Raw genomic sequence first — 264399 nt, 5'->3', positions numbered from 1 at the left:
AAGTTCTGACAGTGGAATAAACACTTCGATTTATTAGATTAAAAGGATGTAAAGATATAAACGGTGTATAATAAAACTGGATTTGATTAGGATACTACTATCTTTACATACCACGGAATTAAATGCAAGCCTTTAATTCCCTGACGTGTTGGTTACCGATAGGTCAAGGGTCAAGTTTGACTGAATAAAAAATAGATGGGATATTCTTACTGCTGTTGCATGTTACCCTCTCTCCTCCTCTAAGTGTCTAATCTCTGTGGATTAACTGACTTTAACTGACCTCCAGCCCTGAGGTTGAAGATGATGTTCACTGGAGAGAGAATCGGCACAGAGTCAGGAGCTGGATGATGAAAGAGATGCAGTAAAGAGGATTTTTAAGAAGAAGCGAAAAAGTTGCATAGAAGGACTACATGCTTGGTGGTAGTAGTGTGAGGTTTTGAGGAATTAAAGAAATCTGCAAGGGACCCAAAAGAAGAGAGAGAGAGAGAAAGAGAACATTCTGGAGAACATCGAGCACAGTCTGAGTTTCGAGTCTCAGAAGAAGACCAGGCTCGTGATCAGTTTGACTTTAGAATCGATGGTAAGACATTTTCATTACCCAATGTGGAACTGCTGATGTAAATGTGTCGGTGTGAAAGTGTCGGAGATAAAAATGATTAAAGGTTGTGGAGGGTAAAGCTGGAGGTAGAGGCACAGGGAGAAGCAGTGGCCACTGTTGACTAAGCTAAGCTATGTTAAGCCTCTTTAAGCCACTTCACTCACCACAGATCAAGTGTTCCATTTTAAACCTGTTGATCTGTCATGGACTTCTGACTATTAGACACGTTATCTCCTTTTTTTTTTTTTTTTTTTGCCAGGATAGCCTTAGTTGGCTGCCAAATCACTGAAAATCAGTACAGTCCTTCAATTTGAAATATAAATGAGTCCTTTAACTTGGCAAACAATCAGTCCCAGCTCAGTAATCTGCTTTAACCCTTTAACAACGGCGGTCTCTCCGGCGCTGCATTTTACACTTCAGTTCAAATTACTGTGACTCCTGAACCGTTTGTTCTATCCACAAAATTTAAACGGCATCGGAAAGCTGAGATCCTGAGCTTTCCGACACTATATAATGCTTTACAGCAGCAATGTGGGACTCAATTACAGCAGAAAGGAATTCTTTCAGAGACAGGCTAAAAATCGCCTGGAAATAACAAAAAATATGAAGCCATAATACAGATACTCAATGTTCAAGACCAAAAAGCATGTTGGAGCAGACGTAAAATAGTTGAAAGTTTGTTTCTACAATCTCAAAAAGTTTTATTATGGACATTTACAGTGGCTTCTGATGATAAATATGCTAAAAACTTCAAGTCAGATTTGTTACCTTTTTACTAAAACACACTGTTTTAAGCATTTATTATTTATAATAATACTAATTAATGGCCAAATATTCCTGAAAGCAAAGGTGCAAAAGAATTGGCAAAATAGACATTTTCTGACACTTTTATTGCAAAGAAAACATAAAGACACCTAGGCAGGCTGTTATAATGGCACTCTTATTTTTGTGCAGATCAGACCTAAATTTTGAGGTATGCACCAAGGTTATAATAGTTTTGGATTTTTCATTATACTTTAGTTTTATTTAGTTTTGACTTTTTTTTCTCTAATTCAGTTAGTTTTAATTAGTTTTTAGAGCAGGTTTGCTAGTTTTTATTAGTTTTCGTTATTTTCTAAATGCTTAGTTTTAGCTTCTTTATATCATTTATCTTCTTCACCGTCGAATTCAAATAAATCCCAAACAGGACTCTGCTGCTTTCTCCCAGTTTTAGTCTCCATGTTTCCAGGTAGAGTGGGGACCAGAAGACGACTGTAAACCACAAGTGACCACAAGTGACGGACCGTTAAATATCATATGGTGCCAGTAGTTAAAATTGCTAGAGGGAAATATATCACTTTCATATCAATCCGATATTGACAAAGACGAAAACAAAGGGAATTTTATCCATGACTTTTATATGTTTTAGTTAGTTTTGTAAACACACAATACAGTTTCAGTTAGTTATCGTTTTTTTCTTTTAATTGTAGTTTTTATTTATTTCAGTTAACGAAAAATGTTTTTACAATTCTAGTTTTCGTCATTTCGTTAGTTTTCATTAACGATAATAACCTTTGTATGCACGGATCGCAAGAACCGGGGGGGTGATATTGGTGGTGGATGGGGATGAATAAAATGGGGAAATACTTCATAAGAGCGAGTTCTCCATAAGTAGCACGATGTACGTCTCTCTCTCTCTCTCTTTCTCAAATTTCCCTCTGTACGCACAAGCCATAGTGTCGTACACCTGCAGGCATCAATGGTACAGATCACTGTGTTTAGTCCAGGCTGCTGTTGACCTCTGACCTCTGACCATCTCTATCCAGAGCATGTCCCAAGACCAGTGTGACTCGGTGTTGGTGAGTGTGGAGTCGCTCCTGAACGACGCCAAGAGGATGCAGATGCAGTGCCGTGAGCGCAGTGATCAGCTCTCCATGGCCGCCACGCAGCTGAGGGTGGAGTCGGCTGCGCTGAGGGAGCAGTGCGAGGCCGCCCAGCTCGACATGGCGAGGATCCGCAGGCAGCTAGACGAGCTGATGGATACGAAAGCTGCCTTCGAGGCCAAAGAGAGGCAGGCGCGTAAACTCAGCAAACACCTGTGAGGAAATGAAGGTGAAAGAACGGAGCATCATGGGAAGTCGGCTCCTACAGAAACTTGATGGGTTGTGAAAAAGTAATGAGAAGTGTTTCATAGAAGAGGAAAAACAAGAATGTTAAAAAATAACACAAAAAGCACTTTATCACTATCAGCGCTGTCTTGCTCCTCTTGCCTTTTACTTTCATGTGAATTTCAAAAATGCAAACACACACTTGAATGTGTCTCGAATGTCAAATAAAAAGCCTACTTTCCAAACGCATGCTTGTCTCATTTTGTGTTTATCCTGTCATATGTTTCAGATAATATACGAAAAGAAACCCGTATCTACTAAGAGGAGTTGAAACAGTTTTCTAAACAAATTGCCTAGGACATTTTAATATTTTTAGATTTCCATTACTTTAAAGGTTTTTCATTTAACTTCAAAGTACTTGAATGCAACAACCTTGTTACTGTGGAAACAGGGACAAGTGTAGGTGCTCTTGCTTACAAAATATCCACTTTTTGGGCCTGTACCATGACTGATTTGTAACCCTACATCCCTGAACCATCACCCTAAGTGTATCTTATTGGTCACTTTAGACCAGTGGTGGACCATTAGGACCAGCAATGCCTTCTCTGCTGGCGTAAACATAATGAGCAACCTACATTTGCAACCTAAATTCTAATATTTATTCCCAATAGACTATTCTCTTAATTCCTTGGCGTTTCTCTTTACTACAATGCTTCCAGTACGTGTATGTGGACATAAGATATTTTGTCCAATTAGATTTCAGTCTCTATGTGTTGCCAGGGTTAATCTGATCTGCCCTGGGCCTTCAAAATGAATAGTGAAGGCCCATGCAGACTCTTCAATATATATCAGAGTAGCAACACTTCCATAGACTCCCACTGTAAAAAATGACGGACGAAATATGCACCTACTTCCGGGTTATGGAGGGGCCGGTATTTCCCACATTGAGTGTAACGGCGTCGAAACACATTCATTTCTATTGCAGCTGATCTAGCGATTCCAGCACTAAGTTAATAAGATATTGTCATCTCTCAAATTATTGAGTGTATTTTCTGTATTAGCGGACATTTATGTTGTAAATTCTGTTTTCTTTGGTATGTGTTAGGGTTTGAATAAATGCATTTCTTAAACAACTGTTATGTTGGATTTTCAGCTTTAGCCCTATAGTTTGCTAGCTTGATTGGCTAGCTGTTGAGATTTAACCACTATAACCACAAATTATGGAGTTTTTATGATAAGGTAATGTTAGTATAAATGTTATCAGTGGGGGTTTTTTTTTTAGTTGTTTTGCTGAACCTGGTGGTGTTTGGTTAAATCTGTCAGCTGAGATCAGGTGAGAGTTACTGTAGAGCAGGGGTGTCAAACTCATTTTACGTCACGGGCCAGATTTAGCTAAATTTGATCTGAAGTGGGCCGAACCAGTAAAATAATAACATAATAATATATAAATAATGTCAACTCCAAACTTTCCTCTATGTTTTAGAGCGGAAAAAGTAAATTTACATTATGAAAAGGTTTACATCTACAAACTATCCTTTCAAAAGATGGGAATAACATGAACAAACTGAAAAAAATAAGTGTAATTTTAACAATATTCTGCCTCAGTTTATCATTTACACATGTACATTATAACGTACAAATCACAGTGGATCTACAAACACAAAACATTTAGTAACAGGCAGAATATTGTTAAAATTATACATACTTCTCTTAAGACATTTCAGGTTATTCAGATTTTTTTATGAAATTATACTTTGTTTTAGTGTAAGAACATGAAAATATTAACATTTACAAAGAGAAAAATTTGGAGTTGTCATTATTTATAGATTATTATGATCGTATTTTACTGAATCCTGCCCACTTGAGATTGAATTGATCTGAATGTGGAACTTGAACTAAAAGGATTGTCAATATCTTCAGTGTAATTTTTGCATTTCACAAATTCATCCCTAGGGCCAGACTGGACCCTTTGGCGGGCCGGATTTGGCCCCCGGGCCACATGTTTGACACACATGCTGTAGAGCTAAGATCTGCCAATAAAAGTTCACTAAAGTTATTATTCACGAGTTAAAGGAAGCAAAACTTCTGTCACTTGGCCTTTGTAAGATCCAACTCATCCTATAAGAATTCTGTTGAGTTTTGAGTTTGCTAATGCTGAGTTTTTAATGAGTTTAGCGTCTGTGCTAATGCTAACATGCTTAGTTAGCCGCTATGTTATCTGCAGGTTAATGTCATATCATGTGTTATCAGGAGAGCAGAGCTTGGCAGACAGTGTTCACAGCTAACCACTGTTTTCTGCTCTTACCTCAGTCCTATAATAGTAAAACTGAAAATGGTACACTGTCTACCTCCGTACAAGTACAGTACAATTGCAGAATGAGTGAACTTGTAAAGTTAGCACCACTCATGTAAGTAGCCTATCCAAGCTAACACCAACCTTTCCCCCCAAAATTTGTTTTCAAAGTAATAAATGCAGTCAGTGGTCAACCCCACTACACACACAACAATACATACACTAGTGACACAACGGTTGTGTGTGGTTTGTTTTGACATTTACCATGTTCACTGCTGTTTGTCCCATACAATAATATATGAGCAGTTAGTTTACTAGGAACAATTCAGGCTTACATGAACCACGTGACCACAGGAGCGGTGACATCAAAGCGTGTCGTAACTCCCCTTTTACTGCTCTGGGCCTATGTAACTAAACGGGCTGTTTCTTTAACCAATCAGATTTCAGTTTCACCTCACGAGGTCAGCTAGCTCGCCCTCAGTGTCGTCATCATTTATCCTTCCTCTGATTGGATGGTAAGAGCAAAACTTATTAGCTAAATTGCTAAATTGGCAATATTCTTTTTGAATCATACCAATAAAGCTCATTTAATCGAATTAAATTGAACTATTAATATATTTGGGGTAGAATATTTTACGCCCATAATGGCTGACGGAGGAGAGGAAAATGTTTTGGTCTTACACATACCTAAAAATCCATTTTTAAGGCGGACTTTTCCATAAAAGCTGGACATGGTGAGAGGTCGGCCAACCCCGATGCTACCGATGTTAGCTACCCCGATGCTAGCTGTCTGGTCAAATGGACATTCTCTGCCTAAAGAGAATATAAACTTATGTCAGGAATACGACTGGACTGAGGAGACTGTCAGCCTTGGCCTCCATGGACATCAAAAAGGACTTAATGATGGAACTGGAACGCACAGATCACCTCTATGACACAGTCAATGAAGTTTTCCTACTCAAAGAAAGGAGGTTGGATTTTGTATATCATCTCTGGTGAGTGAACTGTGATGTTTTTTATTTAAAGTTTGTATGTTTTTATTATTTTATTAGATAAATATTAACTCTGAAGTGCTCCAGATGATGTACATTTAGTTGTGGTGGGGTTTGGAGTTGTCTTAAGTGGATTTCTTGCTTTAGTAATAATGGTTTTCACCCTCAATATGGGAAATGCCCATGCCTTGTTATTTTGTGTTTTTCTGTATAGTATGTATTTCTATAGTATTGGTTTCTATAATTGTGACGTCATAATGGTGGTATTAAGACATGGATTAACCCATAAAGACCCAAACAGCCACCAGTAACCAAAACCATCTATTGATATAAAATGTTTAATATAAATTAAATGCAAATTTTTCATGAGACAAAATAATGGCAGGAAACGCACGTTGAAAGACCCCCATGGGGCAGGCAACTTTCTCTATAAAAGGCTCTCAAATATGGAACACACTGCAGACAGAACTAAAATTAACCTATAAAGACCCAAACACACACCATCAACCAAAGGCATCTACTGATCTAAAATGTTAAATACCTGTTGATCCACTAATCCTATCAATACATGTAAATAAATGGTGATTTCTATAGTATTGGTTTCTATAATTGTGACGTCATAGTGGTGGTATTAAGTCATGGATTAACTCATAAAGACCCAAACAGCCACCGGTGACCAAAACCATCTACTGATATAAAATGTTTAATATAATCTGATCCACTAATTCTACCTATACATGTAAATAATTGGTGTAAAATGCAGTTTGTCATCTTTTCATGGTCATCAAATGTGATCCATTTGGACATTCAGAGGCTCCACAGTTACCATGGAAACACCATCGTCTTCTACAACACTGATTCACCAGTAAAACCCATGGAGTTGGATCAATGACAGTGGATGGACATACTGGGTTTATGTGTTAATGTGTTAATGAGAGATTTACAGAAAAAGTCACTTTTTATTCAGTTTTCTCTGTTTTTGATGCAGTAACCCTAAAATTTGCTATTAGTTTTTATGAACACTGACATGATTAGTAAATTAAATATAGGAAAATACCTGATTGTCACTGAAAAAACACAAACTACAGAAGATAATATTACAAGAAATGAGGATAAGTCACTTATATAGAGGAAAAATTAATTTGGGAATTGATACAAAAGTAACACTTAGTCCTTATGGGTTTAGTCGATTAAGTCCCCACTGAAGGCCCAGATACCCTGCTTATTTTTTGCACCACTTACCTGTCTATTCCAGCTGCCACATTAACACATTAATTAACATTAAGACAGCAAAGCCATACCCACCTCAGCATTAATAGTCAAGCACAGGATGTGCACACAGGAGAGAAACACTTACACTGAAACCATTAAGGCTTCAACATTAGATTTTTTTTTTTTTTTTTAAACATGACATTATTGACATTTTCTTCTAACCAAGAGAACACAAGAGGCACATAGAGAATATACATGTATATGAAAGAACAAAATACACACATAAAAAACAACACGCCCAGATAGCCTAAATAAGAAAATAAATAAATTTGTGTCATCCATCCAACTATCAACAGATACATTGTTATTCTTAAGAAAATTGTAGAAAATTGTCCATATTTCCACTGGGTTTTACTTTTAAACAGACCAGTGGATCAATAACTTTCTGTAAGAGTGCATCAACGGGCCTGTTTCCTGCAAAGTATGTCTCGAAGGCTTTACTACAAACTGTACTTGAAGTGCCTCCACAAAGAGGAAAGAGAAGCTTCAACCATACAGACTACAGGAGAAATCATACTAGTGCGAGTTGGCAACTGCTTCAGGTGATATGAACTTGTTGCAACACCAGCAAACACATTCAGTGCAGCAATATGGGAAAAACCTCCACAGACTGTCTTATGAGAAAGACAACAAAAATCCAGCTGTAAATAGTAGAGATGCAGTACAAAACAACAAAAATATAGTCACGATAAAGTGAAAAAAATACACCTACAAGGTTAAGTTGTGATTTATTTTCCAACATAGTCTACCTTGTTGTCCTCAGGGTTGCAGTGCGCAAATCTTCATGGTGTAGAAGCTTTCATCCTGATGGTAAAAAAAAAAGGAACCGGTGGTAGATATGAGCTAAAAATCAGCCATATTTTTTATAGTGAAAAACAGATGATAGTCAGATGGTGCTAACTTTGGAGAATATGGAGGGGGGTCAACTAGTTCTAAGCCACAATGTTGTTAGCATAGACTTGCGCACTGAGGTATTGTCCTTTGTTAGTTTTCCTCAGTGTTTGGTCTTGATAGTGTTTAGCAGTCATCTCAGTAAGTACACTAGTACCCCTTGAAAGGTAGTCTGTGAACACAGTAACACCCTTTGTATGCGAAATCACTGATAAGAAAATGACCTTGACCTTCTTTGGAGACGTTAAGGTGAGGGTTTTTTCCAGCATGAACTGCTTTTTTTGGTCTTTTGCTCCAAGTGGTGGACCAAACAGTCATCTGTAGATAGAAAACATTTGATGAAATTTGCAGACTAGAATTAAAACGTTCAAATTCTCGCATGACATGACCAGCCTAATGGACAACTGGTTAATAAAAACTCCTGAAATCCTTTAAAAAGCTCTGTGAATCACCAGATGTGGGTTTGTTTGGTGTTATGCTGCCTTCACATGCTATCGGGAAGACGATCCTTTCCACAAGTTAGTAAATTCGAAACTACCAGCGCATTGTGTTCAAGTGCTTTTGTTGTCATAGCGACATGAAAAGTGCCTGACACACAATTTATCGTGACCTGCTATTTGGGTAAAATGGTTTTGGATGCGTTATTTCATCTGCTAAGGTATTCTATTTTTTCATTCATTAATGTTCTGAGCTTTAGCCTTGAGAGGGTTGCAGGGACACTATAGAGACGAACACCCAATCACTCACACCTGTGGGCAGTTTAGCTTAACCAATGAACCTATTAATCCACTTACTCCACTTTCTTTTTTGTCAAATTATGTATATTATAAATATCCAAAATCATCAGCTAACAGTAGGAGAATGTTCAACAAAAGCAGTTATTTTCATCTCGGCAACTTGTGTATCTAAATTTTCTCCCAGTTCCACAGTGGAAAATACAACATGAAGGGGAGTTCATGTGCAATTTTCAAGTTAGGAAGTAGTATTTACTATAATTCCCTTAGCATGTGAAGCAAGGTTATAATAGTTTTGGATTTGTCATTATAGTTAAGTTGTATTTAGTTTTGGCTTTTTTTCCCCTCTAATTTAGTTAGTTTTAATTAGGTTTTAGAGCAGGTCTACTAGTTTTTGTTTTTTTCTAAATGCTTGCCGTTGTATTCTGATAAATCCCATACAGGTCTCTGCTGCGTTCTCCCAACTTTAGTCTCCATGTTGCCAGGTAGAGTGGGGACGAGAAGCCGACTCTAAACAAGTGACGAACTGTGAAGTGCCGTCAGCTAAAATTGCTCAGGCAAAATAAATTGATTTCATATCAATCTGACATTGACAAAGACAAAAACAAAGGGAATTTTATCCATAATTTTTATACATTTTGGTTGGTTTTGTAAGCACGCAATACAGTTTCAGTTAGTTATCATTTTTTCTTTTAATCATAGTTTATATTTCAGTTAATGAAAATGTTTTTTCAATTCTAGTTTTCGTGATTTCGTTAACAATAACAACCTTGATGTGAAGGCAGCATTGGTGCAAAATCCACCAGTGAGGCAACACCTTGTAGATGAACTGTAATACTACCATCAGAGATACAAAACATCTAACCAGTCAAACTATGCATTTGTGATACTCTTTTAGGCTTTTTCACCAAAATATTTATAATCTGACATTCTACCCTCTCACTTGCAGCCATAATATTTAAGCACTGCTAAATAACCCTCTTTAAGTTTGTTATTTATAGAAAGTACAAATGGGAAAGGTAGTGTAAAATGAAACAAGCAGAGAAACAGGCAGAAACCTTACTTATTGTGTCATAAAAGATTCAAGTTTAATCATCATTATAAATCATTCTATAAATACATGGTCATCATATCATTAACATCTTAGTTTAAATAGCAACAGGTAACAAACAAGCAATGGGGGGTGGGGGAATGGGGGGGGTCGGTAGCTGGGTTTCAGGTCCTAAACCGTTAGTGGAAGGAGCTGGGAATGTGTGTGTTATATTTGGTTTGTTTGTTTACAGTCTTCAGTCAAGTCCTCTTATTATCACCGCTCTGAAAGTAAAAAATAATAGGTTAGTGTACATGCTTCTATAATGTGATGTGTCCAATTGTCAATACATGATGGACTTACTTTCAGCTTTCTTCTTTATTGGTGACAGAGCTGCTTTTGCCTGGAGAGAAAGAAGTTAACTGTAATTTATGTTCATCTTTATAGGGAAACAGGAAGTGTGTCGAAAATTGGAATATTATTGACCAGAACTAGCTGCTCCAGAACTTAAACAGTGAGTCAAAACACTTATTGAGTTGATTAAAAAAAAAAAAAAAAAAAAACAATAGCGGGAGTATATTAGTTTCTGACAAGATTAGAAATGTGATGTTACCTTCTTGATGGCAGTCCAGTCTTCAAGGATGTCAATGTCGCTCAACATGTAGACGATAAAAGGCCCTGTGAGAAAAACCAGGTTGGTGTTTTAACATCAAAGAGCGGCTTACAGTTACAACCACGTGAGAAAAATGTGGGAGTTGAATAGACTGTAAATGTGAGGAGAGTTGAAAAGACTGTGGGATGTTTGAGTGACCGCAGGAGAGATTCTTCACCTGAAACCAGAGCTACTTTCTTTTTCCTCTCCCGACCCAGCACGTTCTTTCTTTTACACTTCTTACTCCTCATCTCATCACTCCATTCTGGTAGAAAGAGAACAATACTTTCATTTTAATAACATCCACTGTGTGCAATGTTTTTGTTTGTTGTCATTAGTCGCTTTTCCATTGGACATATGAGCAAAACTTTACTGATATTTACTAAATGCTGAAAAAACAGAAGTGTGTAATGTCGGTTTTTCCATTAAATCACAAATGCGATGATTTGTTTATTTATTATTGCGAGATGACACAAGAAGTCATTCCATAAACATGACGACGAACGTAAATATCGTGTTGATTCTCAAATTCATTATTATTACCTCCGCCAGGGGGTATTGTGATCACTTTGCTTTGTGTGCGTGCGTGTTTGTTTGTTTGTTAGCAAGATAACTCAAGTTATGGACGGCTTTTCATGAAATTTTCAGGAAATGTTGATACTGGCACAAGGAAGAAATGATTACATTTTGGTGGTGATCGGGGTGGGGGGGTGTCCCTTGGCGGAGGTCTGGCTCTCCGAGTGCTTTTCTTGTTATTATATATTTCCCCTCTACCCTGTACTAAATTAAAAATTATTCAGTGTCCTGGTGTGTCCACACATACCACGCCATGTTTCTTTTAAAACTCTTCTTCTTTGCTTGTTGTAACATCCGTCATTTTTTATTTTTTTAATTCACGTAACTCTGGTTGCGGAAAAAGGTCTTTCCATTGTAGTTTTGCGTGATACACCAATTGCGCTACGCCTGAAAAACCACCTCTTGTCAGCACAAAAACTTAATATTATTATTATTAGGCCTGCTACTATTACTAAAACCCTGTTATTTGTTGTTTTTACTAGTACTTTCATATTGCAATTGTCTGTTTGTCACTACTGTTTTTTTTTTTTTTTTTAATAGTTATATTTTCTTTAATATTTCTTGTAGTGTACATCCGGTGTTCTACTGCTATTGGAACCTCAATTTCAGATCAGTAACAGATCAGTAAAGCTCTATCTATTCTAGTCTAATGTCCATGGTGATACTGTGCAGAAACACCTTACCTGAGGTCAGGTCTATATTCTGTCTGTCCTCCTCCAGGCGTCTTATCTTTTCCAACAGCTCCGTCTTCATGGCATCAAACAGTAACAGTCGCTCACTCTGTTTGCATACAAACACAGTTGTAGTTGTGTTATACCTACTCACTGAATGAATGAGTTTTCCTGTTTAGTATACTGTGGGATTGTATTTCTGTTACCTCTAGGTGCTGCCTTGCTCCTTGCAGTTCACACTCATGTTTGTGTTTGATGACCTGTAGACAAAGTTCTCTATACACTCCTGCAGACAGAGAGGTGAAAAGGTGTGGGTTTTTACATTTCTGTCCCGAATTACTAAAGCAGCAGCACAAACAGACACAGAGGCTTGTACAGCGGAGTGCAGTTTCACTGAATCCACAGTTGATGATTTATTCTGATTCATCTGTTCTTTTCCCAATTATTTCCCCAATGTAGGACAGGATTTTGTCCAATACAGCATTACTGATAAAGTTTTATGATTTCAAGACATGAAATTCTGACTCTGCTTTTATATTGTAGATAATTTCAACAGATTTAAGAAATACATAGTAAAAATGTTTTTAGTGAATTTTTTTTCAGCAGATTGTCAATGTATGCAATAAAGACCAGTTCCTCAACCCAAATGCCTAAATATTTGTAAGAGGAGACTATTTCTATATGCAGGTTCCTCCAGGTTTCTACAAGTTACATATAAGACTTAGGACCTTTTTAAGACTACTTAGAACAGAATTTAATGCCCATTTCACAGCCATACTGGCAAAAATTTGTGACTCATAGAATTTAGGAAAATATATTTATTTACTCCAACACTGTGAGTCATTTCTCACCAGGGGCTGCTAAGTTAGCTATAACTGGTTCCTAATTTCAATATGAATTGTCGGGATGGGACAGATGGAACTGAGTAGACCAACGTTACTTTCTTTGCAGCGTTCCCAGACACACACAATACAGCCAACAAATTTATGGCAATGTAAATTAAGACCTACCATATCAAATGTAATACCTTTTAAGACTTTTTTTAAAGGTATTAAATGCAGATTTGTAAATTCAAGACTTTTAAAGACCCCGTGGGAACCCTGTATATGTGTACCATCTGAATTCTTATTTGGGGCTACACTCAAAATGCCATGGTCCAACACATTTACTCACCAGCCACTTGTGTTCGTATCTGCATACTGTTTTGTAGTGCAGCCAGTGGTTCTCTGTATTCTCCTGCCTTCCCTGTCAACACCTCGTCCAGCTTCACTTTCACCTGGTTCTGTCGCTCCCGAAACAACCTGCAGCCACATGATAAGAATCACTATTCCATCATCTCGGCCTTAATGTGAGTGAGACCTTTTTATCCTGCTCGGTTCAACTTACTTCTCCTTCAGCTCTTGAAATTGTTTCTCCAGATCCAACATCTCATCTAGACATTCTCCTCTCCTCCGCTCACAGTCCTCGTCGTCCATTTCTTCATAGTTCAGACAAGAACAGTAAAGAACCGTGACACACAGCTCCCCTTGTACCCCCGCCAGTAATTCAAGAATATGTGGATTTTACCTGAACTCTCCTCTTCCTCCTCCTCTTCTTCCTCTTCACTCTCCTCTAGGTCACTCTCTCTTTCCTCCATGCTCTCCTCTATGGTCTCATCTCCTCCGCCTCCTTCATTTTCTCTTGGTTCTTCAACTTCTCCATTGGCTTCAGGGAGTTGTGATTCTCCTTCTGCCTCCATCTCCTCCTCAGGCTCCCTCACAGGGGGCTGAGCAGGCATAGCTGGCTGCAAAAGTAAGCACAGTTTGTTAACATGCATTCAAGACACTGAGTTTAATGTTAGAACATGCCAGACATTAGCATTCACTGTTGTAACCTGGACACTGTTAATTTACATGAATACCACAGCACAAATATTTCATCTGCCTTCATTGCGTTCCTGGATATGGCAAATTGTAGCTGATTTAATGAACCTAGGATTTACCACCCAGTTTCTTAATTTGCACCACTACTCACTCAAAAAACTATTTACTTAGCCTACACATTTATGACTTTGGAAATAATGTATTGACCACTACAACAAAGCCTTGAGCATTTGTGATACATGTGACGTAAACCTTTTGATGTTTACTTAAATGTCCAGCAAAAATATGGAAAAAGACAAATTAAATGTTGTTACATCGACAACAGGGTTTTTGGTTCTAATGTGTTTTTTCTCCCACAGCATTTCTACCAAATGCAAAAGCAAGAAAAATGCAGAGTTCCGTATTGTGTTGTACAATCATGTGCATCAGTTCAGCCCCTTCATATTAACTGCAAATACTTTCATTACAATTTAACCACTATGATTTTTTTTTAATAGCAACCAAAAATGTGAGGATTTACTTCAAGATATTATACATGGTTCATTCACAAACAAATGTATTTCACTTTATACTTTGTAATACCTGAAGGTAATGTGAAAATCTATGACGTGCGTTTCTTAATTAAGTATAGTACACTAGTCAACATTTGCTAGGGATCAGGACTATAACTTTGCTATATTCGGGGGTGTAATTCTGGAAACTTGACAGTTTATTTTCCCAGTGGAGTACAGCCTGCGGATGCAGATGGTGGCCATACACATTATTGACATCACACCGTATGTGTTTCAGAACATTGAGTGGTTTCAGTGAAAAAAAAATTGGAAGAGTAATTGTTGTGAACTCTAATTTCTAGGGTTGTATCACCCTTTTGCCTGAAAGTGCAATAAAAATGTATGTTTTTTTACCTTTTGGTCCATTTTTCTTTACATGACTACCCAAAGTACACACATAATATATGAAGTCACCCAAAATATTATACACCATCAATTATTGTGCAAATATAAAACTGATCCCTAGCAAATGTTGACTAGTATATTTGACAACTATGTGACATGACCCTTCAAGGCAGTCACAACTCTTAAGGCTCTGGGATAAAACCCTGCATCATTCAAATTAACAACATCTGATATTGAAAAAATATCCCCAAACAATTGGTGCACAAAATCATGATGCATTTCCAAAACTATATCTTGCATCTGTCATTTTAATTATAGATATCCACTATTTCAGCCTCCAAAAATGCACAGAGAGCAGATTTGAAGGAAACACTGATGACTGTGTGGCGTTAATCTGATGATTTAATCATGCTGACTCTGCTCACTATCGCCATGAGTGATCCCCATCAGTGGCAATACTGCTGGAACTACAGTCTCTGCTCTGACTCCTAAGAAAACAGAACAATAAATCACATTGGTATGTCGAGGAAACGGAGGCAGATCGGCAATTTTAGGGTCATTTTTGTAGCTAAATGCAGATGCTGAATACCAGCCTTTGGGCGCTGCATAGACCGCGGGACACCGAGCCACCATATGGCTACTGTAAATCTGTCAAGTCAACCGGAAGTTCACCGGAAGTCATATATTAAATTAACATAAACGAAATAAATATATTTATATAGTTGTGTTTGATTTGTATGGAGTAAAACTATAAGGAAATAAAAATATATATTAGGATTAAACGCTGTTAAAATCTGTTTATTTATATCAATAACCGAGATACAAATATTACTTAAGCTTTTATTTGCTAAAGAACCGGATGTCCCGGTTCCATGTACTCAACTTGACCACTTCCGTGATGTCACACGAAAACGTTAAACACAGCGAAATTCATAGTAAAATATGCCACGAATTGAGTCCACAACTAGTCATTCTGCTCTTTATTTTAATCACAGTCGTTAAGAAAGTCAGTGTGAGTCGATGTCCCAATCCGGGGCTTATTTATTAGCAAATAAAACCATGTGAAGTCAAGTGCAACACTAGCTAACAAATGAAACGGCACACACACAGAGGCACTGCACTGCCCTCGGTTCAACTTAGAGCACCGGGACGAATGTTTTATGACGGAATTCAGTGCTAAATTGTTTATAATATAGATGTTTAGATGCCAAACACGTTCACTGAGCCACACAGCAGCCTTCATGCTGAACTCATCTACCCACTGCTCACGGATTAAGAAATATCGTCCATGCAAAAACAGATAAAACCCTCCACCCGCCGCCGACATACCGTCCACAGCTCGCTCACCTTATCCCTCTGTTTCGCTGTGTTACTTTGAATAAAATCCACTATATTTCCATCTTCAAAAGTACTTCCTCTTCACTTCAGTCTTCAGTTCGACACTTTGCCGGACTCTAAGATGGACAAATTCAGCCAATTACAACCGAGCTCTGCTGAACCAGTAACCAATGAAATCGATGTAGAAGATCCAGTTACAAATGACCAGGCAGGTATGATTGACCAATCACAGAGCAGTATGTCGTCAGAAATAACCAATAGGATGGACTTGTTTCAAAAACGTGTCTTACCCTTTCAATTACAGTTGAATACATGTTATTTCACAACACATATTTCACATTAAATGCGACAGTGAATGTGAAGACACTAATGTTGGTATTAATATTACAGATACAGTGTCTGAGGAAACATTTTTTTCTTTCCCATATTTTTCTTTACAAACATCAATGAAGCTGAACCAAATGTTATATTTTCTACTCTTTCTTCATAAGGAGTCTAAGGTTTTGGCATCTGTCTCCATCACAGATTTTGTTTTTTAGTAATGAATATTTTTTTGTATTTTCTGTTGTTAATTCATGAACTGTGGGTTGGTGGAGCAGCAGCACCCTCTGCTGGTCACACTGAAAAGTGTAAAAGCTGACAGCACCTGGTACACCTGGTATTCCAAAGCAAATGTTGGTGTAAATTTCAACCTCTTTATAGATTCCGTAACGCTGCATGTGAGGGAAAGAGGTTACAAAGAATCTCAAAGACTTTCAGCTCTGACACCCAATGCACTGACTGCATCAAACGCAAAGATTTTCAAATGTACACAGATAGAAGTCATGATATGAGGAAAACAAAATAATGGTTTTCCAACACATCTGAGGGTTATCTGGTGAAGATTTGCTTTCACCGTGGCCGTAAACCACAAACTGCCATATTCACTGCCTGTTAACTCCAGGCTGATGTGTTCATCTTGAGCATTTTAAAGATTATTTCCATCACTTTGTGCGTCCTTTGCCACTCTAATACTGAGTGATTTAGATGTCATATATTCAAAAACGTGGTGGAAAGCCTGCGCAACGGTGTTGTGGAATCTATAAATAGGGTGAAAAAGAGAGGGGCAGTCGCTTACGGCCATACAACCCTGGAAGCGCCCGATCTCGTCTGATCTCGGAAGGAAAACAGCGTCGGGCCTGGTCAGTACTTGGATGGGAGACTGCCTGGGAATACCAGGTGCTGTAAGCTTTTACATTTTTCTGTGTGACCAGCATAGGGTGCTGCTGCCTCACCCATCGACGGGAGAAAATGATACATTTATTCCATTTCCTTTTTCCACACTGAATGAATCAAAAGAAAGGAGAGGCTTAGAAAGTGTGAACTAAAAAATGTTCCCATGAAAAAGTTTTCTTTACAAACGTCAAGAAAGATGAACAAAGCTTTATACTTTTCCACTACGCTTTCTTCATAAAGAATGCGAGGTTTTGGCGTCGGTCTCCATCATAGTTTTTGTTTTTTCAGCTATGACTTCATTGGTATTTTCTGTAGTTACTCAAGTGTTGGCTGGTGAAGCGACAGCACCCTCTGCCGGTCACACTGAAAAATGTAAAAGCTTACAGCACCTGGTATTCCCAGGCGGTCTTCCATCCAGGTACTGACTAGGCCCTGCCCCTTCTATGCTTCCGAGATCAAACGAGAGCGGGCGTGTTCAGGGTGGTATGGCCGTAAGCCACTGTTTATGTAATTTTCAACGTCTTTATAGATTCCGTAACGCTGCATGTGAGCGAAAGAGGTTCTCAAGGAATCTCAAAGACTTTCAGCTCTGACACCCGATGCACTGACTGCATCAAACGCAGAGGTTTTCAACATTACACAGATAGAAGTCAAGACACGAGAACAACAAAATAATGGTTTTCCAACACATCTGAGGGTTGTCTGTTGAAGGTTTGCTTGCGCCGTGGCCATAAACCACTAACTGCCATATTCACCGTCCTTCAGAGACTCAATATACGCACAAAGAGTCTCTAACAAACCACTATTTCTTTCCTGGTTCCACTGTTTTGTGAAGTAAGTCCAGGCTGATGTGTTCATCTTGAGCATTTTAAAGATTATTTCCATCACTTTGTGCGTCCTTTGCCACTCTAATACTGAGTGATTTAGATGTCATATATTCAAAAACGTGGTGGAAAGCCTGCACAACGGTGTTGTGAAATCTATAAATAGGGTGAATATGAGAGGGGCAGTGGCTTACGGCCATACCACCCTGAAAGCGCCCGATCTCATCTGATCTCGGAAGCGAAACAGCGTGGGGCCTGGTCAGTACTTGGATGGGAGACTGCCTGGGAATACCAGGTGCTGTAAGCTTTTACATTTTTCTGTGTGACCAGCATAGGGTGCTGCTGCCTCACCCATCGACGGGAGAAAATGATACATTTATTCCATTTCCTTTGTCCACACTGAATGAATCAAAAGAAAGGAGAGGCTTAGAAAGTGTGAACTAAAAAATGTTCCCATGAAAAAGTTTTCTTTACAAAGGTCAAGAAAGATGAACAAAGCTTTATACTTTTCCACTCTACGCTTTCTTCATAAAGAATGCGAGGTTTTGGCGTCGGCCTCCATCATAGTTTTTGTTTTTTCAGCAATGACTTCATTGGTATTTTCTGTAGTTACTCAAGTGTTGGCTGGTGAAGCAGCAGCACCCTCTGCCGGTCACACTGAAAAATGTAAAAGCTTACAGCACCTGGTATTCCCAGGCGGTCTTCCATCCAGGTACTGACCAGGCCCTACCCCTTCTATGCTTCCGAGATCAAACGAGAGCGGGCGTGTTCAGGGTGGTATGGCCGTAAGCCACTGTTTACGTAATTTTCAACGTCTTTATAGATTCCGTAACGCTGCATGTGAGCGAAAGAGGTTCTCAAGGAATCTCAAAGACTTTCAGCTCTGACACCCGATGCACTGACTGCATCAAACGCAGAGGTTTTCAACATTACACAGATAGAAGTCAAGACACGAGAACAACAAAATAATGGTTTTCCAACACATCTGAGGGTTGTCTGTTGAAGGTTTGCTTTCGCCGTGGCCATAAACCACTAACTGCCATATTCACCCTCCTTCAGAGACTCAATATACGCACAAAGAGTCTCTAACAAACCACTGTTTCTTTCCTGGTTCCACTGTTTTGTGAAGTAAGTCCAGGCTGATGTGTTCATCTTCAGCATTTTAAAGATTATTTCCATCACTTTGTGCGTCCTTTGCCACTCTAATACTGAGTGATTTAGATGTCATATGTTCAAAAACGTGGTGGAAAGCCCGCGCAACGGTGTTGTGAAATCTATAAATAGAGTGAATATGAGAGGGGCAGTCGCTTACGGCCATACCACCCTGAAAGCGCCCGATCTCGTCTGATCTCGGAAGCGAAACAGCGTCGGGCCTGGTCAGTACTTGGATGGGAGACTGCCTGGGAATACCAGGTGCTGTAAGCTTTTACATTTTTCTGTGTGACCAGCATAGGGTGCTGCTTCCTCACCCATCGACGGGAGAAAATGATACATTTATTCCATTTCCTTTGTCCACACTGAATGAATCAAAAGAAAGGAGAGGCTTAGAAAGTGTGAACTAAAAAATGTTCCCATGAAAAAGTTTTCTTTACAAAGGTCAAGAAAGATGAACAAAGCTTTATACTTTTCCACTACGCTTTCTTCATAAAGAATGCGAGGTTTTGGCGTCGGTCTCCATCATAGTTTTTGTTTTTTCAGCTATGACTTCATTGGTATTTTCTGTAGTTACTCAAGTGTTGGCTGGTGAAGCGACAGCACCCTCTGCCGGTCACACTGAAAAATGTAAAAGCTTACAGCACCTGGTATTCCCAGGCGGTCTTCCATCCAGGTACTGACTAGGCCCTGCCCCTTCTATGCTTCCGAGATCAAACGAGAGCGGGCGTGTTCAGGGTGGGATGGCCGTAAGCCACTGTTTATGTAATTTTCAACGTCTTTATAGATTCCGTAACGCTGCATGTGAGCGAAAGAGGTTCTCAAGGAATCTCAAAGACTTTCAGCTCTGACACCCGATGCACTGACTGCATCAAACGCAGAGGTTTTCAACATTACACAGATAGAAGTCAAGACACGAGAACAACAAAATAATGGTTTTCCAACACATCTGAGGGTTGTCTGTTGAAGGTTTGCTTGCGCCGTGGCCATAAACCACTAACTGCCATATTCACCGTCCTTCAGAGACTCAATATACGCACAAAGAGTCTCTAACAAACCACTATTTCTTTCCTGGTTCCACTGTTTTGTGAAGTAAGTCCAGGCTGATGTGTTCATCTTGAGCATTTTAAAGATTATTTCCATCACTTTGTGCGTCCTTTGCCACTCTAATACTGAGTGATTTAGATGTCATATATTCAAAAACGTGGTGGAAAGCCTGCACAACGGTGTTGTGAAATCTATAAATAGGGTGAATATGAGAGGGGCAGTGGCTTACGGCCATACCACCCTGAAAGCGCCCGATCTCATCTGATCTCGGAAGCGAAACAGCGTGGGGCCTGGTCAGTACTTGGATGGGAGACTGCCTGGGAATACCAGGTGCTGTAAGCTTTTACATTTTTCTGTGTGACCAGCATAGGGTGCTGCTGCCTCACCCATCGACGGGAGAAAATGATACATTTATTCCATTTCCTTTGTCCACACTGAATGAATCAAAAGAAAGGAGAGGCTTAGAAAGTGTGAACTAAAAAATGTTCCCATGAAAAAGTTTTCTTTACAAAGGTCAAGAAAGATGAACAAAGCTTTATACTTTTCCACTCTACGCTTTCTTCATAAAGAATGCGAGGTTTTGGCGTCGGTCTCCATCATAGTTTTTGTTTTTTCAGCAATGACTTCATTGGTATTTTCTGTAGTTACTCAAGTGTTGGCTGGTGAAGCAGCAGCACCCTCTGCCGGTCACACTGAAAAATGTAAAAGCTTACAGCACCTGGTATTCCCAGGCGGTCTTCCATCCAGGTACTGACCAGGCCCTACCCCTTCTATGCTTCCGAGATCAAACGAGAGCGGGCGTGTTCAGGGTGGTATGGCCGTAAGCCACTGTTTACGTAATTTTCAACGTCTTTATAGATTCCGTAACGCTGCATGTGAGCGAAAGAGGTTCTCAAGGAATCTCAAAGACTTTCAGCTCTGACACCCGATGCACTGACTGCATCAAACGCAGAGGTTTTCAACATTACACAGATAGAAGTCAAGACACGAGAACAACAAAATAATGGTTTTCCAACACATCTGAGGGTTGTCTGTTGAAGGTTTGCTTTCGCCGTGGCCATAAACCACTAACTGCCATATTCACCCTCCTTCAGAGACTCAATATACGCACAAAGAGTCTCTAACAAACCACTGTTTCTTTCCTGGTTCCACTGTTTTGTGAAGTAAGTCCAGGCTGATGTGTTCATCTTCAGCATTTTAAAGATTATTTCCATCACTTTGTGCGTCCTTTGCCACTCTAATACTGAGTGATTTAGATGTCATATGTTCAAAAACGTGGTGGAAAGCCCGCGCAACGGTGCTGTGAAATCTATAAATAGAGTGAATATGAGAGGGGCAGTCGCTTACGGCCATACCACCCTGAAAGCGCCCGATCTCGTCTGATCTCGGAAGCGAAACAGCGTCGGGCCTGGTCAGTACTTGGATGGGAGACTGCCTGGGAATACCAGGTGCTGTAAGCTTTTACATTTTTCTGTGTGACCAGCATAGGGTGCTGCTGCCTCACCCATCGACGGGAGAAAATGATACATTTATTCCATTTCCTTTGTCCACACTGAATGAATCAAAAGAAAGGAGAGGCTTAGAAAGTGTGAACTAAAAAATGTTCCCATGAAAAAGTTTTCTTTACAAAGGTCAAGAAAGATGAACAAAGCTTTATACTTTTCCACTCTACGCTTTCTTCATAAAGAATGCGAGGTTTTGGCGTCGGTCTCCATCATAGTTTTTGTTTTTTCAGCAATGACTTCATTGGTATTTTCTGTAGTTACTCAAGTGTTGGCTGGTGAAGCAGCAGCACCCTCTGCCGGTCACACTGAAAAATGTAAAAGCTTACAGCACCTGGTATTCCCAGGCGGTCTTCCATCCAGGTACTGACCAGGCCCTGCCCCTTCTATGCTTCCGAAATCAAACAAGAGCGGGCGTGTTCAGGGTGGTATGGCCGTAAGCCACTGTTTACGTAATTTTCAACGTCTTTATAGATTCCGTAACGCTGCATGTGAGCGAAAGAGGTTCTCAAGGAATCTCAAAGACTTTCAGCTCTGACACCCGATGCACTGACTGCATCAAACGCAGAGGTTTTCAACATTACACAGATAGAAGTCAAGACACGAGAACAACAAAATAATGGTTTTCCAACACATCTGAGGGTTGTCTGTTGAAGGTTTGCTTTCGCCGTGGCCATAAACCACTAACTGCCATATTCACCGTCCTTCAGAGACTCAATATACGCACAAAGAGTCTCTAACAAACCACTGTTTCTTTTCTGGTTCCACTGTTTTGTGAAGTAAGTCCAGGCTGATGTGTTCATCTTGAGCATTTTAAAGATTATTTCCATCACTTTGTGCGTCCTTTGCCACTCTAATACTGAGTGATTTAGATGTCATATATTCAAAAACGTGGTGGAAAGCTTGCGCAACGGTGTTGTGAAATCTATAAATAGGGTGAATATGAGAGGGGCAGTGGCTTACGGCCATACCACCCTGAAAGCGCCCGATCTCGTCTGATCTCGGAAGCAAAACAGCGTCGGGCCTGGTCAGTACTTGGATGGGAGACTGCCTGGGAATACCAGGTGCTGTAAGCTTTTACATTTTTCTGTGTGACCAGCATAGGGTGCTGCTGCCTCACCCATCGACGGGAGAAAATGATACATTTATTCCATTTCCTTTGTCCACACTGAATGAATCAAAAGAAAGGAGAGGCTTAGAAAGTGTGAACTAAAAAATGTTCCCATGAAAAAGTTTTCTTTACAAAGGTCAAGAAAGATGAACAAAGCTTTATACTTTTCCACTCTACGCTTTCTTCATAAAGAATGCGAGGTTTTGGCGTCGGTGTCCATCATAGTTTTTGTTTTTTCAGCAATGACTTCATTGGTATTTTCTGTAGTTACTCAAGTGTTGGCTGGTGAAGCAGCAGCACCCTCTGCCGGTCACACTGAAAAATGTAAAAGCTTACAGCACCTGGTATTCCCAGGCGGTCTTCCATCCAGGTACTGACCAGGCCCTGCCCCTTCTATGCTTCCGAGATCAAACGAGAGCGGGCGTGTTCAGGGTGGTATGGCCGTAAGCCACTGTTTACGTAATTTTCAACGTCTTTATAGATTCCGTAACGCTGCACGTGAGCGAAAGAGGTTCTCAAGGAATCTCAAAGACTTTCAGCTCTGACACCCGATGCACTGACTGCATCAAACGCAGAGGTTTTCAACATTACACAGATAGAAGTCAAGACACGAGAACAACAAAATAATGGTTTTCCAACACATCTGAGGGTTGTCTGTTGAAGGTTTGCTTTCGCCGTGGCCATAAACCACTAACTGCCATATTCACCGTCCTTCAGAGACTCAATATACGCACAAAGAGTCTCTAACAAACCACTGTTTCTTTTCTGGTTCCACTGTTTTGTGAAGTAAGTCCAGGCTGATGTGTTCATCTTGAGCATTTTAAAGATTATTTCCATCACTTTGTGCGTCCTTTGCCACTCTAATACTGAGTGATTTAGATGTCATATATTCAAAAACGTGGTGGAAAGCTTGCGCAACGGTGTTGTGAAATCTATAAATAGGGTGAATATGAGAGGGGCAGTGGCTTACGGCCATACCACCCTGAAAGCGCCCGATCTCGTCTGATCTCGGAAGTGAAACAGCGTGGGGCCTGGTCAGTACTTGGATGGCAGACTGCCTGGGAATGCCAGGTGCTGTAAGCTTTTACATTTTTCTGTGTGACCAGCATAGGGTGCTGCTGCCTCACCCATCGACGGGAGAAAATGATACATTTATTCCATTTCCTTTGTCCACACTGAATGAATCAAAAGAAAGGAGAGGCTTAGAAAGTGTGAACTAAAAAATGTTCCCATGAAAAAGTTTTCTTTACAAAGGTCAAGAAAGATGAACAAAGCTTTATACTTTTCCACTCTACGCTTTCTTCATAAAGAATGCGAGGTTTTGGCATCGGTCTCCATCATAGTTTTTGTTTTTTCAGCAATGACTTCATTGGTATTTTCTGTAGTTACTCAAGTGTTGGCTGGTGAAGCGGCAGCACCCTCTGCCGGTCACACTGAAAAATGTAAAAGCTTACAGCACCTGGTATTCCCAGGCGGTCTTCCATCCAGGTACTGACCAGGCCCTGCCCCTTCTATGCTTCCGAGATCAAACGAGAGCGGGCGTGTTCAGGGTGGTATGGCCGTAAGCCACTGTTTACGTAATTTTCAACGTCTTTATAGATTCCGTAACGCTGCACTGTGAGCGAAAGAGGTTCTCAAGGAATCTCAAAGACTTTCAGCTCTGACACCCGATGCACTGACTGCATCAAACGCAGAGGTTTTCAACATTACACAGATAGAAGTCAAGACACGAGAACAACAAAATAATGGTTTTCCAACACATCTGAGGGTTGTCTGTTGAAGGTTTGCTTTCGCCGTGGCCATAAACCACTAACTGCCATATTCACCCTCCTTCAGAGACTCAATATACGCACAAAGAGTCTCTAACAAACCACTGTTTCTTTTCCTGGTTCCACTGTTTTGTGAAGTAAGTCCAGGCTGATGTGTTCATCTAGAGCATTTTAAAGATTATTTCCATCACTTTGTGCGTCCTTTGCCACTCTAATACTGAGTGATTTAGATGTCATATATTCAAAAACGTGGTGGAAAGCTTGCGCAACGGTGTTGTGAAATCTATAAATAGGGTGAATATGAGAGGGGCAGTGGCTTACGGCCATACCACCCTGAAAGCGCCCTGATCTCGTCTGATCTCGGAAGCGAAACAGCGTGGGGCCTGGTCAGTACTTGGATGGGAGACTGCCTGGGAATACCAGGTGCTGTAAGCTTTTACATTTTTCTGTGTGACCAGCATAGGGTGCTGCTGCCTCACCCATCGACGGGAGAAAATGATACATTTATTCCATTTCCTTTGTCCACACTGAATGAATCAAAAGAAAGGAGAGGCTTAGAAAGTGTGAACTAAAAAATGTTCCCATGAAAAAGTTTTCTTTACAAAGGTCAAGAAAGATGAACAAAGCTTTATACTTTTCCACTCTACGCTTTCTTCATAAAGAATGCGAGGTTTTGGCGTCGGTGTCCATCATAGTTTTTGTTTTTTCAGCAATGACTTCATTGGTATTTTCTGTAGTTACTCAAGTGTTGGCTGGTGAAGCAGCAGCACCCTCTGCCGGTCACACTGAAAAATGTAAAAGCTTACAGCACCTGGTATTCCCAGGCGGTCTTCCATCCAGGTACTGACCAGGCTCTGCCCCTTCTATGCTTCCGAGATCAAACGAGAGCGGGCGTGTTCAGGGTGGTATGGCCGTAAGCCACTGTTTACGTAATTTTCAACGTCTTTATAGATTCCGTAACGCTGCATGTGAGCGAAAGAGGTTCTCAAGGAATCTCAAAGACTTTCAGCTCTGACACCCGATGCACTGACTGCATCAAACGCAGAGGTTTTCAACATTACACAGATAGAAGTCAAGACACGAGAACAACAAAATAATGGTTTTCCAACACATCTGAGGGTTGTCTGTTGAAGGTTTGCTTTCGCCGTGGCCATAAACCACTAACTGCCATATTCACCGTCCTTCAGAGACTCAATATACGCACAAAGAGTCTCTAACAAACCACTGTTTCTTTTCTGGTTCCACTGTTTTGTGAAGTAAGTCCAGGCTGATGTGTTCATCTTGAGCATTTTAAAGATTATTTCCATCACTTTGTGCGTCCTTTGCCACTCTAATACTGAGTGATTTAGATGTCATATATTCAAAAACGTGGTGGAAAGCCTGCGCAACGGTGTTATGAAATCTATAAATAGGGTGAATATGAGAGGGGCAGTCACTTACGGCCATACCACCCTGAAAGCGCCCGATCTCGTCTGATCTCGGAAGCGAAACAGCGTGGGGCCTGGTCAGTACTTGGATGGGAGACTGCCTGGGAATACCAGGTGCTGTAAGCTTTTACATTTTTCTGTGTGACCAGCATAGGGTGCTGCTGCCTCACCCATCGACGGGAGAAAATGATACATTTATTCCATTTCCTTTGTCCACACTGAATGAATCAAAAGAAAGGAGAGGCTTAGAAAGTGTGAACTAAAAAATGTTCCCATGAAAAAGTTTTCTTTACAAAGGTCAAGAAAGATGAACAAAGCTTTATACTTTTCCACTACGCTTTCTTCATAAAGAATGCGAGGTTTTGGTGTCGGTCTCCATCATAGTTTTTGTTTTTTCAGCAATGACTTCATTGGTATTTTCTGTAGTTACTCAAGTGTTGGCTGGTGAAGCGGCAGCACCCTCTGCCGGTCACACTGAAAAATGTGAAAGCTTACAGCACCTGGTATTCCCAGGCGGTCTTCCATCCAGGTACTGACCAGGCCCTGCCCCTTCTATGCTTCCGAGATCAAACGAGAGCGGGCGTGTTCAGGGTGTAATGGCCGTAAGCCACTTTTTACGTAATTTTCAACGTCTTTATAGATTCCGTAACGCTGCATGTGAGCGAAAGAGGTTCTCAAGGAATCTCAAAGACTTTCAGCTCTGACACCCGATGCACTGACTGCATCAAACGCAGAGGTTTTCAACATTACACAGATAGAAGTCAAGACACGAGAACAACAAAATAATGGTTTTCCAACACATCTGAGGGTTGTCTGTTGAAGGTTTGCTTTCGCCGTGGCCATAAACCACTAACTGCCATATTCACCCTCCTTCAGAGACTCAATATACGCACAAAGAGTCTCTAACAAACCACTGTTTCTTTCCTGGTTCCACTGTTTTGTGAAGTAAGTCCAGGCTGATGTGTTCATCTAGAGCATTTTAAAGATTATTTCCATCACTTTGTGCGTCCTTTGCCACTCTAATACTGAGTGATTTAGATGTCATATATTCAAAAACGTGGTGGAAAGCCTGCACAACGGTGTTGTGAAATCTATAAATAGGGTGAATATGAGAGGGGCAGTTGCTTACGGCCATACCACCCTGAAAGCGCCCGATCTCGTCTGATCTCGGAAGCGAAACAGCGTTGGGCCTGGTCAGTACTTGGATGGGAGACTGCCTGGGAATACCAGGTGCTGTAAGCTTTTACATTTTTCTGTGTGACCAGCATAGGGTTCTGCTGCCTCACCCATCGACGGGAGAAAATGATACATTTATTCCATTTCCTTTGTCCACACTGAATGAATCAAAAGAAAGGAGAGGCTTAGAAAGTGTGAACTAAAAAATGTTCCCATGAAAAAGTTTTCTTTACAAAGGTCAAGAAAGATGAACAAAGCTTTATACTTTTCCACTCTACGCTTTCTTCATAAAGAATGCGAGGTTTTGGCGTCGGTCTCCATCATAGTTTTTGTTTTTTCAGCAATGACTTCATTGGTATTTTCTGTAGTTACTCAAGTGTTGGCTGGTGAAGCGGCAGCACCCTCTGCCGGTCACACTGAAAAATGTAAAAGCTTACAGCACCTGGTATTCCCAGGCGGTCTTCCATCCAGGTACTGACCAGGCCCTGCCCCTTCTATGCTTCCGAGATCAAACGAGAGCGGGCGTGTTCAGGGTGGTATGGCCGTAAGCCACTGTTTACGTAATTTTCAACGTCTTTATAGATTCCGTAACGCTGCACGTGAGCGAAAGAGGTTCTCAAGGAATCTCAAAGACTTTCAGCTCTGACACCCGATGCACTGACTGCATCAAACGCAGAGGTTTTCAACATTACACAGATAGAAGTCAAGACACGAGAACAACAAAATAATGGTTTTCCAACACATCTGAGGGTTGTCTGTTGAAGGTTTGCTTTCGCCGTGGCCATAAACCACTAACTGCCATATTCACCCTCCTTCAGAGACTCAATATACGCACAAAGAGTCTCTAACAAACCACTGTTTCTTTCCTGGTTCCACTGTTTTGTGAAGTAAGTCCAGGCTGATGTGTTCATCTTGAGCATTTTAAAGATTATTTCCATCACTTTGTGCGTCCTTTGCCACTCTAATACTGAGTGATTTAGATGTTATATATTCAAAAACGTGGTGGAAAGCTTGCGCAACGGTTTTGTGAAATCTATAAATAGGGTGAATATGAGAGGGGCAGTGGTTTACGGCCATACCACCCTGAAAGCGCCCGATCTCGTCTGATCTCGGAAGCGAAACAGCGTGGGGCCTGGTCAGTACTTGGATGGGAGACTGCCTGAGAATACCAGGTGCTGTAAGCTTTTACATTTTTCTGTGTGACCAGCATAGGGTGCTGCTGCCTCACCCATCGACGGGAGAAAATGATACATTTATTCCATTTCCTTTGTCCACACTGAATGAATCAAAAGAAAGGAGAGGCTTAGAAAGTGTGAACTAAAAAATGTTCCCATGAAAAAGTTTTCTTTACAAAGGTCAAGAAAGATGAACAAAGCTTTATACTTTTCCACTCTACGCTTTCTTCATAAAGAATGCGAGGTTTTGGCGTCGGTCTCCATCATAGTTTTTGTTTTTTCAGCAATGACTTCATTGATATTTTCTGTAGTTACTCAAGTGTTGGCTGGTGAAGCAGCAGCACCCTCTGCCGGTCACACTGAAAAATGTAAAAGCTTACAGCACCTGGTATTCCCAGGCGGTCTTCCATCCAGGTACTGACCAGGCCCTACCCCTTCTATGCTTCCGAGATCAAACGAGAGCGGGCGTGTTCAGGGTGGTATGGCCGTAAGCCACTGTTTACGTAATTTTCAACGTCTTTATAGATTCCGTAACGCTGCATGTGAGCGAAAGAGGTTCTCAAGGAATCTCAAAGACTTTCAGCTCTGACACCCGATGCACTGACTGCATCAAACGCAGAGGTTTTCAACATTACACAGATAGAAGTCAAGACACGAGAACAACAAAATAATGGTTTTCCAACACATCTGAGGGTTGTCTGTTGAAGGTTTGCTTTCGCCGTGGCCATAAACCACTAACTGCCATATTCACCCTCCTTCAGAGACTCAATATACGCACAAAGAGTCTCTAACAAACCACTGTTTCTTTCCTGGTTCCACTGTTTTGTGAAGTAAGTCCAGGCTGATGTGTTCATCTTGAGCATTTTAAAGATTATTTCCATCACTTTGTGCGTCCTTTGCCACTCTAATACTGAGTGATTTAGATGTCATATGTTCAAAAACGTGGTGGAAAGCCCGCGCAACGGTGTTGTGAAATCTATAAATAGAGTGAATATGAGAGGGGCAGTGGCTTACGGCCATACCACCCTGAAAGCGCCCGATCTCGTCTGATCTCGGAAGCGAAACAGCGTCGGGCCTGGTCAGTACTTGGATGGGAGACTGCCTGGGAATACCAGGTGCTGTAAGCTTTTACATTTTTCTGTGTGACCAGCATAGGGTGCTGCTGCCTCACCCATCGACGGGAGAAAATGATACATTTATTCCATTTCCTTTTTCCACACTGAATGAATCAAAAGAAAGGAGAGGCTTAGAAAGTGTGAACTAAAAAATGTTCCCATGAAAAAGTTTTCTTTACAAAGGTCAAGAAAGATGAACAAAGCTTTATACTTTTCCACTCTACGCTTTCTTCATAAAGAATGCGAGGTTTTGGCGTCGGTCTCCATCATAGTTTTTGTTTTTTCAGCAATTACTTCATTGGTATTTTCTGTAGTTACTCAAGTGTTGGCTGGTGAAGCGGCAGCACCCTCTGCCGGTCACACTGAAAAATGTAAAAGCTTACAGCACCTGGTATTCCCAGGCGGTCTTCCATCCAGGTACTGACCAGGCCCTGCCCCTTCTATGCTTCCGAGATCAAACGAGAGCGGGCGTGTTCAGGGTGGTATGGCCGTAAGCCACTGTTTACGTAATTTTCAACGTCTTTATAGATTCCGTAACGCTGCATGTGAGCGAAAGAGGTTCTCAAGGAATCTCAAAGACTTTCAGCTCTGACACCCGATGCACTGACTGCATCAAACGCAGAGGTTTTCAACATTACACAGATAGAAGTCAAGACACGAGAACAACAAAATAATGGTTTTCCAACACATCTGAGGGTTGTCTGTTGAAGGTTTGCTTTCGCCGTGGCCATAAACCACTAACTGCCATATTCACCGTCCTTCAGAGACTCAATATACGCACAAAGAGTCTCTAACAAACCACTGTTTCTTTTCTGGTTCCACTGTTTTGTGAAGTAAGTCCAGGCTGATGTGTTCATCTTGAGCATTTTAAAGATTATTTCCATCACTTTGTGCGTCCTTTGCCACTCTAATACTGAGTGATTTAGATGTCATATATTCAAAAACGTGGTGGAAAGCTTGCGCAACGGTGTTGTGAAATCTATAAATAGGGTGAATATGAAAGGGGCAGTCGCTTACGGCCATACCACCCTGAAAGCGCCCGATCTCGTCTGATCTCGGAAGCGAAACAGCGTCGGGCCTGGTCAGTACTTGGATGGGAGACTGCCTGGGAATACCAGGTGCTGTAAGCTTTTACATTTTTCTGTGTGACCAGCATAGGGTGCTGCTGCCTCACCCATCAACGGGAGAAAATGATACATTTATTCCATTTCCTTTGTCCACACTGAATGAATCAAAAGAAAGGAGAGGCTTAGAAAGTGTGAACTAAAAAATGTTCCCATGAAAAAGTTTTCTTTACAAAGGTCAAGAAAGATGAACAAAGCTTTATACTTTTCCACTCTACGCTTTCTTCATAAAGAATGCGAGGTTTTGGCGTCGGTCTCCATCATAGTTTTTGTTTTTTCAGCAATGACTTCATTGGTATTTTCTGTAGTTACTCAAGTGTTGGCTGGTGAAGCAGCAGCACCCTCTGCCGGTCACACTGAAAAATGTAAAAGCTTACAGCACCTGGTATTCCCAGGCGGTCTTCCATCCAGGTACTGACCAGGCCCTGCCCCTTCTATGCTTCCGAGATCAAACGAGAGCGGGCGTGTTCAGGGTGGTATGGCCGTAAGCCACTGTTTACGTAATTTTCAACGTCTTTATAGATTCCGTAACGCTGCATGTGAGCGAAAGAGGTTCTCAAGGAATCTCAAAGACTTTCAGCTCTGACACCCGATGCACTGACTGCATCAAACGCAGAGGTTTTCAACATTACACAGATAGAAGTCAAGACACGAGAACAACAAAATAATGGTTTTCCAACACATCTGAGGGTTGTCTGTTGAAGGTTTGCTTTCGCCGTGGCCATAAACCACTAACTGCCATATTCACCCTCCTTCAGAGACTCAATATACGCACAAAGAGTCTCTAACAAACCACTTTTTCTTTCCTGGTTCCACTGTTTTGTGAAGTAAGTCCAGGCTGATGTGTTCATCTTGAGCATTTTAGAGATTATTTCCATCACTTTGTGCGTCCTTTGCCACTCTAATACTGAGTGATTTAGATGTCATATATTCAAAAACGTGGTGGAAAGCCTGCGCAACGGTGTTGTGAAATCTATAAATAGGGTGAATATGAGAGGGGCAGTTGCTTACGGCCATACCACCCTGAAAGCGCCTGATCTCGTCTGATCTCGGAAGCGAAACAGCGTCGGGCCTGGTCAGTACTTGGATGGGAGACTGCCTGGGAATACCAGGTGCTGTAAGCTTTTACATTTTTCTGTGTGACCAGCATAGGGTGCTGCTGCCTCACCCATCGACGGGAGAAAATGATACATTTATTCCATTTCCTTTGTCCACACTGAATGAATCAAAAGAAAGGAGAGGCTTAGAAAGTGTGAACTAAAAAATGTTCCCATGAAAAAGTTTTCTTTACAAAGGTCAAGAAAGATGAACAAAGCTTTATACTTTTCCACTCTACGCTTTCTTCATAAAGAATGCGAGGTTTTGGCTTCGGTCTCCATCATAGTTTTTGTTTTTTCAGCAATGACTTCATTGGTATTTTCTGTAGTTACTCAAGAATTGGCTGGTGAAGCGGCAGCACCCTCTGCCGGTCACACTGAAAAATGTAAAAGCTTACAGCACCTGGTATTCCCAGGCGGTCTTCCATCCAGGTACTGACCAGGCCCTGCCCCTTCTATGCTTCCGAGATCAAACGAGAGCGGGCGTGTTCAGGGTGGTATGGCCGTAAGCCACTGTTTACGTAATTTTCAACGTCTTTATAGATTCCGTAACGCTGCATGTGAGCGAAAGAGGTTCTCAAGGAATCTCAAAGACTTTCAGCTCTGACACCCGATGCACTGACTGCATCAAACGCAGAGGTTTTCAACATTACACAGATAGAAGTCAAGACACGAGAACAACAAAATAATGGTTTTCCAACACATCTGAGGGTTGTCTGTTGAAGGTTTGCTTTCGCCGTGGCCATAAACCACTAACTGCCATATTCACCCTCCTTCAGAGACTCAATATACGCACAAAGAGTCTCTAACAAACCACTGTTTCTTTCCTGGTTCCACTGTTTTGTGAAGTAAGTCCAGGCTGATGTGTTCATCTAGAGCATTTTAAAGATTATTTCCATCACTTTGTGCGTCCTTTGCCACTCTAATACTGAGTGATTTAGATGTCATATATTCAAAAACGTGGTGGAAAGCCTGCACAACGGTGTTGTGAAATCTATAAATAGGGTGAATATGAGAGGGGCAGTCGCTTACGGCCATACCACCCTGAAAGCGCCCGATCTCATCTGATCTCGGAAGCGAAACAGCGTGGGGCCTGGTCAGTACTTGGATGGGAGACTGCCTGGGAATACCAGGTGCTGTAAGCTTTTACATTTTTCTGTGTGACCAGCATAGGGTGCTGCTGCCTCACCCATCGACGGGAGAAAATGATACATTTATTCCATTTCCTTTGTCCACACTGAATGAATCAAAAGAAAGGAGAGGCTTAGAAAGTGTGAACTAAAAAATGTTCCCATGAAAAAGTTTTCTTTACAAAGGTCAAGAAAGATGAACAAAGCTTTATACTTTTCCACTCTACGCTTTCTTCATAAAGAATGCGAGGTTTTGGCGTCGGTCTCCATCATAGTTTTTGTTTTTTCAGCAATGACTTCATTGGTATTTTCTGTAGTTACTCAAGTGTTGGCTGGTGAAGCAGCAGCACCCTCTGCCGGTCACACTGAAAAATGTAAAAGCTTACAGCACCTGGTATTCCCAGGCGGTCTTCCATCCAGGTACTGACCAGGCCCTACCCCTTCTATGCTTCCGAGATCAAACGAGAGCGGGCGTGTTCAGGGTGGTATGGCCGTAAGCCACTGTTTACGTAATTTTCAACGTCTTTATAGATTCCGTAACGCTGCATGTGAGCGAAAGAGGTTCTCAAGGAATCTCAAAGACTTTCAGCTCTGACACCCGATGCACTGACTGCATCAAACGCAGAGGTTTTCAACATTACACAGATAGAAGTCAAGACACGAGAACAACAAAATAATGGTTTTCCAACACATCTGAGGGTTGTCTGTTGAAGGTTTGCTTTCGCCGTGGCCATAAACCACTAACTGCCATATTCACCCTCCTTCAGAGACTCAATATACGCACAAAGAGTCTCTAACAAACCACTGTTTCTTTCCTGGTTCCACTGTTTTGTGAAGTAAGTCCAGGCTGATGTGTTCATCTTGAGCATTTTAAAGATTATTTCCATCACTTTGTGCGTCCTTTGCCACTCTAATACTGAGTGATTTAGATGTCATATGTTCAAAAACGTGGTGGAAAGCCCGCGCAACGGTGTTGTGAAATCTATAAATAGAGTGAATATGAGAGGGGCAGTCGCTTACGGCCATACCACCCTGAAAGCGCCCGATCTCGTCTGATCTCGGAAGCGAAACAGCGTCGGGCCTGGTCAGTACTTGGATGGGAGACTGCCTGGGAATACCAGGTGCTGTAAGCTTTTACATTTTTCTGTGTGACCAGCATAGGGTGCTGCTTCCTCACCCATCGACGGGAGAAAATGATACATTTATTCCATTTCCTTTTTCCACACTGAATGAATCAAAAGAAAGGAGAGGCTTAGAAAGTGTGAACTAAAAAATGTTCCCATGAAAAAGTTTTCTTTACAAAGGTCAAGAAAGATGAACAAAGCTTTATACTTTTCCACTCTACGCTTTCTTCATAAAGAATGCGAGGTTTTGGCGTCGGTCTCCATCATAGTTTTTGTTTTTTCAGCAATGACTTCATTGGTATTTTCTGTAGTTACTCAAGTGTTGGCTGGTGAAGCAGCAGCACCCTCTGCCGGTCACACTGAAAAATGTAAAAGCTTACAGCACCTGGTATTCCCAGGCGGTCTTCCATCCAGGTACTGACCAGGCCCTGCCCCTTCTATGCTTCCGAAATCAAACAAGAGCGGGCGTGTTCAGGGTGGTATGGCCGTAAGCCACTGTTTACGTAATTTTCAACGTCTTTATAGATTCCGTAACGCTGCATGTGAGCGAAAGAGGTTCTCAAGGAATCTCAAAGACTTTCAGCTCTGACACCCGATGCACTGACTGCATCAAACGCAGAGGTTTTCAACATTACACAGATAGAAGTCAAGACACGAGAACAACAAAATAATGGTTTTCCAAAACATCTGAGGGTTGTCTGTTGAAGGTTTGCTTTCGCCGTGGCCATAAACCACTAACTGCCATATTCACCCTCCTTCAGAGACTCAATATACGCACAAAGAGTCTCTAACAAACCACTGTTTCTTTCCTGGTTCCACTGTTTTGTGAAGTAAGTCCAGGCTGATGTGTTCATCTTGAGCATTTTAAAGATTATTTCCATCACTTTGTGCGTCCTTTGCCACTCTAATACTGAGTGATTTAGATGTCATATATTCAAAAACGTGGTGGAAAGCCTGCACAACGGTGTTGTGAAATCTATAAATAGGGTGAATATGAGAGGGGCAGTGGCTTACGGCCATACCACCCTGAAAGCGCCCGATCTCGTCTGATCTCGGAAGCGAAACAGCGTCTGGCCTGGTCAGTACTTGGATGGGAGACTGCCTGGGAATACCAGGTGCTGTAAGCTTTTACATTTTTCTGTGTGACCAGCATAGGGTTCTGCTGCCTCACCCATCGACGGGAGAAAATGATACATTTATTCCATTTCCTTTGTCCACACTGAATGAATCAAAAGAAAGGAGAGGCTTAGAAAGTGTGAACTAAAAAATGTTCCCATGAAAAAGTTTTCTTGACAAAGGTCAAGAAAGATGAACAAAGCTTTATACTTTTCCACTCTACGCTTTCTTCATAAAGAATGCGAGGTTTTGGCGTCGGTCTCCATCATAGTTTTTGTTTTTTCAGCAATGACTTCATTGGTATTTTCTGTAGTTACTCAAGTGTTGGCTGGTGAAGCAGCAGCACCCTCTGCCGGTCACACTGAAAAATGTAAAAGCTTACAGCACCTGGTATTCCCAGGCGGTCTTCCATCCAGGTACTGACCAGGCCCTGCCCCTTCTATGCTTCCGAGATCAAACGAGAGCGGGCGTGTTCAGGGTGGTATGGCCGTAAGCCACTGTTTACGTAATTTTCAACGTCTTTATAGATTCCGTAACGCTGCACGTGAGCGAAAGAGGTTCTCAAGGAATCTCAAAGACTTTCAGCTCTGACACCCGATGCACTGACTGCATCAAACGCAGAGGTTTTCAACATTACACAGATAGAAGTCAAGACACGAGAACAACAAAATAATGGTTTTCCAACACATCTGAGGGTTGTCTGTTGAAGGTTTGCTTTCGCCGTGGCCATAAACCACTAACTGCCATATTCACCGTCCTTCAGAGACTCAATATACGCACAAAGAGTCTCTAACAAACCACTGTTTCTTTTCTGGTTCCACTGTTTTGTGAAGTAAGTCCAGGCTGATGTGTTCATCTTGAGCATTTTAAAGATTATTTCCATCACTTTGTGCGTCCTTTGCCACTCTAATACTGAGTGATTTAGATGTCATATATTCAAAAACGTGGTGGAAAGCCTGCTCAACGGTGTTGTGAAATCTATAAATAGGGTGAATATGAGAGGGGCAGTAACTTACGGTCATACCACCCTGAAAGCGCCCGATCTCGTCTGATCTCGGAAGCAAAACAGCGTCGGGCCTGGTCAGTACTTGGATGGGAGACTGCCTGGGAATACCAGGTGCTGTAAGCTTTTACATTTTTCTGTGTGACCAGCATAGGGTGCTGCTGCCTCACCCATCGACGGGAGAAAATGATACATTTATTCCATTTCCTTTGTCCACACTGAATGAATCAAAAGAAAGGAGAGGCTTAGAAAGTGTGAACTAAAAAATGTTCCCATGAAAAAGTTTTCTTTACAAAGGTCAAGAAAGATGAACAAAGCTTTATACTTTTCCACTCTACGCTTTCTTCATAAAGAATGCGAGGTTTTGGCGTCGGTGTCCATCATAGTTTTTGTTTTTTCAGCAATGACTTCATTGGTATTTTCTGTAGTTACTCAAGTGTTGGCTGGTGAAGCAGCAGCACCCTCTGCCGGTCACACTGAAAAATGTAAAAGCTTACAGCACCTGGTATTCCCAGGCGGTCTTCCATCCAGGTACTGACCAGGCCCTGCCCCTTCTATGCTTCCGAGATCAAACGAGAGCGGGCGTGTTCAGGGTGGTATGGCCGTAAGCCACTGTTTACGTAATTTTCAACGTCTTTATAGATTCCGTAACGCTGCACGTGAGCGAAAGAGGTTCTCAAGGAATCTCAAAGACTTTCAGCTCTGACACCCGATGCACTGACTGCATCAAACGCAGAGGTTTTCAACATTACACAGATAGAAGTCAAGACACGAGAACAACAAAATAATGGTTTTCCAACACATCTGAGGGTTGTCTGTTGAAGGTTTGCTTTCGCCGTGGCCATAAACCACTAACTGCCATATTCACCGTCCTTCAGAGACTCAATATACGCACAAAGAGTCTCTAACAAACCACTGTTTCTTTTCTGGTTCCACTGTTTTGTGAAGTAAGTCCAGGCTGATGTGTTCATCTTGAGCATTTTAAAGATTATTTCCATCACTTTGTGCGTCCTTTGCCACTCTAATACTGAGTGATTTAGATGTCATATATTCAGAAACGTGGTGGAAAGCTTGCGCAACGGTGTTGTGAAATCTATAAATAGGGTGAATATGAGAGGGGCAGTGGCTTACGGCCATACCACCCTGAAAGCGCCCGATCTCGTCTGATCTCGGAAGTGAAACAGCGTGGGGCCTGGTCAGTACTTGGATGGCAGACTGCCTGGGAATGCCAGGTGCTGTAAGCTTTTACATTTTTCTGTGTGACCAGCATAGGGTGCTGCTGCCTCACCCATCGACGGGAGAAAATGATACATTTATTCCATTTCCTTTGTCCACACTGAATGAATCAAAAGAAAGGAGAGGCTTAGAAAGTGTGAACTAAAAAATGTTCCCATGAAAAAGTTTTCTTTACAAAGGTCAAGAAAGATGAACAAAGCTTTATACTTTTCCACTCTACGCTTTCTTCATAAAGAATGCGAGGTTTTGGCATCGGTCTCCATCATAGTTTTTGTTTTTTCAGCAATGACTTCATTGGTATTTTCTGTAGTTACTCAAGTGTTGGCTGGTGAAGCGGCAGCACCCTCTGCCGGTCACACTGAAAAATGTAAAAGCTTACAGCACCTGGTATTCCCAGGCGGTCTTCCATCCAGGTACTGACCAGGCCCTGCCCCTTCTATGCTTCCGAGATCAAACGAGAGCGGGCGTGTTCAGGGTGGTATGGCCGTAAGCCACTGTTTACGTAATTTTCAACGTCTTTATAGATTCCGTAACGCTGCATGTGAGCGAAAGAGGTTCTCAAGGAATCTCAAAGACTTTCAGCTCTGACACCCGATGCACTGACTGCATCAAACGCAGAGGTTTTCAACATTACACAGATAGAAGTCAAGACACGAGAACAACAAAATAATGGTTTTCCAACACATCTGAGGGTTGTCTGTTGAAGGTTTGCTTTCGCCGTGGCCATAAACCACTAACTGCCATATTCACCCTCCTTCAGAGACTCAATATACGCACAAAGAGTCTCTAACAAACCACTGTTTCTTTCCTGGTTCCACTGTTTTGTGAAGTAAGTCCAGGCTGATGTGTTCATCTAGAGCATTTTAAAGATTATTTCCATCACTTTGTGCGTCCTTTGCCACTCTAATACTGAGTGATTTAGATGTCATATATTCAAAAACGTGGTGGAAAGCCTGCACAACGGTGTTGTGAAATCTATAAATAGGGTGAATATGAGAGGGGCAGTGGCTTACGGCCATACCACCCTGAAAGCGCCCGATCTCGTCTGATCTCGGAAGCGAAACAGCGTCTGGCCTGGTCAGTACTTGGATGGGAGACTGCCTGGGAATACCAGGTGCTGTAAGCTTTTACATTTTTCTGTGTGACCAGCATAGGGTTCTGCTGCCTCACCCATCGACGGGAGAAAATGATACATTTATTCCATTTCCTTTGTCCACACTGAATGAATCAAAAGAAAGGAGAGGCTTAGAAAGTGTGAACTAAAAAATGTTCCCATGAAAAAGTTTTCTTGACAAAGGTCAAGAAAGATGAACAAAGCTTTATACTTTTCCACTCTACGCTTTCTTCATAAAGAATGCGAGGTTTTGGCGTCGGTCTCCATCATAGTTTTTGTTTTTTCAGCAATGACTTCATTGGTATTTTCTGTAGTTACTCAAGTGTTGGCTGGTGAAGCGGCAGCACCCTCTGCCGGTCACACTGAAAAATGTAAAAGCTTACAGCACCTGGTATTCCCAGGCGGTCTTCCATCCAGGTACTGACCAGGCCCTGCCCCTTCTATGCTTCCGAGATCAAACGAGAGCGGGCGTGTTCAGGGTGGTATGGCCGTAAGCCACTGTTTACGTAATTTTCAACGTCTTTATAGATTCCGTAACGCTGCACGTGAGCGAAAGAGGTTCTCAAGGAATCTCAAAGACTTTCAGCTCTGACACCCGATGCACTGACTGCATCAAACGCAGAGGTTTTCAACATTACACAGATAGAAGTCAAGACACGAGAACAACAAAATAATGGTTTTCCAACACATCTGAGGGTTGTCTGTTGAAGGTTTGCTTTCGCCGTGGCCATAAACCACTAACTGCCATATTCACCCTCCTTCAGAGACTCAATATACGCACAAAGAGTCTCTAACAAACCACTGTTTCTTTCTGGTTCCACTGTTTTGTGAAGTAAGTCCAGGCTGATGTGTTCATCTTGAGCATTTTAAAGATTATTTCCATCACTTTGTGCGTCCTTTGCCACTCTAATACTGAGTGATTTAGATGTCATATATTCAAAAACGTGGTGGAAAGCTTGCGCAACGGTGTTGTGAAATCTATAAATAGGGTGAATATGAGAGGGGCAGTGGCTTACGGCCATACCACCCTGAAAGCGCCCGATCTCGTCTGATCTCGGAAGCGAAACAGCGTCGGGCCTGGTCAGTACTTGGATGGGAGACTGCCTGGGAATACCAGGTGCTGTAAGCTTTTACATTTTTCTGTGTGACCAGCATAGGGTGCTGCTGCCTCACCCATCGACGGGAGAAAATGATACATTTATTCCATTTCCTTTGTCCACACTGAATGAATCAAAAGAAAGGAGAGGCTTAGAAAGTGTGAACTAAAAAATGTTCCCATGAAAAAGTTTTCTTTACAAAGGTCAAGAAAGATGAACAAAGCTTTATACTTTTCCACTCTACGCTTTCTTCATAAAGAATGCGAGGTTTTGGCGTCGGTGTCCATCATAGTTTTTGTTTTTTCAGCAATGACTTCATTGGTATTTTCTGTAGTTACTCAAGTGTTGGCTGGTGAAGCAGCAGCACCCTCTGCCGGTCACACTGAAAAATGTAAAAGCTTACAGCACCTGGTATTCCCAGGCGGTCTTCCATCCAGGTACTGACCAGGCTCTGCCCCTTCTATGCTTCCGAGATCAAACGAGAGCGGGCGTGTTCAGGGTGGTATGGCCGTAAGCCACTGTTTACGTAATTTTCAACGTCTTTATAGATTCCGTAACGCTGCACGTGAGCGAAAGAGGTTCTCAAGGAATCTCAAAGACTTTCAGCTCTGACACCCGATGCACTGACTGCATCAAACGCAGAGGTTTTCAACATTACACAGATAGAAGTCAAGACACGAGAACAACAAAATAATGGTTTTCCAACACATCTGAGGGTTGTCTGTTGAAGGTTTGCTTTCGCCGTGGCCATAAACCACTAACTGCCATATTCACCGTCCTTCAGAGACTCAATATACGCACAAAGAGTCTCTAACAAACCACTGTTTCTTTTCTGGTTCCACTGTTTTGTGAAGTAAGTCCAGGCTGATGTGTTCATCTTGAGCATTTTAAAGATTATTTCCATCACTTTGTGCGTCCTTTGCCACTCTAATACTGAGTGATTTAGATGTCATATATTCAAAAACGTGGTGGAAAGCTTGCGCAACGGTGTTGTGAAATCTATAAATAGGGTGAATATGAGAGGGGCAGTGGCTTACGGCCATACCACCCTGAAAGCGCCCGATCTCGTCTGATCTCGGAAGTGAAACAGCGTGGGGCCTGGTCAGTACTTGGATGGCAGACTGCCTGGGAATGCCAGGTGCTGTAAGCTTTTACATTTTTCTGTGTGACCAGCATAGGGTGCTGCTGCCTCACCCATCGACGGGAGAAAATGATACATTTATTCCATTTCCTTTGTCCACACTGAATGAATCAAAAGAAAGGAGAGGCTTAGAAAGTGTGAACTAAAAAATGTTCCCATGAAAAAGTTTTCTTTACAAAGGTCAAGAAAGATGAACAAAGCTTTATACTTTTCCACTCTACGCTTTCTTCATAAAGAATGCGAGGTTTTGGCATCGGTCTCCATCATAGTTTTTGTTTTTTCAGCAATGACTTCATTGGTATTTTCTGTAGTTACTCAAGTGTTGGCTGGTGAAGCGGCAGCACCCTCTGCCGGTCACACTGAAAAATGTAAAAGCTTACAGCACCTGGTATTCCCAGGCGGTCTTCCATCCAGGTACTGACCAGGCCCTGCCCCTTCTATGCTTCCGAGATCAAACGAGAGCGGGCGTGTTCAGGGTGGTATGGCCGTAAGCCACTGTTTACGTAATTTTCAACGTCTTTATAGATTCCGTAACGCTGCATGTGAGCGAAAGAGGTTCTCAAGGAATCTCAAAGACTTTCAGCTCTGACACCCGATGCACTGACTGCATCAAACGCAGAGGTTTTCAACATTACACAGATAGAAGTCAAGACACGAGAACAACAAAATAATGGTTTTCCAACACATCTGAGGGTTGTCTGTTGAAGGTTTGCTTTCGCCGTGGCCTTAAACCACTAACTGCCATATTCACCCTCCTTCAGAGACTCAATATACGCACAAAGAGTTTCTAACAAACCACTGTTTTTTTCCTGGTTCCACTGTTTTGTGAAGTAAGTCCAGGCTGATGTGTTCATCTTGAGCATTTTAAAGATTATTTCCATCACTTTGTGCGTCCTTTGCCACTCTAATACTGAGTGATTTAGATGTCATATATTCAAAAACGTGGTGGAAAGCCTGCGCAACGGTGTTATGAAATCTATAAATAGGGTGAATATGAGAGGGGCAGTCGCTTACGGCCATACCACCCTGAAAGCGCCTGATCTCGTCTGATCTCGGAAGCGAAACAGCGTGGGGCCTGGTCAGTACTTGGATGGGAGACTGCCTGGGAATACCAGGTGCTGTAAGCTTTTACATTTTTCTGTGTGACCAGCATAGGGTGCTGCTGCCTCACCCATCGACGGGAGAAAATGATACATTTATTCCATTTCCTTTGTCCACACTGAATGAATCAAAAGAAAGGAGAGGCTTAGAAAGTGTGAACTAAAAAATGTTCCCATGAAAAAGTTTTCTTTACAAAGGTCAAGAAAGATGAACAAAGCTTTATACTTTTCCACTACGCTTTCTTCATAAAGAATGCGAGGTTTTGGTGTCGGTCTCCATCATAGTTTTTGTTTTTTCAGCAATGACTTCATTGGTATTTTCTGTAGTTACTCAAGTGTTGGCTGGTGAAGCGGCAGCACCCTCTGCCGGTCACACTGAAAAACGTGAAAGCTTACAGCACCTGGTATTCCCAGGCGGTCTTCCATCCAGGTACTGACCAGGCCCTGCCCCTTCTATGCTTCCGAGATCAAACGAGAGCGGGCGTGTTCAGGGTGTAATGGCCGTAAGCCACTTTTTACGTAATTTTCAACGTCTTTATAGATTCCGTAACGCTGCATGTGAGCGAAAGAGGTTCTCAAGGAATCTCAAAGACTTTCAGCTCTGACACCCGATGCACTGACTGCATCAAACGCAGAGGTTTTCAACATTACACAGATAGAAGTCAAGACACGAGAACAACAAAATAATGGTTTTCCAACACATCTGAGGGTTGTCTGTTGAAGGTTTGCTTTCGCCGTGGCCATAAACCACTAACTGCCATATTCACCCTCCTTCAGAGACTCAATATACGCACAAAGAGTCTCTAACAAACCACTGTTTCTTTCCTGGTTCCACTGTTTTGTGAAGTAAGTCCAGGCTGATGTGTTCATCTAGAGCATTTTAAAGATTATTTCCATCACTTTGTGCGTCCTTTGCCACTCTAATACTGAGTGATTTAGATGTCATATATTCAAAAACGTGGTGGAAAGCCTGCACAACGGTGTTGTGAAATCTATAAATAGGGTGAATATGAGAGGGGCAGTTGCTTACGGCCATACCACCCTGAAAGCGCCCGATCTCGTCTGATCTCGGAAGCGAAACAGCGTCTGGCCTGGTCAGTACTTGGATGGGAGACTGCCTGGGAATACCAGGTGCTGTAAGCTTTTACATTTTTCTGTGTGACCAGCATAGGGTTCTGCTGCCTCACCCATCGACGGGAGAAAATGATACATTTATTCCATTTCCTTTGTCCACACTGAATGAATCAAAAGAAAGGAGAGGCTTAGAAAGTGTGAACTAAAAAATGTTCCCATGAAAAAGTTTTCTTTACAAAGGTCAAGAAAGATGAACAAAGCTTTATACTTTTCCACTCTACGCTTTCTTCATAAAGAATGCGAGGTTTTGGCGTCGGTCTCCATCATAGTTTTTGTTTTTTCAGCAATGACTTCATTGGTATTTTCTGTAGTTACTCAAGTGTTGGCTGGTGAAGCGGCAGCACCCTCTGCCGGTCACACTGAAAAATGTAAAAGCTTACAGCACCTGGTATTCCCAGGCGGTCTTCCATCCAGGTACTGACCAGGCCCTGCCCCTTCTATGCTTCCGAGATCAAACGAGAGCGGGCGTGTTCAGGGTGGTATGGCCGTAAGCCACTGTTTACGTAATTTTCAACGTCTTTATAGATTCCGTAACGCTGCACGTGAGCGAAAGAGGTTCTCAAGGAATCTCAAAGACTTTCAGCTCTGACACCCGATGCACTGACTGCATCAAACGCAGAGGTTTTCAACATTACACAGATAGAAGTCAAGACACGAGAACAACAAAATAATGGTTTTCCAACACATCTGAGGGTTGTCTGTTGAAGGTTTGCTTTCGCCGTGGCCATAAACCACTAACTGCCATATTCACCCTCCTTCAGAGACTCAATATACGCACAAAGAGTCTCTAACAAACCACTGTTTCTTTCCTGGTTCCACTGTTTTGTGAAGTAAGTCCAGGCTGATGTGTTCATCTTGAGCATTTTAAAGATTATTTCCATCACTTTGTGCGTCCTTTGCCACTCTAATACTTAGTGATTTAGATGTTATATATTCAAAAACGTGGTGGAAAGCTTGCGCAACGGTTTTGTGAAATCTATAAATAGGGTGAATATGAGAGGGGCAGTGGCTTACGGCCATACCACCCTGAAAGCGCCCGATCTCGTCTGATCTCGGAAGCGAAACAGCGTGGGGCCTGGTCAGTACTTGGATGGGAGACTGCCTGAGAATACCAGGTGCTGTAAGCTTTTACATTTTTCTGTGTGACCAGCATAGGGTGCTGCTGCCTCACCCATCGACGGGAGAAAATGATACATTTATTCCATTTCCTTTGTCCACACTGAATGAATCAAAAGAAAGGAGAGGCTTAGAAAGTGTGAACTAAAAAATGTTCCCATGAAAAAGTTTTCTTTACAAAGGTCAAGAAAGATGAACAAAGCTTTATACTTTTCCACTCTACGCTTTCTTCATAAAGAATGCGAGGTTTTGGCGTCGGTCTCCATCATCGTTTTTGTTTTTTCAGCAATGACTTCATTGGTATTTTCTGTAGTTACTCAAGTGTTGGCTGGTGAAGCGGCAGCACCCTCTGCCGGTCACACTGAAAAATGTAAAAGCTTACAGCGCCTGGTATTCCCAGGCGGTCTTCCATCCAGGTACTGACCAGGCCCTGCCCCTTCTATGCTTCCGAGATCAAACGAGAGCGGGCGTGTTCAGGGTGGTATGGCCATAAGCCACTTTTTACGTAATTTTCAACGTCTTTATAGATTCCGTAATGCTGCATGTGAGCGAAAGAGGTTCTCAAGGAATCTCAAAGACTTTCAGCTCTGACACCCGATGCACTGACTGCATCAAACGCAGAGGTTTTCAACATTACACAGATAGAAGTCAAGGCACGAGAACAACAAAATAATGGTTTTCCAACACATCTGAGGGTTGTCTGTTGAAGGTTTGCTTTCGCCGTGGCCATAAACCACTAACTGCCATATTCACCCTCCTTCAGAGACTCAATATACGCACAAAGAGTCTCTAACAAACCACTGTTTCTTTCCTGGTTCCACTGTTTTGTGAAGTAAGTCCAGGCTGATGTGTTCATCTTGAGCATTTTAAAGATTATTTCCATCACTTTGTGCGTCCTTTGCCACTCTAATACTGAGTGATTTAGATGTTATATATTCAAAAACGTGGTGGAAAGCTTGCGCAACGGTTTTGTGAAATCTATAAATAGGGTGAATATGAGAGGGGCAGTGGCTTACGGCCATACCACCCTGAAAGCGCCCGATCTCGTCTGATCTCGGAAGCGAAACAGCGTGGGGCCTGGTCAGTACTTGGATGGGAGACTGCCTGAGAATACCAGGTGCTGTAAGCTTTTACATTTTTCTGTGTGACCAGCATAGGGTGCTGCTGCCTCACCCATCGACGGGAGAAAATGATACATTTATTCCATTTCCTTTGTCCACACTGAATGAATCAAAAGAAAGGAGAGGCTTAGAAAGTGTGAACTAAAAAATGTTCCCATGAAAAAGTTTTCTTTACAAAGGTCAAGAAAGATGAACAAAGCTTTATACTTTTCCACTCTACGCTTTCTTCATAAAGAATGCGAGGTTTTGGCGTCGGTCTCCATCATCGTTTTTGTTTTTTCAGCAATGACTTCATTGGTATTTTCTGTAGTTACTCAAGTGTTGGCTGGTGAAGCGGCAGCACCCTCTGCCGGTCACACTGAAAAATGTAAAAGCTTACAGCGCCTGGTATTCCCAGGCGGTCTTCCATCCAGGTACTGACCAGGCCCTGCCCCTTTCTATGCTTCCGAGATCAAACGAGAGCGGGCGTGTTCAGGGTGGTATGGCCATAAGCCACTTTTTACGTAATTTTCAACGTCTTTATAGATTCCGTAATGCTGCATGTGAGCGAAAGAGGTTCTCAAGGAATCTCAAAGACTTTCAGCTCTGACACCCGATGCACTGACTGCATCAAACGCAGAGGTTTTCAACATTACACAGATAGAAGTCAAGGCACGAGAACAACAAAATAATGGTTTTCCAACACATCTGAGGGTTGTCTGTTGAAGGTTTGCTTTCGCCGTGGCCATAAACCACTAACTGCCATATTCACCCTCCTTCAGAGACTCAATATACGCACAAAGAGTCTCTAACAAACCACTGTTTCTTTCCTGGTTCCACTGTTTTGTGAAGTAAGTCCAGGCTGATGTGTTCATCTTGAGCATTTTAAAGATTATTTCCATCACTTTGTGCGTCCTTTGCCACTCTAATACTGAGTGATTTAGATGTTATATATTCAAAAACGTGGTGGAAAGCTTGCGCAACGGTGTTGTGAAATCTATAAATAGGGTGAATATGAGAGGGGCAGTGGCTTACGGCCATACCACCCTGAAAGCGCCCGATCTTGTCTGATCTCGGAAGCGAAACAGTGTCGGGCCTGGTCAGTACTTGGATGGGAGACTGCCTGGGAATACCAGGTGCTGTAAGCTTTTACATTTTTCTGTGTGACCAGCATAGGGTGCTGCTGCCTCACCCATCGACGGGAGAAAATGATACATTTATTCCATTTCCTTTGTCCACACTGAATGAATCAAAAGAAAGGAGAGGCTTAGAAAGTGTGAACTAAAAAATGTTCCCATGAAAAAGTTTTCTTTACAAAGGTCAAGAAAGATGAACAAAGCTTTATACTTTTCCACTCTACGCTTTCTTCATAAAGAATGCGAGGTTTTGGCGTCGGTCTCCATCATAGTTTTTGTTTTTTCAGCAATGACTTCATTGGTATTTTCTGTAGTTACTCAAGTGTTGGCTGGTGAAGCGGCAGCACCCTCTGCCGGTCACACTGAAAAATGTAAAAGCTTACAGCGCCTGGTATTCCCAGGCCGTCTTCCATCCAGGTACTGACCAGGCCTTATAAAAGAATAAATAAATAATTAAAAGATATTTTTTCACTCAAACTATGAATATAATGGCAAGAGGGACCACCGGTAAACAATTGTCTTATCATCTTTCATCATCTATCCAACTATCATTGTAAAGTTAACGAAGAGTTGTTTTCTTCTGGACAATATGTCAGAATTACAGTGATTGGAGGGACAACGCACACCAACATGTTACTCATTCATGTCATACAGATTTCAGCCACATGGTGGTGTTACAGTGACATTGAAACTCCATAGTTTGGAGCAGTGGTTTTCAACTGTTCTCAGTGTGAGACTCCTCTAAAACAAACAAATAAATACATATGTTGGCCTACATAAAATTAGAAAGTGAGTCAAAATAAAATAAAATTTTTAGCATATTTCCAATCATAATAAAGTCAGTGATCGTCTCAACTGAGTGCTGTTGATCTTTATGAAAATACATATAGTTCACATTTTAATTTCGCACCTTTTTAGATACGTGAGTAAAACCTTCTAAACGGTGTATTTTCACTCAAACAAACATTTTTGGGAGGCTTTTATTTTTCTACAGGTCATATGCTTTGTCAGTTCCCACCCCCCCCCCTCCTTTTTTTTTTTTTTTTTTTTTTTAGTTTTACATAACTCCATACTCATCTCCACAGCATTTGCTCCTAAATTACATAAACATAGCTGGTCAACTTTTAATTGATTTCCTGCACATTAAAATAAAAACACACTTCTGGTTCACAATGCGCCACTTTAGATAGATGATTCTAGAACAGCTGGGCAATTTTTTTGGACAGAGGCAGCTTTTTTTTTAATTAATGGAAACACTTAAACTTCTTATAGATAAAATATGGTAGCTTGTTTTACCTCAGATTTGTCATGAATTACACATCTAACTTGTAATTTAAATAATAAGAACAAGTAATAATCAACGTGTCTATCATGATAGAACACAAAGTAAATGCAAATTTTAAAAAATCCCAAGAATAAATATTAATAACTCATGATGACAAACAGAAAATAAACAAAGGCTAATCAGTGACTTGAACGATGAATAATTCAATATTTGACAAACTAAAGTTGGAATTAACCTGATTAATAGCTGCACTGAAATAAGCCAATGTCTAACACTGATAAGGTGTGTGTAGTTTTATGAAAATTGCAACTTATCAAAGCTCTCTTTTTTTTTCTTTTGTTGCACTAACAAATGAAAACACTGGCAGTGTTTATAAAGTTTAGTGGTACAAAGAAATCACAATGAATGAGACACAACAAATGTCCATTTTACATGTTTTTATTAAAGTTGCATAAAAGTGTAACAAAATTGGGCAAAAACAAGACCTGTTGTTGATATTGCTACATTTGTTGGTTTGATCCAATCATTGTCCAAAAAACATCAACGCTTCTCTAATCCACATGGTTTAGCTCTTGTATTTAGCCTCAATGGTAATAATCAGTATATATATTTTTTGCAATTTTCCCCAACAGTAAAAAAACAGACTTCTCAATAACAGTCTAAGAAGGTATAATCCAAACCTGGATTTAGAAATGAAAAAAATCCACTCAAATTCCAGGTATGATCCAAACAACGCAAATGTCCCCAAAAGTCACAGACGGAGGCGATTTGGAAACACCACCAGGAAGGCGAAAGCAACCACACCGAAATGCATCTGAATGGATTTTTGTTTTACTATATATTAATCCAAGGCCTGGCCTCAAGAAGTGTCATGATCACAATAAAAACTGACCAGTATTCAAATGGTAAATGTAAAGAACATTGTTTATCTAAACAAAATCACTGTATCAAGGCCTAAGTATTAAACACTCACTTCTAAAAAAAACAACCAAAAAAATCTCATTTTGATTTTTCCAAAAAAGAAAAAAGGAGCGACAGAAGATCCGAGAGTCTCTGCTCGCTGCAGTTCTGCTCAGTAACGCACGGGTTTTTAAGCAGTATGCGTTACCATTTTACAAATGAATGTCTCCCGTTTATTTGGTTTGTGTAACATAAATAATACCTAAGGCAACATCCGTTTAAAAAAATAAAAAGAAAAGTGAAAAGAGGAGAGGGGAAGATGGGAGGGGGAGGGGAAGAGGGAGGAGGAGGGGGATGCAGGGGAGAAATGACAGAGCAGCAAGACAGATAAGGGCCTGCATGTGTGTGTTGTGTTCATGTGTGTGTTGTGGGTTCATGTGTGTGTCTTGTGTGTTCACCGTGTGTGTTGTGGGTTTGTGTGTATATATGTGTGTGTTGTGTGTTCATGTGTGTTTGTGTTGAGTGTTCATATGTGTGTTGTGGATTCATGTGCATGTGTTGTGTGTTCATGTGTGTGTTGTGTATTCATGTGTGTATGTTGTGTGTTCACCGTGTGTGTTGTGGGTTCGTGTGTTTATATATATGTGTGTTGTGTGTTCATGTGTGTGTATGTTGTGTGTTCATGTATATTTGTGTTTGTGTTGAGTGTTCATGTGTGTGTTGTGGATTCATGTGCATGTGTTGTGTGTTCATGTGTGTGTTGTGTGTTCATGTGTGTGTGTTGGGTGTTCACCGTGTGTGTTGTGGGTTCATGTGTTTATATATGTGTGTGTTGTGTGTTCATGTGTGTGTATGTTGTGTGTTCATGTATATTTGTGTTTGTGTTGAGTGGTCATGTGTGTTGTGGATTCATGTGCATGTGTTGTGTGTTCATGTGTGTGTTGTGGGTTCATATGTGTGTGTTGTGTGTTTATAGGTATGTGTTGCGTATTCATGTGTGTGTGTTGTGGGTTCATGTATGTGTGTTGTGGGTCTGCGTGTGTTGTGTGTTCACTTGTGTGTTGTGTGTTCGTATATGTGTGTGTCTGTGTGTGTGTGTGTGGACAGCTGAGGTCTGCCATCACAGCAGGTGTTAGCAATTGGTCACAGGAATCACATTCTGATTCTGCCTCTCCTATTGGCTGATGGGTTTCTGTCTCTGATCTGAATGGCTCAGGATCAGGACCAGACGGCGTTATTCGTGAAGGTGATTGGCAGCAGTGGTGGGGAAACACTCAGATTATGTGACGGCGAAGGACCTGTGTGTGTGTGTGTGTGTGTGTGTGTGTCTTCACTCCTGTGTTGTGGGTGTGTGATGGCGCCAGTGTGCACATCTGTGTGAGAGGCAGCTGTGTTTTGCTAATGTCTTTCCGTTTCCTCCGCCCCGAGGGTGGCCTGTGTGTGTGTGTCTGTGTGTGTCTCTGTGTGTGTGTGTGTGTGAGCGAGTTAGAGAAAGGAAAGAAAAAAAAAATGGTGAATGCATTTAGGCAGCTTCAATAGAAACAGCGACTGTCCTCCCCCCCTATTCAGCCGTCTCATTGGTGGGTGACAGGCGAGACACTTTCAGAGCTTCCACGTCCATGATGTGTCCACTCTGAACCAAACGTGAAATCTGTGGCAGATAATAATGTCGAGAGAAAAAAGGACACACAGTAGGGGAACGTAAAAGACAAAAAAAAGGGAAAAAATATCAAGGCAGCTTTGTTCTGGGTCCCCCTGTCGGACAGTCAGTTTGTATTTTGACAAAATGCACCCGAGAAGAAAAAAATAATCATAAAAACAGGAACCAGTCCTCTACTAGAATCAACCTTGTACAGAACAGCAGAATATACAGGCCAGAAAAATCACTCCTATTATGAATGTTGCTGTACAATATGTAGCAACACACACGTAGCATTTAGCAACACACAGACGTACACATGTATGTGCAGGCTGGACAGCAGTGGCTCCTAAAAAGCCCCTCATAACAACCACCGCACTACGCATTGGAGGAAAGAAAAACTTATTTTCATGTCTATTCAAGCACACTCGACCTAGAAGAACCTACACTACTCTAACCTCAAAGGAAGATCAGTGTATTTCGTCGAAAATTTGGTCGGACCCGTCGACCGCCGCAGCCAACCGCTGACTTTCTTTTTTTCTTGTTTTGTTTTTAGGTTCAACTGCTATTTCCAGGAGTTACATTTTCCTCCACCGAACCAAAGATATAACATACATTATTCTTGGTGGTTCAAATTTTCTTCCCAAAATGACACAGTGCAGATTCTTAACAGACAAGTCTTTTGGAAAAAAAAAAAAAAAAGAAGTCTTCAAATCCACCACTGTAGCAAATGCCTCTGAATAGAAGGGAAAATAGCAGACGGAGATTTACTGACCTCGAAAACGATATTGTTTTATAATAGAAAACCTAAAGTCGATCCCCACGCCCTCAAACTGAACTAGAAGATGTTAAAAAAGTGGACGCACTCCGAGTTCAATTGTGGGTTTTTTTCGGATAAATCTGAATTCCTTGAGCGAAGTTTAGGCCAAAGCTGAAAGCTGATTGGCTGCTTCGTCTGTACCATTCCCTCCTCCTCCAGAATCGTTCACCCTCCGCAATTTTCTTGGCCGACTTTGTCTTTGTAATTACGGGACTGATCTTAGCTCCTTTTCTCCTCCTCCTCATCATCATCTTCTTCATCTTCTGGTTGTTGCTGTTGTAGGCCGGGGACAGATGGAGGGTGGGAGGAAGAGGAGCCGAGCGAGGAAGAAGAAGAAGAAGAAGAAGAGCAAAGCCAAAGGAATGAAGGAGGAGTGCCTGGATTAAGACTGATAAATCACACGTCAGTTTCACTTGGTAATTTTACATCCTTTCCTCAAAGGTTCAGACAATCATGAGTGTTTTTTTAAAGTGTGGATGAAAAAGAAACTGCAATTTATGGGGCTTAATCCAGGCAACGTGAAGAGGGGGGGCAGAAAGAGGAGGGAACACAGTCCAGTTAAAGTGTCTCATGAATCCCTCGAAAAAATAGAGATGCAAGGAAGAGAAGTGAGGGGCGGTACGATGAAAGAACAGGTAGTAGCAGGAAGACAAAAGGTGAGGGCTGAGGTGTGGGCGAGATGCAAGGAATGAGAAGGAGGAAGAGGAAGGGCGGGGGGGTATGGGATGGAGGAGGGAGGGTGGGTAGGTGGGGGGTGCCATCATTTCTTCTGAGGTGTGGAGAGCTTCTGCATCCCTCGAATCTTGTCGAGCAGCTCTGAGATGAAGTCCTACGGGGAGGCAGGAGGGACAAAACACATGAGTAGGAGTTAGACATACAGCCCGTGGGCCAAAACCGGCCCATCAAATGCCGCTCGCAAAGGCTTGGCTCAACTCGGTATTCCTGGAGACCATTTCCATTACAGAACACTACTGACTTTATAGTAAAAGGATGTCATAGCGATGTGGCACGTTATTTCCATGTCGTCTGCTCAGAGAGTTGCTGAAAACTCGCTCGTTGCGTGTTGTCTCGTCTGAATTTTTACGTCGGCCATCAAAGACTGAATCTCCTCGACCGACCATGGTGTAGTTTTGGGCTGTTATCATGTGGATTAATGTACCACTATATTTACTGTCCACTTCCACATCTGATTTTGGAAAACGGCGGGTCACAGAGAAAACTGCCTGACCAGTCAGTGATCTGCAGTGTTACACGTCACGGTTTAGTATCACTTGGAACCTCGGTGGAGGTGATACCAAAAAACTAGTACCGGATACCAGATTCCAGGTCCTTTTTCATAATGGAAACGCAAAAAGGCCGAGCTGAACCGAGTCGAGTCGAGCTGATACCATGCAGTGGAAATGCGGCAAAAGGGTCTAATCCAGTCCATGGGATGAATTTATGGAATGCAAAAATTACACCGAAGATATTAACAATTAATGATGTTAAAATAATTTTAGTTGAGATTCCATGTGCAGACCAATATGATCTAAAGTGGGTCAAACCTGTACAATACAATCATAAAAACCTCTAAACAGTGACAACTCTAAATATTTCACAAAAAATGTGAATAAACTGAACAAAATAGAACAACCTGAAATATCTTCAGAGAATTAAGTGCAATTTGACCAATATTCTGCCTGTTACTAAATGTTTTGTGTATTTGTAGAGCCACTGTGATCTGTAAGTTGTAACGAACATGTGGAAATGAGAAGTTGAGGCAAAATATTGTTGAAATTGCGCTTATCTTTCTTAATACATTTCAGTTTTTTCATGGTTCGTTTTATTTACAGTTTTTTAGAGGATATGTGTGTAGATGTAGAAGCAATTTTACTTTGTTCACCCAAAAACACAGAAAAATTTGGAGTTGGCAATAGTCGCTTTTCCATTGGACATATGTGCAAAACTACCGATATTTACTACATATCATAAAACAGAAGTGCATAATGTTTTTTTTTTCCATTAAATCACAAATGCGATAATTTGTTTATTTATTGTTGTGAGATAACATGAGAAGTCATACCATAAACATGGCAACAAACGGAAATATCGTGTTGATTTACAGATATATTCACTATTATTACATATTACCCCTCTATCCCTTACTAAATGAAAACATTATTCAGTTTCCTGGTGTGTCCATACATACTGCGCCATGTTTCTTTTAAAACTCTTCTTCTTCGCTTGTTGTAATGTCCGTTAACATTCGTTTTTTTGTTGTTTTTTTTTTTAATTCACGTGACTCTAGTTGCAAAAAAGGTCTTTCCATCGCAGTTTTGTGTGATATACCGATTGCGCTACCCCTGAAAAACCACCTCTTACCAGTGCAAAAACTTTTAATCAAAAAACGAGTTTTTCCATTAGGTACATTTTTATCCACAAGTTATATTCGGTTATACAGTTGGAGGGTCAATAGAAAAGCAACTATTGTTTATAGATTTGGATGTTATTATTTGACTGGTCCGGCCCACTTCAGATCATACTGGGAGGATGTGGCCCCTGAACTAAAATGACTGTAGGAAATCAAAGGAGGTGCAAACAGAGGAGACAAAAAGGAGGAAAGACTTCTCACCTCAGTGGGTTTAAAACAGTCAACCAGCAAGTCCTGAAAAACAGACAGTACAAGGGTATAATTACAGCTTTAGTCAACTTTAAAACTTCTTTTTCTTAATATAAGTCATGAAACTGAAGACTTTTTTTATATCAAATCTGAAACTGAAGAAAAAATAAAAATACTGGATTGCTAAAGGTTAATTTCCCAAAATATTTTACAAAGCAACAAAACAAATCAACAAAACGAAGCACTTATCATCACCAGCAGCTAATATTAACTTTTTACAGTAACGTTGTAGTGAAAAAAAAAATAAAAAAGGCAAGATTCAACAGAGAAGTATGATTCTGAATCGCATTCTACAGCATAAATCAACTGTTTTAGATTTATTATAACATGCCTCTAGCTATTTTAACACATTCCTCGTTGTTCACCCATGCCACTAAAACTCGGGTGAATAGCCAGTTTTGCTTGTTTCTGCATGTCATTACAGGTTAGCAGACAGTGTGAGTGTTCCAAGTATCCTGTTCGCAAGCAAAATATCAGTTGAACTATTAAAAAAGTAAAATATAAGCTTTAAGATTGTAATGTCAGGGGAAAAAAACATCATAAAATCCCATTTCATTTATTGTTTCCTTGAATGTGATGACAAATGTAGGTGAATGATTTAGTCTTACCTTGACCCTGGCAGCTCGTTCAACATCACTGGGCATGTCCAGCAATTCATCCACGTCTATTTCAAGCTCTGGGATGGCCTCCTCCTGCAACAACATGGAAAAAAGAAAAGTCTGCTTAATGCACTGTTAGCTGGTTGTAGATCCCCTCCAATAACATTTCGAGATATAATTTTAAAAAAAAAATGCATCAGTGCTTAACAGTTAGTGCCTGATCATTAATTTAATTTAATTTAAAACTGTTAAAATTAAAAAGTAAAAGCTCCAATACATCCCAAGTATTTTTCATTTCTTACGCGTTCTTAAGTTTTCAGTTTCCATACCACAGCAAAAGTTACATTTACTACATTCAGCTTCAAAATATTTGTTTAGCCCCAAATCCTGGTCCTAAAGGGGTCATATTTTGCACTTTTATTAGTCTTTGGTATTTGGGGATGCTAATAGTTCCAAAAGTTTGAATTTGAACCCTCCAGGTGCTGCAAAGATATATTTATATTCATTTTGGCAAAAATCGAGTGGATTTCTACAGTCTGTTTTAATTTCTGCTTAATTTATTTTGTCCATAACTAGTTACGTCACAACATTTGCTCATATAAGGTCAAGACTTCCAACAAACATTTCTCCGAGTGCACCATAATTGTTTATCAGCAGCAGCGGTTGCAGTCCATACTTAAAATATCGAAAATATATCCAAACTTTGAGCCGATTTCTTAAAATGTTCAGTTGTTGATTGAATGGGACAGAGCAGCACAGCTAACAACCTGGAGGGGGTGGGGCAAGAAGTGGCTCATTTGCATTTAAAGGGCCAGCGCTCAAAACAACCTTTCTAGTGTCATTACTCAGAAATAGGGTTGAAGATGGACCTGTGGAGTTGAATTAATGAAGAATTCAGACCCAAGCATAGCATTTACAGTTTATGTAGACCACAGAGAAATGTTTTAAAATGTGTAATTCCATTTTAAAAAAGCAAAAATATCCTGTTTATTGGGATATATCCCTGAATCATTGAGAACGCATAAGTGTACTGTTCAGTTTTTGTTTATGTTGGGCTGAAAGGCTGTTATGACCAAATGGGTTGGAGAAGAACCTCCTTCAATACATCTGTGGAAGTCTTTGATATCAGACTATATTACTCTGGAAAGACTAAGATTTTATATTAACAATCAGAAGGATGACTTTACAGCAAAGTTTGGAAAAGTGTTGGAATATTTGGGAACTCAGACTGCAACTACCTGAAATAGACTTAATACAGACTTTTGAGATCATTGCTGTGGACATATTTTGGATCTGCTATACATTTCATACAACCTGTATGCACTGCGCAGGACTGTATAATTTTGAAAGTGTTCAATAAAAAGAATGTTCAAAAAAAAAAAAAAATCACTCCTTTAAATACGTGATATAAATGTTCAGTGAATCCCAATCACAATGAGCAAATATGAAAAACCACAAAGCCAGACTTAAATGCCACCGACAAGGATCCAAAGGTAACACGAGGGCACATGGAACGAATTCCGCGTCATCATCTCTATTCTTAGTGCTTGTTTTTATATTATGTAGTGGTCTGGAAATAACCAGCCCAGACATTTCTGTCTGTGCATGACGTGTGGGCTGACAGAGGGGGTACCGCTGCAGACCACTAGAGGGAGACAACATGCCAGAAAACAGGGAAGAGACAAAGAAAAGCAGGTAGGTATGTTTTTTTTAGGATTTGAGAACTATCTGTCATTTTTATGGACGAGGACAGACAGACAGCTTTGTTAGAGTTGACAATAAAACCTCAAAAAAATTTAAGATAGAAAAATTAGAGTGTTCTTCAACCTTTTGTTGTTGAGTGTTTTACACAGGTAGATCAATGAAAACCTATAAGCTGCCCACTGTCTCTGTTGCCTCCAGTGATAAATGCTGGTGTAGTCTAAGAGAAAACCATTACATTACAGCCAAAAAATATGAAAACACACACACACACACACACACACACACTGTAAGCTCTTTTTAATTCAAGCAAAGCAATTACTGTCTGATTCTGATAAGCTGATCCCCAAAGTGATGTTTAAGAGCACACTCGCCTCTGGGAAGCTTTGAGATACAGTATCGTTTATTAAATAAATAATAATGATAGGCAGTTCACTGTAAGTTCATCTTTTTGGCCCCGCCTCCTCTCCAGCTCACCCAATCACCTCTTTTTTTTTTTTTTTTTTCTGAAAGTGGTTTAATAGTCTCCCCCTTCACTCCCTGTTTCTCCATCTGTCCCACTCACACACTGGCTCAGTGTGTTCTATCAAAGCAGTTCACCACTGGTGACAAAAACAACACACACTCCTGCAAACACTCGTTTCCCCTCTTTTCTACTTCAATTGCTACCCTATATTCATGCCATTCTCCTCCAGGAATCTCGCTCCCGCGTTCGTCCTCCCCCTCGGTTAGAGTTGCCCACACCAGCTGTCTCTGCACCTGCCCAACTGCCCCCTACTCCATCATACACACACACACACACACACACACAAAGTTGCACATTTACACAAATGCTCAGACAGGCAGGCGCAGCATGCATGAGTGTGTCACATTATCCAAAAGGTGTCTGGGTTTTTTTTTTTTTTTTGCATTAACCACCACACCCTTTCTATTACATCCACATACGGATTAAAGAATTAAAAAAATTGGTTTTAATAAGTCTGAGCTGGATGAAAAGTGGGTGTACATTAGGGTGTGTGGGGTTTTCAGATTTAATGCTGAGCAGGACGGCCTGTATGTGTGAGATAGAGACCGGAGGTGACAGACAGACTTACTGTCAGCACAGTAACACACACACACTATACACCACAACACAGTCAGAGTATTGACACGTGCACACAATAGATGACAGTAAAGACATTTCGGCAAAGGGAGGAGCCACTACTGCTTTAACTTAACTCACCAACTCACACATATAAGCCGATTTTATGACAGAACGGCGGAATCAAAGCACAGGCAGACACATGCATTCAGTAGGTGCAGTACTTCACACACACACACGCACACACACACGCACACACACACATGCTTACACTGCAGACTTATCAAAGCTGTCTGTGACTCACACACACACTCAAACACACTCACAAAGCCTGAGCTGTACAACATGTGGGGTCCATGTGCTACAACACATGCACAGAAGAGTGGGAGAAAAGCAAGAATGAACAAAGAGACAAGTCTTTAGTGTGGCTTTTAGTCAGCCACGTGGGTCTGGTACAGATTTGTGCCCTAAAGTTTATCTGGCTGTTGAGATTGAAAGAACCATGAGAATGATTAGCAAGATACTGTTAAATCTCTGGCTTGGGGGTGGGGGGTGGGGTTTGGAGCAGGGAATGCCAAGAGGAAGGAAGGAAGGTAAGAGGTTAAGGATCATATCGAGAAGAGGGAGCAGCTGAGTGGAGCAGACGAGAGGGAGGGAGGGATGTTGAAAAAGGCCGGAAGACAGGCTTCAGAGAGGAGACACAAAGAAAGCAGGGAATCACGAGGGAGGATTTCCAAAACCATCCTCCAGACTGACTCGGTGAACTAGTACGGAGTCTGGAGGGGCTTTCTGCTGGCTGTGCAGATGGGATCTGGGCTAAGAGACGGCTACAACACACTGGCACACCCCGGGGGCATGTAAACAAAGGGCTACAGTGTGGAGCAGTTTAAAGTAGGCCTGGAATCACCACCTCGTGTTTGTAGACCTGAACCAAACAGTTAACAAGGACTTTACAACCATGTGTCCACACTCATACAGTATCATTCAATAAAAAACAAACAGCAGTTTTTTTGTCAGATTAAGTAAATAATCTCTAACGTCTTCATTCAAAGGGGATATATGTGATATTGATATTCCAAACTCTTAACAGCAGACGGAAGTCACATATCAGAACACACTTAGAACCAAAACCACTATGTATCCACAGACTGCACCATTCACTGAATTAAGTCTGAAGCCCATCTGTACTAAACTAAAACTCATAGCTTCTTATTTTGACCGAAGCTCAAAATAACACTGTCTTAGAAGCGTCACATGCCGCGTTTGCTGATAGTTTACATCAGTGTTTCTCAACCTTTTTTGAATGAACGCTCTTTTTGTCATCTTGAGCCTCCTGTCACAGTTTAGTCTGAACTGTAGATCAGCACACATCAGCTTACCAAAGATAGTGACATCCCATATTAACTTTATACCTTAATGAGCCTCATAATCAAACTCATCCATGTAGAAGAAACACTGATTTCAGCATTAAACTCCATTCTTTTCATTTAGAGCTGTGTCCAGTGCTTCTAGTTTATATTAGCCCTTTCATGCATGAATTATGAGAACCTCAGTCGAGATTTTTTTTCCTGAGTGTTTTTATTCCTCTTTAGGCATGAAAAAAAAACAATGCAATTGAAATTTTTGTTTTTTTATGAACCTATTTTTCATGGAGTTACAAAAATGTCCACTCAGCTGGACACCGTGCATTTAATTTTTGAGGCAAAAAAACAGGTGTATTTAAAACCTATCGCCAGAAAGTGAAAACTATGAAATAAAACCATTTTTCATGCAGCTAATCTTATGTTTTCTAACATTTTAACATACTCTAATACTAGTTATTACTCACTTCATAGAGATAATATGTAAAAAAAACCCTTTTTGATTATGAAAACTTCTAAATTACAGTCTAACAATTAACTATTGATTTACAGTAAAAACATATTTCAGCAGATCAGGTTTATAAAGAACAGCAAAGTTACAGTAATGGTATGAATTGCAGTGTATGTGATGGTGTTGTGTTGGATGATACGAAACTGAAACAACAAAACCCATAAATATTCAGGGTGGGGAAGCAAAATTTACAATATTTTGAGGCAGGGATTGAAAGACAGTGTATGACCACTTAGTTTATTGAAAGTCATGAGAATTTATTTGCCACAAGAAAATTTACATAATAGAAAATGTTTTTATTCTATGTGTCCTCCTTTTTTCTCAATAACTGCCTTCACACGCTTCCTGAAACTTGCGCAAGTGTTCCTCAAATATTCAGGTGACAACTTCTCCCATTCTTCTTTAATAGTATCTTCCAGACTTTCTGGTAATAGTTTTGCTCATAGTCATTCTCTTCTTTCCATTATAAACAGTCTTTATGGACACTCCAACTATTTTTGAAATCTCCTTTGGTGTGATGAGTGCATTCAGCAAATCACACACTCTTTGACGTTTGCTTTCCTGATTACTCATATGGGCAAAAGTTTCTGAAAAGGTATGGATAATAGTGTTAGGTATGATTATGACATCAATATATGTTTGGTTTCAAAACAATTGACGTAGTGCCTGCTGAAAAAAAACAACTAAATGTTCATTGTACATTTTGCTTCCCCACTCTGTACAAGAGAACAGCTGTAGAATAGCTGTCCACTGTAGTGACCAGTATGCATGAAAGGATTAGAGTCAGTTTCTTTGACTCTAAAAGTTATTTCCTGGTGGTTCTCTTCCCATTTGGTCACTTTCTGACCCTTGTGGCATTCGTTTTCCTCACCATGTGAGACCGACAGAGTGACTCACTACACAAAAACTCACCAACAAATCTGGTGGACCATCATTATGAATATATTCAGTTCATATCTCTACAATATATTAGAATCTTTGGTGGAACACTAATGATGATTTTAGAAATACTACATATTAGGGATGTAAACAATGAATCGACTATCAATTAATTGTCGCTCAATTAAATTACAAGAAATGTCAGTTAATTGCCCTTTTCCATGGTGGTATTTGTGGTGTCGACACTGCCTAAACTAGGCTTCCCCCGCGTGAACCTCCTCTCCATGGTGTCAGGTAGTGATGCAAAGTCAGAAATGCTCATTTCTTCTAAACTGCCCCTCAACAGATCCATTTATTTTATTTAATTTCTCTGCAGAATTTATTTTGTTATACTACTTAAATGTCATTGCCTGTACTATATCCCTAATGGTACAATAAATCAATCATTAAGGAATATTACATGCTTTTTTCATGAAGTAAATAAACAATATGTTTCTTTTATTCTTATAGACCAGGGGTGTCAAACTCATTTTAGTTCAGGGGCCACATTCAGCCTAATATGATATAAAGTGGGCCGGACCAGTAAAATAATATCAATAATAGGATGAGAACTTTTGAGTGAAAAAAGTAAATTCTGTAATGAAAATGTTTACATCTATGAATTGTACTTGAACATAACATGAGCAAATATGAACCTGAAAAATCTTTAGTAAAATAAGTGCAGTGTTAACAATGTTACGCCTTAGTTTATCATTTATACATGTTTATCACAACTTAGAGATCACAGTGGATCTACAAATAAACAAAACATTAAATAACAGGGAGAATATTATTAAAATTCCACATATTTCTTTTAAGACATTTGAGGCCATTCACATTATTTGTTAAAGGCTAGTCTGTAAATGTCAATATTTTTGTGTAATTTTACTTTTTTACACTAAAACAAAGAGACAAATTTACATTTTTCATTATTTATAGGTTATTATGATAGTATTTTACTGGTTCTGATCCACTTTAGACTGAAATGACCTGAAATGATTTTAACACACTTGATTGTTCATATCCTCAGTGTAATTTTTGTATTTCGCAAATTCATCTCATGGGCCGGATTGGACCGTTTGGTGGGCTGGATTTGGCCCCTGGGCCGCATGTTTGATGCCTGTGTTATAGACCCTATTGAAAGAAAAATTCAGGTTCACAGGAAAATCACTGCTAACACTGGTCTACAATTTTTTAGAAATGATTTGCTTCAGAGATTAAATGTGCTAAATGTTACGTATTTTAATAAGATTAATTGGAAAATAAATGACAAAAGTGCCGGTTTGCTGATGTTTTCAAGGTATATGATTAAGTGTTATTGCACATATATATTGGTTTATGTACATTTATATAATAGTTTTAGAAATCTTCCACTAAATAGAACCTGTAAAGTGAATGTATTCTAATGTGCAGACAGTGTTTTGAAGTAGATCTTGTAGCTCTGAGACAAATATTCCCTTTGAGTCAAACTCATTCTCTCGTTAATTCTTGAATTTCACATTTTGACCCAAGGCTGTATCTTGGAAAGTTCAGCCAACCAGCATTTTTGACTTGATTTTTCTTTATCAGTGACTCTCATGTGGTAAAATTTCATTACTTTTATTCTGGAAGCATTTTCCTTGTAGACCAGTGTAATCAGTTAGTCGTTAACCAATCGACAAGGTCAACCAACTAATGATTATTTATTTATTTATTTGACAGGGACAATGCAGTCAAACATAGTTGCAGCTAATGTGATGCATATAGAGTTTAGAGATAGTGCTAATTCTCAACTCCAGTCCCCGGTTGGGCTCTTCTACAACATTCCAGAACAGTATAAAATATACATCATTCTAAAAAATCATACCATACAATTCAATAATCCAGTGTTGCATTTGATGAATTAATCGCTAATTTGCATCCTTACTACATATAAATACTACTTTCAGCCTCAGTTTCAGATTACTACTTGTACCAGACGATCTCATGTCATTGAGAAGTTACTCCCCCACATCTGTGTTCTGTACGGCTTGTTCTCATGAGATAAGAGGAGTTTTACTCAGATTTCCTTGCATTATCCCCCTGGATGTGGTGCTCAGGCTCTACGTAACATGCCACTATACCCACATAAGTGAACCATGCGTATCCATTATCTCCTCATCCTTTGAGGTTTGACTCTTCTGAAGGACTGATTTGAGTTCAGTCTGCGTGCGATGAAAGCCTCCTGAATTCCACCCAAAATACTGTCAAAACCTTCATTCATTATACAAAAGCAGGCTCCACAGAGGCAGAATGAAGCCACGAAGAAAACACAACAAAAAAATTAAAATCGCAAAACCCCAGTCTCAATTTGCATGGGGTTAATATTCTCATAGAACCTCTGTTTTTGGTGGTAACTCATTTGCGGTACAATTTTGTGAGTGCACTTGGGGTTGAAATTCCCTCAAGGTGTTGATGAGAATGGGACAGACACATTTTACATTTCACAGTGAAATCCGCCCCAGCATCTGAGTGTTTGATATATGACATTAAACGATACAGAACAGCTTCACTGCTTTTTTTTTGTGCGTAGCTTCTCAGATATGAAAATCTACTCGAGGGATGAACTCTTCAAAAAGACGTCTGCATTTTCCGAACATCACGGTGATGAAGAGCGCTTAGATTGACACGCTACGCTCACTGTGTCGAATAAGGCAATCACGGAGTTGATCTGATTTATCAGCGGCTCATCTATTTGAAAAAAATCAGTTGGTTTCGCTCCTTATTGCAGACTTTACTGAACTTTTGCCCCTTCTGTCGGGCATTTCATGAACATATTCTGCAGATGAGTCGATGGCGCAGTCCTGCTTTGTTCCCGGTGGTTCAGCGGAGTGAGGGCTTTATCCGGCTCATGGTGTATGGTGTGATCCTGGCATGATTTGTCAGCCCAAAATCTCCTACTGGGCTGTAATCCGGTAACTGTGAAGGTCAGAACAGCATTCTGAAATGCAAGGTTTTGATTTTTAGCATCGGGATAAGATTCTTCGCTGCCACTCGGAAAGACAAATTGGAAATTGGCGTATAATATATCGCGGCCTTTCAATTTAATTATACTCTTCCTGACAGCCTTGCAAATACGATTCACACAGCGTCGCCCTGATGTGAAGATGGACGTGGAGAGCGAGCAACAGACAGGAGGCCGCCAGCAGAATGAAGCACAATGAAATGTGACAGTATGAGAGCGTATTTGTGTGTGTTTGTGTGTGTGTATTTTACAGTACTACTCCTCTGGCAAGGGGTTGTGTAGCGGTGCAGGCTTGGACAGATCAAATGCCAGATACGACTCCCTCACCGGAAAACCATAAGCTGCACACACATACATACACACAACTAGGTCACTGGGCTCGTACTACAACAAAAAGGCCCATCATGGCTACTGTAAACATCTACAGAAAAGGAACTGATGAGAAAGAAATGATGCAAGGAAGTTTAGTAAGACTAGATTTGTTAAAAAAAAAACTCAATCATGAGACTTTACTTTTTGTTTGATTCTGACTGGCCTCATTTTTTCTCCACAAACAGCTGAGACACACATAATGTTGTTATATAGGCTCCACTCACTGAAAGATATATCAGTGTGGGAAGCTCTCCGAGTTGTCTAAGTAGGTCACGGAGGCCACCTACAAAGATTACACAGCATGTTTTTGAGCGAGAACACACTACACAAGCACCTTCTCAATTCCCTCCGTAATAGATGATGGATCGCTTTACTTTTGTTTTCCTACTTGGGCTAAAAGTGAGGGGACACCAATACCAATACGGTGTTTTGGCTGGGAAGGATGCAGGACCAAAGAGTGTGAGAGACAGAGGGAAGTGATGGCTGGTCAGACAGGATGGAGGAAGGAGGAAGAGGAAGGAGGAGGAAAAGTCGGACATGTGGCATTAAACAATGCAGCCATTCGCTTCAATTTCCGTGTTTATGTGTTGACAATGGCGACTACTGTGTCCATTAAAATTAAATACTCATGCCGACTTTGAGATGTACAGTGGTGGAAAAAATTATTAGACCATTAAAAGTCATCAAAAACAATGGTTACGCAATCAAGTACACTGTAAAAAAATGACTAGAATTATCACCAAAAAGTTGTAAAACTGCAACATAAAAAAACTGTAAGTGGCAATACAATGCAAAGTTGTTTATTTGAAAAGATTTTTGTGTTAACGATTGAATCAAATATACCTGTAGTTTTTACAGGAAGAGTATGTGAACAAAACCAGATTTGTAGGTAGAAATGATGTATTTCTATTGTTTTTAGAAAATAAAACTGTAAATTGAAAAACAATGTGGTGCCATTTTAATTGCAAGACCATAATGTTGAAATAACGGCCTATTTGCTTTTTTATAGATATATAAAAGTTATAAAAAAGTGAACATTTAACAATGTAACATTTTAAATTTGTAAATTAATGGGTTGGTAGAGTTGGTAGAGTGGCTCGTCCAATAACCAAAGGGTTGGTGGTTTGAATCCTGGTTCTGACTGTCCATATGTTAAAGTTTACATGGAAGACACTGAACCCTAAATTGCTCCCAGTTGGACCTGGTGGTTTTGGAAAGTGCTTTGGACACCATGAAGGTGGAGAAAATGTGCCAAATAAGTGCAGTCCATTTACCATTTAAATCGAATGGTAAATCTGCATGTTTAAAATGTTAAATCTACATGTTACTCTGCAAATATGTTTACAGTTGGATGTGTTTTTTACAGTGTTGTTCTGGAAACCACAGCTGCCAGTTTTTTTCCGTAAAAACAACAGGATTTTTTTTTTTGTCAGTGTACTAACTCCTGTGTGTATCATGTGATTAAAACAGACAGAAAAGAAAACATGGAATGCCTAAAAGCACTGTTTTTGTCAGTACAATGCCATAGATATTGATGTAAGAACTGAAGTGATTTTGGTTATTATCAAGAAAACATGGAAAATGGATAGATATCAGCTCTGAAATTAAACTCTTATGAGCTATTTTTGTTGTTAACATTATATTTATCCAAACAAATGTACCTTTAGTTGTACCAAGCATTAAAATGAACAAGAAATTGAAGAAAACAAGGGTGGTCTAATAATTTTTTCTGAGACTGTATTTTTTCTGTTGATTCATCTGTTGATTATTTTCTCCTTTTATCAATTAGCTGTTTTATCTATAAAACATCAGAAAACATATTCACGGGTGTGTCTCAATGCTCAAGGTGGCGTCTCTTTTGGTTTTTTTGGTTCACAACCCGAAAGATTTTCAATCTGTCACAGAAGAGAACAGAAACCTGACAACATTAAATTTGAACAAAGCTGGTATTTCCCCATTAAAAATGATCAGAAAATCCCTTATTAAACACAAATATTGTCAAATTGTTTTAGTAGTTGACAACTGATTGACCAACTGTAAACTTTTCTGGTTAAATATAAATGCAATTTCCTTGTTTGCTGACAATGGAAGATGCTAAATAAATGCACTTCACTAAAATGTCAGTACAAGATCCCTCCTTAAGAGTTTTTGTTTGTTAATGTGTTTCCATTAATGTGTAATTGTACATTTTCAACAGTAATTTTAAGGCGCATGTCCACCTGATGGGTTTTACAGATGTCTTTTAAAGGGAAGTCTGTTTAAGAAGTGTTATCTCAACAGTTTAATTGATCATTTGATTCCCTTCTTAACACTTCTTTAACATTAGGTGTGTTTCTGCACTGTATTTATTGCACATGAAAGTGTTTATAGAAAGTGAAATTTAACTTTGCCACATTTCACTTAAGAGTTTCTTCATTTGCATAAGCAGGGTTTCTACAGGTTTCTACAAGGTCAATTTAAGACTTTTTAAGACCTTTTTAAGACTATTTATAACAGAATTGAATGCCCATTTCACAGCCATACTGGCAAAACTCCTAGAACTTAGGAAAATGTATTTATTTACTCTAACACCTTGATTTCCATCGTTCTGAGTCATTTCTCACTGGGGGCAAAGTTAGCGATAACTGGTTCCTAATTTCAGTATAAATTGTCGGGTGGAACTGAGTCAACTAATGTTACTTTCTTTGCAGCTTGGACATTTAACAAACACATTAAAAACACAATACAGCGAAGACGTTTATAGCAACATAACTTAAGACCTACCATATCAAATGTAATACTTTTTAAAGACTTTTTCAACGTATTAAATGCAGATTTGTAAATTCAAGACTTTTTAAGAACTCTGTTAAGGTATTTGAATTTTTTTTTTGCAGAAGAATAAATTTTGACACTTTTTTTGAAGAAATTCTAATGTAGAAAACATTTAACCTCAGCTGTTTGATGTGTATTCCCAGATTTTCCAAAGTATGATGACATGTTTTATACATCAGATAGTGTGGACTGATGGAAGAGATACCACAGCCATTTTAAATAACATGAAACAACATAATGCTCTGCTTCTCATACTTGTTTTTTAGAGACATTTGTGACCTGCTGGTGGCGCAACACGGCCTGGAATACTAAGTTTCTGAAAATGCACATAATACATTTTCATTTTTGTGACTTTTCTGCAGCTACTCAACATTAACATCTTTGGAAAAGGGATTGATAAGCGTGTGCTTTGTGTTTCAGACGTGACCATCGAGCAGTTCCTGGAGCACCTCCTCTTTTCGCATTCATATGAGATGGAAATGAAGCAGCACTGGTTCAAAATGTGGATCAAAGGTCCATGAGTTAAGTCTTATTCCATCTTTTTTTGTCCTTTTCATCTCGTTTTGTCTGTTCTTGTTATTTTCACATGTTTCACCTTTTTAGATCGCCATCATTTTTCTCTTCTTACTATTTTATGTCCAATACTTCATCTCTGCATTTCACTAATTCTGTTTTAATTTGGAAAATGAATTACCCATGTCATTGTATTGCTTGGAATTTTACTGCTATTTGACGACTCAGTAAAAACTATTCTGTGACCTAACGTTTAGGAAAAGCAGAGGTAATTGGTTAATTGCTACAACTCCTTTTCCACTGCATTTTTCCTTTTTTTTTTCATACATCTTTCCGTTTCATTGTGGAAAATGTGTGGAACATACACATGGACTAACATTATTTCTCCCTCACATTCGAGCCTGCGTTTCCTTTCGACTCCATCTGCACTGGGACTCTTTGTACCGAGGTCCTTTTGCTGAGTATTTATGTATATGCATTAGAGAGTGGATAAGAGTGTGTGTGCTCCATTAAAACTATTACCTTAGGCTGGCTGACTTGGCTCACTGACACAGGTACAGAAACTGCCAATGACAAGTTCAACCCACTCAGTCGCTCTGCAGGCGACATAGCTGAGATAGTTTCAGTGTGAACACGGCTTCTGTAAATCAACATACACACATACAGTTCACACTAACATTGGCACATTTTTAAGCGAACAATGATGGAGGCTCGAGGCTTAAACAGGATTCGGCAGCTATTTGCATGATTATATTTGAATAAGGATACAATCAGGGGATTTAATAGGTAACCTTCCTTCAGAAAACTCCTATCATATGCATGTGAAGGCCTGTTTATGGCAAAAGAACTGAGGAACAGAGAATAAGTGTAGTTTCATTTTCGAAGCTGCAGTTTCCCAGTTTGGAATCAATAAAGTCTGTCTGTCTGTCTATCTATAGGGGTGTAAGAAAATATTGGTTCTGCAATATATTGCGATATTTCATTTCACAATACTGTATCGATATTAAAAGCACTATATCGATATTTTTAGGTATTTATTCAAATGCAGATATTGTGGAGGTTAATTTTTCTTTTTTGTTTATATTTTATTTAACACCCTTTTTATTAAATAATGTTAATTCCTTGGTTGGGATTGCACAAAAATAATGTTATGATGTTGGTTACGAACTAATATGAACATTTGAACTGGACCTTAAACTGTAATGTCTGTAAAACACAGAGGAAAAAGGTGGGATATAGCATTAGATCCTGTTCTGATCATATAAAAATGTGTTTAGTATTTGTGCATATTTCTGGTGTAATTCAATTCTTCAAGGAAATAATCATAAAAAAAGAAGCAAACAAAAAATTGCCTTTTTAACAGTATCATGATATATTGTGATATATCGTATCGTAATCCTAGTATTGTGATTTGTATCGTATCGCCAGATTCTTGCCAGTACACAGCTCTATCTATCTATCTATCTATCTATCTATCTATCTATCTATCTATCTATCTATCTATCTATCTATCTATCTATCTATCTATCTATCTATCTATCTATCTATCTATCTATCTATCTATCTATCTATCTATCCCCACATGATTTGACAAAACACATCACTACTTTTTACCTCTGATCTGGTAGAAAGTGCATCAATTTCTGTAGGCAATTCTTGTCTATGTCTTACGTGACTATAAAAATAGAACTTTCTTTTATTGGCTAAATAAATATCTTGAGGTAGTAATTCATGGGAATCTTGTGACTAACAGTTTTTTGTGTTAATCCAAATTACCACTCGCACAAAAGTACGAGGCCAGCATAGAAACAGTGGAAAAGTACTGGGCTTATACCCATTTCCTGCCACGCTTCTCTTCAATCTTTTTATCTTCCCGTCTCCCTTGATGCTTTTCCTCTCCCATTGGCTGTTGTTATAAATCACCGGTTGATAGCCAATGGGCCACCTTGCCGCAGGCGTGCTACTACAACGAGATAATGAGGAAGACAATGTAAAAGAAGACAGAGTCACCACCGAGGGGTCAATAAGGGTGCAGGGATTAGAGATGCATTGTGTCAGTCATCGCCTGCTGCTTTCCATCTCCTTTCTGTCTCACGCACATGCACACGGCTGCTTATCAGGAATCTGCAGGTCGTACAAAAACAAGCACATTATTGTTGTCTGCTTCCCTTTAAGGCTGTCCTCTTCAACGCTTCTCCTTTTCCCTGTGTAATTAGTTTGGACCCCTAAAAATAAAGCCCTTAAAAAAGTCTTCTTTGTACCTCTTAGCAATAAAAAAAAGGGTTAAACACAGGAGAAACCAGCTATTTCCTGTCTAGGCACGTGACCTTGGCAGATAGTGGAGTTTAGGGTGGGGGGCGGGGTGGGGGGTGGGGGTAAATGATATCTGTGGGAAGTGGCTGGCTGAGTTTAAGAAAAACTATAAGCAAGCAGAACAGACATATCGATGTTATTTGTGTGTGGGATCACAATCAAGATAAGTGGTAACTGGCTGGTGTTATGAGTAGCCATAAACCACAGCGATCCATAATCAATACAATGCAATGTACTTAATCCACTGTGGGGTGTGCATTTAACATTCTGTATGTGTTTCCGTGCGCCTGTCATTTGCATGCGCACTTGCGGCTGATTTTCATCTCTATAGCGCAGCTAATCAGTTGGATGCACTTCCTCACAGGAAGAATATGATGTCCTGTTTTGAATCATATGAAAAACAGAAAGAGCTACAGGCAAAACAGCTCCACTGAAGTGGACTCTCAAAGCCTGGGTAGAGACTGGAGGATATCATTTGTTTGTTTAATTCTGCATTTATTTGTTACAGAGCACATGGGGCAGTTTGCGGTCAGTCTGATTAGTTTCTATAATACGCTATGTTTATATTGGGAGTCACAGATGATTTGTGAAAAAAAATCATAAATGGAATTTCCCATTATCATTTTTATTTGTCTGCAGAGGAAGTGGCAACCACTAACTCAGAAGTGATTGAAATATCTGTTTTAAGATTTGATTCTTTTTCGTCCCGTTTGACTACAAGAGGCTTTAAAGATTCAGGATATGTCATCAATCCTCCTACTGGTTTTCTAAAAATGATTCCCATCCACAGGCACTATCTCTACCCGTAAAGGAGATTTCATAAATATAAGTCCATGTATTACAGCTGAGAGTTGCCTCTTAGATAAAATAGTTAAAAACCAAAATAATAAATGAAATGGTTTTCATGTAGCAGGATAAAATGAGTAGCCCAAGGGTTAGGTTAATTTCTGTGAAGACGTCAGCTAACAGGTACATATTCAAACTCAAAGCCAACATAAATAGGACAACAGAGGCTCAAAAAACTGCAAGTATAAGGTTAATAATAGTAATTGATTTGTGTGGAAACATCACTATTAGCATTTAGAGATTTTTAGGACAGGTTGATTGATAGTGGGTTTTTAAAGGTAGTTTAGAGCAGCTAGATAAAGTAGTCAATTACTTAAATATCAACCCACCCCCCCTCCTCTCCTTCCTGTAAAAAAATAGAAATTGATAACAGTTCTATTTTTTTTTTTTAACATTTTGCTCTCATTGTTGAAGGCCTGATCACACATATTGCCTGTCTGTAAAATAGTACATCCTACATGCAGAATAAAAACATTTTTATTATTTCATCAACCAAAATGCATGTCATATGCAACAGTTGGGTCTAGTTTGTAGTTGTTGATAATTAGCCTGTTTCCTGGTAAACCTACACATGCAGTTACATCATTAATCAGTGTTTACACTTTTCTTTATTGTAGATGTATAATTGAATAAATGCACCAAACATTGCACTATTGTAATGAAAATGCAAAGGTATAGCACCAAGTAAACCAGAGTAGTCACCTTATGGTAAAAGGTTGAGAAGGTTCAATATTTTTTCCACAGCAGGGTCAAAATGGCTCTTTAGATTTAACAGACTACTGACCCCTGCATTAGACACTTGGTAACTAATATTTGGTATTGGTCGATGCTTGAACATAGTTCTACTGATACAGGGTTCCTACAGGTTCCTGCAAGTTAAATTTAAGACTTTTTAAGACAGCTTAGAACAGAATTTAATGCCTATTTCATGGTCATACTGGCAAAAATTTATGATACCTAGAGTTTGGGGAAATATATTTATTTACTCCAACACTTTGATTCCCGCCATTCTGAGTCATTTCTCACCGAGGGCTGCAAAGTTAGTGATAACTGGTTCCTAATTTCAATATAAATTGTCGGGTTAGAACAGGTGGAACTAAGTAGACTAACGTTACTTTCTTTGCAGCTTTGACATTTCCCAGACACATTTAAACACAATACAGCAAACAAGGTTATGGCAACATAACTTAAGACCTACCATAACAAATTTAATACCTTTTAAGGTATTAAATGCAAATTTGTAAATTCAAGACTTTTTAAGACCCCGTGGGAACCCTGTGATGACTGTAGTGAAATGTCCTATTGATACAGATCGATCCATCTTTAACATCTAGTTTATAGTTAATATGGGTTAGTGCTTGAGCTCATCAGATTGTGTTTTGAGAATAAACCAGACAGATGGTGTAAAAAACAGCAATGTCAAATGGAAGGTAATTCTTCAGAAGCACAAACTATAAGCAAACATTTTTCCATTTAGATGAACTATGGAAAATACCTGCTTATACTACCGTGGAAAAATGGACACGTGTACTTCCTAAATAGTGGCACAGCATTAAAAACCTAAAAACAACAACTCCTCATTTAGCACGAGCCACCATCTGCTTAGATTCAGACCTGTCAGCCCCCCTGCTATCTCTGCACAGATAAAATGCAAACAGCTCTGTCATGTACAGTAAAAAGAAGCAGAGCCTCCAGAGTCCGGTGGCAATGATGTGGGCATGCCTTTGTGTCCGAGTGCTGTGTGGGTTGCTCCAGACTTATTGCCACAGAAAGCCAAACCAAACAGGCTCCAAGTACACAGGCCGTGTCCTAGCGTGATGCCAGGAAACATTCGTCACTATAATTAGGTCTCAGGCGCAGTACTTTCGGTACATCTCGCACTGTAATTAGGAGAAAATAATGTATACACAGTAAAACACAATGTACCGCGACTATTGATAGATGATTCTCACACTCATTTTGCAAAAAGTGTGTTGGGTGAAATGACTGTCACCCAACCTTGAACCCGCTGCAGCTGCCTACAGTCATAGCCGCTCGTTGTACGGTTGAGTGGTTCACACATCAGCTTGTTCAGCCTGACTAGAGAGCTCAGTGTGTTCTGTGTGTTGACTGGTCATGTCTGTGCTGCAGCCTGTCTGGGAGGAAGATGCTCTGCCGCTGCCTTCAGGGTCACCACCAGCCCTGTGAAGCTTGGTAACCATGTGGCGCCGCAGCCAAGGCCAGAGGTATGACACTGAATCACACATAACTGCAACATGCGGGTTTGTCACTTCTAATTCAAATGATTGGCTTAAAGGTGCCCTGCCACATGTATTTCATTACTTTTGCGGTAATGTCTGAAGTCCTACCATTTTTTTTCTTAAGTTTCAAGCCATTCTAACACGGCATAGAAAGCCTACAGGAAGACTCTGCTCGATTCGCGCCAGTTCTCATGAATTTTCAACATGCTAATCTGCTTGACTCTGATTGGCTAACAGCTAGCCAGTGAGAGCCTGGCTTTTCAGTAGACTGCTGTGATGGTACTGCTCTAGGCTTCAACAACAACCCTATTGCGAAGCCTCTGCTGAACTCGTCAAAGTTGATGAAGTCATTCTCCTCAAAATGTGAGGACCAGAGTTAATTTTGAATTATAGCAGCGTTTTCCAATCCGTGTATCATTCGTTCATTCGTTTTTCAATTTAAAAACAAAAAACAAAAAAATGACTCGTTTTTTTGTTTTTCATTTTCAAAACCAGAATGAAAAACTGAAAACGGTTTGTTTTTCCATTTCCCAATTTTGTGCTCAAATGAAAAATGGAAAAAACGGATTACGACTGTTTCATCCGATTTAGCTTTTTTCAGTATAGTTAAGTTGTCTGACCCGGAAGTAGTCATTACTAGGGAAAAAATAAACAAACGGAATCATGGCTGGACTGGAGGAATATTTTGCTATAATTAAGCAGCTGTTTGATACGTACGGAAGTGTATTGCATTCACAGAAAAAAATTAATTCGGCTCTGTTTTTCTGAATTAATTAATTCAGAAAAACAGAGCCGAATTTAATTTTTTTCAGAAAACAGTATCTCGTTAATTTGGAAAATTCCTTTTGTTTATTTTTTCCCTAGTAATGACTACTTCCGGGTCAGACAACTGAACTATATTGAAAATAGCAAAATCGGATGAAACGTTCATTTTCCGTTATTTCCATTTTTCATTTGAGCACAAAATTGGGAAATGGAAAAACGAACCATTATCAGTTTTTCATTGTGGTTTTGAAAATGAAAAACAAAAAAACGAGTGGTCTTTTTGTTTTTTTGATTACTGGTTTTAAATTGAAAAACGAATGAACGAATGATACATGGATTGTTTCCAACCGTTTTTGGGTCGTGACCCCATTTTAACATCACAAATTTCTAGCGAACCCAGACATTCAAAATGGAAACATTTCTTTTTTTGCTAAAATTAATTTGTTTTTGATCCTGTAATAAATAGAGATAAATATGTTTGCTGATTACAAACCTGCAAAAACAACAGAGCTAAAGGTGGTTAAAAACTTCATGACACTGCATAGCCTGCAGAGTAACTCAGGGCAAGTGCACACAGCAGGCATTTCTATACATTTTAATCAATGATATTATGTGTAATGACTTCAAATTGTAGTAACTAGGTTTATTTTTGATGTCATACACCTGCTTTGAATGGAAAAAGGCAGATGAGCTGAAAAAATACAGAGTTGTACTAGAATCTGTAATGTAGTTTCCTGGAAATTTTAATTGTATTGGAGCTGATTTATTGGTATTGGGGATGTCCCAATCCAATCTAAAGATCAGTTTCGGCTGCCAATCTGGTATTTTTTTAGAAGATCGGATTGGATTTAGTCACGAGATTGGTCCGATCTGGCGTTCACCTGTACTTGGACCCAAAGCAGACGTCCACTGGACACGTCAAACTCAATTTTTATGACTCCACATATGCGTACTCAGTGTCACACAATGTAGGATGCTGTAAATATAGGAAATTGGTACGCTCCGTGATGAAACCTCAAACGTCTGCAGAGTCTGTGCCGGTCACGGTATGCCCGACTCCTTTAGGGAATTAGTAAACCGTATATAATTTTCACTTTCAGTTTGTACAGAATGCACCCCGTCTAATCCCTGGATGGACCTGTCCATAGATGCGCTGTAGGAGGGGTGGGAAACATACGGCCCCCAGGCCAAAACCGGCCTGCCAAAGGTTCGAATTTGTCCCACAGTATGAATTTGGAAAGTGCAAAAATTATTCTCAAGTTATTAAGAGTCATACTTGTTTTAGTTCAGGTTCCACATTCAGCCCAATTGTGATCTCAAGTAAAATAATAGCATAATAACCTGTTAATAATGACTCCCAATTTAAATCAAAATTTCGTAGTAAAAAGTATTGGTATCAGCAAAATTAATCATAAAAAAAATCCAGATCGGGACATCACTAGTACGATCTAAATTTATAATGATACTTAGCCCTGAACACTTTTTCCGCTTTTACAGGATGTTTTCATGAAAACTGTAAAACGCAACAAATCTGCTGCGTATTAAAAATAACCCCATCTGTCACTCTTAGAAAAGATGTCAGTGAATGTAACACGGTATAGAACCACAACTCGAACTGAAGACAGCTTTTTAAGTCTGTGTAAAGCAGTAATACATACATATCTGACTTTGTCACACTACAAAACCTAAAAAGCCAAACCTAAATGATTTTTAAAAAACTCATGAGCAGAATTATCTGACCTAAAACATGTGGGTGTGTCGGCTGCAGGTGATGAAATCCAGCTCAAACCACATGGGAAAGGTGCAGCCTCTATCAAGTGTGAAATTCCACAATGACCTGAAAAAGACATCTGCGACCGTGATAGAATCGGCTGCTTTCGTTTTGCTCTGCAACAGAACGGTGATGTTCTTTTCCCTCCCCGTTACACAACTGTACTATTAAGCAGCATAACCAAGCAGAGCTGTAATTACTCAGGACTCAGTGGGAGAACTACTTTTGATCATGTGTTGTAGATTCAGAATGCATCTCAGTGTCTGTCCACGCATCCCTATCAACTTTAAAACACAGTATCTTAGGAAAGGTTGGACAGAAACACTAACACAATCACTTAAAAACCAAATGGATGAACTGAAATGATTTTGGTGGATTTTTACAGATGCAATATCTCTTCTGGCTGTAACCTTACTTCAGTTTATCGTTATAAACTGAATACCTAAGCAACACCTTGACATATTTTTTGTCTAATCCGGTGTAAAACAAATCACTTTGACTGGAAATAATTTGGTGGGCAAAAGTAAAAGGTCAAAATAGCTGCAAGTTGAACAAAACAGTTTGGTAATAAGTGGTAATTCATGAGAGCAAAACAGATTATAATGCAAAGATAATAGGTGCACGTGATTGAACTCGCAGAGGAAGTACACTGAATATGCCTCCAGTATGGAATATAAATATCTGTGCAACATATTTTTTTGCATCTCAAATTATCAGTATCATAAACACTTTTCTTTCGTCTTTATTGTGTTTACAACCACCCAAAACACGTGAATGAATCAGTTTTTTTATGTTAAAAATGCCAGTTACCAACTTAAATGACAGATGTTAATAATCAAGTAATTTTTTTGCAGGAAATGAAAAAAAAAAACTCTGAAAATATGTTAAATCTGAATATTTTGTGCTCGTATTGTATAGTTGTTTCTGGTTATTTGACAGTAAAGTGAATATCTTTGAATTGTGACCAAGCAAGACAATAAAGGGCAGCATGTCGGGCTTTGGAAAACATACTTTCATTATATATATCGATATGTTATACACTTAACAATTATTACTAGATTAAGTGGAAATATAATCAACACTGAAAATAATCATTAGTTCCTGCTTTCTTTCAACCACAATTAATAAAATACAACAAACTTGTTTCATTCAGGACCAAAAACTAGTTTTTAAACTCAAAAGAAATGATATTTAAACATAAATATATTAAATTTATAAGTTTTGGTCGTATTCCCAAGCTCTCATCTCGTTTACGTCATTGAGTCATGGGTTCTGATTTGTCACAAAAAAAAAAATCCTCACAAATCTGATTAAAAAACAGATAAAGCCTCAAAGCCAGCACCATACAATTGGGTCTTCTCATGTGTTTCCAATGATATTAACACATATAAGGTGTTTGAGAGGTGCCATTTCTACACAACTCCATACGACTTCAGCTTTTACCTACACAAAGAGACCGTTCATCTTCTATTTGAGACCACTCCAATTATAAGGCCCACATGTAATTTAAGAGATCTGTGAACCAGGCAATAACTTAAGTGCCCACTCTGACGCTCCTCCTCCATTCAAATCTGTCATCTCTGCAGCCGTGAACAGAGGGCAGACTAGAGGACGAAGCTGGAGCGTTTAACACTTTTATATGCAGACTAATATCCATGTGTGTATCCTGAGACATTTGGAAAAAGTAGCCTAAAGTGAACAATTACAATTTTTTCCTCCTGCTCAATTACTAATTACCATAAGAGTAAAAAAGGAAACCACACACACACACACACGCCCACACACAATCATTACCAATACAATTGAGCTGAAAGAAGAGATTATGTGCAGATTAAAATAAGAATGCACACAAACAGGGATTAGAGCAGATTACCATTATGTCACTTTTGGCAAGTACTTCTAACACACCCAGGAGGCTTGAGCAGTAGTTTGTACATTTGCCATGACACTCAGTGAATGGTCTTTCCTGTTTATTCTAGCAGTTCCAGACAGTATTGGGTTAATAGGATTATTCTGTAAAATTATTATTTCATCAGTTTTAGGTTTGTTGGTGCAGATTTTACTTCTTTCTGACATGATTGGCGTTTAATCCATCTGATTTTCAACAGGGATTACAGTTCATTATAATTCACAGACCAATCAGCCGTACACCGTCTGACTTTCAAGGTGTTAGAAACCTCTCGCCACTACATATTTTGGTCCAGTTCCATGTTTAGTCAAACAGACTGGATGGAATTCTAGTAGATTATGGGAGAAACCAGACAGATTTAGTCTAAAACAGTACACATAAAAACATGCAGCAGCACCTGCTCCAGCGGCCATTTCTTTTTAACTCTTAATAACCACTGATTTACTTATAGTGCTGTTAACCCCTTAAACCACAGGTGTCAAACATGCGGCCCGGGGGCCAAATCCGGCCCACCAAAGGCTCCAGTTCGGCCCTTGGGATGAATTTGTGAAATGCAAAAATTACAAACCAATTCAATCTCAAGTGGGCAAGACCAGTCAAATACTACCATAATAACATATAAATAATGACAACTCCAAATGTTTCTCTTTGTAAATGTAAATATTTTCATGTATTTACACTAAAACAAAGTATAATTTTGCAAAAAATACGAACAACCTGAAATGTCTTAAGAGAAGTATGTACAATTTTAACAATATTCTGCCTGTTATTAAATGTTTTGTGTATTTGTAGATCCACTGTGATCTGTAAGTTCTAATGTACATGTGTAAATAATAAACTGAGGCATAATATTGTTAAAATTACACTTATTTTTTCAGTTTGTTCCTGTTATTCACATCTTTTGAAAAGACAGTTTGCAGATGTAAACTTTTTCATAATGTAAATTTACTTTTACTTTTACTTTAAAAGATAGAGAAAAGTTTGGACTTGACATTATTTATATATTATTATGTTATTAGTTTACTGGTTCGGCCCACTTCAGATCAAATTTAGCCGAATGTGGCCCCTGAACTGAAATGAGTTTGACAGCCCTGCTTTAAACCCTAAGTCTAATAAGGTCTGCCTGAACTTTTTTCTTATTCTGACTATAAAAAGGTTAGAAAATATGCTATGAGTGAGTCCGTTGCCCATTTTTCCAGAGCACTTTTTCCCAGATCTTTAAAAATCTAGCAATCATTTACGATGTACTGCATGGTATAATACTGCTAAAACGGCTTCTTCTTGAAAATACTATAATAATTCAATAAAGCCTATAAAGTGCAGTGTCTCAGGTTTCAGAAACTGATGGAATTGTTCCAATTGCATAAACAGTGAAAGAGTTACAGCCGCCCAAACTGTATATGCGTAGGGTGTGTCAGCGAAGACACGTCAGGTTTTAAAGAGTTACAGTTGGTTACACACCTCAGTCTTCATGTGTCATTTTGTGAGTTTACACTCAAATGTAATGCAGATTTTAACAGAATGTTCAGAAAATTAACAAAAGAAAGTGCACATTACTGTAAATTTCCACCCACTACTGTTAAAATTAGACGAGATTAGACCACAATTGGGGAAATTCAATGGTCAAGGCAGCAACAGAATAAAGTGCAAAAAAAAGTGAGCATATATAAAGATAGTGCAAAAACAAGATGAAAACAAACAATATATAATAAAAAATAATAATAGTAGTAAAAATTATACAGACTATGTACATGTATAAAACAGAGTGGAATTGCAAAAAGAGAAGAGCCAGTTCTTTTTAATCACTGTGGTTTTGAAGGTTTCCAATTAAGAGTATTTTATACAATAACATAGCCTACGTGATGAGGGTGTGGAAATTTGGAGGTTTTAAAATACATCCTGATGTGGACGTTGATGTAGCAAGTCAGTAGTAGAAACTTTGCAGCCTAGATAAAAACTTATGTCATACAGATAACACTCAGTACTGATTTGTCAGTTTTGGTGGACAGTAAAGTTGTAAAGTTATTTATCGATATTAGTCACGCAGTGAAGATGATAAATAAACATGGCACCTAGGAAGTTGAAAGCAGACATCTGGGCAAATTATGAATTTTGTGAACTTGAAAGCGTGAAGACACACATTGTTTATAAAATCTGCTTCACAAAAATGAGATACTTTGGGAATACAATGAATGTGAGAAACCATATTAGCCATTTTACTTTGAGTTATTGTCTGTAACTATAAACACACCAAGACCAGCTTTGCAAAAAAAAGAACAGAAGAGGTGCAGTTAACTTTACCAGCCAACTCTGAGAGGGTTAAGAGAATCATTCTGTGGCCTGGGTTTATGGCAGCCTTCATTACCAAGGATTTCAACCTTTTTCCGCCATAGAAAACCTCAGTTTTGCCACCTAGCTGCAGTATAAACCCCCGTCACAAGAGCACTTTTCCTGTACTCTATGATGAAACCAAAGCACAAGTAATGGAATACAATTTTACTAATGGTATTGTACGTGAAAACCAACTATTTCACCCAATTATGGTGCTAGTGGTAACACACTGTCTGCAGATACTGGTGTGGAAAGATGCAGCTGTTTATAATACACAGTGCATTGGTCAGATTTTTAGGTATGAAAGGAGGTTTAGATTTAACTAAGTGTCTATATTAACTGATGAAAAAGTGGCCATGCGCAGTAAAACAGAAAACTGAGGATGCAGTGTGAGTAATATTCTGACGGCAGAGAAAATTCACATCTCTATTACCTGAGCTGTAAACACACAGCTGTTACCCCCCCCCCCCCAAAAAGAACCGAACCACTGGTCTGGATCACATCATTGTGTTCCTGATACATTATACATTTCTGTGGTTTAACTCAGTTATTAAACCAATTATTCAGTAAATCTGTTTCCATTACACTGATTCTCAATCACTTTTTGTCAACACATTAAAATTTCCACCCCCACCCCCAAGATAAAAACTGTATTTTTTTGGCAACAGTTCAAGGTTTTTCAAATATAGAATATTTCCATTCTGGATTTTTAAGTGCAATTCAATATGGAACATGAGCAAAGACAGCAGTCACATGTTTGTCATTCCTTATTTGTGTTTGCTGTCATTTCCTCTTTCATCTCTCGGGAGCTTCCTAAGAGATAAAAACAAATGAATGACACCTGCGCTGATTTGTTCATCTGTAGTCTTCATTTCAACATCACTTAAAAGTAAGTATGAGTGATTAATAGTAAGAAGAAATATGAAAGCAAGAGAGTGACTCCTTTCCTGGTGAATCATCAACTTGTAAACATTCCTGTCACTCAGACACTTTGCTCAAATATGGTCAGTTGTTCCTTCCTGTTCACATGTTTAACACAAATGTATATATATATTAGTGGTGTGTTTAGTTATGATTAACCACAGAGTTGAATGAAGGATACTGTTTTCATGTCTGTCAGTCTGTCCACACAGCCTCCATCCAGCAGCCTGTGGAAGCTTTACACCAGTATTTGGCTGCACTGCCTTGACACTGTGATACCGTGAAGGCCTCTGATAGGTGACACAGAGCGCTGACATCATGGAGGACACACAAAGCCAACATGGCACTCTGTCAGTGACCGCCCGCCAGATGGACATTAGGTCAGGAAGTCACCACGAACAGGTCCAACATGTCTGTTCTGTCTGATCGTCTTATGCGGTCAATATTGTCATTGTCCGTTTATTTATTACACTCTGAAATATTAACCATGAGCTTAATTACCCTCCTGGGATTTCAGTGTTGCCCGACAATTACTGATAAGTGGTTCAGATTCAGAAGTTGTTAAACATTTGATATCTGTAGATGATTTTGGTTGGCAGTGGCTGTTTGGGTCTTTATGGGTTAAGCAGCAGCAGTTTTCACAGCCACTATGGTGACAGTGAGGAAATGGATCTCTGCTGCTTTTTCGCTCACAGGAAGTAGTCTGTTAATAAGCCTGCCACTGAACGTCTATTTTAGTCAGCATTCTCCTTCCCTTCCATGAATGTATTAAGAGGACATGCTGTAATTCAGAGCTTTTGCCAATTTCCCAAGTGGCCATTTGAGGTACTGCAGTGAAAAAATGCCCTTACGTAGACCACAGTGATAAAAGAGATGTCTGTGAAACTGCTGACGGGACAAAAACAACTGCTAAGACAGTCACGTATAATCATTTATTGTCGGTTTTCACACCATGGGGGGATTTAGATTTTTAACTTCCAGATCCCCAAAAATAAATGTAAGGGTAAAGAAGGTGAGGGTGGTGATGTACCCGTCCTCATCTGCTATTGACAGCATAACACCCAAGTAACACAGAGGATCGAAATAATACAACCATGTCCCGTGTAATAAAAGCAAAAAGCACTGTTTTCACCCCTGGATATAAAAGACAGGAGTTTGATGCTGTAATCCCAGTGTTTCTTCTACACAGGTCAGTTTTATTACAAGACTTATGAAGGTTTAAAGTTATGTGATGTTATTATCTTTGATAAGTCACCATTTGTTGATCCATGATTTAGACCAGTGTTTTTCAACCTTGGGGTCGCCTGGAATTCAAATGGGGTTGCCAGAAATTTCTAGTAATTAATAAAAAATAAAAAAAACTTACAAACAAAAATGTATGGTGAGTTGACAGACAATCCAAATCCATAAAAGACATGACAAACTCTGAAGCTGAAACTGCAGCACTGTGGTTCTGTTTATCTGTCAAATGTTCATTGTGGTCAGTTTCAGATGCTGCAGCTCTTTCATAGTCCATAGTTTGAGTTATTGTTTGTTGAGTATTAATTGTCAGCCTTGTAAATACAAGCTGGACTGACTGTACATATCCTGACCAAGGAAAATAAAATTCTCATTTTGTGCAGTAATCTACACCTGGCTTTACTGCTTCTGTCCATGATAATACACATTATATAGACTAAATGTCCTCTAAAAGTAGCATTTATTTGCAACATAGCATAGCAAACTATTACATGATCAAAAATAAATTAATTTTAGCAAAAAAAAAAAAAGTCTCTGTTTTGAATGTCTGGGGTTGCCAGAAATTTGTGATGTTAAAAGGGGGTCACGAGCCAAAAAAGGTTGGGAACAACTGGTTTAGACTAAACTGTGACAGTTCTGACCTTGTTTGGATGATTTCAAACAGATTTTTAGTTCAGCTATTGACAACACAAACCATTCGGAAAACAGGTGATTTGTGTTTTTTCTGTGGCAGTTTTCAGTCTAAAAACAGAGCTAAGCTAAACTATTAAAATAAGCGGCGATACGTTTCAGTGTAAAGAGGAACACTTGATGATACCACAGTACAGATGTGTGTAAACAATGAGCTTTATTTTTTTCAGTGAGTCATTCAGTTCAACATTGATTCTTTGGTAGTCATAAGTGACCTCTGTTTCGCAACTTCCCCCTACTGTGGACAGTTTGGACAACATGGAACCTCTTTAAACTCCGTAATGACTTCATTCCAACTGCTAAACATCAGGACACTCACTGTCTTTTTTAATTTGCCTTAATAAGGCCAATAAACACACACCACCCAAACCTCATATTTATCTTTTCATTTTAACGATCAAACCAAAGCACCCCTGTGTAACATCAGTGTAATAATGCTAGTACTATGAACATCTCTACTATACCCAGGATCACTTTGAAAAGCCTCCATAGGAGTGAAACAGCTTTCACTTGACAGTCATCAAAAATACATACAGGATAAACGGCCGATAGGAGTCTTTTAACTGACAATCTATCTGGTACTCTGTAGACCACTTAAAAATAATGTGCAAGTAAGCTAAGGGGCATGAGGTGTGAAATTATTACAGACATAATGTTTAAAAGCTAAAGATATAAAAAAAAAACCTTGAGTGTGGGATTTGTCTTAAAGGAGTCATATTTTGCTAAATCCACATTTATTAGTCTGTGGTACATTTATGTGTGTATTTGTGGACCATAACAGTTCAAAAACGTTGAATTTGATCCCTCCAGGTGCTACAAAGCTATCTTTATATTCATTTTGGCAAAAATTGAGTGGATTTCTACAACCTGTTTTAATTTCTGCTTAATTTGTTACATTTTATAACTAATTACATCACAACATTTGCACATATATGGTCAAGACTTCCGACGAACATTTCTCCGAGTACGACATAATTGTTTGTCAGCAGCAGCAGTTGAAGTAAAAACTGAAAATATGTCCAAACTTCGAGCCGATTACCTAAAATGTTCAGTTGTTGGTTAAACGGGACAGAGCGCATGGTCAACAAGCTGGAGGGGGTGGGGCGTGAAGTGGCTCATTTGCATTTAAAGGGCCAGCGCTCAAAACAACCTTTCTGGTGTCATTACTCAGAAATAGGGTTGAAGATGGACCTGTGGAGTTGAATTAATGAAGAATTCAGACCCAAGCATAGCATTTACAGTTTATGGAGACCACAGGGAAATGTTTTAAAATGCATAATTCCATTTAAAAAAGCTAAATATCACTCCTTTAAATGTAGTCATTTGTTCAACAGGTGTGTATAAATGTGTAACTTTTAACTTTGTAAACTGTCATGTTAATGTTTGAACGAGCTAAAAGAGCAAGTCCATGACAGGTGTGTTTACTGTGTTACCTCTTTTTAAGGGGAAAGTGGCCTGTTAGCATGGTCCATATTTCTATGCAGTGGACGTCTGACTCCTTTCTTTCTCACTTCCTGTGACATGAATACACATATAAAACATTCCTCTGGATGACTCACATCCCTCATACATCTCCCCGTCCCAGACCATGCCTTCTCATGCTTCTTTACTTCCTTCCGATCTTACTCACACACCAACCAAAACACAAGCTTTTTAGTCTCTCCCGCTCACAATATTCTTGGCAGCGTGCCCTGTTTCTAACTTGCTTGATTTATGTACTTGGTGTTTTTTTAGAACGTGGTCAGTCACTGGGCACTGGGCAGCGAACAGTAAACGCTGACTCAAGCCGAAAAGAAAAGATTGGTGAGTTCAACACACAGCCACATGTAACCTATTAACACGATGTTTGCATGTCCATGTCTGTGTGTTAATGTGTTTGTGGAGTGGAGTGGGGGCTGCTTCCACAGACACACTGGAGTCTTTCACTCTCGCTGTGTAACAACCAGTCTTTGTAGTCACCCTCTTACGCACACGGACTGAAACAGGGTAAGACTGATTGGTATTCAGACCTTTAAGTGCAAGGTTTAAGCAAATGGTACACACTTTCTATGTGTGCATTTCTGTGCATGTGTGTGTGTGTTGTTTTACAGCATGAAGTTGTAAAAGGAGGCAAATGTAATCCACAAGCAGCAAAGCTATGAAATTACAGCTGTTCCCACACTTTGGCTTCCCCTAATACACTTCCCCCAACTCTTTCATGAACAGACACACAACACCACAACACATGTTGTGTTTTTATTGACTTGGCTGTGAATATCATTTAATTCTGTAACATCTAAGGCAGTGACTGACTCATAACGGTCTTAACTGCAACTGATTATTAGTGATTAAGGAGGCCAATAATATGGCCAATACAATTTCAGTAAAAGTATATATTTTCGTGAACTTTTAGAGCACAAGTTGACTTAAAGGAGTGATATTTTGCTTCTTTAAATGGAATGATGCATTTTAAAACATTTCCCTGTGGTCTACATAAACTGTAAATGCTATGCTTGGGTCTGAATTCTTCATTAATTCAACTCCACAGGTCCATCTTCAACCCTATTTCTGAGTAATGACACCAGAAAGGTCGTTTTAAATCCAAGTGAGCCACTTCATGCCCCACCCCCTCCAGTTTATTGACCATGCTTTCTGTCCCATTCAGCCGCTTGTATTTGGTAATACAACCAACTACTGAACATTTTAGGTAATCTGCTCAAAGTTTGAACATATTTTCAGTATGAACTACAACTGCTGCTGCTGATAAACAATTATGTTGTACTCGGAGAAATGTTCGTCAGATGTCTTGACCTTATATAAGCAAATGTTATGACGTAACTAGTTATAAAATGTAACAAATTAAGCAGGAATTAAAACAGGTTGTAGAAATCCACTCGATTTTTGCCAAAATGAATATAAAGATAGCTTTGCAGCACCTAGAGGGTTCAAATTCAAACTTTATGAATTATTAGTGTCCCCAAATACACAAATAAATGTACCAAAGACTAATAAAAGTGGATTTAGTAAAGTATGACCCCTTTAAGCTTATCGTGCTAAGATGAGTGTGAAAGTACAGGTAGGTAAACATTACAGTATAATTTAATATTTTAATCTTTTTATTTGTCAGGCTTTACAATAAACTGAAGAAAGTAAAAATAATGTTTCTAAGTTAATAAATCCATGTTATTTCCTCATTTTAGTATTGATGTTAAACTATAATTCTTGATGTATAATGGGATGGTGACATTAGCTTTAGACTACAGCAAGTTCTAAGCTTCTGACTGGTCACATAATAGTCGTAATTGCAATGGAAACCCCTGCAAAATCTTGGAGCATGATTTTCTTTTTAGTTTCATTTAGTTTCTAGTATTAATGACAACTCATACACTATAGGTAGTCATTTGATACATAAGTATTGATCAGTAAAGCCATTATTGTCTCCATCATTTGTGGCTAAAACATTTGGCAGTAACCCAAATTACAAAATACATGAATGCAATTTATTTGCCAATAAAAGACTTATGAGAAGCCAAGAAGTGTTCAGTGTACTTCAGACAAACACAGAAAAACTAGAAAAGTAGTGCAAACCTCCGCCAAGGCAGATCAGTCCCCCCCCAACCAATCACCACCAAAATGTAATCATTTGTTCCTGTGCCAGTATCAACATTTCCTGAAATTTTCATCCAAATCCATCCATAACTTTTTGAGTTATCTTGCACACAGACAAACAGACAGACAAACCAGCACCAGCAAAAACATAACCTCCTTGGCGGAGGGAACAATCACAAAAACAGAAAAATTTGTGTCAAAGCCAAAACTTTTGGCCAGGATTGTACTATAAAGTCGACATCGTTTTTAGATACAGCTTAACCAAAAAACATTGACACTGCAACAGCCAATAAAAAATAATCAAAAAAACCCCCTAAAAAAACCACCAGAGTCTGCATCTCTCACCTCTTGGTCCAAAACCAAAAGCCTACATATAAAGACAGATTAACTGATGCCATTTGTCACAGTGATGTGTTGAACCCCAGAGTTGAGAAGTAAACGCATCTTAACAGTTATCAATAACTGCAACTGTCAATCATGTATTTATTTAACCATCCTACCTGTCTGAAAACACCTCCCATCTTAGAGCACATATTTAACAACCTGACAACAGAGTGCATAGACTAGGACACAACTCCCCTCAGACTGAAATAAAGGCAAGGCAAGCTTATTTGTATAGCACTATTCATACACAAGGTAAGTCATTTGTATAGCACTATTCATACACAAGGTAAGTCATTTGTATAGCACTATTCATACACAAGGTAAGTCAAAGTGCCTTACAAAGTCATAAAAAAATCACGACAAAAGCAAAAGCAAGACATTGAAAGTACATTAAAAACAAAAAAGGGGGAAATAAAACATGATTTTAAAATGCATTCACAGAATAAAAGATAAAATTATACATTAAAATTAAAATAGAGTAAAATTCACAAAAGTGCATTTAAAAGACAAGATTGAAAAGAGTTTACTCATAAGCACATGAAAAGAGGAAGGTTTTAACCTGGATTTAAAAATATTCACATTTAAAGGTAATTATGAAACTGGCAGCAAAAGACCATCAACTACTGCAGCTTTAAGGAGGATATACGCTCTGTTGGCTTTCTGGCATGTCATACACATATGGGAGAATCCCTGCATAATCAGAGTAACTCAAGAAAACAGTGCCCTGACTTCTAACAGATCTGCGCTGATGTGTGTTTATAGTGTGTAATAGCAGGGGACAGTGTTACAAAGCCTCTCCCTCTGACATTGCTGCCTACTCCCACTACTTTTTTCCCTTCCTTCTCTTGCCATCCCCTCTAGTTTTCTTTCCCCTGTTTATTGCATTCCTGCTCACCATCCCTGCCTCTGCTCTCGCTCGTATCCCCATCTGTGTGTATTTGCGTATCAGTGCAGCCACGTAGGACCCTGGAGTTTGGGGATTGGTCCGCCCACTCACCCCCGTGTTAACTGTGTAGCTACTGGTCAGCTCCTGAATACAATGAGCAGAAATCATAGCATACAGACAGAACCGAAGTCACTTCGCTGACAAACATTGAACAGTTACCATGGAAATAATACCGAGGCTGGAGTGAAATGTGATCATTTTACTAGGAGGAGTGGAGTTTCTTTTCCCTGGAGAGAGCACAGACTCAATTATCACCTCATATACACAGCCAGTAATACAGTATGGACTCAATAAAAACACTAAAAAAAAACATAAACATATACTCACAGGACATACACTGATTTGGTATATAATGTTCCTAAATCCCAATACTTCTTCTTATGTTTCTGGGCTAAAATGTAGTTAGGTTTGCGATATAAACATTGAGCTGAATCAGAACTGTGGGTCTTGGAAGTCGAACTGGGCTGTTTTACAAAACCAGTGGATGTTGCTTTAAGAAAGCAAATGCCACATTAACATCAACTGCGGGTATTCACTAAAGCCCTGCTAATGTAATAACTGAATAGCTCTAATTACATTCCATCACTAAAAACAGCTTATGAATACAGGGGATTGTTGGAAATTAGTCAACTTCACTAAGCTTTGTTTTATTAAACAAGCCTTTTTTTCACTGAATAGTTAACCAACATAAACATTTAACAAGCCTTGTTGCCATGGAATCGTACTGAGGCTCGGCTCCTCACCATTACCCATAGCAACTCTGACTGATCGGCTGACTAAGTGGCTGGATGAAAATCTGACAAGCTGGCTGGCAGAAATGACTGGTTGACTGCTTGTGGCATGTTTAAAAGGATTATATGAATGGGCAAAAAGCTCATAATGAATTCCCTGTAGAACAAACTCTGTTATATTAATAGAAGAAATGTGGAGACAGAAAACAGGAGGTTGATGAGAATTAATGAGGTGAAAATTAATATGGACTAAGACATGTTTCAGAACAATAGGAAAGACAGCAGCGATGAAGAACAGGAGGTGAAAGGAAAAACAAAGAGTTGAGTCTTCAGGCACATGCTCCAAACAGGGTTCTCCTGATATCCGCTGCCTCTCCAGTTACACTGTTTAGCAGCACGTGCTCCACATTTCCCCATCTAAAAGGGCCCGATGTGTCTCCATCAGGGAAGCGACTGTAAATTAATCTCTTTGTTGTCTAACAGCTTGGTCGGCTTCAGGACAATGAAAAGGGGAAAGACTGTGGATCAGCGCCAGAAATCAGCATCATGACTACAGACAACTAGAAGATACGTGTCAAAAAAATGTAAAAGAAATGTAAAACTGATATCTCTGTTAAGTTATAATAAGTAAAAACACGGCTAAAACTAGAAAAACCTACAGTGGAGGAATGGATTGACATCATTTATGACATTTTTAAGATGGAAAGAAGTACTTTTGCAATAAGACTACAATAAGGTCTGTTTTTGGTAAGATTTCAAAACATGGATTAGATATGTCACACCAGTTCACCCATTGTTTATCTAAGGCCATGTCTTATGTCCATTTCACCCCTTTTTCCTTTTTAACCCTTTTGTATTGATATTTTTTTTCTTTTAATTTTTTAACCCCAGCATTCCTGTTATAGGGTGTTTAGTTCTTAATTTTGTATAAGTTGTATAAATTACATTTTTTGTATTGCTGAGGGAGGACCAATCATCCTTATGTGTATTGTCTGAGGAGTTACGGACGTATCGCTGTGTGATTCAGTTGTAATTTTCAGATGAATGGATGAGAATGATGAAATGTTATGTGAATAAGCATGTGAAAAATCCTAAACGAAAAAAGAGAGAATTGGAAAAAAAAAAGGAATATCACAGTGTTATTTTGAAACTCTCTGTGTCTAATTTTGTTTGGAAACCCTTTATGACCTGTTTGCTCAGGTGAAAAAACATTAAATGCATTAACACATGCATGACTGAAAAGCAAAGTGGATTAAGAAATGAAGCATGGATGAATGAATTCATACAGTTGTAGAAAGAGACTTTTTTTGTCCCCAAATCAAGCACAATCACACTCGCCTTTCATCAGTCACTGTTCTCCTAGGGTGCACACTGGATTAAAAAGATTTAAAACCACTGTTCTTAGTCAAAGCAGAACACAACTGCCACAAAGATCCATGGTGCACTCTTACTTTTTTAACTCTGCAATGATTTAAAGCATATTAATGCATTATTGGCAGGCAGTCAAGGCGCATTGATTTTAAAATTCTCTCTAGGCTATTTAATCACCTCTACTGTCATGTTTACTATACACCTCTCGCAGGATATCCCTGTTAGGTGTGCTAGTAAAACCTGAAAGAGAGTGCAGAAGGAAGCGTTACTCTTCTGGTGAGAGTATCAAACTTTGCAGACACAAATTAAGAATACACTACAATGTATATACTGCATTAAGTTATTAATAGCCAACCTGTTTGCAAAGAGACAGCAACATATAGTCCATACAGTCCTTTGTATGTTGGTGTGTCCGTAAATCTTTAAAAGAAAAAAAGCCAATAATAGCACACTCCATACTGCCTTTTCTCCCAGGTAGCCTACTAGGAAGTCTCCAAATGTGTTAAGTCTATTGCTTGGAATAGAATGTGGGTCAATGCCAGATCAGTAGAGTTGACACGAGCTTACCGACCGCTGACGCCAACAGAGGCAACGCCACAGCTGCCGCCAGGTTACGTTACCACACAAGGGCTCTATGATCATGGGTTTGATGTGTGTTCACGCTGGGGGACTCTAAAGTTAGATGGCACTGATGTTTATGCACAGTCATCAGTACCAACAGAGAAAGACAGATGGAGAACCCCCCCCTCCCCCGCCTCCCCCTTGATGCATCACTAGACCCCCTGCCCTCACTTATCAGTAACAACTCAGCTGTCTCCTATTATCTGAAACATCCCCCTCACCCTTCACTACTTCTTTTATGTTCAGGAGTTCGCAGTGGAAACACCATCCACTAAAAGTCATGTTTGTTTCACTTCCTTTAACCCATCAAGACCCAAACATCCACTGGCAACCAAAATCATTTACTGATATAAAAAGTTAAATAACTGTTCATCCACTAATCCTATCGATACATGTAAATAATTGGTGTAAAATACAGTTTGTCATCTTTTCATGGTCATCAGATATGACCCATTTGGATGTTCAGAGGTTCCGTAGTGAACATGGAAACACAGTCATCTTCTATAATACTGATTCACCATGAAGTTTGATAAATGACAGTGGATGGAGATGCTTTTTTTATGTTTAGTTAATGATATATTTGACTGAAAAAGTCACATTTCCTGCATTTTTTATATAAGAACCCTCAACTTTAATCTGAGCTTTTATGGACATCAATCATAATCAGTAAATCAAATGTAGGAAAATACCAGATTTTCACGTAAGAATGCAAAATACTGAGTATAATATTAGAATAAATGGTGATGAATCACTTAACCCATAAAGACCTATTGCAACTTTACTGATTTATCACCTTTTAAAAAAAATAACATGATCTTCTGTATTTTGCATTTTTGTGTGTAAATCATGTATTTTCTTAGATTTAATTAAACAGATCAAGTAGACGTTTATGAAAACTCAAGTATATTCAAAGTTAGTTATATCAAAACAGAGAACATTGAAGAGAAAGTTACTTTTTCAGTAAAGATATTGCTAACTGAATGTAAAAACAAGTGTCTCCATCCACTGTTATTTATCCAACTCCATGGGTTTTTACTGGTCAATCAATGTTGTAGAAGATGACGGTGTTTCCACGGTAACTACGGAGCCTCTGAATGTCCAAATAGGTCATATCTGATGACCATGAAAAGATAATAAACTATATTTTACACCAATTATTTACATCGTTTGATAGAATTGGTGGATCAACAGGTATTAAACAGCATATATCTGTAGATGGTTTGTTTCACCAGTAGCTGTTTGGGTCTTTATGGGTTAAAAAAAGGAAAAAAAAAAAAAAAAAAAGAAAAGAAATCATGTGGGAACTGCCACAAAAGTAGCACATGTTGATAACACAGTGAGCTCATTTTTCACATTACACTACTTTTTATACTACCAACTACACACAACCTACTTGCATGTGTGGTCATTTCCTGTCAGCCATTAGTGTTGGATTAAATTAATTCACAGGTGTGCTACAGCTGATTCAACCAATCAGAAGCCAGCAGAGGCTGTCTATGTCATAATAAGGATATAAAGCTGTAAAAGCTACATATAACCAAACTGAGGGTGTGGAGTTGAAGTTTAGACACAAACCTTTAGGAAACTATAATAAATATCCTTTTTATTATTATTATCATTATTATTATTATTATTATTATTATTATTATTATTAACATTGTTTCCTAATTGTGCATCTCCATTACCTCATCTCCTTGCATATGGCCCAGATACTATAGGCTGTTATTACAAGACGATGCTAGGCCAAAAAAGCACGGACAAAAAGGGCCTGTAAATGTTACACTACACCACATTACACTACTTTTTTGCTACCAACCACACACAACCTACTTGCATGTGTGGTCATTTCCTGTCAGCCATTAGTGTTAGATTAAATTAATTCACAGGTGTGCTACAGCTGATTCAACCAATCAGAAGCCAGCAGAGGCTGTCTATGTCATAATAAGGATATAAAGCTGTAAAAGCTACATATAACCAAACTGAGGGTGTGGAGTTGAAGTTTAGACACAAACCTTTAGGAAACTAGAATAAATACCCTAACCCTATATCTGATAACCATGAAAAGATGATAAACTGTATTTTACACCAATTATTTACATGGATTGATAGAATTAGTAGATCAACAGGTATTCAACAGTTTATATCTGTAGATGGTTTGTTTCACCAGTGGCTGTTTGGGTCTTTATGGGTTAAAAAAAAAAAGTACCGTAATGTCAATAACACAGTGAGCTCATTTTGCACATTACACTACTTTGTTTTTTTGCTACCAGCCACGCACAACCTACTTGCATGTGTGGTCATTTCCTGTCAGCCATTAGTGTTGGATTAAATTAATTCACAGGTGTGCTACAGCTGATTCAACCAATCAGAAGCCAGCAGAGGCTGTCTATGTCATAATAAGGATATAAAGCTGTAATATAGCCAAACTGAGAGTGTGGAGCTGAAGTTAAGACACAAACGTTTAGGAAACTACAATAAATATCCTTTTTTTTAAAACAAAAAAATTATTATTATTCTTAACATTGTTTCCTAATTGTTGGTCTCCATTACCTCATCTCCTTGCATATGGCCCAGATACTATAGGCTGTTATTACAAGACGACGCTAGGCCAAAAAAAGCACGGCCAAAAAGGGCCTGTAAATGTTTCTTTATCAACAGTTAGTTTGTGTGTGCTCTGACAGACAAGCCCCCAAACCCTGGAGGACTCACTTCTTCTACTGTGCCGTTCAGCCTCCTATTACTTAGCAGGGCCCGCCTAATCGATACATTCGATCGGTTTTCGGGGCTGGTTATTGTTCGGCTCTTTTACCTCACAGTCGTAGAGGTCCGTTAGCTGGTCGATAATCCACTCCTCCAGGTTCAGTCTCTTCCTCAGCTCCTTACGGTCGTATTTGACGGTTACGCGTCCCTGCTTCCTCACGGGTGTCTCCGGTTCCTCCGTGGTGCCGGCCGGCGTCTGGAAATATACCCGAGGTTGTGGGCTCGTCTCCGGGCTTGTTACAGCAGCCATGGTCGCTGAGGAGGTTTTGAGGAAAAACGACTATAATAATAAAAATAATAATAATAATAATAATAATAATAGATCCCCCCTGGATGTGTGGAAGTGGAACAAGGGGACGCGCGCGCTCTGCCAATAGATTATTCGGTTATTCGCTTTTTTTTTCTTTTTTTTTTTTCGTGTTGCAAAAATCCCCGAGTGATAAATGTGACTTGAAATCCCCCGAAGAAAAGAGCAGAGAAGAGAAGAGCAACGCCGGACCTGATGCTTTTGTTGTCTTCAAAAAAATAAAAAAATGGCTTAAAGGTGCATTGGTAGTGGCCCGACCGCTTCCACAAAACAAAAAGGAACCGAGATAGTGCGGTGCGGAAAGTGTAACCGGCTTATTAGGCTATTTACAGCGTGCAAACTCTGCTTATATAAAAGAGAAGGCAGCAGCCAAGCCGGCCTGAACTCTTCATTCAGTGGGCTACAAAGACAAATCACACGGCTCCCTCTCTCTTTTCTCTCTCTGTCCCCACGAGAAGTGCGTGCGCGCTCTCTACCCCCGGACTCGCGAGCGCATCCGACGTAGCGCGAGCAGGAAAAAAAAAAAAAAAGAAAAAAAGAAAAAGAATAGAAACAGAGGGGATGGATTGAAGGAATAAATGGTTGAGTTTCACCCGCATTAAAAACACATTCACACTTTCTTTGTACTATTGTCTACTCACATATTCTTAACCAACCTTCTGTTTTTTTGTTTTTTTTTTAACTTACAAATGCCCCCCCCCGGAACCCGCTGGGGACAATTTAACACGGTTCATGGCACAAAAGGTAACATACCCCGCTGTCACAGACTTTTTATGTGTATGAGACTTTAACCCGCCTTAAAAGATTTACTATCCTCTGTTATTCAAAAGCTTAACCTCTGATAAACTTTTTTTTTTTTTTTTTTTTTTTACTTTTTATGAACCCATAAGGACCCAGTGGGACATTTGTGGCAGTTCCCAAATGATTTTTTTTCTCTATATTTAACTGTCCTTAAGTGGTTTATCACCATATATTCGATTGACTGATGTATTTATGTTGAATATAACGATACTTTGAGTACTTTCTGAAGTTGAATATAGAAAAATCAAACTAAACTAAGTTGATTAGTATCTTCTGGTAACCCTTTAACCCCAAATGTGTCTGTGGTGCTCATTCTGTATGTATGATTTATTTTAATATTCATAAAAATTCAACTGTTTGCCCAGTAAGAACATTTTCACAATGTGCTGGTAGAATAGACCTTGTTCTTTCCACAGACATCTGAGCATGCTCAGTGCACCCCCCACCACCTGTAGAATGGGGGATAAAACACAGAGCAGTGAATGAGACTGACTCACTATAAAAATAGACGATTTGAGCTTTTTTTTTTTTTTTTTTTGTAATTTTTTATGAACCCATAAAGACCCAGTGTGACATTTGTGGCAGTTCCCAAACGATTTTTTCTCTATATTTAACCGTCCTTAAGTGGTTTATCACCATATATTTGATTGATTGATGTATTTATGTTGAATATAACAACACTTTAAGTACTTTCTAAAGTTAAATATAGAAAAATCAAACTAAATTAAGTCGATTAGCATCTTCTGGTAACCCTTTAACCCAGAGGTGTCAAACTCATGTTAGTTCAGGGGCCACATAAAGCCCAATATGACCTGTAGTGGGCCGGATCATTAAAATAATAACATAATAATACATAAATAATATCAATTCCAAAATTTGTATGTCTAATTTCTATGTTTTAAAGTGAAAAAAGTAAGATTATATTATTAAAAATTTTACATCTACAAACTATCCTTTAAAAAAATGTGGAAAAACATGAACAAACCATGACCAAAATGAAATTTATTAAGGAAAAAAGTGTAATTTTAACAATTTATGCCATTATTTGGCCTCAGCTTCTGATTTTTACATGTTCATTACAATGTATAGATCACAGTGGATCTACAAATACACAAAACATTTAATAACAGACAGAATATTGGTACAATTACTCTTAAATCTCGTAAGACACTTCAAGTTGTTCATATTTGTTTAGGTTTTTCACATTTTTTGTAAAAAGCTAGTCTGTAAATGTTAACATTTTTGTGTAATTTTACTTCTTTTTACACTAAAACAAAGAAAAATATGTGGTTTTTGTTATTTATAGTTTATTATGATAGTATTTTACTGGTCTGACCCACATTTAGATGGAATTGAACTAAATTGATTTTGACATCCTTGATTGTTATTATCTTCAGTGTAATTTTTTTATTTCAGTAATTCATCCTGTGGGCCGGCTTGGACTCTTTGGCAGGCTGGTTTTGGCCCCCGGGCCGCATGTTTGACACCCCTGCTTTAACCCCTAATGTGTCTGTGGTGCTCATTCTGTATGTATGATTTATTTTAATATTCATAAAAATTCAACTGTTTGCCCAGTAAGAACATTTTCAGAATGTGCTGGTAGAATAGACCTTGTTCTTTCCATAGACATCTGAGCATGCTCAGTGCACCCCCCACCACCTGTAGAATGGGGGGGTAAAACACAGAGCAGGGAGTGAGACTGACTCACTATAAAAAATATATGATTTGAGCTTTTTTTTTGTAATTTTTTATGAATCCATAAAGACCCAGTGTGACATTTGTGGTAGTTCCCAAATGATTTTTTTCTCTATATTTAACTGTCCTTAAGTGGTTTATCACCATATATTTGATTGATTGATGTATTTATTTTGAATATGAATGTCAAAACAGAAGAAAATAAACAAAACACTTAAACATAAGACATATAATACATATTCAAAAAGGAGTGAGAAGAAGTATAACTTATAAACTCCCACCCCTTCTCCTTAAATAATTAATAACAGTAATAATCTTCCTAGTCTAAACATATGCACACTATATACTATAATATACCTGATATTTATTATTAAAGAATTAGGTTTCTGGCTTTATATTATTATGAACAAATATAATATGATTTACATAAACACATAATGTAATAAAACATATGTAAATACATATTCATACACAGATATACATACATGCACACATATAATAATTATTGTAATATTATCTTCTGTAGCTTGTGTTTTTCTTTTCCAATAAAAATCAAGTATTTTCCAACATTTAATTTACTAATCATGTAGATGTTCATGAAAGCTCAGAGTAAAGTTGAGGATTATAGAGAAAACTGAAAAAAAAAAAAAAAAACTTTTTCAGCAAAATCTATCATTAACTGAACATAAGCCAAGTATCTCCATCCACTGTCATTGATCAAACTCCATTGGTTTTACTTGTGAATCAGTGTTGTTGATGACGGTGTTTCCACATTCCTTTATACTGAGCCTCTGAACGTCCATGAAAGGATGACAAACTGCATTTTACACCAATTACATGAATTTGTGGATCAACAGGTTTTAAATATTTTATATTAGTAGATGATGTTGGTAGATGGTGGATGTTTGGGTCTTCAAGGGTTAATGCAGACTATCCAACAAAAGTACGGACACTTTAACTGCTTTCTGAAGTTGAATATAGAAAAATTAAACTAAATTAAGTTGATTAGTATCTTCTTGCAACCCCTAATGTGTCTGTGGTGCTCATTGTATATGTATGATTTATTTTAAGTGTTCATAAAAATTCAACTGTTTGCCCAGTAAGAACATTTTCAGAATGTGTTGATAGAATAGACTTTGTTCTTTCCACAGACATCTGAGCGTGCTCAGTGCACCCCCCACCACCTGTGGAATGGGGGATAAAATACAGACCAGTGAGTGAGACTGACTCACTATAAAAATTGATGATTTGAGCTTTTTTTTTTTTTTTTTTTTTTACACCGTTTTCCTTGTGGTTTTTTGATTTTACTGTTGTTTGCAGCGCTGCGGTGTTTTTTCTTTATTTTATTTTTTTTTACATTTTTTATTGTGTTTTTACCAGGTTGTGACTGTGTAACTGCTTTTTGGAGTTAAACCAGCTCCCAAAAAGCAGCTGAACTGATGTAGAAAAGAATAACCAAAAATACTGCGCCAAAATTCAAATACTTGTTGTTTTTCAGTGTGTTCCAGTTAACAGTTTATGTTCAACATCCTAAATCTTTTATTGATGTACATTCAGAATGCCTTATTTCGTAAAAACCTGTAAAAACTGTAATTCCTCCCTGTCTTTTTCTGTTATTCTATCCTGTTTTGACTCTAAAACACACAGCAAAGCAAAACCACTGCCAGATCTTGTAAGTAGAATGATTCTTGAAGAAAAGGAACACAAAAGGAACATAATGTCTCAGAGGTTAACTCTTTAAAACCTGACGCGTCACCACTGACACACCCTAAGCATATACAGTTTGGATGGCTGTAACTCTTTCACTGTTTGTGCAATTGGAAAAATTCCAACAGTTTCTGAAACCTGAGACGTCGCACTTAATAGGTTTTATTAGGTCATTATGGTAATTTCACTCATGTCTGTACTAGAAGTTGGAGAACAAGCTGTTATAGCAGAATTATAACATGCAGTAAATTGAAAACAATAGCTAGATTTTGAAAATGCTCTTGAAAAATGGGCATGGATTCACCCATAGTGTATTTTCTAAGCTTTTAGTTCCAATCCAATCCAACTTTATTTGTAAAGCACTTTAAAACAACCACAGTGGACCAAAGTGATGTACGGAACAATAAAATAAAATAAATAAATAAAAGAATAAAATACAAGAATAGATTAAAAGACATAGAACTTTACAAAAAAAAAAAAAATAGTGTTGAACAGAAGAATAAATAAAACCTAAAGAAAAGAGTAAAATACAAGAATAGATTAAAAAACATAAAAAGCTGTACAATTTTAGTTAGTCAAAATAAGAAAAATAGTCCAGGCGGGCCACTTTAGGGCTCAGGGTTTAAAGGGTTAATGTGATGTTTACTACTACAGGGTGGGGAAGCAAAATTTACAATGAACATTTAGTTGTTTTTTCTCAGCAGGCACTACGTCAATTGTTTTGAAACCAAACATATATTGATGTCATAATCATACCTAACACTATTATCCATACCTTTTCAGAAACTTTTGCCCATATGAGTAATCAGGAAAGCAAACGTCAAAGAGTGTGTGATTTGCTGAATGCACTCGTCACACCAAAGGAGATTTCAAAAATAGTTGGAGTGTCCATAAAGACTGTTTATAATGTAAAGAAGAGAATGACTATGAGCAAAACTATTACGAGAAAGTCTGGAAGATACTATTAAAGAAGAATGGGAGAAGTTGTCACCCCAATATTTGAGGAACACTTGCGCAAGTTTCAGGAAGCGTGTGAAGGCAGTTATTGAGAAAGAAGGAGGACACATAGAATAAAAACATTTTCTATTATGTCAATTTTCTTGTGGCAAATAAATTCTCATGACTTTCAATAAACTAAGTGGTCATACACTGTCTTTCAATCCCTGCCTCAAAATATTGTAAATTTTGCTTCCCCACCCTGTATTGCTACTACTAATAATAATAATGATAATAATAATATTGACCACATGTACCATTTTTTTAATAAACACATTTGAGACTGCTTAAAATAATAATAAACATTAGTTCCAGGGTTCTATGACGTAAAACCTTTCTTTCCCCAGACTCAAATAAAAAGCAAAACTTCCATAATGACAGAACATCGTTAAAATCAACCATGACTAAATAACTGATAAAATCCATGCACCCTGACACACATGAGGAAACAATAGTGCAAGTTTATAAAACACAAACACCAAGTGAACAACAACAGTTTAATGACAGTTCACATCAGGGCTGGATGGGATTCAGTGTTCACAGATTTGCCACAGTTTTGCGTTATTATTGAAAACTTTTGCATTAGTTGATATTTTTTATTTCTGATGAGGTGGTATTCCAGATCTGAGAAAAAGGACTGATCTAATGGTTTGTATTTTGCTGGTTTGGAGTCTCCTCTGGCAGCTTCTTTACAGTTATATTTTAAGATCATTAACTGCATATTTTTGGTACGAGACCATTCACGCCCTGGAAGATCAATTTCATAAAAGAGGCGTTTATAAAATTCTCCAAATGGACATATTGTACATTTTCTGAATTATACAGTGGTGTCATTTTAGTAATAAGGCTTGTTTTAGTAGTGACTCTAATGATTTGACTGGTATTTGCGTTGCGTAGGACCAGACAGTTGCACAATAACTGTCTCTTAAAAAAACTCTTAAAAAAAAAGAAGTCAACCATACTTACCATTGTTACTTACTGACTAATGGATTACTCTTGTACATTCCTAATTTACACATATTGGATTTTTTCCCACGGCCAACCTCCCTCTAGCACTTCATTTGACTATTTTAGAAATTAATACAGTTTCTCTTCTGTAATGTGTGAAGGAAAATATCACACCTCCATTTATGAAAGCCATCCTGGTGATATATTTCACTGTATACAAAAATGGCTTAAAGTGCATCTGAATATGAATCTGGTGTTTGTGTAATTTTATTTTCCTCTCTGAGCTTTACACAGTGTGCTCTAGGTGTAAAGCAGCTGAGCAGGCTTTTCTAGTTTGCTCCTGGTTTTAGAGTTTATTCTCTAGGCTATGAGAGAGAGAGAGAGAGAGAGAGAGAGAGATAAAACTGCTCAAGGTGTTCCATTAACAGAAAAGCGCTCAGTTTTTCCACAATCTGTCCATTGTGTTGCAACAGCAGGGAACCCTGCACCCTAGCCAAGGTGGTTAATAACTGGAGTTTTAATAATAATAGCGGTGTGAAGTGAAGTGGGAGGTAGAAAGGAGGTGGATCAAATTCATATCTCCTTTGGAGGGTGTACGGGGGTGTTCACATCTGTCAACATGCTCATATTGGTGTGTTCCTGCATGCGTGTGTGTCATACTGGTCCAAGCAGCCATGGCAACAAGACATAAAAGCTGAATTATTCAGCGAGCATGTCTGAAACTTACAGTTGAGTAAGCACAGACACGCCAATACACTCATGCACAGGCCTATCCTTAAACATTTATGTGTGCTTGCATTTAAAATACCCACACACACACACACACACACACACACACACACACACACACACACACACACACACACACACACACACACAGGCACTTGTGTGGCCACAGTTGCTCAATGCACAAACTTTACAAACTTACTGTGTTCCCAAGTGAAAGAATAAAATCCATGCAAGCCAAAACCAGCCAGGCATTAAAATCAGTGCACTACCTGCCTTTATAGTTTTAGGTCTGCATGTTAAACAGGCAAACAGCTTTGGTGAATGCACTCGTCACACCAAAGGAGATTTCAAAAATAATTGGAGTGTCCATAAAGACTGTTTATAATGTAAAGAAGAGAATGACTATGAGCAAAACTATTACGAGAAAGTCTGGAAGATACTATTAAAGAAGAATGGGAGAAGTTGTCACCCGAATATTTGAGGAACACTTGCGCAAGTTTCAGGAAGCGTGTGAAGGCAGTTATTGAGAAAGAAGGAGGACACACAGAATAAAAACATTTTCTATTATGTCAATTTTCTTGTGGCAAATAAATTCTCATGACTTTCAATAAACTAATTGGTCATACACTGTCTTTCAATCCCTGCCTCAAAATATTGTAAATTTTGCTTCCCCACCCTGTATTTATGTATTTATATATAATTTTCCTTGGCTTATTTCTTTGAAGTGTGATTGGCTATATATACACAAGCATGTTATTATTATTATTATTATTATTATTATTATTATTATTATTATTATTATTATTATTATTATTATTATTATTATTCATTTACTTACTTATTTACTTTATCTGTGTTATTCTTGTTTTGTTTTGTTTTTTTTACATGTGTGTGCTTCATGGACACATCCACAATCATTTATACGTGTAGATAAATGTGTGTGCATGAAAGTAAAAGTAAATAAGTTTGTTTACATATATAATCTTTATTACTATTCATGTTATTGTTCTACAAAAATAGGATGGCTATGGAAAGCATTGATTTTTTCACAAACTGCTCCTCTGTTTTATATTGCACTGAATAGTCCATATTTATGTGATGATATTCATGCAACAAAGATTCACAAATGACCTTTTTTATTTGTTTTGTGTTTTTTTTCTCTTTCTTTCTGTGAGCAATATTGACACCCTTTTTTCCTTAACAAAGAAAAAAAAAAAAGAGAGAGAACAGTGTACTTTGTATCAGTGATGTCCTGTGTAATATATTGTGAGACTGTTTTGAATAAAAATCTGAATTAAAAATAAAAATGTCATGAGCTTCTGTAATCTCACCAATAACTCCAAACTTGCAGATCCTCATAGAACTGAGAAAATTAGACTCCATAGTGAGAAGAAAGAGTGGTCATTGTTGCTGCTGTGTGTTGGTGGGCTGCGTGGTGGAATAATTTGCATTGTTAGAGCTTAAGCAGTGTGAGAGAACCTTAAACGGCACAGATCTGTCACTGTTTAATGGTGCAGCTTTACAGCCACGTATAATCGATCCAGGATGACGTAGTTTTGCTGAATAAGAATCTGGTCAAAAGTTGATTTATGCATCACGGGAAACACTTTGTGTATTCAGTACTCATAGATCACCATATACATTAAGTCGTTGTTTACTTTAATTACTCGTGTGAATAAGTGGAGCATAATTTTAGAAAGCTGCTTTAAGGAATATAAACCTCCATCCCCAAATGAAACAGGAGTTGAGGACTCTTCTGTCCACATGGGGGACCTGTTGAGCATCTTTCTCTGTCACCTTTGAGAGAAAAGAGCCTGAAGGGAACAGTTGTCTTTACTTTACATGACTATATAAACGCGCCTTTTCACAGAAGTAAAAGTTACGCTTTAGTAGTCAGTGGAAATGTATTATCCAAAATCCATCTTTCTCTAAATAGTGTTTAACCCATAAAGACCCAAACATCCACTAGTGACAAAATCATTTACTGACATAAACTGTTTAATACCTGTTGATCCACTAATTCTATCAATACATGTGAATAACTGGTGTAAAATACAGTTTGTCATCCTTTCATGGTCATCAGATATGACCCATTTGGATGTTCAGAGCCTCCATAGTTACCATGGAAACACAGGCTTCTTCTACAACATTGATTCACCAGTAAAACCCATGGAGTTGACTCAATGACAGTGGATGGAAACACCTGTTTTTATGTTCAGTTATTGATATAATTTACTAAAAAAGTTACTTTTTCTTCTTGTTACTCTTTTTCTGATATGATAACCCCCAGCTTTAATTTGAACTTTTATGAACATTTGCATCGTTTTTGACAAATATACGGCCTGTGGGCCAAAATCGGCCCGACAAGGGGTCCAATCTGGCCCGTGGAATGAAGAAATGCAAAATGCAAAAATTACACAGAAGACATTAACAATCAACAATGTTAAAATCATTTTAGTTCTGGGGCCACATACAGTCCAATATGACCACTGGTTTTTACTGGTTTTCACTGGTTTTTATTAGTGGTTGTTGCTGGTTTTCGCTGGGGTTTGCTGGTTTTTACTGGTTCTTACTGGTTTCTACTGGTTTTTACTAGTTTTCACTGTTTTTTATTAGTCTTTACTGGTTTTAACTGGTATTCATTAGGTTTTTACTGATTTTTACTAGTTTTCACTGGTTCTTACTGGTTTTCACTGGTTTTTATTAGTGGTTGTAGCTGGTTTTCGTTGGGGTTTACTGGTTTTTACTGGTTCTTACTGGTTTTTACTAGTTTTCACTGGTTTTTTTATTAGTTTTTACTGGTTTTAACTGGTTTTCATTAGGTTTTTAAGTGATTTTTACTAGTTTTCACTGGTTCTTACTGGTTTTCACTGGTTTTTAGTGGTTCAGCCCGCTTCAGATCATATTGGGCTGAATGTGGCCCCTGAACTAGAATGAGTTTTACAGCCCTGATCTACGTGATCAGTAAATTAAATATGGGAAAATACCTGATTTTCACTTAAGAATGCAAAACACTGAGTATAATATTAGAATAAATGGTGATAAAAATTGCCTCAAAAAAGTTAAAAATAGAGAAGAAATCATTTGGGAACATCCACAAAAACAGCACTGGGTCTTTATGGGTTAATTTACTGATCAAACACCACATATTCTCAGGTAACAGGTGTTTAAAAATGAACAATAATGCTTGTGTTTGTTCAAGAGCAGAAATTCTGCATGACTGCATTTGCTTAGAGCCAAAATAAACATGCCAATGTCGCTGTAAACACAAGAACTTTCCCAAGATTTGAGATTTGTGTTTATCAATACACTTAACAGTGATTTCCTGGAAATAATAGGTATGCACACACAGGTAAACTGCACTCCCATTAATCGCAGGACAACTCAAGCAAAACAGAGAGTACACCATCCACATTCCAAACTGTTGCACAATCTAAAAGGCACTGGGAGGTAGTGCAGCCAAACAGCCGCTAGATGGCAGTATGGGATTACATTGCAGTAATGTAGCTGTAGAAATCCTACAAATAAAGTGGAAATGAAACAGCTTGAATTTAGAGGAATGGAAATAGTCCAGGTCTGTGCAGTTTAACAGGAGAGGGATGAAAGCAGCTGTCGGTAAATGAGAGCATCTACATTGTCCATGAAGGTCTCTTCTGGGAATGACTGTAATCAGCACTTTGCCTGCACGCTCACATGGTAGCTTTCTCCAAAAACACACCAACAATAACTCTACAATGTTATGGAGACAGATGGGTCCAGTCTCCGGTGAGCTGAACGGGCCAAAATCACAGCAGGACAACAGAGTGGTCTTCTATCGCTACTGTTGACCGAGTTTTTCATTAAATCTAGTATTTCATTGAAACTCTGTGTGTGTGTGTGTGTGTGTGTGTGTGTGTGTGTGTGTGTGTGTGTGTGTGTGTGTGTGTGTGTGTGTGTGTGTGTGTGATAGGGGGGAGGCAGTGTGTGGAGAGACTCAGTGAATATGCTTGTGGGTCCAGATACAATGTGTCTTTGTGAGTTCTTGGCTTTGCGTTGGAGAGAAAGATCTGACTGTCACCAGAGAGAGGAAGAAAAGGAATGAGAGAGATAGAGGAGTGGTCGGGGGTCTTTCCTTTCTCTGCAACATCTTTTCCACATGTCTGTCAATCATTTGCTCCATTTTAGTGCCTCTTTTTGGTGCTTTTCTTAACCCTCTTTTATCAGAGTCCTTCACTTGTAGTCCTTCTCCTGTCGTCATTCTTTCACTCGTTCACTTTTTTTTTTTTTACTTAACTGTTTACTGTTTTACTTAACTGTTTAATACCTGTTGATTCACTAATCCTATCAATACATGTGAATAATTGGTGTAAAATGCAGTTTGTCGTCTTTTCATGGTCATCAGATATGACCCATTTGGACGTTCAGAGGCTCCGTAGTTACCGTGGAAACAACGTCATCTTCTACAACATTGATTCACCAGTAAAACCCATGGAGCTGGATCAATGACCGTGTGTGGAGACACTTGGTTTATGTTCAGTTAATGATATTTTTGCTTAAAAAGTCACTTTTTCTGCTGTTTTCTTTGTTTTGATATGTAACCTTTGAATTAACTTTGCGTTTTCATGAACATCTCAGTTAAATATAGGAAATTGGATATAGAAAAATACATGATTTTCAGTGAAAAATGCAAAACACAGAGCGTAATATTATAATGAATGGCGATAAATCACTCAAGAAAGGTTAAATGGAGAGAGAAATTAATTTGGAAACTGCCACAAAAGTAGCACTGGGTCTTTATGGGTTAAATTCCTTCCACAACTTGCATATCACGCATGTAAACAGATAGTGAGAATTATGAAATACTAAATTTTTTGGCCTTGTTTTAGAGAAAATATTTCTCCTCCTCTGTCTTTAGAGACGCTTCCCTCTCCTGAGTTTAACCTTTACCCCAATGAAAGGTGAGTTCACTGACCTCACAGCTGCATTCTCGTTTTATTGCATGTAACGCACTGAACTTTACGTTTAACAGCTTGCAGCAACAACATAATGTTCCTATAATAAAGAAAATGAGCGAAAACGGCTCATTGTGTAGGTTTATTCAAGAATAAGTCGCTTAATGAACAGCAGTATATTTTAGTGACCAATGGGAGACGTGCACCAGTGGGAATGAGTGAAAATGAGGACATGGACAAGTAAAAAAAGAATAGAAAGACCTAAGGAGAACATGTGTTTATTAGAAGAGAGGGAAGCAGACAGTGGGTTGAACAGAAAGAGGAAGTGGCCTATTGTGACCACAGGTGCCTCCTCTTCAAATTAAACATTCAACACTACAAAATCTGGTTGGAAAGATCCATTTGTGTGTATGCATTAATGTGTGTGTGTGTATTTATGCCACAGTCAAATACAATATCCTCTCTTATTAATGTGTACTCCATTTGCATCACTAAGGCCTTTATGTATTTGTGTGTTTAGATCATGTCCAGTGTTTGCACAGGTCAATAACCACATGAATCGAGACTCCCTGGACTCGGTTACAGACATGCCAGAGACGTGAACACATCAATGCCAACCTGTCTAGCTGCTGAATTGTTAAACAAAGTATCTCTTGCTGGGTGCGTGCTCGTCCTCAGGGTCATGTAACACCGACACCGGCAGTTTGTCGACACCAAAACGCAGCCCTGTGTTCGCCACAGATTACTGTTGTGGCTCGCTTTTGGATTTCACTGAGTTTCAGTGAAAAACATGCAGCAGTCAGTCACTCCGTCAGTCAGTCAGTTAGTCAGCGGGCTGCAGCATAGCAGACATTCCTGCTGGGTGCACTGAGGGAGTTGGAGAATGGCAATAGTTGCCAAAGAAATCTGTTGCTCCTTTGCATTTTTTTTTTTTATGAAAAGTCCAAGTTGTAATGTTGCTTGGCAGCAGGATTTGAATGGGATTGGACTGTAACTGTGCAGCTGCTTTTGCACAACATAATACTGTTCAACTGACCTGGAGGAGCCAGGGGAAAGTTACCTGATGACTCTGGGAGGCTTGAATTACCAGAACTCCAAATACCTCTGTTTTCTCTTAATGCACTGCAGATTGAGATGAATCATTAATAAAAAAGTCATTCACTCCTCCACTGTTCTGTCACTGTTGCTTTAACCCATATAGACCCAAGCAGCCACCGGTGACCAAAAGCATCTACTGACTTTAACTGTTTAATACCTGCTGATCTACTAATCCTATCAATACATGTAAATAATTGGCATAAAATACAGTTATTCATCTTTTCATGGTCATCAGATATGACCCATTTGGACGTTCAGAGGCTCTGTAGTTACCATGGAAACACCGTCATCTTCTACACCATTGATTCACCAGTAAAACCCATGACCCATGACAAATAACAGTGAATGGAGACACTGGGGTTATCTTCAGTTAATGATAAATTTGCTGAAAAAGTACATTTTTACCTCCGCCAAGGAGGTTATGTTTTTGCCAGGGTTTGTTTGTCTGTTTGTTTGTCTGTCCGTTAGTGTGCAACATAACTCAAAAAGTTATGGACAGATTTTGATGAAATTTTCAGGGTTTGTTGGAAATGGGATAAGGAAGAAATTATTAAATTTTGGTGGTGATCGGGGGTGGGGGGGCCCACGGGGGGGGCCACTGATCAGCCTTGGCGGAGGTCTGCGCTCTCCGAGTGCTTCTAGTTTTCTTATGTTTTCTCTGTTTTTGATATAAAAATCCTCAAATGTAATCTCATCATGATGATTAAAGTACATGATCAGAAAAATTAAATATCGGAAAATACCTGATTGTCACAGTAAAATGGAAAATATAGAGGATAATATTATGATATATGGTGATAAATCACTTAAGAAAGGTTAAATATGGACAAAAATTCATTTGGGAACTTTCACAAAAGTCATTCTGGGTCTTTATGGGTTAAACTCACCTTTAACCCATAAAGACCCAGTGCTCATTTTGGGTCAGTTCCCAAATTGAGTGGATTTTTCTCTATATTTAACTTTTCTTAAAATTTAATTATTATTATTTTTTTATTAATATTATTTGTTTATTTATTTGCTAGCACAACTAAGAAAGGCATTGGTAAAAGATTATATGTGTACTTGTATGTGTGTATATGTATAAACATATATATGAGTATATGGATGAATGAGTGTGTGTGTATGTGTGCTTGTGTGTGTGTGAATAGATATATAAATATAGAAGAGTAATGTAAAAGGAAGAGGGACATATATTATTAATAATATTGTAGGGAGAGGGGGTGGGATTAAATAAGTTATACTTCTTCCCACCCCTTTTTGGGCATGTAAATGAAATTATTGTGCTTTTCTTCTGACTAAGATTGTTATGATTCTTGATATTTGTATTATTATGTATGTTTTGCAAGTGCATATACGTTAAATTTCATTGCATGTTCGGAATAAATTACTGAAGATCTGAAAGAAAGATCTGAACTTTTCTTAAATGATTTATCACCATTTATTATTTTACATTTACATTTATGCATTTGGCAGATGCTTTTTTCCAAAGCGACTTGCAGGGGAAAACCAATCAAATTAATCAATCAATCAAATTTTATTTATATAGCGCCAGATCACAACAAAAGTTATCTCATGACACTTTATATGTAGAGTTCGTCAAAACCAGACTCTAAGCCAATTTACAGAAACCCAACAGAATCCTCCAGGAGCAAACACTTGTGACTGGTGACAGTGGCGAGGAAAAACTTCCCTTTAACAGGCAGATTATAATATTATCCTCAGTATTTTGCAATTTTTACTGTATATCATGTATTTTCCTATATTTAATTTCGATGTTCACGAAAACTCAGAGTAGATTTAAAGGTTATCAAAACAGAGAAAACTGAAGAAAAAGGGATTTTTCAGCAAAAGTATCATTAACTGAACCTAAAACAAGTGTCTCCATCACTGTCATTGATCCGACGCGATGGGTTTTTACTGGTGAATCAATGTTGTAGAAGATGACGGTGTTTCCATGGTAACTACGGAGCCTCTGAACGTCCAAAAATAACATGATCTTCTGTATTTTGCATTTTTGTGTGTAAATTATGTATTTTCTTGGATTTAATTAAACAGATCAAGTAGACATCAAAGTTAGTTATATCGAAACAGAGAACGTTGAAGAAAGTTACATTTTCAGTAAAGATATTGCTAACTGAATGTAAAAACAAGTGTCTCCATCCACTGTCATTGATCCAACTCCATGGGTTTTTACTGGTGAATCAATGTTGTAGAAGATGACAGTGTTTCTATGTTCACTACGGAGCCTCTGAACGTCCAAATGGGTCATAACTGATGACCATGAAAAGATTAAAAAAACTGCATTTTACACCAATTATTTACATGTATTTATATGATTAGTGGATCAACAGTTATTTTTACATTTGTCATCAGCAGATGTTTTCAGTTGTTAGTGGATATTTGGGTCTTTATGGGTTAAACTGACTGCTTTGTATTTAACTGTGATAACCATGGTTTTAATAAAGTCATGCATTATTTTCCATTCTGAAAACTCTACTAAATATAACCAAAAGTAGTTTTTTTGGACACCACCTCAGCCAAATTACTGCAAAAGCCATGTGGTGGGCATTAAAACGAAGTAAAACTACTTAATATCAGTTAGTTGGTATAGTTGTCAGTGGACTTATTTGGTCTTTGGGTGTTTTATTTTATATGTTCAAGCTTTTCCAGATTTTAATAAACAGTTACGAGACTAATAATCGTCCAAAATGACATAACATATTTTCTAGTTGGAATCGTCACATACAAGGATAGCAGACCCTCAAGCAGCAACTGATATATAATATTTAATAACTTTTGAACTACTAATTCTATCAATACTTTTACATAATTCAGGTAAAATGCAGTTTCTCAGCTTTTCACTGGTGTCAAATGTGTCATTGTTGGATGTTCAGATACTCCATGATGGATGCAGAAACACCATCATCTTAACCCATGTCGGTTTACTGGGAATGACTAATGAGAGTGGTTCTAGATAGCTGTTTTTATATTAAGTTTATGATAAGCTTTCTCTTTTTTAATAGAATAACTTTTGAATTTACGTGGCACTTTTGTGAACATGTACAAGGTGAGTAAGTTAAATATGGGAAAATACCTGATTTTCGCTGAAAAAAGCGAAATGTAGAGGATATTATTAGAATAAATGATGATAAAACACTTAGAAAATGATAAAAACTGAGGAAAATTTTAACACAAAAACACTATATTTAACCTTTCTCGATTTATCACCATTTATTCTGATAGTATGCTCAGTATTTTGCCTTTTTTAAGTAAAAATCAGATATTTTTCCATATTTAATTTACTGATCATGTAAATGTCTATAAAAACTCAGATTAAAGTTGAGGGTTATTATATAAAAATAGAGAAAAACTGAAGAAAAAGGGATGTGTGCGGTAAAATCTATCATAAACCAAGTGTGTCCATCCACTGTCAGTGATCCAACTCTGTGCATTTTACTGGTGAATCAATGTTGTAGAAGATGATGGTGTTTCCACGGTAACTACAGAGTCTCTGAACGCTCAAATGGGTCATATCGGATGACCATGAAAAGATGACAAACTGTATTTTACACTAATTACTTACATGTATTGATAGGATTAATGGATCAGTTGGTATTAAATGGTTTAGATCAGTAGATGGTTTTGGTCGCCAGTGGATATTTGGTTCTTTAAAGGCTAATTGTAAAATGTACATGAAAAGAAATGCATATTTAAAAATAACTGACTCATAACTCCCCCTCCCAATGCACGGACTACACCTAAAACTCCCAGAAACCTCTGACAAAAACCTGTATGTTGGTTATATCGTTGTGAAGTCTATTATATTTTATCTGCCAGTCAACATTTATGATAACCGTTTACTGTGACGACACATGTGAGATGAGTCAGTTTGACTTTTGTCATAGTATATGAGTAAGAAAATAATGTTTTTTAGTGTTTATTAGTGGAAGTAAGACTGTGGTAGAAACAGCTGACCCTTGTGGCTCTGGTGTAAGCTTTTAGGAATTCAAAGGGATTTGGTAAGAGCAATGTTTCTGAATGAGAAATACAGCAGTCTATAAAATAAGGAAGGCTTTCATTCAAAACCGTGCATTATGGGAAGTGTAGGCTTCAGAACATGCAACTTTAGACATGGTGGAGATAATGTGGTGAATGTAAAGCATGCATAAGAAAAATTACTGAACATTTTTCCAGAGTCAAAAGTATTTTCCTCTTGTTTTCCCTCAAAGTTGAAAAAGAAAAATTTTATAATATCTGGTCTAAATGGACTGAGTACGTAAAACTATATATTTGTGTTAATCTGTCTGCTTTTATGTGAGGTTAGGATTGTTTGAGGTGGTGCGCTCCCCTGTTCTGTGTTGTTGTCTTAACCCTTTCATGTATAAATTATGAGAACCTTAGTCGAGATTTTATTCCTGAGTGTCTTTATTCCTCTTCAGGCATAAAAAAATAATGCAATTGAATTTATTTATTTTTTAATAAACCTGTTTTTTATGAAGATAGATTTGTTTCTTCATTGCTTTAACTAAAAAAAATTCAATTAAAAAAAAAAGTGTTTGAATGCAAAAAATATATATTTACGATCCAAAAAATTGCATTTGAACACTTTTTTTCTTTGATTGAAATGATTTTTTTTTTTTTTTAAATTGAAAATTTATTTATTTATTTATTTATTTATTTATTTATTTATTTATTTATTTATTGGGTTAACAAACAACAAATCTACCTCTGTAATTTTTTTGTGGAGTTCCAAAAACATTCATTCTGCTGGACACCGTGTGTTTAAATTTTGAAACAATGAATGCAATATCAGAAAGTGATATACTGTATGAAAATTATAAAATAAAAACATTCTTAATGCAGCTAATCTAATGTTTTCTCACATTTTATCATATTCCCATTTTGTGTTAGCAGTTGATTGACACTCGAACATGTTAGTGCAGATCAGGTTTATCAAGAACAGCTAAGTTACAGTAATGGTATGAATGTCAGTGTATTATGGGATGTTGCATAAGTGTCTACTGTGTTGGCTGATATGGAACTAAAACAACAAAACTCATCAATATACAAGAGAACAGCTGGAGAACAACTGTCCACTGTAGGGACCAATATGCATGAAAGGGTTAATGTTTCAACTAAAATTAAGAATCCATAAAAAAGAAATTAGAAAAGGGCAAAATGGATATAATGATCTAAACTTTTGGTATCCATTCTATTGTATTTTTTTTTTTAATGATTATGTAATTAATATATGTGATGGACATTTGCCTTTCTAATAAAAAGATAATTTCGTCAAGTATTTTGTCAAAAAGAGTAAATTTGGCTTTATTATGAGTTTGGAGAGCTCTACCCAAAAAGTAACTTTTACTCTTTTTAGAGAAGGACCAAATGTTATCTGAGTAGAGTAAAATTTTTTTCAATTTCAGTTTGCAAATTTCCTGTGTGGGGTTATTTTAGTAGTAGTAGTTTGTTTCGAGCACATAGAATCATCAGATAACAAAGAATCATACAACATGGTCAAAACAAATAAATAAATACGATTTTTTTGTGCTCGAAAAGGAATGGGAAGAAGTATAACTTATTGACTCCCACCCCGTTTTTACAAACTAATAATCAAACTAGATCCGCTTCCTTTGCTTTAACACACATTTTCCTCTTTATATATATTTTTTTTACAATAACACAAAATATCCATACAAACCATTCATATACACTTTTTTAGTCACCTCACACACAGATTTACAAAATCAACCGTTTTTTAATAGAAACTATAATATTTATATGCACTTTAAATATTTACTCCAAATACAATCATCAATAAATATGATTGTATCTTCTTATCATGATAACCAATTAACTACAATCATATCTGATTTTATGCGTACTTCTATAATGTTCTATATTTTGGTATTATAGTGGATGTATACATCCTTTTAAATGCACAGATTGCACAAGTCAAGTCTTGTCATGTAACATATCTACTGTAAATGTTCCAGGACATGCATACATACATAGAGGCAGGCAGAGGATTAAAACACACCCCTTTTTACACAAACTCTCCCTGACTCCCCCTCTTTTTTTTCTCATTCAGTCTCATTCTCTTTTCTCCGGAATCTCTCTCTCTCTCTTTTTTTTTCCACAGAAAACATGTAAGAAGGAGGAGAAAAGAAGAAACACGTCGGAGGCGACAAGTCAGAGAGGAAGCAGAGAAAGTTGGTAGAGGAGAGAGAGGGAGAGAGAGAGAGAGAGAGAGAGAGAGAGAGAGAGAGAGAGAGAGAGAGGGGTCGATCAGATGGGAGGAAGGAAGGAAGGAGGGAAGGATAGGATCTTGTCTGCGGGATCAAGTGCGCGATCGAGGGAATAAATAAACACATGTGCGAATCAAAGTCTAGAATAAAAAGGAGCGTATAAGCGCGTGGCCGTGTTTGCGTGGACGCGGACGAAGACAGCGGCGTGGGAGCTCCAACACTAAAGTCCTGTGTGTCCCTGTGTGGATTGGACTCCTCATGTCTTGGCGTTCGGCGTGAGAGAGAGAAAGAGAGAGAGAGAGAGAGAGAGAGAGAGAGACAGCAACTTTTTGCGCGTAAAACCACCCAAACTTTCATTCTCCGCGTCATTTCATTTAAAAATCTCTCCCCGGAAGAAGGAAGGAAAACAAAACAAAACAAAACATAAAAACAAGAGGCTCAGGGGTGTGGAAGTGGAGGAGTGAAGGGAGATCGGTTCCTTCCGAGGCGCTCCTGCTTCTCCTGCTCCTGCTGCTGGTGCTGCTGGTGCTTGTCGTAGCCGGGGTTTAGGCGTTGGCACCCGGGCAGGGAGTCCCTCGCCATGGCCGGGGCCAAGCCGGGAGTCCACGCGCTGCAGCTCAAACCCGTGTCCGTCCACGAGGCTCTGAAGAAGGGGGGCAAATTCATCAAATGGGACGAGGTGAGAGTGGAATGTTTACTTATGAAACCAGTGATCTGAATTTAAAAAAAAAGTTGTCAGTGTGGATATGACAGCTTGTTTTTTTTTGACAGTAGGCCCTCTGTTGTGGATCACACCAGACTGGGATGTGTGTGTGTGTGTGTGTGTGTGCAGGTGTGCGTAAAAACACAGAAGCCCACTTATATTTGCGAGTGAGCGTCAATCAGACACGCTCGTAGAAAATTCCCCTATAGTAGCCAGCAGCCCATTGTGCGTTTGTGCGCGTGTGCGTGTGTGTGTGTGTGTTAGGTTGAATTCTTGTCAAGCCGGTTTTCCTCAGGCTCTGGTTCAGTTCATTCGCCCTCTTACATCTCCCCTCTTCTCTTTTCCCTTCTTTTTTTTTGTCCCTTCTCCTCTTACCTCCCAGAGGATTAGAGAAGAAAGCACCTGTCTGAGAGAAAAAAAAACAACAAAAAAAAAAAAAACAAGCGCAAGTGCTTTGGGAACATTTTAAGCTCTAAATCACAATCTGAAATAAATGCGCTTTCAAATTGCATGCTTTTTATTTGGGTTTTATATGCATCCAAGAATAAATCAACCAACCCCGTGAAGTTTATGTCATTTTTTTTTTCCTGCTCCTGTTCAAGTCTTTCTTCCGCGTATTTCTGTAGTAGCACGCCTGGCAACCCTGACATGCGCCTCTGGCATTGCGCGTGTGTTTTCTAAGTGCAGGGTCATTCTTTTTTTTTTTTTCTATCTGAGTTGCCATCAATGATTAACCAAGTTGCTGACTGCAGGCCCGTGTCTTCCATCTGGAACTGTTTTGGATTTATTGCATGCAAAGTGTGTGTGAGTGTGCGTGGATCATCAAAAATCCTGCAAATATATATATATATATAAAAAAAGGTTCATGTGTCCAATGAGGTGATGATCATTTAACACACTTTACACACATGAAGCCAGGTGTTGACATTTATGCATACTATAAATGCTCAGCTGGACAATATGACCGCCTAGGATTACAACAATTTATCAGTAACAGTGGTTCACACACATACACACACACTGGAATGATGATGTGATATGTGTGTGTATGTGCCAGTAATCTGAACAAGGGTCTTGTCACGCAAACAGCAAATGCCACGTCCTCTTGATTTCCCTTCTTTCTGTCTTTCTCACACACTAACTCTCTCTGTCTTTTCTCTCTCAAAGGGAATTCCCAGGAAATGGTTATGCTGGTGATTAAGTGTGTGAACACTCAAAAACATGTGCATGCTTTCTCCCTCTGTCTTTCATCCCCTCTTGCCTCTATTTGCTATTTCCCCCTAGAATCAACAAATGAATTATGGACAATGAACTAAGATGGGGGAGTATGGAGGAAGGATGATGTGGGAAAGACAAGAGTGGAAGTTTTCTGATATGCAGAGTTCATTAAATAATTAGAGGAACTGTCAAAGATGCTCTATTGTTTTAGACCGAGACTGACGCTTTAGATTTTCCGAGTCGATTACGATCTGGTGAAGAACTCAGAAACTTGCAGAATGTGAAATATAACAAATGCTTCTTTCTTTGTTTCTATCGTGCAATAGGGGTGTCATGTGTAACTTTAAAAAAGATGCTCCCGTTAGCTCACTTGTGTCACCATCTCATTCCAAAATCCACTGAATAGCGCATAGATTTAATAGCACGCTTTTAGATTTGATGTTGTGCGTGTACTTTTACACACTGTGAACACATGAGCATGAGTAAAATGACAGCTTACATCATCACCAAATGCACAGTAAGGATTAAGGGTTGTATAAAAAGTAGTGCTGTCAAACACAGGAAATTTGCTTGAGTAAGATTTACTGAAATTGAAGAAAATTTTACTCTACTCAGATAACATTTGGTAGATAGCAGATAACATCAGATAACATTTCTAAGAAGAGTAAAACTTACTCTTTGGGTAGAGTTCTCCAAACTCAACATAGAGCCAAATTTACTCTTTTTGAGGAAAATACTTTTGACGCTGGAGAAAATGCTCAGTAATTTTTCCTGTGAAGGATTAAAATTTTTAATCAGATTAATCGCAGGGTTGCTGTGGATTAATTTTGATTAATCGCAAATATCATTCATTTTTAATCTATATTAATCGCTTTTTATTTTGCATGATCACACAGATTCAAGAAAGAGGGACTATATATGCACTTAGTGTGTTTGTCGCAAGCTGGGCGACGCTTTAGCTGTATGCTAGCAGAATCCCAGACTAATGTATACTTCGTGTAAATGTGAAATTTTAAGATGGAAGTGCTCTTTCCTGCAGAGTGTGTATCAGTGGCGGCTGCTCGTCTTTCAGAGAGGGGAAGCTCATTGTTGGCTTACATAAAGAAAAGAAGTCAAGTGATTTAAACATAAATTTGTCCCTCCGTTCCTTTTTAAGAAAATGGTCAGTGACCTTATCGTACCAACTAAACAAGAAAACGTGGAAATTATGTTAAATTGAAACAAGGAAGTACGATGAGTGTGTTTTATTTACAGTGCAAGAAGTGAACAAGTAATTTCGTAGTGGTTTCTCTCTCGATTTCACAGCAGAATGCGCGATGGTATTAAACTGAACTCTGTCATGTGAAGGAATATGCTGTCAATCAAACGGGATTCAGCCTTTCAACTGATCCTCCAATCAGCGCGTGGCAGCTCAGCGTCCAGCCCAGCCGAGCTCCGCCCACAGCTCCATTCACCCCCAGAGATGCTGAGCGTCTGGGGGTAGGACAACATCGCGACATTTATCCAATTACCGTCCAGTTTTGAGGCAATGAAAAAAACTGTTCCACTCAGTCCCATTGAAATGCATGGACGCTAAGCATCTACGGGCAACATTCTAACACATTTGTAGTCAATGAAATGTCAACACAACCATACATATTTAACCATTTAATTTTCGTAATTTTAGGGGAAGCCGAACTTCCCTCGCAGTCTATGAGAAATTGCCTCTGGTGTGTATAATACGTTATGTCAGTCAACTGTTCCTTCTTGGGGTTTTTTTGTCCTCCATCCAGAAGACCATCATGCTGTTTAGCGTCCTCCATCTTTATTGGTTGGTTCTTCTGCCTGTCACTACCGGATCAATTGCCCATTTGTGCATGAGCGGCGCTACTCTACTTGGACAAACTGCCCCAAATGCGTTGGCATAGACGTTCAGAGTCATTGTGTGCTGCAGATGGGTTAATTGTGTTTACATTTTTAATCAGATTAATCGTAATGATGGGTAAATTTGCGTTAATTTTGACAGTCCTAATAAAATGTAACTGAAGTAGCATTTGGATAAGGAATGTCTCAGAAGTCATATATGGTAATGTCTAAAAATACTGTTATTTCCACCGTATTTACCCAAATGTTAGTCCTCTCAGAACATTTGCAGTGATTTCATTTATAGAACTTAAACTGTTTGATAAATAGACTCTTGAAAACCAGGCGTCATCATTTAAAGGTGCAGGGTGTAAAATTTAGTGCCATCTAGTGGCCAGTATGAGTTCAGCTTTACTTATCTCAACTTGGCATAGTTTAGCTCAGTTTGCATTTCTTCACTTTTGGTTGTCACGAAGATGCAATGTAAATGATTTGGGCATAATCTGCGGATACAAGCGAGGCAACGGAAGATGTTGAAGCTTAATCTGACTTCTAATTTCTGAAATAAAATGTTATATTGAGACTTTTTCATTGAGGCTTGAAAATGTTAAGAGTTTTTTTTTTTTTTACATCATTACACGATTCTGTTACATGCACAATTTTCTTGCTTTTTTTTTTTTGCTTTAGTCTGCTCAGAACCTTGGTGAAGGATAGGGTCGAACGATATGGACAAAATTTCATATCTCAATATTCATGCCAGATATCTCGATATCGATACGATACGATATGTCTACAGGTTCGGTGAAAACCAAGCATTTTTCCGAAAAATACAAACATCATAATACAAAAGAATGTGGAAAGTGCAGTTTTATTTATAAGAACTCACTGCCAGTCATCAACATTAACATAAAGTTCAAGGGCAATCGTGAAAATGAAATTTGCTGTGACTTCCAGAGCTGTACATACAGGGCGAGCGTGGGGGAAATCTATATCATTTATATCGTTGCTTTTTCGATATTAATATCTTGAATGTTCTTATCTAGATATAAATATGATAACGATGTATCTTTCAGCGCTAGTGAAGGACTAAAGATTGTGTCTGATTGTAGGCTGTCTGGTGGTTTTTGTGCTCATACATTGGGAACATCAAAAAAAGTTGAGTCGAATTGAAACAGTGGTGGAAAAGTGAGCATCAGACTTTCATACAGGCAGATGAACATGCAAAAGGCCCATGGTGATTTAAGTGTTTTATCCATTCTTTGATTTTTTTTTTTTTTTTTTTAGTTAAGGGGTTATGATCTCCGGCCTACGCTCTAACATAGAAGCTGATGTTAATGTACTTCGGCAGAATTAAATAGCTGGTAGCAGTCGCTGTATGGTAGACGGGCTCCTTTTAAAGATGTAGAGCAGAGTAAACAAAACACAACAGTTCATATTACCAGCTTCAAACGCTAATGACAACAAAGTTCTGATTATCGTATTTCGTTTCTGCAATCAGATCATCCTATATCGCGTACGCTGAACCTTTAACCCATTAAGAAAGTGAGAAAAGTACTTCTAGACACACACTGGAGGAGCCTGGGGGCAGTGCAGATTGTTTATATGAATAGCCCTCCTTTGACCTCATCCCTCTCTTCAACCCTTCCCCGTCTCCTTGTCGTTCCTTCACATCTCTCGGTCTTCACGGTTTGTTTTCTGCCTCTTTTTCTCACATTCCATTCACATTCACATTCACATTTGTCCTTCAGTCTTTTTTTTTTTTTCACCTATCGTCACTCCCTACACATCTGTCATTTTTGTTTTATTTTTTCGCTCTCGTAACTAATCCTCTGTTTCTTAACGGCCTTGGTGATTCTACTGTCGGCCTTTGAAATGACACACATGTGCACATACAGATACTGACTTGTGCAGGAGGCGGAGGAGGCGTAATAGGAATGCACTCTGAACTGACCCTCTTCCTTGTGTGTTTTGGCTTGTGTACACTTGTGCATACTTGGATGCTTATGTGTGTGTGTGTGTGTGTGTGTGTATGCGGGTGGTTGTTTTGTTCAGGGTGTGTGTGCTTCACGTTGAATGACTTCCTGTTCCAGCTTGTTGTGAGCTCTAGAGCCAAGCCATTTTCCTCCCCTCATTCCCTCTTGTCTCTGCCTCTGCACTGCCGCTCCGCCCTCTGCAGCCTGGCCGCAATTCAATTTAGATGAATTCCAACTGGGATTCAGTTAAAATTCCTCCCAAACAACCAATTAAACCAACAGAGACAGACGCCTTGTCTACAGTGGAGTGTAGATCTCTGAGTGTGCAGAGCAGTGCCTTGATGTCGATGTCAAAAACAAACAAAAGTCAAATAATAGTCATAGTCACATGTGCACTTGCCTCTTTTCCATAGCTGGACCATAATGCACCTGGAAATACACTTCCACCGTCACATCCCCTAAATATATGAAAACAAGCACCGCATCTGCACATTCTGGGACTTTTTTTTTTTTTTTTTTTTCTCCGAATCGTATAGAAGTATGCACTGTTTTCCACATATTTTTTTAGGTTTGATTTACGTTCACGTTGCACACTTACACATAAACCGGAGCCTTCAAGGAAAGTCACAAGGAGTCACAAGCTGTTCATTAATCTGAGAGTTTTGGGTAAATGTGACAGCCTTGGAAGTGAGAGGTTTTGGCTCTAGTTCAAACTGATGTCATTTGAGAATAGCGGACCATAGAACTTAGAATTTCAAAGATGTTTCCTGCAATTTGGTTAGGATTATTTTCTTACTCCTGCAGCACAAACCTACAGTCTTTGATGTAACTAATGCTGCTGTTATCCTCAGAGTTTACTGGCACTGAGAAGCTGAAGCAAACTGACAGATGACACTTGTTTCTTAGGCTTCGTTCAGACTACAGGCAAATGTGGCCCAAATCTGTTTTTTTTTTTTTTTTTTTTTTTCACCCATATGTGACCTGTATCTGATCTGTTAAACACAGTTTGAACAGCACAAATCCGATTTTTTTTTTTATTTTTTATTTTTTTATTTTTTTTACTCATATGTAACCTGTATCTGATCTGTTAAAGGCAGTTTGAACAGCACAAATCCGATTTTTTTTATTTTTTTTTTACCCATATGTGACCTGTATCCAATCTGTTAAAGACAGTTTGAACAGCACAAATCCGATTTTTTTTAAATTTTTTATTTATTTATTTTTTTTACTCATATGTAACCTGTATCCGATCTGTAAAAGGCAGTTTGAACAGCACAAATCCGAATTTTTTCAAATCCGACCCAGGCCACCTTCATATGTGGTCCTAAATCCGATGCGTATCTGCAATGTGATGTCATGAAATCGCGTAAATATACACTCCACTTTTAATTGGCATTACCTGGCATGTTATTTGCATGCATTATAAGCTTTCCGTGTGTATGTTCACGCCGCGTCAAATATCACACACTGAAGGTTAGGATTATGTGAACCGGAGATCTTGGCATAAATTGACACGGAACCAAATGGTGTTGAATAACACGCAAAAGGACAAAAATGCGTATGTATAGCATGCCAAATGCCATAAGAACTGATATGACATACAACGCCATTTCATGAGATCAGTCTTGTATCTGATATTTTGCAATACGCAAATGTGGCCCAAATCCGATTTTTTTTTTTTTTTTTTTCCCCATATGTGACCTGTATCCGATCTGTTAAAGACAGTTTGAACAGCACAAATCCATTGTTTTTCAAATCCAACTCAGGCCACTTTCATATGTGGTCCTAAATCCGATACGTATCTGATATTTTGCAATGCGCCTTCAGTCTGAACGGCCACGTCGCATTTATCCAACCTTTATGTCATTGAAATGCGACAAACGCCACAATTCTGCATCCCAGGTGGAGGAGTGGCAGGAAAAACGTATTTACTTCCGTAAACTCAGTGCGTGCCTGCGTGGTCACAGATTACGTCAGGACCTGTTTTGTGCATGTGGGTCACTTTAGGGTCACATTCAGTTCATACTGAAAACTGATAGAAGTCACATTTAACCCATAAAGACCCAAACAGTCACTGGTGACCAAAACCATCTACTGACGTAAACTGTTTAATACCTGTTGATCCATTAATCCTATCAATACATGTAAATAATTGGTGTAAAATACAGTTTATCATCTTTTCATGGTCATCAGATATGACCCATTTGGACGTTCAGAGACTCCGTAGTTTCCATGGAAACACTGTCATCTTCTATAACATTGATTCACTAGTAAAACCCATGGAGTTGGATCAGTGACAGTGGATGGAGACACTTGGTTTATGTTAAGTTAATGATATATTTGCTGAAAAAATGGGAAGAAAAATTAATTTGGGAACTGATACAGAATTAGCACTGGGTTTTTATGGGTTAAAGGTGAGTTTAAAGCAACAGTGAAGGAGTGAGTGAATAATTTTAATTATATATTTTAATGAAAAAGTCATTTTTTTTCTTCAGTTTTCATTGTTTTAATATAATAACCAATGGATTTGGATGGAGACACTTGGCTTTTGTTCAGTTAACCCTTTCATGCATGAATTATGATAACCTTAATGGGTCAAAACACAGTGAAGTCCAGTCAGAGAGTGAACTTTAATTGACTGCCATTCCAACATTTATTTTGATATAAAGTAGCTCCTTGTTTTGGATAATCCCTTATGGTCCAACTAAAGCAAAAATGAATTTGAAAATAAAAATGTGGGTCATATTGTCTCTAAAATGTCCTGTCAGAGAGATTTTGAATACTGTGTTTGGACCCTAATCAAGATATTGAGTGTTTTTATTCCTCTTTAGGCATGAAAAAAAAACAATGCGATTGAAAAATTTTTTATGAACTTATTTTTCATGGAGTTGCAAAAATATCCACTCAGCTGGACACCATGCATTTAATTTTTGAAGCAAAGAAACATGTATTTACTGATATACTGAGTGAAAACTATGAAATACATTTTTTAAAATGCTGCTAATCTGGTATTTTGTCACATTTTAACATACTCTAATATTAGTTATTTCTCACTTTATGGAGATAATATGCAAAAAAATTCCTTTTTGTTTAACCCATAAAGACCCAGAGCGACTTTTGTGAAAGTTCCCAAATGAATTTTTGTCCATATTTAACCTTTCTTAAGTGATTTATCACCATATATCATAATATTATCCTCTATATTTTCCATTTTACTGTGACAATCAGGTATTTTCCGATATTTAATTTTTCTGATCATGTACTTTAATCATCATGATGACATTACATTGGAGGATTTTTATATCAAAAACAGAGAAAACATAAGAAAAAAATGTACTTTTTCAGCAAATTTATCATTAACTGAAGATAACCCCAGTGTCTCCATCCACTGTTATTTGTCATGGGTCATGGGTTTCACTGGTGAATCAATGGTGTAGAAGATGACGGTGTTTCCATGGTAACTACAGAGCCTCTGAACGTCCAAATGGGTCATATCTGATGACCATGAAAAGATGACAAACTGTATTTTATGCCAATTATTTACATGTATTGATAGGATTAGTAGATCAGCAGGTATTAAACAGTTAAAGTCAGTAGATGCTTTTGGTCACCGGTGGCTGCTTGGGTCTTTATGGTTAAGAGAAATGGTTAATTACAGTCTATTAACAATAACAAGCAATTGATTTACACTCAAACATGTTAGTGCAGATCAGGTTTATCTAGAACAGCAAAGTTGCAGTAATGGTATGAATTGCAATGTATGGGATGATGCATAGGCGTCCACTGTGTTGGCTGATATGGAACTAAAACAATAAAATCCATGAATATACAAGAGAACAGCTGGAGAATAACTGTCTACTGTAGTGACCACTATGCATGAAAGGGTTAATAACAGATTTGCAGATTTGAAAAAGCCACCTTTTCTTTAGTTTTCTCTGTTTCTGATAAAATAAACCTCAACTTTAATATGAGCATTAATGAACATCTACATGATCAGTCTTTATGGGTTAATGTGTAATATGAACGAGCACGCAGAAAAATCTGATTTCACCAAAAAATCCGAGTTGTGCGTTAAGACTTGCTGTCACAAAATGTCCTGACGAGGCATTATTTGTATACTGTCTTCATACATGGCTGCTCTATTCTTTCTCTGGATGCATATTTTGTGGCTAGAAAGAAATTCTACTCAAACAATGTGGTTTAGATGGTTTCAGTGCAGTGTTAAAAGCAGCGACACTGCAGGTGGTAATACAGGTTGTGAAAGGTAAAACTTGCATTTCTTAGAAAACGCTTCCCATCATCATACCATGGATTTCTATCATGACGCTGGTAGTAATGAGGTTCTTGTGCAGCTTCGCCCTAGCTTTGTTTCATCTAATTGAATACCTTTAGGACATACTTGCTGTAAGTGCAGCTTTGGAATGAGATCTTCATTGTGACTCAAATCAAAAGTGAACTTTAATACAAAATTTCACGTGTCAATACCTGGAAAGTGTCATATGTCTAGAAAAACTGTTGAATGCAGTCGCCTGAATAGGATGAGTCAACATTTTGTCCTTTTAAAATAGGACTCTTTTGTGTGCAGAGGTGCATTGTCATCCTGACCTTACTGAACAATGTAATAGACTCTATTTGGATGCAGAGTGCGTGAGTATTTTCAGAAAGTAGACGTCTTGGAAATCCATCTGTCGTTGTGGAAATGGGGCTTTTAAAGGTTCTGTGTTTTTTTTTGGCTCGTTCTTTAAAGGAATCACAGGATGCAACAATAGTACCTTTGCAATATCGTGTCAGGAGAGAAGTTGTTTTGGTGGAATATGTGCGCGTGGTGTTAAAAACAGAGCCTGAGGTTGTTGTTTATTTCCGTGTAGTTTCCAAAGTGTGAACTGATGGAGAATTCCAATCCTGCCATGGTACAGAGTACATCCTTCAAGCCAGACTACTGGGAAATAAAAAGTCACCAACTGATGCAGTGGATGTGAAGGAGAATACATAGTGAAGGAAATGTCCAGGGTGTAACACTACGTTGAGAAACGCTGCTGACATCCTGACAGAGTGGTGTGAAACAGGGGATAGATGAATGGATTTATGGATGGAGGGAAGGAAAGAGATGCAGAGGAGAGGGTGAGAGAGGTCAAAGGTCAACCACAGCCACATGTGAAGTGTGGGCTTGACATCTGGACTTCTCTGTATCTGCTCCTCCTCTTTCACTCCATACATATTTTTAACTTTATTCACGACATGTAACCTTTGTCTGACTCTGTGTCTTTTCTCCACTTAAGTTCTTTTATTTTATTTTTTTTTAAACTATCTCTTCCTCCTTCCTCATCCTGGCTTTTCTGCTTTTTTTTTTTACTTTCTGTTCCTGATGAGACTTTTTACTTTTCTGTCTGGCTCTCTGTACTAACACTGCTGAAGTGAAGGGTGTATAAATCAGTTTTTATCTCCACTCTTTCACCTATTTTATACAATGAAGTTACCATATTTGGTTTCTTGGCCATAGGTGGCAAAAAAAGTCCATGAAGTGTCTGTATATATAAAAAATACGAGAAAAACCCACGTAATATGAAAAGAACATCTATTTTACAACATTAGACACCTGTCAGTGTACACATTATCCCGTTGAACATCATTACTTAATTGCGGAAAAAATTATTAGACCATCAAAAGTCGTCAAAAATAATAGTTATGCAATCAAGTACTAACTCCTGTGTGTATCATGTGAGTAAAACAGACAGAAAACAAAACATGGAATGCCTGAAAGCACTGTTTTTTTTTTTTTGTTTTTTTTTAAAAATTATTTTAAAATATACATTTACATAAACATGTACTTAAACATAAGGAAAGACACAGACACAATACAAAAAAAACCAAAACAAATTATACAACAAAACTGTTAAATCCCAAAAAAGAGAAAAAAACAAAACAAAATACAACAACAAAAAAACCCCAACAACAGCAAGATAAATAATATTGTCAACTTCTCTTCACAATGCACTTTAAAAGCACTGTTTTTGTCAGTACAATGCCATAGCTATTGATGTAAGAACTTAAGTGATTTTGATTATCATCAAGAAAAACATGGAAAATGGATAGATATCAGCTCTTAAATTAAACTCTTATGAACTATTTTTGTTGTTATCATTATATTTGTCCAAACAAATGTACCCTGACTTGTATCGGGCATTAAAATGAACAAGAAAGTGAAGAAAACAAGTGTGGTCTAATACATTTTTTTCTGCGACTGTACATTATTACTGTTACTTCATGGTACCTAACAAAGCAGGTACACTCACTGTTCATGCAGAGGTGGACCTTGTAGACCCTGTAGACCACATTGGACCTGAGATTGCTGCCTCACTAACAAGATTTTATTACTTTTGTGAAAATTTTCAAATATTTTTATTGTCATGTAGAAAATCAAGGCCAGTGAAGTTACCATATTTGGTTCCTCCCCCATAAGTGACAAAAAAAAGTCCAAGAAGTGTCTGTGTATATAAAAAAAAAAATACAAGAAAAACACATGTAATATGAAAAGAACATATATTTTGCAACATTAGACACCTGTCAGCGTACACATTATCCCTTTGAGCATCATTACTTAGTCGCGGAAAAAATTATTAGACCATCAAAAGTCGTCAAAAACAATGGTTATGCAATCAAGTACTAACTCCTGTGTGTATCATGTGAGTAAAACAGACAGAAAAGAAAACATGGAATGCCTAAAAGCACTGTTTTTGCCATAGCCATTGATGTAAGAACTGAAGTGATTTTGGTTTTTGTCAAGAAAACATGGAAAATGACTAGATACCAGTTCTGAAGTTAAACTCTTTTGAGATATTTTGTTGTTATCATTATATTTGTCCAAACAAATGTACCTTTAGTTATACCAGGCATTAAAATGAACAAGAAATTGAAAAAAACAAGGGGTGGTCTAATAACTTTTTCCGCGACTGTATGTCCTTGTCGTACACCGGCAACAGGACTGTGACCTATGACATCACTGCCAGAGAATTTGACATGACATAATGTAACCGAGGCAGTCAGGAGAGTACGTGTCGTCTGTTACGTAATGAAATCCACCACAAGATCTATGTAATATCTGCAGCCCATAATAGTCCACTTTGTATCGGGGCATGCAGACCAAATGTAAAACCTGTTTATGCCGGGGTATTGTTCAATGTAGTTCGAACATTTCATTACTTCTGGTGGGGTCAGCAGGCTACTTCCTGTGTAATGTGATGAAAGTTGAACGACGTCTGTGAAGGAAATAGGAGCAGAATAGAGACATTTACAGGATCCGATAGTCAGCATTTGTATAATTATTGCAGTTTTTATCCCATGAATTGATTTAGAAATGTACTATTGATGCAGCTGCCTGTATAGTCGGCGCTTTGTGACCTGCAGCAATGCCTCGCTCACGGCGCTATTTGATTGGTTTCATGTTACAAATAACAACCAATGAACATTGAAAGCAGAAAAGAGCATTTATCTATTTTTCACTCATTTACCCTCTGGTACATTTCAAACACTTATTATTGTTTTAGACTTTTTTTATTTGATTTGACAGTCGGCTTAAAGGCATTTGTTGTAAAAAAAAAAAAAAAAAAAGATTCTAAACCTCAATGAGACAGACGGATTAAATAAATAAATAAATAAATACACACAAACTTCACACAAACGATCAACACAGACAGTAGAAAAGGAAATGTAACATGTTAGATGTTTTATAATAAAGATACTATTTTAGAATTTGTCATAATGATTTGATTTAGTTGTTTTCTTCCTTACTAAAAATCACGTCGGTATTCAACCCTACGGGAAAAAACAGATGAATCCTTTAATTTAGAGTATACAACCAAACCATGCAATATGTATACATATGTTTTTAATTCATGTTTATTGGCAGTTTACTTACAAGGAAAACTGACAGATATTGTTTGCTCCCAGCTTCTGAAATGTAAAATGTTTCTTTATGTCATGTATTTTAACTGTAGAAAATTGTATTTTACTTTTACTAAAACTTCTAAATCGAGATTTTTCCTGCTTAACAAAAATTCCAAACCTTTTTGCTTCTTGTAATATTAATTGTGAGTGTCTATAATTTTTTTTTTTTTTCATTATTCATGTTTCCTCTTCAGTTCGTGTAGCCAGAAAATAACTGATTAAAACTGCAAATAATCCACAATATTGAAAAAATTCTCAATGTAATTTTTTGGTCATAAGGCCCAGCTCTAGTAGAAAATAACTGAAACTGGAACTTTATTAATTCTGAAGGAGATCCTTGCTCAAACAAACAAATAATTAATTAATAAGAATTATCTATCATGCATGACCAGTGTATTTGCTTGGAACCTTTAATAGGCATGATTTAACCTCATTAAAACTACACTACAAACAAAAAGTTAAGGATATTTCTTTTTTTTTTTTTTTTTCGTCTTTTTTTTTTTTTTTGTAATTTTTGCCATTTGTAAATAAAACTGTCTGGTCATTAAAACAATGTGTTCAATTCAATTCACACAAAAAAAGTGAAAAGCGCTGTGCAACAACCCTAACTGGAAAAAAAATAGCCCAAAAATTAAAAATATCCTTAACTTTTTGTTTGTAGTGTATAAAGAAAAAAAAGACATCAAATGGAAATTAACCCTATGGCTCTAATCTCTCGTATTTACATGTAAATACTCATTAAAACGAACTGTCCCATTTTAAAAATAAATCATTCATTCATTCATTCAATATTCAACATGAGAATAAAACAGTAAATGCGAACAGTAACATAAAGTAACAGGTAGATGAATTGTGAAAAATAAGATAGTTAGGATAGGAAAAAGAGAAAATATTGGCAGATGTACGATTAAAAGTTGCACGATATTAAAGAAATATAAAGTACTATTGCACAAAATGTTGACGGTGAAAACGGAAAGTAATATGAAGCAATAAATCCTAGTATATTGCTATTGAAAGTAAAGGATTAGTTGTTGGAAATGAGAATATAGCTCATGTTAGTAATGTACAGATCACGGAAAAGGTGCTCTTTAGTGCAAAATAAACAAAAGATGAATGTTGTTTTTTTTTTAAATTTAGGCGACACGGTGGTGCAGTGGTTAGCACTCGTGCCTCACAGCAAGAAGGTCCTGGGTTCGATTCCAACACCAGTCGACGGGGGATGGGACCTTTCTGTGTGGAGTTTGCATGTTCTCCCCGTGTCTGCGTGGGTTCTCTCCGGGTACTCCGGCTTCCTCCCACAATCCAAAAACATGCACTAATAGGTTAATTGGTTAATCTAAATTGCCCATAGGTGTGAATGTGAGAGTGATTGTTTGTCTCTATATGTTCAGCCCTGTGATGAACTGGCGACATGTCCAGGGTGTACCCCGCCTTCGCCCCTATGTAGCTGGGATAGGCTCCAAGCGACCCCCGTGACCCTAGTGAGGATAAAGCGGGTTCAGAAAATGAATGAATGAATGTTTTTATTTAAATTTTTATCATTTTAACAAACAAACAACAAACAGTGCATACATCAGATCTATGCAACCTGCCGACTACAAACACAAACATCATTATGTTTACAAAAAGAAAAAAAAAAGAAAAATTATACAAAATGTAGAAATCTGAGCATCCACCTTCAGAAACCACAGAGGTAACTTTTTCAAAAGTTGGCATTGTCCTCCAGTAAATTTAAATTCTTAGCATACGCAATGAAAGGATTCCAAACACGCTCAAATGACTCCTGTTTGCCCTTAAGAATATAGGACATTTTTTCTAGTGGAAGAGTAGAAAGCATCTGCCGTATCCACTGACTAACAGTTGCTTTATGAGTTCTTTTCCAAAATAACGAAATGCATTTTTTAGCAATAAGTAGACTGAAGTCCATAAAAATCTGTTCATTCGTTGTATATTTATGTTTTTCTGGATATATGCCAAACAGAAATAAGTTTGGGTCTAACATGACTTGTTTAGAAATAATTTTTTCAATTATTTCCCTAATTTCCCTCCAGAACAATGCAGTTTGTCGACAATACCACATACAGTGAACCAGTGTTCCTTTGCATTCTGAACATTTGGAGCATACATCAGGTATATTCTTATTATATCGGTTGAGATCTTTTGGTGTAATATAGACTCGCATCAACCATTTAAACTGCATTAGTCGAAGGTGTATATTAATGGAACCGGAGTGTACAAAAGCACATGCAGACTGACAATCTTCCTCTGTTAACTGCAGTGATAAATCATCCCTCCAAGCTGCAAGTCTGTCATATGAGTCCTCAGATACATGAGACATTGGTAAATTATAAAACTGAGAAATTAAACCCCTCTTTCGACGGTTTATTACCATATATTTTTCCAATGATGATTGAGCAGGTTTAGTTGTTACGCCGTTTTGATTTGATCTTATAAAGCAGGGGTGTCAAACTTATTTTAGTTCAGGGGCCACATTCACCCCGATTTGATCTCCAGTGGGCCGAACCAGTACAATAATACCAGTGAAAAAAGTAAAATTACATTATGATAATGTTTACATCTACAACGTTTCCTTTAAAATCAGAATAACATGAACAACTTGAAATATCTTAAGAAAAACAAGTGCAATTTTAACAATATTCTGCCTCAGTTTATCAGTTTATCATTTACACATGTGCATTAAAATTTACATTACAATTACAAACACACAAAACATATAATACCAGGTAAAATATTGGTAAAATTGCATGTACTTCTCTTAAGATATTTCCGTTTGTTCATATTTCTTCAGGTTATTCACATTTTTTGTAAAAGGATAGTTTGTTAATGTAAACATTTTCATATAATTTTACTTTTTTTCACTAAAACAAAGATAAAATCTGCAGTTTTCATTATTTTTAGGTTATTATGATACTACTTTACTGATCTGACCCAATTGAGATCTAATTGGTCTATATGTGGAACCTGAATTAAAATGATTTTGACGCCATTGATTGTTAATATCTTCAGTGTAATTTTTGCATTTCACAAATTCATCCCGCGGGCCGGATTTGGCCCCCGGGCTGCATGTTTGACACCTGTGTTATAAAGCTTCTAAGCTGAAGATATTTAACCCTTTCATGCACAGTGGTCATTACAGTGGACAGCTATTCAAAGCTCTTCTTTTGTATATTCACCAATTTTGTGGTTTTAGTTCCATATCAGCCATCACAGTGGACGCTCATGCATCATCCCATACATTGATATTAATAGCATTGCTGTATCTTTGCTGTTCTAGATAAACCTGATCTGTACTAATATGTATGGGTGTAAATCAGTTGCTTGGTATTGTTATTAGACTGTAATTAACAGGGTTTTTTTTTTTTTTTTTTTTAAACAAAAGGATTTTTTTTTTTTTGCATATTATCTCCATGAAGTGAGTAATGACTAGTATTAGTGTATGTTAACATGTGAGAAAACGTCAGTAAAAATGTTATTATTTCATAGTTTTCACACAGTACGTCAATACATATATGTCTTTTCTTCAAAAATTAAATGTATGGTGTCCAGCTGAATGGACATTTTTGCAACTCCATGAAAAATAGGTTCATAAAAATGTTTTCAATTGCACAGTTTTTTAATGTCTAGAAGAATAAAAACACTCTGGAAAAAAAAATCTTGATTAAGGCTGTCGTAATTCATGCATGAAAGGGTTAAAGAAATGTTTCTTCTCTATGAAATTTTTTTTGCTGTAACTCCTGGAAGTTCATTAATCTATCAGATTGCAGCATGTAAAGATCTTGGATAATTCAAAAGATGAATTTATACTGTGACTAAACCATATGTAATGATTAGATGAGTAGTTCTATGAAATCAAACTTTAATGATCACACCTTTTCTCTTCTGTACAGGGTGGGGAAGCAAAATTTACAATGAACATTTAGTTGTTTTTTTCTCAGCAGGCACTACGTCAATTGTTTTGAAACCAAACATATATTGATGTCATAATCATACCTAACACTATTATCCATACCTTTTCAGAAACTTTTGCCCATATGAGTAATCAGGAAAGCAAACGTCAAAGAGTGTGTGATTTGCTGAATGCACTCGTCACACCAAAGGAGATTTCAAAAATAGTTGGAGTGTCCATAAAGACTGTTTATAATGGAAAGAAGAGAATGACTATGAGCAAAACTATTACGACAAAGTCTGGAAGTGGAGGAAGCAACAAAAAACGTACCAAAGCTTTTATTAAAGCTCTCAAAAACAGAATCCTAAAGGATCCAACCAAATCCATGAGAAAAATGGCAACTGAATTTGAGGTAGACAACAAGACCGTTAGAAATGCAGTAAAATATGATTTGAAGATTTAAATTCTCATGACTTTCAATAAACTAATTGGTCATACACTGTCTTTCAATCCCTGCCTCAAAATATTGTAAATTTTGCTTCCCCACCCTGTAGTATAGTGGAAGACATGCTACAGCTGTTTCCCTCTCTGGCCTCCCTTTTTTCCTCTCCCTGGAGTCCAAAGGTTACCCACTGTCATCAACTTTTACCATGTTGCCAAAGCAGCAGCTCAAACACACTGTCATGAAGTACACACTGGCCTTCTTTCACACACCACTCCTACTATACGCCGTCGTTAAACACACATATATATCCGGCGTTACACCGAGCGTCGACCAAAGGTGCCTCTTTTATCGGTTTCTCACCAATGGCTTTCTCCTGACTGGCATTATGCAACACACACACACACACACACACACACACACACACACACACACACACACACACACATATACACACACACACGTAGGTTTGTGGTGAAGACAGTGTGTAAGAAGGGAGGAAAAAAAGTCGTGTGTGTGTGTGCCCTCTTGAGTAATGATTTTTCAAGAGGGTCTCATTAGACGGAGTGTGTGTCCATGACGTTGACGAGACCTCAGCTTCAGAGGGTGGTCCGTCCGCTGCGTGTGTGACATTATAACGCAGGGTCAGGTCATCTGGAGGGGGTCTTCACTCAACTAAAGGAGGAGAAAAAAAAGCAGAGGACAGACTTAAGTTGAAGAGATAATTGACAGAGTAAGAGTAGGAAGTGAGCCAAGAAGACTTCAGAAGATTTGTACATATGGTGCTTAATTAGGGGTTGGTGGTGGGGTCCAATTATAGACCACCCACCCACACTCAAAAAAAAACACACAGCAGGGTGCATGTTTATTGAAAACAAGGTGTGCTTAGAGCATGCACTAATGATTTCCTGAACATTTTAGCTGCAGACTGAAGTGACCTTTTGTGTCTTATAAGCGACACATGGAAACCAAGAAAAAAAGGAAGAAAAGTGTCAATTAACAGCACGTATTCTTATCATTAATGAATCTGTTATTTATTTTCGGATTCATTTGTATCTGTACATGTCTTTCACATAGCAAAAGCATCAGTTGAGTTCATGTGACAACCTAAAACCCTTCCATTAAATGATATAAAACGGAAAAAGCAGCTGACATTCGAAACGGTCGAGCTTTTTCTGTCTGATTTAAAGGGATCATATTTTGCTAAACCCACTTTTATTAATCTTTGGTTTGGACCCTAATAGTTCCAAAAGTTTGAATTTGAACCCTCCAGGTGCTGTAAAGCTGTCTTTATATTAATTTTGGCAAAAATCTAGTGGATTTCTACAACTTGTTATAATTCCTGCTTAAGTTGTTGCATCTGTAACTTAGTTATGTCATAACATTTGCACATATAAGGTCAAGACTTCTAACGAATATTTCTCCGAGTACACCATAATTGTTTATCAGCAGCAGTGGTTGTAGTAAAAACTGAAAATATGTCCAAACTTTGAGCCGATTACCTAAAATGTTCAGTTGTTGGTTGTATTAACGAACACAACGGGACAGAGTAGCATGGTCAACAACCTGGAAGGGGTTGGGCATTTAAAGGGCCAGCGCTCAAAATGACTTTTCTCATGTCATTATGTAACCAGTGGTGTCGGACTCTGCGTTGTGTTTAAGGACGAGACCCGAACGTATAACTTTGGAGGCAATCTCCGTTTATTCTTTTCGGCTCCTGACAAAAGCAGCACAAATACAAAAATATCCGGTCAGCAAACCCCACAGAGCATGCCCCTACACCAGTGTTTTTCAACCTTGGGGTCGCGACCCCACATCGGGTCACCTGGAATTCGAATGGGGTCGCCTGAAATTCCTAGTAATTGATAAAAATTTTGAAAAAAAATTACTAATAAAAAATATATGGTGAGTTGAGAGAGACAATCCCAATCCATAAAAGACATGACAAACTGTGAGCCTGAAACTGAAGCACTGTGGTTCTGTTTATCTGTCAAATGTTCATTGTGGTCGGTTTCAGATGCTGCAGCTCTTTCATAATTCATAGTTTGAGTTCTTGTTTGTTCAGTATTAATTGTCAGCCTTGTAAATCCAAGCTGGACTTACCGTACATATCCTGACCAAGGAAAATTAAATTCTCACTTTGTGCAGTAATCTACACCTGTTTTTTCTGCCTCCATCCATAATAATATACATTATATAGACTAAATGTCATGTAAAATAACATTTATTTGCAACATAGTATAGCGAACTATTACATGATCAAAAACAAATTAATTTTAGCAAAAAAAAAAAAAAGTCTCCATTTGGAATGTCTGGGGTCACCAGAAATTTGTGATGTTAAAATGGGAACCGCTGCCCTACACTGACCAAATGACACGGAAATATGTTTCAGCACATCGTAAGCACCTCATACAAAGTTTGACCTAGCCAGTTCACTTAAAAATGAAATTAGCAGAAGCTAAAACAGAAATTTCCCTTGACTGCACGGCTGCTTACCTCTCCCATAGAGATCAGAAACAATAGTGAAGAGGTAAAGACGTGAAAACACTAGTTATAGCGGGCAGTGTCACACTATAAAGTACTCGTTGGGGAATAGACTGAAATTAAAAGTTCCACATACTGACTCTGAGGTAGTGTGGTTCAGAAAATCCAACTTCATTGTAGTAACCAAGGCACCTTCTCAATTTGTTTGTTTCAATGAAATGTATATTTATGCAAAATTTCTAAGTGATAGGGTGAAAAGAAGGCAGTGCTCAAGATGTCATCTTTCCTCTAACCATCCTACCTCGTCGTCTTCTCCACAGTTCTTGTCTTTAGATCATTCACTATGGCATCCACACGACAAACTAATGAAATTTATTTGATTGGCTATGCTGACAGAGAGACTATTACAAGATACAAACCATTACCAAATGTAAAGCAAGTATTGCAGCGTTTCCACCACCATTTGAAGGAGAGCAAATCCATCCGAAATGCCAGTCATGAGACAATAGACGAGTTCTTGGTTGTGTGGAAATGCATCTATTCCGACAACTCTGAAGAAACATGCCATTGAAAAGCTGGAGAAAGTACATGACAACTGGCTGAAAAACAAAGATCTGTAAGTATGAGTATACGCATTGTCGGTTTAGCCCTCTAAGTATAGATATTTTATTTTAATTGTTTCCTTGTTTATGTCGGATTAATACAATTTAGCAAATGGTTATTTAATGTAGTTTGAGTCAGATTGACGCTCTTAGTTAATCATCTGAGAGAAAAGAAGTTCTCTAAAATTGTGATTATTTTTTATCACAATATGACAATATCGAAAATACATTGTGAGGTTGACCTATCTTGAGCACTGCCATTCACTGAATATATCAACCTAAAACTTTGCAAAATAAAATAAAGTGACATTTGGAACAATTTGGGAAGGTGCCTAGACTTCTTTCATTGAATTTATTTTTTTCTCAAATTATTGGACCACCCTACTCTGAGGCCCAACCTGTTAAACAAATGAAAACAGAATGAACAGATTTTGTGTAATTATAACAACAACTAATACACAATACTGTCTGCATACCCACATTGCTGCAAAATAATTGACCCTGTTACAATTACTCAGAAATATTATTGAAGATGGACCTGTGGAGTTGAACTAATGAAGAATTCATAGTATTTACAGTTTATGTAGGCCACAGGGAAATGTTTTAAAATGCATAAGTCCATTTAAAAAAAGCAAAATATCGCCCCTTTAAGATAATATCAAAGATAATGAAGGCATTTATGGAAATTGACATGTTTGCTCTAATAGTAAATGGTACAAAAGGAGGCTTACGCAGAGCCGGGAGTGTCACGCTTGCAGGCAACCTTAGAAAGAAACTGTTAGATATGTAAAACCTAGCAGGCGTAAAATGCAAATGTATGTGACCACAATGGAGCATGTGTGTGTCCGTCCTCCTGACAGTGTTTGCTTGGAGGCTATAGAGGAAACAGTGTTATATCCCTGGTCATATGAACCTATAGATCACATTTCTTTGAGTAAACTGTATATAAGTGTGTGTGTTTGTGTGTGTGTGTGTGTGTGTGTGTGGTCCCAGTGGAATTCCCCATCTATGGCAAAGTGTGTTCTGACACAGGACGATACTGAGTAGGTGGACTGGGTCTGGTTGTAGAATTGAAATGGTGTTAATGGAGTAAAGTTGTAACGTAAAAATAACGTATACAGAGTGTACTGCCCTCGCTTATGTCACAAACACTGGGACTTTGTTGATGAAGGTTGAATCTGGAGAGTTGTGTGATATGTTTTGTAGCGTGATAAATGGTAAATGTCAGGTCAGTTTGTCGTTAACATTTAAAGTCGGATTTTTTTTTAAGTGGGTTTAAATTGAATATAATAGATGAAACAAGGTGAATGCAATGGGAAAGATGCAAAAAAGACAAAAAAAAGTAAGAAACTGAAGAAGGGAAAACAATGCAAAGGATGAAACAAGACAAAAATGGTGCAAAAGAAGGAAAAAAGAGAAAATAAATAATGTAAAAACAAGGTCAAAGTAATGTGAAGAAAGAAACAAGATGAAAACAACATAAAAGATGTAATATTACAAAAACAACGCAAAAAATGTACTAACATGAAAAAACAAACAATATAAAATTCTTAACGCAACAAAAATGGTAAAGAGAAAACAAAAGGATCATGTAAAAGGGAAAAAAAGATTAAAATGATGTAAAAGATGTAACGAGACCAAAATATTACAAAAGAAAAGACAACAACAATACAAAAAATGTACTAACATGAAAAACAAAACAATATAGAATTGTTAACACAACAAAAATGGTAAAGAGAAATCAAAAGGAATGTAATGTAAAAGGCAAAAAATGATGAAAATTATGTTAAAGATGTAATGAGATCAAAATATTACTGAAGAAAAGACAAAAACAATACAAAAAATGTACTAACATGAAAAAAAAAAACAATATCAAATTCTTAACACAACAAAAATGATAAAGAGAAAACAAGAGGAATAAAATGTAAAAGGCAAAAAATGATGAAAATTATTTAAAAGATGTAATGAGATCAAAATATTACAAAAGAAAAGACAAAAACACAAAAACCAAAATGACAATGGATGTAAAAAATGAAGTGAAAGCAAAGTGAAGGAATAAACAACATGAAAACATAAAAGTTAACAAAAACTACAAAGATAAAACCAGATGAAAAGAAGAGGAAGAAACCAACGTATTAAACAGCACGACATAAGGTGAAAGCGACAAACACGACATTACAACATAATACGACAAATTGTAAAAGATGAACCAAGACGAAAGTGACGTAAAAAGACAAAACGTAAAAATTATTTAAAAGATGTGACAAAAACCCACTTGTAGTTTCTTCTGTTGTGATTTAACATTGATTTGGTTCATTCAAAATAAATGAACCCGTTGACTTTTTAAGATTAAACTGATGTAAAGGATGCTTATTGCGTAGAGTTCAAGGTCTTGGGTCGTGCGTGACTGTTTTTTTTTTTTTACCCGTGACCAAATGTGTGGTATGAGACGGTCAAACGGAGGCTGAAGACATATTATAACAGAATCGTGTCAAAGTGATTTTTCTGTTCCTCTTCTGAGCGTGACCTTGACAGATCCCCTGTTTCTATATCCCTGTTTTAACCTCTGTTGTACTTTAGGTCTAGGGCAGAAATGTGGGTAAAGTCCGCACTTATCTCACATCAGATCTGTCCAACACGTAGTTCTCTTTACAACACTACATTTAAATTTGTGCATAATGTAAACCGCATTTTTCCTTGTTTACCGACTGCATATAAGAGCGTACATAACATCCAAACAAAGGCTCTGTCACCGAAGCCAGGTGTTTTCATTTGCAAATCTTTTGTATGTGGTCGACATAACGGACGACAGCGACCATTATGGAACTTAACCCTTTAACCGCTGACGTGTCAGTGGTGAGCGTTCTGAATGCATGATTTATTTTAAATATTCATCCAAATTCAACCGTTTGCTCAATAGTTAAAATTTCAAATCGTGCCGTTGTTAGAATAGACCTTGTTTTTTCCATAGACGTCTGAGCATGCTCAGTGCACCCCCCCAAAGCTTGTGTAATGGGAGGTAAAACACAGAGCAGTGAGTAAGAGAGACTCACTATAATGGATGTAACGATTACCAGTATAATGATAAACTGCCGTAAAATTGCAGATGTTTAGTGTTACCATTTAAATCAGGGGTGTCAAACTCATTTTCTTCCAGGGGCCACATTCAGCGCAATTTAATCTGAAGTGGGCCGGACCGGAAAATAATAGCATGATAGCCAATAAATAATGTCAACTCCAAATTGTTTTAGTGCAAAAAATAACATTCAGTTATGCCAATATTTACATTTACAAACTAACCAAACAAAGGATGCGAATAACCTGAAAAAAATGAAATTTGTTATGAAAAATAAGTACAATTTTATCAATATTATGCCTCGACTTATCATTTATAGTTACAGGGTGGGGAAGCAAAATTTACAATATTTTGAGGCAGGGATTGAAAGACAGTGTATGACCAATTAGTTTATTGAAAGTCATGAGAATTTATTTGCCACAAGAAAATTGACATAATAGAAAATGTTTTTATTCTATGTGTCCTCCTTCTTTCTCAATAACTGCCTTCACACGCTTCCTGAAACTTGCGCAAGTGTTCCTCAAATATTCGGGTGACAACTTCTCCCATTCTTCTTTAATAGTATCTTCCAGACTTTCTCGTAATAGTTTTTCTCATAGTCATTCTCTTCTTTCCATTATAAACAGTCTTTATGGACACTCCAACTATTTTTGAAATCTCCTTTGGTGTGACGAGTACATTCAGCAAATCACACACTCTTTGACGTTTGCTTTCCTGATTACTCATATGGGCAAAAGTTTCTGAAAAAGTATGGATAATAGTGTTAGGTATGATTATGACATCAATATATGTTTGGTTTCAAAACAATTGACGTAGTGCCTGCTGAGAAAAAACAACTAAATGTTCATTGTAAATTTTGCTTCCCCACCCTGTATATACATTACAGATCAGATCTACATATGCACAAAACACTTAGTAACAGGCAGAAAATAGTTAAAATTGCACGTAATTTTCTTTACACTTTTCAGGTTGTTCATATGTGTTCAGGTTATTCACAGTTTACTGTTAAAGGATAGTTTGTAAATGTAAATATTTTCATAATTTAATGTTTTTTGTTATAAATCAAGGAGAAAAAATTGGTGTTGTCATTATTTATAGGTTATTATAATATTATTTTTGAGTTTGATGCCCTAACTTGCACTTTGTAAATTCATCCCGCAGGCCGGATTGGAACCTTTGGCGGGCCGGTTTTGGCCCCTGGGCCGCATGTTTGCCGCCTGTGATTTAAATTCTAATTATCGTGATAACTGTGTTTGATTACCACACTTTTCCGGAGAACACGCCAATGTAAAGCTATGCTTTTATGTCAAATATTTGAGTATAGTATTAATTTATTACAATTTTAATTTTATATACCTAATATTTGGAACCAGTATTCACTTTTAAAGTCTTTGAAAAGGTTCGTTAAGCATCTTTGTCTTATTCATGCAATAAATTATATACGTTTTTCAAATCGGATTGTATGTATTTTTTTGTTGATATAGTAGGTTAAAGTGGAAAAAAATAATCGGCAGTTGATATAAATGAAGTTGTGCTAAAAAAAAAAGATCCCAAACGTGGGTATAGTAAACATTTGTTTATATAGTATATAAAGGGAAAATCAAAAGGACTGAAAAACAGACAAAATAGGCTCAGACCACTAAGGGTTAATATTTGAATGTTTCTGCAACAGAAGGTACATTGTGCCAATTACTTTATTTGTTTATTTTTTTAAAATACAACTTGGTTAAATTATTTCAGTGTATGTAAGTACTTTTTGAACACAATTTCAATAATACTGCGATAATAATGATAACCGTGGTAATTTTGCTCACAATAACCATGATAGGAAATTTTCATATTGTTATATCCCTACTCACTATAAAAATAGACAGTTTGGGCTTTTTTTAAAAAACAGATTTTCTTGTTTTACTGTTGGTTGAAGTGTTGTGGTGATTTTTCTTTCTTTCTTTGAATTGTTTTTCTGAGTTTCTGAGGAGATCGTTGGGTGACCATTGAGGGACCAAAAATTGTCCCGGTCTCTGAACAATCTCCTAAGTCTCAAAAAAAGCCGTTTCTGTGTAAATGTTTGGTAGATCGTTGTGCGCTTGTTGTGCCTTTGGCCCCCTACTTTAAACTGTCTGGTCAGTCAGATCATGCAGGGGGGGGGTCATTGAGATAGTTGCACCCATTCCCTCACTGACCTCTGAAACATCTCTACCTTCAGGGTGGAAAAATTTGGCGTTCATTGAAAGATTGCTGAGAGATCATTTGGAGATTAATGAGTTGAGGGCTCCTTGAGCATTTGTTGAGAGATCGCTTCACTTGGTGATCGAGACTGTTTTGGACCGAGCCAAAACTTTGAGGAGACCGTGGAGATCACTGGAAGATCACTGAGAGATCATTGAGAGACCTTGGTGATTGCTGGGCACTCATTTAACCCTTTCATGCATAGTGGTCACTACAGTGGACAGTTATGCTACAGCTGTTCTCTTGCGTATTCATGGGTTTTGTTGTTTTAGTTCCATATCAGCCAACACACTGGACACGTATGCATCATCCCTAACACTAACATTCATACCATTACTGTAACTGTGCTGGTCTTGATAAACCTGATCTGCAGTAACATGTTTTAGTGTAAATCAATTGTTATTTGTAAGACAAAAAGGTTTATTTTTGCATATTATCTCAATGAAGTTGTCCATAACTAGCATTAGAATATGTTAAAATGTGAGAAAACATCAGATTAGCAGCATTAAAATGTTATTGTTTCATTGTTTTCATCTCACTTTCTGATATTGGGTTTTAAACAAATGTTTCTTTACTTCAGAAATTAAATGCATGGACATGATGTAACTCCATGAAAAGAAAAAAAAAACTTGATCACATTGTTTTTTTCATGCCTAAGGAGGAATAAAAACATTCAAGAAAAAAATCTTGACTAAGGTTGTCATAATTCATGCATGAAAGGGTTAAAGATAGTTGAATCTCTTATTGATGTACGTTCTGAGCACCAGAGGATTCTGTTGGGTTTCTGTAAATTGGCTTAAAATTTGATTTGATTTGATTTGATCTATCTCTCCTTTATGTGAAGCACTTAGTAACATGTTGTTTTAAGAAGTGCTATATAAATAAAGCTTTACTTATTTTCTTACCTTATTTAGTAAAAACCTGTCAAATTCAAATTCCTCTCTTTGTCTTTTTCTTTTCTGTTTTTCTGTTATTCCTCCTGTTTTGACCCTAAAACACACAGTAAAGCAAAACCACTGAAGAAAAAGAACGCAAACACATACTCACGGCAGCTTTTATGACACTGAAACAGACGCAAATTCACCAGCAGCACGTTTACCTGGAATGTTTCAGTGGTTAAAAGTTTTAAATAGTGTCTTTTTCTTGCTTGTATTCATGTTATCTTTATAGAACTAAATAAAAGACAATCAAAAGCCGCCATTGTCACTCAAAATGGATGTGAAACAATGAACAATATTACAGTACTGTGGTTTATTTTGTTTAAAGATGTGACGCCATACTTAAACAATCGTTTTTATTATTAGGGGTGTGTATCGGCAAGAATCTGGCGATACAATACAAATCACAATACTAGGATCGCAATACGATATATCACAATATATCATGATACTATTAAAAAGGCAATTTTTGGTTTGTTTCTTTTTTTAAATGATTATTTCCTTGAAGAATTGAATTACACCAGAAATATGCACAAATACTAGACACATTTTTATTTGATCAGAACAGGATCTAATGCTATATCACAAAATGTTCCTGTGTTCAAACTGAAATTATGTTTTACAGACATTACAGTTTAAGATTCTGTTCAAATGTTCATATTCTGTTCGTTCAGAACTAACATCAGAGCATTTTTGTGCGATCTCAAATAAAGAAATTAACATTATTTAAAAAAAAAAGTGTTAAATAATAAGAAACAAAAAATAGAAATAAAAAAAGAACCTCCACAATATCTGCATTTGAATAAATACCTAAAAATATCAATACAGTACTTTTTAATATCGATACAGTATTGTGAAATGAAATATTGCGATATATTGCTGAACCGATATTTTCTTACTAGGGCGACACGGTGGTGCAGTGGTTAGCACTCGTGCCTCACAGCAAGAAGGTCCTGGGTTCGATTCCAACACCAGTCGACGGGGGGTGGGACCTGTCTGTGTGGAGTTTGCATGTTCTCCCCGTGTCTGCGTGGGTTCTCTCCGGGTACTCCGGCTTCCTCCCACAATCCAAAAACATGTACTAATAGGTTAATTGGTTAATCTAAATTGCCCATAGGTGTGAATGTGAGAGTGATTGTTTGTCTCTATATGTTCAGCCCTGTGATGAACTGGCGACTTGTCCAGGGTGTACCCCGCCTTCGCCCCTATGTAGCTGGGATAGGCTCCAAGCGACCCCCGTGACCCTAATGAGGATAAAGCAGGTTCAGAAAATGAATGAATGAATGAATATTTTCTTACTCCCCTATTTATTATATAATATTTCACTTTGTCACCAGTAGGGATAGATCTCTATATTTCTGTTGTTTTTTATGACATGCTAGCTGTATACTCACAAGCTGTATAGAAGTATCTGAAGTATTCACCATATAAACACAGTTACATAAACCAAGCAAATGAATGCACAGTTAGCTAATGCACCAGCACATCCCTGTATCTGATGTAGAGTTTCATTCATTTTTTCTATTCTGTCGTTTCCATTTATTCTGCTTCATGCTCTTTTCTCTGCAGCCTTTATTTAACTTCACATAAACAAAGTAATAACAGCATCTGAGCTCAGAATCTGAACCTGATCTGCCCAGATCTAAATATTCTATTCACTGTACAATTAGTCGCATATTATAATGACATATAATGTGTGTTGGAGCCTAATGATATATACATAATCTAATAAAATAATGCCTTTTTCATCACCACCTACACTGTAAAAAAAAAAAAAAAAAACATAAAAAAAAAACGGTATTATTCCGGCAGCAGGGGTGCCAAAAAAAATACAGTAAAATAATGGAAATTAACCATCTTATAAAAATATGCTAATTTTCCATAATTAAAATACAGTTTTTTGCCCTAACTTTACGGGAGATTTTGCTTTTTATTTTTTGTTTTACTTTTTAATGTTTAATGAAGAATATTTACATGTATTAAAACAATCAAATTACCTATAAATAAATACATTTTATATATATATATATATATATATATATATATATATATATATATATATATATATATATATATATAAAATTTTCAATGAGACTAAGTTGTACAATCCACTGATTAAAAACTGTATTTTAACAGTTTATCAGTGCTTATACGTGTTATAAATTCACAAAAATACATTTATTCAACATTTTTGCTGTGAAACCTCCCGTATTTACACAAGATATTTGTCAATTAACAAACAAGTCTTGTTAAACTTATAGAACAAATATTTCTTTTACGGTTAACTGTCAGTAATTTTATCTGGTTTAATTTAAATATTTTTGTTTTTGCAGTATTAAACTTTAAATTAACAGTTTAATCTCATAAATATAAAAGAAATATTTGTGAAATTACCATACATTTGCAAATGTATTTTAACTGTATTTTTCTGTGAAAAAACAAAAAAATTTCTTTTAAAAAATGGATATTTTCTGGTTATTCGAAGTTACAGTTTTTTCCTGTTATTTTACATTTGACATGTAAAATCACAGTCTGTTTTTGTAATTTCATTGATATTTGATATTTTCCTGTATCTTAAAAATACAGGAAAATTTGTACAATAAACAGTGAAAATTCTGTTAAATTACAGATTTTTTTTACAGTGTACCTAAAAAAAAGCAGGTCCACTCACTGTTCATTCAGAAGTGGACCTTGTAGACCCTGTAGACCACATTGGACCTGAGACTGTTGCCTCACTGTCTTCACTGTAACTGTTGCTGCCACTGTCTTGTAATGTGTGAAGAAATGACCAAAAATAGTCACTTGCCCGATAAAGCGTTAACGTTAGTCCTGTGGTGATGGATGCATATCAGAACCCAGTGTCCTGTTGGGCCCTTGAATCCTAAGTGAAAGCCATGTTTCACAATGAACTCCATTTACCGAAGGTCTGGTGATGTTCTGTTGAAACAAGACTTTGATTTTATGCTCTTTTTCTTCCTCTGACTCCTTGTTTCTTTTACTTTTTTCCCTTTCAACCTTCATCCTTTCTCCAAACCAATCCCCTACCTCTTTCTAAACCCTTCTCCCTTGTTTCCTGCCTCACTTCCTCCTGTCATCCTTCTCTGAATCCAAACCTCTTGACCTTCTCTCCATTAGCCGACCCTGGAGCCTAAACTCAAGGTATGTTTAGCTTTTACACAGAGAAAATGTTATAGTCTTACCAGGAAACAGGACCAAAGTTACAGTTAAGCTGTGTATAAATCTGTCCTAAGTGTCTATAAATCTCCAAGCAAATGTAAAGAATCTTTTCTTTTTTTAGTTCTGCTAAGTTTATTTTATCACTTTTCATACTTAAGAATGCTGCTTTATTCTTTGCTCCAAGTCTTTTATGGCATATAAAATATTAGTTTGATATCTGCTCAATAAATTACAACTCCATTGAACTATATAGGAGTGTCAATGAAACCCTCCTTTATGTTGACTGTTGACATTTGCTTATCTTTGCTGCAGTGTCTGAGCTCACTTACTTATCTGTTGTGTGATTTGCATTCATTTTATTATATGCTTTATGGTGTTCTGACAGCTTTCAGTCCCTTTGACCTTTTTATGAACCAGCTTTTACAACTCTGTATTTTATGTGTAGACCAGGGGTGTCAAACTGATGTTTTTTTTTAGGGACCACATTCCGCCCAATTTAATCTCCAGTGGGTCGGACAAGTAAAATAATAACATAATAACCTATAAATTTTGACAACTCCAAATTTTACACTTTGTTTTAATGAAAAAAAAAAACCCAAAACAGTAAATGATGAAAATACTTACGTTTATAATCTATTTGAACAAAAAAGATGTGAATAACCTGAAAAAAAAAAAATTCTGAAGAAAAATTTGTGCAACTTTAACAATATTATGCCTGAACAAATGCACATTACGAATATTGTTAAAATATCAAAAGGTATTGTTGCATGTTGTTCGTATTTGTTCAGGTTATTTACATTTTATTGTTAAAGGGTAATTTGTAAATGTAAATATTTTCATAATTCAATGTTATTTTTTTTCACTAAGACAAACATTTGGAGTTGTCATTATTTAAAGGCATAATGTAATACTATTTTTTTCACATTAACCCACGAAGAAAATTTGGAGTCCTTATTTATAGGTTATTATGCTTTTATTTTACTTGAGACTATATTGGTCTGTATGTACAACCTGAACTAAAATGAGTTAAAAAAAAAAATCCATGACAGTGTTACTTTTAATAACCTACAAATAAGGACAACTCCAACTTTTACACTTGGTTTTAGCGCAAAAAAAAAAAAAAAAAAAAAAAAAAAAAAACATTAAATAATGAAAATACTTACTTTTATAAACTATCCAAACAAAAAAGATGTGAATGACCTGAAAAAATGAAATTTCTGAGTAAAAATTAGTGCAATTTTAACAATATTATGCCTCAACAAATGTGCATTATGGTTTGGATCTACGAAAGACACAGAACATTTAGTAACATTTATTAAAATATATTGTTGCATGTTCATATTTGTTCATGTTATTTACATTTTATTGTTAAAGGATAATTAGTAAATGTAAATATTTTCATAATTCAATGTTATTTTTTTGCACTAAGACAAATTTTTTTTAGGCATAATGTAATATTTTTTTCACACTAAACCAAGAAGAAAATTTGGTGTCATTATTTATAGGTTGTTATACTATTATTTTACTTGAGATCATATTGGTTTGTATGTGGAACCTGAACTAAAATGAGTTAAACATCCTTGACAGTTATTTTTACACTTTGCAAATTTATCCTGCAGGCTGAATGAGAACCTTCAGCGGGCTGGTTTTGGCCCACGGGCCTCATGTTTGACACTGGTGTAGATGATTCATCATATGTCAGCGGTTAGTTGTTGGAGTTTTGTTTTTCTGTAAACCTTCTTCCTCTGATAACATGTTAGTGGGAAGGTTTTCAGTGCATTGCGTTGACGTTTCTCTCTGGCTGATATCGATGCTTACGCCGACATGTTACATGAATCATCTGTTTGTATAATAACAAACAACATGGATCATCATCGTTGTTTCTCAGGATGTCTGGGTCGTATGTTTGTCGGCTGGACTCACCACTGTATTTACAGAAACGGTAGCTTTGTGTGTGTGTGTGTGTGTGCGCGGTCATAGTATCTTACATATGACCCCCGTAATGATGATGCTAATGACATGTTGACGCAGGCTTCTGTGTCGTCATCATGCTGCACATGAATGAGAGCTCCATGCTGGCCAAACAGTGTGGTTTCCAGCCTCAAAACAGCTGTTGGAAGACAGTCCATGTCCGTCTTTCTGTCTGTCTGCACTCCTGTAATAACAAGACGCCATGGAAACGACAAGTATAGCGTCCTTCCATAACCGGGTTGATTAATGCCAGACAGTTCTTCCATTTTCAGGTTCTGTATAAAAACTACGGGTGTGTATTGGCAAGAATGTGGCCATACGATACAAATTACAATACTAGGATCACGATACGATATATCATGATACTGTTAAAAATGTAATTTTTTTTGTTTCTTTTTTTTTTTTTTATGATTATTTCCTTGAAGAATTGAATTACACCAGAAATATGCACAAATACTAGACACATTTTTATTTGATCAGAACAGGATCTAATGCTATATCACAAAATGTTCCTGTGTTCAAACTGAAATTATGTTTTACAGACATTACAGTTTAAGATTCTGTTCAAATGTTCATATTCTATTCGTTCAGAACTAACATCAGAACATTATTTTAGTTCAATCCCAACAAAGGAACTAACATTATTTAATAAAAGAGTGTTAAATTTTAGTAAAAGAGTGTTAAATTTCTTTATGTATTCATTATATTTTAATCGTATTTTAAATTGTATTTTATTGTGTTTTAATTGTATTTGTACTGTTTATTTGTACTTCGCACTGTAAAGCACTTTGCGACTGTCTGTGAAAAGTGCTCTGTAAATAAAATTTACTTACTTTACTTACTTACTAAATAATAATAAATAAAATATAAACAAAAAATAAAAATTAAAGTGAACCTCCACAATATCTGCATTTGAATAAATACCTAAAAATATCGATACAGTATTGTGAAATGAAATATCGCGATATATTGCAGAATTGATATTTTCTTACACCCCTAATAATAACAGCTGCACACTTCTTTTTAAAGGTTCAATGTGTAAAATGACCTAACTGCAGAAGCAAAATATAAAAATAACAGCAACGTTTTCATTAGTGTATGAGATCCTGCACTTCTGTTACCTCAGAATGAGTTGTTTATATCAAAATATAAAGCCTGTAAAGCCGCTGGATGGCAGATTCTGAATGGCATCCCGCACTGATTCAAGATTCAAGAAGTTTATTGTCGTATACACAGCAGCACTGAGCAATGAAATTCTTACTTTGTGAGTTCCCTTCACACGACTAACGTAAACAATTAAACTATAATGAAATAAACTGTACAATTAAAATGATTTAAACTAAACTATAATGAAATTAAGGAAATAAAATGTACAATCAAAACAATTTAAACTAAACTAAAAGGAAATAAACTGTCATTAAAACAATTCAAATTAAACTATAATGAAATAAAGGACATAAGCTATACAATTAAAACTAAATTAGAAGGAAATAAAGGAAATAAACTGTGCAAGGAAAAATAGATGGGTAAAATAAAATAAAGCGAGTACTCTGTGCAAAGATTAAGTGTATCAAGATGCAAATAAATAAATAAAGATTGATTGTGCAAGATACAAAATACTGTCACAGTGGTAAGACACTGATTGTAAATATTATTGATGATTGTTAATGATGAACATTGTCATCTCCTACTACGTATGAAAGTGGACCAGAGTTAATATACCTTTGATAAAAAGCACAGAACGGAACAGAACAGACCAAACAAACTAACAATCAGTGGCTTGTGTTTCAGGGACGGTCATGCTAAGAGTATTCTGGTTGTAACTTCGCTGCTAGAGCCCAATAAAAATCCCAAACTGATTAAAAATATTCTTAGAATTTTCAGTATAAAAAAGTGAAATTGAATATTTTCAGCATACTTTTAATTCAGTCAGATTCTTGTCAAAATTAATGGAGATGAGTCTGTTTTTCTGGGCTAATGTAAGTGTAATGCAGTTGTATTTCATATCTTCTTTACCTTCATCCACAGTTATGACCAGAAATTCTGGCACCAACAGAAAATATATTTACTTTTCAGCTTTTTCCATGTATCTGAGGTACATTGAGGAACACTGATTAGCATTTATGCTTAGTGAGTTTGTGTTGCTACCAAAACTTTTCGCCACAGCTGTATGTTGCTATGTCCAAAATACTATTTGTTTTGAGATTTCGGGCATTTCTACACCTACATCAGTTGGTCCAAATGTTCAGAGTGCACTTCACCTGTTCTTTTGGTCCAAATAAACAAGGTGGTGTCAGGCCAAATCAAACTACACCATGTTTCAATCATTTGCAAGGTAAAAGCACTTACAATTACAAAAACAATTACAGGAAATTCTTGAAGATTATCGATGATAATAACAAAAGAACAATGGATGAAGTTGATCATAAATGGAATTAATAACATGCATATATCCGACGCCTATTTGTCTATAAAGCAACCAATAAATATCAAAAATAATGGAGACACAGCAGGTAGATGATGACGACAGCATGAAAGTAAATCAACTATAAATTAAAAAACAAATATAGAATAGATCTTTATTGTCAATAGTCGCTTTTCCATTGACCCTCAAATCGCGATAATATAACTTGCGCGTAAAAATTTACCTAATGGAAAAACGACAATTTCGCCAAAAGTCTCATTTTTTGATTAAAAGCTTTTGCGCTGGCAAGAGGTGGTTTTTTGGGTGTAGCGCAAATGGTATACAGTGGTCCCTCGTTTATCACGGGGGTTACGTTCTAAAAATAACCTCAATAGGCAAAATCCGCGAAGTAGTCAGCTTTATTTTTTACAATTGTTATATGTATTCCGTAATGGTGCCCTACAGCCGCGTAACTTCTACCTTCCTTCAGCATGTCCAGAAGTCCAAATTTTTGTGCGATGGTTAGCATCTTCCTCTGCCTTTTGGGTGCGACCGCAGGTGCCTTTGTCGGTGCAGAACGTTCGTCGACATTGTAGGTTTTGTCGGGGAGAAAACTTGCAAACATACAGCACTTCAGACTCGCACTGCTAGTGATCGAACATTTATGTAAATTTGGCAAGAAGAACGCATTCTGTACTGTACAGGAGACACGGCACAGAGGAGATTGATTGACAATGGTCTACAGTCCCTTAGCCAATCAGAACGCAGAACACAATGCGCGGGTTCTCCCTTAGCCAATCAGGACGCAGAACACAATGCGCGTTCATACACTGTAAAAAAAGCAAGCAAAATTGCACGCAAAAAAATCCGTGAAACAGCGATGCCGCGAGAGGTGAACCGCGTTATAGTGAGGGACAACTGTATCACGCAAAACTACAATGGAAAGACCTTTTTTCGCAACTAGAGTCGGGTGAATTAAAAAAACGGATGTTGACGTATGTTACAACAAGCGAAGAAGAAGAAGAAACATGTCGCGGTATGTGTGGACATAGCAGGAAACCCAATCATTTTTTAATTTAGTGTGAAATAGAGGGGTAATATATAATAATAATAATGAATATATCTCTAAATCAACACCATATTTACGTTTGTCGCCATGTTTATGGAATGACTTCTCATGTTATATCGCGATAATAAATAAACAAATCATCGCATTTATGATTTAATGGAAAAACCGACATTGCGCACTTCTGTTTTTTCGACATTTAGTAAATATCGGTAAAGTTTTGCGCAGATGTCCAATGGAAATGCGACTACTGTCACAGGAACAATGAAAACCTGTTTAGCAGCAAAAACAGACTGTATAAAAAATATCACACAAAATACTGAAAATATAGGCATGCAGTTTGTAATTTCCAGAACAAAACCACTAGCTGTAACCTCTGAATTCTTATTTTTTTCTGTTTTGACGCTGACATGCATTATGAGTTTTGATATTCACATCTTCGCAGCTTCTCTAAGTGTTTGTGTTTCTTCCAAACAGACATTAGTGCGCTGTTGTTGCTGTGTTTCCACATCTTACCAGTCACTTTATTGAGAGCAAATGTATCAAAGCTGATATGAAAACAAGACAAGACGTTGTAATATAACATTTATCTTTTAAGTGCTCTAAGTGCTCGGTGTCCAAACCAGAGCTCACTTAATCTCTTCACTTGTAAGTGTGAGATTTGTGTTGTAAGTGTGTGCATGTGTGTGTGTTAAAAGGAGCTGGATATTATTATACATCCTTCTAATGCAGGGGTGTCAAACTCATGTTAGTTCAGGGGCCATATACAGCCCAATATGACCTGTAGTGGGCCGGATCATTAAAATAATAACATAATAATACATAAATAATATCCATTTCAAAATTTGTATGTCTAATTTCTATGTTTTAGAGTGAAAAAAGTAACATTATATTATTAAAATTTTTACATCTACAAACTATCCTTTAAAAAAATGTGGAAAAACATGAACAAAACATGACCGAAATAAAATTTATTAAGAAAAAAAGTGTAATTTTAACAATTTATGCCATTATTTGGCCTCAGCTTTTCATTTTTACATGTTCATTACAATGTACAGATCACAGTGGATCTACAAATACACAAAACATTTAATAACAGACAGAATATTGGTACAGTTACTCTTAAATCTCTTAAGACACTTCAAGTTGTTCATATTTGTTCAGGTTTTTCACATTTTTTGTAAAAAGCTAGTCTGTAAATGTTAACATTTTTGTGTAATTTTACTTTTTTTTTTTTTACACTAAAACAAAGAGAAAAATATGTGGTTTTTGTTATTTATAGTTTATTATGATAGTATTTTACTGGTCTGACCCACTTTAGATGGAATTGAACTAAATTTGTTTTGACATCCTTGATTGTTAATATCTTCAGTGTCATTTTTTTATTTCAGTAATTCATCCTGCGGGCCTGTTGAGCCGCATTTTGTAATAAATTCCCATTATGTAATAAAAGTTCAAAATGTAATAAGAATGTCATGTCATCTTGTAATAAAGCCGCATTTTGTAATAAACTGACACATTTTGTAATAAACTACGTCAACACATTATATAGTACATTTTTTACATTGTTAAAGACACTTTCCCGAGTATTTTATTTTTTTTTCAGCTGCTGTAGACACTTTAAATTGATTGAAATATATTCAGCAAAATACATTTTAGTTGCAAGGTAGCCACGGAAGGTGTGACGGTTTAGCTCTTTTTTTATATCTACAAATGTTGTTTACATTGTTAAAGACACTTTCCTGAATTTTTTTTTTTTTTTTTTCAACTGGCATAGACACCTTATATTGATCAAAATATTTTAATTTGCCTTAAAAAGGTTCTGTTTAGAAATAAAGCCATTTATTGTTCAACATCAGCATTTTCTACTTTGTGTGTGCATGTTGGAGTGTGTGTACTAATTGCGAATGTAATGCTAATAGGTAGGCTATCATTAGCACTACTACAACTACTAATCTGCAGGGCTACTTCAATTAAAGAGGGCGAAAAAATCTACTTGAGTATAATTATTACGTTATTCCATTTTCCTGAAAATAAAAATGTGTCAAGCGCATTTTGTAATAAATTTCTCAAATTGTAATAACTTACTACATAATGTGAAAAAATTTACTACATAATGCATTGAGGTAGTTTATCACAAAATGCGTCAGTTTATTACATAATGCGGCTTTATTACAAGATGACGTGACGTTCTTATTACATTTGGAACTTTTATGACATAATGGGAATTTATTACATAAAGCGGCTCAACAGGGCCGGATTGGACCCTTTGGCGGGCCGGTTTTGGCCCCCGGGCCGCATGTTTGACACCCCTGTTCTAATGATTCTATTTGTGCCGTCCTTCAGGAGCCCAACAGCGGACCCCCTACACTTGTAACCCTGAAAGTGGACCCCGATGGATTCTTTCTCTACTGGACAGGAGGTTCCAACCTGGTGAGACACACACACACACATACACACACACACAAACACACACACACACACTGATAACAAGTCCGTCGCCAGCCTCACAAAGTACAGACATTATCACATACAAATGGGCCACTAATGCAAACCACAATGGATTTTTAATGCACTGACATACAGTATCTGTCTTGCTGTTTGCTATCACAGAGCCTCTTCTTTCAGCTTTTTTTTTGTCTTTTTTTTTTCTCCCTAAATCCCCTTTCTTGCTCGTCTCCGTCTCTTATTGCCGTGTCATTTGGTCCATTAGTCTGTGCAAAATGGGTTTTCATCATTTCATGGTCCCGGCCTTGTTTTGCCTCCTGTCCAAGCTTTTCTCCCTGATGTCTTTATGGTTCTTCTTCTCCTTCATCCTTTCAGCCCCTCCATCTTTTTACTCCACATCCACACTTCCCAGCCACTCTGTATCTTTTATGTTGTTGTGCTTAAGCCATTAGATTGGTAATATTGGATTTTGCATTTCAGCTGACATAATTAGACAGAAACAACATTGAGTGAGTCAGCAGGATGGAGCGTTTTAAAGATTTTAATATGATTTGTCGCCGTCTGTCTTGTCTCCGTTTTATTTCGTTATTCCTCTTTCTTTTGCCTTTCGCTTCTCTCTTTTATACCTCTTCCCTTTGTCCTCCTTGTATCTAAATTAAAATCTTTCTCCGCCTATTAGTTGCCACATTCATCCGTCACATCTGGCTCTACAAACCCCTCCCTCGTTTTGCTCATTTTATCTCAATTTTTATATTAACCCATAAAGTCCCGAACAACCGCCGTCGAACAAAAGCATCTACTGATTTAAACTGGTTTATATCTGTTGATCCACTAATCCTATCAATACATGTCAATAATTGGTGTAAAATACAGTTTGTCATCTTTTCATGGTCATCAGATATGACCCATTTGGACGTTCAGAGGCTCCGTAGTTACCGTGGAAACATCATCATCTTCTATAACACTGATTGACCAGTAAAACCCATGGAGTTGGATCAGTAACAGTGGATGGAGACACGTGGTTTATGTTCAGTTAAGGATAGATTTGACTGAGAAAAAAAAAAGAGGAAAAATTCATTTGGGAACTGATACAAAATTAGCACTGGGCCTTTATGGGTTAAGGGTGAGTTTAAAGCTACAGTGAAGGAGTGAGTGAATAATTTTTATCATATATTGTAATGAAAATGTCTTTTTTCTTAAGTTTTCTTTTGTTTTAATGTAATAACCCTTGAATTTATTCAGTTTTTATAGATATCTACATGATTAATGAGTTAAATATAGGAAAATACATGATTTACACTGGAAAAAAAAAACAACATAAAATACAGAGGTAAATATTACAATAAATGGTGATAAATCACTTAAAAAAGGTTAAATTGAGAGAAAAATTCCTTTTGGAAGTGCCACCAAAGTAGTGCTGGGTTTTTATGGGTTAAAGGTGAGTTTAAAGTAACAGTGAATGAACAGTGAATGAGTGAATAATTTTTATTTATTCATATATTTTACTGAAAAAGTAATGTTTTCTTCTGTTTTCATTGTTTTAATATAATAACCATTGAATTTACTCAGTTTTTATAAACATCTACATGATCAGTGAATGAAATATTTGACAATACATGATTTAAACTGGAAAAAAACATAAAATATAGAGGTAAATGTTACAATAAATCACTTAAAAAAAGGTTAAAATGGAGGGAAAAATCATTTTGGAAGTGCTACCAAAGTAATACTGGGTTTTTATGGGTTAAAGGTGAGTTTAAGGCAAAAGTGAATGAACAGTGAGCGAGTGAATAATTTTTATTTATTCATATATTTTACTGAAAAAGTAATTTTTTTCCTTCAGTTTTCTTTGTTTTAATATAATAACCAATTAATTTACTCTGATCTTTTATAAACATCTAAATGGTCAGTGAATTAAATATCGGAAAATGCATGATTTTAACTGGAAAAAACATAAAATACAGAGGTAAATATTACAATAAATCACTTAAAAACAAGGTTAAAATGGGGAGAAAAAATCATTTTGGAAGTACTACCAAAGTAATACTGGGTTTTTATGGGTTAAAAGTGAGTTTAAAGCAACAGTGAATGAACAGTGAATGAGTGAACAATTTTTATTTATTTATTTATATATTTATATATTTGATGAAAAAGTCCTTTTTTTCTTCAGTTTTCTTTGTTTTAATATAATAACCATTGAATTTACGCAGCTTTTATAAACATCTACATGATCAGTGAATTAAATATAGGAAAATACATGATTTTAACTGAAAAAAACATAAAATATAGAGGTAAATATTGCAATAAATCACTTTAAAAAAGGTTAAAATGGAGAGAAGAATTTATTTGGGAAGTGCCACCAAAGTAGTACTAGGTTTTTATGGGTTAAAGGTGAATTTAAAGCAACAGTGAATGAACAGCGATGGAGTGAATAATTTTTATTTATTTAAATATTTATATGTTTGAATGGAAAAAGTCATTTATTTCTTCAGATTTCTTTGTTTTAATATAATAGCCATTGAATTTACTCAGTTTTTATAAACATCTACATGATCACTGAATGAAATATAGGACAATACATGATTTACTCTGGAAAAAACATAAAATATAAAGGTAAATGTTACAGTAAATGGTAATAAATAATGTAAAAAAGGTTTAAATGAAGAGAAAAATTCATTTGGGAAGTGCCACCAAAGTAATACTGGGTTTTTATGGGTTAAAAGTGAGTTTAAAGCAACAGTGAATGAACAGTGAACGAGTGAATAATTTTCATTTATTTAAAATATTTATATATTTGAATGGAAAAAGTCATTTATTTCTTCAGATTTCATTGTTTTAATATAATAACCATTGAATTTACTCAGTTTTTATAAACATCTACATGACCAGTGAACTAAATATAAGACAATACATGATTTACACTGGAAAAAACATAAAATGCAGAGGAAAATATTATAATAAATGGTAATAAATCACTTAAAAAAGGTTAAAATGGAGAGAAAATTCATTTGGGAAGTGCCACCAAAGTAGTACTGGGTCCAACCATCTCTGCTATCCCTCCATTAACCTGCTCTATGTATGTACATGTATGTGTATATATATATATATATATATATATATATATATATATATATATATATATATATATATATATATATATATATATATATATATATATATCCATGTGAAGTTAGCCTCCTCAGAACATTTTGCAAAGCTTCTCGGATCAAATAACATTTCAGGGCGGCCAAATTAACTCATCCCACCCTCCTGTCTCTTTGTTTTTCTCCTTCGGTTACTTCCACATGCACACACTCCATCTTTGCCTTTATTCCTGGCGGTCTATTTATCCTGAAGGCATGTATGGAATGACGCACTGATAGCCAGTATTATCACTGCGTTGTGTCTGCACATTTGGGAGTATGAGTGCAATGGTGTCTGTGCAACATATCTGGGCCAGAGCAAATGTCACTCCGTCTGCACGTGTGTCAGCATGTGTTCACACACTCGCTAAAGAGACGCAGGCTTTAAATATACTCATCCTTATGCAGACGTCTTGTCCGTGCATGCGCCTGCACATGCGCATCTATATGTGTGTGTGGTGTTGAAATAATAGGCCATTTATTGCCTGAGGTGCAACAGTGACACTATTTAGCAAAGAGTGAAAGTGTCAGTCATTAAATCATCGTAATGCCGAAGCCTCTTTACACACCGCCTGCTAACACTTTCACATCCGTCATGTCATTTGTGGAAAGGAAAACAAAAGACTCAAAGGAGGAAGGGAAGATAGATCAGCCCCTGTAAAAAGGTCACATCAAATTAAAGACCAACTGGATTTTTTAAAAAAACAATATAATGATTTCTAACGGCATTAAAGCTATAGCTGATCAATCTGCAAATGTCATTGTCCCATTGGGGAAAAGTGACTTTAATAGAAGGAAAGTCAAAGCAATAAACCTCAAAATAAGTCGATAAATAAATGCGTCTGAATCACTGGAGTCGTCATCATCACCCTTTCGCTCCGTGTTAGATTATAGGCTACCATTTCCATTACAGCAGGGGTCTCAAACGTGCAGACTGGGGGTCAAAACTGACTCGACAAAGGGTCCAATTGGGCCTGTGGGATGAATTTAGAAATGCAAAAATTACACTGAAAGTATTAGCAATCAAAGATGTTAAAATCATTTTAGGTTCATTCAATCTAAAGTGGATCAGACTAGTAAAATACTATCATATTAACCTATAAAGAATGAAAACTGCGATATTTTCTCTTTGTTTTAGCATTAGAAAAGTAAAATTACACAAAAATATTTACATTTAAACTGGATCAGACTACTAAAATACTATCATATTAACCTATAAATAATGAAAACTTCAGTATTTTCTCTTTGTTTTAGCATAAGAAAAGTAAAATTACGCAAAAATATTTACATTTAAAGTGGATCAGACTAGTAAAATACTGTCATATTAACCTATAAAGAATGAAAACTGCAATTTTTTCTTTGTTTTAGCGTAAGAAAAGTAAAATTACACAAAAATATTTACATTTAAAGTGGATCAGACTGGTAAAATACTATCATATTAACCTATAAATAATGAAAACTGCAATATTTTCTCTTTGTTTTAGCGTAAGAAAAGTAAAATTACACAAAAATATTTACATTTAAATGTGGGTGAGACTAGTAAAATACTGTCATATTAACCTATAAATAATGAAAACTGCAAATTTTTTCTCTGTTTTAGCATAAGAAAAGTAAAATTACACAAAAATATTTACATTTAAAGAGGGTCAGACTACTAAAATACTATCATATTAACCTATAAATAATGAAAACTGCAATCTTTTCTCTTTGTTTTAGCGTAAGAAAACTAAATTACACAAAAATATTTACATTTAAAGAGGGTCAGATTAGTAAAATACTATCATATTAACCTACAAATAATGAAAACTGCAGTTTTTTCTTTGTTTTAGTGTAAGAAAAGTAAAATTACACAAAAATATTTACATTTAAAGTGGATCAGACTAGTAAAATACTATCATATTAACCTATAAATAATGAAAACTGCGATCTTTTCTCTTTGTTTTAGCATTATAAAAGTAAAATTACACAAAAATATTTACATTTAAACTGGATCAGACTACTAAAATACTATCATATTAACCTATAAATAATGAAAACTTCAGTATTTTCTCTTTGTTTTAGCATAAGAAAAGTAAAATTACGCAAAAATATTTACATTTAAAGTGGATCAGACTAGTAAAATACTGTCATATTAACCTATAAAGAATGAAAACTGCAATTTTTTCTTTGTTTTAGCGTAAGAAAAGTAAAATTACACAAAAATATTTACATTTAAAGTGGATCAGACTGGTAAAATACTATCATATTAACCTATAAATAATGAAAACTGCAATATTTTCTCTTTGTTTTAGCGTAAGAAAAGTAAAATTACACAAAAATATTTACATTTAAATGTGGGTGAGACTAGTAAAATACTGTCATATTAACCTATAAATAATGAAAACTGCAAATTTTTTCTCTGTTTTAGCATAAGAAAAGTAAAATTACACAAAAATATTTACATTTAAAGAGGGTCAGACTACTAAAATACTATCATATTAACTTATAAATAATGAAAACTGCAATCTTTTCTCTTTGTTTTAGCGTAAGAAAACTAAATTACACAAAAATATTTACATTTAAAGAGGGTCAGATTAGTAAAATACTATCATATTAACCTACAAATAATGAAAACTGCAGTTTTTTCTTTGTTTTAGTGTAAGAAAAGTAAAATTACACAAAAATATTTACATTTAAAGTGGATCAGACTAGTAAAATACTATCATATTAACCTATAAATAATGAAAACTGCGATCTTTTCTCTTTGTTTTAGCGTTAGAAAAGTAAAATTACACAAAAATATTTACATTTACAGACTAGCCTTTTACAAAAAATGTGAAAAACCTGAACAAATATGAACAACCTGAACTGTCTTAAGAGAAATATGTGGAATTTTACCAATATTCTGCCTGTTACTAAATGTTTAGTGTATTTGTGGATCCACTGTGATCTGTACGTTATAATGCACATGTGTAAATAAATAAACTAATATTGTTAAAACTGCACTTATTTTTCTTAAGATGTTTATATTTGTTCACGCTACGTTCAAGTACAGTTCGTAGTGCCACACGTTCGTTTGCTCTGTCATGACTTTCTTGCTGCTTTTCTTCTTTGTTAATGTTGGCGTAACAGTACGTGGATTTCACCCACTGTTGTTACTTCAGGAGCAGGAATTTCAGCCACAGTGCCTCAAAATATCCAGACAACCAGTAAAAGGCCAATTACAGGGGAAACTGGGGCATTTAGGCTCATAGGCACAAGGTCAGAGAGTGGTAATAGAGGTTGAGTTTTGTTATTTTAATGCAACAAAAATGGTATATTCCTGCTCTTAAGACTTTTTTAATGTGTCTTTTCTAGTTTTTACTGCAGTGTTGGATTTAGACTTACTCCTACACTGTGTGACCACTGCTAAAACGTCTTTTTTTTTTTTTTTCAAGTTTTCTACTTAAGTGTCTTGAATGGCACAGAAAATCTCAACAGTTCAAATGTGTGACATGCCCTCTCCTGCTCCACAAGTGAACCCCTCACCTCTAATCCTTTAATGGAGTTTCCCTGTACTGCTCCAAGGTGAAATTAAGCACATCTGAACTCACTGATGGAGCTTATTTTGGGTTTTTACAAGGCTCATTTCAACGTGATGTCAGTGATCGCCGAATTTAATTCAGCTTTGTGGCTCCCCAGGAGATTTCCAACCGGAGCTGAAAAGAAAGAGGACACAGCAACACAGATATTCAGCTATTATTAATGAGAACAGTTAATACGCTTTTACACAGATGACAAGGGTATTCTGGATGGAACCCATTTCTCTGAATAGAGATACCCAAAATATTTGATCTCCAGTGTAGCTTTTTTATTTTTGCTGCTCCGCTTTTTGCACTTTAGATGTCACACCATACTGCGCTTGAGCTAAGGTTGTTCAGCTTTAATGTGAGGATCATTTCCATATGTGCTTTTGCTATCAGAACTGTGGACGATGCCCACCGGAGACACTTTTAGCAAAGTTTTGCAAGGACGTCCAAAAGTTTACAACCTAAAAATGTCACCGGTACTTCTTTAACAAAGACCCACTTCAGAAAAGAGGATGGATTTTACTGCAATATAAAGGTGAGGAAGGACGCAGGACTGACATTGCATTTTATTTGGGGCAGAAACTCAGTCCCAGTGGGTTTCAGTGGAAGGACTCAGCACATAAAAACTCTTAGGAAACACACTGCATTCTATCCCCAATATCCAAATACAGTTAAGAAAGGTTAAATAGAGAGAAATATTCATATCTGTAATTGCCACAAAAGTAGTACTCCATCTTTCTGGGTTAATTTCTGGTTGGTTGGTCCATTAACCCTTTCATGCACAGTGGTCACTACAGTGGACAGTTATTCTCCAGCTGTTCTCTTGTATATTCATGGGTTTAGTTGTTTTAGTTTCGTATCAGCCAACACAGTGGACACTTATACATCATTTTATAAACTGCAATTCATACCATTACTGTAACTTTGCTGTTCTTGATTGGTTCTTGAGTGGAAATCAATTGTTAATTGTTACTTTTTGCATATTATCTCCATGAAATGAGAAATAACTAGTATTAGAATGTGTTAAAATGTGAGAAAACATCAGATTAGCTGCATTCAACATGGTTTCATTTCATTGTTTTCATATCACTTTATGATATTGGGTTTTAAATACATGTTTCTTTGCTTCAAGAATAAAATTCATGGTGTAGCTGAGTGGACATTTTTGTAAATCTATGCCAAAAAAAAAAAACCAACTCAATCTCATTGTTTTTTTCATGTCTAAGGAGGAATAAAAACACTAAAAAAAACAAACAAAAAAAACCCCACCTCAACTAAGGTTCTCATAAGTCATGCATGAAAGGGTTAAAATCGGCCTTATAACTTTACAGACACACTTATTTGACATTTATTATACAGGGTACTTGCTTTTCATTCAAATAAAAATTCTAGACTTTTTCAGAACTGCTATTTTTCCCCCCAAGACCTTGACTTTATGTACTTTTTTTTTTTAAATTGCAATTTAAAATATGTTAAAAAAGGCCAGTGAAAAACAAAACAAACCCCCCCCCCCCACACACACACACACACACACATTCATACTTAGTCAAATGTGCACAGTATTGTGAACCTTATTATCACTATAATCAAAACCATCATCAACAGTACTAATAATAACAGCAACAGCGATTAGAAAAAAGGGTGAGAAAAATAAATAAAATGGAAAAAAAATCTCTCTCTCTCTCTCTCTCTCTTTCTATACACAGTGCAATAGAATTATGGAGCTTTTCCTGAGGAGTCCAGATATGTAAGCAATGGGCTCCAGACTCTTAGGAAACACTTCATTTTATCCCAATATCCAAATACAGTTAAGAAAGGTTAAATAGAGAGAAATATTCATATCTGTAATTGCCACAAAAGTAGTACTCCATCTTTCTGGGTTAATTCTGGTTGGTTGGTCCATTAACCCTTTCATGCACAGTGGTCACTACAGTGGACAGTTATTCTCCAGCTGTTCTCTTGTATATTCATGGGTTTAGTTGTTTTAGTTTCGTATCAGCCAACACAGTGGACACTTATACATCATTTTATAAACTGCAATTCATACCATTACTGTAACTTTGCTGTTCTTGATTGGTTCTTAAGTGGAAATCAATTGTTAATTGTTACTTTTTGCATATTATCTCCATGAAATGAGAAATAACTAGTATTAGAATGTGTTAAAATGTGAGAAAACATCAGATTAGCTGCATTCAACATGGTTTCATTTCATTGTTTTCATATCACTTTATGATATTGGGTTTTAAATACATGTTTCTTTGCTTCAAGAATAAAATTCATGGTGTAGCTGAGTGGACATTTTTGTAAATCTATGCCAAAAAAAAACCCAACTCAATCTCATTGTTTTTTTCATGTCTAAGGAGGAATAAAAACACTAAAAAAAACAAACAAAAAAACCCCCACCTCAACTAAGGTTCTCATAAGTCATGCATGAAAGGGTTAAAATCGGCCTTTAACTTTACAGACACACTTATTTGACATTTATTATACAGGGTACTTGCTTTTCATTCAAATAAAAATTCTAGACTTTTTCAGAACTGCTATTTTTCCCCCCAAGACCTTGACTTTATGTACTTTTTTTTTTAAATTGCAATTTAAAATATGTTAAAAAAGGCCAGTGAAAAACAAAACAAACCCCCCCCCCACACACACACACACACATTCATACTTAGTCAAATGTGCACAGTATTGTGAACCTTATTATCACTATAATCAAAACCATCATCAACAGTACTAATAATAACAGCAACAGCGATTAGAAAAAAGGGTGAGAAAAATAAATAAAATGGAAAAAAAATCTCTCTCTCTCTCTCTCTCTCTCTCTCTCTCTCTCTCTCTCTCTCTCTCTTTCTATACACAGTGCAATAGAATTATGGAGCTTTTCCTGAGGAGTCCAGATATGTAAGCAATGGGCTCCAAACTCTTAGGAAACACTTCATTTTATCCCAATATCCAAATACAGTTAAGAAAGGTTAAATAGAGAGAAATATTCATATCTGTAATTGCCACAAAAGTAGTACTCCATCTTTCTGGGTTAATTCTGGTTGGTTGGTCCATTAACCCTTTCATGCACAGTGGTCACTACAGTGGACAGTTATTCTCCAGCTGTTCTCTTGTATATTCATGGGTTTAGTTGTTTTAGTTTCGTATCAGCCAACACAGTGGACACTTATACATCATTTTATAAACTGCAATTCATACCATTACTGTAACTTTGCTGTTCTTGATTGGTTCTTGAGTGGAAATCAATTGTTAATTGTTACTTTTTGCATATTATCTCCATGAAATGAGAAATAACTAGTATTAGAATGTGTTAAAATGTGAGAAAACATCAGATTAGCTGCATTCAACATGGTTTCATTTCATTGTTTTCATATCACTTTATGATATTGGGTTTTAAATACATGTTTCTTTGCTTCAAGAATAAAATTCATGGTGTAGCTGAGTGGACATTTTTGTAAATCTATGCCAAAAAAAAAAACCAACTCAATCTCATTGTTTTTTTCATGTCTAAGGAGGAATAAAAACACTAAAAAAAAAAAACAAAAAAAACCCCACCTCAACTAAGGTTCTCATAAGTCATGCATGAAAGGGTTAAAATCGGCCTTATAACTTTACAGACACACTTATTTGACATTTATTATACAGGGTACTTGCTTTTCATTCAAATAAAAATTCTAGACTTTTTCAGAACTGCTATTTTTCCCCCCAAGACCTTGACTTTATGTACTTTTTTTTTTTAAAAAATTACAATTTAAAATATGTTAAAAAAAAAGCCAGTGAAAAACAAAACACCCCCCCCCACACACACACATTCATACTTAGTCAAATGTGCACAGTATTGTGAACCTTATTATCACTATAATCAAAACCACCATCAACAGTACTAATAATAACAACAACAGCCATAAGGAAAAAGGGTGAAAAAAATAAATAAAATGGAAAAAATCTCTCTCTCTCTCTCTCTCTCTCTCTCTCTCTCTCTCTCTCTCTCTCTCTCTCTCTCTTTCTATACACAGTGCAATAGAATTATGGAGCTTTTCCTGAGGAGTCCAGATATGTAAGCAATGGGCTCCAAACTCTTAGGAAACACTTCATTTTATCCCAATATCCAAATACAGTTAAGAAAGGTTAAATAGAGAAAAATATTCATATTTGTAATTGCCACAAAAGTAGTACTGGGTCTTTCTGGGTTAATTTGGGGTTGGTTGGTCCATTAAAATCAGCTTTCCTTTTGACAAACACACTTATTTGACATTTATTATACAGGGTACTTGTGTTTTATTCAAATAAAAATTCCAGACTTTTTCAAAACTGCTATTTTTTCTCCCCCAAGACCTCGACTTTATGTACTTTATTTTTATTTTTTATTCCAATTTAAAATATGTTAAACAAGGCCAGTGAAAAGCAAAACAAAACACACACACACATTCATACTTAGTCAAATGTGCACAGTATTGTGAACATTATTATCACTATAATCAAAATCATCATTAACAGTACTAATAATAACAGTAACATAAGAAGAAAGGGTGAGAAAAATAAATAAAATGGAAAAAAATAAAATATATAGACATACACATACATATACACAGCACAATACAGTTACGGAGCTTTTCCTGAGGAATCCAGATATGTAAGCAATGGGCTCCAAACTCTTAGGAAACACACTGCATTTCATCCCCAATATCCAAATACAGTTAAGAAAGGTTAAATAGAGAGAAATATTCAGTTTTGTAATTGCCACAAAAGTAGTACTGGGTCTTTCTGGGTTAATTTCTGGTTGGTTGGTCCATTAAAATCGGCCTTCAACTTTACAGACCCACTTATTTGACATTTATTATACAGGGTACTTGCTTTTTATTCAAATAAAAATTCCAGACTTTTTCAAAACTGCGATTTTCTTTTTTCCCCCCAAGACCTTGACTTTATGTACTTTTATACATGTGGACCTACTTTTCTGGTTGAGATTGGACCTGTTGTGTGTAGTAGAAAAGTTAGTTTTAATGATAGAAACATTTTCAAAATATGCAAAAATCACATAAACATACCACACAAACATGTTTCACTGGAATCATTGCAGTACCGACCAGTTAGTTTTTAACTGATTGATATATTTATTTCAAATATGAATGTCAAAAAAGAACAATAAATAAACAAACAAAACACTGAAGCATAAGATGTATGATAAATATTCAAAAAGGAGTGAGAAGTGTAACTTATAAACTCCCATCCTTTTTCCTTAAATAATTAATAACAATAATAAGCTTCCTAGTCTAAACATATCTACACTCTAATGCCTGATACTTACTTTTAAATAATTTTGTTTCTGGCTTTATATTATTACAAACAAATATAATATGATTTACATAAACACATAATACAATAACACATATGTATGTACACAGATATATACACGCATAAACATATACACATACCACATACACGAATATTAGTGAAATCATATCAAGTTTTTATGTTTTCCTCATGTATTTCTTATCTTACAAGATTATGTGCCTTTGAGCATATTCTAAAATTCAACTATGAGAGAAACTTTCTTCCATATTTTATTATGTTCACACAAAATTCCAGACTTTTCAAGGTCTGGAAAACAGCATTTTAAAATCCCATACTTTTTAAGACTTTAAGACTTTTTAAGACCTGTGCAAGCACCCTGTTATAACAGTTATCTACATGTGCTGATGTAGTATAAAAGAGTTTATAGTGATCAACCAAGTGATGGAACCATAACACCCACCGCAGTAGACCACCAGCCTAACCTGCACTAAAACGTATTCATGCATTTTCTGTCGTCTAAAACCCACTGCCTCTGGACTCCTGCTGGACCCTTTTTTTTTCTCCATAATTTAATTTTTTCATTTGGGAAAATATTTTACAACAGAGTAAAACAGAAAAAAAACAACTAAGCACTTTTGTATATCATGTCTGAAAAATCAACAATGGTAAAACATGAAATTTAATATAAACACATTCCATATATATATGTCGAGGCCCAAAACGGAATCTGGCCCGATTCAGAATCGGGCCGGCCCAGAATGGAATTCTATTCTAGGCCGGCCTAGAATGGAATCCTGCTGCTATAATGTTATTTTTATACCATGTTTAATGCAAATGATCCATAATTCCATAATTTGTCATAATTTTACATTTTCAGTCTTACATACCTTGAGTAACTATTGTCAATTTCAGTCGATTTCACTGTACCATATATTGGTGGGGAGTACCACTAGGTTCTATTTGTAAATAAAGTGTATTATAGTTTACAATTAAAATGTTGTTTGTTTCATTTTTTTTCACATATTTGCAAATTCCATGTATTGATTTTTGTAATAATTTAGATCATTTGCATTAAACATGGTATAAAAATAACATTATAGCAGCAGGATTCCATTCCAGGCCGGCCTAGAATAGAATTCCATTCTGGGCCGGCCCAATTCTGAATCGGGCCAGATTCCGTTTTGGGCCTCGACATATATATATATATATATATATATATATATATATATATATATATATATATATATATATATATATATATATATATATATATATATATATATATATATATATATATATATATATATATATATATATATAAATAAATATACGGGCGACACGGTGGTACAGTGGTTAGCACTCGTGCCTCACAGCAAGAAGGTCCTGGGTTCAATTCCAACACCAGTCGACGGGCGGTGGGACCTTTCTGTGTGGAGTTTGCATGTTCTCCCCATGTCTGCGTGGGTTCCCTCCGGGTACTCCGGCTTCCTCCCACCATCCAAAGACATGCACTAATAGGTTAATTGGTTAATCTAAATTGCCCATAGGTGTGAATCTGAGAGTGATTGTTTGTCTCTGTATGTTCAGCCCTGCGATGAACTGGCGACTTGTCCAGGGTGTACCCCGCCTTCGCCCCTATGTAGCTGGGATAGGCTCCAAGCGACCCCCGTGACCCTAGTGAGGATAAAGCGGGTTCAGAAAATGAATGAATGAACATTCCATTTAAGTTTCTGGGGCAGCTGTGGCTCAGGTGGTAGAGCGGGTCGTCCAATAACCGAAGGGTTGGTGGTTCAAATCCCGCTCTGCCCTAGTCAGTCCGTTGTGTCCTTGGGCAAGACACTTCACCCTCCTTGCCTCCAGTGCCACTCACACTAGTGTATGAATGTTTGGTGGTGGTCGGAGGGGCTGTAGGCGCAAACTGGCAGCCATGTTTCTGTCAGTCTGCCCCAGGGCAACTGTGGCTACAAATGTAGTTTACCACCACCAGAGTGGGAATGTGAGAGCGAAGGAATAATGGGTCAATAATGTAAAGCACTTTGGGTGTCTAGAAAGGCGCTATATAAAATCCAATCCCTTATTATTATTATTATTATTATTATTATTATTATTATTATTATTATTATTATTATTAAGTTTCTGCCTTGAACCCCCCCCCCAAAAAAAAAAAACACCTCTTCTTAAATTAAATCTTCTTTTTTTGCTGCATTTTGTTAAATAACATATTAGAACAAAAAGATGTCACATTTTTGCCCTTATTTTGAATGAATGAATATTTTCATTTCACTTATGCACAAAACACATACATATAAAGAACGTACAATGAACACAATGGGTAACTGAAAAAGGAAGAAGCTGAAGTCAGAGGCTTATTTCTGCTTCTCCTACTCCCATCTTTTGAATTACCTGAAGTTGCAGCAAATAAAACACCAACACAAATTAGTCTACATTCAATTTCTTAAGTCACTTACAGACCATTGTACTTTCACAGCCCTTGAAAATTTGACAAATTAAAGCTTTTTTTTTTAAAACTTGACAACGAGCTACACAAATTCATCCTTCAAACATTGAATCACTGTTTTCAGTCGCAAAATCAAAGTTTCTGGGTAATATCTTTTGCCAAATTTGGACCGACATTAACAAAAAAAAAAAAAAAAAAAAAACATAAAAATTTTCACTATTCTTATTTCAAAATCCACTCAAGTTTCAACTCCATTACATTCAAACAGTACAAATAGAACTTGCCATTTCCAGTTAAGTTAAATCTGGACTGCTGGACACTTTTAAATGTTTGAAAATGGCTGAAATATTGAGTGTTTAATTCAAGCTACCAAGTTGAACAAACCTGTCTGTGCGTTCCATAAATGATCTAAGTGGGAGTATATCCCTCTAAGGTACTACATCAAACAGTATCAAACATGTTACACTAACACTAAGTCTGGCCTGTGTGTTATAAAAGCAAGTCCTGCCGTCATTACTCTTAAATATTTTCACTAAATTTAACCCCTGTGTCTCATGTTTGACTAATGTTGTGCGGACATGAGGTAATAATAAGTAATATAAATCACAGGCTGTGACTCTGGGAGATAAAAATGAGCTTCTTCAAGTAGAAATTTGTTGCCGGTCATGTTAATATATTGATAGAAGGCGAAGATATGATGAGAGTGTAGGAGAAAATGGGTAAAGTGAAAGATACTGAGCAAGCGAAAAGGAAAGAAAAACAGTGGAGGCTGGTGCACGAGGGGTGTGTCGCCGTTGTTTCACTGCCAAGCCACTGTGTGTGTGTGTGTGTGTGTATTTGTGTGTGTCAGCAGCAGTTGGTTGTTATCGCCACTGACTCAAGCCGTATGGGAAATTCTAGGCTTTGAATACACACATAGACGCACAAATGTCAAAGTTTGTGAAAGCCAAACCTCTGGACGTCATGCAAATGCAGATGGAGAATGGGAGATAAAACCGAGTGAAAAAAAAAAAAAAGGAGGAAGGGTACGTTGAAAAAGTATTACAATAGAAGTAGGGAGGAAAGAAATTCAGGGTACAGAAGGAAGAACGGTAGACAAAAGGTATCAGGAAATAGACGAGAGGCTTACGAAACATGTACAAAAAGGAGAGACTAGCGCAAAAAAAGTTAAACAAAGTGAAGCCTAAGGAAAGGATGACACGAAGCAGATGGAGAGCAGGAAGAATAAGTGACAAAAAGCTGAAGAAAAGTTGAAGAAAGTGGGAATGAGATAAAACAGAGGTGAAGTAGTGAACGGAGGTGAGAAGAAGGAGACAGGTGATCCAAATAAAAAGCAGAGAGAAATAAAAAGAGGCTAATAGAAGGATGATGGATGATGGAAGAGACTGCATGTGCTTTTAGTTTTCTAAAAAAAAACCTGGCCCATTGTGTTTATACTACTGGGTGACACACCAGGACATTACATACAAGTACTGTCCGAAATTACAACAGAAATGTTTTCTTGTAACCCTTTAACCCCCGACGTGTCTGTGGTGAGCGTTCTGAATGTATGATGCATTTTAAATATTCATAAAAATTCAACCGTTTGCTTAATAGAAAAAAAAATCTAAACATCCTGAGCATGCTTAGTGCACCCCCCACCCACTTTGTAATGGGGGACAAAACACGGAACAGTGAGTGAGACTGACTCGTTATAAAAATAGATGATTTGGCCTTTTTTTCTTTTTTTTCTTTTTTTTTTTTTTACACTCGTTGCTTTTCCATTGGACATCTGCGCAAAACTTTACCAATATTTACTAATTTAAAAATTTAAGGCTAAATCGACTAAAATCTAAGGCTAAAGTAAAATATACGTCTAAAATTAAACTTTAAAAAACCTACATAAACATGGGTTTTATTTATGACCATGAAAAGATGACAAACTGCATTTTACACCAATTATTTACATGTATTGATAGGGTTAGTGGATCAGAAGTTATTAAATATTTTAGATCAGTAGGTGATTTTAGTTGCTGGTGGCTGTTTGGGTCTTTATGGGTTAATAAATATAATATGTCAATAAATCAAACAGGTTTTTTGGTTGTTGAAGAGCAGTGAGGCTCTGACATAAACTGTAGAAGAAATTTCGTGTATAACATCAGCCACGTCGGGCGGTTAAAACAGTGCGTTTTGTTGTTTAGCTCTTAACAGAGAAGCCATAGAAACTAGTCAAACCACTTGCATGCCTTCAGGGCTGAATACATGAAGCGATACTGAAACATACAAGCGTGAAAAGTCAAGTACACAAAGGAATATGACATCACACTCATATATAATCTACGTGCAAAATCCTTGTTCTGAGGACTGTTTTGTAACTAGAAACTAAATCCATACAGTCACTTAACATGTGGGCCTGTTTACCATTTTATTCACGTCATATTAGGATCTTAAATGCTTGATTTTATTGTGTAAAATGCTTTTAAACCAAATTTATTTCCCGCTTCCTGTTTAATAGTAGCAGTTAAACCTACAGCTCAACCATTATTTATCTTTAAAAACTTCTCACAATGCTTAACTTGTGTCATATAGAAAAATTAAAATATATAAATAAAGTTTTTGCGCATTCTTGAGCATGATTGTAACCCCTGAATTAATGTGAAATTCAGTTTTATCATTATTTTTGCAGGTTTAATAGCGTATCGACACATGCAGGGATGGAATTAGGGGTTTTCCATGTGTTTATGCCAATCCAATTTTCCGTCACACACTTCCTGCATTGAAAAGTGAACAAGGAAATGTATGATATAGGACATCATTTGTTTTTACGCAGCCAGACTCCATTACACAAACAAGCCAGTGCTCAGATATTAGAGATACAGCGTTATATAATCTGTATGCTCTGATGGTGGCTGATAGCTGATACGAGGCTTATCAACTGGAATTATGGACTTTGGAGGAAAATAATAGCTGAGTTGAGTTCGATGTTAGGTCCCAGATGATTTTTTTAATCCAATTATGTTTTTATTTTATGAAGAAAATGTGTGTTGATAAAACCAACATACTTATATCCTCAGTGGATACACACTAATGATAGATACAGTTATACAAGATCTACTTTTATTTCATGTTACTTCAAATGCTTTAACCCATAAAGACCCAAACATTCATCCATCTAAACCAGGGTTGTCAAACTCATTTTAGATCAGGGGCCACATTCAGCTAAATTTGATATGAAGTGGGCCGAACCAGTAAAATAATATATCATTATATAAGAATATAACATAATAATATATAAATAATGTAAATTCCAAACTTTTCTCTGTGTTTCAGAGCAAAAAAAGTAAATTTACATATGAGAAGGTTAACATCTACAAACTATCCTTTCAAACAATGTGAATAACATGAACAAACTGAAAAAAATAAGTGTAATTTTAACATTATTATGCCTCAGTTTATCATTTTCACTTGTACATTATAACTTACAGATCACAGCGGATCTACAAACACGCAAAACATTTAATAACAGGCAGAATCTTGTTAAAATTGTACTTCCCTTAAGACATTTCAGGTTGTTCATATTTGTTCCGGTTGTTCATATTTTTTTGCAAAATCATACTTTGTTTTAGTGTAAATACATGAAAATATTTACTTTTACAAATAGAAAAATTTGGAGTTGTCATTATTTATGTTATTAGGATAGTGTTTTACTAGTCCTGCCCACTTGATTGAATTGGTCTGAATGTGGAACCTGAACTAAAAGGATTGTTAATATCTTAGTGTAATTTTTGCATTCCACAGATTCAAGGGCCAAGGGCCAGACTGGACCCTTTGGCGGGCCGGATTTGGCCCCCGGGCCGCATGTTTGACACCTGTGATCTAAACTGTCTAATACCTGTTGATCCACTAATCCTATCAATACATGTAAATAATTGGTATAAAATACAGTTTACCATCTTTTCATGGTCATCAGATATGACCCATTTGGACGTTCAGAGGCTCCGTAGTTACCATGGAAACACCGTCATCCTCTACAACATTGATTCACCAGTAAAACCCATGGAGTTGGATCAATGACCATGGATGGAGACACTTGTTTTCTGTTCAGTTATTGATATATTTTGCTGAAAAAGTCACTTTTTTCTTCAGTTTTCTCTGTTTCTGATATAATAATCCTCAACTTTATCTGAGCTTTTATTAAAACCACATGATCAGTAAATTAAATAAAACAAAATACATGATTTTCACTGAAACAATGCAAAACACAGAGGATAATATTATAATTAATGGTGATTAGGAATGTCCGATAATATCGGCCCACCGATATTGGCATAAAAATGTAATATCAGTGAATATCGTTATCGTTTTTTTTGCCTATCATTAAAACCAATAAAATAATGCCTTGATTTCACCGGCATTTACCGACACGTAAATGAAGCATTGTTTGTAGCTGAAAGAAATGTGCAGTTTTCAAAATTGCACAGTAGAGTTGCCACACTGTAATAGACTCATGGAGGGAGGGAGAGAAAATAAATAAATATGGCATTTTTTCCACAACTTAAGTTGAAGTATGTATTCTTTGCACAGACAGTGTTTACATTTTGAAAGCCTTGTTGCATTTGAGAATGCATCCAATGGGGCATCACAATAAAATTAGGCATGATGTGTTAATTCCATGACAGGAGATATGTGATGTTACCTAAAATTAGTTTAATATCCCACATATATCGGCAGCGGTATCGGTAGATATTGGAATCGGAAATTAAGCGTTGGACAATATGGGCATATCGGTTTTTGGCAAAAAAGCCAATATCAGACATCCCTAATGGTGATAAATCACTTCAGAAAGGGTAAATTTAGAGGAAAAAACATATGGGAACTGCCACAAAAGTAGCACTGGGTGTCAAACAGAACCACATGAAAATAGAAATGTTTTCCACCTACATTTTTTATATGTTTAGGGGTAAAACTTATCTTTACAGACAGTTTTTTGTAGTTGTTTGTCGTTTTGCAGCTAAATGCAGCTTTTCCATGTTTAGTCTGGACTCTGGGCTTGGCTAAACCTAAGTCTACACATCTAAAAGTCCAACTGGGTTTATATAAACCTATCGTTAATGTACTCTGGGTCTGAACTGTTAAGTGAATTGTGGACTGGTAGCATGGGATGGTTCAGACTTGTTAACCAGTTACAGCAGGGGTTTCAAACTCATTTTAGTTCAGGGACAAAATAATTATAATTAATAATAATAGATTAGATTTTTATAGCACTTCTTTATTAATGCATACTCAAAGCGCATACAATGGATCCATTATTAATTCTCCCAATATGATCTGAAGTGGGCCAGATCAGTAAAATAATAACTTAATAGTCTATAAATAATGTAAACTCCAAACGTTTTGCTATTTTTTTAAAGTGAAAAAAGTCAAATTGCATAATAAAAATGTTGTGCATGTACATTTACGAACTATCCTTTAAAAATAAATGTGAATAACATGAACAACCTGAAACGTCTTCAGAAAATAAGTGCAATTTTAACAATATTCTGCCTGAGTTTATCATTTCCACATGTTCATTACAACTTACAGATCACAGTGGATCTACAAAAACACAAAACATTTAATAACAGGCAGAATATTGGTACAATTACACTTACTTCTCTCAAGACAATTCGGGTTCATATTTGTTCAGGTTATTCACATTTTTGGGACAGGATAGTTTGTAAATGTAAACCTTTTCATGCAATTTTTCTTTATTTTTTTTTTCTTTATTTTTTTACAGTAAAACAAAGACAAAAATATGTAGTTGTTATTATGATAGTATTTTACTGGTATGGTCCATTTGAGATCAAATTGGTCTGAATGTGGCCCCTGAACTAAAATGGTTGTAACTGTCTTCAGTGTAATTTTTGCATTTCATAAATTCATCCCATGGGTCGGACTGGACTCTGTGGTGGGCCGGGTTTTGGCCTGTGGGCCGTGTGTTTGACACCCATGAGTTACAGGAAGTTATGCGAGGCCATCATCAGTTATAAACAAAAGAGGGAGAAAAACAAACAGATGGAAGGAGTTAAAAATGGCAAGAACTAACAATATGCTGAGGTCTACTGCTGATCAGAAAGGAAATGTTTTTTTTTTTTTGTTTTTTTTTTTTTTTTACATTAAATCACAGGTGTCAAACATGTGGCCCGGGGGCCAAATCCGGCCCGCCAAAGGGTCCAGTCTGGCCCTTTGGATGAATGTATGAAATGCAAAAATAGATATTAAGAAATTAACAATCATTTTAGTTCCGGTTCCACATTCAGACCAATTCAATCTCCAGTAGGTCAGACCAGTAAAATACTATCATAATAATCTGTAAATACTCACAACTCCACATTTTTCTCTTTGTAAATCGAAATATTTTCATGTATTTACACTAAAACAAAGTATAATTTCACAAAAAATGTGAATAATCTGAACAAATGTGAAGAACCTGAAATGTCTTAAGAAAAATAAGTGCAATTTTAACAATATTCTGCCTAATACTAAAAGTTTTGTGTATTTGTAGATCCACTGTGATCTGTAAGTTATAATGAACATGTGTTAATGATAAACTGAGACAGAATATTGTTAAAATACACTTATTCTTTCAGTTTGTTCAAATTATTCACATTGTTTGAAAGGCCAGTTTGTAGATGTAAATATTTTCATTGTTTAATTTGTCTTTTTTCCACTGTAAAATATAGAGAAAAGTTTGGAGTTGACTTTATTTATATATTATTATGTTATTATGTTACTGGTTCGGCCCACTGCAGATCAAATTAAGCTGAATGTGGCCCCTGAACTAAAAGGAGTTTGACACCCCTGCATTAAATAATTGTCTTGATTGGAAACAGCATCCTTTTAGTGGACAGAGGTCTTTCTTTCTTTCTTTCTTTCTTTCTTTCTTTCTTTCTTTCTTTCTTTCTTTCTTTCTTTCTTTCTTTCTTTCTATCTATCTATCTATCTATTTATCTATTAAAACTGTGGTCCCCTACAGAGGACCAACATGCACACGCTGGGTCTTCACAGCTTAAAATGTTTATATTAGGGCTGTCAAAATTAATGCGGATTAATCCATCATCATGATTGATCTTATTAAAAATTTCAATGTAATTAATCCATCTGCAGTACAAAATGACTTTGAATGTCTCTGCCAACGCATTTGGGGCAGTTTGTCCAAGTAGAGTTACCGTCGCGCATGCACAAATGGGCAGTTGATCCAGTAGTTTCACAAAGATGGGAGACGCTAAACAGTACGATGGCCCTCTGGATAGAAATATGAGGACAAAAAAAACCCAAGACGGAACAGTTGACCGACATAAAGTATTATACACATTCTACAGGATGGAGTTTTGTTTTCAGTTAAGCACTTCCAGCTTGAAATACTACATTAACACGAAGCATACGTTAGCACTTCGGCTAATGTGTTGCCCAGCTTGCGAGAAAACACGTTAAGGGTCAAAACACGGTATTCTAAATCTCTCTGACGGGACATTTTAGAGACAATTTGACACATTAGTGTTGCTGAATGATCCACATTTTAAATTCATTTTTGCTGCAGTTGGACCATAAGGGATTATCCAAAACAAGGAGCTATTATATATTGAAATAAATGTTGGAATGGCAGTCAATTAAAGTTCGTTCTCTGACAGGATATTACTGTGTTTTGACCCTTAAGTGCATATATATTCCCTTCTTTCTTGAATCTGTTTGCTCATGCAAAATGAAAGGCAATTAATATAGATTAAAAATTAATTATATTTTATCATGATTAATTGAAATTAATCCACACCAACCCTGTGATTAATCTGATTAAAACATTGTAATCGTTTGACAGCACTAGTTAAAATATATATTTATTTTTTAACATTTTGTAGTTTCAATATTTTCTCATATATATGGATAGCGATCAAGGTTATTATCGTTAACGAAAACTAACAAAATGACGAAAACTAGAATTGTAAAAACATTTTCGTTAACTGAAATAAATAAAAACTAGAATTAAAAGAAAAAAACTATTATTAACTGAAACTGTATTGTGTGCTTACAGGGGATGTAACGATTACTGGTATAACGATAAACCGCGTTAAAATGGCAGATGATTAGTATTACCGTTTAAATTCTAATTATCATGATAACTGTGTTTGATTACCGCACTTTTCCAGAGAAAACGCCTATGTAAAGATTTGCTTTATGTCAAATATCTGAGTATAGTTTTAATTTATTACAATTTTAATTGTATATACCTAATATTTGGAACCAATTTTCACTTTTAAAGTCTTTGAAAAAGTTTGTTAAACATCTGTGTGTTATTTATACAATAAATTATATACATTTTTCAAATCGGATTTTATATTTTTTTTGTGTTTTCTGGCCTTTTATTTTGATATAGTAGGTTAAAGTGGAAAAAATAATAGACAGATGATATAGATTAAGTTGTGCTGAAAAAAACAGATACCAAACACAGGTATAGTAAACATTTGTTTATATAGTATATAAAGGAAAAATAAAAAGGACTGAAAAACGGACAAAATAGGCTCAGTCCACTAAGGGTTAATATTTGAATGTTTCTGCAATTATTTTATTTGTTTGTTTTTTTTTGTTGTTGTGTTTTTTCTTTTTCAAAATACAACTTGGTTAAATTATTTCAGTGTGTGTGTATCAGTACTTTTTGAACATTTTGAGCACAATTTCAACAATACCGCGATAATAATGATAACCGTGATAATTTTGGTCACAATAACCGTGATATGAAATTTTCATATCGTTACATCCCTAGTGCGTACAACACTAACTAAAACGTATAAAAATTATGAATAAAATTCCCTTCGTTTTTGTCTTTTTCAATGTCGGATTGATACGAAAGAGATTTATTTCCCTCTAGCAATTTTAGCTGCTGGCACCATATGATATTTAACTGTCTGTCACTTGTCGTCACTTGTCGTTTAGAGTTGTCTTCTGGTCCCCACTCTACCTGGAAACGTGGAGACTAAAGGTGGGAGAAAGCAGCAGAGTCCTGTCTGGGATTTATTTGAATATGACTGCGAAGATGAAAGATATAAAAAAAAATAAAACTAAGCATTTAGAAAATAACGAAAACTAATAAAAACTAGCAAATCTGCTCTAAAACCTAATTAAAACGAACTGAATTAGAGAAAAAAAAGTCCAAACTAAATAAAACTAAACTATAATGAAAAATTCCAAACTATTATAACCTTGATAGTGATATCATAACAGTCATTTATCATATCGTCGTTATCATATCAGCCATTAAAACCCTCTGTTGGTCAGGTTTATTCAGGACACCTTGTTTGCCTGTTGCAGAACACTCCTGTCTCTTGCCAGCTCAGATGATTTGTCAGGCCGACTGTAGTTTCCAGTAAACAGACATGAGTGTTTGGTCCATGTGGATCTGGCGGGGACCAGCTTTACCTGCCACGGTGGGATGAGCTGAAATCCACCTGGCACGGCGGCTAATCCTCCCCGTCATTTTGTTTTACTTTGGCTATCCTTTTCTCTGTACTTTTACTGTTGGCCGTCACACTCCTAATCTATCTTAGATCGGTCTTCCTCGCCCCCTTCTGCTTTCCAGCTGGTAGGCGTTAGACGGATGAGGCGAAGGTTGTTCCTCTAATGCACAGGTGTCAAACATGCGGCCCGGGGGCCAAAACTGGCCTGCCAAAGGGTCCAATCCGGCCTGTGGGATGAATTTGCAAAGCGCAAAAATTACACAGAAGATACGAACAATCGAGGATGTCGAAGTAGTTTTAGTTCAGGTTCCACATACAGACCAATGTGATTTCACTAAAATAATAATAGCATAATAACCTATAAATAATGACTCCAAATTTTCTGAGTTTATTGTGAAAAACATAATATGACATGACTTCTATAAATACGTAATGACAACTCCAAATTTTTCTCTTTGTTTTAGTGTAAAAACTTACATTAAATGATGAAAATATTAACATTTACAAACTATCAATTTACAACAAAATGCAAAAAAATGGAAATTTTGAAAGTGAAATTTTAACATTTTTCTTCCTGTTATTAAATATTTTGCACCTTTGTAGATCCAGTCCGTAATATACACATATAAATAGTAAGATGAGGTGTAATACTGTAAAAATTGCACTTACTTTTCTCAAGAAATTTTATTTTATTTTATTTTTTTTTCAGGTTATTTGCATCATTTTTGCTTGGATAGTTTGCAAATGTGCATATTTTTATAATTTATTTTTTATTGCACTAAAACAAAGAGGAAAAACTTGGAGTGGTCATTATTTACAGGTTATTAACTCCGCCAAGGAGGTTATGTTTTTGCCAGGGTTTGTTTGTTTGTCTGTTTGTCTGTCCGTTAGTGTGCAACATAACTCAAAAAGTTATGGACAGATTTTGATGAAATTTTCAGGGTTTGTTGGAAATGGGATAAGGAAGAAATGATAAAATTTTGGTGGTGATCGGGGGTGGGGGGGCCCACGGGGGGGGCCACTGATCAGCCTTGGCAGAGGTCTGCGCTCTCCGAGTGCTTCTAGTTATGCTATTGTTTTACCGGTCCAGCCCACTTAAGATCAGTTTGGGCTTAATGTGGCCCCTGAACTAAAATGAGTTTGACAGCCCTGCTCTGATGTAAACTGGAGGATGACATTTCCTCCCCATCTGCTCTCCTCCATCCTCTCTGGATCTTTGTCTTCCTCCTATTCCCTCTTCTTCCATCCTCTTGCTTCTGCTCCTTATCATACGTGTCGTTTCTCCACAGTTATTGCTCCCTAATTTCTTCCAACAACACTTCTAATCTCCCCTTTTCTCTCTCTCTCTCTCTTGGCGTGGGAAAGTTGGCAGGAAGTTACTCAGACAGAGATGGGGAGATGGAGGGGCTTCTGGGGAATTTTGTTACCCCCCCACCCCACCCCTCCCCTCCCCCTTCCCCTCTCCTTCCTCATTTCTCTGAGTTCTCCTCTCTGCTTCCTTTTGTCCGTCCTCCCTCCTTCCTATAGGTTGAGGAGGTCATGTCAATAGCACCTGGTCTTTCAGACGTTTGCCCCCGGGGATGCAATTGAGTTGCCACAGACCTCTCATTTAACCACTAATGATGTTTACTTGATTTCACATACCTCTAGAACACACAAACCATGGACAATTGCTGCTCCAGTTTGTTACCTGTGATGCAATTTTTAACCAATACCCCGGGGGCTTCTCTGGTGTCACCACATAATGAGTGTTGACAGAGACGATGGAGGCCTGAAAGCAGTTAAACTGTCCGATTTGAGGAAGAAGCCTGAGGGTGGGCGACACCAGGACTACATTATCCAAGCGTCCATTAACCCATAAAGACCTCGTGCTACTTTTGTGGCAGTTCCTAAATAAACTGTGTTCTCTGTTTAACCTTTCTTAAGTGATTTATCACCATTTGTTATAATATTACCCTCTGTATTTTGTGTTTTTTCAGTCAAAATAAGGTCTTTTCCTCTATTTAATTCACTGATCATGTAGATGTTTATAAAAGTTCAGATTAATGTTGAAGAAAAAGTGACTTTTTTAACAAAATATATCATTAACTGAACATAAAACAAGTATCTCCATCCACTGTCATTGATCCAACTCCATGGGTTTTACTGGTGAATCAATGTTGTAAAAGATGACAATGTTTCCATGGTAACTACGGAGAGTCTGAACGTCCAAATGGGTCATATCTGATGACCATGAAAAGATGATAAACTATATTTTAAACCAATTATTCACATGAATCGATAGGATTAGTGGATCAACAGTTATTAAACATTATAGATCAGCAGATGGTTTTGGTTGCCAGTGGCTGTTTGGGTCTTTATGGGTTAAACATTCCTGAATCTTTAGATGAATTGATGCGTAGATTTTCTGTTCAATCAACCTAAAATGTGTTTAACCCATAAAGACCCAGAGCTACTTTTGTGGCAGTTCCCCAATAAACTTTTCTCTATATTTAACCTTTCTTAAGCAATTTATCACCATTTATTAGAATACTTTTCAGTGTAAATCATGTATTTTTCTATATTTAATTCACTGATCATGTAGATGTGCATAAAAGCTCAGAGTAAATTCAAAGGTTATTAGAACAAAACAGAGAAAACTACTTTTGTGGCAGTTCCTAAATGAATTTTGTTCTTTATTTAACCTTTCTTTAAATGATTTATCACCATTTGTTATAATATTACCCTCTGTATTTTGTGTTTTTTCAGTCAAAATAAGGTCTTTTCCTATATTTAATTCACTGATCATGCAGATGTTCATAGAATTTCAGATTAAAGTTGAAGAAAAACTGACTTTTTCAACAAAATATCTCATTAACTAAACATAAAACAAGTGTGTCCATCCACTGACACTGATCCAACTCCATGGGTTTTACCGATGAATCAATGTTGTAGAAGATGACGGTGTTTCTACGTTCACTACAGAGCCTCTGAACGTCCAAATGGGTCATATCTGATGACCATGAAAAGATGATAAACTATATTTTACACCAATTATTCACATGGATCGATAGGATTAGTGGATCACCAGTTATTAAACATTATAGATCAGTAGATGGTTTTGGTTGCCGGTGGCTGTTTGGGTCTTTATGGGTTAAACATTCCTGAGATTTTCTGTTCAATCAGCCTAAAATGTGTTTAACCCATAAAGACCCAGGACTACTTTTGTGGCAGTTCCCCAATTAACTTCTCTCTATATTTAACCTTTCTGTAGCGATTTATCACCATTTATTAGAATATTTTTTAGGGTAAATCATGTATTTTTCTATATTTAATTCACTGATCATGTAGATGTGCATAAAAGTTCAGAGTAAATTCGAAGGTTATTAGATCAAAACAGAGAAAACTGAAGAAACAGTGACTTTTTTAACAAAACATGTCATTAATTAAACATAAACCAACTGTCACTGATCCAACTCCATGGGTTTTACTGGTGAATCAATGTTGTAGAAGATGACAGTGTTTCCACGTTCACTACGGAGCCATGAAAGGATGATAAACTATATTTTACAGATAGGATTAATGGATCAACAGGTATTAAACATTTTACATCAGTAGTTGGTTTTGGTCGCCAGTGGCTGTTTGAGTCTTCATGGGTTAATTCATAAGACCATGTTCTCATACCTTACCATGAAAAGAACAACTACAAGAAATTAAAGCATGTTTTGTGAGCTGTAAAAAGACTCAGTTTTAATGAAATGCTGGTGATAATTTGCATAAGAATCCTGGTTTGTCGGCAAAAATGGCCCAATTTGCCACATCCTTCTCGGTTTAGTCATAGTTGTGTTTTACTATTGTTGTAGTACAACTCTGTCATGAAATTTTTGCAAAAAAAACAAACAAAACTGTTATTGTGCGTAAAATCAGAAGTGTTCTGTTCAGCTGTCCTGCAGTCAGTTTCGACCAAACCTCATTTATTTTCCGACATGTGGAACTGAAGCCTCTGTATTTTTTGCCAGTATAACCACTGCTATTATTTGTCAGTTTGTGTCTAAAATCAAGTATTAAAACACTGCAGCAACAGGACGACACAGGCTGCAGAAGTATACCCATTGTCAGGGAAAGGTGGTGGGTTTCAGAGCACTTCAGGGCTTCAGTTCAATGTGGGAAACCATTGTATGACCGGCAGAAAAAGCTGAAACACCCTAAATGGATATTGATTTTTAGACAGGCCTTTATTAGTGCAAAAGCTCAAATGAACCCTTTCAGAGCCTCATGTAGTTTTGTGTAAGTGTCCCGTGAGAGAGTTACATTCAGATCACAGTTAAAGTTACACATAGTCTACATATGTTGTATAGTTGTAAAGACAGTTTACGTTATTGGACGTGGACAATCTAGGGAGGCATTTGGGGACGGATGGGTATGGCAGAGCGTCCTGTCTTAAATGCTGTTGCTGTTTTCATCAGGGTTTGTTTGTCTATTAGCAAGATAACTCAAAAAGTTATGGACAGATTTTCATGAAATTTTCAGGAAATGTTGATAGTGGCACAAGGAACAAATGCTTACATTTTGATGGTGATCAGGGGTGGGGGGGGGCTGATCTGCCATGGCGGAGGTCTGCGCTCTCCGACTGCTTTTCTAGTTTTTTCATGTTATCCTTATCCTGACTCTTCTCCCCAAATCTTAATCACTTAGTCATAGTAAAACTTAACCACAACATTGTCACAGCCTAAATAGAACAGTTGTATAGCATTTTTGTAATACTATCAGTGATATATTATTTTTATTAATCCCCCCTGCCCCCCAAAGGGGAGGCAAGGGGTATTGTTTTTGGTTCAGTTTGTTTGTTTGTTTGTTTGTTTGTTTAACACTAGCAGCAAAACTATTGGTTGAATTCATGCAAAATTTGGTTTTTGTAGATTGCCAGTGACCCAAAATAGATAAGATATTCCTTTATTGATCCCACAATGGGGAAATTCACAGTGTTGTCAGCAGCATAAAACATACACATAAACATACACATACACGTGTAAAACAAACAGTCATATAAATTTGAATAACGTGTTTAAAAAGGAGAGTGCAAATATGGTTTGATATGATGTAGTGCAAATGGTTATAAATATAAAAAATATATGTATATATAAATACGGATTTGAATATATACAACATAAATAGATCTCATTGCATTTTGGGAAAAATAGGTCAAAGTTCAAATTTTTTATGAATTTTTTAAATCTTTTTTCTTCTTCCATTTACTTATAATGGGCAAAATTTCAGATGTCTCTAGCAGCAAAACTATGGACTGAATTCATACCAAATTTGGTTTATAGATTACTAGTGACCCAGGATAGATCTCATTGTATTTTGGGAAAAGTCAGTCAAAGTTCAAATTGTTTATGAATTTTTAAAATCTTTTTTTTTCTCCCATTTACTTATAAGGGGCGAAATTTCAAATGTCTACAAAAAGCATCAAATTTATTTCAATTTACTTCAAACTTGGCACATATATAGACACAACTGATATGCTGACATCAACCCACGCATAGACATGATGACATCAGCTGGGTTGATGCTAAAATAAACTACAATACATGCGAGGGGCGGGGTTTGTTGTGCCTGACACCACTGGTTTATTTTGTTTTGTGCATAAATATTGTTTTGGTGACATTCAAGCATAAAAGAAAAGAATGTCAGTTGCCAATCACACCCAAAACAACCTTAAGGAACCAAGTTTGCACCCACAGAATACGGCTGATAATACTAATAACAAATTTAGGCTGTGAAGACACTGAAAAAAGATGTGGATTGTGACCAAAATAAGAACAGTGTATTTACTTTTATCTCAGAACAGGGGTATGGTATTCTGCTATGACCATCCCAAACCAACTCCTTCTAAGGTTTGTCCCTTTTTAACACCTGTGTTAACTTCATCCACTTGATTGCAGCCTCAAACAATTAATCGATGACCTGAACAGCACTTTAAGTAATTAATTTGGATTGTTAATAAACTGGAGTGTGTACATTTGATTATAGATACTATGTGAGAACCTGCAATTTTATCCCAAATCTGACGTGCAACTGGTGTTATTCCTGAAGTAGCGGCTTCTTGGCTCTTTTCCGGTGGTGGTCTCGTGTGTGTGTGACTTAATAAATGAGCCGGCTGAATTGTCGGCAGAGTGATTGTTGGCAGGTATAAGCAGAGATCTAATAGAGATTATCGCCCTGGCTCAAGTCAAACATCCACAAGGCATTAACTTGGAACAAGGCGTTTACATAACACACAGACACACACTCACACACACTTACACATATACTAGAGGGCTTTTTTTTTTTTTTTTTTTTTTTTTTTTTGCTTGTACCCACTAAGCTCTAAACGTAGGGGAAGTGGAGTGTGTCTGTCGATAATGTGGCAGCTTCCTCTGTCCTTCTTCTCTGTTTTAGTTTCTATACTTTGCGTGGTCACATGCTTTGTTTTCTGTTGACATTATCTCCGAGCGCACATGGCAGATGAGTCTTCATTTTCAACCCCGTCTCTGTCGCATGTAAACCCACACACAAACACACCCATCATGAATTCACTTCTTCTCTACATGAAGAACTGTGACACCGCGCGGTATCAGATCTATTGTCAGAGTCGACGCTTCCTCCAAAGTTCACATTTCGCTGTCATCGTTTTTTTTTTTACATTGTTTTTTGTCCTGCTGCTCTTTTATGAGCTGCAGAACACAGTTGTAATGAGCATAATGTCTATTTCTCAGTCTCTTTTTTTTAAAACATGACAGGAGAATATCATGCACAGTGTTAAAGACTCACTAATAATATAAACTAGATGGCTTTTACACAAAACAGTCAAACAATACAGAAACACTGGACATGTGGTGAATGAAACCTGGTGTAAAACACTAGAAAATCAGTAATAATGTCTGTGCAGAAGAGTTCAAGATGTGTGAAGTACAAAGGAAGGTCACACTTTAGTCATTTTTATTTTAATTCTTGTTTTCAGTTATATCTGAGAAATGTGTCCATACATTGTAATATATCATTATGCTGTAGCTAAAACAATTAACCTACTTGTGGCCTAAAAATGGTTGTATGCAAACCATCTTAAATATCATGTATTTTAAAGCATATGTTTGGTTTTTTTTTTGGCTTAATTTGACAGGGATATTGCACACTACTCATAACTTGCTCCAGTTCTTGGAGTACCACAAGGGTCAATCCTTGGCCCACGACTATTCAGATTCAGACACTTTATTAGTCTCCAAAGGGTAGTTCAGTTCACAGTTACCTTGCCTTATTGGATGTCCAGACAATTAGGGACAAACAAACAAATGCAAAAACATTCATAGCAGCGTATGACAGCCACATACATACACATTCACCTGTCAGTACCCACAGAACTGCAACCCGCCAATAAGTTCAACAGTGAAATGAAATGACTAAGATGCTAAAAAAACCCAATGAAAACACAATAAATAGCAAATCAAATCAGCTTCAGTCTTTTCTTTATATATCAATGACCTGCCATCTGTCTGTCCCGATATGGAAACTCAATTATATGCGGATGACACTGTGATATATGTGCATGCCAGGATAAAGCAGTTGGCAGCTGCTAAACTAATTAACATATGGCCGAGTGTTGTTTGCGTCATGATCATGGAGGCTGTCTGTCCACATGTGATGTCTGTCTGCATCCCTAAATGTGATTATGTGCTGATGTGTTGTGTGTGATTATATTGTACAGTCGCGGAAAAAACATTAGACCATCAAAAGTCATCAAAAAAAAAAATGGTTATGCAATCAAGTACTAACTCCTGTGTGTATCATGTGACTAAAACAGACAGAAAACAAAACATGGAATGCCTAAAAGCACTGTTTTTGTCAGTACAATGCCATAGATATTGTGATAGAACTGAAGTGATTTTAGTTATTATCAAGAAAACATTGAAAAATGCCTAGATATGAGCTCTTAAATTAAACTCTTATGAGCTATTTTTGTTGTTATCATTATATTTATCCAAACAAATGTACCTTTAGTTGCACCAGGCTTTAAAATAAACAAGAAATTGAAGAAAACAAGGGTGGTTTATTAATTTTTTCTGCGACTGTATGTGCTGCTTTTGTATGTTTTGATTATATGTGCTGACTCTGTATGATTGTACTGATGTTTCACTGTTGTCTCTTATCTTTATTGAGTTATCTTGTCTCTTAGCTGTCTTAACTCTCTCTTTTTAATTAATGTGCTGTAATATATTGTTTGTTTAGGATGCCTAGTGTCATCAGGCCGGAGACTAGAGCAGGACACTAGCCATGTTGGCTAAAGCTGCCTTTTTTACTGTTATTGATACAGTTAATTAATTGGGATTGTCCACGACATAATAAACTAAACTAATCTAAACTAATTTATCAATAGAAATATTGACCAACGGGGCTATTTTCATCTGTTGTCTTTGGTCAGATGTTAAGGCAGAAAATGTGGCAAATAATCCAAAACATTAATAAACCTGTGTGTGTGTGTGTGTGTGTGTGTGTGTGTAAATGCAATATAGTGGAAGAGGTGTCAATAACAACTCTAGTAGCAAATAAATTAATAAAAATTGACCACAGAGTAAAGCATCAGGAGGCAGGTACAGCTACGTTCAATGTTCATGTTTGTTTTGTTTTTTTTCTTACAGTAGTTGTTTATTTCTTTCTTCTTCGACAATATGGGTCTTATTTTAAGTTTTTGGCATTACTATGAACAAAAAAACCCTAAAACACTCCAAACAGTTATTGCTGGATGAACAAAAATGTAAATTATCAGCTAAAAATTGTCATTTCTTTCATGTTTAAAGGCTTATTTTTAGTTATAAAAGAAAAAGAGCTAAACTAACCATCATACAAAGCAAAAATGATATAAACTAAGACTGGCTGACCTCATGAACTTAGACTGTGATCAATAATTTGTCATATGATCTACATTTCAGAGGGATTTTACAGAATGTGTCATTAAAAAACTAACACCATTCTCAAAACTCTCCTGTTTGGATAACATTTGTTTTGAAGAGCCATGTAATTACTGTTGCACCAACCTGTGAGCATGTTGCAATACTGTTATTAGAATAGGCTGCCAAGATAGGAAGTTTATTTCTAGATTGGTTTATTGTTGTGATACTTTAGCATCTGTCTGCATTAATTTGCAGAGTTTGCATAATGTGTTGTTTTGCTGCTGTTGTGGGTCTGAGTTCTGAACTCCAATGTGCAGTGAGTCTTTTATATACAGATAATGATTCAGAAATGTTAGTAATGCTTGTGTGAAAATGTTTTGGATTCATTATAAAACTCCAGTGAGACTAATATTCAGGCCATACCAGTCTGGGTAAGTAATGGAAACACTCCAGCTATATGTACTGGAAAAGTTGATCAGTGTATATATTCCATATGTAGTATAATGTTGGTGTGAAATGATGCAAAAATGTAGGATTATTAGTCAGAAAATGACAACAAAAAGCCATCACACACTGAAACCGGCAGAAAATAGAGAATGATTAGTTGCCCGTTCTCAACCTAAAAGATGTAAATAGTGTAAAATACGTAACAAGATAAAACAAGACAGACTTGTGTGATTTAGGGCATCATCTGTTAATCATTTTTCAATAAGATGAAAATGATGTTAAAAAAAGGTATTTTATAGTTTTATTGTATTCTTTATAGTTAGAACATGACAAACACATGCAAGCGAAACATCATAATATGACAAAACATTAACCCTGTAACACGTAAATGTATCATATTTGATACCTGAGTTTTGTCTGTACATGATCAGTGTGATATTTTTTTTCTTGAAAAGCCTGATGTATACAATTAGATACATGCAATACTCAGATAATCCACCAGGAGAGAGGAAGTCGTTCACCAGAGGCCTTTCCAGTGACACTACAAGATTGTCATTAATGAGGAAGGAGGCAGAACTTTGCCAGTTTTCTTCAGAAGGACCAATAAAGGCTCCAGTTTCAAAGAACTGAAATTTTCTGTCAATGATTTAATGGTTCAGGCTTTACAGGGTTAAAATATTTTGTGAATGTTACGCCTTTCACACTAACAGATAATTGTTCCTGGGAAAATTCTGTCCACACAGCCTTCATTTTACAAAATATTTAAATGGTTTGTGTTGGACTTAAAACTGTGTATAATACTGGAGATACCAGACGCAGAGGTTTTATAAACTTTGGTTGTAAACTTAACTTTACCTTAAGTAAAAGTGTTGGTTGGGATTGTTAAAGTGTATTCTTTACATGATGTGGGTTTGTCCATAACACCGGTCCAGCCCATTTCCTAAAGGTCTGCACCAAACAATAATAGACAGAGAAAACAGGGTGTGACAGCATCTTTTTCCATACACTTAAACTGGAGTTGTTGTTGTTGTTGTTGTTTTTTTTATGTTAACTTTGGAGAGCTTTTTAGGACCTTTTTTGTGACCTAGAACACTGTTTATATGTGGACAAGAGGTCCAAAGGTAGAGACAAATATCCCTTTTGGGAAATATCCACATTAACCATTTGACATCAACTACAAAAGTCTGTTTTATTCAGGTTGTTACAACTCTGGAATAATTTGCCAAAAAGGCTGAGGGACTCACCCAATTTACATGTACTTAAAAGAACGCTAAAATCAATTGTGTACCGTATGTGAAAGTCCTACTTATTGGATATGTTCACGGTTACTTATTGCTACTGCATTGCCATTGCATTTATTGTAAATGATGTATAAGTTTTGATGTCTTTTTAACTGGGACCCCAGGAAGACTAGCAACCACTGCAGTGGAAGCTAATGGGGATCCCCAATAAACAATTAACAAACAATAAACAACAACAGCAATCTCTCCGGCACTGCAGTTTGCACTTTACAGCGTTGAAATTACTGTAACTCCTGAACCGTGTCCACAAAATTCAAAAGGCATCGGAAAGCTCAGATCCTGAACTTTCCACCATTATATAACACTTTATGGCAGCAATGTGGGACTCTATTACAAGTAGAAAGGAAGCCTGGAAATAACAAAAAATATGAACCCATAATACAGATACTGAATGTTCAAGACCAAAAAGCATGTTTGAGCAGATGTAAAATAGTTGAAAGTTTATTTCTGCATCTCAAAAACTTTTGTTATGGACATTTACAGTTGTTTCTGGTCATCAATATGCTAAAAACTTCAAGTCGGTTTTTTTCTTTTTTTTTTTTTTTTTTTTTTACTACAACACACTGTTTTAAGCATGTATTGTTTATAATAATGATAATCACTAGAAAAAATCTAAATCTTACCAAGTGTATTTTTCTCATTTCTAGTCAAAATTTCTTATCACACTTAAAATAAGACATAATCACCTAAAGAATAACTTTTCAGTGATAATTTTCACTTGTTCCATTGGCATATTTTTTTCAGCTTCAATTAAGAAAAAAAAAAAAATAAAAAAAAAAATCTGCCAGTGGAACAAGTGAAAATTATCTTGGTAAGATTTCTTGATATAAGATTTTCAAGATCTATTGTCTAAAAATGAGTTCTTATATCTCACTGAAAAGTTACTCTTTAGGTGATTATGTCTTATTTTAAGTGTGATGAGATATTCTGACTCGAAATGAGAAAAATACACTTGGTAAGATTTTGATTTTTGCAGTGATTAATGGCCAAATATTGAAAGTTAAGTTCTTCCTGAAAACAAATGTGCAAAAGAATTGGCAAAAAAGACATTTTCTGACACTTTTATTACAAAGAAAACATGAAGACACCTAAAAGGGTAGACTGGACTTTAGTTGTTTGTAAAATGAACCCAAAGGATGACCTATGATCACTTATTATAGGCAATAAAACAATATTGATATTAATCAGTCATAACTACAGCCTGTAATGTAGGTGTTGAAATCTGCAATACTGTTAAAAAAAAACAGGGTAACGAGAAGTAAAAGTAATAAAACGATAAAGATCAGAGTAAAGATAAGTCTGACCTACATGCAGAGATGGAATGTAAGCCACTGTTTTTATCTTGAAATCCAGTGGTTTTGATAATCTGTTTAACCTGCACACAAACGACTCTGCCGTCTTCCTCAGAACTCATGCTTGGGTTCAGCCATGTGGGTTTGTGTTGTAATTTCACCGCTCCGTGTGTGTGTGTGTTTGTGTTCTGTGAAAGATTTATGATCACTGCAACTATTTTTGTTTTAAGTCAGTTTTTGTGTGTGTGTGTGTTTGTTTTTTTTTATGCCGCTTCAGCTCGTATTTATTGAAGCTTTGAGACATTTGGTACGACTTAGTTGTTTACGTTTCTGTCCGGTTTCATTTTAATGACGTTCGTTTTGTTTTCGTTTTTCTTCACATAAATGATGAGGTATTTCCTGCGAGATTTCTATTTTTCTTTTCTCATTTCATTGTTTGTTCTTTGCGGATTCGGTGTGTTAGTGTCCAGTGTTTACTCTCTTTATTCTCTCCATCTCCAGACGACAGAAATATGAAGCGTTTGGGAGAAGAGACAAAGAGCTGGGACAGAGATAAACCGATAAAGCAGGAGAGCGAGTGAGATCCCATTGATATATATATATATATATATATATACACTGAGGAGACATTAGAGGTGACGCAGAGACAGGGTTATGAAACTGCCCCATGCTTCACAGGGGTATTAAGTGTCCTCCTCTTTCTGTCTCCAAACAACTTGCCAACACTGACATTGTAGCTATGAACCAGTTTGACGTTCTCTTTGTTCTTCTCCTCTGTTGCTTCTGTCTTGTAAAATCGTCCTCGTTACTGTATAAAAATAACTGTCTAAAGAAGTAAATGCTTAATTTGAGAAGGAACGAGCTGTATTATCTGCCAGGATTTACACTTAATATGATTTCAAAACCATCTAGGTTTCATAAGGGTGTCAAATGAAACTCATGAAGCTCAAATTGAGTCAAATAAACTCCAAACTAACATGTCAGTTCATCTTTTGTGCATAAAAACTCAAATGCGCATCCATACTGATGCTGTCTGGAAGGACTGTGGTGCATAATCACGGCTGATTTGTTTGTTTTATTAGTGTTTTGGATATAAATGAGTCCAATCTAGCGGACCCATTTCATGTTCATGTTGAGAATGCTGAAAAACAAGTGTTACGTCCCGGCCTAGGGGTTTACCGAGACATACATAATACGCTTTTTTGTCTAAGCACACGTCAGTCCAAACTAAAGTTCACAATATTTATTATTAAACAACTAAAGGAGCGTTAGGGGAGGGCTCGGCTAAAACAACAAACAAAAAGTCTTTAAAGTTCAAACTAAATTACCTGACCAAATATAAATGCAAGAAATAAAATACATGAAACCAACCTAAACTCCCTACGAAAACACAGGAGAAAACGTGAAAATAAAAGGGCCGTCCTCCCCTACCGGAAAAAAGGCTCGATTCACAAAAATGCTATTTACAACTATGTAAAGCAGGGGTGTCAAACTCATTTTAGTTCAGGGGCCACATTAAGCCCAAACTGGTCTTAAGTGGGCCGGACCGGTAAAACAATAGCATAATAACCTGTAAATAATGACCATTCTAAGTTTTTCCTCTTTGTTTTAGTGCAACCAAAAATAAATTATAAAAATATGTACATTTGCAAACTATCCAAGTAAAAATGATGCAAATAACCTGAAAAAAAAAAATAAATAAAATTTCTTGAGAAAAGTAAGTGCAATTTTAACAGTACTACACCTCATCTTACCATTTATACGTGTATATTACAGACTGGATCTACAAAGGCACAAAATATTTAATAACAGGAAGAAAAATGTTAAAATTTCACTTTTAAAATTTCAGGTTTTTTGCATTTTGTTGTAAATTGATAGTTTGTAAATGTTAATATTTTCATCATTTAATATAAGTTTTTACACTAAAACAAAGAGAAAAATTTGGAGTTGTCATTACTTATTTATAGATGTCATGTAATATTATGTTTTTCACATTAAACTAAGAAAATTTGGAGTCATTATTTATAGGTTATTATGCTATTATTATTTTAGTGAGATCACATTGGTCTGTATGTGGAACCTGAACTAAAACTACTTCGACATCCTTGATTGTTCATATCTTCAGTGTAATTTTTGCACTTTGCAAATTCATCCCACAGGCCGGATTGGACCCTTTGGCGGGCCGGTTTTGGCCCCCGGGCCGCATGTTTGACACCTGTGATGTAAGGCAAGGCGAGGCAAGGCAAGTTTATTTATATAGCACATTTCAGCAACAAGGCAATTCAAGGTGCTTCACACAGGACATTGAAATAAAAAGAAACACATTTAAAACATTATAAAGGAAACATGTAAAAGGTGATTAAAAACAGCAAGTAAGAAAACAACAAATAAAATACAAGAAAAATAAAAATACACACATATTAAAGTAAGAGTTGCAGTGCAGAGTTTCAAAAGAGAATATAAAATTTTACCCTTTCATGCACTGTCCAATCCAGTGGACAGTTCTTCTCCAGCTGTTCTCTTGTATATTAATGGGTTTTGTTGTTTTAGTTCCATATCAGCCAACACAGTGGACGCTTATGCACCATCCCATACACTGTAATTCAGATCATTACTGTAACTTTACTGTTCTTGATAAACCTGATCTGCAGTAACATGTTTGAGTGTAGATCAATTGTTATTTGTTAGACAAGAAGGTTTTTTTTTGCATATTATCTCCATGAAGTGAGTAATTACTAGCATTAGAATATGTTAAAATGTGAGAAGACATCAGATTAGCAGCATTAAAAATGTTTTTATTTCATTGTTTTCATATCACTTTCTGATATTGGGTTTTAAACACACATTTCTTTACTTCAGAAATTAAATGCATGGATATTTTTGTAACTCCATAGAAAAAAAACCTCGATCGCATTGTTTTTTTCATGACTAAACACTAAAGAAAAAAATCTTGACTACGGTTCTCATAATTCGTGCATGAAAGGTTTAAAAAGTCAAAAGCCTTTTAGTCAAAGGCAGCAGTGAACAGGTGAGTCTTTAACCTTGACTTAAAAGAACTCAGACTCTCAGCAGACCTGATATTTTCTGGTAGTTTGTTCCAGATATACAGCGCATAGAAACTGAATGCTGATTCTTCATGTTTAGTCCTGACTTTTGGGCAAAAATGTATATATGTACAAAATTACTCAGACACACTCGAACACACGATGACTGAACACACTCAACACACACACAGGAATCACGGTCGGGAGCTGGCAGCAGACAAGGAGAGAGCGAACTGCTAGATCCAGGGCCACTTTTAATGGGGCCGGGTAATCTTGCTCCACCAATCAGCTTCACCCTGCAAGGGAAACAAAACGACAAAAAAAGCACAGCACCCCTACAGGGCTGGGGGGAGAACACACACTATACAGAAAACATGTACATAAACACAAATAGACAAATTAGGACCCAGAGTCATAACATAAGACAACATACGAGTGACTTACGGACATAAAAATACTCTTAGAAGCATCTGAGATTTACAAGAAAGTACACAAACTTTAGTCACGCAAAGAAAAACTACAGAGAAATGAGAAGAGGAACAAAAACAATTAGTGGAGTTTAACCCTCCGGTATCCCATCCAGCAAGGCCCTTACTAAGCACCAAATGTGCCTTTTTGGCACACTTGTGGAATAATGTCAAAAAAAATTTCATACACTTTGTTTTTAATTCTTTTGCACTTTTTTCTATTTCATCAACTTGAGGCGTAAATAAAAATACCAAATACTCAATAATTGTCACATTTTTTAACCCTTTAAATGTAGTGTTTGTAATGTAAACAAACCATTTTTTTGGATGCAAAAAAACACACAAAATAATTTTTTTTCAATATACTACATTAAAAGTGGATCACATATTATTTGATTGTTTCATCCTGGCATATGTCAATGATTAACTCCAACACTGGTTAATTTGCATAATTATTTTTGGGGCTAGGTCAAATGTTCAAAAATACTAGCGTCTGTCACCAAGTGTGCCAAAAATGCACACCTATAAATCAAACTATCAAATATTATACATCGATTTATTTTTCTGCTCTAATTTGATTTTATTTTTGTAAATTAAGGTCAGCCCTAATCATACATATCAAATGGAAGAAATAGTGCGTTTTAGGCACACTTGGGAGACAGATGCTAGTCTTGTAATTTTCTTTTGTTTACAATGTGCAAATTTTAGTTGGTGGCCAGAATTTTAAAGATCATGCAAAAATGAACAACCTTTGAATTCTAACCTTATTTAAATTGTGAAAAATAATATGAAGTTTTTTAAAACGAAGTGCAAAGTGTGCCTAAAAGGCGCACCCAGATACCGGAGGGTTAAGACTGCCATTACAACAGGCCGCCTGGGTGTCTTCATGTTTCCTTTGCAATAAAAGTGTCAGAAAATGTCTTTTGAAAATTCTTTTGCACTTTTATTTTCAGGAAGAATATAAAGCTGGGGTAGGAGATCTTAGACAAACAGTTTGAGCAAGCTACATTTTGAAAATACTCAATTCAAAAATTCAAACCCCTTTCTTCAGACATCCCCCTGAAGCCACGCCTCCAGAGTACTGGCAGGCGCAATGCTTGTTCCCGAGGATACACGAGCGCTGCGCAGCAACAGTTCTCCTAAGAAGCAAATCTGTGCTTATTCTGCACAATAAACTGCAGTTATTATGGATATATTTAATGTTTTTTAATCAGTAAATGTGCACAAGTGGTCCCACTGTCAAAATAAGGACAATAGTTCCATTCCTCTGCTGGAGTATTATGTACATCACTGGTTAAATAGAGCGCAGTTTACATTACTGTGCAGTTTAATGACCACACGTGCATTTTCCAGTCTCTATTCAATGCATGAAAAACTTGAATCTACAGGAAATATGTAAAGAGCACTAAAAATAAGAAGCTTTATGCAATCATTTGTACAGAGAGGAGAATAAAATACAGCTCAAATGTCTTAAAAGAAAAAAAGACTCTGGGTTGTTCTGCATGCTGCTCGGAGTAAAATAAAATTAGATTACTACAGAAAACCACCAGACAGTCAAATGGAGAGTTCCAGATGTGTTCAACCAAAATAGAGGTCCCACCAAAATACTGACATTTAAGGTAATAAGACATTAAGGTACTTTTTTTTTTTTTGCATTTTAATACTGGGCACATCTTTCTGGAATAAAGCTGTTGTATCTTAAATAAAGAGACTGAAAAACCAACAAAGCTAAAGGCAGCTTATGACTTTTGCACAGTCCTGTCTACAGTATTATAGGAGTGTGAACCACATAGACTTACCACTGTGGTCTGGGTCTATTCTGGATCAGGCTATGTGCTGGATGTCATTCCCTGTTACCTCTCTCTCTCTCTCTCTCTCTCTCTCTCTCTCTCTCTCTATTTCTCTCACTCACACATTTTTTGTCTCTCTATTGTGATTGAGTTACGACTTGAAAATGCCAAAAATGTATTTAATAAATTAAAAAGTCTATATATTTTCATAAAATCAGATCACTTTTCTGATGAAAAAGACCACATCTGTCCTTCCTGTTTTTCTGTGTGAACATGATAACAGACACTTTTAACATGTTCAAAGATTAAATCATCAGACAGTGAATCTGACCACAACCCTCTCCTCTCCTCTCCTCTCCTCTCCTCTCCTCTCCTCTCCTCTCCTCTCCTCTCCTCTCCTCTCCTCTCCTCTCCTCTCCTCTCCTCTCCTCTCCTCTCCTCATTTCACCTCTCCTCTCCTCGTTTCTCTTCTCGTTTCTCTTCTTCTCATTTCTCTTCTCGTTTCTCCTCTCCTCATTTTTCCTTGTTTCTCCACTCCTCTCCTCATATCACCTCTCCTCTCCTTGTTTCTCCTCTCCTTGTTTCTCCTCTCCTCATTTTTCCTTGTTTCTCCACTCCTCTCCTCATTTCACCTCTCCTTGTTTCTCCTCTCCTCATTTCACCTCTCCTCTCATTTCTCCTTTCCTTGTTTCTCCTCTCCTCGTTTCTCCTCTCCTCATTTCTCCTTGTTACTCCTCTCCTCATTTCACCTCTTCTCTCCTCGTTTCTCCTCTCCTTGTTTCTCCTCATTTCTCCTCTCCTCATTTCTCCTTGTTTCTCCTCTCCTCACTTCTCCTCTCCTCTCCTTGTTTCTCCTCTCTTCGTTTCTCCTCTCCTCTCCTCGTTTCTCCTCTCCTTGTTTCTCCTCTCCTCATATCACCTCTCCTCTCCTCATTTCACCTCTCCTCTCCTCATTTCACCTCTCCTCGTTTCTCCTCTCCTCGTTTCTCCTTGTTTCTCCTCTCCTCATTTCACCTCTCCTCTCCTTGTGTCTCCTCTCCTCGTTTCTCCTCGTTTCTCCACTTCTTGTTTCTCCTCTCCTCTCCACCTCTCCTCTCTTCATTTCTCCTCTCCTCATTTCTCCTCTCCTTGTTTCTCCTCTCCTCTCCTTGTTTCTCCTCTCCTCATTTCTCCTCTCCTCTCCTCATTTCTCCTCTCCTTGTTTCTCCTCATTTCTCCTCTCCTCATTTCTCCTTGTTTCTCCTCTCCTCATTTCTCCTCTCCTCTCCTTGTTTCTCCTCTCTTCGTTTCTCCTCTCCTCTCCTCGTTTCTCCTCTCCTTGTTTCTCCTCTCCTCATATCACCTCTCCTCTCCTCATTTCACCTCTCCTCGTTTCTCCTCTCCTCGTTTCTCCTCTCCTCATTTCACCTCTCCTCTCCTTGTGTCTCCTCTCCTCGTTTCTCCTCTTTTCTCCACTTCTTGTTTCTCCTCTCCTCTCCACCTCTCCTCTCTTCATTTCTCCTCTCCTCATTTCTCCTCTCCTTGTTTCTCCTCTCCTCATTTCTCCTCTCCTTGTTTCTCCTCTCCTCATTTCTCCTCTCCTCGTTTCTCCTCTCCTCTCCTCGTTTCTCCTCTCCTCGTTTCTCCTCTCCTCATTCCTCCTCTCCTCATTTCTCCTCTCCTCGTTTCTCCTCTCCTTGTTTCTCCTCTCCTCGTTTCTCCTCTCCTCTCCTCATTCCTCCTCTCCTCATTTCTCCTCTCCTCGTTTCTCCTCTCCTCATTTCTCCTCTCCTCGTTTCTCCTCTCCTCATTTCTCCTCTCCTCCTCCTCCTCTCCTCTGCCACCGTACAGGAGGATCAGTTTCCGAGGTGGCGTCATCATGTGCCATTTGATCTGAGCTGTGATTGGTCATTTGAGACAGATTTAGCCGTGGTGATCTTTTAAACACACAGTCCGGCGCGTCACAGGATAGGAGTGGCGTTCTCCTGATTGTTTTCTTGCCCTTTCATATTTTTCTAATCTTGAGAAAATGAATGAAGCGTGTGGCGGGTCAGCAGGGAGGAGGGGGAAGTGGAAAGTCAATCAAAGAAATGACGGAAGGAAAGGAGTAAGAGTACGACAGCCCAATCAAAGTGCATTCACTGTACTTTTGTTTAGAGCCTAAATAGAACTTAATCACCCCAGTTAGATCAAAAAACACCTACTTAAGTGACATTCAGACTCACTTCAAGGCTCGTTTTGTTGTTTTCTGACCTTATTGTCCTCGTTGAAGGTAAATCAAAGGCCTCAGTGTTTGTCTCTTCCTGCACTTGAGTTGATCCGACTGAATATTGGACCAAGTTTGATTATTTATGTGACATGTTAGAGAAATACAGAACCTGATTATTCACTGATTATTGTACTCAAGACTTTTAGACTCAAGATGCAACTCAAGTCTTCAATAGAATCCTACTATAATGGATGTTTCTGTGTCCGACGCGTGTTTGTCCGACACGTGACCTGATGTTGTAGTATGGGAGGGCGTATGGGTGCAATGCCGCTGTTGCACCACAGGAGGGCGCTATCGTACAATGGCACCACGGGTACAATGCTGCTAGTGGTATATAATAGGTGGATTAGTGAAGACAGTCTCTTATGTGGTTACAGAAAATGTTTAGCTTTGCAGCCTCACTTTTGACAAATTGAGAAATAATTGCTACACCAGTTTGACAAAGCTGTGAAAAGTCCTCATTAATGTAAATGTGAATTTTGAAGCTGATAAGATGCAAATTTGAGCCAAAAAACAGACAAAATGCACCCAAAATAAGATGTTTTTAAATGAAAGACTTACATAATTTTACCAATAACAAACCATGTATAGATTAGATAGGCCACAGGTGTCAAACATGTGGCCCGGGGGCTATATCTGGCCTGCCAAAGGGTCCAATCTGGCCCGCAGGATGAATTTGTGAAATACAAAAATTACACTGAAGATATTAACAATCAAGGATGTCAAAATCATTTTAGTTCAGGTTCCACATACAGACACATACAGACCAAATAGATTTCAAGTGGGTCAGAACCAGTAAAATATTATTAAAATAAGCTATAAATAATGACAACCCCAAATTTTCTTTTTGTTTTTTTGGTGTAAAACAGGAAAATTACATGAAAATATTCACATTACCAAAACTATACTTTTATAAAAAATGTGAATAACCTGAACAGATTTGAAGAAACGGAAATGTCTTATGAAAAGTAAATGCGATTTTACCAATTTTCTGCCTGTTACTAAATGCTTTTTTGTGATTGTAATGCACATGTGTAAATGATAACCTGATAAACTGAGGCAGAATATTGTTAAAATTGCACTTGTGTTTCTTAAGACAATTCAAGTTGTTCATGTTATTCAGATTTTTAAGGAAACTTTGTAGATGTAAACCTGTTCATAATATAATTTTTACTTTTTTCACTGGTATTATTTTACTGGTATGGCCCACTGGAGATCGTATTGGGGTGAAAGTGGCCCCTGAACTAAAATGAGTTTGACACCCCAGAGATAGGCTATATATTATATGTACAGTTGTGGAAAAAATTATTAGACCACCCCTTGTTTTCTTCAATTTCTTGTTCATTTTAATGCCTGGTAAAACTAAAGGTACAGTTGTTTGGACAAATATAAATTAAAAAATAAAATATATAAAACCAAATCACTTCAGTTCTTACATCAATAGCTATGGCATAAGACCATGTATATATATATACACCATAGAGAAAAAAAAACATCTTACTATGAAGACTGGAAACAAGTATGTTCTGCTTAAAATAAGAATTTTTGCATTTATAATTAGATGTTTTTTTCTTATTTTAAGACAACTTCACAAGTGCAAATTTCTTACTGCACTGACAGATCATTTAACTTGAAATAAGACATTTTAACCCATTTTCTTATTTTTGTACAGGCCTTTTTTGCTGTGTAGGACTGCAGTGGTAGCCTGGACAGCCATCTGGTTTTCTCAGTGTATTCAATACTGACAAAACAGTCCATTCACTGTGAATTATGCCTGATCTACAGTCGCGGAAAAAATTATTGGACCACCCTTGTTTTCTTCAATTTTTTGGTCATTTTAATGCCTACTACAACTAAAGGTACATTTGTTTGGACAAATATAATGATAACAACAAAAATAACTCAGAAGAGTTTAATTTCAGAGTTGATATCTAGTCATTTTCCATGTTTTCTTGATAATAACCAAAATCACTTCAGTTCTTCCATCAACAGCTATGGCATTGTACTGACAAAAACAGTGCTTTTAGGCATTCCATGTTTTGTTTTCTGTCCGTTTTAGTCACATGATACACACAGGAGTTAGTACTTGATTACATAACCTTTTTTTTTTTGACGACTTTTGATGGTCTAATAATTTTTTCCGTGACTGTATATACAAACAGTATATCAAAAGATGACATGAGGGGCTGATATTTCTTTAGAAAATTGTTTCATAATCATTTCTAAAGCTTTATATTTACATTTTTAGGTTTGTCTTTGTGATTTTTTTTTTTTTTTATGATCACTCATTTTTTTCTCAAGGGGAAATATTTGCATTATTAACCATTTGACTTCTAACTTTTCCTGCACAATGTGCTTACTTAATAAAATATATATCTTCTTCTTGTATGTAATGCGCAAATTAGCTAAACCTAACTGAAACCTAATTTCTACATTTCCAAATTTTGCTACGACAGTGGAGGAATAAGTTGAAGTAATGATTTATTTATGTTTTTCTTGCATTTATTTCAGTTTATTTGTAACATAAATCCTCACAAATGAACAGATCATGTAACATTTGGAAGCATAAGATCTGATAAATCTTTACAAAACCGTACATGAATTCTGGCATCACTTTCTACAAAGGAATGAAGCAAATGCAGCATCTGCCAGGTGTCACAGACCAGAATGCATTGCAGCAAGACATGATGTGGTTTTTTTTGTTTTTTTTTTTTGGGTGAAGCACTATGAGAGCCACCTGTTACCTGACTGAGTAACCGCAGCAAAATGCAAGTTCACTTAGCACAAAGGCATCCTGCGAAATGGAGGCAGAATATACACAAGAGTCTGTCCACCAAAACACAGCAAATTACAGTCAATTATCACAGCGCGACTCCTGGAAAACTCTCTCCCACTCTAATTTGGAGCGGTAATGAGCCTGCAGCTCAGTCTGAGGAGATCAATTGAGTGGAGTGTGTTTGGTCTTAGAGCTGAATGGAGCTGTGGCGCTGCCTCCGCTAGCTAAATATTACACACAGACACACATATACACCCACTAACTGAGCAGAAGGAATATGTTAGGAATGCGCTATCCGTGATGATCGGCCTTCACACGGACACATGCACCCTGTCGTGCAAAAACACACACATTTGACTTCACATTCACACTCTTTTCAGATCACAGGCTGACACATTTGTGCTCTTCTCGAGGGAAGATCCCCGTGTGAAGAATTGCTCATGCATTTGTATCACATGTATCTGATGAGCACAAGCTTCTAAGCCTTTTACACACATACACACACACACCCGTCTTGCTCAACAGGTCAGAATGTTTCACAAGTCAGGACCTGCATGTTGAGGATACGCCTGGTGCTATCGCTGCATGTGTGCATCTGTTTTAGTCAAAGCGTGTGTGTGTTGGATTAATAGCCGGTAAGAAAATGTTAACTGTCACACATGCAGTTGTCTTACAAAGTTGTAGTCTCATTACTGCGGTCTCCAAGGAGTCACCATAGTGATGGCAGAATGAAACTACGGCCTGTGGGAGAGGAGACGGTTGCACGTGTGCATGTGTCCTACAGACTCAGAAGTGGTTTATTCCCCCAGGAAGTCAGTTATTCTCCACAGGCCAATCAGAGGACAAAGTTTAAGACAGAGTTTAATCCTATTGGTTCAGTACTTGAGACCTTTATCACTCATGTCCAGTCCCAAGACGACGTTTGCCTGAGGCTAGCTCAGCCCAAATACTTATAAGAAGGAATGAGGAACACATGAGTTTTGATACTGAAGCAGAAAAAAGCCTTTTTACAGGAAAACACATATGAGTAGAAAGTGGAAAAATACAAGTAAGGTCACACAGGAGGAGACGTAAAGGTGGAAAAACATGTCAAGTGGCTTAAAATGCACTGAAAGCTGCAGAAAAAGATTAAAAAAAGCAAAGGGAAGGGAATGAGTGCAGGGAAAGCAAATATTTACAGTGCGTCCTCCTCTGTGTTTATGACTAGTTTATGGCTTCACTCTCCTTCAAAGCTCCATCCCTCTCATTCTCATCTTCTTTGGAGTTTCTTCTTCCAGAAACATTATCTTTCAGGTTAATGGCTTCTTTGGCCCGGACTTTCACAGCCCACACACACACACACATTCAAAAACACCTTTTCCACTGACTTGTGTGTGTGTTAAGCCTGTTTGTATGTGTGGGTGTTTGGTGTTGCAGCATCAGACATGCAAATGCGCTCTAAAGATACGCCAAAGATAGCGATCCGCATATGTACAAAGAGTTCCTCAGCACATTATCCTGAAAATAATAGAAGTAATTCTTTGTGTCTCTGCGCTGTCTCACACAAACGCACACCGAGTTCATGTCAACTCTTGTGTTTTATGTCTCAAGAAACAGGGGAGTCAGATGAAGATAAATAAAACAGGGTTTAATAGAAGAGGGAGAAAGGGTAGCCAGAGTATAAACTTGTAGCCCGAGGAATTAATTTCTGCGCTGTCCTTTTTCAGGTATGCTTTTTAAGCCGTTTTTTTCCTGAAGGATATTCTGTCACTGTTTCTGCTTCTGCCAGCTGTTTTTAACCACAGAAACTGCAAACAGGGCATCCAGCCCTGTCCCATTTATGATGCTACATTCACCACCCACTTAGGAATAGAGACATTACACCTGAAAATGAGAGTTTTACAGTTTTAAGAAATTATAAAAAGGACACTAGTTTACAAAACGATTACCTTAACAATCGGCATGTAATTAGGATATCATTTTGATTGTAACTGCTTTATAAATAACATTAATATCATATTCACATAATAGTTCAGGTCAAGTCATGACTAATCTGATTCTAATACTTAATCTTGCCCCATTATCAGTCGTCATATTAGTCCATTTCTAATGAGTTATCACAGTTTATAACCATCTGAAAGAAGCCTTATTTTAAAGTATAATATGCCTCATTATTAATAAATCAGATGAAGCCAAACTGCAAACAGAGCAAACTAACATTTACAGTAAGAGTAAATGTTTCTATATTTTTCATTTCATAAGGCTCCGTTTATTTACAGCCAGTCTTTTATAAGGTGTTATTGCAAAAACAGTTAAATAAATCATTGTCTTAGATCATTTACGGACATTATTTACAGACATTCTTCTCCAGTGGCATCACTGATTCCTCATCAAACTTAACCCATTACTGCCCAAATTTATTTAGTTAAACAAGTGGTGCCAGGCACAACAAACTCTGCCCCTTGCACGTGTTGTAGCGTGTGCTGATGTCAGCATATCAGTTGCCTCTATACATGTTCCAAGTTTGAAGTGAATTGACACAAAAATGATGTTTTTATAGACATGTGAAATTTCGCCCATTATAAGTAAATGAGAGGGAAAAAAAGATATAAAAAAAATCATAAAAAATTTAAACTTTGGCCTACTTTTCCCTAAATGTAACCACATCTACTCTGGGTCACTGGCAATCTGTAAACCCAGTTTGGTATGAATTCAACCAGTAGTTTTGCTGCTAAAGTGTTAACAAGCAAACAAATTGAACCAAAAACAATACTAAAAAAAAAAAATATATATATATATACATATATATATATATATTTGTGTTCTTGCTGCTGTTGCTGTCATGCAGATGCTAAATTAAATGGAGATCGACTAGGTATGATTCAAATTAGTGACATAATTTAGGCATAATGGTAATTAGACAAATTTTCCAGTCTCGTGAATGTAGATTATTGTATTGATGTTACTATTGATCACTTCCAAACAAAACAAAAATGATCCAGAAATCAGCAGAATGTCATGAAATTAATAACACAGCACTTTGAAACTGAGCCATGAACGTCGGGGGTCGTAGGTCACCAGGTAATATTTCAAAAACAGTGGAATTTCGAGGTGAATTTGTCTACCAGGGTTTAACCTCACTGTTAGATGAGAGGAGTTTACTTTAAAGGAGTGATATTTTGCTTTTTTAAATGGAATTACGCATTTTAAAACATTTCCCTGTGGTCTACATAAACTGTAAATGCTCTGCTTGGGTCTGAATTCTTCATTAATTCAACTCCACAGGTCCATCTTCAACCCTACTTCTGAGTAATGACACCAGGAAGGTCATTTTGAGCGCTGGCCCTTTAAATGCAAATGAGCCAATTCAGGCCCCACCCCCTCCAGGTTGTTGACCGCACTTTCTGTCCCGTTTAGCCACTTGTGTTCATTAATACAACCAACAACTGCACATTTTAGGTAATCCGCTTAAAGTTTGGACATATTTTCAGTTTTTACTACAACCGCTGCTGCTGACAAACAATTATGGCGTACTCTGAGAAATACCTTATATGTGCAAATGTCGTGACATAACTAGTTATAAAATGTAACAAATTAAGACGGAATTAAGACAGGTTGTAAAAATCCACTTGATTTTTGCCGGAATGAATATAAAGATATCTTTGCAGCACCTGGAGGGTTCAAATTCAAACTTTATGAACTATTAGGGTCCAAATACACAAATAAATGCACCAAAGACTAATAAAAGTGGGTTTAGCAAAATATGACCCCTTTAAGAGTCTGGAAAATGATGGCGGTGCGCTTTATTTTGCTCATGTCTGTTGTAAGGCAAGGCAAATTTATTTCTTTTGCACCATTCATATACAAGGCACTTCAAAGTGCTTTACAAAGACATAAAAGTGGGTTTAGTAAAATATGACCCCTTTAACTGACCCAAATCTCCATGTACTGTCTTTTAGGAGGTGGAGACACTGGACATCAGCCACATCAGAGACACCAGGACGGGAAAGTACGCCAAACAGCCAAAGGTTAGTTTTGTATGTATGTATGTATGTATGTATGTAGGTATGTACAGGGTGGGGAAGCAAAATTTACAATGAACGTTTAGTTGTTTTTTCTCAGCAGGCACTACATCAATTGTTTTGAAACCAAACATATATTGATGTCATAATCATACCTAACACTATTATCCATACCTTTTCAGAAACTTTTGTCCATATGAGTAATCAGGAAAGCAAATGTCAAAGAGTGTGTGATTTGCTGAATGCACTCGTCACACCAAAGGAGATTTCAAAAATAGTTGGAGTGTCCATAAAGACTGTTTATAATGGAAAGAAGAGAATGACTATGAGCAAAACTATTACGAGAAAGTCTGGAAGATACTATTAAAGAAGAATGGGAGAAGCTGTCACCCGAATATTGGAGGAACACTTACGCAAGTTTCAGGAAGCGTGTGAAGGCAGTTATTGAGAAAGAAGGAGGACACTTACGGTACGTTTACACAGCAACACTAGGATCTAATTCCGCAAAGATTTCTCCTTTGCTTTATAAAATCATTCCGCGTTAAGATGAAGCCGCTATGATAACGATCTGCGTTAACATGAGTCCGCGAGGACGGCTGAATACGCTGTAGTGGCCATGCCAGACCGGTAGCTGGCGATCTCCTAACTGTCCTCCTTCGATGGTACGTTAGGGATTGACTCAGGCATTGGCGAATATAAGAAATGCGTCTAACTTTTGGTGGAGAAGCGACAGCAAACTGAGCACAGTTAGCAGCACGTATGTTGTTCTGAAACCGGCCGTTGTTGTGGTTGTTCCTTCTTTTTCTGCAGCTTTATTGTGTCATAGAGGCTGGCAAACCAGCTTGGAGGCGCATTACTGCCACCAACTGGCCTGGAGTGGGTTAACTGGTGGTTCTTGGCTGCGCGCGCATACGGTGACGTCATATTTTACCCCGGAACGCTCCGATTCGCGTTAACACGGAGCTGAAATGGGGAGCGTATCGATAACATTCCACCCTGGACCCTGGTATCAAAAGTTTCCGGATTCAGGCACTCTAGGCACCGTTTCCATGTTAACAGAAGGCTAATCCGCGATGAAATCTTCCCGGAGTCGACTGAATCCTACACCCTGTAAATGGCCCCATAGAATAAAAACATTTTCTATTATGTAAATTTTCTTGTGGCAAATAAATTCTCATGACTTTCAATAAACTAATTGGTCATACACTGTCTTTCAATCCCTGCCTCAAAATATTGTAAATTTTGCTTCCCCACCCTGTATGTATGTATATGTGTGTGTGTGTGTGTGTGTGTGTTTGAGAGACAGGCGCTGTCATCTCCTGCTGTGGATGTCGCCGTCCACTGGCCACAAATGTGATGCTCAAGTGTGACTGTCACCAAAAGGTGTGTGTGTGTGTGTGTGTGCTCTGTATAAGTGTGTTTCTTCTCTTAGCTGATGGTACAAAGGTGACAGAGCGCTAATGAGGCTGCTGACAGATGGACTGACAGACAGGAAGTGATATAACCAGTGACTGTTGGCGAGGAAGTGGTTGTGTAAGCGTGTAGGTCTGGGTGAAGGCACATGAACATAAAGCTTCATATCCATAGTAAACAGCTCAGATGTACTGTATACAGTTTGTGTTTGTGCATCACTTACAGTCTACACCTCTAACTGTATAAAACCACAAATGTACACTCTGCTATTTTTGTCCATATTAGGTGGTGAAGTTTTATTGCAGCAAATGTCATGGATAAGGTTTAGTGACAGCATGACATTCAGGGGTGTTGTGTAAAAAGTGAACTTTCATGGCTGTTATGTGGTAATGAAATATGACCCTAAGCCTGCTGAGTTACGTCCAATTATGACGTTCAGGAAAGTAATGACAAACGAGGGAAACAAAAAAAATTACAGTGATAGAAGTGATAGTTTCCTGAAATTATGCATACATTGTTTCTTCTAGAGGTGATATTTGTGATTTCATTTTCATATAAAGCATTGAATTTCCATATGTGACATTCATGTACATAGGAATTGAAAAATCGGTCATATTTTGGCTAACATGTTGAACCAATACACATGCATTTTTAATTCATTTTACCACTATGCTTTTTTTTTCTATATATAGTACAAACTTGCATCTTCATCTTTGCAAATAAGCCATAACATTTCGACCACTTACAGGACAAGAGTTAATAGTACTGATTATTTCATTCCAATGGGACCTGTCACTGGGTTGGATATTTTAAGCAACAAGTGAATGTTTAGTCCAGTGTTTTTTAACCTTGGGGTCGTGACCCCACGTGAGGTCACCTGGAATTCAAATGGGATCATCTGAAATTTCTAGTAATTGATTTAAAAAAAAAAAAAAAAATTACTCATAAAAACTATTTTTTAATGATTCAATATATATTTCATTATAACTAAAACACCACACACTTTTCCTATTAAAAATTAAGCTCAAATAAAATGCAGGATATAATATCTGAGAGGGCATATCTTGATTGACCCAATCCTGTGACTGCACGCGTTACTGTGCTTCAACCTGCTCGGACACAGTCGCAGTCAGATTTGTAATGTGGATTACATTTTTATTGTTTTTACTTTAGTTTATTATTTCAGTTATATTGTATTTTTTAATTCTTTTTTTGTGTGTATTGTTCATTTTGGGGGAGATATTCATATATGTCCTCTTTTTGGCTCCTAACCTCTCCTGCACAATTTTGTTACTTGTTTGAATGCTGTTGTTTTTTCTATTGCTGTTTCATTTTATGCAAATAAATGGGGGCGGCCATGGCTCAGTTGGTAGAGTGGGTCGTCCAATAACCGAAGGGTTGGCGGTTCGAATCCCACTCTGTCCTAGTCAGTACGTTGTGTCCTTGGGCAAGACACTTCACCCTCCTTGCCTCCAGTGCCACCCAGGGCAGCTGTGGCTACAGATGTAGTTCACCACCACCAGAGGGAGAATGTGAGCGCAAATGAATAATGGGTCAATAATGTGAAGCGCTTTGGGTGTCTAGAAAGGCGCTATATAAATCCAATCCATTATTATTAAATTAAAATTAAATTTAAAAAATTACAATTAAAAAAAAAAACAGACGGAACAGAGAATGGAAGACCGCTAAGACATCTCCGAGAAACTGTGAAGCAGACACCAAAAAGGTACATTATATACATTATATAGCCTAAATGTCATCTAAAATTAATGTTTATTTGCAACGCAGTATAGCAAACTATTACATGATCAAAAACAAATTAATTTTAGCAAAAAAACGTCTCTGTTTTGAATGTCTGGGGTCGCCAGAAATTTGTGATGTTAAAATGGGGTCAGGGGCCTAAAAAGGATGTGAACCACTGGGTTAGTCCTTGAAGCTGACGTGTTGGAAGCAGAAAAATGAGCAACGTATGGAACTGAGTGACTTAGACCAGGTCCATATTGTAATGGTGATGCAGGTCTTGTTGGGTGGTTCTGGTCTGCAGTGGTTAGTACCGACCCAAAATGGACTAAGGAAGGACATCCCAGTATCAGGATTATTGATCATCTGTGGGAGGTGTTGGATAAATAAATCTAACCCATGGAGGTCCACCTCTAGTTCCAGGACTTCAGGGTTCTGCTGTTTAACCCTTTCATGCAAGAATTATGAGAACCTTAATCAAAATTTTTTCCTGAATGTTTTTATTCCTCTTTAGGCATGAAAAAAAACAATGCGATTGAAAAAATTTTTCTGAAAAATAAATATAAATTAATTTAAAAAAAAAACAACAACATAAAAAACAATAATGAAAAAAAAAAATCTAACAAACCTATTTTTCATGAAGTTGCAAAAATATCCACTCAACTGGACACCATGTGTTTAATTTTTGACGCACAGAAACATGTATTTACTGATAAATTGTGTGAAAACTACAGGGAGGGCTTGTGATTCTGGGGGTTTATGCTCAGGAGAGATCTACATAATGTTACCAATTCATGTCAGAAAAGATATGTAGTGTCTTAAAAGTTTAATAAAGATATGTGTAAAAAAACAACAACAAAAACGAAAAGAACAACAAAATTCTTGAATATACAAGAGAACAGCTGTAGAATAGCTGTCCACCGTAGTGACCAGTATACATGAAAGGGTTAATATCTTGGTCCAGGTACCACAGTACACCTTCAGAGGTCTGGTGGAGTTTAGGCCTCAGTCAGAGCTGGTTTTGTGAAAAAAGGCGAACCTACACAATATTAGACAGGTGGTGATAATGTTCTGCTCCCATAGATGCTCGATTGGTTGAGATCTGGTTGTTCTTTTGATAATTTTGGTCGGTACTAAATACTTTTGATTGGGAATGAACAATAAGATCTGGAGATGCTCGCTCAGACTCCTATTCATCGACTTCGAGTGGTAAATGTTCACTTTCTGCCTAATATATAACCCACCCACTCACAGGTTCCATTGGAATGAGATAATCCACATTAACCCTTTCATGCATAGTGGTCACTACAGTGGACAGTTATTCTACAGCTGTTCTATTGTATATCCATGTTTTATGTTGTTTTAGTTCCATTTCAGCCGACACAGTGGATACTTATGTACCATCACATACACTGGAATTCATACCATTACTGTAACTTTGCTGTTCTTGATAAACCTGATCTACACTAACATGTTTTAGTGTAAATCAATTGCTAATTGTTGTTAAGACTGTAATTAACTACTTTCCAAATCAAAAAGTTGGGCTTTTTTTTTGCATATTATCTCCATGAAGTGAGTAATAACTAATATTAGAGTATGATAAAATGTGAGAAGCATGAAAAATGTTTTTATTTCATAGTTTTCAAACAGTATATTACTTTTTGATGATTGGTTTTAGTCTTTGCTTCAAATATTAAATGCATGGTGTCCAGGTGAGTGGACATTTTTGTAACTTCATGAAAAATAGCTTTATAAAAAAATTCAATGACATTGGTTTTTTTATGCCTAAAGAGGTATAAAAACACTCAGGAAAAAAATCTTGACTAAGGTTCTCAAAATTCATGCATGAAAGGGTTAACACCACTTTACCTGTCGGTGTTCAGAAAGTTATGACTGATTGGTAGGGCTGCACAATATTGGAAAAAACTGACATTGCGATTTTTGTAAACCCTGCGATATATATTGCAGTATGAAAATCTACTCAGGAGGATATAATAGCTGTGTGGCGCCAATGTAAACGGTCAAACAAATTAGTTGTGTTTCCTCTTGTGTCGACACAGAACACGTGTTTCAGTATCATCTTTCTTGTAGCCGAAATAATTCCAGATAACTGACATTGATTTTCTTTTTGGCACCAAGTCTTCGTTTTCAGGGATTTTTCTCTTGTTTGTTGCTCATTTTTCAATGTTGTTACCAGCGACTCATTCCATGTGTAGGGGCGTGGTCTGCTCCGGCAAAATGATTAAGAACAACTGTGATTGGTGGATCGCTGCGTGCAGTGTGTGTCAGGTACCCAGGTGGAAATTAGATGAGAACACGTTGAGTTTATTTGCCTCCTACATTGCAGGACCTGCGATGTGACTATTGCGCACACATACATTGCAATTACAATGCTCAAACGATATATTGTGCAGCTCTACTGATTGGTTTATCTCAGGGGTGTCAAAGTCATTTTTGTCCAGGGGCCACATTAAGCCAAATTTGAGCTGAAGTGGGCCGGACCAGTAAAATAATAACATAATAATATATAAATAATGTCAACTCCAAACTTTTCTCTACGTTTTAGAGCGAAAAAAGTAAATTTGCATTATGAAAAGGTTTACATCTACAAACTATCCTTTCAAAAGATGTGAATAACATGAACAAACTGAAAAAATAAGTATAATTTTCACAATATTCTGACTCAGTTTATCATTTCCACATGTACATTATAACGTACAGATCACAGTGGATCTACAAATACACAAAACATTTAATATCAGGCAGAATATTGTTAAAATTGTACTTACTTCTCTTAAGACACTTCAGGTCATTCAAATTTTTTGCAAAATTAAACTTTGTTTTAGTGTAAATACATGAAAATATTTACATTTACAAAGAGAAACATTTGAAGTTGTCATTATTTCTATGTTATTATGATCGTGTTTTACTGGTATGACCCACTTGAGATTGAATTGTTCTGAATGTGGAACCTGAACTAAAGGGATTGTTAATATTTTAGTGTAATTTTTACATTTCACACATTCATCCCAAGGGCCAGACTGGACCCTTTGGTGGGCCGGATTTGGCCCCCGGGCCGCATGTTTGACACCTGTGGTTTATCTAGACCAGGGGTGTCAAACTCATGTTCTTTCAGGGGCCACATTCAGCCCAGTTTGACCTCCAGTGGGCCAGACCAGTAAAATAATAGCATAATAGCCTATATATACTCAGTGCCAATGAAAACGCAACACTTTAATATGTTTTATTGTTCCTGAGCTGCATCAATATGTTTAAGTTTCACCTGTATAAGATAATCGCAGACAATTTCTTAACAACCTGAGACGGGTTGAGCTATTGTCACGCTTGATTGAGGAAGGAATTGTGGTCAGTTAAGGAGTGGTCATGTTCTATATATAAAGGCAAGCTGAAAAGCACCAAAATCATTTGCAATAACTCAGCGATGCCTAGACACGTGACCACAGATGCCATGCTATGGGGCTCCTGGAGGCTGGAATCTCTGCTCGGCAGGTGGCGCGCCGTTTTGGATGCAATGTGTCCACCATTGTCAGGATGCAACAAAGGCATGAAGAAACTGGCTCAACTGCAGACAGACCTGGTCCTGGACGAGCATGTGTGACCACGCCACAGCAGGATCGCTACATTGAGCTGCAGCACCTCCGGGACCGCTTTGTGACTTTTGGTTTTGGGGATCCTTGAGTTTCTTTCTTTATCCTTATTTTTTGTCAACAAATTTGGATGTGATTTTTTATTTTTACTGTATAGAAATGGCCTGTGATTAATTCCAAAGAGCTTATGGAATAAAAATCCTCATCGATTTGAAAAAATATAAGAATCTTCAAGTGTTGTGTTTTCATTGGCACTGAGTATATAATGACAACTCCAAATTTTTTACATGCAAAAAAATAACATTAAATTATGAAATCATTTACATTTTACAAACTATCCAAACAAAAAAGATGTGAATAACCTGAAAAAAACTGAAATTTCTGAAGAAAAATAAGAAGAAATAATAAGAAAAATTTGATCAATATGTATACGTGCATCTACCAAGACACAAAACAGGCAGAATATTGTTAAAATTACTCTTATTTTTATTTAGACATTCCAGGTTGTTCATATTTGTTCAGATTATTGATGTTTTATTATTAAAGGATATCAGAATTGAATGTTCTTTGCAATAAACCAAAGAAAAAAAATTGGAGTGGCCATTATTTAGAGGCATGATGTGATATTAATTTTTTTTACATTAAACCAAGAAGAACATTTGGCGTCATTATTTTTAGGTTATTATGCTGTTATTTTTGAGTTTGACGCCCTTGACTGTTAATATCTTCTGCACTTTGTCATCCTGCGGGCTGGATTGGAACCTTTGGCGGCCAGATTTGGCCCCCGGGCCACATGTTTGACACCTGTGATCTAGACAATAGATGCATATAATAATAAAATGTTGCTTTACAGTAAAAAAAATCGAAATATTATCCCCAATACAAGACCACTGAAATATGTGCCTACATCAACAGAAACATGTTCTAATTGTTATGTGTTAAAAAAAAAAAAAAAAAATAAAAGCATCCTTTAATTTTTTTTTTTTTTATATTTTTACAAATCAAGTGTTTAGACCAGGGGTGTCAAACTCATTTTCTTCCGGGGGCCACATTCAGCCCAATTTTATCTGAAGTGGGCCGGACCAGTAAAATAATAGCATTATAGCCAATAAATAATGACAACTCCTAATTGTTTTGGTGCAAAAAATAACATTAAATTATGCCAATATTTATGTTTATAAACTATCCAAACAAAAACGATGTGAATAAGCTGAAAAAATTGAAATTTGTTAAGAAATGTAAGTACAATTTTATCAATATTATGCCTCGACTTATCATTTATAGGCTCAATGTGCATCACAGATGAGATCTACACAGACACAGAACATTTAGTAACAGGCAGAATATTGTTAAAATTACATTTAATTTCCTTGAGACATTTCAGGTTGTTCATATTTGTTCAGGTTATTCACATTTTACTGTTAAAAGATAGTTTGTTAATGTAAATATTTTCATAATTTAATGTTTTTTGCACTAAATCAAAGAGAAAAAAATGGTGTTGTCATTATTTATAGGTCACTATGATATTATTTTTGAGTTCGATGCCCTAACTTGCACTTTGCCAATTCATCCCGCGGGCCGGATTGGAACCTTTGGCGGGCCGATTTTGGCCCCCGGGCCGCATGTTTGACACCTGTGGTTTAGACATTTGCTTTCTATATTATTTATCATGATGTACAGTTTGTGCCCTGGTCTTGATCAACACTGGTACGAGTTAATTTATTTACATGGAATGAAAGGAAGACGTGATACAAAGAGAATGATGGAGAGAATGCATAATTGATGGAGAGATACTGAGTGGAAGAGGGATTCGTTGGTAGAGAGGGAGACAGAGAGATGCTTAAAAAGGAGGAAAGAGTCGTTTGGTTAATTAGATCAAATTGCTGCACCACATGCATCACATTTACCGTTCCCAAGAGAAGCAGAAATGCACAAAGAGCGGGAAGAACAGGGTTTGGAGCTGAGGTTGATGTATTGTTAAAATCATGCGCCGTGTACGTGAAAGGCTCATGTTTAATATAATGTGAATCCCATAAAAGGACACAAGTGTAAAAGTGTTTGTGTGCACCAGGACCCAAAGTTACGGGAGGTGCTCGGCTTCGGGAAGGGCGACAACGTAGAGGGGAAGCTTGTAACCGTCGTCTATGGCAACGACCTGGTCAACATCTCCTTCCTCAACTTCCAGGCTATGCAGGAGGACACAGCCAAGGTAACCATGGAAACCACCACCAGCATCACCCCGTCCCATATCTCTTATCTCTTATCTCCGCTCCCTTCCTTTCTCCCCCTCTCCTCGTCTCTTTCACTCCTCAGGCTTTGAGCTGATTACTCACTTTACGATGTTGACTTAGAAACATGTGCTCTGCCTTGTTTAGCTGCCGTAAAAGGGGTTATTACCTACGTTTGAGTGGTGTATTGTGTATAGAAACCATTTCCTGCAGTTTTGACACCAGACGACCGGTCAAACAAGCTGAGTTTTTTTTTTTTTTTTTCCCCATGTGTTTGTTTGCAGATTTGGACGGATGAGCTTTTCACTTTGGCTACAAACATACTTTCGCAGAATGCCTCACGCACCACGTTTCTCCTCAGAGCGTAAGACGTCACATGTCTCATTTTGCCATTAAACAGCTATAGATTTTATGTTTACAACTCCAATATTTCGTTGTTTTTGTTTTTTTTTTATCTATCTGTTGTTTGTTGCAGGTACACTAAGTTAAAGCTGCAGGTGAATCAGGATGGGAAGATTCCTGTGAAGAAGTGAGAAACACACATTAACCCTTTCATGCATGAATTATTAGAACCTTATTCAAGATTTTTTTTTTTTCCTAAGTGTTTTTATTCCTCTTTAGGCATGAAAAAAAAAAAAAAACAATGTGATTTAATTTTTTTTTTTTTTTTTTTTTTTTAAATCAACCTGTTTTTCATGGAGTTACAAAAATGTCCACTCAGCTACACCATGAATTTTATTCTTGAAGCAAAGAAACATGTATTTAAAACCCAATATCATAAAGTGATATGAAAACAGTGAAATGAAACCATGTTTAATGCAGCTAATCTGATGTTTTCTCACAGTTTAACATATTCTAATACTAGTTATTACTCACTTCATGGAGATAATATGCAAAAAATAAATATTAACAATTAATTTCCACTCAAGAACCAACCAAGAACAGCAAAGTTACAGTAATGGTATGAATTGTAGTTTATGACATGACATGTAAGTGTCCACTGTGTTAGTTGATATGGAACTAAAACAACAAAACCCATGAATATACAAGATTAAAACTGTAGAGTAACTGTCCACTGTAGTGACCACTATGCATGAAAGGGTTAAACTCTATGGTGTTTGAACCTTTTAACAACAGTTAGTCTCTGCGGCGCTGCATTTTACACTTTTTTTTTTTTTTTTTTACTTTATTTGTAGAACTTTTCAACATTTAGAGAAGTTTTCAACATTTAACAAATATAAAACTTATCATTTCAAGTGATGTGTTCATTATACAAAGACTGACACCGGACATGACAAACAAACAGAACCCATAGGATAAAAAAAAAAAAAAAATTAGAAAAAAGAAACTAGAAAAGCACTCGGAGAGCGCCATAGCTTGAATTTGATGCTAAAAATTTGACTCTCTGATTATCTGTGAACTGTTACCGAGAAATGATTCTTCATTTGTAATTTACCTACATCAGTACGGACCACCACAAGTTGTAAATAACACTGTGTTAGTATTAAATACATTAAATACATCATTGTGATTATATCTGGTTTGTTGTTTTAAAAAATAAGTCAGCATTTTGGGTGATTTATACAATGGTAAAGAGTCATCCATGTGTTACTATGGCAACCTGTCCACGTGCTACCACATTCTCATGTCAATAAAACAGACACTTTTCAATATTTTACTCCAAAATTTATTTTCAGCATAGATGAACATAATATCTAAAAGCTTTTGTCCTACTTGATATCAGTTTCTGTCCAGAACCACATGTTTTGAATGTTTACGTAAAACTTAAAATAATTGATCTCAGTTTCAAGTCCACGTGTTACCAAGCAATAATTTGACATTTTTCACCAAAAAATTTTATCTCCTCAAATTTTTTTCTACATAATGTTTAAGTGTTTATAAATACCTACTCAAATATGTATAATACTTGCATATAAGTTACTCTGATTACATGACAGAGACTGTTGAATACAAAGTGCGTCCATGTGTTACCGCTTGATCAGACCCTAAAACACACTGTTTTGAGCATTTATTTTTTTATAATAAAGATAATTAAAGGCCAGATATTGAAAGTTTAATTCTTCCTGAAAACAAAGGTGCAAAAGAATTGGCAAAAAAGGCATTTTCTGACACGCCACTTCTTGTTTTTGTTCCTCTTCTCATTTCTCTGTAGTTTTGTTTTTGAGTCACTAATGTTTATGTCCTTTCTTGTAAATCTCAGATGCTTCTAAGAGTGTTTTTATGTCCGTAAGTCGCTTGTTTGTTGTCTTTTCTTTCAGCATTCTCAAGATGTTTTCAGATAAAAAGAGAGTGGAGACGTCTTTGGAGCAGTGCGGCCTGGTGAATAACAGGGTAATCATCAAATGCAGTCACTCACCGCGTGGCTACTTCAGTAAATGTGTATTTCTGTGGTTCATATATGACAACAATGCACTAGACACCTTGGAGCTCAGTGTGTCACCCTGTGGTGTTACACAGCATTCTTTGCATGCCTTTGCACTGTATGGAGGACAAAAAAATGGCAGCGGGCACCTATTTTAAGCAGCATAGCCTTAAAATCTTTATATTTAGAATTTTTAAATGAGTTTTTCAGAAATAGTAAATGGAATTGTAAGTTGAGACTCGTCTTCCTCAGCTATGCAGATTAAAACAAACTGATTGATGTATTAGTGATAGTTTTTCCTGACAGTTTGTTCGGGTTTTTTTTGTTCTTCCCACACAGAGTAAACATGGCTAAAACACTCACTATCACAGCCTCATTCATTTTTTTTTTTTTTTTTTTTTTTCAAACCTGGAAGTGAAGTGAAAGTGTAGGTCATGTGTTTTTTATCTGTTACGTTGTTAAAGACATGGCCTACATCTGCAGAGTTAGGTACTGTGGGCTTGGGGGTAAAACAAGGTTTCTAGTGTCTGGGATACTGTCTGTAATCTTTCCTAAAATCAGTTTTGGAGTCACAAGACTACTTGAATAAGCGATCAGATTGTGAAAAGGTCGCTGTCAGCGTTTGTCTTTTTTTTTTTGTCTTGTCCTCTACTGCCTTCTGCTGGTAAAGGTGTAAAAGAGCAACAGTAATACACTGTATACAGTTTGGAATAGTTTGTAGTCTATGAAAGCATCTTTTTCTGTTTTTGCAACGTGCAGTGGGTGAAAAAAATGCATATCAAGCAGGCAGATGGATGATACGTGGTTATAACATCAGTCTGAATTTTAAAAAATCCTCTAAATCGAACAATTTCATCTGAAAAAAACTTGTTTTTGAATAAAGTCCAGCTTCAAAAAGAAACGGCAGGTTAATATTTTAGCTTTAAGACCTGTGAAGTGTTTTTTCTTTTATTTTTCTCTATTACTTCCTTTCCGTATCTTTCTATTCATCGTTTTCTGATCTGTTTCTGCAGTCAGAGGGAATAAAACCAGATGACTTCACGTGGGAGGCCTTCCAGAAGTTTCTGGACACCCTCTGTCTCCGACCTGAGATTCAAAGCATATTTGAGGAATGGTCTGTATTACAAATACACTAATAAGTCTTCTAGAAGTTCAGCACCAATGTGTTATAACGTAAATGTTTATTTCCTCCTGCCAAAAGCCCCCCCTCTAATATAAACCCCTTAAGTATTAACCCTTCAACAACAGCAATCTTTCCAGTGCTGCATTTTGCTCTTTACACACTGCAAAAATCCAAATCTTACCAAGTGTATTTTTCTCATTTCAAGTCAAAATATCTCATCACACTTAAAATAAGACATAATCGCCTGAAGAGTAACTTTTCAGTGAGATATAAGAACTGATTTTTAGACAACAGATCTTGAAAATCTTATTTCAAGAAATCTTACCAAGATAATTTTCAGATTTTTTGGCAGATTGGCAGATTTTTTTTTGCTTAATTCAAGGTTGTTGTATTTTTTGCTCAATTCAAGATTGTTTTGCATAATTCAAGATTGTTTTTGCTTAATTCAGGATTTTTTTTCCTTAATTGAGGATTGTTTTTACTGAATTCAAGATTTTTTTTCCTTAATTGAGGATTGTTTTTGCTTAATTCAAGATTGTTTTGCTTAATTCAAGATTGTTTTTTTTTTTCTTTTGCTTAATTCAAGCACACACACAAAAAAAAAATCTGCCAATGGAACAAGTGAAAATGATCTTGGTAAGATTTCTTGAAATAAAATTTTCAAGATCTAATGTCTAAAAATAAGTTCTTGTATCTCCCTTAGAAGTTACTTTTCAGGTGATTATATCTTATTTTAAGTGTGATGAGATATTTTGACTAGAAATGAGGAAAAATACACGTGGTAAGATTTCGATTTTTGCAGTGCAGCATTGAAATAGCTGTAATAACTACTGAACTGTTTGCACTATCTACAAAAAGCTGAGATCCTGAGCTTTCCGACAGTATATAACGCTTTACGGCAGCAATGTGGGACTCTATTATAAGTAGGAACTGTTTCAAAGACTTCCACACAGGCTAAAAAACACATGGAAGCAGCAAAAAATATGACGCCATAATATGGATGCTGAATGTTCAAGACCAAAAAGCATGTTTGAGCAGATGTAAAATAGTTGAAAGTTTATTTCTGCATTTCAGAAAGTTTTGTTTACTTTACATCTACAGTTGTTTCTGATAGAGGTCCTTATTTTTCTTTTTTACTAAAACACACTGCTTTAAGCCTTTATTATTTATAATAATTCTAATTAATGGCCAGATATTGAAAGTTAAGTTCTTCCTGAAAACATAAGTGTAAAAGAATTGGCAAAAAATATATATTTTCTGACTCTTTTATTACAAAGAAAACATGAAGACAGGCTGTTATAGTGGCGGTCTTATTTCCACTGTGAACCACATGCAGAGGTGACCACACACATACAGATATTTTTTCAGTACACTTGTGTTTCTCGCTGCAGTGGCTCCAAGAGGAAGCCGTTCATCTCTTTGGACCAGTTGATGGACTTCCTCAACCGCCGGCAACGAGACTCCCGACTGAACGAGGTGCTGTACCCCCCGCTGAAGAGAGAACAGGTCCGACAGATCATGGAGAAATATGAAACCAACAGCAGCCAACTGGAGAGAGGTGAGAAACTCTGTGTATCTTACTACAACACGATGACAGATTTTTTTTTTCCTTCTTTTTTTAACCCTTTCATGCATAGCGATCACTCCAGTGGACAGTTATTCTCCAGCTGTTCTCTTGTACAGGGGTTGGACAAAATAATGGAAACACCTTCACCTCAAGATGATAATGCCCCAATCCATACAGCTAGAATTGTTAAAGAATGGCATGAGGAACATTCTGATGAAGATGAGCATCTCGTATGGCCGGCACAGTCCCCAGACCTCAACATTATTGAGCATTTATGGTCAGTTTTAGAGATTCAAGTAAGACGTCGATTTCCACCGCCATCGTCTCTAAAAGAGTTGGAGGGTATTCTAACTGAAGAATGGCTTAAAATTCCTTTGGAAACAATTCACAAGTTGTATGAATCAATACCTCGGAGAATTGAGGCTGTAATTGCCGCAAAAGACGGACCTACACCATATTAAATTATATTTTGTTGATTTTTTTAAGGTGTTTCCATTATTTTGTCCAACCCCTGTATATTCATGGTTTTGTTGTTTTAGTTTCATATTAGCCAATACAGTGGACACTTATGCACCATCTCAAACACTGATATTCAGACTATTACTGTAACTGTGCTGTTCTTGATAAACCTGATCTGCAGTGACATGTTTGAGTGGAAATCTATTGTTATTTGTTACACAAGAAGGTTTTTTTTTCATATTATCTCGATGAAGTGAGGAATTACTTGCATTAGAATATGTTAAAATGTGAGAAGACATCAGATTAGCAGCATTAAACATGTTTTTATTTCATTGTTTTCATATCCCTCTCTGATATTGGGTTTTAAACACATGTTTCTTTACTTCGAAAATTAAATGCATGAATATTTTTGTAAATCCACAGAAAAAAAAAAAACTCGATCACATTGTTTTTTTCTTGCCTAAGGAGGAATAAAAACACTGAAGAAAAAAATCTTGACTAAGGTTCTCACAATTCGTGCATGAAAGGGTTAAATTAAGTTTTTCTTACGAATAATGCAAACAGTAATGACAACGAACAATACAGATCTGTGCATTGTAGAAAAGAAAAGGAAAAAACCAAAATAACCTCTACACAAAATTAAAAGATAATCAAAGTAATCCCCTCAAAGTAATCCCATTTATCCCCATGTATTTCACTTTCACAGGCACAATACAGTCCCTCACCTGTCAGGATGTCATTGTGCTAGTTGATAAAAAAAAAAAAAAAAAAAAAAAAAAAGTTCATGAGTCAGATTACACTAAGGATTGTGGAATGTGTCTAAAAAAGGGCTCCAAGATTTTTTAACTTTTTAATCTTATGGCACTGAATGTCCACCTCAGCTGCTGCTTACTTACATTCATCAGTCACAGATTTGGGTTTATAGGTATAAACTCTTACATCAAGTACAGCATAACAAAGGACAGCACATATTACCCCTGTGGCTCATCTGGTGCACGCTATGTTTATGATGTACTCTTTTAATTTAAGAACACAAATGATGTTTTAACTGAAAATTACAACAAGTGGATTACATACAGTCTCATGCAGACCTTTTGGCATCCTATAATATCCCATATGTGCGATCATCTTCATTCATCTTCTGAAATACTTTGTCCTCAAGAGGATCGTGGGTACGTGCGATCAAATTAAGCAAAACTAAGACAAATAAAATGTTTACTCTATTGTAAATATTCCATCTGATACTGAGATGTGCAAAACTGTAAAGAAGCAGTGTCTAAAATGTTGTATATATGCTATGTCTGTAATAATTATCAAAAAAAATCATACTTAACAGTCAGATATTTACTTTAAAAAGTTGAAGATCAGTGAGTCTTGACCCTTATTTACACTAACGCTGAGTAACAGTGACATAAAACACAAGTGGAAGATTACAAATAAAAACTGTATTAAAATCGATGTAGAAAAACTATAGATCACAGATAAACTACACCGATCATTTAAAGCACATGCAGACAAAGTGATGATTTTTTTTTCTCCTTTTTCATTTATTTATAAAGGGACAAATGTGTAGCATAGATTGTTGTATTTACAGCCCCTTACAGTGCTTTTATACACCATAAAATACAACATAAAACTGTACAAAACACATGAACAATCACTTTGTCAACTATATTTTATTGAAAAACAAAAAACTGAGTAATTATACAATAGTATCAAAGGCACACAGGGATAAAAATGGTCTCATTCTGCTCCTCAAAAGAACACGTCAAAGATTAAGCTGGAAAGTAATGCAAAAAAAAAAAAAATCAGAAGTTGAGTGATTTTTTTGATCATGTACTGTCATTAAGCACAGAGTGTTCACTCTTATGCTTCTTTGTAAAAAGTGTCATTTACTGTGATCATAAAAACTAAAAGTACTTCTTTCAAGTTGCATAACATCACGTGAAAAAAGGTCGTTGGATTGAGTCAGGTAAGATCTCTGTTATGAGGAAATGATACAGGAAGGTAATTTTGTGGCACAAGCACATGAACTTATTTTGTTCCTTATTCAGAGAAGACAGACCAGTCTTTTCAGTTCAAGTGTAATGATAGATATTAAAGAATGATCAGGAGTGAAACCAAGTGCAGAGAGAAGTTTACTGGATTAGATGCAAGTCATTAATATGTTGTCGCAGTTTGCTGAAAAAGTAGTCAAAGTGATGTGTGAATAGGAAAAAAGACAGGAACTAAAACTGAGCCTTGTGGGACACCCTTGGTGATTATTAGAGATAAAGAGACAAATCATTCAAGCCTGGATTAACCATATGGGCAACTGGGCAATTGCCCAGGGGCCCGCGACCTCTGAAGGGCCCTGGGTAGCTCGGGCATAACGAAAATATCTGGTTATCTTTTGCTTATAAATGAAACTGTCCGCTGCCCGGAACCATTGCACTGCACAGAAACCCTGGTCCTGCTGTCTGTGACCGTGAGCTGAGACCCTCTCCTCATTGGTCAGTCCAAAAAGCGAATCAGCGGTGACGCAAATCAATGTGCGTGCACTGAGCGGGATGTGAGACGTCAAGAACTACGCGACATACGCGAATCAAAACACTGCAAACATGGAGAAGCAGCTAAGTGGGAGTGTCACATGAAAATTAAAAAAGGAGAGGGACATTAAAAAAGCTGAAAATTTAAAGTATGTAGTGTAGTGGATCAATTTTAGATTATACTGATGCTAATGTGTTTTGTTTTCATATCATCATATGCAAGTAAGAGGCCTTGACAAGAGGCTATAGTGGTGCACTTGTAGTTCAACGAGCATTTCCACATTTGTACATCAAAATGCATTTGATGATAGTTAGACATTGAAGTATGGGGTATATTTACATATATTCCTGGAACTTATTCTGTATTTTGCCAGATTATAGGGATCCTGGGGTTGTGACGGTGGGGCCCTTGAATATTGTTGCCCAGGGTACAATGAAGTGTTAATCTGGCCCTGAAATCATTGTATTTTAGAGTTGTGCTGTTGCAGCTGAAAATTCATCTAATAAAAATGACTTTAAGTCTTAAATTATTGCGTGTTGTTGATGTAGAGAAATATGAGCAGAGAAGGAAAGACAAAGAACATTATTGGTGACAGGTAAAAAGTCAAAGTAAAACAATAAGTACATGTGTATGATCTCTTTGGGATAGAAAGAATTACTTTAAATCCAAGAAAACAAATGATGTATTTACTGAAAATAAGAAAAAGAGGATTAAAAATGGCATAATTTGGTTATTGTTTAGTTGTAAAGATGCTAAAGGCAGTATTACCAACAACATTCATCATTCATATATAAACACATTTTTCATCAATTGAGCAAAAATAAAAGATCGTATGAATATAAGGAACATTTTGCAAGACTTTTGTCGACTACAAAACATGTTTTCCTGCTGCGATACCTGCCAAATAGGGAGTCCTACTAAATACTGAGTTACTTTTGCATACAGTACTGAGTAACTATTGCACATACCATAATTGTGTGGTGTTGTTTTTTTGTTTTTTTTTTTTTCCCCAAATTTTTGTAATAAAAAGTAACTATGCATCAATGTTAGTAGTAACACTGTCCTTTTTACATATTCTGTATAGACTGTCACATCTTTGCAATTAAAAAAAGCCAAATAATACTCCCACCGTGTTCAAGTGGGCCGGACCAGGCACCAGCCACACTGTCAATCCAAAACAAGCTGCCAATAGTAATCCACCCCTTCTGCTCATGTAGATCCCACCCCATCACGTTCAGTTGAACTCGCAAGCAAAACTTATTGATTTGCAAAAGATTGAGAGTTGCAAAACCTTTGGACATGCAAACAGAACTTTTGAAATGACAAAACATTTTGGCTTGGAAGCAGAAGTTTCAGATTTGAAATGAAAGAAAATAAGAACACAATTTTGCTACGTTTAAAAATTTTGAAACCTTCATCTTTGTTTCCAAACTATATTTTTTGTTTGCTTTTTCCCTTTGCTTGCATAATAAAGACACAAAATGATCTTCATAATAGTTCAGTCAAGCTCCTGTCTTTGCTAGTCTGTTTTTTGCAATACAAATAAGCTCCTGTCACTCCTCATTCTTTCTTTTCTTTTTCTTTTTTTTTTTTTACAGACCAGATCAGTTTGCAGGCCTTCACTCGGTATCTGGGAGGAGAGGAGAACAGCATCGTACCCCCTGAGAGGCTGGATGTCATCGACGACATGAACCAACCTCTGGCTCACTACTTTATCAACTCCTCACACAACACATACCTCACAGGTGAAAACATGTACAAAAACATTCATTCACTTTTATTTTAGACCAAACTGAGCGCTCTTCAAACCCATGTTTTCCTCTGTGTGTTCTACAGTGGGTCAGCTCACCGGCTTGTCCTCAGTAGAGATGTACAGGCAGGTTCTTCTGACCGGCTGCCGCTGCGTAGAGCTGGACTGTTGGAAAGGCCGACCGCCGGACGAGGAGCCTTACATCACCCACGGCTTCACTATGACCACTGAGATACCCTTCAAGGTCCGGCCCACTTTGTTTTACTCCTCATCAGATTATTCATTTAACATTTTTCGAGATTTAAGCTGCAGTTACAGTTATTTACAGGGGGAATTCCCATCAGTTTACTGCTGCATATAAGGAGTATTTGTTTGTGGTGACCTGATATTTCACTTTTTTCAGTTTATTTCACTCTGACATCCTGTTACAACCCAAAGGTGAAACATATTTACAAAGGACAACTGAGTCAAGAGTATAATTCAAAAGAACACATTTTATTATATTTGACTTATTTTTGTTTCGTTCTTCAGCGATTCACTTCTTTTGTTGAAAACAAGCTGCTTTTAACCCTTTCATGCACAGTGGTCACTCCAGTGGACAGCTATTCCACAGCTGTTCTCTTGTATATTCATGGATTTTGTTGGTCTTTTTTTTTTTTTTTTTTTTTTTTTTTTTTTTTACACATATCTTTATTAAAGTTTTAAGACACTACATATCTTTTCTGGCATGAATTGGTAACATTATGTAGATCTCTCCTGAGCATAAACCCCCAGAATCACAAGCCCTCCCCATAGTTTTCACACAATTTTTCAGTAAATACATGTTTCTGTGCGCCAAAAATTAAACGTGTGGTGTCCAGCTGAGTGGACATTTTTTCAACTTCATGAAAAATACGCTCGTAAAAAATTTTTTTCATTTTTATTTTTGAATGTTTGTTTTTTTAAATTATTTTTATTTTTATTTATTTAAATTTTTTATTTATTTTTCAGAAGAAAATTTTCAATCACGTTGTTTTTTTCATGCCTAAAGAGGAATAAAAACACTCAGGAAAAAAAATTTGATTAAGGTTCTAATAATTGGTGCATGAAAGGGTTAATTGTGCAGAATCCAAACCTCTTTTAAACCCCGTGCCCAAAGTAACAAAAGAAAAGACCAGAGTGGACCGGCAAAATAAACACAAGGACGGTGCGCTGGACAGGCCAGTCCTGTACAGGGCTGTAGAAGCTGCCAGCACACCACTACCCTATCAAAAATCAAACCACAAATTAAGTATTAACGAAAGAAAAGCGAAAACAGGACGTCCAGATCCACCTGGCCAAACAAAAAGAGAAAAGCTAACAAAAGGCTAACAAAAAGCCCCGCTGGCGTGCAGCAACTTGCGTGGAGTGGAGTGGAGCGGATGCGCGCCTCGATGTGCGCGCTCTGAACGCTGGCATCGCTGGAGGAGGTGAAGAGAGAGCGAGAGCCCAGTGCCGGTCCAATTTATAGGCTTTGCCGGCGGAAAAACAAATTGGCCACCTATTAAAAAAACACGCTAAATATGTAATATTTTACAAAAATGTTATCAAGGCAAAAAAATAAGAGAGCAATAATCACCCAAAAGTGTCAAGTAAGAGTTATAACAAAAAACCCACAAAAGACAAAGGGGGAAAAATAAAGGTGCGTCAGAACATAACACATCCATGTAAATATGGACATATACAGGGTGGGGAAGCAAAATTTACAATATTTTGAGGCAGGGATTGAAAGACAGTGTATGACCAATTAGTTTATTGAAAGTCATGAGAATTTATTTGCCACAAGAAAATTGACATAATAGAAAATGTTTTTATTCTATGTGTCCTCCTTCTTTCTCAATAACTGCCTTCACACACTTCCTGAAACTTGCACAAGTGTTCCTCAAATATTCGGGTGACAACTTCTCCCATTCTTCTTTAATAGTATCTTCCAGACTTTCTCGTAATAGTTTTGCTCATAGTCATTCTCTTCTTTACATTATAAACAGTCTTTATGGACACTCCAACTATTTTTGAAATCTCCTTTGGTGTGACGAGTGCATTCAGCAAATCACACACTCTTTGACGTTTGCTTTCCTGATTACTCATATGGGCAAAAGTTTCTGAAAAGGTATGGATAATAGTGTTAGGTATGATTATGACATCAATGTATGTTTGGTTTCAAAACAACTGACGTAGTGCCTGCTGAGAAAAAACAACTAAATGTTCATTGTAAATTTTGCTTCCCCACCCTGTATGTGTACAAGTATGTATACTATTGTCACCTAAGTGTTTTTTTCTGAGTTTGTCTAGTATGCTTAAAGCTTTGTCTGAAGGAGAAAAAAAAGTTATATTTTTCAAATGTCTGTTTTTAACTCTTAAACAAATGAAAGTATGTCTATATAACCTGTTTTTTTATATCGTCACCTTTCTAAAGTAATTGCCAAAGTCATTTTTCTCAGATTTTTCAGGAAACACAAAAACTTAACCAGAAATTAAATACTGGATGACTTAGGCAATTATTTAAAGGAAGGTGACAATATTTGAGTTTAATCCATAAAGACCCAAACAGCCACTGGTGACCAAAAGCATCTACTGATCTAAAATGTTTAATACCTGTTGATCCACTGATCCTATCAATACATGTAAATAACTGGTGTAAAATAGTTTGTCATCTTTTCATGATCATCAGGTATGACCCATTTGGACGTTCAAAGCCTCCGTAGTTACCATGGAAACAGTCATCTTCTACAACATTGATTTACCAGTAAAACCCATGGAGTTTGATAAATGATAGTAGATGGACACTCTCGATTTATGTTCAATTAATAATATATTGTACCGCAAAAATCACTTTTTCCTTTGATATAATATCCCTCAACTTTAATCTGAGCTTTAATGAACATCTACATGATCAGAGAATTAAATATAGGAAAATACCTGATTTTCCTTTTAAAAAAATACAAAATGCGGAGGATAATATTATCATAAATAGTGATAAATCATTTAAGAAAGGCTAAACAGAGAGGAGAAACTCATTTTTTGTACTTGCCACAGAAGTAGCACTGGGTCTTTGTAGGTTAAAGCTGCAAGAGCTGATGAAAACATTAGAAGTAGAATTAAGTGATTTAGGCAAAAAAAAAAAAATATTTGTAAAAAAAAAAAAAAAAAATTAGGAAGGTGAGGATTTGGCTTTATTTCATTGAAAAGATCTACATCATCGATATTATTAATAACACTGATGCATTGTTAGTTTTTATTTCATAATCTAGAAAAAAAACAAACACACCACTATGGTACGTGTCATACTTAATCAGTACTGTGTGTAGAAGTACCTCAGTATTTAGTAGTATTACTATTTGACATGTTCTGTAGTCAGCTAAATGTCTTTCGGTTTTTGTATTTACGATTTTCTTCCATTCTTCCTTCCAAAGACCTCTAGTTCTACAATATTGTTTAGGAAGTGTTTATTTTAGGAAGGTGACGATATGACTGTTGTATTGAGATGTTAAGTTACAGAAGATGCAGCTCAATGAGGATATAGAAATAGGTTATTTATATGCATCGACGCAAAGGTTAAATTATGGTATTTTGGGTAGAAATACTTCTTAAAACATTTCATCTAAAGACATCTCAGTGTCATTTTTCTAATTTTTCTTGGGCTGCAGGAGGTGATTGAGGCGATTGCAGAGAGTGCCTTCAAGATGTCACCGTACCCGCTCATCCTGTCCTTTGAAAACCACGTCGATTCGTAAGTTTTTCAGCGTGTGAGGACATTCATATAATAACATGTAATGGGCTCAGTCTGTTCTGGATCATTTGTCCTGTATTTTTTATTTTACTATTTCTAACCGCACTATGTGATAAAGTCAGTGCTTATGTTTGTTCTTCTTGACATGGATTCTGAATAGTGGCTCAGGAAGGTTTGTCGGCTTTAAATATGTGTTTCCTGTCTTTTTTCAGAGCCAAGCAGCAAGCCAAGATGGCCGAGTACTGCAGGACCATCTTCGGAGACGCTTTACTCATCGATCCACTGGAGAAATATCCGGTAGGATAATATACTAAGTATCCTTTTTTTATGCAATTACTATTTTACACGATCATTTTATAATGCTATTAAATCTTTAATAAATGCATGTTAAGTCACTTTTCCATCGAACTGAACAGAAGTGAATATTCCATAGTGAATAATTTCAGTGAATTACAAACCACTACAACATCTTAGATATTATGGAGATCAACTCTTGTCAATTACTCACATCTGAAAGACAATTATAAGTGGTTTCCATCTGTTTTTATGGGCATTAGGTGTTGTACAGGGTGGGGAAGCAAAATTTACAATATTTTGAGGCAGGGATTGAAAGACAGTGTATGACCAATTAGTTTATTGAAAGTCATGAGAATTTATTTGCCACAAGAAAATTGACATCATAGAAAATGTTTTTATTCTATGTGTCCTCCTTCTTTCTCAATAACTGCCTTCACACACTTCCTGAAACTTGTGCAAGTGTTCCTCAAATATTCGGGTGACAACTTCTCCCATTCTTCTTTAATAGTATCTTTAAGAAAGTCGACATTGCTGTGTGATGTTCTATTGGTAGCATGTTCTAAAACGCCCCAAATAGCAGAATCCAGAGGGTTTAGATCTGAGCTAGAAGGCGGCCATAAACATGATTCCCAAAAATTCCTAAAGTTGGATTTGTTGCTGTTGTCAACAAGTGTTTTGGTGTTCTTGTGTAAGATTTTAACTTCAAATCACATTTTACTGCATTTCTAACGGTCTTGTTGTCTACCTCAAGTTCAGTTGCCATTTTTCTCATGGATTTGGTTGGATCCTTTAGGATTTTGGATTTGAGAGCTTTAATAAAAGCTTTGGTACGTTTTTTGTTGCTTCCTCCACTTCCAGACTTTCTCGTAATAGTTTTGCTCATAGTCATTCTCTTCTTTCCATTATAAACAGTCTTTATGGACACTCCAACTATTTTTGAAATCTCCTTTGGTGTGACGAGTGCATTCAGCAAATCACACACTCTTTGACGTTTGCTTTCCTGATTACTCACAGGGGCAAAAGTTTCTGAAAAGGTATGGATAATAGTGTTAGGTATGATTATGACATCAATATATGTTTGGTTTCAAAACAACTGACGTAGTGCGTGCTGAGAAAAAACAACTAAATGTTCATTGTAAATTTTGCTTCCCCACCCTGTAATTAGATGGAATTGGCCTGTTTGTACAAAAAAAAAACTGCAAGTGTTGTCAGTGAAATAAGTAACTGTATAAACTGTAGCGCAACAAAAGCAAAAAGGTAAAAATACACGTAATAAAAATAGGAATAGATAAGTGCAGGGTTTGAACAGGTGCTTGAAATCCTTGAAAATGCTTGAATTTCAATGTTGTGTTTTCAAGATCTGAAAAGTGCTTTAAAGTGCTTGTAATTCTAACTCTGTGATGTGATCTGTTTATTTATTTTTAATATTAACTCTACCAGGTTAGATGCCAAGCCAAAGCTACTTACAGAGGTGATGCAATTTGAAAAACAAAACTTTATGTCAAAAATGAAAATTAGCGTGTGTCCTCAGGTCGACTCCAGGTACATTTTTATCTTAATCTTTGTCTCGGTGTGAGTGTGTCTGAAAATCGCCAAGTGGCTTCCCTTTTTTTTTGGATAAAACTTTGTGTTCTTTAATTTCTAAACTTTTTGCTATTATGAAGCATCATTTTAGATGTTTATAGCATAATACAATGTACATCCTTGTGATAAAAAGTATAGTGTATATGTATTCCTGTAGATATGCATTTTACCCCAGTGATAAGGTGATGTGCTAGAAAAATTTGAAAATGACCCTTAAAAGTGCTTGAAAAGTCCTTGAATTTGACCTTGAAAAATGTGTACAAACCCTGAGTATGCAACAAAACAAACAAAATAATCTTACTTTAGTCCTTAGAAATAAAACAAATTGCAAGAAAACATGAAAACTTAACTTAAAATATGATTTCATTTGCTCAGATGGAAAGTATCTCCTGGTTTTTATATCATCATCTTCCTAAAATAATTGTCATTTTTTCCAGATTCTTCAGGAAACACAAAAAAACTTATCAGAAACTGAGTGTTTAATAATTCAGGCAAAAAAAAAGAAGGAAGGTGAAAATATTGAAGCTTAAAGGAGCTGAAGAAAACACTAGAATTGTAAAATGCACACCTTCCATCTGGAACTCTCTAAAATTTGGTAAAGATGGTTGTAATAGTTTTCCCGTAAAGTTGCTAACCTACAAACAAACAAACACAAAAAGCAAAGTGATCACAATACCTCCTGGCAAAGGTAAAAATAATCCTGAGTATATGTATTTTACCTCAGTGATAAGGTGATGTGCTGGAAAATTTTGAAAATGACCCTTAAAAGTGCTTGAATTTGACCTTGAAAATGTGTACAAACCCTGAATATGCAACAAAACCAACAAAATAATCCTACTTTTGTCCTTAGAAATAAAACAGATCGCAAGAAAACATGAAAACTTAACAAAATATGACTTCATTCGCAGAGCTGGAAAATATCACCTAAAATAATTGTCATTTTTTCAGATTCTTCAGGAAACACAAAAAAACTTACCAGAAATTGAGTATTTAATGATTTAGGCAAAAAAAAAAAAAAAAAAAAAAAAAAGAAGGAAGGTGACAATATTGAAGCTTAAAGGAGCTGAAGAAAACACTAGAATTGTAAAATACATACCTTCCATCTGCAAATCTCTTCTCTGGGTCCAAACTAAAAGACTAAAAACATAAAGACAAAAAGACTTCATCCTGATATGAGGTGCTTGAAAAGTCCTTGAATTTGACCTTGAAAGATGTGTACGAACCCTGTAAGTAGTTAAAAAACTTGCAAGTAGGATCCAAGAGGGTATTATTGTGTACACCAGTATATAGATGATACACACTGGTATATATTAACAGTAAACTGTGTTGTGTTAATGGACGTAGAGGTTCTAGTTGTGACTTGTTTGTGACTTTTTAGCTGATCCAAGGTCAGGCGCTGCCCTCACCTCAGGAGTTGTTGGGGAAGATCCTCATCAAAAACAAAAAGAAGCACTACCACCACCGACCATCGAGCGGCGGCAGCATCCGACGCCGGGAGACGGAGGAGCAGTCATCGCCCAATAACGGTACACAACGCACACGTCACATGACAAAAAATATACAACCTAAAGTGTAAAATGAGGATTAGTACGTGAGGATATCGCATATCTGAGTCCTGGTTGAATGACAGTATTATAGTCGTCATCTGTTACAGAATAGACTTGGATATTTAATTGTTCACTTTTTGTCCTTACATACACAGACTGCAGATTTTGCATCCTTCAAATTAAATCACATGTTGCTAGTTCAACAAATTCCACAGTTCAGGCTTAAAATGAACATGAATTATGTATTTCTATTTTTCCAAAGCTTTCCCACAGACATGTATTTAACCCTTTCATGCACAAATTATGAGAGCCTTAATCAAAAATTTTTCCTGAGTGTTTTTATTCTTTTTCAGGCATGAAAAAAACAATGTGATTGAAAATTTCTTCTGAAAGATAAATTAAAATAAATAAACAAATTAATAAAAATAATTTTAAAAATTTAAAAAATACATTAAAAAAATGATAATGAAAAAAAAAAAATCTTATGGACCTATTTTTCATGAAGTTGCAAAAATGTCCACTCAGCTGGACACCACACGTTTAATTTTTGACGCACAGAAACATGTATTTACTGATATATTGTGAGAAAACTATGGGGAGGGCTTTGCGATTCTGGGGGTTTATGCTCAGGAGAGATCTACATAATGTTACCAATTCATGTCAGAAAAGATATGTAGTGTCTTAAAACTTTAATAAAGATATATGTGAGAAAAAAAAAAAAAAAACAACAAAAACAACAAAATCCATGAATATAGAAGAGAAAAGCTGTAGAATAGCTGTCCACTGTAGTGACCAGTGTGCATGAAAGGGTTAAGCTATATTTAACAATATTCATTTTAATGTTGTTTCACTGGTTTATGATCAAAGTAGTGAAACTTTAAAATAAATTATGTCTAAAAATAATAGTTTACTTTAGTTCTATGAATTAAAGAGAGAATGTTAGAATAAATTCATTTTCCAGATTTCCTCTAGCGTAATATTTATATGTGTATTATACAAACATACATATACCTAAATGTATACCGTATATAGGAAGTCGTTGTCATATATCTAGAAAATATTGGCAAACAAAAGCACTACTTTTTAAAATGTATTTGCCAATTCATCTTATCAAAATATGTAATATTTAGCACATTTTATCTCTGCAGTAGTTAATTTCCATTGTGTTATTTCCATTTTGTTTATATCTCTACTCTTTTATATTGAAAATGCCTGTTTTTATTGGATTTTATTTTATTTTATTTCCTATGATTTGCCATCTTTGCTCTATGGACCCGCTAAATGTTTTGTCTTTTCCACAGTTATTTTTTATTGAATTTTTTTTTTTTTTTACAGGAATAGTACAGAAAAAAAATGTCTAAACAATAGGAGTTGTTGTTTTTATACAGAACAGAATATATATAAAATACACATACAAAACAAAACAAACAACAAAAGAAAAAAGAAAAAAAAAGATCACAAAGCCAGCCACCTATCTTCCTGGACCAATGTAACAGAGTTTGTGAGACGCAAACGTACACTTACAGACACACAAAATAGACCCACTAGTTTTTGAAGGTGCCATAGATGTAAAAATTGATCACCGGTAATAAAAGTGAATTAAACTTGTTAATTTTATCCGTGCAGATTGTCCTTTATTAGACAGCGATGGAGCCCAGATCCTCTCCAACGGCGAGGAGAAGCTGGCTGAGAGGATGATCAAAGATTCAGAACCTCGTAAATCCATCGGTGAGTTGAAAAATACGGTGAATTCAGAGTGAAATCGAAGGTGTATTTTTTATAATGGGTGTGTTTTTTATTTTTTTTGTAGGAGGTGAAGGTGAGAGTGAGGAGGATGAAGAAGATGAACCGGTGACAGAACTGAAGAAGCCCAACTCAGATGAGGTGAGAGGTGTCAGGGATGACTGATGGTGTGTTGGACCGAACGGCTGATGGACCGAATGATGGATTATGGTGTTGTTATGGTGTTCCTCAGGGTACAGCCAGTAGTGAAGTGAACGCCACAGAGGAGATGTCCACCCTCGTCAACTACATCGAACCTGTCAAGTTCAAAAGCTTCGAAGTAGCAACTAGTAAGTGTGTCTGAGAGTAAAACAAAATGTGTAATGTTTCTTTTTTTGGTGTTCTGTTGGTCGCTTTTTCCGATTTATTATAACGCTTCATTTATTTTCACCCTGAAAGAACGGAAGAAGTTCTTTGAGATGTCGTCTTTTGTGGAAACAAAGGGAATGGACACCCTAAAGAGCTCCCCCATTGAGTTTGTCGAGTATCCTTTAAAAGCTTTTCCTGAAGGAGGAAAAAAAAAAAGTTGCCGTAAATACCTGTTTTTAACTCTTAAGCAAATGAAGGAAAGTCATCAGTTCAGTTCAGTTTATTCCAAATATGCAGGGTTCGTACGGGTGCTTGAAATCCTTGAAAATGCTTGAATTTCAACGTTGTGTTTTCGAAGTCTGAATTTTAGTTTAAGTGCTTGAAAGTGCATGTAATTCTAACTCTGTGATGTAATGTATTTATTTATTTTTAATATTAACTCTGCCAGGTTAGATGCCAAGCCGAAGCTACAAACAGAGAGGTGATACAATTTGAAAAAGAAAGTTAGGTCAACTCCAGATGAAGTTTTTGTCTTAACCTTTAAGTGTGCCTGAAAAATGCCAAGTGGCTTCCCTTTTTTTTTTGGATAAAACGTTGTGTTCTCCTTTAATTTCTAAACTTTTTGCTACTATGAAACATAATTTTAGACGTTAATAGCAAAATACAATGTACTTCATTGTGATAAAACTTGACAATAAGTGTTCAGAGAACGCAAACCTCCGCCAAGCACCCAAAACCGTGTGCATGTGTGGATCGACTATTTCTTTTTAAATTAAACAGTTTCAAGGTTGTTCCATACAGCAGAAAAATTGCGGTCAAACATGGTAATAATAAAAAAATAACAAAAGTCAACAAGGAAGAGAAATGTAGCGGAACAATATTTCGTACAAAGTTGAAGCTTGGTACCAGTCATGTGTATGTTAAATTATGTTAAATTTCAGTCAATATTTGTTGAGTTATAATGAAAAATGTGTCGTAAATGGGATTTTCAATGTTGAATTGAAATGCTCACAGAGTCCACATTCCACAGTGGATGTGGACAATTTTGTGCCAGATACAAGATATTGTTATAAGCTACAGGTGGATCAAATTGGAGGCTAATCGGAGTCGTTTTGAATTTTTTTATGAATTTTTCGAAAATTGCTCAATGATGAGAGATAGGAAAATTTGAGATTTTGTGACCTTACTGTGACCTTGAACTTTGGCCTACTTGGCCCAAAATTTAATGGGTTGGTCCCAGGGCCTAGGCCTATCTGTGGGTAAAATTTGGTAAAGATGGTTATAATAGTTTTCCTGTAAAGTTGCTAGCAAACAAACAAACATACAAACAAACACAAAGCAAAGTGATCACAATACCTCCTGGCGAAGGTAAAAATAATCCTGAGTGTATGTATTTTACCCCAGTGATAAGGTGATGTGCTGGAAAATTTTGAAGATGACCCTTAAAAGGGCTTGAATTTGACCTTGAAAATGTGCACAAACCCTGAATATGCAACAAAACAAACAAAATAATCCTATTTTAGTCCTTAGAAATAAAACAGATTGCAAGAAAACATGAAAACTTAACAAAATATGACTTCATTCGCAGAGCTGGAAAATATCACCTAAAATAATTGTCATTTTTTCAGATTCTTCAGGAAACACAAAAAAACTTACCAGAAATTGAGTATTTAATGATTTAGGTAAAAAAAAAAAAAAAAAAAAAAAAAAAGAAGGAAGGTGACAATATTGAAGCTTAAAGGAACTGAAGAAAACACTGGAATTGTAAAATGCACACCTTCCATCTGCAGCTCTCTCCTCTGGGTCCAAACTAAAAGACAAAAATATAAAGATGGAAGACTTCATCCTGATATGGAGGTCCAGTCCATCGTGTATTTAACCTCCTACTTATTTGAAAACACCTGTGATGAGACAAAATTTCTATCATGTAGTTTGTCTACAGCCTGAAAAGCAGGGAAGGAGTGCATTCAGAAGTCTGGTATCCTCTTGAATTATGTCATTTTTGTACAATGACGCTAAAAAACGATTACCTGCTACAGCTTTACCCCTTTAAAGTGCACACAGTCGCATTTCCATTGACCCTCAAATTGCACAAATGTGACTTGCGCATCAAAATTGGAAAAACGACAATTTTGCCAAAATTAAGAGGTGGTTTTTCGGGTGTACCGCAATTGGTATATCATGCAAAACTGCAATGGAAAGACCTTTTTCCGCAACTAGAGTCACCTGAAAAAAAAAAAAAAAAAACAAAAAAACAGATGTTGACGGACATTATGACAAGCAAAGAAGAAGAGTTTTAAAAGAAACATGTCGTGGTATATGTGGACACACCAGGAAAGTCAATCATTTTTTTAATTTAGTACGAGATAGAGGGGTAATATATAATAATAATAATAATGAATATATCTGTAAATCAACCCGATATTTACATTTGTAGCCATGTTTATGGAATGACTTCTGGTGTCATCTTGAGATAATAAATAAACAAATCATCGCATTTGTGATTTAATGGAATAACTGACATTACGCCCTTCTGTTTTTTTGACATTTAGTAAATATCAGTAAAGTTTTGTACATATGTCCGATGGAAAAGCAACTATTGAAATACTCTGAAATTCCAAATGTCAACCTTAGTGTGTTATTGGACATCGTCATCTACCTCCTCTTGCCATAAAACATCTGAACAGCACTTGTTTTAAGGACATAAACAGACAAAAAACACTCATATTGACTATTTTCAGCTTCAAAATATCTATCAAATCTCTCTGAATCGCTGTATATTGAGGCACAGGATTGACCCCATATTTAATGTTTGTTGAAATTACCAAAAATAGTCACTTGCTCGATAAAGGGTTAAAGCATCAAGAAGTGATGAAATGGTCCGTGCCCCAGATATGTATGCAACACTACCTTAACAGCGTTCCTTCAGGTACAACAAGAACCAGCTGAGTCGAATCTACCCTAAAGGAACCAGGGTGGACAGCTCCAACTACATGCCTCAGCTTTTCTGGAACGTTGGTTGCCAGATGGTGGCGTTAAACTTCCAGACGCTCGGTAAGTTCTGTTACTCAGGTGTCACATGGACCTGTAGAATGCATATGAGCAGGGGCTATAGGACTACACTGATGTAAAATGGAATTTCAAGATGTTTTAAAGCAATTGTATGACAGTTTTTTATTCATTTTTAGGCTATATTTTTGTTTATTTGAATTTTTTAAACCCATAAAGACCCAAACAGCCACTGGAGACCAAAATCATATGCTGATCAAAATTGTTTAGTACCTGTTGATCCACTAATCATATAAATACATGTAAATATTTGGTGTAAAATACAGTTTGTCATCTTTTCATGGTCATCAGATATGACCCATTTGGATGTTCAGAGGCTCCGTAGTTACCATGGAAACACCGCCATCTTCTACAACATTGATTCACAAGTAAAACCCATGGAGTTGGATCAATAACAGTGGATGGACACACTTGGTTTATGTTCGATTTATGATATATTTTACAGAAAAATTGACTTTTTCTTCAGTTTTCTCTGTTTTTCATATAATAACCCTCAACTTTATTCTGAGCTTTTAAGAACATTTACATGATCAGTGAATTAAATGTAGGAAAATACTTGATTTTCACTTAAAAAATACAAAAATGCAGAGGATAATATTATAATAAATGGTGATAAATCACTTAAAAAAAAAAATCACTTCATTTTTGTAATTGCCACAAAAGTAGCACTGGGTCTTTATGTGTTAAAGATGCAGCAACACAAAACTGTTGCTAAAGACGTGAGAGGACAAAAATGACACAGGAGACATGAGACAAAAACAACATAAGATGAAAATGTCAGAGGCAACACCAAAATGAGACTGTTACAGATATAATAAGACAAAAAAACACATGAAACAAAACAAAATTTAAAAAAATAACGAACCAAAACACGATATAAAAGAGGAAATGACTCAAAAACACAAATAATGTAGAAAACAAGACAAAAACAGCATAACACAAAAATATGAGGCAAAACATAATATGACAAAATTATGTAAAAGATGCATAAACAAAAAAAATATCTTGTTGAGGACATAAAAAAGACATAAATGTTAAAGATGTAACATGAAAAAATATTAAAGATGATAAAAATAACATAAAAGACATGAAAAAAACAATAATATGACAAGACAAAAATGACATAAATGAACTAAGTTTTCAAAGATGTAACAAGACCAAAACGGTGTAAAAGAACTAGCGACATTAAATATCAAAGACACAATGTGACAGTATTTTATGGAAAATGTCACTTTTTCTTCAGTTTTCATTGTTTCTGATATAATAACCCTCAACTTTAAAATGAGCTTTTATGAATATTTACATGATCAGTGATTTAATTATAGCAAAATACCTGATTTTCACAGAAAAAAAATGCAAAATACAGATGATAATATTTTAATAAATGCTGATAAATCACTTAAGAAAGGTTAAATAGAGAGAAAAACTCATTTGGGAACCGCCACAAAAGTAGCGCTGGGTCTTTATGGGTTAATATTAGTGTTGATTTAGTTTTACAAATGCTTTACAAGTTGACTTTTTGTGTAGTTTTTAGTTTTTCCGGTATTAGGAAGAAAGTATTGTCATATCAAATCTGAAAAGTGTTGGATGAAAGACTTTTTGCTCAGTGTCACTTTAATACTCTTCCTAAATCTATATATTGATTTCACACCAGCTCTTTGTTCAATAATCAGCGGAACATCCACTGATCACTGATGGGACAGACAATAGAAACAAGAATCTGACCCTATCCTCATTTCCATCAACTCCCACCCACCCTTCCCATACCCCTTGACCCCTCCCACCCACATTCCCAAACACTTCCCGCTGGCGATGGAACAGACTGACATTGAACAAAAGAAGAATATGAACCAGTTTAAGATGCCACTGAGAACATTAGAAATTTATTTATTCTTGTTCAGTTTATGAACCAAAGTCTTATGGGAACCACGCTGCTAATTTTAATTTTATCTTCCTTTTTTTGACCATAAATCCCTGCATTGCACTCAGTTATCAAATAGTTTATCCTTTATCCATCTAAATCAGGGATGTCAAAGTCATTTTAGTTTAGGTTCCATTTCCAGACCTATGTGATCTAAAGTGGGTCAGACTAGTAAAATACTATCACAATAACTAATAATTCATGACAGCTCTGACAAATAATGATGCTATTAATTTGTTTTAGTGCAAAAAAGTAAAATTATATTATGAAAATGTTTAGATCTACAGAGTATCCTTTGAAAAATGTAATTACACTGCAAAAATCAAAATCTTACCACGTGTGTTTTTCTCATTTCTAATCAAAATATCTCATCACACTTAAAATACGACATAATCACCTAAAGAGTAACTTTTCAGTGAGATATAAGAACTTGTTTTTAGACAATAGATCTTGAAAATCTTATTTAAAGAAATCTTCCCAAGATAATTTTCATTTGTTCCATTGGTAGATTTCTTTTGCTTCATTCAAGATTTTTTTTTGCTTAATGCAAGCAAAAAAAACTGCCAATGGAACGAGTAAACATTATCTTAGGAAGATTTCTTGAAATAAGATTTTCCAGATCTATTGTCTAAAAACAAATTCATATATCTCACTGAAAAGTTACTCTTTAGGTGATTATGTCTTATTTTAAGTGTGATGAGATATTTTGACGAGAAATGAGAAAAATACACTTGGTAAGATTTAGATTTTTCCAGTGTAACATGAACACCCTGAAATTTCTTAGGAAAAATAAGTGTCGTTTTAACAATATTATGCTTCGGTTTACCATTTATACTTGTGCTTTACAACTTATAGATAACAGTTGATCTACAAATGCACAAAACATTTAGTAACAGGCAGAATATTGTTAAAATTGCACTTATTTTCATTAAGACATTTCAGATTGTTCATGACATTCACATTTTTTAAAGGATAATTGTACTTTTTTGGCATTAAAACAAAACAAATGTCATTATTTACAGGATATTATGATAGGATTTTACTGGTCTGACCCACTTTAGATCACACTGGCCTGTATGCGGAACCTGAGGTAGAAGGATTTTGACACTATTGATCGTTAATATCTTAAGTGTAATTTCACAAATTCATCCCATAGGACCGTTTGGTGGGACAGTTTTGCTCTAAATTCATTTCCTTTATTTCATTCATGGTTGTGCATTTCATCAGCAGACATTCAGTAATCATCAGGTGAACAAACATTTACACACCCATGCTCGTAAAGGAGCAGTATGAAGAAAATCTTACATTTCCTGCCCCCTTCTAAATAATAATAGCCTTAATGGTTAGCCATACACAACTAGCTGTAAAGTCATGCTGTATAAAGTCAGACAAACCAAACAAAATACATCCAAAGATAATACAAAATTAATACAAAACCAAGTGCAAAACTACATATCCAGGAAGTACAAAGCAAACAAAACATAGGTAAATATATACCTGACGAAATGATGCAAAACAGTTACAATGCCAGACCAAAATAAGTAAATAAATATCTCACAAGATGCAAAAACAAATTTGAAGTAGAATGTAAAAACTTATAACTGTTCATGTAATCTCATTGTTCTGTCTTTATACACTTTTTTTCAGTTGGAATATGTTTTTACAGTCCTTCAGCTCATTATAAAGAGAATTCCAGAGTTTAACACCAACCACTGATATACACATCTGCTTCAAAGTTGTCCGTGCACACTGGTGCTTGAAATCCTTCTGTTGTTTACATTTTTTTCCATTTCTCTGACTCTTTCTCCAACTCTTTTCTTCTTCTTCTTCTTCTTCTTCTTCTTCTTCTTCTTCTTCTTCTTCTTCTTCTTCTTCTTCTTCTTCTTCTTCTTCTTCTTCTTCTTCCCATCAGATCTCCCCATGCAGCTAAACATGGGTGTGTTTGAGTACAACGGCCACAGCGGCTACCTGCTGAAGCCTGAGTTCATGAGACGGACAGACAAACATTTCGACCCTTTTACAGAGAACATAGTAGACGGCATCGTTGCCAATACTGTCAAAATTAGGGTAAGGGTGGTATTTGTACATTTATGTTGTTAATTAATGTTACAGTCATGTAAAAAATTATTAGACCATCAAAAGTCATCAAAAACAATGGTTATGCAATCAAGTACTAACTCCTGTGTGGATCATGTGACTAAAACAGACAGAAAAGAAAACATGGAATGCCTAAAAGCACTGTTTTTGTCAGTACAATGCCATAGATATTGATGTAAGAACTGAAGTGATTTTGGTTATTATCAAGAAAACATGGAAAATGGATAGATATCAGCTCTGAAATTAAACTATTATGAGCTATTTTTGTTGTTATTATATTTGTCCAAACAAATGTACCTTTAGTTCTAAAATGAACAAGAAATTGAAGAAATGGTGGTCTAATAATTTTTTCTGCAACTGTATGTTTGTTGTATGCATCTTATTTGTTGAAATGATCCACATTAATTTGTGACGTTTTGATGACCATCCACACTTTAAAATCCACCAGATTATCTCAGGCCAGTTCCTGACCGATAAGAAGGTGGGAGTTTACGTTGAAGTGGACATGTTTGGACTTCCTGCTGATACAAAGAGGAAGTACAAAACCAAAACATCCAATGGGAACTCACTGGACCCTGTATGGGATGACGACATGTTCGTCTTCAACAAGGTAACATCAGTTTCATTAACTCTTTGTTTATGTGGTGTTGAAACTCCTCTGTTAACATAATCGACCCTGTTTTACTCCAGGTGGTCCTGCCCACACTGGCCTCTCTGAGGATAGCGGTGTTTGAGGAGAACGGAAAATTTATCGGACACAGAATCCTCCCGGTGTCCGCCATTCGACCTGGTTAGTTCATATATAGAATCCCTCGTATGTATAACTGTATACATGTGTATTTTATGTCTAACAACTGGCAGAGTAGTTACACAGGGTTCTGGCAGGGTCTTAAAAAGTCTTAAAAGTCTTGAATTTACAAATCTGCATTTAATAACTTAAAAAAGTCTTTAAAAGGCATTAAATTTGATATGGTAGGACTCAAGTTATGTTGCTTTAAACTTGTTTGCTGGATTGTCTTTATCCTTGTAAAGCCTGAACCATTAAATCACTGACAGAAAATTCCAGTTCTTTGAAACTGGAGACTTTACTGGTCCTTCTGAACAACCCAAAACATTTTTTTTTCAAATATCAATTTCCATATATGAGTTTCAATTTTGTATCATGTTTGATACATCAGGTCTCAATGCTCAAATATTGTTATTTTGGAACAAACACAAACATGTCTAACAAATTGGTAATTCCTTTTTAAAACTGCCAAATTATTGCCTCCTTCCTCATTAATGACAATCTTGTAGTGTCACTGGAAAGGCCTCTGGTGAACGAATTCTTCCCCCCTGGTGGATTATCCATGTATTGCATGTATCTAATTGTGTACATCAGGTTTTTCAAGAAAAAAAATATCACACTGATCAAGTAGAGCAGTGTTTCTCAACCTTGGGGTCAGAACCCCACGTGGGGTCGCCTGAAATTTTTAGTAATTGATAAAAATAAAAAATATATGGTGAGTTGAGAGAGACAATCACAATCCATAAAAGACGTGAGAAACTCTGAAGCTGAAACTGAAGCACTGTAGTACTGTTTATCTGTCAAATGTTCATTGTGGTCGGTTTCAGATGCTGCAGTCCTTCCATAATTCATAGTTTGAGTTATTGTTTGTTCAATATTAATTTGCAGCCTCGTATAACTGCAAAAATCTACATCTTACCAAGTGTATTTTTCTCATTTCTAATCAAAATATCTCATCACACTTAAAATAAGACATAATCATCTAAAGAATTGAATTAAGCAAAAAAAAAATCTTTAATAAAGCAAAAAAAAATCTGCCAATGGAACAAGTGAAAATTATCTTGATGAGATTTTTTGAAATAAGATTTTCAAGATCTATTGTCTAAAAATAAGTTCTTATATTTCACTGAAAAGTTACTCTTTAGGTGATTATGTCTTATTTTAGTGTGATGAAATATTTTGACAAGAAATGAAAAAAATTCACTTGGTAAGATTTAGAGTTTTGCAGTGTCAATACAAATTCGACTAACTGTACATATCCTGACCAAGGAAAATAAAATTCTCACTTTGTGCAGTAATCTACACCTGGCTTTTCTGCCCCCGTCCATAATAATATGCATTTTATAGACTAAAGGTCATCTAAAATTAACATTTATTTGTAACATAGTATAGCAAACTATTACATGATCAAAAACAAATTAATTTTAGCCAAAAAAAAAAAATGTCTGGGATCGCCAGAAATTTCTGACGTTAAAATGGGGTCACAAGCCTAAAAAAGTTGGGAACCACTGCCTTAGAGTGATATTGACCCATATATTGTTTTCCTCTGATCAGGGTACCACTACATCAACCTAAAGAATGAGCTCAACCAACCTCTCCTGCTGTCGTCCCTGCTGGTCTGCACTGAGGCTCAGGACTACATCCCCAATGAGCATCAGGGTAAGAGCAACTTATTCATAACATTAGAACATTAAAACCAAAACAAAACAAGAAAATTGAACATAAAAAGAAACCATATCTGAAAAGGAGCGGGATGAAGTTTAACTTCTATACTCCCCTTACCCCCATCCTTCTGTCTACCCTGAATGTGTCAGATCCCATTAGTAACTCAATAAATCCTACATATATCAGACTAAATTTTGCTTCAGCACAAACAAAAAAAACTGCAGTAAATATCAAAAAATAGACTCATTTCGCATTTTGCAACACATCAAAATAAATTCTGTCCCTTTCTTAGCATTAATACACATATCAAAACAAATACGCTGGTCAGCCCTAAATCCAGTTTATATGATTTTTTTCATCTGTGACATTAACACTGCCATCGTAACAGGCCACCTAGCTTTCTTCATGTTTTCTTTGCAATAAAAGTGTTAGAAAATGTCTTTTTTCCCAATTCTTTTGCACCTTTGTTTTCAGGAAGAACTTAACTTTCAATATCTGGTCATTAATTATCATCATAAATGCTTAAAACAGTGTGTTTTTAGTAAAAAATAAAACAATAGACTTGAAGTTTTTTGCCTATTCATGATCAGGAACAACTATAAATGTCCAGAACGAAACTTTCTGAGGTTGCAGAAATAAACTTTTAACAATTTTACACCTGCTCAAACATGCTTTTTGGGCTTGAACATTCAGTATCCATATTATGGCTTCATATTTTTTGTTATTTCCAAGCATTCTTTTCTTCTTCTTTTTTTAGTTTAGTTTAGTTTTTTTTTTCGAATATGCAACAAAACAAAGTAATCTTACTTAGTCCTTAGAAATAAAACAGATAGTAAGAAATTACGGAAAAGAAAACTTACACATATACATGAAAGCAAAGCATGACTTCATTTGCACATTTGAAAAGGAGTGGGAGGAAGTAGAACTGATTTAATCCCACCCCTTCTCCACACAACAGTCTATCCTTTAACTTCCTATCAGCATAATATATGAAAAATCAAGTCCCTTAGATCTCTTATGAGCATTTAACCTCACTTATCCTCACATACACATACATACACACCCATATTGACATACCAGAGACATACATAAATAAATAAATAAATAAATAGATAAGTACATACTTACATAAATCCTTGAAGGCAACACAAATGAATACACAGTAAAAGTAAATGAGACAAAAACAGCAATATAACACTCAACAAACACACAAAAAACAAGGAACAAACAAAAGAAGACAAGACAGAATATTAATATAACATAAGTATTGGGACTCTCTATCTTTGTACTGGGACCAGACTATCTGTTTATATACCAGTTTAAATTGCTGGATATTTTGGCATTGCTTCGGACATTGCTGCTGTAAAGTGTTATAAAGTGTCAGAAAGCTCAGGATTTCAGCTTTCTGGTGCTGTTTGAATTTTGTGCAAATGCTTCAGGAGTTACAGTCATTTGCTGTAAACTGCAAAATGTAGCGTCGGAGAGATTGCCGTTGTTAAAGGGTTAAAGTGGTTTTCGTCCATGTGTGTTTTCCAGAGTATGCAGAGGCTCTGACCAACCCCATTAAACACATCAGTCAGTTGGACAAGAGGATGACCCAGCTGGCTGCTCTGTTAGAGGACAACGTTGAGGTGAGTTAGTGTTAAAACCAACAAATATTAAAAAAACACTGAAATGGAATGGTTTAGAACCAAAACACATCAGTGACCTCCTGACCCAGTATGAACCCACCAGACCCCTCAGGTCAGTCTGTAACTGGTCTGTTGTCAGTTCCCAGAGTCAGGACCAAACACGGAGAAGCTGCGTTCAGCTTCTATGCTCCAAATGTCTTGAACAAACTCCCAGAAAGCCTCAGATCAGCTGAAACACTCAGTTTATTTAAATCCAGGTTAAAGACCCACCTGTTCTTTTTCAGAAGTTCAGATATGCACTGTTTTTTTTAAGCTTAAAGTTTTTATCTGTTTATCTGTTTTTTTTGTTTTGTTTTATTTCATGCCTATACTTTTTATTGCTTCCCTGCTGTAATGCTTTTAATGTTTTATGTAAAGCACTTTGAATTGTATTGTACATGAAATGTGCTATAAAATAAACCTGCCTTGCCTTGCCTAAAAATCTGCCTAAACATGACCAGATTTAGTCAAAAAAGAGAAGTATCATGTCATGTTTTTCCTTAAAATAGAAAAGGTAATGTAATCAGAGTAACTCATATGCATGTATGATACATATTTGAGTAGGTAATTATAAGCACAAGAGGTAAAATTTTTAGTTGAAAAATGTCAAATTACTGCTCGAACTTAGAATGGACGTCTTTTTTTTTTTAAGCTTTACGCAGACATTCAAAACATGCAGTTCTCAACAAGAAATTGATCTCAAGTAGGACAAAACCTTTTAGATATTATGTTCAACTGTGCTGATAATAAATTTTGGACTAAAATATTGAAAAGTCTCTTCCCTCTACAAAGGCCACAATTAAATTGTATACCCTACTCCTCCCTTTGAGCACAGCAACTCATTTTTTTAAATTGGAAGAATGACAAACCCCCCTCCTTTGGCAGATGGATATGTCATGTTATGTTTTTCCTTAAAATAGAAAAGATTAGATACACATTGAATGGATCAATGGGGAAGTTTCATATGGTATGGCATCCTTTTATTTCTTATGTAGAACAGCTGACAGTGCACCTTGACACTGGATAATGTGTGCTGTGTACAAAGTGTGTGGGTAATTACGTAGTGGAACCTTTTATTTATTTATTTATTTATTTATTTATTGTGCTGTCTCATACCTCTGTTATATGTCTCAGTGTTTGTCTTACTTTTTGTATGTTTGAAAAACCGAATATGAAAAAAAATACATTGATCAAAAAACCAGAAGTATCTGCTTACAGACTGAAGCCTTTCTGTGGTTTCTTCCATCCAGCATGTTTCCAACCAGCCCAGGGAGGGGGAACCCAAGAGAGAGAGTGACACCACTCCAGGGGGTCGATCCACCTCCCCCTCCGTCAACCCCCCACCCAGTCGAATGGAAGAAATCCCAGACATCCCCAACATACCTACACCTGGTAGAAACACTTGTATTCACTACGTACACACACAAATGTTATCTTTTGTCTTCTTAACATGTGTGTTGGCCCTAGGGCTAATGAATCACAGAATAACATTTATACTGGAGTGCATGAAAACATTAGGAGCTTTTATGTTTACATTTCTCTTCTTGAAAAGTAAAATAATAATTCCTCAAACTCAAACAATTTCTAATAATTAAAAAAAAAAAAAGTCCCAACACATCCTGTGATCTTACTTAATCTTTCAATTTGTTATAAAAATGTCACTCAGATCTTCCAATTTAAGGTAAATATTATTTATTTAATATGTTTAAAGGGGTTATATATAGTATTTATATTCCAAACTCTCAACAGCAAAAGAAAGGAGTATAAAAACCATCCACGTTATGTATCCACAGACTGTATCACCCACTGAATAAAATATAAAGCTCACTGTTTACACACATCTGTATTGTAGTATCATCAAGTTTTCCTCTTTCTGGTTATTTTTGACAGCTGATTAAAGTAACTCAGTAGTCACTTTTCCATTGGACATCTGCGCAAAACTTTACCGATGTTTACTAAATGTTGAAAAAACAGAGGTGCGTAATGTCGGTTTTTCTATTAAATCACAAATGCAATGATTTGTTTATTTATTATCGCGAGATGACATGAGAAGTCCTTACATAAACATGGCGATGAACGTAAATAGGGTGTTGATTTACAGATATATTATTGCTATTAAATATTACCCCTCTATCTCGTACTAAATTAAAAAATGATTGGGTTTCCTGGTGTGTCCACACATACCGCGACATGTTTCTTCTTCTTCTTCGCTTGTCATAACGTATGTCAACATCCGTTTTTTAATTCACCTGACTCTAGTTGCGAAAAAAGGTCTATCCATTGCAGTTTTGCATGATGTACCATTTTGCGCTACGCCCGAAAAACCACCTCTTGCCGGCACAAAAACTTTAATCAAAAAATGAGACTTTTGGCGAAATTGTAATTTTTCCATTAGGTAAATTTTTATGCACAAGTTATTTTTGCGCAATTCGAGGGTCAATGGAAAAGCGACTAGTGTCTTTTAACCTTCCTGTGCTACATCAGCTGATAGTTTACATCATAGCTCTGTTCGCTTAGCTCTGTTTGTAGTCAAAGGGTCCAATCCGACCCTTGGGATGAATTTGCAGAGACATTGATAGTCAAGTTGTATTGATCATAAATGCTATATTTTTCAGTTCCAGATGCCTAACACTAAATGTTTTGTGTATTGGTAGATCCACTGTGATCTTTAAGTTATGTTGTGCATATGTAAATAATAAACTGATGCATAATACTGCTCGAATTCACTTATTTTTCCTAAGAAATTTAAGGTTGTTTGTGAATTTTCAGGTTATTCTCATTTTTTGTTTAAGGAACAGGGTGCTTGCACAGGTCTTGAAAGTCTTAAAAAGTATGGAATTTTAGATTTTAGTTGAATTTTAGAGTATTTGTTTTAGAGTATTTGTATTTTATATAATTCAAGATGAGTTTATTTGATTAAGTAATTTTTTTTTTATTTTTTTTTTTATTAGTGATAGGTTCATTTATTTGTTAATGGGCATTTAATATGTTTTTCTTATCAATGAAAGAGGGCACTTTTCAGTTTACATTTTGCACACAATATTAACTTATAAAATGGGTTATTTTTAATATATTACAGTTAAATATATGAATGTTTGAAAAATAATAACAGACATATTTGGCACAGGAACAAATTTTGCCAAATTTTTTTTCAGTCAAAATATTGAGGTGAGAGGTGGGGGTATGTTGAGCCGCATTATGTAATAAATTCCCATTATGTAATAAAAGTTCAAAATGTAATAAGAATGTCACGTCGTCTTGTAATAAAGCCGCATTATGTAATAAACTGACACATTTTGTAATAAACTACCTCAGTGCATTATGTAGTAAATTTTTTCGCATTATGTAGTAAGTTATTACAATTTGAGAAATTTATAACAAAATGCACTTGATACATTTTTATTTTCAGGAAAATGTAATATGCTAAATTAATCTTTAAACTGTGTGGTTAAAGTTCTGATTACATTACTTGTAGCTCCTGTGACTAATTTCTTCTAAATTGCTCTGAAATTATATTAATTTGGATTGTTATTACATAATGAACCATGTTATTACTTTTTTTTTTTTAAATAAAAATGTGTCAAGTGCATTTTGTAATAAATTTCTCAAATTGTAATAACTTACTACAGAATGTGAAAAAAATTTACTATATAATGCGTTGACATAGTTTATCACAAAATGTGTCCGTTTATTACATAATGCGGCTTTATTACAAGATGATGTGGCATTCTTATTACATCTTGAACTTTTATTACATAATGGGAATTTATTACATAATGCGGCTCAACAGGGTACTTGGCTAAAAAAGTATATTTCAGTAGGTACTCCACTGTAAAAAATTTGACAACCACTGATCTAGTCGATGTAATAAATTCACTTCATACAGTTACTAAACAAATTATTAGACCACCCTTGTTTTCTTCAATTTCTTGTTCATTTTAATGCCTGGTACAACTAAAAGTACACTTGTTTGGACAAATATAATGATAATAACAAAAATAGCTCATAGTAGTTTAATTTCAGAGCTGATATCTATCCATTTTCCATGGTTTTCTTGATAATAAACAAAATCACTTCAGTTCTTACATCAATATCTATGGCATTGTACTGACAAAAACAGTGCTTTTAGGCATTCCATGTTTTCTTTTCTGCCTGTTTTAGTCACATGATACACACAGGAGTTAGTACTTGATTGCATAACTATTGTTTATGATGACTTTTGGTGGTCTAATAATTTTTTCCACATCTGTATTTCTACAATCCAACACGTCTTTACCTCTTTATTCTAAACACACAACTAATACTTTTAGGCCATATTTTAATATTTTAGAGTAGAAATACTTCATATGGCCCATTGTTTTGTCAATCCTCAATTGTGCTGGCTGTCATTTCACACATATTGTCTTGTCTGCTTCCTCTTCTGTATCTCTGTGTTTACATAACACCACCAGGTCAGAAGGAGGACCTCATAGCCTCTGTTCTGGCAGGTAAGGCCATTCCAGCACATCCATCATCACATGTGTGTCACAAGCCAGTTTCATGTCGATGATGATGATACTTTTCGTGGAATGCATTCTTTTTTTGACTGTCTGCGTTTTTCTGTTTTTTTTTTTTCATCTCAGACATCCAAGCGCAGTCTGTAGAGGAGCTGAAGCAGCAGAAAAACTATGTAAAAATACTGAAGAAACACAGTAAAGAAATCAAAGAGCTGCGGAAGAAACATCTCAAGAAGGTGCAGATACATACCACATGCCTGATGGAATAAAACGCTCAGTATTTTATATGTGAAAAGACCCCTGTGTTGGTCCTAAACACAGACTAATGTGTTCATTTTCCTCGTGGGCAGCAGATAAAATTGTTTTGTGCCTGTGTGTTTGTGTGTAGGTGTGGAATCTGAGTAAAGAACAGAAAAGCCGGAGTAGTCAGCTTCAGTCTGACACCCAGAGGAGACGCAGTCAGATGGAGAAAAATCTCAAACGTAGCCTCAAGAAAAAGTAAGAATGGAGAAAATCTGACATCAAATGTGTGCGAGGAGGGGAAGGGGAAAACATTTGACTTAAAAAAAAGAAAAAAAACAGATTGGTGATGTGAAGTGAGATCTGTCAGATTCAGAGGCAGCAGGTTGGTCTTATAGTTGTAGCTGGAGGCGGAAAAAGAAGTAGAAAAGCAGATACATGTATTCAAATAAAAAAGACACATAAAGGTAGAGGCATTGATTCATTCTCCCTGAAAAGTTACTCTTTAGGTGATTATGTCTTATTTTAAGTGTGATGAGATATTTTGACAAGAAATGAGAAAAATACACTTGGTAAGATTTTGAATTTGCAGTGTGTAGTCTTGCCTTTCACAGAAACCTAGTTTTTTTTTTTTTTTTTTTTTTTTTTTTTTTTTTTACTTTTTGTCTTGTTATATTTGCCTTGAGGTCTTCAGTACAATGTATCCTATTGGATACACAAAAAGAAAATTTTATTTATTTTTTCTCATTTGATGAGTCTCCATGCTTCAAAGGGACGGTAATAAATTGTATTAACAGTAGATTACACTGGGTTACAAAAAAATGTTTTGTGCAAGTTGTCTAGGTTTTTTCAACTGGATTAGGACCATTTTGCACCGCTAAATCCAAAAATGACATCTGTTTTTCTCAGTCAGGTCAGGGTTTTTTTGCTAATTTGATTTTGAAAAATTTGATCTGCTCACAAAATTGATTACATTTTTGTGACTTTATCAGTTGATTTTTTTATATAGTTCTCACCCAAAATAGGTTTTAAGAGAAAAAAAATCATTTTCTAACAGGATTCCTGTTAGGTACAATAAATTAATAATAATAATAATAATAATAATAATAAATAATTTATTCACCGCAGATGTAGCAGAATACGTCGGGCTTCTTTTTGCAAGATCTTCTAGTCGAAGCCATTTCATTCACCTGTAATATTAAAAAACCATTAATCATAAATTGGCAAAAGTAAAATCTTCAGAAATCATTTATTGCAAGAAATATGAAAGAATTTTGTATCATATGATGTGAAAATGCCCATAAATGTAAGCAAAAATGTTAAAAAGCCAATATGTATTAGTTCAGAAAGCTGACCTGATTGAGCAAAATTAATGTGGTTTTTGGATTCAGCACACCAAAATGATCCTAAATCAGCTCAAAAAACTTAATAAATTTGTTGTTGACCAGTGTTATTCCTCTCATGCATTAAATCTAAAAAGTAAAGTACCTTTTATGAAAATGACAGTAGTGAGCACAGATATCTTTGGTAAGTCACACTTCAGTGCAGCTAACAGAAACCTTGAGCGCATTATCAGAACCCTGTGGCTGCTGTTGACTGAACCTGACCTCCTAAGTGTGTGTCTGTGTGTTTTCTTATCAGCGAACCCAATGAGCCGGTGCAGCAGGAACTGACGGCCTTGGATCAGGAGATCGCCAAGCAGACGCTCCAGCTGAAGGAATGGCAGATGCAGGAGCTGCTGAAGCTTCGACAGCAGCTGCACACAGTGGAAAGAGCCAAGCAGCAAGCGCACCTGGAGGAGGTAGGAGCAGCACACCGAAACACACTTTATTACATACTCTATGTGACATGTGACTGCCCTTTACATAAAACTGCAGTAGACTGGCCAGCCATCTGTCTTTCTCAATAAGAAATCTGTCTGGAATCACGGGGCTTGAATCCAAATATAAAGGCGGGACTAACAGGTGCTGAGTTAACCCTCCGGTATCCAGGGGCGCCTTTTAGGCACACTTTGCACTTCATTTTTAAAAAACTTCATATTATTTTTCACAATTTAAATAAGGTTAGAATTCAAAAGTTGTTCATTTTTGCATGATCTTTAAAATTCTGGCCACCAACTAAAATTTGCACATTGTAAACAAAAGAAAATTACAAGATAAGTACGTGTCCCAAGTGTGCCTAAAATGCACTATTTCTTCCATTTGATATGTATGATTAGGGCTGACCTTGATTTACAAAAATAAAATCAAATTAGAGCAGAAAAATAAATCAGTATATAATATTTAATAGTTTGATTTATAGGTGTGCCATTTTGGCACACTTGGTGACAGATGTTAGTATTTTTGAACATTTGACCTAGCGCCAAAAATAATGATGCAAATTAACCAATGTTGGAGTTAATCATTGACACATGCCAGGCTGCAAAAATCAAATAACATGTGATCCACTTTTTATGTAGTATAAAGAAAAAAAAAATTTTTTGTGTGTTTTTTGCAGCCCAAAAAATCGTTTGTTTACATTACAAACACGGCATTTGAAGGGTTAAAAACTGTGACAATTATTGAGTATTTGGTATTTGTATTTACAGCTCAGGTTGATGAAATAGAAAAAAAGTGTAAAAGAATTAAAAACAAACTGTATGAAATTTTTTTTTGACATTATTCCACAAGTGTGCCAAAAAGGCACACTTGGTGCTTAGTAAGGGCCTTGCTGGACGGTATACCGGAGGGTTAACCAGATTCAGATTCAGAAAACTTTATTTATCCCATACAGGTAATTCATTTGCATCTTACCCCAGACATCAGCCCACATCCACAGTGCAGTGTGACAAACATAAATAAATCAGTGCTCAAATACAAGATTATTGAAAGCAACTACGAATAAATGCATTTAAATAATCAACAATAAATAATCAATAAATACCAATGCGGACTAAAAGACTAAAAGACCCTATTGGTTCCGCTAATATTTAAAAAAGAAAAAAAAATATTTAAAATGACTAAAACACAGGTGTCAAACATGCGGCCCGGGGGCCAAAACTGGCCCGCCAAAGTTTCCAATCCAGCCCCCGGGATGAATTGGTAAAGTGCAAGTTAGGGCATCAAACTCAAAAATAATATCATAATAACCGATAAATAATGCCAACACCATTTTTTTCTCTTTGATTTAGTGCAAAAAACATTAAATTATGAAAATATTTATATTAAGAAACTATTCCTTAACAATAAAATGTGAATAACCTGAACAAATATGAACAACCTGAAATGTCTAAAGAAAATTAAGTGCAATTTTAACAATTTTTTGCTTGTTACTAAATGTTTTGTGCCGTCGTAGATCTGATCTGTAATGCACATATAGCCTATAAATGATAAGTCGAGGCATAATATTGATAAAACTGTACTTACATTTCTTAACAAATTCCATTTTTTTCCGGTTATTCACATCCTTTTTGTTTTTGATAGTTTGTAAATGTAAATATTGGCATAATTGATTGTTATGTTTTGCACTAAAACAATTTGGAGTTATCATTATTTATTGGCTATCATGCCATTTATTGTATTGGTCCGGCCCACTTCAGATTAAATTGGACTGAATGTGGCCCCTGGAGGAAAATGAGTTTGACACCCCTGGACTAAAATGACTTCTGTCAGAGTTTAAAAGTGTAATAGCTGAAGGAATAAAAGAAGAAACCAATCACAGATAAGATGGACGTGACGCTTTTGTCAGAGAAACTTAAGAATACAGGGAAAAAAAAAAAAAAACAGAAGGGAAGGAAAAAATAAAGAAAAAGGAATAAAAAAGAAATTTAAGAATACAGGGTGTAATCTGTAATTCAAAACGAATTACAAAACACCCGCCCCCAAGACTTGTGATTGGTCCGCTATAAAATACACTCGCAGAAAAAATTATTAGACCATCAAAAGTCATCAAAAACAATGGTTATGCAATCCAGTACTAACTCCTGTGTGTATCATGTGACTAAAACAGACAGAAAAGAAAACATGGGATGCCTATAAGTACTGTTTTTGTCAGATGAAGTGATTTTAGTTATTATCAAGAAAACATGGAAAATGTCTAGATATCAGCTCTGAAATTAAACTCGTATGAGCTCTTTTTGTTGTTATCATTATATATGTACCTTTAGGCATTAAAATGAACAAGAAATTGAAGAAAATAAGGGTGGTCTAATAATTTTTTCTATGACTGTAGATTGGACATAATTCACAGTGAATGGACTGTTTTGTCAGTATTGAATACACTGAGATAACCAGATGGCTGTCCAGGCTACCACTGCAGTTCTGCACAGCAAAAAAGGCCTGTACAAAAATAAGAAAATGGGTTAAAATGTCTTATTTCAAGTAAAATTATCTTTCAGTGCAGTAAAAATGTGTACCCATCAAGTTTTCTTACAATACGAAAATTTTATTTAAGGATTATAAATGCTAAAATTCTTCTTTTAAGCAGAATATACTTGTTTCAAGTCTTCATAGCAAGATTTTTATCTATCTATCTATCTATCTATCTATCTATCTATCTATCTATCTATCTATCTATCTATCTATCTATCTATCTATCTATCTATCTATCTATCTATCTATCTATCTATCTATCTATCTATCTGTCTATCTGTCTATCTGTCTAATCTGAGGAAGATGTTGTGACCAAGGTTATTATCATTGATGAAAATGAACGAAATGACAAAAACTTGAATTGTAAAAACATTTTCATTAACTGAAATAAATAAAAACTATAATTAAAAGAAAAAAAGGATAACTAACTGAAACTGGACTGTGTGCTTACAAAACTAACTAAACCTTATAAAAAATTATGGCTAAAATTCCCTTCGTTTTCGTTTTTGTCAATGTCGGATTGATACGAAATCAATTTATTTGGCTTGAGCAGTTTTAGCTAGCGGCCCCATACGGTACTTCACGGTCCATCACTTCTCGTCACTTGTCATTTAGAGTCGTCTTCTGGTCCCCACTCTACCTGGAAACATGGAGACTAAAGTTGGGAGAAAGCAGCAGAGTACTGTCTGGGATTTATTTAAATACGACGGCGAGGAAGAGAAAAGATATGACGAAACTAAAACTAAGCCTTTAGAACAAAAATTAAAATTAATAAAAACTAGCAAACCTGCTCTAAAAACTAATTAAAACTAACTGAATTAGAGAAAAAAAGGTAACAACTAAATAAAACTAAACTATAATGAAAAATCCAAAACTATTATAACCTTGGTTGTGACTCCACAGATGTATAGATGTAGGTATAAAATTTCAAACAGTTCCTGAGTCCACCATACTCATCCCCCAACAACAGAGCTTGTTTTGTTATAAATATTGCTTCAAATTAGTCATAATATCCACAGGGGGTAGCTCAAAATGAAAATTCATGGAACAATTCAAATAATCTTAAAAAGTCTCAAGTGAGATTCTCTCTTAGAGGCTCAATTAAATCATTTCATACACTTGGGATTCATTTTTACGGTATTTGGAGTCTTTAAATTTTCCTCAGAATATAGATGATTAAACATCATTGAGAAAGAGGGGAAAGGAGAGGAAAGGAGGGAATGAGAAATTATGTGTAGTCTTTTCCTTTCTTCTCTGATTTCTGTGTATTATACTATTTTTTATTTATTTATTTATTTATTTATTTATGATTTGAGTTCCTTTATTGTTATTTATGGTTTCTGTTTTTGATTTTCTTTTATGTTTTTCCTTATTTTTTGTTTATTTATTTATTTATTTATTGGCCTGTGGGTTGGGTGGGTGGGAAGGGATGGGTGTTGACAGTCAGATATGTCATTGTTGATTGTGCATTGACTGTTACGAATTGATATAATGTCTGTTGTGTTCACTGAAAATGTTCAATAAATATAGTTGGGAAAAAAAAAAGTCTCAAGCAAATCAATCTAAAAAATGATCATTCAAGCTAAATATTCCAAATTCAAGTCATTTTATCTCAGGCACATATTCCTTTTTTACAGTGTATGAATTATTAAACATCTGAATCATGCACAGAAAACCCTCTAATCGACCTCTGAGAAACTTTGCGGCACCTGCGTATGTTTGCACCTTGGTTGCTGTCAGGTCATTGTCTCCTATGTTGTATTTTTAGGCTTTCCTGAAATTAAAGGAGACCGCCCAAGAATGCCAAGCAGCTCAGCTGAAGAAGCTCCGGGAGACATGTGAGAAGTGAGTGCAGCTGCTTCACCCTGCATGAGTGAACACACACGTCTGGAAGGTTTAACAAGACCTTGAACGTACAGGACGAGGCAACTACCACCTGGTTTTACTTTGACTCGTACAGTGAAATAAAAGAGGATTTGAGGACATAAAGGAGGATTTTATTGCAGTGGTGCTGGTGTCCCAAAACTGAAAAACTAATAAGAAACCAAGGATGTTGAGTAATATATTACATTATTGTCTAAACCCAAATAGGGATGTAACGATATGAAAATGTCATATCACAGTTATCATTATTATCACGGTATTGTTGAAATTGTGCTCAAAATGTTCAAAAAGTACTTAAACACACTAAAATAATTTAACCAAGTTGTATTTTGGAAAAAAAAAAACAACAAAAAGAAAAAAATAAAATAATTGGCACAATGTACTTTCTGTTGGCAGAAACATTCAAATATTAACCCTTAGTGGTCTGAGCCTATTTTGGCTGTTTTTCAGTACTTTTGATTTTTCCTTTATATACTATATAAACAAATGTTTACTATACCCATGTTTGGTATCTTTTTTATTCAGCATAACTGCATCTATATCATCTGTCCATTATTTTTTTCACTTTAACCTACTATAGCAACATAAAAGGACAAAAAACACACAAAAAAAGTATAAAATCCGATTTGAAAAATGTATATAATTTAATGCATAAATAACACAAATATGCTTAACGAACCTTTTCAAAGACTTTAAAAGTAAATATAGGTTCCAAATATTAGGTATATACAATTAAAATTGTAATTAATTAAAACTATACTCAAATATTGGACATAAAAGCAGATCTTTACATAGATGTTTTCTCTGGAAAAGTGTGGTAATCAAACTACGGTTATCATGATAATTAGAATTTAAACGGTAATACTAACCGTCTGCAATTTTACCACGGTTTATCATTATACCAGTAACTGTTTAAAGATTAACTCTTTAGGCGCCAGAGTTTTTTTTTTTTTTTTTTTAATTATTCAATTTTGATATTAAGATATTAAACAGCTGTAGCTTGGAAGTGTTTAGAGCAGTGGTTCCCAACCTTTTTTGGCTCATGACCCCATTTTCACATCACAAATTTCTGGCGACCCCAGACATTTTTTCTCTTAGCGGGGCCAGACGGGCGAAGAAATCTTTCCATTCTCTATTCGGTCAGATTTTCTGACCGAATAGAGAATGATATTAAATATTATATAAATATTATAAATATTATATATCAATTTATTTTTCTGCACTAATTTGATTTTATTTTTGTAAATCAAGGTCAGCCCTAATCATACATATCAAATAATCATTCATTTTACATTTTTTTAACCCTTTAAACAATCTCTTTTTATCATGATGTCACTACATTTTTTTGATGCAAAAAACACAAAATATGATTTTTTTTTTCCAGAATACTACATAAAAATTGGATTACATATTATTTGATTTTTGCAACCTGGCATATGTCAATGATTAACTCCAGCACTGGTTAATGTGCATTATTATTTTTGGTGCTAGGTCAGATGTTCAAAATACTAGCATCTTAAATAATATAAAATATTATTTAAGATATTAAATATTATATATTGATTTATTTTTCGGCTCTAATTTGATTTTGATTTTATTTTTGTAAATCAAGGTCAGCCCTAATCATAGGTATCAAATAATCTTTCATTTTACATTTTTTAACCCTTTAAACAATCTCTTTTTATCATGATGTCACTATACTTTTTGATGCAAAAAACACAAAATAGGATTTTTTTTCAAAATTCTACATAAAGATCGGATTACATATTATTTGATTTTTGCAGCCTGGCATGTGTCAGTGATTAAGATGGAATAAAACAAGTACTTAAATCCAGTTGTGTGACTGTGTCTGCAGGGAGAAGAAAGAGCTCCAGAAGATCCTGGACAGGAAACGACAAAACAGCATCAGCGAAGCCAAGACTCGAGACAAAGACAAAGCTGAAACGTAATAAACATCTACCTATAGTTGATACTTCTATATGATGCCTCTGAGTTTGGATTGGACTCATTTGTTTTTTATTTTTCGGTCTGCTTCAAAAGGGAACTGAACGAGATCAACAGGAAACATATTCAAGACTCGGTCACGTTGATCCGCAGGGTAAGCACCGTTGGCGTCAGTGATTCCTCTGCGTTCATATTATGGTAAATGTTCCAGGGTGTAGACGTTGTCCTCTTGTCTTTGGTCCCAGCTGGAGGAGGCTCAGACCAGGAGGCAGGACAAGCTGATGCTACGGCAACGGGAGGTTCTGCAGCACATCGACGAGCAGCTGCCCATGGTGAGTTCCACTGAACGCAATGTGCACAAGTGGACTCAGGGGGGCGCAATTTCACATGTTTTTAGCTTAATTCAGTCTGTACATTTGGCTTGGATTTCAGTTTGTTTTTTAGTTATCTTTCCAATTGTACAAGTCATTTTAGTTTTCATTTTAATGTGAAAAACTGACTAGTTTTAATTCAGTTTTTCTTTCATCTTCGTTTTAGACACATTTTTAGGAATTACTTTTAGTTCTTTAGTTTTAGCCCCAGTTTTATTATTTTGATGAGCTAAATTGTTTTAATTTTATTCTTATTATGAGAAACTGACTAGTTTTTCTTTAGTTTTAGTCTTTTAGTCTTTTAACAATTACACTAGTTTTAGTTCAGTCTTCATTTAGTTTTAGTCCCAGATGAATAGTTTAAGTCTAATAAATAGTTTTAGTCTTATTTCGAGAAACAGATTCATTTTAGTTCAGTTTTTCTTTAGTGTTAATCTTAGTTTTAGCTTTATATTAACAATTACACTAGTTATAGTTATTTTTTCTTTAGTATTAGTCTTTGTTTTAGCATTATTTTAACAATTACACTTGTTTTAGTTCATTTTTTTTTTACTATTAGTCTTAGTCTTTGTTTTAGACGAATTTTTAGGAATTACTTTTAGTTCTTTAGTTTTAGCCCCAGTTTTGTTCTTACTTTGATGAGCTAAATCGTTTTAATTTTATTCTTATTATGAGAAACTGACTCGTTTTTCTTTAGTTTTAGTCCTTTAGTCTTTTAACAATTACACTAGTTTTAGTTCAGTCTTCATTTAGTTTTAGTCCCAGATGAATAGTTTAAGTCTAATAAATAGTTTTAGTCTTATTTCGAGAAACAGATTCATTTTAGTTCAGTTTTTCTTTAGTGTTAATCTTAGTTTTAGCTTTATATTAACAATTACACTAGTTTTAGTTCATTCTTCATTTAGTTTTAGTCCCAGTTTTATATTCTATTGTAAAGAGATGAATATTCTATTTTTATTTTGAGAATCTGATGAATTTTAGTTCCGTTTTTCTTTCGTCTTAGTCTTATATTTATTTTGAGGAATTGACTAGTTTTACTTCTTTAGTTTTAGTCCCAGTTTTATTTTCATGTGCTTTATAGTTTTGATTTTATTCTTATTTTGAAAAACTGACTAGCTTTAGTTCAGTTTTTCTTAGTGTTAGTCTTAGTTTTAGCTTTATTGTAACAATTCCACTAGTTTTAGTTCATTCTTCATTTAGTTTTAGTCCCAGTTTTACATTCTGTTGTAAGCAGATGAATAGTTTTAGTCTTATTTTGAGAAACTGACAAATTTTAGTTCAGTTTTTCTGTAGTGTTAGTCTTAGTTTTAGCTTTATTTTAACAATTACACTAGTTTTAGTTCAGTTTTTCTTTAGTATTACTCTTAGTTTTAGCTTTATTTCATTTTAGCAATTACACTAGTTACTACTACTACTACTACTACTACTACTTAATTTAGCTTTAGTCCCAGTTTTAGATTTAATTGTAAGAAGATAATTTGAGAAACTGATGAATTTTAGTTAAGTTTTTCTTTTGACTTAGTCTTAGATTAATTTTAAGGAATTGCCTAGTTTGAGTACTTTAGTTTTAGTCCCAGTTTTATTATTTTAAGGAGCAAAATAGTTTAATTTTATTCTTATTTTGAGAAACTGACTAGCTTTTGTTCAGTTTTTCTTTACTATTAGTCTTAGTTTTAGCTTTATTTTAACAATTACACTAGTTTTAGTTCATTCTTCGTTTAGTTTTTGTCCCAGTTTTATATTATATTGTAAGGAGATGAATAGTTTTAGTCTTATTTTGAGAAACTCACAAATTTTAGTTCAGTTTTTCTTTCATCTTAGTCTTAGATAAATTTTAAGGAATTGACTAGTTTTAGTTCTTTTCGTTTTAGCCCCAGTTTTATTCTCATTTTGATGAACTAAATAGTTTTAATTTTATTCTTATTATGAGAAACTTGCTAGTTTTTCTTTAGTGTTAGTCTTAGATTCATTTTGAGGAACTGACTAGTTTTACTTCTTTAGTTCTAGTCTCAGTTTTATTTTCATGTGCTTTATAGTTTTCATTTTATTATTTTGAGAACCTGACTACTTTTAGTTCAGTTTTTCTTTAGTGTTACTTTTACATTATATTGTGAGGAGATGAATAGTTTTAGTCCTATTTTGAGAAACTGATGAATTTTAGTTCAGTTTTTCTTTAGTGTTAGTCTTAGTTTTACCTTTATTTTAACAATTACACTAGTTTTAGTTCAGTTTTTCTTTAGTATTAGTCTTGGTTTTAGCTTTATCTTATTTTAACAATTACACTAGTTTTAGTCAATTCTTCATTTAGTTTTAGTCCCAGTTTTAGATTTAATTGTAAGAAGATAATTTGATAAACTGATGAATTTTAGTTAAGTTTATCTTTTTTTGGCCTCGTCTTAGATTAATTTTAAAGAATTGCCTTGTTTTAGTACTTCAGTTTTGTTATTTTAAGGAGCTAAATAGTTTTAATTTTATTATTTTGAGAAAGTGGCTAGCTTTAGTTCAGTTTTTCTTTAGTGTTAGTCTTAGTTTTAGCTTTATTTTAACAATTTGACCACTTTTAGTTCATTCTTCATTTAGTTTTAATCCCAGTTTTAGCTTTATTTTACGGAGTAGTTTTAGTTTTAGTTCTTCAGATTTTTGATTTGTAGAAGCTGAAAACAGCAGAATGAAAGAAAACAGGATGTCAAATAAGATGAACTAAACCACTGTTTTAATTAAATTATCATATTAACCCTTTCATGCATGAATTATCAGAACCTTAGTCAATATTTTTTTCTTGAGTGTTTTTATTCCTCTTTAGGCATGAAAAAAACAATGCAATTGATTTTTTTTTTTTTTTTTATGAACCTATTTAATTTTCATTTAATTTTTGAAGCAAAGAAACATGTATTTAAAACTCCTCATCAGAAAGTGATATACTGTGTGAAAACTATGACATAAGAACATTTTTAATGCCGCTAATTGCTAAATTGCTAATGTTTTCTCACATTTTATCATACCCTAATATTAGTTATTACACATTTCATGGAGATAATATCCTCCTGAGACCCAGGAAACTGACAGTTTTAGCTGTTTTACATTTTTAAAAAAATGTCTTGATTGGAAACTGCATAATGCAACATTTTTTTAGATACATTTTTAAAATGATTTTTATTGATTGATTGATTTTTTTAAATGGAATGTCCTTTGCAATGCATAGTATTTTTAAAGCAAAACTGTCAAAGTTTTGTCCCCTACAGAGGACAAAATGCATTGCTGGGTTTCAGGAGGATATGCAAAAAAAAAAAAAAAAAAAAAAAAAACTTTTTGTTCCAGAAAACTGTTAATTAGAGTCTAATAACAATTAGCAATTGATTTACACTAAAACATGTTACTGTAGATCAGGTTTGTCAAGAACAGCAAAGTTACAGTAACTGTATGAACTGCAGTGTTTGGGATGATGCATAAGCTCCACTGTGTTGGCTGATATGGAACTAAAACAACACAACACATGAGTAAACAATAGAACAGCTGAAGAATAACTATCCACTGTAGTGACCACTGTGCATGAAAGGGTTAATGGGAAAAAAAAGTGGATTTTACCTGCATTTTTTTATTGAGATTTTTTATTTAGTTCAAACTGTTTTTACTGCTACTTTTGTTATTTCTTATTTTTTCTACAATAACTAGCCTAAAATGTCATTCGATTTGTTTACGCTGTCACTGATATTTTCCCGGTGCAGCTCCAGAGTCAGTTGGAGAGGGACCTGGAGGAGGAGTCCAAGCATTTACCTGATGAAATCCGCCAGCACCTGCAGATGGAGCTGCAAAACAAAGGCATCCTCAAAGATGGCCTGTTCGCCGTGTTGTCCAATCACAGCAGCCCCAGCCCCAGCTCTGGATCGGGCCCGCCCTCCAACTGCTCGACGCCATCGTACCCGTCGACGCCCAATAGGAGCACCTGGAACCGGAGCTTGGACAATAGCACTGCCTCGCTGGCCGATTCCACCTCTTCGTCCAATACCCCAGTCTTATCGGAGGCAGAGATGTTGCTCAGTTAGAACAATCAGAAAAAAAAAAAAAAAGAAAATGTATACACACACCTGGGGTCTATAATGATACACAATGTGGGAGAGTAATGTTAGAAATTATTGACTAATTTTATTTCTTTTTTACAAACTGTTTTGTCGTCTACAGAGCTATATTATTTTTATTTTTGCTGTTGTTTTTGTCAGTCACATCCTGACTATTGATGGAAAATTTCATAATCCAAGTTTTTTTTTTTTTTTTTTTACATTTTTATCACCTTTGCTTTTAATGTCATTCCATTTTATACCCTTTTATCCGGTCAGTACGATTATTTGCTTCGGTTTTGCTGCACCACAGGCTTTTTGCACACTGGTAAAGCTGTCTGCCAAAACCTCTTTTTGACCTTTTTAAGCTTTAAAATATTTTGAAATGCATAGGTTTAGCAAAAAAATTTAAAATGTCTATAAGTAAACAGGTTTAGCATAAATTCCCCCATTTTTTAATTATACAATGTATTGGCCTGCTTAGGTTTTACATCTCTTTCAGACACAACTCTTTTTGACCTTTTTAAGCTTTAAAATATTTTGAAGTGCATAGATTTAGCAAAAATTGTTTTTAAAGCTTTAAAAAGTCTTGATGTGAACAGGTTTAGCCTAAATTCCCCTTTTTTATTAGGTTTTACATCTATTTCAGACACGACTATGTATGTAGGTTACATAATTGGCTCGAGCATTTTCTGAAAAAAATCAGTGAAAATATTTCGTGAAAAAATTTAGTGGCAAATCCACACCATATTTAAACAGTGACACTGCATTATAATGGTTTTACAGACAATTACGAGTTGTGTGTGTGTGTGCATTTAGAAAATCAAGGAAATCAAACACATTCATCTCTATTTTCATCAACATGTTAATAGACAGGGTAAATTTCTATCTAAAAGGCAAATTTTACCAAACAGGGCTGGAGATTAATATTCCACACTGGAAAAAATCTAAATTTTACCAAGCGTATTTTTCTCATTTCTAGTCAAAATATCTCATCACTCTTAAAATAAAACATAATCACCTAAAGAGTAACTTTTCAGTGAGATATAAGAACTTATTTTTAGACAATAGATCTTGAAAATCTTATTTCAAGAAATCTTACCAAGATAATTTTCAGTTGTTCTATTGGGAGATTTTTTTGCTTGAATTAAGCCAAAAAAAAAAAAGGACTTAAGCAAAACCAATGGAACAAATGAAAATTTCTTGAAATAAGATTTTCCAGATCTATTGTCTAAAAATAAGTTCTTATATCTCCCTGAAAAGTTACTCTTTAGGTGAATATGTCTTATTTTAAGTGTGATGAGATATTTTGACTAGAAATGAGAAAAATACACTTGGTAAGATTTAGATTTTTGCAGTGTGTAAAAAGCAAAATGCAGTGCTGGAAAGATTGCCGTTGTTAAACGGTTAATACTTAAGGGGTTTATTTTAAAGGGGGGGGCTTTTGGCCGGAGGAAATAAACATTTGTAACAAGTTATAACACATTGGTGCTGAACTTCTAGAAGACTTATTAGTGCATGTGTAATACAGATAATAGACAATAGATCATGAAAATCTTATTTCAAGAAATCTTACCAAGATCATTTTCACTTGTTCCTTTGGCAGATTTTTTTTGCCTGACTTTGAATTAAATTAAGCAAAAAAAAAAAAAATCTGCCTGTGGAGCAAGTGAAAATTAACTCAGTAGGATTTCTTGAAATAAGATTTTCAAGATCTATTGTCTAAAAAAAGTTCTTCTATCTCACTGAAAAATTACTTTTTAGGTGATTATGTCTTATTTTAAGTGTGATGAGATATTTTGACTAGAAATGAGAAAAATACACTTAGTAAGATTTGGATTTTTTCAATGCAGAACTGAGTGTACAAAGGCTGAAGTTCTGCTGTTAGAACAGTGTCTGACCAGCAGGTGGTGCTGCAGCATCTACAGTTTTATATAGGTGTTAAAGCCATGCATCCATTATCATTATCTTTTCATACTGTTTCCTAAAACACACACATGCACAGACACACACCTGTCCAGCCAGGATTTGCAGTGTCACCAGTGGAGAATAAAGTCTGCGACCTTTAACCTCAAATCAAAATCCAGCCAAGGTTATGTGAGGGGCTCTCAGCAGGTCCATCTGGACGGAAACTAGTTTATGCAAAAGAGCGAGTGTGAAATCCCACTCAGTAAATGAAGTGTAAGCAGAGTTTGTCTCACACATACTGTATTTTTTAACGCACATCGACACAGTTTATTGGTTGGGATGCTGAAAGTCGCTAAAACCCTCATCCCATCCAATCCACTCTCTTTCTGATACACATACACACACACACACACACTTTGAGGACATATGATTTTAGAAAATATCGAAGATTACTGAACTCTCCGAGGATATTTCAGTGTGTGTGTGACTAGAAGTTAATCTCTTGATGAGACATCTGCTTTAGGAGACAGTAATACTTTACTAGTGTGTGTGTATGTTTGTGTGTGTGTGTGTGTGTGTTGCAGTTAGTTTGCCTCTTTGGCAGCCATGAGAAGAACATCACAAACAGCCGCACAGTCCTCTGATGCAAACTTACAGCTGCATTATGACGTTATAGTGTCAAAAAGTACTTGTGTTGGTACTTTAAACGACTAAATATTGCAAATACTCATCATCGTGCCCTTGTTTTCATGTTTCTACACTGCAAAAATCCAAATCTTACCAAGTGTATTTTTCGTATTTTTAGTCAAAATATCCCATCACGGTTAAAATAAGACATAATCACCTAAAGAGTAACTTTTCAGTGAGATATAAGAACTTATTTTTAGACAATAGATCCTGAAAATCTTACTTCCAGAAATCTTAACAAGATAATTTTCAGTTGTTCCATTGGCAGATTTTTTTTTTGCTTAATTCAAGATTTTTTTGCTCAATTCAAGCAAAAAAATCTGCCAATGGAACAAGAAAAAATGAAGATCTATTGTCTAAAAATAAGTTCTTGTATCTCACTGAAAAGTTAGGTTTAGATTTTTGCAGTGTATTTGAGATATAGCAGAAAAAAGTTACTGTTATTGTCGTAAGAAGCCAAAAAATCAGAAAGGCGGAGCTTAAAGGACACTAAATTGGACTACAACAGCCGATCATTATTTCAGGGTGTATGCATACTCTCATATTATTTGGTTCTCCAGATGTTAGCCTGTAACTTTCTCCTCTGTTTTCACTCATTTTCCGAGTTTTTTTCATCAGTCCAACAGCAAAATGTTTATCGTAGACCTATCTTTAGGGGTATATGTGTGTGTATTGTGTGTATATGTGAAATGTACTACTGACCACAAGTGCTGCAGAGCGATGGAGGTCAGGAGAGGTGGAAACAAGGGAGAAAAAAACCCACCAGGATGGGTTTTATTCCTGATTTTCTATACTCCTCCAACTCCCTCCTTCACTGAGCACTGACTGCCTGTCTGTCTGATCACCTCACCCCCCCTCCTTACAAAAGCCTTTGTAAACTATCATCTATTTAAATAGAGTTTTAACAACTTTACTTTTTTTGTGATTATTTAAGATTTTGATTTGTAGAGCATTTAGTGCAGAGTGAAAGGGTTGAATATTCATTTTTCATTGCAGATGCAGCAGCGTTTTAATTATGGTTTGTCTAAGAAATGCCATTCAGACTTTTTTTTTTTTTAACCTAGGCGGGGACAGCAGGAGACGTCCACTGAGGTCAGCACTTTCTTAAAATGAATACACTGACCTTTTTGAGCTCTAATTTTACTGAAGTGGATGAGAACAGGACCGGATTGTTCACCTCTGACTGTCCTGCACTCGGTGTGAAACACTGCATATGGCGTGTAAATGTTTTCTTTCTGGACACTAATATATAATCACAGCGCAGTCGGATGTGAAACAGCCACCGCTCTTCCCAAATCACAATATTTATTTACCATAAAATGCTGATACATTCCCTCCAGGAGTGCCGCTGTATGAGATATAGCGGCGCAGTCCATTCCAAGGCCAGTGACAGGTACAAAAACCACGTGTTGTCACTGAAAATTACTTTTTTTCATGAGGTACTCACTGTCTTTTTATTCTTCGTTGTAAGGTGAAACATCCCTTTTGAGTTGTCATTTTTCATGTCTAAATGCACTTTTCCTGTTTTTAATGTTTCTGTTTTAATGAGCGTTTTGTTCCTGTGACATAGACACCAATAACACCACTTCTCAATGATTTGTACTTTGTAAATTTTAGAGCGATTGTTTATTGTTACAAGGTTTTGGTGATGAATGCCAAGAGAGTCGTTGAGCACATTGAGTCATTGAGTATCTGCCAAGGACACAAGAAAAGGTTTTTCTTTGCACTTTGAGCTTGAATTATTTGGTTCTACTTGTGGCGGAAAAGCTTTTTTGACATTAGATGTTAAAAACGAAATGTTACTAAACTACTTATGTCTCAAAAACCTTACACTGTCCTTGATATAGATGATATAAGTGATCAAACTGAGAGACACACACTTCAACTGGCAGTCCGATTTTGATAGAAATCAATAATGTAATGTAACATAAATGTGTGCAGCACACATGTAGAGTCTCAAACTACATGGTAGAATATTTTTATTAGACAAAAAAACGGTCTAATATATAAAAACTTAGAGTAGTATATATTAAGAAAATATATAAATTCTTCTGCCTTCAGACTATTACTGTAGATTAGAGATATGTTGTTTGCTGTAGATATCTGGAAGTATCTTTAAATGTAGTTGTACAGTAGATTTTTTTTCAGATCAGAGTTGATAGACAACAGTTTACAGGTGGAACTGCTGCGTTCATGTGTGTGTACAGTAAAAGCACTGTGTGTGTTCACTTTCTGTGACCGGGAGACATTGAATCAGCCCTGCATCGGGTCGCTTTATGAAACATAGGCTACGTTCACACTGCTCTCCTTAGTGCTCAAATGTGATCACTGAGCTCAGTGATGGTGGATGGTGTTTCTTACTGCTGTAGATGTTTTAGGTGGAGCTCATCTAAAGTCCCTCCAACTGCAAAATTTAGACAAATCTGGAACTACAGTCGCGGAAAAAATTATTAGACCAGCCTTGTTTACTTCAATTTCCTGCTTATTTTAATGCCTGGTACAATTAAAGGTACATTTGTTTGGATGAATATAATGATAACAACAAAAAAAGCTCAAAAGAGTTTAATTTCAGAGCTGATATTTTAGCTATTTTCCATGTTTTCTTGATAATACAGGGTGGGGAAGCAAAATTTACAATGAACATTTAGTTTTTTTCTCAGCAGACACTACGTCAATTGTTTTGAAACCAAACATATATTGATGTCATAATCATACCTAACACTATTATCCATACCTTTTCAGAAACTTTTGCCCATATGAGTAATCAGGAAAGCAAACGTCAAAGAGTGTGTGATTTGCTGAATGCACTTGTCACACCAAAGGAGATTTCAAAAATAGTTGGAGTGTCCATAAAGACTGTTCATAATGGAAAGAAGAGAATGACTATGAGCAAAACTATTACGAGAAAGTCTGGAAGTGGAGGAAGCAACAAAAAACGTACCAAAGCTTTTATTAAAGCTCTCAAATCCAAAATCCTAAAGGATCCAACCAAATCCATGAGAAAAATGGCAATTGAACTTGAGGTAGACAACAAGACCGTTAGAAATGCAGTAAAATATGATTTGAAGATTTAAATTCTCATGACTTTCAGTAAACTAATTGGTCATACACTGTCTTTCAATCCCTGCCTCAAAATATTGTAAATTTTGCTTCCCCACCCTGTAACCAAAATCACTTCAGTTCTTACATCACTAGTTATGCTTTTAGGCATTCCGTGTTTTCTTTTCTGTCTGTTTTAGTCACATGACACACACAGGAGTTAGTACTTGATTACATAACCATTGTTTTTGATAACTTTTGATGGTCTAATAATTTTTTCCGCGACTAAAAAAGAAAAAAAAAAAATCAGCTTCCATGTGATTTGTGCTTTATACACTGTTATCGCATAAGCAGATCTAACTCTGAATGTAGCCTTCGTTACATTTACAAGTGTGTACCAAATCCCAAACATCATCAAACTGAATATTAGCTGTTAGAGCAGGATCCTAATACTTCAGACTTTTCAAACTATGACACTAAAAAGTCTGTTTTCTCCATCGCACATGCTCAGACTTGGGCCTGTTTGGCCTCCTTTGGCACCAGGAGAAGCACAGTCAGCATGCGAACGCCTTTGGCCAGTTTCCTTCCCACCAGAAGTAACCCTGGGGCTTGTTTCTTGTCAACCGTGACTTTTAACCTGTGTTATTTTGTCTTGTTTACATCCAAAACACACATTTAAGAAGACGCTCAACAATACTATACTCTGACACAAATACAGCAGGGTACCATTAGAAAAGTATGCTCACTTCAGCTGCGTTTCACCCACAAACACCCCTTATTAGACATTTGGTGTGACTAATCCCCCTCAGGTCCACCCCGAGGCCCTGGGCTGTCATGTCTGTTCTCCATCTTTTCTCTACTCAACTGCCCTATTTCCTTTTCACCAGCTAATGAGACCATGTTTTGCTTTTGGACGAGTTAAATTAATGAAAATCAGTAGCTGTGTTTGTCCACTTCAGATAGTGAGGGACTAGAGGAACGCATGCTATTTATTAGGATACGTAGTGAGTTTTGGTGACACTGTATTTGTAGTGTATATGATTGTCGGATATAAAGGGAATACTATCCAGTGATCCAGATGTAATATTTCATTGTTCCTTCGTAATTAATATAATGTATATGGCTGAACATTCAGTAATAAACTTACTCTTACAGAGACCAGTTTTTGTTTGTGTAACATCACAGTGGGGTCGAGTCTTTTTTTGCTTTTCGTCTTTTGCATGAATGTACTTAAAAATGCACATTGTGGGGCTTTATCCTCTATTCATATGTTATGACAGATGTTTTTGCTGTTTAACCCATACAGACCCAGCACTACTTTTGTGTCACTGCCCAAACGAGTTTTTCTCTCTATTTTACCTTTAAGTGATTTATCACCATTTATCATAATATTATCCTCTGTATTTTGCATTTTTTCAGTCAGAATCGGGTATTTTCCATTATTTAATTTGTTGATCATGCAAATGTTCATAGAAGCTCAGATTAAACTTGAGGTTTATTATATGAAAAACAGAGAAAACTGAAGAAAAAGTGACTTTTGCAGTAAAATATATCATTAACTGAACACAAAACAAGTGTTTCCAATCAATGTTGTAGAAGATGATGGTGTTTCCACGGTAACTATGGAGCCTCTGAATGTCCAAATGGGTCATATCTGATGACCATGAAAAGATGACAAACTGTATTTTACGCTAATTATTTACATGTATTGATAGGATTAGTGGATCAACAGTTATTAAACAGTTTAGATCAGTAGATGCTTTTGGTCACCAGTGGATGTTTGGGTCTTTATGGTGTTTAGAATGTGCTTCTTATGACAAGTTTGAAGTTGAAGTTTGAAGGAAGCTGAGACATAAAAATGACCAGTGAACTGAATTATAACTTGAATACTTAAATTTTTTTTATTGTCCATCAAAACAACCACTTTTTATAAATAATTTGTAAGTACATACTATCTGTTGTTTTTTTTTTTGTTTTTTTGTTTTTTTTTTAAAGTACATTGTAATTGGTTTGGAACTTAAAATCTACTATCTATATAACATCTATTTACTTAAAATCTACTATGAGATATAAGTATATCCTCCTGAGACCCAGTAAGTAAACATTTTTGCCATTTTACATTAAATAATTGCCTTAGTTGGAAATGACATGATGCAACAGTTTTTTCAGATACATTTTTTATTTATTTATATGATGTCCTTTTCAGTGGATTTTTTTTTATTTTTATTTTTTATAAGTAAAGCTGTGAAACCCTTGTCCACTTGGATCTCAGGAGGAAATCAGACTATAGCCAAGAGTTAAGGAAACATGTAAAAGTACTTTGACACC

The 264399-nt window shown here is 36.5% G+C and overlaps 3 protein-coding genes, 26 non-coding genes and 27 pseudogenes across 34 annotated transcripts; 28 read left to right on the top strand and 28 right to left on the bottom strand.

Annotated features, from left to right (window-relative positions):
* Positions 1–9930: 9930 nt before the first annotated feature.
* Positions 9931–16031, bottom strand: brms1 (BRMS1 transcriptional repressor and anoikis regulator). 4 transcript variants are annotated; one of them, XM_030162922.1, is made up of 10 exons: positions 15902–16031; positions 13363–13579; positions 13183–13273; positions 12970–13097; positions 12003–12082; positions 11809–11905; positions 10728–10814; positions 10511–10575; positions 10261–10300; positions 9931–10181 (listed from the first exon to the last, which is right to left on the bottom strand). In XM_030162922.1, exons 2-10 carry the CDS (start codon positions 13571–13573, stop codon positions 10174–10176), a joined length of 807 nt encoding a protein of 268 aa, XP_030018782.1. In that variant the 5' UTR covers positions 13574–13579; positions 15902–16031; the 3' UTR covers positions 9931–10173. The 4 variants fall into 4 exon arrangements, with proteins under 4 accessions (XP_030018782.1, XP_030018783.1, XP_030018784.1 ...); XM_030162923.1 differs by having other exon boundaries at positions 15884–16021; XM_030162924.1 differs by having other exon boundaries at positions 13363–13575; positions 15884–16021.
* Positions 16032–17003: 972 nt separating this feature from the next.
* On the top strand, positions 17004–17122 carry LOC115439139 (uncharacterized; annotated as a pseudogene).
* Positions 17123–17484: 362 nt separating this feature from the next.
* Positions 17485–17604, bottom strand: LOC115439160 (uncharacterized; annotated as a pseudogene).
* A 515-nt stretch (positions 17605–18119) lies between these two features.
* Positions 18120–18238, top strand: LOC115439149 (5S ribosomal RNA). Its single transcript, XR_003938231.1, has one exon. It is a non-coding gene; the product is annotated as a 5S ribosomal RNA (ribosomal RNA).
* A 364-nt stretch (positions 18239–18602) lies between these two features.
* Positions 18603–18722, bottom strand: LOC115439144 (uncharacterized; annotated as a pseudogene).
* A 515-nt stretch (positions 18723–19237) lies between these two features.
* LOC115439119 (5S ribosomal RNA) lies at positions 19238–19356 on the top strand. The gene has a single exon (XR_003938212.1). It is a non-coding gene; the product is annotated as a 5S ribosomal RNA (ribosomal RNA).
* Positions 19357–19718: 362 nt separating this feature from the next.
* LOC115439165 (uncharacterized) lies at positions 19719–19838 on the bottom strand (annotated as a pseudogene).
* A 515-nt stretch (positions 19839–20353) lies between these two features.
* Positions 20354–20472, top strand: LOC115439137 (5S ribosomal RNA). Its single transcript, XR_003938229.1, has one exon. It is a non-coding gene; the product is annotated as a 5S ribosomal RNA (ribosomal RNA).
* Positions 20473–20836: 364 nt separating this feature from the next.
* Positions 20837–20956, bottom strand: LOC115439143 (uncharacterized; annotated as a pseudogene).
* A 515-nt stretch (positions 20957–21471) lies between these two features.
* Positions 21472–21590, top strand: LOC115439118 (5S ribosomal RNA). Its single transcript, XR_003938211.1, has one exon. It is a non-coding gene; the product is annotated as a 5S ribosomal RNA (ribosomal RNA).
* A 364-nt stretch (positions 21591–21954) lies between these two features.
* On the bottom strand, positions 21955–22074 carry LOC115439092 (uncharacterized; annotated as a pseudogene).
* Positions 22075–22589: 515 nt separating this feature from the next.
* Positions 22590–22708, top strand: LOC115439120 (5S ribosomal RNA). Its single transcript, XR_003938213.1, has one exon. It is a non-coding gene; the product is annotated as a 5S ribosomal RNA (ribosomal RNA).
* Positions 22709–23072: 364 nt separating this feature from the next.
* Positions 23073–23192, bottom strand: LOC115439158 (uncharacterized; annotated as a pseudogene).
* Positions 23193–23707: 515 nt separating this feature from the next.
* Positions 23708–23826, top strand: LOC115439133 (5S ribosomal RNA). The gene has a single exon (XR_003938225.1). It is a non-coding gene; the product is annotated as a 5S ribosomal RNA (ribosomal RNA).
* A 364-nt stretch (positions 23827–24190) lies between these two features.
* On the bottom strand, positions 24191–24310 carry LOC115439157 (uncharacterized; annotated as a pseudogene).
* Positions 24311–24827: 517 nt separating this feature from the next.
* LOC115439138 (5S ribosomal RNA) lies at positions 24828–24947 on the top strand. The gene has a single exon (XR_003938230.1). It is a non-coding gene; the product is annotated as a 5S ribosomal RNA (ribosomal RNA).
* Positions 24948–25311: 364 nt separating this feature from the next.
* LOC115439163 (uncharacterized) lies at positions 25312–25431 on the bottom strand (annotated as a pseudogene).
* Positions 25432–25946: 515 nt separating this feature from the next.
* Positions 25947–26065, top strand: LOC115439128 (5S ribosomal RNA). The gene has a single exon (XR_003938220.1). It is a non-coding gene; the product is annotated as a 5S ribosomal RNA (ribosomal RNA).
* A 362-nt stretch (positions 26066–26427) lies between these two features.
* Positions 26428–26547, bottom strand: LOC115439094 (uncharacterized; annotated as a pseudogene).
* Positions 26548–27062: 515 nt separating this feature from the next.
* On the top strand, positions 27063–27181 carry LOC115439091 (5S ribosomal RNA). The gene has a single exon (XR_003938188.1). It is a non-coding gene; the product is annotated as a 5S ribosomal RNA (ribosomal RNA).
* Positions 27182–27545: 364 nt separating this feature from the next.
* On the bottom strand, positions 27546–27665 carry LOC115439155 (uncharacterized; annotated as a pseudogene).
* A 515-nt stretch (positions 27666–28180) lies between these two features.
* Positions 28181–28299, top strand: LOC115439125 (5S ribosomal RNA). Its single transcript, XR_003938217.1, has one exon. It is a non-coding gene; the product is annotated as a 5S ribosomal RNA (ribosomal RNA).
* A 364-nt stretch (positions 28300–28663) lies between these two features.
* Positions 28664–28783, bottom strand: LOC115439142 (uncharacterized; annotated as a pseudogene).
* Positions 28784–29298: 515 nt separating this feature from the next.
* On the top strand, positions 29299–29417 carry LOC115439117 (5S ribosomal RNA). The gene has a single exon (XR_003938210.1). It is a non-coding gene; the product is annotated as a 5S ribosomal RNA (ribosomal RNA).
* Positions 29418–29781: 364 nt separating this feature from the next.
* Positions 29782–29901, bottom strand: LOC115439154 (uncharacterized; annotated as a pseudogene).
* Positions 29902–30416: 515 nt separating this feature from the next.
* Positions 30417–30535, top strand: LOC115439107 (5S ribosomal RNA). Its single transcript, XR_003938200.1, has one exon. It is a non-coding gene; the product is annotated as a 5S ribosomal RNA (ribosomal RNA).
* A 364-nt stretch (positions 30536–30899) lies between these two features.
* On the bottom strand, positions 30900–31019 carry LOC115439153 (uncharacterized; annotated as a pseudogene).
* Positions 31020–31534: 515 nt separating this feature from the next.
* On the top strand, positions 31535–31653 carry LOC115439123 (5S ribosomal RNA). Its single transcript, XR_003938216.1, has one exon. It is a non-coding gene; the product is annotated as a 5S ribosomal RNA (ribosomal RNA).
* A 364-nt stretch (positions 31654–32017) lies between these two features.
* LOC115439152 (uncharacterized) lies at positions 32018–32137 on the bottom strand (annotated as a pseudogene).
* A 515-nt stretch (positions 32138–32652) lies between these two features.
* LOC115439126 (5S ribosomal RNA) lies at positions 32653–32771 on the top strand. The gene has a single exon (XR_003938218.1). It is a non-coding gene; the product is annotated as a 5S ribosomal RNA (ribosomal RNA).
* Positions 32772–33135: 364 nt separating this feature from the next.
* LOC115439141 (uncharacterized) lies at positions 33136–33255 on the bottom strand (annotated as a pseudogene).
* Positions 33256–33770: 515 nt separating this feature from the next.
* Positions 33771–33889, top strand: LOC115439095 (5S ribosomal RNA). The gene has a single exon (XR_003938189.1). It is a non-coding gene; the product is annotated as a 5S ribosomal RNA (ribosomal RNA).
* Positions 33890–34253: 364 nt separating this feature from the next.
* On the bottom strand, positions 34254–34373 carry LOC115439166 (uncharacterized; annotated as a pseudogene).
* Positions 34374–34888: 515 nt separating this feature from the next.
* On the top strand, positions 34889–35007 carry LOC115439136 (5S ribosomal RNA). The gene has a single exon (XR_003938228.1). It is a non-coding gene; the product is annotated as a 5S ribosomal RNA (ribosomal RNA).
* Positions 35008–35371: 364 nt separating this feature from the next.
* Positions 35372–35491, bottom strand: LOC115439151 (uncharacterized; annotated as a pseudogene).
* A 515-nt stretch (positions 35492–36006) lies between these two features.
* On the top strand, positions 36007–36125 carry LOC115439130 (5S ribosomal RNA). Its single transcript, XR_003938222.1, has one exon. It is a non-coding gene; the product is annotated as a 5S ribosomal RNA (ribosomal RNA).
* Positions 36126–36489: 364 nt separating this feature from the next.
* Positions 36490–36609, bottom strand: LOC115439150 (uncharacterized; annotated as a pseudogene).
* Positions 36610–37124: 515 nt separating this feature from the next.
* On the top strand, positions 37125–37243 carry LOC115439132 (5S ribosomal RNA). The gene has a single exon (XR_003938224.1). It is a non-coding gene; the product is annotated as a 5S ribosomal RNA (ribosomal RNA).
* A 364-nt stretch (positions 37244–37607) lies between these two features.
* Positions 37608–37727, bottom strand: LOC115439148 (uncharacterized; annotated as a pseudogene).
* A 515-nt stretch (positions 37728–38242) lies between these two features.
* On the top strand, positions 38243–38361 carry LOC115439135 (5S ribosomal RNA). Its single transcript, XR_003938227.1, has one exon. It is a non-coding gene; the product is annotated as a 5S ribosomal RNA (ribosomal RNA).
* A 364-nt stretch (positions 38362–38725) lies between these two features.
* On the bottom strand, positions 38726–38845 carry LOC115439147 (uncharacterized; annotated as a pseudogene).
* Positions 38846–39359: 514 nt separating this feature from the next.
* LOC115439161 (5S ribosomal RNA) lies at positions 39360–39478 on the top strand. The gene has a single exon (XR_003938232.1). It is a non-coding gene; the product is annotated as a 5S ribosomal RNA (ribosomal RNA).
* Positions 39479–39842: 364 nt separating this feature from the next.
* Positions 39843–39962, bottom strand: LOC115439162 (uncharacterized; annotated as a pseudogene).
* Positions 39963–40477: 515 nt separating this feature from the next.
* Positions 40478–40596, top strand: LOC115439131 (5S ribosomal RNA). The gene has a single exon (XR_003938223.1). It is a non-coding gene; the product is annotated as a 5S ribosomal RNA (ribosomal RNA).
* Positions 40597–40960: 364 nt separating this feature from the next.
* LOC115439146 (uncharacterized) lies at positions 40961–41080 on the bottom strand (annotated as a pseudogene).
* A 515-nt stretch (positions 41081–41595) lies between these two features.
* LOC115439127 (5S ribosomal RNA) lies at positions 41596–41714 on the top strand. Its single transcript, XR_003938219.1, has one exon. It is a non-coding gene; the product is annotated as a 5S ribosomal RNA (ribosomal RNA).
* Positions 41715–42076: 362 nt separating this feature from the next.
* LOC115439093 (uncharacterized) lies at positions 42077–42196 on the bottom strand (annotated as a pseudogene).
* A 515-nt stretch (positions 42197–42711) lies between these two features.
* LOC115439134 (5S ribosomal RNA) lies at positions 42712–42830 on the top strand. The gene has a single exon (XR_003938226.1). It is a non-coding gene; the product is annotated as a 5S ribosomal RNA (ribosomal RNA).
* Positions 42831–43194: 364 nt separating this feature from the next.
* On the bottom strand, positions 43195–43314 carry LOC115439145 (uncharacterized; annotated as a pseudogene).
* A 515-nt stretch (positions 43315–43829) lies between these two features.
* On the top strand, positions 43830–43948 carry LOC115439122 (5S ribosomal RNA). Its single transcript, XR_003938215.1, has one exon. It is a non-coding gene; the product is annotated as a 5S ribosomal RNA (ribosomal RNA).
* A 364-nt stretch (positions 43949–44312) lies between these two features.
* Positions 44313–44432, bottom strand: LOC115439159 (uncharacterized; annotated as a pseudogene).
* A 515-nt stretch (positions 44433–44947) lies between these two features.
* On the top strand, positions 44948–45066 carry LOC115439121 (5S ribosomal RNA). The gene has a single exon (XR_003938214.1). It is a non-coding gene; the product is annotated as a 5S ribosomal RNA (ribosomal RNA).
* A 364-nt stretch (positions 45067–45430) lies between these two features.
* On the bottom strand, positions 45431–45551 carry LOC115439164 (uncharacterized; annotated as a pseudogene).
* Positions 45552–46066: 515 nt separating this feature from the next.
* Positions 46067–46185, top strand: LOC115439129 (5S ribosomal RNA). Its single transcript, XR_003938221.1, has one exon. It is a non-coding gene; the product is annotated as a 5S ribosomal RNA (ribosomal RNA).
* Positions 46186–50530: 4345 nt separating this feature from the next.
* ppp1r14bb (protein phosphatase 1, regulatory (inhibitor) subunit 14Bb) lies at positions 50531–92530 on the bottom strand. 3 transcript variants are annotated; one of them, XM_030161997.1, is made up of 5 exons: positions 92075–92530; positions 91802–92038; positions 54085–54168; positions 53429–53461; positions 50531–51646 (listed from the first exon to the last, which is right to left on the bottom strand). In XM_030161997.1, exons 2-5 carry the CDS (start codon positions 92000–92002, stop codon positions 51578–51580), a joined length of 387 nt encoding a protein of 128 aa, XP_030017857.1. In that variant the 5' UTR covers positions 92003–92038; positions 92075–92530; the 3' UTR covers positions 50531–51577. The 3 variants fall into 3 exon arrangements, with proteins under 3 accessions (XP_030017857.1, XP_030017858.1, XP_030017856.1); XM_030161998.1 differs by having other exon boundaries at positions 91802–92042; positions 92078–92530; XM_030161996.1 differs by having other exon boundaries at positions 91802–92530.
* An 18582-nt stretch (positions 92531–111112) lies between these two features.
* On the top strand, positions 111113–257139 carry plcb3 (phospholipase C, beta 3 (phosphatidylinositol-specific)). Its single transcript, XM_030162722.1, has 35 exons — positions 111113–111891; positions 149535–149621; positions 199760–199828; positions 208655–208792; positions 209096–209175; positions 209287–209340; positions 211091–211163; positions 212208–212308; positions 213709–213875; positions 218471–218617; positions 218709–218866; positions 222288–222370; positions 222583–222667; positions 225630–225777; positions 227425–227526; positions 227609–227682; positions 227774–227870; positions 227980–228064; positions 230819–230943; positions 234792–234946; positions 235425–235586; positions 235667–235766; positions 237318–237422; positions 238965–239059; positions 240349–240490; positions 243550–243585; positions 243721–243830; positions 243983–244092; positions 245476–245635; positions 249952–250028; positions 251923–252012; positions 252108–252165; positions 252257–252343; positions 256108–256921; positions 257069–257139. Exons 1-34 carry the CDS (start codon positions 111793–111795, stop codon positions 256423–256425), a joined length of 3777 nt encoding a protein of 1258 aa, XP_030018582.1. The 5' UTR covers positions 111113–111792; the 3' UTR covers positions 256426–256921; positions 257069–257139.
* The last annotated feature ends 7260 nt before the right edge of the window (positions 257140–264399 follow it).

Source organism: Sphaeramia orbicularis, chromosome 18 (genome assembly GCF_902148855.1).
Source record: "Sphaeramia orbicularis chromosome 18, fSphaOr1.1, whole genome shotgun sequence".
NCBI lineage: Eukaryota > Metazoa > Chordata > Actinopteri > Kurtiformes > Apogonidae > Sphaeramia > Sphaeramia orbicularis.
The sequence above is the reverse complement of the archived record's forward strand: the minus strand, read 5'-3'. Positions and strand labels throughout refer to the sequence as shown.

What these genes read in the sequence shown, in the direction of transcription:
- plcb3 (XM_030162722.1), top strand. Translation starts at nt 111,793, where the DNA reads ATGGCCGGGGCCAAGCCGGGAGTCCACGCGCTGCAGCTCAAACCCGTG. An exon ending in GGACAGGAGGTTCCAACCTG is followed by an intron (nt 149,622 to 199,759) that starts GTGAGACACACA and finishes ACTGTCTTTTAG; the next exon opens with GAGGTGGAGACACTGGACAT. An exon ending in AGAACCTCGTAAATCCATCG is followed by an intron (nt 227,527 to 227,608) that starts GTGAGTTGAAAA and finishes TTTTTTTTGTAG; the next exon opens with GAGGTGAAGGTGAGAGTGAG.
- ppp1r14bb (XM_030161996.1), bottom strand. Translation starts at nt 92,002, where the DNA reads ATGGCTGCTGTAACAAGCCCGGAGACGAGCCCACAACCTCGGGTATAT. An exon ending in CGGACCTCTACGACTGTGAG is followed by an intron (nt 54,169 to 91,801) that starts GTAAAAGAGCCG and finishes ATGTTGTTGCAG; the next exon opens with GAGGAGGCCATCCCAGAGCT. An exon ending in AACGAGCTGCCAGGGTCAAG is followed by an intron (nt 53,462 to 54,084) that starts GTAAGACTAAAT and finishes TCTGTTTTTCAG; the next exon opens with GACTTGCTGGTTGACTGTTT.
- brms1 (XM_030162922.1), bottom strand. Translation starts at nt 13,573, where the DNA reads ATGCCTGCTCAGCCCCCTGTGAGGGAGCCTGAGGAGGAGATGGAGGCA. An exon ending in GAATATAGACCTGACCTCAG is followed by an intron (nt 10,815 to 11,808) that starts GTAAGGTGTTTC and finishes TCTTTCTACCAG; the next exon opens with AATGGAGTGATGAGATGAGG. An exon ending in GAAAGTAGCTCTGGTTTCAG is followed by an intron (nt 10,576 to 10,727) that starts GTGAAGAATCTC and finishes TTTTTCTCACAG; the next exon opens with GGCCTTTTATCGTCTACATG.